The 243793-nt window shown below is 50.3% G+C and overlaps 157 pseudogenes; 155 read left to right on the top strand and 2 right to left on the bottom strand.

The window, feature by feature from the left end:
* The first annotated feature begins 11796 nt into the window (after positions 1-11796).
* LOC130347241 (5S ribosomal RNA) lies at positions 11797-11916 on the top strand (annotated as a pseudogene).
* A 21584-nt stretch (positions 11917-33500) lies between these two features.
* On the top strand, positions 33501-33620 carry LOC130351976 (5S ribosomal RNA; annotated as a pseudogene).
* Positions 33621-38971: 5351 nt separating this feature from the next.
* Positions 38972-39091, top strand: LOC130346287 (5S ribosomal RNA; annotated as a pseudogene).
* Positions 39092-40157: 1066 nt separating this feature from the next.
* Positions 40158-40277, top strand: LOC130329492 (5S ribosomal RNA; annotated as a pseudogene).
* Positions 40278-42754: 2477 nt separating this feature from the next.
* Positions 42755-42874, top strand: LOC130330527 (5S ribosomal RNA; annotated as a pseudogene).
* A 75-nt stretch (positions 42875-42949) lies between these two features.
* On the top strand, positions 42950-43069 carry LOC130324671 (5S ribosomal RNA; annotated as a pseudogene).
* Positions 43070-45549: 2480 nt separating this feature from the next.
* On the top strand, positions 45550-45669 carry LOC130351939 (5S ribosomal RNA; annotated as a pseudogene).
* Positions 45670-45946: 277 nt separating this feature from the next.
* On the top strand, positions 45947-46066 carry LOC130335301 (5S ribosomal RNA; annotated as a pseudogene).
* Positions 46067-47728: 1662 nt separating this feature from the next.
* Positions 47729-47848, top strand: LOC130314887 (5S ribosomal RNA; annotated as a pseudogene).
* A 1477-nt stretch (positions 47849-49325) lies between these two features.
* On the top strand, positions 49326-49445 carry LOC130352531 (5S ribosomal RNA; annotated as a pseudogene).
* A 478-nt stretch (positions 49446-49923) lies between these two features.
* Positions 49924-50043, top strand: LOC130353099 (5S ribosomal RNA; annotated as a pseudogene).
* A 1674-nt stretch (positions 50044-51717) lies between these two features.
* Positions 51718-51837, top strand: LOC130352499 (5S ribosomal RNA; annotated as a pseudogene).
* Positions 51838-53109: 1272 nt separating this feature from the next.
* Positions 53110-53229, top strand: LOC130317309 (5S ribosomal RNA; annotated as a pseudogene).
* Positions 53230-53501: 272 nt separating this feature from the next.
* Positions 53502-53621, top strand: LOC130331871 (5S ribosomal RNA; annotated as a pseudogene).
* Positions 53622-56852: 3231 nt separating this feature from the next.
* LOC130335312 (5S ribosomal RNA) lies at positions 56853-56972 on the top strand (annotated as a pseudogene).
* Positions 56973-58836: 1864 nt separating this feature from the next.
* Positions 58837-58956, top strand: LOC130352532 (5S ribosomal RNA; annotated as a pseudogene).
* A 478-nt stretch (positions 58957-59434) lies between these two features.
* Positions 59435-59554, top strand: LOC130315899 (5S ribosomal RNA; annotated as a pseudogene).
* A 1627-nt stretch (positions 59555-61181) lies between these two features.
* Positions 61182-61301, top strand: LOC130332447 (5S ribosomal RNA; annotated as a pseudogene).
* A 284-nt stretch (positions 61302-61585) lies between these two features.
* LOC130352521 (5S ribosomal RNA) lies at positions 61586-61705 on the top strand (annotated as a pseudogene).
* Positions 61706-62976: 1271 nt separating this feature from the next.
* On the top strand, positions 62977-63096 carry LOC130317320 (5S ribosomal RNA; annotated as a pseudogene).
* A 272-nt stretch (positions 63097-63368) lies between these two features.
* LOC130322084 (5S ribosomal RNA) lies at positions 63369-63488 on the top strand (annotated as a pseudogene).
* Positions 63489-66149: 2661 nt separating this feature from the next.
* Positions 66150-66269, top strand: LOC130319055 (5S ribosomal RNA; annotated as a pseudogene).
* Positions 66270-66541: 272 nt separating this feature from the next.
* On the top strand, positions 66542-66661 carry LOC130314942 (5S ribosomal RNA; annotated as a pseudogene).
* Positions 66662-67739: 1078 nt separating this feature from the next.
* On the top strand, positions 67740-67859 carry LOC130353069 (5S ribosomal RNA; annotated as a pseudogene).
* Positions 67860-68140: 281 nt separating this feature from the next.
* LOC130333784 (5S ribosomal RNA) lies at positions 68141-68260 on the top strand (annotated as a pseudogene).
* Positions 68261-69144: 884 nt separating this feature from the next.
* Positions 69145-69264, top strand: LOC130319066 (5S ribosomal RNA; annotated as a pseudogene).
* A 272-nt stretch (positions 69265-69536) lies between these two features.
* LOC130316443 (5S ribosomal RNA) lies at positions 69537-69656 on the top strand (annotated as a pseudogene).
* A 676-nt stretch (positions 69657-70332) lies between these two features.
* On the top strand, positions 70333-70452 carry LOC130347621 (5S ribosomal RNA; annotated as a pseudogene).
* Positions 70453-71530: 1078 nt separating this feature from the next.
* LOC130353070 (5S ribosomal RNA) lies at positions 71531-71650 on the top strand (annotated as a pseudogene).
* Positions 71651-71931: 281 nt separating this feature from the next.
* LOC130333905 (5S ribosomal RNA) lies at positions 71932-72051 on the top strand (annotated as a pseudogene).
* Positions 72052-72335: 284 nt separating this feature from the next.
* LOC130352050 (5S ribosomal RNA) lies at positions 72336-72455 on the top strand (annotated as a pseudogene).
* A 670-nt stretch (positions 72456-73125) lies between these two features.
* On the top strand, positions 73126-73245 carry LOC130322643 (5S ribosomal RNA; annotated as a pseudogene).
* Positions 73246-74925: 1680 nt separating this feature from the next.
* Positions 74926-75045, top strand: LOC130331246 (5S ribosomal RNA; annotated as a pseudogene).
* A 1459-nt stretch (positions 75046-76504) lies between these two features.
* Positions 76505-76624, top strand: LOC130353157 (5S ribosomal RNA; annotated as a pseudogene).
* An 82-nt stretch (positions 76625-76706) lies between these two features.
* On the top strand, positions 76707-76826 carry LOC130330801 (5S ribosomal RNA; annotated as a pseudogene).
* Positions 76827-77110: 284 nt separating this feature from the next.
* LOC130329620 (5S ribosomal RNA) lies at positions 77111-77230 on the top strand (annotated as a pseudogene).
* Positions 77231-78896: 1666 nt separating this feature from the next.
* On the top strand, positions 78897-79016 carry LOC130352287 (5S ribosomal RNA; annotated as a pseudogene).
* A 284-nt stretch (positions 79017-79300) lies between these two features.
* LOC130325858 (5S ribosomal RNA) lies at positions 79301-79420 on the top strand (annotated as a pseudogene).
* Positions 79421-80100: 680 nt separating this feature from the next.
* Positions 80101-80220, top strand: LOC130352383 (5S ribosomal RNA; annotated as a pseudogene).
* A 677-nt stretch (positions 80221-80897) lies between these two features.
* On the top strand, positions 80898-81017 carry LOC130330121 (5S ribosomal RNA; annotated as a pseudogene).
* Positions 81018-82288: 1271 nt separating this feature from the next.
* On the top strand, positions 82289-82408 carry LOC130345190 (5S ribosomal RNA; annotated as a pseudogene).
* An 82-nt stretch (positions 82409-82490) lies between these two features.
* LOC130352464 (5S ribosomal RNA) lies at positions 82491-82610 on the top strand (annotated as a pseudogene).
* A 272-nt stretch (positions 82611-82882) lies between these two features.
* LOC130348626 (5S ribosomal RNA) lies at positions 82883-83002 on the top strand (annotated as a pseudogene).
* An 875-nt stretch (positions 83003-83877) lies between these two features.
* Positions 83878-83997, top strand: LOC130317141 (5S ribosomal RNA; annotated as a pseudogene).
* A 284-nt stretch (positions 83998-84281) lies between these two features.
* Positions 84282-84401, top strand: LOC130338478 (5S ribosomal RNA; annotated as a pseudogene).
* Positions 84402-84697: 296 nt separating this feature from the next.
* Positions 84698-84817, top strand: LOC130352949 (5S ribosomal RNA; annotated as a pseudogene).
* Positions 84818-85292: 475 nt separating this feature from the next.
* LOC130352135 (5S ribosomal RNA) lies at positions 85293-85412 on the top strand (annotated as a pseudogene).
* Positions 85413-86302: 890 nt separating this feature from the next.
* LOC130347474 (5S ribosomal RNA) lies at positions 86303-86422 on the top strand (annotated as a pseudogene).
* A 1270-nt stretch (positions 86423-87692) lies between these two features.
* LOC130315529 (5S ribosomal RNA) lies at positions 87693-87812 on the top strand (annotated as a pseudogene).
* A 284-nt stretch (positions 87813-88096) lies between these two features.
* LOC130347338 (5S ribosomal RNA) lies at positions 88097-88216 on the top strand (annotated as a pseudogene).
* Positions 88217-90701: 2485 nt separating this feature from the next.
* Positions 90702-90821, top strand: LOC130334007 (5S ribosomal RNA; annotated as a pseudogene).
* An 872-nt stretch (positions 90822-91693) lies between these two features.
* On the top strand, positions 91694-91813 carry LOC130352136 (5S ribosomal RNA; annotated as a pseudogene).
* Positions 91814-92703: 890 nt separating this feature from the next.
* On the top strand, positions 92704-92823 carry LOC130347485 (5S ribosomal RNA; annotated as a pseudogene).
* A 1270-nt stretch (positions 92824-94093) lies between these two features.
* LOC130315541 (5S ribosomal RNA) lies at positions 94094-94213 on the top strand (annotated as a pseudogene).
* Positions 94214-94497: 284 nt separating this feature from the next.
* On the top strand, positions 94498-94617 carry LOC130347349 (5S ribosomal RNA; annotated as a pseudogene).
* A 2485-nt stretch (positions 94618-97102) lies between these two features.
* Positions 97103-97222, top strand: LOC130334116 (5S ribosomal RNA; annotated as a pseudogene).
* A 1074-nt stretch (positions 97223-98296) lies between these two features.
* On the top strand, positions 98297-98416 carry LOC130316911 (5S ribosomal RNA; annotated as a pseudogene).
* A 1287-nt stretch (positions 98417-99703) lies between these two features.
* Positions 99704-99823, top strand: LOC130334327 (5S ribosomal RNA; annotated as a pseudogene).
* A 2266-nt stretch (positions 99824-102089) lies between these two features.
* On the top strand, positions 102090-102209 carry LOC130347935 (5S ribosomal RNA; annotated as a pseudogene).
* Positions 102210-102695: 486 nt separating this feature from the next.
* LOC130352487 (5S ribosomal RNA) lies at positions 102696-102815 on the top strand (annotated as a pseudogene).
* A 669-nt stretch (positions 102816-103484) lies between these two features.
* LOC130348637 (5S ribosomal RNA) lies at positions 103485-103604 on the top strand (annotated as a pseudogene).
* A 1066-nt stretch (positions 103605-104670) lies between these two features.
* Positions 104671-104790, top strand: LOC130334002 (5S ribosomal RNA; annotated as a pseudogene).
* Positions 104791-106266: 1476 nt separating this feature from the next.
* LOC130352489 (5S ribosomal RNA) lies at positions 106267-106386 on the top strand (annotated as a pseudogene).
* A 669-nt stretch (positions 106387-107055) lies between these two features.
* Positions 107056-107175, top strand: LOC130348648 (5S ribosomal RNA; annotated as a pseudogene).
* A 1066-nt stretch (positions 107176-108241) lies between these two features.
* Positions 108242-108361, top strand: LOC130334008 (5S ribosomal RNA; annotated as a pseudogene).
* Positions 108362-109635: 1274 nt separating this feature from the next.
* On the top strand, positions 109636-109755 carry LOC130326721 (5S ribosomal RNA; annotated as a pseudogene).
* A 411-nt stretch (positions 109756-110166) lies between these two features.
* Positions 110167-110286, top strand: LOC130330812 (5S ribosomal RNA; annotated as a pseudogene).
* Positions 110287-111165: 879 nt separating this feature from the next.
* LOC130315552 (5S ribosomal RNA) lies at positions 111166-111285 on the top strand (annotated as a pseudogene).
* A 283-nt stretch (positions 111286-111568) lies between these two features.
* Positions 111569-111688, top strand: LOC130318470 (5S ribosomal RNA; annotated as a pseudogene).
* A 677-nt stretch (positions 111689-112365) lies between these two features.
* Positions 112366-112485, top strand: LOC130352104 (5S ribosomal RNA; annotated as a pseudogene).
* Positions 112486-113166: 681 nt separating this feature from the next.
* On the top strand, positions 113167-113286 carry LOC130347698 (5S ribosomal RNA; annotated as a pseudogene).
* A 1684-nt stretch (positions 113287-114970) lies between these two features.
* Positions 114971-115090, top strand: LOC130346215 (5S ribosomal RNA; annotated as a pseudogene).
* Positions 115091-115575: 485 nt separating this feature from the next.
* Positions 115576-115695, top strand: LOC130324693 (5S ribosomal RNA; annotated as a pseudogene).
* Positions 115696-116982: 1287 nt separating this feature from the next.
* LOC130315343 (5S ribosomal RNA) lies at positions 116983-117102 on the top strand (annotated as a pseudogene).
* Positions 117103-119563: 2461 nt separating this feature from the next.
* LOC130323590 (5S ribosomal RNA) lies at positions 119564-119683 on the top strand (annotated as a pseudogene).
* Positions 119684-120169: 486 nt separating this feature from the next.
* LOC130352516 (5S ribosomal RNA) lies at positions 120170-120289 on the top strand (annotated as a pseudogene).
* Positions 120290-120561: 272 nt separating this feature from the next.
* Positions 120562-120681, top strand: LOC130347599 (5S ribosomal RNA; annotated as a pseudogene).
* Positions 120682-122365: 1684 nt separating this feature from the next.
* LOC130346292 (5S ribosomal RNA) lies at positions 122366-122485 on the top strand (annotated as a pseudogene).
* Positions 122486-123947: 1462 nt separating this feature from the next.
* Positions 123948-124067, top strand: LOC130324660 (5S ribosomal RNA; annotated as a pseudogene).
* Positions 124068-124766: 699 nt separating this feature from the next.
* On the top strand, positions 124767-124886 carry LOC130352475 (5S ribosomal RNA; annotated as a pseudogene).
* Positions 124887-125170: 284 nt separating this feature from the next.
* LOC130332414 (5S ribosomal RNA) lies at positions 125171-125290 on the top strand (annotated as a pseudogene).
* Positions 125291-126578: 1288 nt separating this feature from the next.
* LOC130350680 (5S ribosomal RNA) lies at positions 126579-126698 on the top strand (annotated as a pseudogene).
* Positions 126699-128562: 1864 nt separating this feature from the next.
* On the top strand, positions 128563-128682 carry LOC130347872 (5S ribosomal RNA; annotated as a pseudogene).
* A 1673-nt stretch (positions 128683-130355) lies between these two features.
* Positions 130356-130475, top strand: LOC130334992 (5S ribosomal RNA; annotated as a pseudogene).
* A 2901-nt stretch (positions 130476-133376) lies between these two features.
* On the top strand, positions 133377-133496 carry LOC130352476 (5S ribosomal RNA; annotated as a pseudogene).
* A 688-nt stretch (positions 133497-134184) lies between these two features.
* Positions 134185-134304, top strand: LOC130332425 (5S ribosomal RNA; annotated as a pseudogene).
* Positions 134305-134985: 681 nt separating this feature from the next.
* On the top strand, positions 134986-135105 carry LOC130352258 (5S ribosomal RNA; annotated as a pseudogene).
* A 3859-nt stretch (positions 135106-138964) lies between these two features.
* LOC130322972 (5S ribosomal RNA) lies at positions 138965-139084 on the top strand (annotated as a pseudogene).
* Positions 139085-140948: 1864 nt separating this feature from the next.
* LOC130352934 (5S ribosomal RNA) lies at positions 140949-141068 on the top strand (annotated as a pseudogene).
* A 1086-nt stretch (positions 141069-142154) lies between these two features.
* Positions 142155-142274, top strand: LOC130312972 (5S ribosomal RNA; annotated as a pseudogene).
* Positions 142275-145129: 2855 nt separating this feature from the next.
* Positions 145130-145249, top strand: LOC130335003 (5S ribosomal RNA; annotated as a pseudogene).
* A 268-nt stretch (positions 145250-145517) lies between these two features.
* Positions 145518-145637, top strand: LOC130325481 (5S ribosomal RNA; annotated as a pseudogene).
* A 5262-nt stretch (positions 145638-150899) lies between these two features.
* LOC130352706 (5S ribosomal RNA) lies at positions 150900-151019 on the top strand (annotated as a pseudogene).
* Positions 151020-151291: 272 nt separating this feature from the next.
* On the top strand, positions 151292-151411 carry LOC130315563 (5S ribosomal RNA; annotated as a pseudogene).
* Positions 151412-152223: 812 nt separating this feature from the next.
* LOC130313738 (5S ribosomal RNA) lies at positions 152224-152343 on the bottom strand (annotated as a pseudogene).
* Positions 152344-153594: 1251 nt separating this feature from the next.
* LOC130346598 (5S ribosomal RNA) lies at positions 153595-153714 on the top strand (annotated as a pseudogene).
* Positions 153715-155607: 1893 nt separating this feature from the next.
* LOC130325063 (5S ribosomal RNA) lies at positions 155608-155727 on the top strand (annotated as a pseudogene).
* A 277-nt stretch (positions 155728-156004) lies between these two features.
* On the top strand, positions 156005-156124 carry LOC130329757 (5S ribosomal RNA; annotated as a pseudogene).
* A 2072-nt stretch (positions 156125-158196) lies between these two features.
* Positions 158197-158316, top strand: LOC130335014 (5S ribosomal RNA; annotated as a pseudogene).
* Positions 158317-158584: 268 nt separating this feature from the next.
* LOC130325600 (5S ribosomal RNA) lies at positions 158585-158704 on the top strand (annotated as a pseudogene).
* A 1252-nt stretch (positions 158705-159956) lies between these two features.
* Positions 159957-160076, top strand: LOC130325714 (5S ribosomal RNA; annotated as a pseudogene).
* A 5262-nt stretch (positions 160077-165338) lies between these two features.
* Positions 165339-165458, top strand: LOC130352718 (5S ribosomal RNA; annotated as a pseudogene).
* A 272-nt stretch (positions 165459-165730) lies between these two features.
* LOC130315574 (5S ribosomal RNA) lies at positions 165731-165850 on the top strand (annotated as a pseudogene).
* Positions 165851-166662: 812 nt separating this feature from the next.
* On the bottom strand, positions 166663-166782 carry LOC130313857 (5S ribosomal RNA; annotated as a pseudogene).
* Positions 166783-168033: 1251 nt separating this feature from the next.
* LOC130346609 (5S ribosomal RNA) lies at positions 168034-168153 on the top strand (annotated as a pseudogene).
* Positions 168154-170046: 1893 nt separating this feature from the next.
* Positions 170047-170166, top strand: LOC130325019 (5S ribosomal RNA; annotated as a pseudogene).
* Positions 170167-170443: 277 nt separating this feature from the next.
* LOC130329514 (5S ribosomal RNA) lies at positions 170444-170563 on the top strand (annotated as a pseudogene).
* Positions 170564-171840: 1277 nt separating this feature from the next.
* LOC130326699 (5S ribosomal RNA) lies at positions 171841-171960 on the top strand (annotated as a pseudogene).
* Positions 171961-172041: 81 nt separating this feature from the next.
* LOC130321658 (5S ribosomal RNA) lies at positions 172042-172161 on the top strand (annotated as a pseudogene).
* A 1876-nt stretch (positions 172162-174037) lies between these two features.
* LOC130326710 (5S ribosomal RNA) lies at positions 174038-174157 on the top strand (annotated as a pseudogene).
* Positions 174158-174238: 81 nt separating this feature from the next.
* Positions 174239-174358, top strand: LOC130321669 (5S ribosomal RNA; annotated as a pseudogene).
* A 2075-nt stretch (positions 174359-176433) lies between these two features.
* LOC130325969 (5S ribosomal RNA) lies at positions 176434-176553 on the top strand (annotated as a pseudogene).
* Positions 176554-176635: 82 nt separating this feature from the next.
* LOC130322559 (5S ribosomal RNA) lies at positions 176636-176755 on the top strand (annotated as a pseudogene).
* Positions 176756-177441: 686 nt separating this feature from the next.
* On the top strand, positions 177442-177561 carry LOC130315365 (5S ribosomal RNA; annotated as a pseudogene).
* A 669-nt stretch (positions 177562-178230) lies between these two features.
* Positions 178231-178350, top strand: LOC130347496 (5S ribosomal RNA; annotated as a pseudogene).
* A 1874-nt stretch (positions 178351-180224) lies between these two features.
* On the top strand, positions 180225-180344 carry LOC130324874 (5S ribosomal RNA; annotated as a pseudogene).
* A 486-nt stretch (positions 180345-180830) lies between these two features.
* On the top strand, positions 180831-180950 carry LOC130334666 (5S ribosomal RNA; annotated as a pseudogene).
* Positions 180951-181222: 272 nt separating this feature from the next.
* Positions 181223-181342, top strand: LOC130334238 (5S ribosomal RNA; annotated as a pseudogene).
* A 284-nt stretch (positions 181343-181626) lies between these two features.
* On the top strand, positions 181627-181746 carry LOC130326130 (5S ribosomal RNA; annotated as a pseudogene).
* Positions 181747-183025: 1279 nt separating this feature from the next.
* LOC130327536 (5S ribosomal RNA) lies at positions 183026-183145 on the top strand (annotated as a pseudogene).
* Positions 183146-184833: 1688 nt separating this feature from the next.
* LOC130352478 (5S ribosomal RNA) lies at positions 184834-184953 on the top strand (annotated as a pseudogene).
* A 688-nt stretch (positions 184954-185641) lies between these two features.
* On the top strand, positions 185642-185761 carry LOC130332436 (5S ribosomal RNA; annotated as a pseudogene).
* Positions 185762-186650: 889 nt separating this feature from the next.
* LOC130352586 (5S ribosomal RNA) lies at positions 186651-186770 on the top strand (annotated as a pseudogene).
* Positions 186771-188051: 1281 nt separating this feature from the next.
* Positions 188052-188171, top strand: LOC130353056 (5S ribosomal RNA; annotated as a pseudogene).
* A 272-nt stretch (positions 188172-188443) lies between these two features.
* On the top strand, positions 188444-188563 carry LOC130326489 (5S ribosomal RNA; annotated as a pseudogene).
* Positions 188564-189654: 1091 nt separating this feature from the next.
* LOC130348659 (5S ribosomal RNA) lies at positions 189655-189774 on the top strand (annotated as a pseudogene).
* An 82-nt stretch (positions 189775-189856) lies between these two features.
* LOC130352138 (5S ribosomal RNA) lies at positions 189857-189976 on the top strand (annotated as a pseudogene).
* Positions 189977-190248: 272 nt separating this feature from the next.
* Positions 190249-190368, top strand: LOC130315585 (5S ribosomal RNA; annotated as a pseudogene).
* Positions 190369-190652: 284 nt separating this feature from the next.
* Positions 190653-190772, top strand: LOC130352938 (5S ribosomal RNA; annotated as a pseudogene).
* Positions 190773-191459: 687 nt separating this feature from the next.
* On the top strand, positions 191460-191579 carry LOC130326163 (5S ribosomal RNA; annotated as a pseudogene).
* A 272-nt stretch (positions 191580-191851) lies between these two features.
* LOC130331185 (5S ribosomal RNA) lies at positions 191852-191971 on the top strand (annotated as a pseudogene).
* A 1074-nt stretch (positions 191972-193045) lies between these two features.
* On the top strand, positions 193046-193165 carry LOC130321779 (5S ribosomal RNA; annotated as a pseudogene).
* A 1261-nt stretch (positions 193166-194426) lies between these two features.
* On the top strand, positions 194427-194546 carry LOC130328964 (5S ribosomal RNA; annotated as a pseudogene).
* Positions 194547-195604: 1058 nt separating this feature from the next.
* On the top strand, positions 195605-195724 carry LOC130352322 (5S ribosomal RNA; annotated as a pseudogene).
* An 878-nt stretch (positions 195725-196602) lies between these two features.
* On the top strand, positions 196603-196722 carry LOC130328975 (5S ribosomal RNA; annotated as a pseudogene).
* A 2443-nt stretch (positions 196723-199165) lies between these two features.
* LOC130319075 (5S ribosomal RNA) lies at positions 199166-199285 on the top strand (annotated as a pseudogene).
* Positions 199286-199759: 474 nt separating this feature from the next.
* Positions 199760-199879, top strand: LOC130319086 (5S ribosomal RNA; annotated as a pseudogene).
* A 676-nt stretch (positions 199880-200555) lies between these two features.
* On the top strand, positions 200556-200675 carry LOC130319097 (5S ribosomal RNA; annotated as a pseudogene).
* Positions 200676-202726: 2051 nt separating this feature from the next.
* Positions 202727-202846, top strand: LOC130328986 (5S ribosomal RNA; annotated as a pseudogene).
* A 2443-nt stretch (positions 202847-205289) lies between these two features.
* Positions 205290-205409, top strand: LOC130319108 (5S ribosomal RNA; annotated as a pseudogene).
* Positions 205410-206085: 676 nt separating this feature from the next.
* Positions 206086-206205, top strand: LOC130319119 (5S ribosomal RNA; annotated as a pseudogene).
* A 4066-nt stretch (positions 206206-210271) lies between these two features.
* LOC130347610 (5S ribosomal RNA) lies at positions 210272-210391 on the top strand (annotated as a pseudogene).
* A 3089-nt stretch (positions 210392-213480) lies between these two features.
* Positions 213481-213600, top strand: LOC130347229 (5S ribosomal RNA; annotated as a pseudogene).
* Positions 213601-214685: 1085 nt separating this feature from the next.
* Positions 214686-214805, top strand: LOC130329525 (5S ribosomal RNA; annotated as a pseudogene).
* Positions 214806-218077: 3272 nt separating this feature from the next.
* On the top strand, positions 218078-218197 carry LOC130322051 (5S ribosomal RNA; annotated as a pseudogene).
* Positions 218198-218279: 82 nt separating this feature from the next.
* On the top strand, positions 218280-218399 carry LOC130328533 (5S ribosomal RNA; annotated as a pseudogene).
* A 1870-nt stretch (positions 218400-220269) lies between these two features.
* Positions 220270-220389, top strand: LOC130317433 (5S ribosomal RNA; annotated as a pseudogene).
* A 681-nt stretch (positions 220390-221070) lies between these two features.
* LOC130318503 (5S ribosomal RNA) lies at positions 221071-221190 on the top strand (annotated as a pseudogene).
* Positions 221191-225244: 4054 nt separating this feature from the next.
* LOC130323136 (5S ribosomal RNA) lies at positions 225245-225364 on the top strand (annotated as a pseudogene).
* Positions 225365-225642: 278 nt separating this feature from the next.
* Positions 225643-225762, top strand: LOC130321319 (5S ribosomal RNA; annotated as a pseudogene).
* Positions 225763-226046: 284 nt separating this feature from the next.
* Positions 226047-226166, top strand: LOC130312983 (5S ribosomal RNA; annotated as a pseudogene).
* Positions 226167-226248: 82 nt separating this feature from the next.
* LOC130352014 (5S ribosomal RNA) lies at positions 226249-226368 on the top strand (annotated as a pseudogene).
* Positions 226369-227449: 1081 nt separating this feature from the next.
* Positions 227450-227569, top strand: LOC130323728 (5S ribosomal RNA; annotated as a pseudogene).
* A 1302-nt stretch (positions 227570-228871) lies between these two features.
* On the top strand, positions 228872-228991 carry LOC130352443 (5S ribosomal RNA; annotated as a pseudogene).
* Positions 228992-230072: 1081 nt separating this feature from the next.
* Positions 230073-230192, top strand: LOC130352483 (5S ribosomal RNA; annotated as a pseudogene).
* A 4671-nt stretch (positions 230193-234863) lies between these two features.
* LOC130319130 (5S ribosomal RNA) lies at positions 234864-234983 on the top strand (annotated as a pseudogene).
* A 3257-nt stretch (positions 234984-238240) lies between these two features.
* Positions 238241-238360, top strand: LOC130319141 (5S ribosomal RNA; annotated as a pseudogene).
* The last annotated feature ends 5433 nt before the right edge of the window (positions 238361-243793 follow it).

Raw genomic sequence — 243793 nt, forward strand, 5'->3', positions numbered from 1 at the left:
AAATGCCAGAAATGTCGTTTTTCACAATATTTTGGAGTTTTTCATAAAAAAATGCACGAGTCAACAAAAATGCACCACATATATAAAGTACAATACGTCCCGAAAAAAAAAATGTCAGAATCGCTCTGCTCAGAAAAAGCGTTCTGAAGTTATTACCATTTAAAGGAGTAGTCCAGTCCTGAAAAACGCATCCCCTATCCTAAGGATAGGCGATAAGTTTCAGATCGCGAGGGGTCCGACCGCTGGGGCCCCCCGCCATCTCCTGCTATGGCAGAGCCGAAGGCAGCACTCTAGCTCTGCCATAGAGTTGTATTGAGGGGGCGTGTCAGCCACAGCTTTGTGCGGTGGTCAACACGCCCCCTTCCCGCGGGCTGCCGGGGCCCCCAGCTGTCAGACCCCCCGCAATCTGAAACTTATCCCCTATCCTTAGAATAGGGGATACGTTTTTCAGGACTGGACTACTCCATTAAAGCGACACATGTCAAACTTAAAAAAGAGCCTGGTCATCAAGGTAAAAAATGGGTCCATATTTAAAGGGTTAAATGACAGACTTCGGAGCGATCTCCGATGTCTGTCATTACCGGCAGGTGTCAGCTGCTGAAAGCAGTGGACATCTCCCGGTTTTGACGGGGAACAGACCCGTGGGCCCACGCCATGTCCGCTCACCCAACCCATGCCATACATGTCTCGGGAAGGGGTTAAATCAAAGGCAAAATGGAGCAGTCATCCATAGCAACCAATTAGGATCCAGTAAGTGTAGAGGGCTGATATGGTGCAGAAGCTTAGCCCACTCCACAGGCGGTGTGTGCCTAGTGTTTATTATAGGTTAAATTATAGGTTAACTGCAGCACCAAGAGGTTATCTGAGGTGTCAGTCCTGTCAAGGATCTTATCGCTATCATCACAAAGTGGGTGCAACTGAGATCTCCTGCTCTACACAGGCTGTACTAGGAGATTGGAGGTTTAAAAGTACACTATTAGAAATAAAAAAATAAATTTTTCTCTCCCTATTTTATGTTAGAGAAGAAAAAAAAACATAAAAAATCTCACCCTTTCTCCTTTTTTGAACTAAAACAATAGATAAAATTAACATTTCTATCTGATATCTCCTCATGTACAAAAGGTTTCAAACTCTTCAAATATAATATTATTGATCCTCGCATGGTAAATGCCTTAATGATCAAAAAGTCGCAACTACCCCAAAAGGATGCCGGTAAAAACTACAGATCACGGCAACAAACAAAAAAATAAAATCACCAATCACACCTGTCATGTCTTATAAATGAAAAAGAAAAAAAGAAAAGTTATTGGGGTCAGAATGCAGCGAGGCAAAGGTTTTTATTTGCTGCCTCACAACCTCACTTTGCTCAGAAGGTACATCACGTGACTGGCTTTGCAGCAGACCATTAGGCGGTCAGTGGAGTTGAGTCATGTGACAATGTAAGAGTGGTATTTCTAGTACCAGCTCACCTCAACCCCACGGTGCATCTCTACATCACCAGCCTTGTATTGGAAATGTTCACTTTTATTAAATACCTTAGAACACTGGGAAAATTGATCAAAACCTGTGTAGAGGAAGAGTGATGCCATTCCCCATAGCAACCAGACTGAATAGCAATTGACCATAGCAACCTTGTCTCTCCAGTGGTCTGTCCGGGAATGAAGGGAGATACTGGTCATGGTGGCACCATAGCAGAGCGCACAAATAAATGTACACAGGACCCTATCTTGTCAGCCTCACCCACCACACGTGACACAGAAACACTATATAAGGGGTTAACACTCTACTCGGAGCACAATCTACTTGTCCTAGTACACAAAGTAATTTTAACCAAAATAGCAAGTAAATAAGGTCTATTAGTTTATTTAGTTTTTTCCCCCCTATAATAACCATAACTGTTTTATTTTTCCCTCTACAGACCCATATGGGGCTTATTTTTGGCAGGACCAAATGTAATGATATCTTTCATTTTTCCCTAACATATGTTCCGAAAAAATAAAAATAAATTGTGACGTGAAAAAATGCAGTTTTGCTAATTTGGGGTTTTCTTTTTTTTTACGCCCTTTACCTTGTGGTCAAACATGTTATTGTGATACTTTAGGTGGACCTGATTACAGCAATACCACATTTGTTTCATTTCAGTCATGTGTTACTAAAAAGTTTATAATGTTTTAAAATTTTTATTTTTTTTATTGCCATCTGCTGTTTGTATCGGTACCACTTTAGTATTGATTGGACTTTTTTTTATTGCTTTTAATGCAATTCTAAGTTTGCTATTTTCTTACGTTAACGCCATTGACTTTACAGGATATATGATGTAATACCAAATAAGTTTATTCTTATCTTGTTTACATGCTTTTATATGAAACATGTGAAAAGTGGGGTGATATGAATTTTATCATGGAAGGGGTTAATGTATGTGTTTTAACCTATTAATGACCAAGGACATAAATGTACGTCCCGGTGTGGAGTTAATTCACGCACCAGGACGTACATTTACGTCCTGTACATGATTGCGAGCATCAGAGGGATGATCGGGACATATGCGGCAGATCCCGGCTTCTGATAGCAGCCAGGGACCCACCAGTAATGGCCGACATTCGCAATCTCCCGGATGTCTGCCATTAACCACTCAGATGCCGTGATCAATACAGATTACAGCATCTGCGGCAGCCCGGCTACATTTTATACTGATCTGATTGCCCGTGGCACAGCTGCAGGGATCAGATCAGCTAGAAAGGCAGACAGAGGTCCCCTCACCTTCCTCCACCGCCTTCTTCTGCTCTAGTCTGAGATCAAGCAGACAATCGCCGATAACACCGATCAGTCCTATTCATAGCACTGAATAATATTAGCATAAATAGTTGCTATAAATAGTACTTTATGGGGACATAAAAAGTGTAAAAAAAAAAAAGTTGAAAAAAATGAAAAATCCCCTCCCCAATAAAAGATCGCAGACTGCTACCCAGCTTAGGGGCCGGTAAGTACCGGCATGGGAGACTGGCTGGGAATCCCGGGTGCCGTTAACATTTTGCTCTGTTGTCGCCTTCCGCTCCGATTCCGAAAAGGATTTATTGATGCTTAAATCCACAATATACAGTGTGTGAAGCTGTCAACGGCCATCCTAAGCTGAACGTGCCTGCTCTCGTCAGTTTGCAGACTGCTACCCAGCTTAGGGCCCGGTAAGTACCAGCATGGGAGACTGGCTGGGAATCCCGGGTGCCGTTGACGTGTTGCTCTGTTGCCGCCTTCCGCTCTGATTCCGAAAAGCATTTATTGATGCTTAAATCCACAGTATACAAGGCATGAAGCTATCAACAGCCATCCTAAGCTGAACTCGCCTGCTCTCGTCAGTTCCCAGACAGCTACCCAGCTTAGGGATTGGTAAGTACCAGCATGGGAGACTGGCTGGGAATCCTGGGTGCCGTTGACATTTTCTCTGTTGCCGCCTTCCACTCCGATTACGTAAAGTATTTATTGATGCTTAAATCCACAGTATAAAAGGCATGAAGCTATCAACAGCCATCCTAAGCTGAACCCGCCTGCTCTTGTCAGATCGCAGACTGCTACCCAGCTTAGGGATGGGTAAGTACCAGCATGGGAGACTGGCTGGGAATCCTGGGTGCCATTGACATTTTCTATGTTGCCGCGTTCCGCTGCGATTACGTAAAGTATTTATTGATGCTTAAATCCACGGTATAAAGGTTGTGATGCTGTTAACGGCCATCCTAAGCTGAACGCGCCTGCTCTCGTCAGATCGCAGACTGCTACCCAGCTTAGGGCCCGGTAAGTAGCGACATGGGAGACTGGCTGGGAATCCCGGGTGCCGTTGACATTTTGCTCTGTTGCCGCCTTCCGTTCCGGTTCCGCTTCCGATTCCGAAAAGCATTTATTGATGCTTAAATCCACAGTATACAAGGCGTGAAGCTATCAACAGCCATCCTAAGCTGAACCCGACTGTGCTCGTCAGATCGCAGACTGCTACCCAGCTTATGGCTTGGTGAGTACCGGCATGGGAGACTGGCTAGGAATTCTGGCTGCTGTAGACATTTTCTCTGTTGCCGCCTTCCGCTCCTATTCCTAAAATAACTTTTTGATGCTAAAATCCACAGTATAAAGGGTGAGAAGCTGTGAACGGCCATCCTAAGCTGAGCGCGCCTGCTCTCGTCAGATCGCAGACTGCTACCCAGCTTAGGGCCCGGTAAGTGCCGCCATGGGAGACTGGCTAGGAATCCCGGGTGCCGTTGACATTTTGCTCTGTTGCCGCCTTCCGCTCCGATTCCGAAAAGGATTTATTGATGCTTAAATCCACAGTATACAAGGCATGAAGCTATCAACAGCCATCCTAAGCTGAACTCGCCTGCTCTCGTCAGATCTCAGACTGCTACCCAGCTTAGGGATTGGTAAGTACCAGCATGGGACACTGGCTGAGAATCCTGGGTGCCGTTGACATTTTCTCTGTTGCCCCCTTCCGCTCTGATTACATAAGTATTTATTGATGCTTAAATCCACAGTATAAAGGGTGTGATGCTGTTAACGGCCATCCTAAGCTGAACGTGCCTGCTCTCGTCAGATCACAGACTGCTACCTAGCTTAGGGCCCGGTAAATACCAGCCTGGGAGACTGGCTGGGAATCCCAGGTGTCGTTGAAATTTTGCTCTGTTGCCTCCTTCCGCTCCTATTCCGAAAAGGATTTATTGATGCTTAAATCCACAGTATACAGGGTGTGAAGCTGTCAATGGCCATCCTAAGCTGAACGCGCCTGCTCTCTTCAGATCGCAGACTGCTGCCCAGCAAATACTGACATGGGAAACTGGCTGGGAATCCCGGGTGCCGTTGACGTTTTGCTCTGTTGCCGCCTTCCGCTCCGATACCTAAAAGGATTTATTGATGCTTAAATCCACAGTATAAAGGGTATAAAGGGTATAAAGGGTATAAAGGGTGTGAAGCTGTGAACGGCCATCCTAAGCTGAGCGCGCCTGCTCTCGTCAGATCGCAGACTGCTACCCAGCTTAGGGCCCGGTAAGTGCCGCCATGGGAGACTGGCTAGGAATCCCGGGTGCCGTTGACATTTTGCTCTGTTGCTGCCTTCCGCTCCGATTCCGAAAAGGATTCATTGATGCTTAAATATACATTATACAGGGTGTGCAGCTCTCAACGGCCATCCTAAGCTGAATGCGCCTGCTCTCGTCAGATCGCAGACTGCTACCCAGCTTAGGGCCTGGTAAGTACCAGCATGGGAGACTGTCTGTGAATCCCGGGTGCAGTTGACATTTTGCTCTGTTGCCGCTTTCGGCTCCAATTCCGAAAAGGATTTATTGATGCTTAAATCCACAGTATACAAGGCGTAAAGCTGTCAATGGCCATCCTAAGCTGAACGTGCCTGCTTTCGTCAGATTGCAGACTGCTACCAAGCCATGGCCCGGTAAGTACCAGCATGGCTGGGAATCCCGGGTGCCGTTGACGTTTTGCTCTGTTTCCGCCTTCCGCTCCGATTCCTAAAAGCATTCCTTGATGCTTAAATCCACAGTATACAGCTTACAGTATACAGGGTGTGAAGCTGTTAACGGCCATCCTAAGCTGAATGCGCCTGCTCTCGTCAGATCGCAGACTGCTACTAAGCTTAGGGCCTGGTAAGTACCAGCATGGGAGACTGGCTGGGAATTCCGGGTGCAGTTGCCATTTTGCTCTGTTGCCGCCTTCCGTTCCGTTTCCGAAAAGGATTTATTGATGCTTAAATGCACAGTATAAAGGGCGTAAAGCTGTCAATGGCCATCCTAAGCTGAACGCGCCTGCTCTCGTCAGATCGCAGACTGCTACCCAGCTTAGGGCCCGGTAAGTAGCGGCATGGGAGACTGGCTGGGAATCCCGGGTGCAGTTGACATTTTGTCTCTGTTGCCGCCTTCCGCTGCGATTCCGAAAAGCATTTATTGATGCTTAAATCCACAGTGTACAAGGCGTGAAGCTATCAACAGCCATTCTATGCTAAACCCGCCTGCTCTCGTCAGATCCCAGACTGCTACCCAGCTTAGGGATTGGTAAGTACCAGCATGGGAGACAGGCTGGGAATCCTGGGTGCCGTTGACATTTTCTCTGTTGCCGCCTTCCGCTCCGATTACGTAAAGTATTTATTGGTGCTTAAATCCACAGTATAAAGGGTGTGATGCTGTTAACGGCCATCCTAAACTGAACGTGCCTGCTCTTGTCAGATCGCAGACTGCTACCCAGCTTAGGGCCCGGTAAGTACCAGCCTGGGAGACTGGCTGGGAATCCCAGGTGTCGTTGACATATTGCTCTGTTGCCGCCTTCCGCTCCTATTCCGAAAAGGATTTATTGATGCTTAAATCCACAGTATACAGGGTGTGAAGCTGTCAACGGCCATCCTAAGCTGAACGCGCCTGCTCTCGTCAGATCGCAGGCTGCTGCCCAGCAAATACTGGCATGGGAGACTGGCTGGGAATCCCGGGTGCCGTTGATGTTTTGCTCTGTTGAAGCCTTCTGACCCGATACCTAAAAGGATTTATTGATGCTTAAATCCACAGTATAAAGGGTATAAAGGGTATAAAGGGTGTGAAGCTGTGAACTGCCATCCTAAGCTGAACACGCCTGCTCTCGTCAGATCGCAGACTGCTACCCAGCTTTCTGCCCGGTAAGTACCGGCATGGGAGACTGGCTGGAAATCCCGGGTGCAGTTGACATTTTGCTCTGTTGCCTCCTTCCGTACCGATTCGGAAAAGGATTAATTGATGCTTAACCTCTTAAGGACGCAGGGCGTATGGATACGCCCTGCATCCCGAGTCTTTAAGGACGCAGGGCGTATCCATACGCCCGTGGGCATTTCGGTCCCCACTGCTAGCCGGTTGGGGACCGGAGCCGGATGCCTGCTGAAATCGTTCAGCAGGCATCTCGGCATATCGTTCAGCAGGCATCCCGGCATATCGCCCAGGGGGGTCATTATGCCCCCCCATGTCGGCGATCGCCGCACATCGCTGGACAATTCAGTCCAGCGATCTGCGGCGATTCCGGGTTAATCGGGTCTCCAGTGACCCGGTGACCCGGAATTACTGGCTGTTCGGGGCCGTCTCTGATGGCCCCGAACAGCCAAAGCCTGCAGGGGTGAGGTGGCACTGGTGCCACCTCACGATCGCCCTGATTCGTCTGCCGGATTACCGGCCGACCAATCAGGGCGCCTGCTGCGGGCGTCACTCTCGCACCCGCTCCGCCCCTCTTCCGGAGGACGTGAGCGGGTGCGGGAAGACGACCCCGGGTGCTGGGGACCCCAATCCCCGGCGTCCATGTTGGGATCGGGGCCCCAGGAGCGACGGCGGCGGCGAGGGACAGCCTGCGATGGAGCAGCAGCAGGAGGTGAGTTACATCGTCCTGCTGTTGCTTAGCAACAGCTCCCAGCATGCAAAAAGGGCATGCTGGGAGCTGTAGTTATGCAACAGCAGGAGGCAGACCACCACAACTCCCAGCATTCCCTTATGGGCATGCTGGGACTTATGGTTTTGCAACAGCTAGAGGCACATTTTTTCTATGGAAAAGTGTACTTTCAGCTGTTGTATAACTTCAACGCCCAGCTTGCACAAACAGCTAAAGTGCATGCTGGGAGTTGTAGTGGTGCATCTGCTGGTTGCATAACTACAACTCCCAGCATGCCCGTTGGCTGTCGGTGACTGCTGAGAGTTGTAGTTTTGCAACAGCTGAAGGCACACTGGTTGTGAAACTTAGAGTTTTTTTTTTTACCTAACTCAGTGTTTCACGACCGGTGTGCCTCCAGCTGTTGCAAACTACAACTCCCAGCAGTCACCTTACACCATGCACCGTACATGCTGGGAGTTGTAGTTTTGCAACAGCTGGAGGCACACTGGTTTTGAAACACTGAGTGAGGTCACAAACTCCGTGATACATAACCAGTGTGCCTACAGCTGTTGCAAAACTAAAACTCTCAGCATGTACAGTCTGTCAACGCATGCTGTATGTACAGGGTACACTCACATGGGCGGAGGATTACAGTAAGTATCTGGCTGCAAGTTTGAGCTGCAGCAAATTTTCTGCAACAGCTCAAACTGCCAACGAGAAACTACTGTGAACCCCCTGCCCGTGTGACTGTACCCTAAAAACACTACACTACACTAACACAAAAAACAAAATAAAAAGTAAAAAACACTACATATACACATACCCCTAAACAGCCCCCCTCCCCTCCCCAATAAAAATGAAAAACGTCTGGTACGCCAGGGTTTCCAAAATGGAGCCTCCAGCTGTTGCAAAACAACAACTCCCAGTATTGTCGGACAGCCGTTGACTGTCCAGGCATGCTGGTAGTTTTGCAACAGCTGGAGGCACCCTGTTTGGGAATCACTGGCGTAGAATACCCCTATGTCCACCCCTATGCAATCCCTAATTTAGGCCTCAAATGCGCATGACGCTCTCACTTTGGAGCCCTGTCGTATTTCAAGGCAACAGTTAAGGGTCACATATGGGGTATCGCCGTACTCGGGAGAAATTGGGCTTCAAATTTTGGGGGGTATTTTCTGCTTTTACCCTTTTTAAAAATGTAAAGTTTTTGGGAAAAGAAGCATTTTAGGTAAAAAAATTTTTATTTTTTTTTACATATGCAATAGTCGTGAAATGCCTGTGGGGTATTAAGGTTCACTTAACCCCTTGTTACATTCCCCGAGGGCTCTAGTTTCCAAAATGGTATGCCATGTGTTTTTTTTTGCGATCCTGGCACCATAGGGGATTCCTAAATGCGGCATGCCCCCAGAGCAAAATTTGCTTTCAAAAAGCCAAATGTGACTCCTTCTCTTCTGAGACCTGTAGTGCGCCAACAGAGCACTTTTCACCCCCATATGGGGTGTTTTCTGAATCGGGAGAAATTGGGCTTCAAATTTTGGGGGGTATTTTCTGCTTTAACCCTTTGTATAAATGTAAATTTTTTGGGAAACCAAGCATTTTAGGTACATTTTTTTATTTTTTTTTACATATGCAAAAGTCGTGAAACACCTGTAGGGTATTAAGGTTCACTTTACCCCTTGTTACGTTCCCCGAGGGGTCTAGTTTCCAAAATGGTATGCCATGTGTTTTTTTTTTGCTGTCCTGGCACCATAGGGGCTTCCTAAATGCGGCATGCCCCCAGAGCAAAATTTCCTTCAAAAAAGCCAAATGTGACTCCTTCTCTTCTGAGACCTGTAGCGCGCCAGGAGAGCACTTTTCACCCCCATATGGGGTGTTTTCTGTTTCGGGAGAAATTGGGCTTCAAATTTTGGGGGGTATTTTCTGCTATTACCCTTTTTAAAAATGTAAAACTTTAGGGAAACCAAGCATTTTAGGTAAAAAATATATATATATTTTTTACATATGCAAAAGTCGTGAATCACCTGTGGGGTATTAAGGTTCACTTTACCCCTTGTTACGTTCCCCGAGGGGTCTAGTTTCCAAACTGGTATGCCATGTGGGGTTTTTTGCTGTTCTGGCACCATAGGGGCTTCCTAAAGGTGACATGCCCCCCAAAAACCATTTGACGCTCCTTCCCTTCTGAGCCCTCTACTGCGCCCGCCGAACACTTTACATAGACATATGAGGTATGTGCTTACTCGAGAGAAATTGGGTTTCAAATACAAGTAAAAATTTTCTCCTTTTTACCCCTTGCAAAAATTCAAAAATTGGGTCTACAAGAACATGCGAGTGTAAAAAATGAAGATTGTGAATTTTCTCCTTCACTTTGCTGCTATTCCTGTGAAACCCGTAAAGGGTTAAAACGCTTACTGAATGTCATTTTGAATACGTTGGGGGTGCAGTTTTTATAATGGGGTCATTTATGGGGTATTTCTAATATGAAGACCCTTCAAATCCACTTCAAACTTGAACTGGTCCCTGAAAAAAAGCGAGTTTCAAAATTTTGTGAAAAATTGGAAAATTGCTGCGGAACTTTAAAGCCCTCTGGTGTCTTCCAAAAGTAAAAAACTCATAAATTTTATGATGCAAATATAAAGTAGACATATTGTATATGTGAATAAAAAAAAAATTATTTGGAATATCCATTTCCCTTACAAGCAGAGAGCTTCAAAGATAGAAAAATGCTAAATTTTCTAATTTTTCATCAAATTTTGGGATTTTTCACCAAGAAAGGATGCAAGTTACCAAAAAATGTTACCACTACGTTAAAGTAGAATATGTCACGAAAAGAAAATCTTGGAATCAGAATGATTACTAAAAGCATTCCAGAGTTATTAATGTTTAAAGTGACAGTGGTCAGATTTGCAAAAAATGGCCGAGTCCTTAAGGTGAAAAATTGCTCAGTCCTTAAGGGGTTAAATCCAGAGTATAAATGGTATAAAGGGTATAAAGGGAGTGAAGCTGTCAACGGACATTCTAAGCTGAACGTGCCTGCTCTCGTCAGATCGCAGACTGCTACCCAGCTTAGGGCCTGGTAAGTAATGGCATGGGTGACTAGCTGGGATTCCCGGGTGCAGTTGACATTTTTCTTTGTTGCCGCCTTCCGCTCCGATTCCAAAAAGGATTTATTGATGCTTAAATCCACAGTATACAAGGCGTGAAGCTGTCAACGGCCATCCTAAGCTGAATGCGCCTGCTCTCGTCAGATCGCAGACTGCTGCCCGGCAAGTACTGGCATGGGAGACTGGCTGGCAATCCAAGGTGCCATTGACATTTTACTCTGTTGCCGCCTTCTGCGCCGATTCCTAAAAGGATTTATTGATGCTTAAATCCAATGTATACAGGATGTGAAGCTGTCAACGGCCATCCTAAGCTGAACGCGCCTGCTCTCGTCAGATTGCAGACTGCTACCTAGCTTAGGGCCCGGTAAGTACCGGCATGGGAGACTGGCTGGGAATCCCGGGTGCCGTTAAAGTTTTGCTCTGTTGCTGCCTTCCGCACGGATTCCGAAAAGGATTTATTGATGCTTAAATCCACAGTATACAGGGTGTGAAGCTGTCAACGGCCATCCTAAGCTGAATGCGCCTGCTCTCGTCAGATTGCAGACTGCTACCCAGCTTAGGGCCTGGTAAGTACCAGCATGGGAGACTGGCTGGGAATCCCCGGTGCAGTTGCCATTTTGCTCTGTTGCCGCCTTCCTTTCCGATTCCGAAAAGGATTTATTGATGCTTAAATCCACAGTATACAAGGTGTGTAACTATCAACAGCCATCCTAAGCTGAACGTGCCTGCTCTCGTCAGTTTGCAGACTGCTACCCAGCTTAGGGCCCGATAAGTACCAGCATGGGAGACTGGCCGGGAATCCCGGGTGCAGTTGACATTTTGCTCTGTTGCCGCCTTCCGCTCTGATTCCGAAAAGGATTTATTGATGCTTAAAGGGGTAGTCCAGTGGTGAAAAACTTATCCCCTATCCTAAGGATAGGGGATAAGTTTGAGATCGTGGGGGGTCACACCGCTGGGGCCCCCTGCGATCTCTCTGTACGGGGCGCCGACTCTCCGCCGAGATAGCGGGTGTCGCCCCCCGCACGAAGAGGCGGCCGACACGCCCCCTTAATACATCTCTATGGCAGAGCCGGAGATTGCCGAAGGCAGCGCTTCGGCTCTGCCATAGAGTTGTATTGAGGGGGCGTGTCGGCCGCCGCCTCGTGCGGAGGTCGACACGCCCCCTTACAGCGGGCTGTCGGGGCTCCGTACAGGAGATCGCGGGGGGCCCAAGGGGTCGGACCCCCCGTGATCTGCAACTTATCCCCTATCCTTAGGATAGGGGATAAGTTGCTCACCACTGAATCACCACTGGACTACTCCTTTAAATCAACAGTATACAAGGTGTGAAGCTGTCAACGGCCATACTAAGCTGAAGGCGCCTGCTCTCGTCAGATCGCAGACTGCTACCCAGCTTAGGGCCAGGTAAGTACCGGCATGGGAGACTCACTGGGAATCCCGGGTGCAGTTGCCATTTTGCTCTGTTGCCGCCCTCCGTTCCGATTCCGAAAAGGAATTATTGGTGCTTAAATGCACAGTATAAAGGGCGTGAAGCTGTCAACGGCCATCCTAAGCTGAACGCGCCTGCTCTAGTTAGATCGTTGACTGCTACCCAGCTTAGGGCCCGGTAAGTACCGGCCTGGGAGACTGGCTGGAAATACCGGGTGCCATTGACTTTCTGCTCTGTTGCCGCCTTCCGCGCAGATTCCGAAAAGGATTTATTGATGCTTAAATCCACAGTATAAAGGGTGTGATGCTGTCAACGGCCATCCTAAGCTGAACGTGTCTGCTCTCGTCAGATTGCAGACTGCCACCCAGCTTAGGGCCTGGTAAGTACTGGCATTGGTGACTGGTTGGGAATCCCGGGTGCAGTGAAAATTTTTCTCTGTTGCCACCTTCCGCTCCGATTCCAAAAAGAATTTATTGATGCTTAAATCCACAGCATACAAGGCGTGAAGCTGTCAACGGCCATAATAAGCTGAACGCGCCTGCTCTCGTCAGATCGCAGACTGCTGCCAGGCAAGTACCGGCATGGGAGACTGGCTGGCAATCCAAGGTGCCATTGACATTTTACTCTGTTGCTGCCGTCCGCTCCGATTCCTAAAAGGATTAATTGATGCTTAAATCCACAGTATACAGGGTGTGAAGCTGTCAACGGCCATCCTAAGCTGAACGCGCCAGCTCTCGTCAGGTCGCAGACTGCTACCCAGCTTAGGGCACGGTAAGTACCGGCATGGGAGACTGGCTGGGAATCCCGGGTGCCGTTGACATTTTGCTCTGTTGCCGCCTTCTGCTCCGTTTCCGAAAAGGATTCATTGATGCTTAAATCCACAGTATACAGTATACAGTATACATGGTGTGAAGCTGTCAACGGTCATCCTAAGCTGGATGCGCCTGCTCTCGTCAGAACGCAGACTGCTACCCAGCTTAGGGCCTGGTAAGTACCGGCATGGGAGAGTGACTGGGAATCACGGATGCCGTTAACGTTTTGCTCTGTTGCTACCTTCCGCACGGATTCCGAAAAGGATTTATTGATGCTTAAATCCACAGTATAAAGGGTGTAAAGGGTATAAAGGGTATAAAGGGTGTAAAGCTGTCAACGGCCATCTTAAGCTGAACGCGCCTGCTCTCGTCAGATCGCAGACTGCTACCCAGCTTAGGGCCCGGTAAGTACCGGCATGGGAGACTGGCTGGAAATCCCGGGTGCAGTTGCCATTTTGCTCTGTTGCCGCCTACCGTTCCGATTCCGAAAAGGATTTTTGGATGCTTAAATGCACAGTATAAAGTGCGTGAAGCTGTCAACGGCCATCCTAAGCTGAATGCGCCTGCTCTCGTCAGATCGCAGACTGCTACCCAGCTTAGGGCCCGGTAAGTACCGGCATGGGAGACAGGCTTGAAATCCCGGGTGCCATTGACATTTTGCTCTGTTGCCGCCTTCAGCTCAGATCCCGAAAAGGATTTATTGATGCTTAAATCCACAGTATAAAGGGTGTGAAGCTGTCAACGGCCATTCTAAGCTGAACATGTCTGCTCTTGTCAGATTGCAGACTGCTACCCAGCTAATGGGCTGGTAAGTACCAGCATGGGAGACTGGCTGGGAATCCCGGGAGCCGTTAACGTTTTGCTCTGTTGCCGCCTTCCTCTCAGATTCCGAAAAGGATTTATTGATGCTTAAATCCACAGTATAAAGGGTGAGAAGCTGTGAACGGCCATACTAAGCTGAACGCGCCTGCTCTCGTCAGATCGCAGATTGCTACCCAGCTTAGGGCCCGGTAAGGACCAGCATAGGAGACTGACTCGGAATCCCGAGTGCCGTTGACGTTTTGCTCTGTTGCCGCCTTCCGCTCAGATTCCGAAAAGGATTTATTGATGCTTAAATCCACAGTATAAAGGGTGAGAAGCTGTGAACGGCCATACTAAGCTGAACGCGCCTGCTCTCATCAGATCGCAGACTGCTACCCAGCTTAGGGCACGGTAAGTATCGGCATGGGAGACTGGCTGGAAATCCTGGGTGCCATTGACGTTTTGCTCTGTTGCCGCCTTCCGCTCAGATTCCGAAAAGGATTTATTGATGCTTAAATCCACAGTATAAAGGGTGTGAAGTTGTCAACGGCCATCCTAAGCTGAATGTGTCTGCTCTCGTCAGATTGCAGACTGCTACCCAGCTTAGGGGCTGGTAAGTACCAGCATGGGAAACTGGCTGGGAATCCAGGGTGCTGTTGACATTTTGCTCTGTTGCCGCTTTCCGCTCCGATTCCGAAAAGGATTTATTGATGCTTAAATCCACAGTATAAAGGGTGTGAAGCTGTCAATGGCCATCCTAAGCTGAACGCGCCTGCTCTCGTCAGATCGCAGACTGCTACCCATCTTAGGGCCCGGTAAGTATGAAAACATGGGAGACTGGCTGGGAATCCCGGGTGCCTTTGACGTTTTGCTCTGTTGCCGCCTTCCCCTCCGATTCCGAAAAGGATTTATTGATGCTTAAATCCACAGTATGCAAGGTGCGAAGCTGACGACGGCCATCCTAAGCTGAACGCGCCTGCTCTCGTCAGATCACAGACTGCTACCCAGCTTAGGGCACGGTAAGTACCGGCATGGGAGACTGGCTGGGAATCCCGGGTGCAGTTGACATTTTGCTCTGTTGCCGCGTTCCGCTCCGATTCCGAAAAGCATTTATTGATGCTTAAATCCACAGTATACAAGGCGTGAAGCTATCAACAGCCGTCCTAAGCTGAACCCGCCTGCTCTCGTCAGATCGCAAACTGCTACAAAGCTTAGGGATTGGTAAGTACCAGCATGGGAGACTGGCTGGGAATCCTGGGTGCCGTTGACATTTTCTCTGTTGCAGCCTTCCGCGCCGATTACGTAAAGTATTTATTGATGCTTAAATGCACAGTATAAAGGGTGTGAAGCTGTCAACGGCCATCCTAAGCTGAACGCGCCTGCTCTCGTCAGATCGCAGACTGCTACCCAGCTTAGGACCCAGTAAGTACCGGCATGGGAGACTGGCTGAAAATCCTGGGTGACAATGACATTTTGCTATGTTGCCGCCTTCCGCTCAGATTCCGAAAAGGATTTATTGATGCTTAAATCCACAGTATAAAGAGTGTGAAGCTGTCAACGGCCATCCTAAGCTGAACGTTTCTGCTCTTATCAGATTGCAGACTGCTACCCAGCGTAAGGGCTGGTAAGTACCAGCATGGGAGACTGGCTGGGAATCCCGAGTGCCGTTGACGTTTTGCTCTGTTGACGCCTTCCGCTCTGATTCCGAAAAGGATTTTTTGATGCTTAAATCCACAGTATAAAGGCTGTGATGCTGTTAACGGCCATCCTAAGCTGAACGTGCCTGCTCTCGTCAGATCACAGACTGCTACCCAGCTTGAGGATTGGTAAGTACCAGCATGGGAGACTGGCTGGGAATCCCAGGTGTCATTGACATTTTTGCTCTGTTGCCGCCTTTCGCTCCTATTCCGAAAAGGATTTATTGATGCTTAAATCTACAGTATACAGGGTGTGAAGCTGTCAACGGCCATCCTAAGCTCAACGTGCCTGCTCTCGTCAGATCGCAGACTGCAACCCAGCTTAGGACCCGGTAAGTACCGGCATGGGAGACTGGCTGGGAATCCTGGGAGCAGTTGACATTTCGCTCTGTTGCCGCCTTCCGCTCCGATTCAGAAAAGCATTTATTGATGCTTAAATCCACAGTATACAAGGCTTGAAGCTATCAACAGCCATTCTAAGCTGAACCCGCCTGCTCTCGTCAGATCGCAGACTGCTACCCAGCTTAGGGATTGGTAAGTACCAGCATGGGAGACTGGCTGGGAATCCTGGGTGCCGTTGACGTTTTGCTCTGTTGCCGCCTTCTGCTCCGATTCCGAAAAGGATTCATTGATGCTTAAATATACAGTATACAGTATACAGGGTTTGAAGCTGTTGACGGCCATCCTAAGCTGAACACGCATGCTGTTGTCAGATCGCAAATTGCTACTCAGCTTAGGGCCGGTAAGTACCAGCATGGGAGACTGGCTGGGAATCCCCAGTGCCGTTAACATTTTGCTCTGTTGACGATTTCCGGTCCGATTCCGAAAATGATTTATTGATGCTTAAATCCACAATATACAAGGTGTGAAGCTGTCAATGGCCATTCTAAGCTGAACGTGCCTGCTCTCGTCAGATCGCAGACTGCTACCCAGTTTAGGGCCCAGTAAGTACCGGCATGGGAGACTGGCTGGGAATCCCGGGTGCAGTTGACATTTTGCTCTGTTGCCGCCTTCCGCTCCGATTACGATAAGGATTTATTGATGCTTAAATCCACAGTATACATGGCGTGAAGCTGTCAACGGCCATCCTAAGCTGAACGTGCCTGCTCTCCTCAGATCGCAGACTCCTGCCCGGCAAATACTGGCATGGGAGACTGGCTGGCAATCCAAGGTGCCATTGACATTTTGCTCTGTTGCCGCCTTCCTCTCTGATTAATAAAAATATTTATTGATGCTTAAATCCACAGTATACAAAGCACGAAGCTATCAACGGCCATCCTAAGCTGAATGCGCCTGCTTTCGTCAGATCGCAGACTGCTACCCAGCTTAGGGCCCGGTAAGTACCGGCATGGGAGACTGGCTGGGAATCCCGGGTGCCGTTGACATGTTGCTCTGTTGCTTCCGCTCCGATTCTTAAAAGGATTCATTGATGCTTAAATCCACAGTATACAGTATACAGGGTGTGAAGCTGTCAACAGCCATCCTAAGCTGAATGCGCCTACTCTCGTCAGATTGCAGACTGCTACCCAGCTTAAGGTCTGGTCAGTACCTGCATGGGAGACTGGCTGGGAATCCCGTGTGCAGTTCACATTTTGCTCTGTTGCCGCTTTCCGCTCCGATTTCGAAAAGGATTTTTTTGATGCTTAAATCCACAGTAAAAAGGGTGTGAAGCTGTGAACGGCCATCCTAAGCTTAATGCGCCTGCTCTCGTCAGATCACAGACTGCTACCCAGCTTAGGGACCGGTAAGTACCAGCATGGGAGACTGGCTGGGAATCCCGGGTGCAGGTGGCATTTTGCTCTGTTGCCGCCTTCCGCTCCGGCTCCGATCCCGAAAAGCATTTATTGATGCTTAAATCCACAGTATACAAGGCGTGAAGCTATCAACAGCCATCCTAAGCTGAACTCGTCAGATCGAAGACTGCTACCCAGCTTAGGGCTTGGTAAGTACCGGCTTGGGAGACTGGCTGGGAATCCTGGATGCTGTTGACATTTTCTGTTGTCGCCTTCTGCTCCGATTACGTAACGTATTTATTGATGCTTAAATGCACAGTGTAAAGGGCATGAAGCTGTCAACGGCCATCCTAAGCTGAACGTGCCTGCTCTCGTCAGATTGCAGACTGCTACCCAGCTTAGGGCTCGGTAAGTACCAGCATGGGAGACTGGCTGGGAATCCCAGGTGTTGTTGACATTTTGCTCTGTTGCCGCCTTCCGCTCCGATTCTGAAAAGGATTTATTGATGCTTAAATCCACAGTATACATGGCGTGAAGCTGTCAACGGCCATCCTAAGCTGAACGTGCCTGCTCTCCTCAGATCGCAGACTCCTGCCCGGCAAATACTGGCATGGGAGACTGGCTGGCAATCCAAGGTGCCATTGACATTTTGCTCTGTTGCCGCCTTCCTCTCTGATTAATAAAAATATTTATTGATGCTTAAATCCACAGTATACAAAGCACGAAGCTATCAACGGCCATCCTAAGCTGAATGCGCCTGCTCTCGTCAGATTGCAGACTGCTACCCAGCTTAGGGCTTGGTAAGTACCAGCATGGGAGACTGGCTGGGAATCCCAGGTGTTGTTGACATTTTGCTCTGTTGCCGCCTTCCGCTCCGATTCCAAAAAGGATTTATTGATGCTTAAACCCCCAGTATACAGGGTGCGAAGCTGTCAACTGCCATCCTAAGCTGAATGAGCCTGCTCTCGTCAGATTGCAGACTGTTGCCCAGCAAATGCTGGCATGGGAGACTGGCTGGGAATAACAGGTTCCTTTGACGTTTTGCTCTGTTGCCGCCTTCCGCTCCGATACCTAAAAGGATTTATTGATGCTTAAATCCACAGTATACAAGGTGTAAAGCTGTCAACGGCCATCCTAAGCTGAACATGCCTGCTTTCGTCAGTTTGCAGACTGCTACTCAGCTTAGGGCCTGGTAAGTATCGGCATGGGAGACTGGCTGGGAATCCTGGGTGCAGTTGACATTTTGCTCTGTTGCCTCCATCCATTACGATTCCGAAAAGGATTTATTGATGCTTAAATGCACAGTATAAAGGGCATGAAGCTGGCAACAGCCATCCTACGCTGAACGCGCCTTCTCTTGTCAGATTGCAGACTGTTACCCAGCCTAGGGCCCGGTAAGTATTGGCATGGGAGACTGGCTGGGAATCCCGGGTGCCGTTGACATTTTGCTCTGTTGCCGCCTTCTTCTCCGATACCGGAAAGGACTTATTGATGCTTAAATGCACAGTAAAAAAGGTGTGCAGCTGTCAACGGCCATCCTAAGCTGAACGTGCCTGCTCTCATCAGATTGCAGACTGCTACCCAGCCTAGGGCCCGAAAAGTACCAGCATGGGAGGCTGGCTGGGAATCCCAGGTGTTGTTGACATTTTGCTCTGTTGCCGCCTTTTGCTCCGATTCCAAAAAGGATTTATTGATGCTTAAACCCCCAGTATACAGGGCGTGAAGCTGTCAACGGCCATCCTAAGCTGAAGGCGCCTGCTTTCGTCAGATCGCAGACTGTTGCCCAGCAAATACTGGCATGGGAGACTGGCTGGGAATCCCGGTTGCCGTTGACGTTTTGCTCTGTTGCCGACTTCCGCTTCGATACCTAAAATGATTTATTGATGCTTAAATCCACAGTATAAAGGGTGTGAAGCTGTGAACGGCCATCCTAAGCTGAACGCGCCTGCTCTCGTCAGATCGCAGACTGCTACCCAGCTTACTGCCCGGTAAGTATCGGCATGGGAGACTGGCTGGGAATCCCGGGTGCTGTTGACATTTTGCTCTGTTGCCGCCTTCCGCTACGATTCCGAAAAGGATTTATTGATTCTTAAATCCACAGTATACAGGGTGTGAAGCTGTCAACTGCCTTCCTAAGCTGAACGTGCCTGCTCTCGTCAGATCGCAGACTGCTTCCCGGCAAATACTGGCATGGGAGGCTGGCTGGGAATCCCGGGTGCCGTTGACGTTTTGCTCTGTTGTTGCCTTTCGCTCCGATACCTAAAATGATTTATTGATGCTTAAATCCACAGTATAAAGGGTGTGAAGCTGTGAAGCTGTGAACGGCCATCCTAAGCTGAACGCCCCTGCTCTCGCCAGATCGCAGACTGCTACCTAGCTTAGGGCCTGGAAAGTACCAGCATGGGAGACTGGCTGGGAATCCTGGGTGCCGTTGACGTTTCGCTCTGTTGCCGCCTTCTGCTTCGATTCTGAAATTGATTTATTGATGCTTAAATCCACAATATACAGGGCGAGAAGCTGTCAACGGCCATCCTAAGCTGAACGTGCCTGCTCTTTTCAGTTTGCAGACTGCTACCCTGCTTAGGTCCTGGTAAGTACTAGCATGGGAGACTGGCTGGGAATCCCGGGTGCAGTTGACATTTTGCTCTGTTGCCACCTTCCGCTCCGATTTCGAAAAGGATTTATTGATGCTTAAATCCACAATATACAGGGCGTGAAGCTGTCGACGGCCATCCTATGCTGAACGTGCCTGCTCTCGTCAGTTTGCAGACTGCTACACAGCTTAGGTCCCGGTAAGTACCGGCATGGGAGACTGGTTGGGAATCCCGGGTGCAGTTAACGTTTTGCTCTGTTATCGCCTTCCGTTCCGGTTCCGGTTGCGGTTCCGATTCTGAAAAGGATTTATTGATTCTTAAATGCACAGTATAATTGGCATGAAGCTGTCAACGGCCATCCGAAGCGGAACGCGCCTGCTCTCGTCAGATCGCAGACTGCTACCTAGCTTAGGGCCTGGTAAGTACCAGCTTGGGAGACTGGCTGGGAATCCCGGATGAAGTTGACGTATTGCACTGTTGCCGCTTTCCGCTCCGATTCCGAAAAGGATTTATTGATGCTTAAATCCACAGTATACAAGACGTGAAGCTGTCAACGGCCATCCTAAGCTGAACGTGCCTGCTCTCGTCAGATCGCAGACTGCTACCCAGCTTAGGGCCCGGTGAGTACCGGCATGGGAGACTGGCTGGGAATCCCGGGTGCAGTTGACGTTTTGCTCTGTTGCCGCCTTCCGCTCAGATTCCGAAAAGCATTTATTGATGCTTATATCCACAATATACAAGATGTGAAGCTGTCAGCAGCCATCCTAGGCAGAACTCGCCTGCTCTCGTCAGATTGCAGACTGCACCCAGCTTTGGGCCCGGTAAGTACCGGCATGGGAGACTGGCTGGGAATCCTGGGTGCTGTTGACATTTTCTCTTTTGCCGCCTTCTGCTCAGATTACCTAAAGTATTTATTGATGCTTAAATCTACAGTATAAAGGGTGTGATGCTGTTAACGGCCATCCTAAGCTGAACGTGCTTGCTCTCATCAGATTGCAGACTGTTACCCAGCTTAGGGCCCGGTAAGTACCAGCATGGGAGACTGGCTGGAAATCCCAGGTGTCGTTGACATTTTGCTCTGTTGCCGCCTTTCGCTTCGATTCCGAAAAGGATTTATTGATGCTTTAATCCACAGTATACAGGGTGTGAAGCTGTCAACAGCCTTCCTAAGCTGAACGCGACTGCTCTCGTCAGATTGTAGACTGCTGCCAGGCAAGTACCGGCATGGTAGACTGGCTGGTAATCCAAGGTGCCATTGACATTTTGCTCTGTTTCCGCCTTCCGCTCCGATTCCGAAAAGGATTTATTGATGCTTAAATCCACAGTATACATGGTGTGAAGCTGTCAACGGCCGTCCTAAGCTGAATGCGCCTGTTCTCGACAGATCGCAGACTGCTACCCAGCTTAGGGCCCGGTAAGTACCAGCATGGGTGACTGGCTGGGAATCTCGGGTGCCGTTGACGTTTTGCTCTGTTGCCGCCTTCCGCTCCAATTCTTAAAAGGATTAATTGATGCTTAAATCCACAGTATACAGTATATAGCATACAGGGTGGTGAAGCTGTCAACGGCCATCCTAAGCTGAATGCGCCTGCTCTTGTCAGATCGCACACTGCTACCAAGCTTAGGGCCTGGTAAATACCAGCATGGGAGACTGGCTGGGAATCCCGGGTGCAGTCGACATTTTGCTCTGCTGCCGCTTTCCGCTCCGATTCCGAAAAGGATTTAATGATGCTTAAATCCACAGTATACAAGGCATAAAGCTGTCAACGGCCATCCTAAGCTGAACATGCCTGCTCTTCTCAGATCGCAGACTGCTGCCCGGCAAGTACCGGCATGGGAGACTGGCTGGCAATCCAAGGTGCCATTGACATTTTGCTCTGTTGCCGCCTTCCACTCCGATTAATAAAAATATTTATTGATGCTTAAATCCACAGTATACAAGGCATGAAGCTGTCAACGGCCATCCTAAGCTGAACTCGCCTGCTCTCGTCAGATTGCAGACTGCACCCAGCTTTGGGCCCGGTAAGTACCGGCATGGGAGACTGGCTGGGAATCCTGGGTGCTGTTGACATTTTCTCTGTTGCCGCCTTCCGCTCCGATTACGTAAAGTATTTATTGATGCTTAAATCCACAGTATAAAAGGTTGAAGCTGTTAACGGCCATCCTAAGCTGAACGTGCCTGCTCTCGTCAGTTCGCTGACTGCTACCCAGCTTAGGGCCCGGTAAGTACCAGCATGGGAGACTGGCTGGGAATCCCAGGTTTCGTTGACATTTTGCTCTGTTGCCGCCTTCCGCTTCGATTTCGAAAAGGATTTATTGATGCTTAAATCCACAGTATACAGGGTGTGAAACTGTCAACAGCCTTCCTAAGCTGAACGCGACTGCTCTCGTCAGATCGTAGACTGCTGCCCGGCAAATACTGGCATGGGAGACTGGCTGGGAATCCCAGGTGCCGTTGACGTTTTGCTCTGTTGCCGCCATCCGCTCTGATACCTAAAAGGATTAATTGATGCTTAAATCCACAGTATAAAGGGTGTGAAGCTGTCAACGGCCATCCTAAGCTGAATGTGCCTGCTCTCGTCAGATTGCAGACTGCTACCCAGCTTAGGGCCTGTTAAGTACTGGCATGGGTGACTGGCTGGGAGTCCCGGGTGACGTCGACGTTTTGCTCTGTTTCTGCTCCGATTCCAAAAAGGATTTATTGATGCTTAAATCCACAGTATACAAGGCGTGAAGCTGTCAACAGCCATCCTAAGCTGAACGTGCCTGCTCTCGTCAGATCGCAGACTGCTGCCCGGCAAGTACCGGCATGGTAGACTGGTTGGTAAGCCAAGGTGCCATTGACATTTTGCTCTGTTTCCGCCTTCCCCTCCGATTCCGAAAAGGATTTATTGATGCTTAAATCCACAGTATAAAGGGAGTGAAGCTGGCAACGACCTTTCTAAGCTGAACGCGCCTGCTCTCGTCAGATCGCAGACTGCTACCTAGCTTAGGGCCCGGTAAGTACCGGCATGGGAGACTGGCTGGGAATCCCGGGTGCCGTTGAAGATTTGCTCTTTTGCCGCCTTCCGTTCCGTTCCGATTCCGAAAAGGATTTATTGATGCTTAAATGCACAGTATAAAGGGCGTGAAGCTGTTAACGGCCATCCTAAGCTGAATGCGCCTGCTCTCTTCAGATCGCAGACTGCTACCCAGCTTAGGGCCCGGTAAGTACAAGCATGGGAGACTGGTTGGGAATCCCGGGTGCAGTTGACATTTTGCTCTGTTGCCTCCTTCCGTTCCGATTCCGAAAAGGATTTATTGATGCTTAAATCCACAGTATAAAGGGTGAGAAGCTGTGAACGGCCATCCTAAGCTAAACGCGCCTGCTCTCGTCAGATCGCAGACTGCTACCCAGCTTAGGGCCCGGTAAGTACCAGCATGAGAGACTGACTGGGAATCCAGGGTGCAGTTAACATTTTTCTCTGTTGACGCCTTCTGCTCCGATTCCGAAAAGGATTCATTGATGCTTAAATCCACAGTATACAAGGCGTGAAGCTGTCGACGGCCATTCTAAGCTGAACGCGCCTCCTCTCGTCAGATCGCAGACTGCTACCCAGCTTAGGGCCCAGTAAGTACCAGCATGGGAGACTGGCTGGGAATCCCGGGTGCCCTTGACATTTTGCTCTGTTGACGCCTTTTGCTCTGCTCCGATTCCGAAAATGATTTATTGATGCTTAAATCCAAAGTATACAAGGTGTAAAGCTGTCAACGGCCATCCTAAGCTGAACGCGCCTGCTCTCGTCAGATCGCAGCCTGCTACCCAGCTTTGGGCCCGGTAAGTACCGGTATGGGAGACTGGCTGGGAATCCTGGGTGCCGTTCACATTTTGCTCTGTTGCCACCCTCCGCTCCGATATCTAAAAGGATTTATTGATGCTTAAATCCACAGTATAAAGGGTGTGAAGCTGTCAACGGCCATCCTAAGCTTAACGCGCCTGCTCTCGTCAGATCGCAGACTGCTACCCAGCTTAGGGGCTGGTAAGTACCGGCATGTGAGACTGGCTGGGAATCCCGGGTGCAGTTGACATTTTGCTCTGTTGCCGTCTTCCGCTCTGATTCCAAAAAGGATTTATTGATGCTTAAATCCACAGTATACAAGGCATAAAGCTGTCAACGGCCATCCTAAGCTGAACATGCCTGCTCTTCTCAGATCGCAGACTGCTGCCCGGCAAGTACCGGCATGGGAGACTGGCTGGCAATCCAAGGTGCCATTGACATTTTGCTCTGTTGCCGCCTTCCACTCCGATTAATAAAAATATTTATTGATGCTTAAATCCACAGTATACAAGGCATGAAGCTGTCAACGGCCATCCTAAGCTGAACGAGCCTACTCTCGTCAGATCGCAGACTGCTACCCAGCTTAGGGCCCGGTAAGTACCGGTATGGGAGACTGGCTGGGACTCCCGGGTCCCGTCGATGTTTTGCTCGGTTGCTGCCTTCTGCTCCGATTCCGAAAAGGATTTATTGATGCTTAAATCCACAGTATAAAGGGTGTGAAGCTGTCAACGGCCATCCTAAGCTGAACGTGCCTGCTGTCGTCAGATTGCAAATTGCTACCCAGCTTAGTGCCCGGTAAGTATCAGCTTAGGAGACTGGCTGGGAATCCCGGGTGCCGTTGACATTTTCTCTGTTGCCGCCCTCAGCTCCGATTCCGAAATGGATTTATTGATGCTTAAATCCACAGTATACAGGGTGTGAACCTGTCTACGGCCATCCTAAGCTGAATGCGCCTGTTCTCGTCAGATCGCAGACTGCTACCAAGCTTAGGGCCTGGTAAGTACCAGCATGGGAGACTGGCTGGGAATCCGGGGTGTAGTTGACATTTTGCTTTGTTTCTGCTCCGATTCTGAAAAGGATTTATTGATGCTTAAATCCACAGTATACAAGACATGAAGCTGTCAACGGCCATCCTAAGCTGAACACGCCTGCTCTCGTCAGATCGCAAATTGCTACTCAGCTTAGGGCCCGGTATGTACCAGCATGGGAGACTGGCTGGGAATCCCGGGTGCTGTTGACATTTTGCTCTGTTGAAGCCTTCAACTCCGATTCCGAAAATGATTTATTGATGCTTAAATCCACAGTATACCAGGTGTGAAGCTGTCAATGGCCATCCTAAGCTGAACGTGTCTGCTCCCGTCAGCTCGCAGACTGCTACCCAGCTTAGGGCCTGGTAAGTACCAGCATGGGAGACTGGCTGGGAATCCAGGGTGCAGTTGACATTTTGCTCTGTTGCCGCCTTCCGCTCTGATTCCGAAAACGATTTATTGATGCTTAAATCCACAGTATACAGGGTGTGAAACCGTCAACGGCCATCCTAAGCTGAACGTGCCTGCTCTACTCAGATCGCAGACTGCTGCCAGGCAAGTACCGGCATGGGAGACTGGCATGCAATCCAAGGTGCCCATGACATTTTGCTCTGTTGCCGCCTTCCTCTCCGATTAATAAAAATATTTATTGATGCTTAAATCCACAGTATACAAGGCGTGAAGCTGTGAACGGCCATCCTAAGCTGAACGCGCCTGCTCTCGTCAGATCGCAGACTGCTACCCAGCTTAGGGCTCAGTAAGTACCGGCATGGGACACTGGCTGGGATTCCCGGGTGCCGTTGACATTTTGCTCTGTTGCCGCCTTCCGTTCAGATTCCGAAAAGGATTTATTGATGCTTAAATGCACAGTATAAAGGGCGTGAAGCTGTCAACGGCCATCCTAAGCTGAACGCGCCTGCTCTCGTCAGATCGCAGACTGCTACCCAGTTTAAGGCCCTATAAGTGCCAGCATGGAAGACTGACTGGGAATCCCAGGTGTCGTTGACATTTTGCTCTGTTGCCGCCTTCCGCTCCGATTCCGAAAAGGATTTATTGATGCTCAAATCCACAGTATACAGGGTGTGAAGCTGTCTACGGCCATCCTAAGTTGTATGCGCCTGTTCTCGTCAGATCGCAGACTGCTACCCAGCTTAGGGCCTGGTAAGTACCAGCATGTTAGACTGGCTGGGAATCCCGGGTGCAGTTAACATTTTGCTTTGTTTCTGCTCCGATTCCGAAAAGGATTTATTGATGCTTAAATCCACAGAATAAAGGGTGTGAAGCTGTCAATGGCCATCCTAAGCTGAACGCGCCTGCTCTCGTCAAATTGCAGACTGCTACCAAGCTTAGGGCCCGGTAAGTACCAGCATGGGAGACTGGCTGGGAATCCCGGGTGCAGTTGACATTTTGCTCTGTTGCCGTCTTCCGTTCCGATTTCGAAAAAGATTTATTGATGATTAAATTCACAGTATAAAGGGTATAAGGCGTATAAAGGGTATAAAGGGTGTGAAGTTGTCAACGGCCATGCTAAGCTGAACGTGCCTGCTCTCGTCAGATTGCAAACTGCTACCCAGCTTAGTGCCCGGTAAGTACCAGCATAGGAGACTGGCTGGGAATCCCCGGTGCCGTTGACGTTTTGCTCTGTTGCTGCTTTCTGCTCCATTTCCGAAAAGGATTTATTTATGCTTAAATCCACAGTATAAAGGGTGTGAAGCTGTCGACGGCCATCCTAATCTGAACGCGCCTGCTCTCGTCAGATCGCAGACTGCTGCCCGGCATGGGAGACTGGCTGGGAATCCCAGGTGCCGTTTACATTTTGTTATGTTGCCTCCTTCCGCTCCAATTCCTAAAAGGATTTATTGATGCTTAAATCCACAATATACAAGATGTGAAGCTGTCAGCAGCCATCCTAGGCAGAACTCGCCTGCTCTCGTCAGATTGCAGACTGCACCCAGCTTTGGGCCCGGTAAGTACCGGCATGGGAGACTGGCTGGGAATCCCGGGGGCTGTTGACATTTTGCTCTGTTGCCGCCTTCCGTTCTGATTCCGAAAAGGATTTATTGATGCTTAAATCCACAGTATACAGGGTTGAAGCTGTCAACGGCCATCGTAAGCTGATCTCGCCTGCTTTCGTCAGATCGCAGACTGCTACCCTGCTTAGGGCCTGGTAAATACCGGCATGGGAGACTGGCTGGGAATCCTTGGTGCCGTTGACATTTTCTCTGTTGCTGCCTTCCGCTCCGATTCCGAAAAGGATTTATTGATGCTTAAATCCACAGTATACAAGGTGCGAAGCTGTCAACGGCTGTCCTAAGCTGAACGTGCCTGCTCTCGACCGATCACAGACTGCTATCCAGCTTAGGGCCCGGTAAATAACAGCATGGGAGACTGGTTGGGAATCCCGGGTGCAGTTGACATTTTACTCTGTTTCCGCCTTCCGCTCCGGTTCCGATTCCGAAAAGGATTTATTGATTCTTAAATGCACAGTATAAAGGGCGTGAAGCTGTCAACGGCCATCCTAAGCTGAATGCGCCTGCTCTCGTCAGATCGCAGACTGCTACTAAGCTTAGGGCCTGGTAAGTGCCAGCGTAGGAGACTGGCTGGGAATCCCGGGTGCAGTTGACATTTTGGTCTGTTGCCGCTTTCCGCTTCGATTCCGAAAAGGATTTATTGATGCTTAAATCCACAGTATACAAAGCATGAAGCTGTCAACGGCCATCCTAAGCTGAAGGTGCCTGCTCTCGTCAGATCGCAGACTGCTACCCAGCTTTGGGCCCAGTAAGTACCGGCATGGGAGACTGGCTGGGAATCCCGGGTGCAGTCGACATTTTGCTCTGTTGCCGCTTTCCGCTTCGATTCCGAAAAGGATTTATTGATGCTTAAATCCACGGTGTAAAGGGTGTAAAGGGTGTAAAGGGTGTAAAGGGTGTAAAGGGTGTGAATCTGTCAACGGCCATCCTAAGCTGAAGGCGCCTGCCCCCGTCAGATCGCAGACTGCTACCCAGCTTAGGGCCTGGTAAGTACCAGCATGGGAGACTGGCTGGGAATGCAGTTGACATTTTGCTCTGTTTCTGCTCCGATTCCGAAAAGGATTTCTTGATGCTTAAATCCACAGTGTAAAGGGTGTAAAAGGTGTAAAGGGTGTAAACGGTGTAAACGGTGTAAACGGTGTAAAGCTGTCAATGGCCATCCTAAGCTGAACGCGCCTGCTCTCGTCAGATCGCAAATTGCTACTCAGCTTAGGGCCCGGTAAGTACAAGCATGGGAGACTGGCTGGGAATCCCGGTTGCCGTTGACGTTTTGCTCTGTTGACGCCTTCCGCTCCGATTCCGAAAAGGATTTATTGATGTTTAAATCCACAATATACAGGTTGTGAAGCTGGCAATGGACATCATAAGCTGAACGTGCCTGCTCTCGTCAGTTTGCTGACTGCTACCCAGCTTAGGGCCTGGTAAGTACCGGTATGGGAGACTGGCTAGCAATCCAAGGTGCCATTGACATTTTGTTCTGTTGCCGCCTTCCTCTCCGATTAATAAAAATATTTATTGATGCTTAAATCCACAGTATACAAGGTGTGAAGCTGTCGACGGCCATCCTAAGCTGAACGCGCCTGCTCTTGTCAGATCGCAGACTGGTACAGATCTTAGGGCCCGGTAAGTACCAGTATGGGAGACTGGCTGGGAATCCCAGGTGTCGTTGACATTTTGCTCAGTTGCCGCCTTCCGCTCCAATTCCGAAAAGGATTTATTGATGCTTAACCCCTTAAGGACCAAGCCCATTTTGGCCTTAAAGACCAGAGCGTTTTTTGCACATCTGACCACTGTCACTTTAAACATTAATAACTCTGGAATGCTTTTAGTTATCATTCTGATTCCGAGATTGTTTTTTCGTGACATATTCTACTTTAACATGGTGGTAAATTTTTGTGGTAACTTGCATCCTTTCCTTGTGAAAAATCCTAAAATTTGATGAAAAATTTGAAAATTTTGCATTTTTCTAACTTTGAAGCTCTCTGCTTGTAAGGAAAATGTATATTACAAATAAAAAAATTTTTTATTCACATATACAATATGTCTACTTTATGTCTGCATCATAAAAGTGACAAGTTTTTACTTTTGGAAGACACCAGAGGGCTTCAAAGTTCAGCAGCAATTTTCCAATTTTTCACAAAATTTTCAAACTCACTATTTTTCAGGTTTGAAGTGGATTTGAAGGGTCTTCATATTAGAAATACCCCACAAATGACCCCATTATAAAAACTGCACCCCCCAAAGTATTCAAAATGACATTCAGTCATCATTTTAACCCTTTAGGTGTTTCACAGGAATAGAAGCAAAGTGAAGGAGAAAATTCACAATCTTCATTTTTTACACTCGCATGTTCTTGTAGACCCAATTTTTTAATTTTTACAAGGGGTAAAAGGAGAAAATGTATACTTATATTTGTAGCCCAATTTCTCTCGAGTAAGCACATACCTCATATGTCTATGTAAAGTGTTCGGCGGGCACAGTAGAGGGCTCAGAAGGGAAAGAGCGATAAGGGGATTTTGGAGAGTACGTTTTTCTGAAATGGTTTTTGGGGGCATGTTGCATTTAGGAAGCCCTTATGGTGCCAGAACAGCAAAAAACCCTCACATGGCATACCATTTTGGAAACTAGACCCCTTGAGGTACGTAACAAGGAATAAAGTGAGCCTTAATACCCCACAGGTGTTTCACGACTTTTGCATATGTAAAAAAAAATTTTTTTTTTTCACTAAAATGTGTGTTTCCCCCCAAAATTTCACATTTTTCCAAGGGTTAATAGCAGGAAATACCCCCCAATATTTGTAACCCCTTCTCTTCTGAGTATGGAGGTACCCCATAAGTTGACCTGAAGTGCACTATGGGTGAACTACAATGCTCAGAAGAGAAGGAGTCATATTTGGCTTTTTGAGAGCAAATTTTGCTCGGGGGGCATGTCGCATTTAGGAAGCCCCTATGGTGCCAGAACAGCAAAAAATACCCACATGGCATACCATTTTGGAAACTAGACCCCTTGAGGAATGTAATAAGGAATAAAGTGAGCCTTATTACCCCACAGGTGTTTCATGACTTTTGCATATGTAAAAAAAAAAAAAAAATTTCCACTAAAATGTGTGTTTCCCCCCTAATTTCACCTTTTTGCAAGGGTTAATAGCAGAAAATACCCCCCAAAATTTGTAACCCCATCTCTTCTGAGTATGGAGGTACCCCATAAGTTGACCTGAAGTGCACTATGGGCGAACTACAATGCTCAGAAGAGAAGGAGTCATATTTGGCTTTTTGAGAGCAAATTTTGCTCTGGGAGCATGTCGCATTTAGGAAGCCCCTAAGGTGCCAGAACAGCAAAAAAAACACACATGGCATACTATTTTGGAAACTAGACCCCTTGAGGAACGTAACAAGGGGTACAGTGAGCATTTGCTCCCCACTGGTGTCTGACAGATCTTTGGAACAGTGGGCTGTACAAGTTTTCATTTTCATGGACCACTGTTCCAAAGATCCGTCAGACACCTGTGGGGGGTAAATTCTCACTGCACCCCTCATTACATTCCGTGAGGGGTGTCGTTTCCGAAATGGGGTCACATGTGGGGTTTTGTTTTTTTTTGCGTTTGTCAAAACCGCTGTAACAATCAGCCACCCCTGTGCAAATCACCTCAAATGTACATGGTGCACTCTCCCTTCTGGGCCTTGTTGTGCGCCCCCAGAGCACTTTGCGCTCACATATGGGGTATCTCTGTAGTCGGGAGAAATTGCGTTACAAATTTTGGGGGGCTTTTTTCCCTTTTACCTCTTGTGAAAATGTAAAGTATAGGGCAACATCAGCATGTTGGTGTAAAAAATAAAAAAATTTTACACTAACATTCTGGTGTAGACCCCAACATTTCCTTTTCATGAAGGGTTAAAGAAGAAAAAGCCCCCCAAACCTTGTAACGCAATTTCTCCCGAGTACGGCGATACCCCATATGTCGCCCTAAACTGTTGCCCTGAAATACGACAGGGCTCCAAAGTAAGAGCGCCATGTGCATTTGAGGCCTAAATTAGGAATTTGCATAGGGGGTGGACATAGGGGTATTCTACGCCAGTGATTCCCAAACAGGGTGCCTCCAGCTGTTGCAAAACTCCCAGCATGCCTGGACAGTCAACGGCTGTCCGACAATACTGGGAGTTGTTGTTTTTCAACAGCTGGAGGCTATGCTTTGGAAACAGTGGTGTACCGGACGTTCTTATTGGGGGAGGGGGGCTGTGTAGGGGTATGTGTATATGTAGTGTTTTTAACTTTTTATTTTGTGTTAGTGTAGTGTAGTGTTTTTAGGGTACAGTCACATAGGCGGGGGATTACAGCGAGTTTCTCAGCGCAAAATTTGCTGCATCTCAAGATGCGAGAAACCCACTGTAAAAGCCTCGCCCATGTGAATGTACCCTGTACATTCACGGGGGTGGCGGGGCGGGGGGAGGGGGGGCTTGCATCAGCTGTTGCAAAACCACAACTCCCAGCATGCATGGTCTTTTAGTGCATGCTGGGAGTTATAGTTTTGCAACAGCTGGAGGCACACAGGTTAGGAAACACTGAGTTAGAAACAATGTTTCCCAACCAGTGTGTCTCCAGCTGTTGCAAAACTACAACTCCCAGCATGCCCAGACAGCTGAAGGGCATGCTGGGAGTTGTAGTTCGGCAACATCTGAAGGGCCAGATGTTGCTTAACTAAAACTCCCAGCATGCCTGGACAGTCAGTGCATGCTGGGAGTTGTAGTTTTGCAACAGCTGGAAGAGCACAGATTGGAGACCATTATACAATGGTCTCCAAACTGAGGCCCTCCAGATGTTGCAAAACTACAACTCCCAGCATGCCCAGACAGCCAAAGGCTGTCTAGGCATGCTGGGAGTTGTAGTTTTCAGACTCCTAGAAGCAGCAGTGAAGATCTTCACTGCTGCTTCTGAGGACCACATACTTACCCGTCGCTGCTCGTCCACGTGGCCGGTCCCGCGCTGCTCCTCGGTCCCGCCGCTGGATCAGGTAAGTCCGCCGGTCCCCACGTGTTCCCCCCGAATGCCACAGGTCCCCGCGAGCCCCTGCAGCCTTCGTCCCCCGTTCTGCCCGACTTCCAGGGGCGGGCAGTGCGGGGGATCTGAACTTTCACCCCAGATCACTGTGATTGGTCCACAGGGACCAATCACAGTGATCGCTGACCAGGACCATCAATTGATGGTCCTGGGGGTGAAGCAGAAGTTGTCCCCTGCTGGAAACAGTGGGACTTCTGCCAGTTAACCCGTGCGATGCTGCGCATCGCCGGGTTAACTGCATGTCATTTATAAACGCCGGGATGCGCGAACGCACTGCACAACCCGGCGTTTATATATGCCATTCTGCGGGAAGGGGTTAAATCCACAGTATACAGTGTGTGAAGCTGTCTACGGCCATCCAAAGCTGAATGTGCCTGTTCTCGTCAGATTGCAGACTGCTACCCAGTTTAGGGGCTGGTAAGTACCAGCATGGGAGTCCGACTGGGAATCCCGGGTGCAGTTGACCTTTTGCTCGGTTTCTGCTCCGATTCCGAAAAGGATTTATTGATGCTTAAATCTACAGTATACAAGGCATGAAGCTGTCAACGGCCATCCTAAGCTGAATGTGCCTGCTCTCATCAGATCGAAAACTGCTACCCAGCTTAGGGCCAGGTATGTACCAGCATGGGAGACTGGCAGGGAATCCCGGGTGTAGTTGACATTTTGCTCTGTTGCCGCCTTCCGCTCCGATTTCGAAAAGGATTTATTGATGCTTAAATCCACAATATACAGGGTGTGAAGCTGTCAACGGCCATCCTAAGCTGAACGTGCCTGCTCTCGTCAGTTTGCAGACTGCTACCCAGCTTAGGGCCTGGTAAGTACCGACATGGGGGACTGGCTGGGAATCCCGGGTGCAGATGACATTTTGCTCTGTTGCTGCCTTCCGCTCCGATTCTGAAAAGATTTATTGATGCTTAAATCCACAGTATAAAGAAGGGTATAAAGAAGGGTATAAAGAAGGGTATAAAGAAGGGTATAAAGAAGGGTATAAAGAAGGGTATAAAGAAGGGTATAAAGAAGGGTATAAAGAAGGGTATAAAGCTGTCAACGGTCATCCTAAGCTGAACGCGCCAGCTCTCGTCAGATCGCAAATTGCTACTCTGCTTAGGGCCCGGTAAGTACCAGCATGGCAGACTGACTGAGAATCCTGGGTGCCGTTAATGTTTTGCTCTGTTGACACCTTCCACTCCGATTCCGAAAATTATTTATTGATGCTTAAATCCACAGTATACAAGGTGTGAAGCTGTTAACGGCCATCCTAAGCTGTATGTGCCTGCTCTCGTCAGTTTGCAGACTGCTACCCAGCTTAGGGCCTGGTAAGTACCAGCATGGGAGACTGGCTGGGAATCCCGGGTGCTGTTGACATTTTGCGCTGTTGCCGCCTTCCGTTTGGTTCCAAAAAAGATTTCTTGATGCTTAAATCCACAGTACACAAGGCGTGAAGCTGTCAACGGCCATCCTAAGCTGAACGTGCCTGCTCTCTTCATATCGCAGACTGCTGCCCGGCAAGTACCGGCATGGGAGACTGGCTGACAATCCAAGGTGCCATTGACATTTTGCTCTGTTGCCGCCTTCCTCTCCGATTAATAAAAATATTTATTGATGCTTAAATTCACAGTATACAAAGCGTGAAGCTGTCAACGGCCATCCTAAGTTGAACGAGCCTGCTCTCGGCAGATCGCAGACTGCTACCCAAATTAGGGCCCGGTAAGTACCAGCATGGGAGACTGGCTGGGAATCCCGGGTGCAGTTGACATTTTTCCCTGTTGCCGCCTTCTGCTCTGATTCCAAAAAGGATTTATTGATGCTTAAATCCACAGTATACAAGGCATGAAGCTGTCAACGGCCATCCTAAACTGAACGCGCCTGCTCTCGTCAGATCGCAGACTGCTACCCAGCTTAGGGCCCGGTAAGTACTGGCATGGGAGACTGGCTGGGAATTCCGGGTGCCGTTGAAATTTTGCTCTGTTGCCGCCTTCCGTTTCGATTCCGAAAAGGATTTATTGATGCTTAAATGCACAGTATAAAGAGCGTGAAGCTGTCAACGGCCATCCTAAGCTTAACGCGCCTGCTCTCGTCAGATCGCAGACTGCTACCCAGCTTAGGGCCCGGTAAGTACTGGCATGGGAGCCTGTCTGGGAATCCCAGGTGTCGTTGACATTTTGCTCTGTTGCCGCCTTCCGCTCCGATTCCAAAAAGGATTTATTGATGCTTAAATCCACAGTATACATGGTGTGAAGATGTCTACGGCCATCCTAAGCTGAATGTGCCTGTTCTCGTCAGATCGCAGACTGCTACCCAGCTTAGGGCCTGGTAAGTACCAGCATGGGAGACTGGCTGGGAAACCCGGGTGCAGTTGACAGTTGGCTCTGTTTCTGCTCCAATTCCGAAAAGGATTTATTGATGCTTAAATCCACAGTATACAAGGCATGAAGCTGTCAACAGCCATCCTAAGCTAAACGCGCCTGCTCTCGTCAGATTGCAAATTGCTACTCAGCTTAGGGCACGGTAAGAGACAGGCTGGGAATCCCAGGTGCCGTTGACATTCTGCTCTGTTGACGCCTTCTGCTCCGCTTCAAAAAATGATTTATTGATTCTTAAATCCACAGTATACAAGGTGTGAAGCTGTCAACAGCCATCCTAAGCTGAACGCCCCCTGCTCCTGTCAGATCGCAGACTGCTACGCAGCTTAGGGCCAGGTAAGTACCAGCATGGGAGAATGGCTGGGAATCCCGGGTGCAGTTGACATTTTGCTCTGTTGCCGCCTTCCGCTCTGATTCAAAAAAGGATTTATTGATGCTTAAATCCACAGTATACAAGGCGTGAAGCTGTCAACGGCCATCCTAAGCTGAACGCGCCTGCTCTCCTCAGATCGCAGACTGCTGCCCGGCAAGTACCGGCATGGGTGACTTGCTGGCAATTCAAGGTGCCATTGACATTTTGCTCTGTTTCCACCTTTCGCTCAGATTCCAAAAAGGATTTATTGATGCTTAAATCCACAGTATACAAGGCGTGAAGCTGTCAATGGCCATCCTAAGCTGAACCCGCCTGCTCTTGTCAGATCACAGACTGCTACCCAGCTTAGGGCCCGGTAAGTACCAGCATGGGAGACTGGCTGGCAATCCAAGGTGCCAATGACATTTTGCTCTGTTGCCACCTTCCTCTCCGATTAATAAAAATATTTATTGATGCTTAAATCCACAGTATACAAGCTGTGAAGCTGTGAAGCTGTGAAGCTGTCAACTGCCATCCTAAGCTGAACCCGGCTGCTCTCGTCAGATCGCAGACTGCTACCCAGCTTAGGGCCCAGTAAGTACCGGCATGGGAGACTGGCTGGGAATCCCGGGTGCAGTTGACATTTTGCTCTATTGCCGACTTCCGCTCCGATTCCGAAAAGGATTTATTGATGCTTAAATACACAGTGTACAAGGTGTGAAGCTGTCGACGGCCATCCTAAGCTGAACGCGCCTGCTCTCATCAGATCGCAGACTGATACAGATCTTAGGGACCGGTAAGTACCGGCATGGGACATTGGCTGGGAATCCCGGGTGACGTTTACATTTTGCTCTGTTGCCGCCTTCCGTTCTGATTCCGAAAAGGATTTATTGATGCTTAAATGCACAGTATAAAGAGCCTGAAACTGTCAACAGCCATCCTAAGCTGAACGCGCCTGCTCTCGTAACATCGCACACTGCTACCCAGCTTAGGGCCTGGTAAGTACCAGCATGGGAGACTGGCTGGGAATCCAGGGAGCATTTCACATTTTGCTCTGTTTCCGCTCCGATTCCGAAAAGGAGTTTTTGATGCCTAAATCCACATTATAAAGGGTGAGAAGCTGTGAACGGCCATCCTAAGCTGAATGCTCTCGTCAGATCGCAGATTGCTACCCAGCTTAGGGCCCGGTAAGTATCAGCATGGGAGACTGGCTGGAAATCCCGGGTGCCGTTGATGTTTTGCTCTGTTGCCGCCTTCCTCTCCGATTCCGAAAAGGATTTATTGATGCTTAAATGCACAGTATAAAGGGCGAGGAGCTGTCAACGGCCATCCTAAGCTGAACGCGCCTGCTCTCGACAGATCGCAGACTGCTACCCAGCTTAGGGACTGGTAAGTACCAGCATGGGAGACTGGCTGGGAATCCCAGGTGCAGTTGACATTTTAATCTGTTGCCGCCTTCCGCTCCAATTCGGAAAAGGTTTTATTGATGCTTAAATCCACAATACACAGGGTGTGAAGCTGTCAACGGCCATCCTAAGCCTGAACGTGCCTGCTCTCCTCAGATCGCAGACTGCTGCCCAGCAGTTACCGGCATGGGAGACTGGCTGGCAATCCAAGGTGCCATTGACATTTTGCTCTGTTGCCGCCTTCCTCTCCGATTAATAAAAATATTTATTGATGCTTAAATCCACAATATACAAGGCGTGAAGATGTCAACGGCCATCCTAAAATGAACGCGCCTGCTCTCGTCAGATCGCAGACTGCTACCCAGCTTAGGGACCAGTAAGTACCGGCATGGGAGACTGGCTAGGAATCCCGGGTGCAGTTGACATTATGCTCTGTTGCCGCCTTCCGTTCCGATTCTGAAAAGGATTTATTGATGCTTAAATGCACAGTATAAAAAGCATGAAGCTGTCAATGGCCATCCTAAGCTGAACGCGCCTGCTCTCGTCAGATCGCAGACTGCTACCCAGCTTAGGGCCCATTAAGTACCGGCATGGGAGACTGGCTGGGAATCCCCGGTGCAGCTGACATTTTGCTCTGTTGCCGCCTTCCGTTCCGATTCCGAAAAGGATTTATTGATGCTTAAATGCACAGTATAAAAATCATGAAGCTGTCAATGGCCATCCTAAGCTGAACGCGCCTGCTCTCGTCAGATCGCAGACTGCTACCCAGCTTAGGCCCGGTAAGTACTGGCATGGGAGACTGGCTGGGAATCCCGGTTGCCGTTGACATTTTGCTCTATTGCTGCCTTCCGCTCCGATTCCGAAAAGAATTTATTGATGCTTAAATCCACCGTATACAAGGTGTGAAGCTGTCGACGGCCATCCTAAGCTTAACGCGCCTGCTCTCGTCAGATCGCAGACTGGTACAGATCTTAGGGCCCGGTAAGTACCGGCATGGGACACTGGCTGGGAATCCCGGCTGCCGTTGACATTTTGCTCTGTTGCCGCCTTCCGTTCCGATTCCGAAAAGGATTTATTAACAAGAAAAAGGCAAAAGTTGGGCCGTTGGTGGCGCTGGTCCTGATGAAAAGAAAGCTCTGTAGACCCTTCTCAGTGTCTAAATGTGGTTTTATTAGCACAGAAAGCAACGCGTTTCTGGTCCGAACTGGACCCTTCGTCTGGCAGTGTGCACACTGCCAGACGAAGGGTCCAGTTCGGACCAGAAACGCGTTGCTTTCTGTGCTAATAAAACCACATTTAGACACTGAGAAGGGTCTACAGAGCTTTCTTTTCATCAGGACCAGCGCCACCAACGGCCCAACTTTTGCCTTTTTCTTGTTATTTACACTGCTGGGACATCACCTTTGCTCCAGAGGACCGTGGCTGCAGACCTGAGACATCACCTAAGGCTATCACAGATGTTGTGATCTCAGCACAACGAAAATAGGTGAGTGTTACAACTTAACTTGTTTTCATCTCACCTATAAACATCCTTCACTAGGGGTGCATATCCCTGTTTTTTTCTTCTACTTTCGAAAAGGATTTATTGATGCTTAAATGCACAGTATGCAAGGCGTAAAGATGTCAACGGCCATCCTAAGCTGAACGTGCCTGATCTCCTCAGAACGCAGACTGCTGCCCGGCAAGTATCGGCATGGGAGACTGGCTGGCAATCCAAGGTGCCATTAACATTTTGCTCTGTTGCCGCCTTCCTCTCCGATTAATAAAAATATTTATTGATGCTTAAATCCACAGTATACAAGGCGTGAAGCTGTCAACGGCCATCCTAAGCTGAACGCGCATGCTCTCGTCAGATCGCAGACTGCTACCCAGCTTAGGGCCCGGTAAGTACCAGCATGGGAGACTTGCTGCGAATCCCGGGTGCAGTTGACATTTTGCTCTGTTTCCGCCTTCCGTTCCGTTCCGATTCCGAAAAGGATTTATTGATGCTTAAATGCACAGTATAAAGGGCAAGAAGCGGTCAACAGCCTTCCTAAGCTGAACGCGCCTGCTCTTGTCAGATCGCAAAATGCTACCGAGCTTAGGGCCCGGTAAGTAACGGCATGGGAGACTTGCTGGGAATCCCGGGTGCCGTTGACATTTTGCTCTATTGACGCCTTTTGCTCCGATTCCGAAAATGATTTATTGATCCTTAAATCCACAGTATACAAGGTGTGAAGCTGTCGACGGCCATCCTAAGCTGAACGCGCCTGCTCTCGTCAGATCGCAGACTGGTACAGATCTTAGGGCCCGGTAAGTACCGGCATGGGACACTGGCTGGGAATCCCGGGTGCCGTTGACATTTTGCTCTGTTGCTGCCTTCCGTTCCAATTCCGAAAAGGATTTATTGATGCTTAAATGCACAGTATAAAGGGCGTGAAGCTGTCAATGGCCATCCTAAGCTGAACGCGCCTGCTCTCGTCAGATCGCAGACTGCTACCCATCTTAGGGCTTGGTAAGTACCAGCATGGGAGACTGGCTGGGAATCCCGGGTGCAGTTGACATTTTGCTCAGTTGCTGCCTTTATTGATGCTTAAATCCACAGTATACAGGGTGTGAAGATGTCTACGGCCATCCTAAGCTGAATGTGTCTGTTCTTGTCAGATCCCAGACTGCTAACCAGCTTCGGGCCTGGTAAGTACCAGCATGGGAGACTGGCTGGGAATCCCGGGTGCAGTTGACATTTTGCTCTGTTTCTGCTCCGATTCCGAAAATTATTTATTGATGCTTAAATCCACAGTATACAAAGAGTGAAGCTGTCAATGGCCATCCTAAGCTGAACGCGCCTGCTCTCGTCAGATCGCAGACTGCTACCCAGCTTAGGGCCTGGTAAGTACCAGCATGGTAGACTGGCTGGAATCCCGGGTGCAGTTGACATTTTAATCTGTTGCCGCCTTCCGCTCCGATTCGGAAAAGGATTTATTGATGCTTAAATCCACAATATACAGGGTGTGAAGCTGTCAACGGCCATCCTAAGCTGAACGTGTCTGCTCTCCTCAGTTCGCAGACTGCTGCCCGGCAGATACCGGCGTGGGAGACTGGCTGGCAATCCAAGGTTCCATTGACATTTTGCTCTGTTGCCGCCTTCCTCTCCGATTAATAAAAATATTTATTGATGCTTAAATCCACAGTATACAAAGTGTGAAGCTGTCATCGGCCATCCTAAGCTGAACGCGCCTGCTCTCGTCAGATCGCAGACTGCTACCCAGCTTAGGGCCTGGTAAGTACGAGCATGGGAGACTGGCTGGGAATCCCGGGTGCAGTTGACATTTTAATCTGTTGCCCCCTTCCGCTCCGATTCGAAAAAGGATTTATTGATGCTTAAATGCACAGTATAAAGGTAGTGAATCTGTCAACGGCCATCCTAAGCTGAACGTGCCTGCTCTCGTCAGATCGCAGACTGCTACCCAGCTTAGGGCCCGGTAAGTACCAGCATGGGAGACTGGCTGGGAATCCCAGGTGTTGTTGACATTTTGCTCTGTAGCCGCCTTCCGCTCCGATTCCGAAAAGGATTTATTGATGCTTAAATCCACAGTATACAGGGTGTGAAGCCGTCTACGGCTATCCTAAGCTGAATGTGCCTGTTCTTGTCAGACTGCTGCCCGGCAAGTACAGGCATGGGAGACTGGCTGGCAATCTAAGGTGCTATTGACATTTTGCTCTGTTGCCGCCTTCCTCTCCGATTCCGAAAAGGATTTATTGATGCTTAAATGCACAGTATAAAAAGCATGAAGCTGTCAATGGCCATCCTAAGCTGAACGCGCCTGCTCTCGTCAGATCGCAGACTGCTACCCAGCTTAGGGCCCGGTAAGTACTGGCATGGGAGACTGGCTGGGAATCCCGGGTGCAGTTGACATTTTGCTCTATTGCTGCCTTCCGCTCCGATTCCGAAAATAATTTATTGATGCTTAAATCCACAGTATACAAGGTGTGAAGCTGTCGATGGCCATCCTAAGCTTAACGCGCCTGCTCTATTCAGATCGCAGACTGGTACAGATCTTAGGGCCCGGTAAGTACCGGCCTGGGACACTGGCTGGGAATCCCGGCTGCCGTTGACATTTTGCTCTGTTGCCGCCTTCCGTTCCGATTCCGAAAAGGATTTATTGATGCTTAAATGCACAGTATAAAGGGCAAGAAGCTGTGAACGGCCATCCTAAGCTGAACGCGTCTGCTCTCGTCAGGTCGCAGACTGCTACCCAGCTTAGGGCCCGGTAAGTACCAGCATGGGAGACTGGCTGGGAATCCCAGGTGTCGTTGACATTTTGCTCTGTTGCCGCCTTACGCTCCGATTCCGAAAAGGATTTATTGATGCTTAAATCCACAGTATACAGGGTATGAAGATGTCTACGGCCATCCTAAGCTGAATGCGCCTGTTCTCGTCAGATCGCAGACTGCTACCCAGCTTAGGGCCCGGTAAGTACTGGCATGGGAGACTGGCTGGGAATCCCGTTTGCCCTCGACATTTTGCTCTGTTTCTGCTCCAATTCCAAAAATTATTTATTGATGCTTAAATCCACAGTATACAAATTGTGAAGCTGTCAACGGCCATCCTAAGCTGAACGCGCCTGCTCTCGTCAGATCGCAGACTGCTACCCAGCTTAGGGCCTGGTAAGTACCAGCATGGGAGACTGGCTGGGAATCCCAGGTGCAGTTGACATTTTAATCTGTTGCCGCCTTCCGCTCCGATTCGGAAAAGGATTTATTGATGCTTAAATCCACAATACACAGGGTGTGAAGCTGTCAACGGCCATCCTAAGCCTTGAACGTGCCTGCTCTCCTCAGATCGCAGACTGCTGCCCAGCAGTTACCGGCATGGGAGACTGGTTGGCAATCCAAGGTGCCATTGACATTTTGCTCTGTTGCCGCCTTCCTCTCCGATTAATAAAAATATTTATTGATGCTTAAATCCACAATATACAAGGCGTGAAGCTGTCAACGGCCATCCTCAGCTGAACGCGCCTGCTCTCGTCAGATCGCAGACTGCTACCCAGCTTAGGGCCAAGTAAGTACCGGCATGGGAGACTGGCTGGGAATCCCGGGTGCAGTTGACATTATGCTCTGTTGCAGCCTTCCGTTCCGATTCCGAAAAGGATTTATTGATGCTTAAATGCAAAGTATAAAAAGCATGAAGCTGTCAATGGCCATCCTAAGCTGAACGCACCTGCTCTCGTCAGATCGCAGACTGCTACCCAGCTTAGGGCCCAGTAAGTACCGGCATGGGAGACTGGCTGGGAATCCCGGGTGCAGTTGACATTTCGCTCTGTTGCCGCCTTCCGTTCCGATTCCGAAAAGGATTTATTGATGCTTAAATGCACAGTATAAAAATCATGAAGCTGTCAATGGCCATCCTAAGCTGAACGCGCCTGCTCTCGTCAGATCGCAGACTGCTACCCAGCTTAGGGCCCGGTAAGTACTGGCATGGGAGACTGGCTGGGAATCCCGTTTGCCGTTGACATTTTGCTCTATTGCTGCCTTCCGCTCCGATTCCGAAAATAATTTATTGATGCTTAAATCCACAGTATACAAGGTGTGAAGCTGTCGACGGCCATCCTAAGCTTAACGCGCCTGCTCTCGTCAGATCGCAGACTGGTACAGATCTTAGGGCCCGGTAAGTACCGGCATGGGACACTGGCTGGGAATCCCGGCTGCCGTTGACATTTTGCTCTGTTGCCGCCTTCCGTTCCGATTCCGAAAAGGATTTATTGATGCTTAAATGCACAGTATGCAAGGCGTGAAGATGTCAACGGCCATCCTAAGCTGAACGTGCCTGATCTCCTCAGAACGCAGACTGCTGCCCGGCAAGTACCGGCATGGGAGACTGGCTGGCAATCCAAGGTGCCATTGACATTTTGCTCTGTTGCCGCCTTCCTCTCCGATTAATAAAAATATTTATTGATGCTTAAATCCACAGTATACAAGGCATGATGCTGTCAACGGACATCCTAAGCTGAACGCGCATGCTCTCGTCAGATCGCAGACTGCTACCCAGCTTAGGGCCCGGTAAGTACCGGCATGGGAGACTTGCTGCGAATCCCGGGTGCAGTTGACATTTTGCTCTGTTGCCGCCTTCCGTTCCGTTCCGATTCCGAAAAGGATTTATTGATGCTTAAATGCACAGTATAAAGGGCATGAAGCTGTCAACAGCCTTCCTAAGCTGAACGCGCCTGCTCTTGTCAGATCGCAGACTGCTACCGAGCTTAGGGCCCGGTAAGTAACGGCATGGGACACTGGCTGGGAATCCCGAGTGCCGTTGACATTTTGCTCTATTGACGCCTTTTGCTCCGATTCCGAAAATAATTTATTGATGCTTAAATCCACAGTATACAAGGTGTGAAGCTGTCGACGGCCATCCTAAGCTGAACGCGCCTGCTCTCGTCAGATCGCAGACTGGTACAGATCTTAGGGCCCGGTAAGTACCGGCATGGGACACTGGCTTGGAATCCCGGGTGCTGTTGACATTTTGCTCTGTTGCTGCCTTCCGTTCCAATTCCGAAAATGATTTATTGATGCTTAAATCCACAGTATACAAAGTGTGAAGCTGTCAACGGCCATCCTAAGCTGAACGCGCCTGCTCCCGTAAAATCGCAGACTGCTACCCAGCTTCAGGCCTGGTAAGTACCAGCATGGGAGACTGGCTGGGAATCCCGGGTGCAGTTGACATTTTGCTCTGTTGCCGCCTTCCGCTCCGATTCCGAAAAGGATTTATTGATGCTTAAATCCACAGTATACAAGGCGTGAAGCTGTCAATGGCCATCCTAAGCTGAACGTACCTGCTCTCCTCAGATCGCAGACTGCTGCCCGGCAAGTACCGGCATGGGAGACTGTCTCTCAATCCAAGGTGCCATTGACATTTTGCTCTGTTGCCGCCTTCCTCTCCGATTAATAAAAATATTTATTGATGCTTAAATCCACAGTATACAAGGCGTGAATCTGTCAACGGCCATCCTAAGCTGAACGCGCATGCTCTCGTCAGATCGCAGACTGGTACAGATCTTAGGGCCCGGTAAGTACCGGCATGGGACACTGGCTGGGAGTCCCGGGTGCAGTTGACATTTTGCTCAGTTGCCGCCTTCCGTTCCGATTCCGAAAAGGATTGATTGATGCTTAAATGCACAGTATAAAGGGCGAAAAGCTGTCAACGGCCATCCTAAGCTGAACGCGCCTGCTCTCGTCAGATCGCAGACTGCTACCCAGCTTAGGGCCCGGTAAGTACCGGCATGGGAGACTGACTGGGAATCCCGGGTGCCGTTGACATTTTGCTCTATTTCCGCTCCGATTCCGAAAAGGATTTATTGATGCTTAAATCCACAGTATACAAGGTGTGAAGCTGTCGACGGCCATCCTAAGCTGAACGCACCTGTTCTCGTCAGATCGCAGACTGCTACCCAGCTTAGGGCCCGGTAAGTACCAGCATGGGAGACTGGCTGGGAATCCCAGGTGTCGTTGACATTTTGCTCTGTTGCCGCCTTACGCTCCGATTCCAAAAAAGGATTTATTGATGCTTAAATCCACAGTATATACAGGGTATGAAGATGTCTACGGCCATCTTAAGCTGAATGCACCTGTTCTCGTCAGATCGCAGACTGCTACCCAGCTTAGGGCCTGGTAAGTACCAGCATGGGAGACTGGCTGGGAATCCCAGGTGCAGTTGACATTTTAATCTGTTGCCGCCTTCCGCTCCGATTCGGAAAAGGATTTATTGATGCTTAAATCCACAATACACAGGGTGTGAAGCTTTCAACGGCCATCCTAAGCCTGAACGTGCCTGCTCTCCTCAGATCGCAGACTGCTGCCCAGCAGTTACCGGCATGGGAGACTGGTTGGCAATCCAAGGTGCCATTGACATTTTGCTCTGTTGCCGCCTTCCTCTCCGATTAATAAAAATATTTATTGATGCTTAAATCCACAATATACAAGGCGTGAAGCTGTCAACGGCCATCCTAAGCTGAACGCGCCTGCTCTCGTCAGATCGCAGACTGCTACCCAGCTTAGGGCCCAGTAAGTACTGGGCATGGGAGACTGGCTGGGAATCCCGGGTGCAGTTGACATTTTGCTCTATTGCTGCCTTCCGCTCCGATTCCGAAAATAATTTATTGATGCTTAAATGCACAGTATACAAGGTGTGAAGCTGTCGACGGCCATCCTAAGCTTAACGCGCCTGCTCTCGTCAGATCGCAGACTGGTACAGATCTTAGGGCCCGGTAAGTACCGGCATGGGACACTGGCTGGGAATCCCGGCTGCCGTTGACATTTTGCTCTGTTGCCGCCTTCCGTTCCGATTCCGAAAAGGATTTATTGATGCTTAAATGCACAGTATGCAAGGCGTGAAGATGTCAACGGCCATCCTAAGCTGAACGTGCCTGATCTCCTCAGAACGCAGACTGCTGCCCGGCAAGTACCGGCATGGGAGACTGGCTGGCAATCCAAGGTGCCATTGACATTTTGCTCTGTTGCAGCCTTCCTCTCCGATTAATAAAAATATTTATTGATGCTTAAATCCACAGTATACAAGGCATGATGCTGTCAACGGCCATCCTAAGCTGAACGCGCATGCTCTCGTCAGATCGCAGACTGCTACCCAGCTTAGGGCCCGGTAAGTACCGGCATGGGAGACTTGCTGCGAATCCCGGATGCAGTTGACATTTTGCTCTGTTGCCGCCTTCCGTCCCGTTCCGATTCCGAAAAGGATTTATTGATGCTTAAATGCACAGTATAAAGGGCAAGAAGCTGTCAACAGCCTTCCTAAGCTGAACGCGCCTGCTCTTGTCAGATCGCAGACTGCTACCGAGCTTAGGGCCCGGTAAGTAACGGCATGGGAGACTGGCTGGGAATCCCGGGTGCCGTTGACATTTTGCTCTATTGACGCCTTTTGCTCCGATTCCGAAAATAATTTATTGATGCTTAAATCCACAGTATACAAGGTGTGAAGCTGTCGACGGCCATCCTAAGCTGAACGCGCCTGCTCTCGTCAGATCGCAGACTGGTACAGATCTTAGGGCCCGGTAAGTACCGGCATGGGACACTGGCTTGGAATCCCGGGTGCTGTTGACATTTTGCTCTGTTGCTGCCTTCCGTTCCAATTCCGAAAAGGATTTATTGATGCTTAAATGCACAGTATAAAGGGCGTGAAGCTGTCAATGGCCATCCTAAGCTGAACGCGCCTGCTCTCGTCAGATCGCAGACTGCCACCCAGCTTAGGGCTTGGTAAGTACCAGCATGGGAGACTGGCTGGGAATCCCGGGTGCAGTTGACATTTTGCTCTGTTGCTGCCTTCCGTTCCAATTCCGAAAATGATTTATTGATGCTTAAATCCACAGTATACAAGGCTTGAAGCTGTTAACGGCCATCCTAAGCTGAACGCGCCTGCTCCCGTAAAATCGCAGACTGCTACCCAGCTTCGGGCCTGGTAAGTACCAGCATGGGAGACTGGCTGGGAATCCCGGGTGCAGTTGACATTTTGCTCTGTTGCCGCCTTCCGCTCCGATTCCGAAAAGGATTTATTGATGCTTAAATCCACAGTATACAAGGCGTGAAGCTGTCAATGGCCATCCTAAGCTGAACGTACCTGCTCTCCTCAGATCGCAGACTGCTGCCCGGCAAGTACCGGCATGGGAGACTGTCTCTCAATCCAAGGTGCCATTGACATTTTGCTCTGTTGCCGCCTTCCTCTCCGATTAATAAAAATATTTATTGATGCTTAAATCAACAGTATACAAGGCGTGAATCTGTCAACGGCCATCCTAAGCTGAACACGCATGCTCTCGTCAGATCGCAGACTGGTACAGATCTTAGGGCCCGATAAGTACCGGCATGGGACACTGGCTGGGAATCCCGGGTGCAGTTGACATTTTGCTCAGTTGCCGCCTTCCGTTCCGATTCCGAAAAGGATTGATTGATGCTTAAATGCACAGTATAAAGGGCGAAAAGCTGTCAACGGCCATCCTAAGCTGAACGCGCCTGCTCTCGTCAGATCGCAGACTGCTACCCAGCTTAGGGCCCGGTAAGTACCGGCATGGGAGACTGGCTGGGAATCCCGGGTGCCGTTGACATTTTGCTCTATTTCCGCTCCGATTCCGAAAAGGATTTATTGATGCTTAAATCCACAGTATACAAGGTGTGAAGCTGTCGACGGCCATCCTAAGCTCAACCCGCCTGTTCTCGTCAGATCGCAGACTGCTACCCAGCTTAGGGCCTGGTAAGTACCAGCATGGGAGACTGGCTGGGAATCCCGGGTGCAGTTGACATTTTAATCTGTTGCCGCCTTCCGCTCCGATTCGGAAAAGGATTTATTGATGCTTAAATGCACAGTATAAAGGGCGTGAAGCTGTCAACGGCCATCCTAAGCTGAATGTGCCTGCTCTCGTCAGATCGCAGACTGCTACCCAGCTTAGGGCCCGGTAAGTACCAGCATGGGAGACTGGCTGGGAATCCCAGGTGTTGTTGACATTTTGCTCTGTAGCCGCCTTCCGCTCCGATTCCTAAAAGGATTTATTGATGCTTAAATCCACAGTATACAGGGTGTGAAGCCGTCTACGGCTATCCTAAGCTGAATGTGCCTGTTCTTGTCAGATCGCAGACTGCTGCCCGGCAAGTGCGGGCATGGGAGACTGGCTGGCAATCCAAGGTGCTATTGACATTTTGCTCTGTTGCCGCCTTCCTCTCCGATTCCGAAAAGGATTTATTGATGCTTAAATGCACAGTATAAAAAGCATGAAGCTGTCAATGGCCATCCTAAGCTGAACGCGCCTGCTCTCGTCAGATCGCAGACTGTTACCCAGCTTAGGGCCCGGTAAGTACTGGCTGGGAATCCCGGGTGCAGTTGACATTTTGCTCTATTGCTGCCTTCCGCTCCTATTCCGAAAATAATTTATTGATGCTTAAATCCACAGTATACAGGGCGTGAAAATGCCAATGGCCATCCTAAGCTGAACGCGCCTGCTCTCGTCAGATCGCAGACTGCTACCCAGCTTAGGGCCCAGTAAATACCGGCATGGGAGACTGGCTGGGAATCCCGGGTGCAGTTGACATTTTGCTCTGTTTCTGCTCCGATTTTGAAAATTATTTATTGATGCTTAAATCCACAGTATCCACAGTATCCAAAGTGTGAAGCTGTCAACAGCCATCCTAAGCTGAACGCGCCTGCTCTCGTCAGATCGCAGATTGCTACCCAGCTTAGGGCCTGGTAAGTACCAGCATGGTAGACTGGCCGAAATCCCGGGTGCAGTTGACATTTTAATCTGTTGCCGCCTTCCGCTCCGATTCGGAAAAGGATTTATTGATGCTTAAATCCACAATATACAGGGTGTGAAGCTGTCAACGGCCATCCTAAGCTGAACGTGTCTGCTCTCCTCAGATCGCAGACTGCTGCCCGGCAGATACCGGCGTGGGAGACTGGCTGGCAATCCAAGGTGCCATTGACATTTTGCTCTGTTGCCGCCTTCCTCTCCGATTAATAAAAATATTTATTGATGCTTAAATCCACAATATACAAGGCGTGAAGATGTCAACGGCCATCCTAAGCTGAATGCGCCTGCTCTCGTCAGATCGCAGACTGCTACCCAGCTTAGGGCCCAGTAAGTACCGGCATGGGAGACTGGCTGGGAATCCCGGGTGCAGTTGACATTTTGCTCTGTTGCCGCCTTCCGTTCCGATTCCGAAAATGATTTATTGATGCTTAAATGCACAGTATAAAAAGCATGAAGCTGTCAATGGCCATCCTAAGCTGAACGCGCCTGCTCTTGTCAGATCGCAGACTGCTACCCAGCTTAGGGCCCGGTAAGTATTGGCATGGGAGACTGGCTGGGAATCCCGGGTGCTGTTGACATTTTGCTCTATTGCTGCCTTCCGCTCCGATTCCGAAAATAATTTATTGATGCTTAAATCCACAGTATACAAGGTGTAAAGCTTTCGACGGCCATCCTAAGCTTAACGCGCCTGCTCTCGTCAGATCGCAGACTGGTGTAGATCTTAGGGCCCGGTAAGTACCGGCATGGGACACTGGCTGGGAATCCCGGCTGCCGTTGACATTTTGCTCTGTTGCCGCCTTCCGTTCCGATTCCGAAAAGGATTTATTGATGCTTAAATGCACAGTATAAAGGACGAGAAGATGTCAACGGCCATCCTAAGCTGAACGCACCTGCTCTCGTCAGATCGCAGATTGCTACCCAGCTTAGGGCCCGGTAAGTACCAGCATGGGAGACTGACTGGGAATCCCTGGTGTCGTTGACATTTTGCTCTGTTGCCGCCTTCCGCTCCGATTCCGTAAAGGATTTATTGATGCTTAAATCCACAGTATACAGGGTGTGAAGATGTCTACGGCCATCCTAAGCTGAATGTGTCTGTTCTCGTCAGATCGCAGACTGCTACCCAGCTTCGGGCCTGGTAAGTACCAGCATGGGAGACTGGCTGGGAATCCCGGGTGCAGTTGACATTTTGCTCTGTTTCTGCTCCGATTCCGAATTTTTTTTATTGATGCTTAAATCCACAGTATACAAAGTGTGAAGCTGTCAACGGCCATCCTAAGCTGAACGCGCCTGCTCTCGTCAGATCGCAGACTGCTACCCAGCTTAGGGCCTGGTAAGTACCAGCATGGTAGACTGGCTGGGAATCCCGGGTGCAGTTGACATTTTAATCTGTTGCCACCTTCCGCTCCGATTCCGAAAAGTATTTATTGATGCTTAAATCCACAGTATACAGGGTGTGAAGCCGTCTACGGCTATCCTAAGCTGAATGTGCCTGTTCTTGTCAGATCGCAGACTGCTGCCCGGCAAGTACGGGCATGGGAGACTGGCTGGCAATCCAAGGTGCTATTGACATTTTGCTCTGTTGCCGCTTTCCTCTCCGATTCCGAAAAGGATTTATTGATGCTTAAATGCACAGTATAAAAAGCATGAAGCTGTCAATGGCCATCCTAAGCTGAACGCGCCTGCTCTCGTCAGATCGCAGACTGCTACCCAGCTTAGGGCCCAGTAAGTACCGGCATGGGAGACTGGCTGGGAATCCCGGGTGCAGTTGACATTATGCTCTGTTGCCGCCTTCCGTTCCGATTCCGAAAAGGATTTAATGATGCTTAAATGCACAGTATAAAAAGCATGAAGCTGTCAATGGCCATCCTAAGCTGAACGCGCCTGCTCTCGTCAGATCGCAGACTGCTACCCAGCTTAGGGCCCAGTAAGTACTGGCATGGGAGACTGGCTGGGAATCCCGGGTGCAGTTGACATCTTGCTCTGTTGCCGCCTTCCGTTCCGATTCCGAAAAGGATTTATTGATGCTTAAATGCACAGTATAAAAATCATGAAGCTGTCAATGGCCATCCTAAGCTGAACGTGCCTGCTCTCGTCAGATCACAGACTGCTACCCAGCTTAGGGCCCGGTAGGTACTGGCATGGGAGACTGGCTGGGAATCCCGGTTGCCGTTGACATTTTGCTCTATTGCTGCCTTCAGCTCCGATTCCGAAAATAATTTATTGATGCTTAAATCCACAGTATACAAGGTGTGAAGCTGTCGACGGCCATCCTAAGCTTAACGCGCCTGCTCTCGTCAGATCGCAGACTGGTACAGATCTTAGGGCCCGGTAAGTACCGGCATGGGACACTGGCTGGGAATCCCGGCTGCCGTTGACATTTTGCTCTGTTGCCGCCTTACGTTCCGATTCCGAAAAGGATTTATTGATGCTTAAATGCACAGTATACAAAGTGAGAAGCTGTCAATGGCCATCCTAAGCTGAACGCGCCTGCTCTCGTCAGATCGCAGACTGATACCCAGCTTAGGGCCCGGTAAGTACCAGCATGGGAGACTGGCTGGGAATCCCAGGTGTCGTTGACATTTTGCTCTGTTGCCGCCTTCCGCTCTGATTCCGAAAAGGATTTATTGATGCTTAAATCCACAGTATACAGGGTGTGAAGATGTCTACGGCCATCCTAAGCTGAATGCGCCTGTTCTCGTCAGATCGCAGACTGCTACCCAGCTTCGGGCCTGGTAAGTACCAGCATGGGAGACTGGCTGGGAATCCCGGGTGCAGTTGACAATTTGCTCTGTTTCTGCTCCGATTCCGAAAATTATTTATTGATGCTTAAATCCACAGTATACAAAGTATGAAGCTGTCAACGGCCATCCTAAGCTGAATGCGCCTGCTCTCGTCAGATCGCAGACTGCTACCCAGCTTAGGGTCTGGTAAGTACCAGCATGGGAGACTGGCTGGAATCCCGGGTGCAGTTGACATTTTAATCTGTTGCCGCCTTCCGCTCTGATTCGGAAAAGGATTTATTGATGCTTAAATCCACAATATACAGGGTGTGAAGCTGTCAACGGCCATCCTAAGCTGAATGCGCCTGCTCTCGTCAGATCGCAGACTGCTAACCAGCTTAGGGCCCGGTAAGTACCAGCATGGGAGACTGGCTGGGAATCCCAGGTGTTGTTGACATTTTGCTCTGTAGCCGCCTTCCGCTCCGATTCCGAAAAGGATTTATTGATGCTTAAATCCACAGTATACAGGGTGTGAAGCCGTCTACGGCTATCCTAAGCTGAATGTGCCTGTTCTTGTCAGATCGCAGACTGCTGCCCGGCAAGTACGGGCATGGGAGACTGGCTGGCAATCCAAGGTGCAGTTGACATTTTGCTCTGTTGCCGCCTTCCTCTACGATTCCGAAAAGGATTTATTGATGCTTAAATGCACAGTATAAAGGACGAGAAGCTGTCAACGGCCATCCTAAGCTGAACGTGCCTGCTCTCGTCAGATCGCAGACTGCTACCCAGCTTAGGGCCCGGTAAGTACCAGCATGGGAGACTGGCTGGGAATCCGAGGTGTCGTTGACATTTTGCTCTGTTGCCGCCTTACGCTCCAATTCCGAAAAGGATTTATTGATGCTTAAATCCACAGTATACAGGGTATGAAGATGTCTACGGCCATCCTAAGCTGAATGCGCCTGTTCTTGTCAGATCGCAGACTGCTACCCAGCTTCGTGCCTGGTAAGTACCAGCATGGGAGACTGGCTGGGAATCCCGGCTGCAGTTGACATTTTGCTCTGTTTCTGCTCCGATTCCGAAAATTATTTATTGATGCTTAAATCCACAGTATACAAAGTGTGAAGCTATCAACGGCCATCCTAAGCTGAACACGCCTGCTCTTGTCAGATCGCAGACTGCTACCCAGCTTAGGGCCTGGTAAGTACCAGCATGGGAGACTGGCAGGGAATCCCAGGTGCAGTTGACATTTTAATCTGTTGCCGCCTTCCGCTCCGATTCGGAAAAGGATTTATTGATGCTTAAATCCACAATACACAGGGTGTGAAGCTGTCAACGGCCATCCTAAGCCTGAACGTGCCTGCTCTCCTCAGATCGCAGACTGCTGCCCAGCAGTTACCGCCATGGGAGACTGGCTGGCAATCCAAGGTGCCATTGACATTTTGCTCTGTTGCCGCCTTCCTCTCCGATTAATAAAAATATTTATTGATGCTTAAATCCACAATATACAAGGCGTGAAGATGTCAACGGCCATCCTAAGCTGAACGCGCCTACTCTCGTCAGATCGCAGACTGCTACCCAGCTTAGGGCCCAGTAAGTACCGGCATGGGAGACTGGCTGGGAATCCCGGGTGCAGTTGACATTTTGCTCTGTTGCCGCCTTCCGTTCCGATTCCGAAAAGGATTTATTGATGCTTAAATGCACAGTATAAAAATCATGAAGCTGTCAATGGCCATCCTAAGCTGAACGCGCCTGCTCTCGTCAGATCGCAGACTGCTACCCAGCTTAGGGCCCGGTAAGTACTGTCATGGGAGACTGGCTAGGAATCCCGGTTGCCGTTGCCGTTGACATTTTGCTCTATTGCTGCCTTCCGCTCCGATTCCGAAAAGAATTTATTGATGCTTAAATCCACAGTATACAAGGTGTAAAGCTGTCGACGGCCATCCTAAGCTCAACGCGCCTGCTCTCGTCAGATCGCAGACTGGTACAGATCTTAGGACCCGGTAAGTACCGGCATGGGACACTGGCTGGGAATCCCGGCTGCCGTTGACATTTTGCTCTGTTGCCGCCTTCCGTTCCGATTCCGAAAAGGATTTATTGATGCTTAAATGGACAGTATACAAAGTGTGAAGCTGTCAATGGCCATCCTAAGCTGAACGCGCCTGCTCTCGTCAGATCGCAGACTGCTACCCAGCTTAGGGCCTGGTAAGTACTGGCATGGGAGACTGGCTGGGAATCCCGGGTGCCGTTGACATTTTGCTCTGTTGCCTCCTTCCGTTTCCGATTCCGAAAAGGATTTATTGATGCTTAAATGCACAGTATACAAATTGTGAAGCTGTCAATGGCCATCCTAAGCTGAACGCGCCTGCTCTCGTCAGATCGCAGACTGCTACCCAGCTTAGGGCCTGGTAAGTACCAGCATGGGAGACTGGCTGGGAATCCCGGGTGCAGTTGACATTTTAATCTGTTGCCGCCTTCCGCTCCGATTCGGAAAAGGATTTATTGATGCTTAAATCCACAGTATACAGGGTGTGAAGCTGTCAACGGCCGTCCTAAGCTGAACGTGCCTGCTCTCGTCAGATCGCAGACTGCTACCCAGCTTAGGGCCCGGTAAGTACCAGCATGGGAGACTGGCTGGGAATCCCAGGTGTTGTTGACATTTTGCTCTGTAGCCGCCTTCCGCTTCGATTCCGAAAAGGAATTATTGATGCTTAAATCCACAGTATACAGGGTGTGAAGCCGTCTACGGCTATCCTAAGCTGAATGTGCCTGTTCTTGTCAGATTGCAGACTGCTGCCCGGCAAGTACGGGCATGGGAGACTGGCTGGCAATCCAAGGTGCTATTGACATTTTTGCTCTGTTGCCGCCTTCCTCTCCGATTCCGAAAAGGATTTATTGATGCTTAAATGCACAGTATAAAAAGCCTGAAGCTGTCAATGGCCATCCTAAGCTGAACGCGCCTGCTCTCGTCAGATCGCAGACTGCTACCCAACTTAGGGCCTGGTAAGTACCAGCATTGGAGACTGGCTGGGAATCCCGGGTGCAGTTGACATTTTAATCTGTTGCCGCCTTCCGCTCCTATTCGGAAAAGGATTTATTGATGCTTAAATGCACAGTATAAAGGGCGTGAAGCTGTCAATGGCCATCCTAAGCCTGAACGTGCCTGCTCTCCTCAGATCGCAGACTGCTGCCGGCAGATACCGGCATGGGAGACTGGCTGGCAATCCAAGGTGCCATTGACATTTTGCTCTGTTGCCGCCTTCTTCTCCGATTAATAAAAATATTTATTGATGCTTAAATCCACAATATACAAGGCATAAAGATGTCAACGGCCATCCTAAGCTGAACGCGCCTGCTCTCGTCAGATCGCAGACTGCTACCCAGCTTAGGGCCCAGTAAGTACCGGCATGGGAGACTGGCTGGGAATCCCGGGTGCAGTTGACATTTTGCTCTGTTGCCGCCTTCCGCCCCGATTCGGAAAAGGATTTATTGATGCTTAAATGCACAGTATAAAGGGCGTGAAGCTGTCAACGGCCATCCTAAGCTGAATGCGCCTGCTCTCGTCAGATCGCAGACTGCTACCCAGCTTAGGGCCCGGTAAGTACCAGCATGGGAGACTGGCTGGGAATCCCAGGTGTTGTTGACATTTTGCTCTGTAGCCGCCTTCCGCTCCGATTCCGAAAAGGATTTATTGATGCTTAAATCCACAGTATACAGGGTGTGAAGCCGTCTACGGCTATCCTAAGCTGAATGTGCCTGTTCTTGTCAGATTGCAGACTGCTGCCCGGCAAGTACGGGCATGGGAGACTGGCTGGCAATCCAAGGTGCTATTGACATTTTGCTCTGTTGCCGCCTTCCTCTCCGATTCCGAAAAGGATTTATTGATGCTTAAATGCACAGTATAAAAAGCATGAAGCTGTCAATGGCCATCCTAAGCTGAACGTGCCTGCTCTCATCAGATCGCAGATTGCTACCCAGCTTAGGGCCCGGTAAGTACTGACATAGGAGACTGGCTGGGAATCCCGGTTGCCGTTGACATTTTGCTCTATTGCTGCCTTCCGCTCCGATTCCGAAAAGAATTTATTGATGCTTAAATCCACAGTATACAAGGTGTGAAGCTGTCGACGGCCATCCTAAGCTTAACGCGCCTGCTCTCGTCAGATCGCAGACTGGTACAGATCTTAGGGCCCGGTAAGTACCGGCATGGGACACTGGCTGTGAATCCCGGCTGCCGTTGACATTTTGCTCTGTTGCCGCCTTCCGTTCCGATTCCGAAAAGGATTTATTGATGCTTAAATGCACAGTATAAAGGGCAAGAAGCTGTCAACGGCCATCCTAAGCTGAACGCGCCTGCTCTCGTCAGATCGCAGACTGCTACCCAGCTTAGGCCTGGTAAGTGCCAGCATGGGAGACTGGCTGGGAATCCCGGGTGCAGTTGACATTTTAATCTGTTGCCGCCTTCCGCTCCGATTCGGAAAAGGATTTATTGATGCTTAAATCCACAATATACAGGGTGTGAAGCTGTCAACGGCCATCCTAAGCTGAACATGCCTGCTCTCCTCAGATCGCAGACTGCTGCCCGGCAGTTACCGGCATGGGAGACTGGCTGGCAATCCAAGGTGCCATTGACATTTTGCTCTGTTGCCGCCTTCCTCTCCGATTAATAAAAATATTTATTGATGCTTAAATCCACAATATACAAGGCGTGAAGATGTCAACGGCCATCCTAAGCTGAACGCGCCTGCTCTCTTCAGATCGCAGACTGCTACCCAGCTTAGTGGAGCAATGGTCGGCACTTATCTGAAAAGTGGTGGTGCACGAGGAAAAAAGTACTGTAAGTAATAACGGAAGTCCCAGCACTCACCGATGCAAGCAAATAGTATTTATTGTATATCCTGTTACTAGGATATACAATAAATACTATTTGCTTGCATCGGTGAGTGCTGGGACTTCTGCTACCCAGCTTAGGGCCGGCATGGGAGACTGGCTGGGAATCCCGGGTGCAGTTGACATTTTGCTCTGTTGCCGCCTTCCGTTCCGATTCCGAAAAGGATTTATTGATGCTTAAATGCACAGTATACAAAGTGTGAAGCTGTCAACGGCCATCCTAAGCTGAACGCGCCTGCTCTCTTCAGATCGCAGACTGCTACCCAGCTTAGGGCCTGGTAAGTACCAGCATTGGAGACTGGCTGGGAATCCCTGGTGCAGTTGACATTTTAATCTGTAGCCCCCTTCCGCTTCGATTCCAAAAAGGATTTATTGATGCTTAAATCCACAGTATACAGGGTGTGAAGCCGTCTACGGCTATCCTAAGCTTAACGCGCCTGCTCTCGTCAGATCGCAGACTGGTACAGATCTTAGGGCCCGGTAAGTACAGGCATGGGAGACTGGCTGGGAATCCCGGGTGCAGTTGACATTTTAATCTGTTGCCGCCTTCCGCTCCGATTCGGAAAAGGATTTATTGATGCTTAAATCCACAATATACAGGGTGTGAAGCTGTCAACGGTCATCCTAAGCCTGAACGTGCCTGCTCTCCTCAGATCGCAGACTGCTGCCCGGCAGTTACCGGCATGGGAGACTGGCTGGCAATCCAAGGTGCCATTGACATATTGCTCTGTTGCCGCCTTCCTCTCCGATTAATAAAAATATTTATTGATGCTTAAATCCACAATATACAAGGCGTGACGATGTCAACGGCCATCCTAAGCTGAACGCGCCTGCTCTCGTCAGATCGCAGACTGCTGCCCAGTAAGTACCGGCATGGGAGACTGGCTGGGAATCCCGGGTGCAGTTGACATTTTGCTCTGTTGCCGCCTTCCGTTCCGATTCCGAAAAGGATTTATTGATGCTTAAATGCACAGTATAAAAAGCATGAAGCTGTCAATGGCCATCCTAAGCTGAACGTGCCTGCTCTCGTCAGATTGCAGATGGCTACCCAGCTTAGGGCCCGGTAAGTACTGGCATGGGAGACTGGCTGGGAATCCCGGGTGCCGTTGACATTTTGCTCTATTGCTGCCTTCCGCTCCGATTCCGAAAATAATTTATTGATGCTTAAATCCACAGTATACAAGGTGTGAAGCTGTCGACGGCCATGCTAAGCTTAACGCGCCTGCTCTCGTCAGATCGCAGACTGGTACAGATCTTAGGGCCCGGTAAGTACCGACATGGGACACTGGCTGGGAATCCCGGCTGCCGTTGACATTTTGCTCTGTTGCCGCCTTCCGTTCCGATTCCTAAAAGGATTTATTGATGCTTAAATGCACAGTGTACAAAGCGTGAAGCTGTCAACGGCCATCCTAAGCTGAACGCGCCTGCTCTCGTCAGATTGCAGACTGCTACCCAGCTTAGGGCCTGGTAAGTACCAGCATGGGAGACTGGCTGGGAATCCCGGGTGCAGTTGACATTTTAATCTGTTGCCGCCTTACGCTCCAAGTCGGAAAAGAATTTATTGATGCTTAAATCCACAATATACAGGGTGTGAAGCTGTCAATGGCCATCCTAAGCCTGAACGTGCATGCTCTCCTCAGATCGCAGACTGCTGCCGGCAGATACCGGCATGGGAGACTGGCTGGCAATCCAAGGTGCCATTGACATTTTGCTCTGTTGCCGCCTTCTTCTCCGATTAATACAAATATTTATTGATGCTTAAATCCACAATATACAAGGCGTAAAGATGTCAACAGCCATCCTAAGCTGAACGCGCCTGCTCTCGTCAGATCGCAGACTGCTACCCAGCTTAGGGCCCAGTAAGTACCGGCATGGGAGACTGGCTGGGAATCCCGGGTGCAGTTGACATTTTGCTCTGTTGCCGCCTTCCGCTCCGATTCCGAAAAGGATTTATTGATGCTTAAATCCACAGTATACAAGGCGTGAAGCTGTCAATGGCCATCCTAAGCTGAACGTACCTGCTCTCCTCAGATCGCAGACTGCTGCCCGGCAAGTACCGGCATGGGAGACTGTCTCTCAATCCAAGGTGCCATTGACATTTTGCTCTGTTGCCGCCTTCCTCTCCGATTAATAAAAATATTTATTGATGCTTAAATCAACAGTATACAAAGCGTGAATCTGTCAACGGCCATCCTAAGCTGAACGCGCATGCTCTCGTCAGATCGCAGACTGGTACAGATCTTAGGGCCCGGTAAGTACCGGCATGGGAGACTGGCTGGGAATCCCGGGTGCCGTTGACATTTTGCTCAGTTGCCGCCTTCCGCTCCTATTCGGAAAAGGATTTATTGATGCTTAAATGCACAGTATAAAGGGCGTGAAGCTGTCAACGGCCATCCTAAGCTGAATGTGCCTGCTCTCGTCAGATCGCAGACTGCTACCCAGCTTAGGGCCCGGTAAGTACCAGCATGGGAGACTGGCTGGGAATCCCAGGTGTTGTTGACATTTTGCTCTGTAGCCGCCTTCCGCTCCGATTCCTAAAAGGATTTATTGATGCTTAAATCCACAGTATACAGGGTGTGAAGCCGTCTACGGCTATCCTAAGCTGAATGTGCCTGTTCTTGTCAGATCGCAGACTGCTGCCCGGCAAGTGCGGGCATGGGAGACTGGCTGGCAATCCAAGGTGCTATTGACATTTTGCTCTGTTGCCGCCTTCCTCTCCGATTCCGAAAAGGATTTATTGATGCTTAAATGCACAGTATAAAAAGCATGAAGCTGTCAATGGCCATCCTAAGCTGAACGCGCCTGCTCTCGTCAGATCGCAGACTGTTACCCAGCTTAGGGCCCGGTAAGTACTGGCTGGGAATCCCGGGTGCAGTTGACATTTTGCTCTATTGCTGCCTTCCGCTCCGATTCCGAAAATAATTTATTGATGCTTAAATCCACAGTATACAGGGCGAGAAAATGCCAACGGCCATCCTAAGCTGAACGCGCCTGCTCTCGTCAGATCGCAGACTGCTACCCAGCTTAGGGCCCAGTAAATACCGGCATGGGAGACTGGCTGGGAATCCCGGGTGCAGTTGACATTTTGCTCTGTTTCTGCTCCGATTTTGAAAATTATTTATTGATGCTTAAATCCACAGTATCCACAGTATCCAAAGTGTGAAGCTGTCAACGGCCATCCTAAGCTGAACGCGCCTGCTCTCGTCAGATCGCAGATTGCTACCCAGCTTAGGGCCTGGTAAGTACCAGCATGGTAGACTGGCCGAAATCCCGGGTGCAGTTGACATTTTAATCTGTTGCCGCCTTCCGCTCCGATTCGGAAAAGGATTTATTGATGCTTAAATCCACAATATACAGGGTGTGAAGCTGTCAACGGCCATCCTAAGCTGAACGTGTCTGCTCTCCTCAGATCGCAGACTGCTGCCCGGCAGATACCGGCGTGGGAGACTGGCTGGCAATCCAAGGTGACATTGACATTTTGCTCTGTTGCCGCTTTCCTCTCCGATTCCGAAAAGGATTTATTGATGCTTAAATGCACAGTATAAAAAGCATGAAGCTGTCAATGGCCATCCTAAGCTGAACGCGCCTGCTCTCGTCAGATCGCAGACTGCTACCCAGCTTAGGGCCCAGTAAGTACCGGCATGGGAGACTGGCTGGGAATCCCGGGTGCAGTTGACATTATGCTCTGTTGCCGCCTTCCGTTCCGATTCCGAAAAGGATTTATTGATGCTTAAATGCACAGTATAAAAAGCATGAAGCTGTCAATGGCCATCCTAAGCTGAACGCGCCTGCTCTCGTCAGATCGCAGACTGCTACCCAGCTTAGGGCCCAGTAAGTACTGGCATGGGAGACTGGCTGGGAATCCCGGGTGCAGTTGACATCTTGCTCTGTTGCTGCCTTCCGTTCCGATTCCGAAAAGGATTTATTGATGCTTAAATGCACAGTATAAAAATCATGAAGCTGTCAATGGCCATCCTAAGCTGAACGTGCCTGCTCTCGTCAGATCACAGACTGCTACCCAGCTTAGGGCCCGGTAGGTACTGGCATGGGAGACTGGCTGGGAATCCCGGTTGCCGTTGACATTTTGCTCTATTGCTGCCTTCAGCTCCGATTCCGAAAATAATTTATTGATGCTTAAATCCACAGTATACAAGGTGTGAAGCTGTCGACGGCCATCCTAAGCTTAACGCGCCTGCTCTCGTCAGATCGCAGACTGGTACAGATCTTAGGGCCCGGTAAGTACCGGCATGGGACACTGGCTGGGAATCCCGGCTGCCGTTGACATTTTGCTCTGTTGCCGCCTTCCGTTCCGATTCCGAAAAGGATTTATTGATGCTTAAATGCACAGTATACAAAGTGAGAAGCTGTCAATGGCCATCCTAAGCTGAACGCGCCTGCTCTCGTCAGATCGCAGACTGATACCCAGCTTAGGGCCCGGTAAGTACCAGCATGGGAGACTGGCTGGGAATCCCAGGTGTCGTTGACATTTTGCTCTGTTGCCGCCTTCCGCTCTGATTCCGAAAAGGATTTATTGATGCTTAAATCCACAGTATACAGGGTGTGAAGATGTCTACGGCCATCCTAAGCTGAATGCGCCTGTTCTCGTCAGATCGCAGACTGCTACCCAGCTTCGGGCCTGGTAAGTACCAGCATGGGAGACTGGCTGGGAATCCCGGGTGCAGTTGACAATTTGCTCTGTTTCTGCTCCGATTCCGAAAATTATTTATTGATGCTTAAATCCACAGTATACAAAGTGTGAAGCTGTCAACGGCCATCCTAAGCTGAATGCGCCTGCTCTCGTCAGATCGCAGACTGCTACCCAGCTTAGGGTCTGGTAAGTACCAGCATGGGAGACTGGCTGGAATCCCGGGTGCAGTTGACATTTTAATCTGTTGCCGCCTTCCGCTCTGATTCGGAAAAGGATTTATTGATGCTTAAATCCACAATATACAGGGTGTGAAGCTGTCAACGGCCATCCTAAGCTGAACGCGCCTGCTCTCGTCAGATCGCAGACTGCTAACCAGCTTAGGGCCCGGTAAGTACCAGCATGGGAGACTGGCTGGGAATCCCAGGTGTTGTTGACATTTTGCTCTGTAGCCGCCTTCCGCTCCGATTCCGAAAAGGATTTATTGATGCTTAAATCCACAGTATACAGGGTGTGAAGCCGTCTACGGCTATCCTAAGCTGAATGTGCCTGTTCTTGTCAGATCGCAGACTGCTGCCCGGCAAGTACGGGCATGGGAGACTGGCTGGCAATCCAAGGTGCAGTTGACATTTTGCTCTGTTGCCGCCTTCCTCTACGATTCCGAAAAGGATTTATTGATGCTTAAATCCACAGTATACAGGGTGTGAAGATTTCTACGGCCATCCTAAGCTGAAAGCGCCTGTTCTCGTCAGATCGCAGACTGCTACCCAGCTTCGGGCCTGGTAAGTACCAGCATGGGAGACTGGCTGGGAATCCTGGGTGCAGTTGACACTTTGCTCTATTGCTGCCTTCAGCTCCGATTCCGAAAAGAATTTATTGATGCTTAAATCCACAGTATACAAGGTCGTACCAGATCGAAGACTGGTACAGATCTTAGTGCCCGGTAAGTACCGGCATGGGACACTGGCTGGGAATCCCGGCTGCCGTTGACATTTTGCTCTGTTGCCGCCTTCCGTTCCGATTCCGAAAAGGATTTATTGATGCTTAAATGCACAGTATAAAGGACGAGGAGCTGTCAACGGCCATCCTAAGCTGAACGTGCCTGCTCTCGTCAGATCGCAGACTGCTACCCAGCTTAGGGCCCGGTAAGTACCAGCATGGGAGACTGGCTGGGAATCCGAGGTGTCGTTGACATTTTGCTCTGTTGCCGCCTTACGCTCCAATTCCGAAAAGGATTTATTGATGCTTAAATCCACAGTATACAGGGTATGAAGATGTCTACGGCCATCCTAAGCTGAATGCGCCTGTTCTTGTCAGATCGCAGACTGCTACCCAGCTTCGGGCCTGGTAAGTACCAGCATGGGAGACTGGCTGGGAATCCCGGCTGCAGTTGACATTTTGCTCTGTTTCTGCTCCGATTCCGAAAATTATTTATTGATGCTTAAATCCACAGTATACAAAGTGTGAAGCTGTCAACGGCCATCCTAAGCTGAACACGCCTGCTCTTGTCAGATCGCAGACTGCTACCCAGCTTAGGGCCTGGTAAGTACCAGCATGGGAGACTGGCAGGGAATCCCAGGTGCAGTTGACATTTTAATCTGTTGCCGCCTTCCGCTCCGATTCGGAAAAGGATTTATTGATGCTTAAATCCACAATACACAGGGTGTGAAGCTGTCAACGGCCATCCTAAGCCTGAACGTGCCTGCTCTCCTCAGATCGCAGACTGCTGCCCAGCAGTTACCGCCATGGGAGACTGGCTGGCAATCCAAGGTGCCATTGACATTTTGCTCTGTTGCCGCCTTCCTCTCCGATTAATAAAAATATTTATTGATGCTTAAATCCACAATATACAAGGCGTGAAGATGTCAACGGCCATCCTAAGCTGAACGCGCCTACTCTCGTCAGATCGCAGACTGCTACCCAGCTTAGGGCCCAGTAAGTACCGGCATGGGAGACTGGCTGGGAATCCCGGGTGCAGTTGACATTTTGCTCTGTTGCCGCCTTCCGTTCCGATTCCGAAAAGGATTTATTGATGCTTAAATGCACAGTATAAAAATCATGAAGCTGTCAATGGCCATCCTAAGCTGAACGCGCCTGCTCTCGTCAGATCGCAGACTGCTACCCAGCTTAGGGCCCGATAAGTACTGGCATGGGAGACTGGCTGGGAATCCCGGTTGCCGTTGACATTTTGCTCTATTGCTGCCTTCCGCTCCGATTCCGAAAAGAATTTATTGATGCTTAAATCCACAGTATACAAGGTGTAAAGCTGTCGACGGCCATCCTAAGCTCAACGCGCCTGCTCTCGTCAGATCGCAGACTGGTACAGATATTAGGACCCGGTAAGTACCGGCATGGGACACTGGCTGGGAATCCCGGCTGCCGTTGACATTTTGCTCTGTTGCCGCCTTCCGTTCCGATTCCGAAAAGGATTTATTGATGCTTAAATGCACAGTATACAAAGTGTGAAGCTGTCAATGGCCATCCTAAGCTGAACGCGCCTGCTCTCGTCAGATCGCAGACTGCTACCCAGCTTAGGGCCTGGTAAGTACTGGCATGGGAGACTGGCTGGGAATCCCGGGTGCCGTTGACATTTTGCTCTGTTGCCGCCTTCCGTTTCCGATTCCGAAAAGGATTTATTGATGCTTAAATGCACAGTATACAAAGTGTGAAGCTGTCAATGGCCATCCTAAGCTGAACGCGCCTGCTCTCGTCAGATCGCAGACTGCTACCCAGCTTAGGGCCTGGTAAGTACCAGCATGGGAGACTCGCTGGGAATCCCGGGTGCAGTTGACATTTTAATCTGTTGCCGCCTTCCGCTCCGATTCGGAAAAGGATTTATTGATGCTTAAATCCACAGTATACAGGGTGTGAAGCTGTCAACGGCCGTCCTAAGCTGAACGTGCCTGCTCTCGTCAGATCGCAGACTGCTACCCAGCTTAGGGCCCGGTAAGTACCAGCATGGGAGACTGGCTGGGAATCCCAGGTGTTGTTGACATTTTGCTCTGTAGCCGCCTTCCGCTTCGATTCCGAAAAGGAATTATTGATGCTTAAATCCACAGTATACAGGGTGTGAAGCCGTCTACGGCTATCCTAAGCTGAATGTGCCTGTTCTTGTCAGATTGCAGACTGCTGCCCGGCAAGTACGGGCATGGGAGACTGGCTGGCAATCCAAGGTGCTATTGACATTTTGCTCTGTTGCCGCCTTCCTCTCCGATTCCGAAAAGGATTTATTGATGCTTAAATGCACAGTATAAAAAGCCTGAAGCTGTCAATGGCCATCCTAAGCTGAACGCGCCTGCTCTCGTCAGATCGCAGACTGCTACCCAGCTTAGGGCCTGGTAAGTACCAGCATTGGAGACTGGCTGGGAATCCCGGGTGCAGTTGACATTTTAATCTGTTGCCGCCTTCCGCTCCTATTCGGAAAAGGATTTATTGATGCTTAAATGCACAGTATAAAGGGCGTGAAGCTGTCAATGGCCATCCTAAGCCTGAACGTGCCTGCTCTCCTCAGATCGCAGACTGCTGCCGGCAGATACCGGCATGGGAGACTGGCTGGCAATCCAAGGTGCCATTGACATTTTGCTCTGTTGCCGCCTTCTTCTCCGATTAATAAAAATATTTATTGATGCTTAAATCCACAATATACAAGGCATAAAGATGTCAACGGCCATCCTAAGCTGAACGCGCCTGCTCTCGTCAGATCGCAGACTGCTACCCAGCTTAGGGCCCAGTAAGTACCGGCATGGGAGACTGGCTGGGAATCCCGGGTGCAGTTGACATTTTGCTCTGTTGCCGCCTTCCGCCCCGATTCGGAAAAGGATTTATTGATGCTTAAATGCACAGTATAAAGGGCGTGAAGCTGTCAACGGCCATCCTAAGCTGAATGCGCCTGCTCTCGTCAGATCGCAGACTGCTACCCAGCTTAGGGCCCGGTAAGTACCAGCATGGGAGACTGGCTGGGAATCCCAGGTGTTGTTGACATTTTGCTCTGTAGCCGCCTTCCGCTCCGATTCCGAAAATGATTTATTGATGCTTAAATCCACAGTATACAGGGTGTGAAGCCGTCTACGGCTATCCTAAGCTGAATGTGCCTGTTCTTGTCAGATTGCAGACTGCTGCCCGGCAAGTACGGGCATGGGAGACTGGCTGGCAATCCAAGGTGCTATTGACATTTTGCTCTGTTGCCGCCTTCCTCTCCGATTCCGAAAAGGATTTATTGATGCTTAAATGCACAGTATAAAAAGCATGAAGCTGTCAATGGCCATCCTAAGCTGAACGTGCCTGCTCTCATCAGATCGCAGATTGCTACCCAGCTTAGGGCCCGGTAAGTACTGACATAGGAGACTGGCTGGGAATCCCGGGTGCCGTTGACATTTTGCTCTATTGCTTCGTTCCGCTCCGATTCCGAAAAGAATTTATTGATGCTTAAATCCACAGTATACAAGGTGTGAAGCTGTCGACGGCCATCCTAAGCTTAACGCGCCTGCTCTCGTCAGATCGCAGACTGGTACAGATCTTAGGGCCCGGTAAGTACCGGCATGGGACACTGGCTGTGAATCCCGGCTGCCGTTGACATTTTGCTCTGTTGCCGCCTTCCGTTCCGATTCCGAAAAGGATTTATTGATGCTTAAATGCACAGTATAAAGGGCAAGAAGCTGTCAACGGCCATCCTAAGCTGAACGCGCCTGCTCTCGTCAGATCGCAGACTGCTACCCAGCTTAGGCCTGGTAAGTGCCAGCATGGGAGACTGGCTGGGAATCCCTGGTGCAGTTGACATTTTAATCTGTTGCCGCCTTCCGCTCCGATTCGGAAAAGGATTTATTGATGCTTAAATCCACAATATACAGGGTGTGAAGCTGTCAACGGCCATCCTAAGCTGAACATGCCTGCTCTCCTCAGATCGCAGACTGCTGCCCGGCAGTTACCGGCATGGGAGACTGGCTGGCAATCCAAGGTGCCATTGACATTCTGCTCTGTTGCCGCCTTCCTCTCCGATTAATAAAAATATTTATTGATGCTTAAATCCACAATATACAAGGCGTGAAGATGTCAACGGCCATCCTAAGCTGAACGCGCCTGCTCTCGTCAGATCGCAGACTGCTACCCAGCTTAGGGCCGGCATGGGAGACTGGCTGGGAATCCCGGGTGCAGTTGACATTTTGCTCTGTTGCCGCCTTCCGTTCCGATTCCGAAAAGGATTTATTGATGCTTAAATGCACAGTATACAAAGTGTGAAGCTGTCAACGGCCATCCTAAGCTGAACGCGCCTGCTCTCGTCAGATCGCAGACTGCTACCCAGCTTAGGGCCTGGTAAGTACCAGCATTGGAGACTGGCTGGGAATCCCTGGTGCAGTTGACATTTTAATCTGTAGCCCCCTTCCACTTCGATTCCGAAAAGGATTTATTGATGCTTAAATCCACAGTATACAGGGTGTGAAGCCGTCTACGGCTATCCTAAGCTTAACGCGCCTGCTCTCGTCAGATCGCAGACTGGTACAGATCTTAGGGCCCGGTAAGTACCGGCATGGGAGACTGGCTGGGAATCCCGGGTGCAGTTGACATTTTAATCTGTTGCCGCCTTCCGCTCCGATTCGGAAAAGGATTTATTGATGCTTAAATCCACAATATACAGGGTGTGAAGCTGTCAACGGTCATCCTAAGCCTGAACGTGCCTGCTCTCCTCAGATCGCAGACTGCTGCCCGGCAGTTACCGGCATGGGAGACTGGCTGGCAATCCAAGGTGCCATTGACATATTGCTCTGTTGCCGCCTTCCTCTCCGATTAATAAAAATATTTATTGATGCTTAAATCCACAATATACAAGGCGTGATGATGTCAACGGCCATCCTAAGCTGAACGCGCCTGCTCTCGTCAGATCGCAGACTGCTACCCAGCTTAGGGCCCAGTAAGTACCGGCATGGGAGACTGGCTGGGAATCCCGGGTGCAGTTGACATTTTGCTCTGTTGCCGCCTTCCGTTCCGATTCCGAAAAGGATTTATTGATGCTTAAATGCACAGTATAAAAAGCATGAAGCTGTCAATGGCCATCCTAAGCTGAACGTGCCTGCTCTCGTCAGATTGCAGACGGCTACCCAGCTTAGGGCCCGGTAAGTACTGGCATGGGAGACTGGCTGGGAATCCCGGGTGCCGTTGACATTTTGCTCTATTGCTGCCTTCCGCTCCGATTCCGAAAATAATTTATTGATGCTTAAATCCACAGTATACAAGGTGTGAAGCTGTCGACGGCCATGCTAAGCTTAACGCGCCTGCTCTCGTCAGATCGCAGACTGGTACAGATCTTAGGGCCCGGTAAGTACCGACATGGGACACTGGCTGGGAATCCCGGCTGCCGTTGACATTTTGCTCTGTTGCCGCCTTCCGTTCCGATTCCTAAAAGGATTTATTGATGCTTAAATGCACAGTGTACAAAGCGTGAAGCTGTCAACGGCCATCCTAAGCTGAACGCGCCTGCTCTCGTCAGATTGCAGACTGCTACCCAGCTTAGGGCCTGGTAAGTACCAGCATGGGAGACTGGCTGGGAATCCCGGGTGCAGTTGACATTTTGCTCTGTTGCCGCCTTCCGCTCCGATTCGGAAAAGGATTTATTGATGCTTAAATCCACAATATACAGGGTGTGAAGCTGTCAATGGCCATCCTAAGCCTGAACGTGCCTGCTCTCCTCAGATCGCAGACTGCTGCCGGCAGATACCGGCATGGGAGACTGGCTGGAAATCCAAGGTGCCATTGACATTTTGCTCTGTTGCCGCCTTCTTCTCCGATTAATAAAAATATTTATTGATGCTTAAATCCACAATATACAAGGCGTAAAGATGTCAACAGCCATCCTAAGCTGAACGCGCCTGCTCTCGTCAGATCGCAGACTGCTACCCAGCTTAGGGCCCAGTAAGTACCGGCATGGGAGACTGGCTGGGAATCCCGGGTGCAGTTGACATTTTGCTCTGTTGCCGCCTTCCGCTCCGATTCGGAAAAGGATTTATTGATGCTTAAATGCACAGTATAAAGGGCGTGAAGCTGTCAACGGCCATCCTAAGCTGAACGCGCCTGCTCTCGTCAGATCGCAGACTGCTACCCAGCTTAGGGCCCGGTAAGTACCAGCATGGGAGACTGGCTGGGAATCCCAGGTGTTGTTGACATTTTGCTCTGTAGCCGCCTTCCGCTCCGATTCCGAAAAGGATTTATTGATGCTTAAATCCACAGTATACAGGGTGTGAAGCCGTCTACGGCTATCCTAAGCTGAATGTGCCTGTTCTTGTCAGATTGCAGACTGCTGCCCGGCAAGTACGGGCATGGGAGACTGGCTGGCAATCCAAGGTGCTATTGACATTTTGCTCTGTTGCCGCCTTCCTCTCCGATTCCGAAAAGGATTTATTGATGCTTAAATGCACAGTATAAAAAGCATGAAGCTGTCAATGGCCATCCTAAGCTGAACGCGCCTGCTCTCGTCAGATCGCAGATTGCTACCCAGCTTAGGGCCCGGTAAGTACTGACATAGGAGACTGGCTGGGAATCCCGGGTGCCGTTGACATTTTGCTCTATTGCTTCCTTCCGCTCCAATTCCGAAAATAATTTATTGATGCTTAAATCCACAGTATACAAGGTGTGAAGCTGTCGACGGCCATCCTAAGCTTAACGCGCCTGCTCTCGTCAGATCGCAGACTGGTACAGATCTTAGGGCCCGGTAAGTACCGGCATGGGACACTGGCTGGGAATCCAGGCTGCCGTTGACATTTTGCTCTGTTGCCGCCTTCCGTTCCGATTCCGAAAAGGATTTATTGATGCTTAAATGCACAGTATAAAGGGCGAGAAGCTGTCAACGGCCATCCTAAGCTGATTGCGCCTGCTCTCGTCAGATCGCAGATTGCTACCCAGCTTCGGGCCTGGTAAGTACCAGCATGGGAGACTGGCTGGGAATCCCGGGTGCAGTTGACATTTTAATCTGTTTCTGCTCCGATTCCGAAAATTATTTATTGATGCTTAAATCCACAGTATACAAAGTGTGAAGCTGTCAACGGCCATCCTAAGCTGAACGCGCCTGCTCTCCTCAGATCGCAGACTGCTACCCAGCTTAGGGCTCGGTAAGTACCAGCATGGGAGACTGGCTGGGAATCCCGGGTGCAGTTGACATTTTGCTCTGTTGCCGCCTTCCGTTCCGATTCCGAAATGGATTTATTGATGCTTAAATGCACAGTATAAAAAGCATGAAGCTGTCAATGGCCATCCTAAGCTGAACGCGCCTGCTCTCGTCAGATCGCAGACTGCTACCCAGCTTAGAGCCCGGTAAGTACCAGCATGGGAGACTGGCTGGGAATCCCAGGTGTCGTTAACATTTTGCTCTGTTGCTGCCTTCCGCTCCGATTCCGAAAAGGATTTATTGATGCTTAAATCCACAGTATACAGGGTGTGAAGATGTCTACGGCCATCCTAAGCTGAATGCGCCTGTTCTCGTCAGATCGCAGACTGCTACCCAGCTTCGGGCCTGGTAAGTACCAGCATGGGAGACTGGCTGGGAATCCCGGGTGCAGTTGAAATTTTGCTCTGTTTCTGCTCCGATTCCGAAAATTATTTATTGATGCTTAAATCCACAGTATACAAAGTGTGAAGCTGTCAACGGCCATCCTAAGCTGAACACACCTGCTCTCGTCAGATCGCAGACTGCTACCCAGCTTAGGGCCCGGTAAGTACCAGCATGGGAGACTGGCTGGGAATCCCAGGTGTTGTTGACATTTTGCTCTGTAGCCGCCTTCTGCTTCGATTCCGAAAAGGATTTATTGATGCTTAAATCCACAGTATCCACAGTATACAGGGTGTGAAGCCGTCTACGGCTATCCTAAGCTGAATGTGCCTGTTCTTGTCAGATCGCAGACTGCTGCCCGGCAAGTATGGGCATGGGAGACTGGCTGGCAATCCAAGGTGCTATTGACATTTTGCTCTGTTGCCGCCTTCCTCTCCGATTCCGAAAAGGATTTATTGATGCTTAAATGCACAGTATAAAAAGCATGAAGCTGTCAATGGCCATCCTAAGCTGAACGCGCCTGCTCTCGTCAGATCGCAGACTGCTACCCAGCTTAGGGCCCGGTAAGTACTGGCATGGGAGACTGGCTGGGAATCCCAGGTGCCGTTGACATTTTGCTCTATTGCTGCCTTCCGCTCCGATTCCGAAAAGAATTTATTGATGCTTAAATCCACAGTATACAAGGTGTGAAGCTGTCGACGGCCATCCTAAGCTTAACGCGCCTGCTCTCGTCAGATCGCAGACTTGTACAGATCTTAGGGCCCGGTAAGTACCGGCATGGGACACTGGCTGGGAATCCCGGCTGCCGTTGACATTTTGCTCTGTTGCCGCCTTCCCTTCCGATTCCGAAAAGGATTTATTGATGCTTAAATGCACAGTATAAAGGGCGAGAAGCTGTCAACGGCCATCCTAAGCTGAACGCGCCTGCTCTCGTGAGATCGCAGACTGCTACCCAGCTTAGGGCTCGGTAAGTACCAGCTTGGGAGACTGGCTGGGAATCCAAGGTGTCGTTGACATTTTGCTCTGTTGCCGCCTTACGCTCCAATTCCGAAAAGGATTTATTGATGCTTAAATCCACAGTATACAAGGCGTGAAGCTGTCAACGGCCATCCTAAGCTGAACACGCCTGCTCTCATCAGATTGCAGACTGCTACCCAGCTTAGGGCCCGGTAAATACCAGCATGGGAGACTGGCTGGGAATCTCAGGTGTTGTTGACATTTTGCTCTGTAGCTCTGTAGACATTTTGCTCCGATTCCGAAAAGGATTTATTGATGCTTAAATCCACAGTATACAGGGTGTGAAGCCGTCTACGGCTATCCTAAGCTGAATGCGCCTGTTCTTGTCAGATCGCAGACTGCTGCCCGGCAAGTACGGGCATGGGGGACTGGCTGGCAATCCAAGGTGCTATTGACATTTTGCTCTGTTGCCGCCTTCCTCTCCGATTAAAAAAAATATTTATTGATGCTTAAATCCACAGTATACAAGGTGTGAAGATGTCAACGGCCATCCTAAGCTGAACGCGCCTGCTCTCGTCAGATCGCAGACTGCTACCCAGCTTAGGGCCCGGTAAGTACCAGCATGGGAGACTGGCTGGGAATCCCAGGTGTTGTTGACATTTTGCTCTGTAGCCGCCTTCCGCTCTGATTCCGAAAAGGATTTATTGATGCTTAAATCCACAGTATACAGGGTGTGAAGCCGTCTACGGCTATCCTAAGCTGAATGTGCCTGTTCTTGTCAGATCGCAGACTGCTGCCCGGCAAGTACGGGCATGGGAGACTGGCTGGCAAACCAAGGTGCTATTGACATTTTGCTCTGTTGCCGCCTTCCTCTCCGATTCCGAAAAGAATTTATTGATGCTTAAATGCACAGTATAAAAAGCATGAAGCTGTCAATGGCCATCCTAAGCTGAACGCGCCTGCTCTCGTCAGATCGCAGACTGCTACCCAGCTTAGGGCCCGGTAAGTACTGGCATGGGAGACTGGCTGGGAATCCCGGGTGCCATTGACATTTTGCTCTATTGCTGCCTTCCGCTCCAATTCCGAAAATAATTTATTGATGCTTAAATCCACAGTATACAAGGTGTGAAACTGTCGACGGCCATCCTAAGCTTAACGCGCCTGCTCTCGTCAGATCGCAGACTGGTACAGATCTTAGGGCCCGGTAAGTACCGACATGGGACACTGGCTGGGAATCCCGGCTGCCGTTGACATTTTGCTCTGTTGCCGCCTTCCGTTCCGATTCCTAAAAGGATTTATTGATGCTTAAATGCACAGTGTACAAAGCGTGAAGCTGTCAACGGCCATCCTAAGCTGAACGCGCCTGCTCTCGTCAGATTGCAGACTGCTACCCAGCTTAGGGCCTGGTAAGTACCAGCATGGGAGACTGGCTGGGAATCCCGGGTGCAGTTGACATTTTAATCTGTTGCCGCCTTACGCTCCAAGTCGGAAAAGAATTTATTGATGCTTAAATCCACAATATACAGGGTGTGAAGCTGTCAATGGCCATCCTAAGCCTGAACGTGCCTGCTCTCCTCAGATCGCAGACTGCTGCCGGCAGATACCGGCATGGGAGACTGGCTGGAAATCCAAGGTGCCATTGACATTTTGCTCTGTTGCCGCCTTCTTCTCCGATTAATAAAAATATTTATTGATGCTTAAATCCACAATATACAAGGCGTAAAGATGTCAACAGCCATCCTAAGCTGAACGCGCCTGCTCTCGTCAGATCGCAGATTGCTACCCAGCTTAGGGCCCGGTAAGTACTGACATAGGAGACTGGCTGGGAATCCCGGGTGCCGTTGACATTTTGCTCTATTGCTTCCTTCCGCTCCGATTCCGAAAATAATTTATTGATGCTTAAATCCACAGTATACAAGGTGTGAAGCTGTCGACGGCCATCCTAAGCTTAACGCGCCTGCTCTCGTCAGATCGCAGACTGGTACAGATCTTAGGGCCCGGTAAGTACCGGCATGGGACACTGGCTGGGAATCCAGGCTGCCGTTGACATTTTGCTCTGTTGCCGCCTTCCGTTCCGATTCCGAAAAGGATTTATTGATGCTTAAATGCACAGTATAAAGGGCGCGAAGCTGTCAACGGCCATCCTAAGCTGATTGCGCCTGCTCTCGTCAGATCGCAGATTGCTACCCAGCTTCGGGCCTGGTAAGTACCAGCATGGGAGACTGGCTGGGAATCCCGGGTGCAGTTGACATTTTAATCTGTTTCTGCTCCGATTCCGAAAATTATTTATTGATGCTTAAATCCACAGTATACAAAGTGTGAAGCTGTCAACGGCCATCCTAAGCTGAACGCGCCTGCTCTCCTCAGATCGCAGACTGCTACCCAGCTTAGGGCTCGGTAAGTACCAGCATGGGAGACTGGCTGGGAATCCCGGGTGCAGTTGACATTTTGCTCTGTTGCCGCCTTCCGTTCCGATTCCGAAATGGATTTATTGATGCTTAAATGCACAGTATAAAAAGCATGAAGCTGTCAATGGCCATCCTAAGCTGAACGCGCCTGCTCTCGTCAGATCGCAGACTGCTACCCAGCTTAGAGCCCGGTAAGTACCAGCATGGGAGACTGGCTGGGAATCCCAGGTGTCGTTAACATTTTGCTCTGTTGCCGCCTTCCGCTCCGATTCCGAAAAGGATTTATTGATGCTTAAATCCACAGTATACAGGGTGTGAAGATGTCTACGGCCATCCTAAGCTGAATGCGCCTGTTCTCGTCAGATCGCAGACTGCTACCCAGCTTCGGGCCTGGAAAGTACCAGCATGGGAGACTGGCTGGGAATCCCGGGTGCAGTTGAAATTTTGCTCTGTTTCTGCTCCGATTCCGAAAATTATTTATTGATGCTTAAATCCACAGTATACAAAGTGTGAAGCTGTCAACGGCCATCCTAAGCTGAACACACCTGCTCTCGTCAGATCGCAGACTGCTACCCAGCTTAGGGCCCGGTAAGTACCAGCATGGGAGACTGGCTGGGAATCCCAGGTGTTGTTGACATTTTGCTCTGTAGCCGCCTTCCGCTTCGATTCCGAAAAGGATTTATTGATGCTTAAATCCACAGTATCCACAGTATACAGGGTGTGAAGCCGTCTACGGCTATCCTAAGCTGAATGTGCCTGTTCTTGTCAGATCGCAGACTGCTGCCCGGCAAGTATGGGCATGGGAGACTGGCTGGCAATCCAAGGTGCTATTGACATTTTGCTCTGTTGCCGCCTTCCTCTCCGATTCCGAAAAGGATTTATTGATGCTTAAATGCACAGTATAAAAAGCATGAAGCTGTCAATGGCCATCCTAAGCTGAACGCGCCTGCTCTCGTCAGATCGCAGACTGCTACCCAGCTTAGGGCCCGGTAAGTACTGGCATGGGAGACTGGCTGGGAATCCCAGGTGCCGTTGACATTTTGCTCTATTGCTGCCTTCCGCTCCGATTCCGAAAAGAATTTATTGATGCTTAAATCCACAGTATACAAGGTGTGAAGCTGTCGACGGCCATCCTAAGCTTAACGCGCCTGCTCTCGTCAGATCGCAGACTGGTACAGATCTTAGGGCCCGGTAAGTACCGGCATGGGACACTGGCTGGGAATCCCGGCTGCCGTTGACATTTTGCTCTGTTGCCGCCTTCCGTTCCGATTCCGAAAAGGATTTATTGATGCTTAAATGCACAGTATAAAGGGCGAGAAGCTGTCAACGGCCATCCTAAGCTGAACGTGCCTGCTCTCATCAGATTGCAGACTGCTACCCAGCTTAAGGCCCGGTAAGTACCAGCATGGGAGACTGGCTGGGAATCCCAGGTGTCGTTGACATTTTGCTCTGTTGCCGCCTTATGCTCTGATTCCGAAAAGGATTTATTGATGCTTACATCCACAGTATACAGGGTGTGAAGATGTCTACGGCCATCCTAAGCTGAATGCGCCTGTTCTCGTCAGATTGCAGACTGCTACCCAGCTTTGGGCCTGGTAAGTACCAGCATGGGAGACTGGCTGGGAATCCCGGGTGCAGTTGACATTTTGCTCTGTTTCTGCTCCGATTCCGAAAATTATTTATTGATGCTTAAATCCACAGTATACAAAGTGCGAAGCTGTCAACGGCCATCCTAAGCTGAACGCGCCTGCTCTCGTCAGATTGCAGACTGCTACCCAGCTTAGGGCCTGGTTAGTACCAGCATGGGAGACTGGCTGGGAATCCCAGGTGCAGTTGACATTTTAATCTGTTGCCGCCTTCCGCTCCGATTCGGAAAAGGATTTATTGATGCTTAAATCCACAATACACATTGTGTGAAGCTGTCAACGGCCATCCTAAGCCTAAATGTGCCTGCTCTCCTCAGATCGCAGACTGCTGCCCAGCAGTTACCGGCATGGGAGACTGGCTGGCAATCCAAGGTGCCATTGACATTTTGCTCTGTTGCCGCCTTCCTCTCCGATTAATAAAAATATTTATTGATGCTTAAATCCACAATATACAAGGCGTGAAGATGTCAACGGCCATCCTAAGCTGAACGTGCCTGCTCTCGTCAGATCGCAGACGGCTACATAGCTTAGGGCCTGGTAAGTACTGGCATGGGAGACTGGCTGGGAATCCCGGGTGCCGTTGACATTTTGCTCTATTGCTGCCTTCCGCTCCGATTCCGAAAAGAATTTATTGATGCTTAAATCCACAGTATACAAGGTGTGAAGCTGTCGACGGCCATCCTAAGCTTAACGCGCCTGCTCTCGTCAGATCGCAGACTGGTACAGATCTTAGGGCTCGGTAAGTACCGGCATGGGACACTGGCTGGGAATCCCGGCTGCCGTTGACATTTTGCTCTGTTGCCGCCTTCCGTTCCGATTCGGAAAAGGATTTATTGATGCTTAAATGCACAGTATACAAAGTGTGAAGCTGTCAACGGCCATCCTAAGCTGAATGCGCCTGCTCTCGTCAGATCGCAGACTGCTTCCCAGCTTAGGGCCCGGTAAGTACCAGCATGGGAGACTGGCTGGGAATCCCGGGTGCAGTTGACATTTTAATCTGTTGCCGCCTTCTGCTCCAATTCGGAAAAGGATTTATTGATGCTTAAATCCACAATATACAGGGTGTGAAGCTGTCAACGGCCATCCTAAGCCTGAACGTGCCTGCTCTCCTCAGATCGCAGACTGCTGCCCGGCAGATACCGGCGTGGTAGACTGGCTGGCAATCCAAGGTGCCATTGACATTTTGCTCTGTTGCCGCCTTCTTCTCCGATTAATAAAAATATTTATTGATGCTTAAATCCACAATATACAAGGCGTAAAGATGTCAACGGCCATCCTAAGCTGAACGCGCCTGCTCTCGTCAGATCGCAGACTGCTACCCAGCTTAGGGCCCAGTAAGTACCGGCATGGGAGACTGGCTGGGAATCCCGGGTGCAGTTGACATTTTGCTCTGTTGCCGCCTTCCGCTCTGATTCGGAAAAGGATTTATTGATGCTTAAATGCACAGTATAAAGGGCGAGAAGCTGTCAACGGCCATCCTAAGCTGATTGCGCCTGCTCTCGTCAGATCGCAGACTGCTACCCAGCTTCGGGCCTTGTAAGTACCAGCATGGGAGACTGGCTGGGAATCCCGGGTGCAGTTGACATTTTGCTCTGTTTCTGCTCCGATTCCGAAAATTATTTATTGATGCTTAAATCCACAGTATACAAAGTGTGAAGCTGTCAACGGCCATCCTAAGCTGAACGCGCCTGCTCTCGTCAGATCGCAGACTGCTACCCAGCTTAGGGCCTGGTAAGTACCAGCATGGGAGACTGACTGGGAATCCCGGATGCAGTTGACATTTTAATCTGTTGCCGCCTTCCGCTCCGATTCGGAAAAGGATTTATTGATGCTTAAATCCACAATATAAAGGGCGTGAAGCTGTCAACGGCCATCCTAAGCTGAACGCGCCTGCTCTCGTTAGATCGCAGACTGCTACCCAGTTTCGGGCCCGGTAAGTACCAGCATGGGAGACTGGCTGGGAATCCCAGGTGTTGTTGACATTTTTCTCTGCAGCCGCCTTCCGCTCCGATTCCGAAAAGGATTTATTGATGCTTAAATCCACAGTATACAAGGTGTGAAGCTGTCGACAGCCATCCTAAGCCTAACGCGCCTGCTCTCGTCAGATCGCAGACTGCTACCCAGCTTAGGGCCTGGTAAGTACCAGCATGGGAGACTGGCTGGGAATCCCGGGTGCAGTTGACATTTTAATCTGTTGCCGCTTTCTGCTCTGATTCGGAAAAGGATTTATTGATGCTTAAATGCACAGTATAAAGGGCGTGAAGCTGTCAACGGCCATCCTAAGCTGAACGCGCCTGCTCTCGTCAGATCGCAGACTGCTACCCAGCTTAGGGCCCGGTAAGTACCAGCATGGGAGACTGTCTGGGAATCCCGGGTGCAGTTGACATTTAAATCTGTTGCCGCCTTCCGCTCCAGTTTGGAAAAGGATTTATTGATGCTTAAATCCACAATATACAGGGTGTGAAGCTGTCAACGGCCATCCTAAGCCTGAACGTGCCTGCTCTCCTCAGATCGCAGACTGCTGCCCGGCAGATACCGGCGTGGGAGACTGGCTGGCAATCCAAGGTGCCATTGACATTTTGCTCTGTTGCCGCCTTCTTCTCCGATTAATAAAAATATTTATTGATGCTTAAATCCACAATATACAAGGCGTAAAGATGTCAACGGCCATCCTAAGCTGAACGCGCCTGCTCTCGTCAGATCGCAGACTGCTACCCAGCTTAGGGCTCAGTAAGTACCGGCATGGGAGACTGGCTGGGAATCCCGTGTGCAGTTGACATTTTGCTCTGTTGCCGCCTTCCGTTCTGATTCGGAAAAGGATTTATTGATGCTTAAATGCACAGTATAAAGGGCGTGAAGCTGTCAACAGCCATCCTAAGCTGAACACGCCTGCTTTCGTCAGATCGCAGACTGCTACCCAGCTTAGGGCCCGGTAAGTACCAGCATGGGAGACTGGCTGGGAATCCCAGGTGTTGTTGACATTATGCTCTGTAGCTGCCTTCCGCTTCGATTCCGTAAAGGATTTATTGATGCTTAAATCCACAGTATACAGGGTGTGAAGCCGTCTACGGCTATCCTAAGCTGAATGTGCCTGTTCTTGTCAGATCGCAGACTGCTGCCCGGCAAGTACGGGCATGGGAGACTGGCTGGCAATCCAAGGTGCTATTGACATTTTGCTCTGTTGCCGCCTTCCTCTCCGATTCCGAAAAGGATTTATTGATGCTTAAATGCACAGTATAAAAAGCATGAAGCTGTCAATGGCCATCCTAAGCTGAACGCGCCTGCTCTCATCAGATCGCAGACTGCTACCCAGCTTCGGGCCTGGTAAGTACCAGCATGGGAGACTGGCTGGGAATCTCGGGTGCAGTTGACATGTTGCTCTGTTTCTGCTCTGATTCCGAAAATTATTTATTGATGCTTAAATCCACAGTATACAAGGTGTGAAGCTGTCGACGGCCATCCTAAGCTTAATGCGCCTGCTCTTGTCAGATCGCAGACTGATACAGATCTGAGGGCCCGGTAAGTACCGGCATGGGACACTGGCTGGGAATCCCGGCTGCCGTTGACATTTTGCTCTGTTGCCGCCTTCCGTTCCGATTCCGAAAAGGATTTATTGATGCTTAAATGCACAGTATACAAAGTGTGAAGCTGTCAACGGCCATCCTAAGCTGAACGCGCCTGCTCTCATCAGATCGCAGACTGCTACCCAGCTTCGGGCCTGGTAAGTACCAGCATGGGAGACTGGCTGGGAATCTCGGGTGCAGTTGACATGTTGCTCTGTTTCTGCTCTGATTCCGAAAATTATTTATTGATGCTTAAATCCACAGTATACAAAGTGTGAAGCTGTCAACGGCCATCCTAAGCTGAACGCGCCTGCTCTCGTCAGATCGCAGACTGCTACCCAGCTTAGGGCCCGGTAAGTACCAGCATGGGAGACTGGCTGGGAATCCCAGGTGTCGTTGACATTTTGCTCTGTTGCCGCCTTACGCTCCGATTCGGAAAAGGATTTATTGATGCTTAAATCCACAGTATACAGGGAGTGAAGCTGTCAACGGCCATCCTAAGCTGAACGCGCCTGCTCTCGTCAGATTGCAGACTGCTACCCAGCTTAGGGCCCGGTAAGTACCAGCATGGGAGACCGGCTGGGAATCTCAGGTGTCGTTGACATTTTGCTCTGCTGCCGCCTTCCTCTCCGATTAAAAAAAATATTTATTGATGCTTAAATCCACATTATACAAGGTGTGAAGATGTCAACGGCCATCCTAAGCTGAACGCGCCTGCTCTCGTCAGATCGCAGACTGCTACGCAGCTTAGGGCCCAGTAAGTACCGGCATGGGAGACTGGCTGGGAATCCCGGGTGCAGTTGACATTTTGCTCTGTTGCCGCCTTCCGTTCCGATTCCGAAAAGGATTTATTGATGCTTAAATGCACAGTATAAAAAGCATGATGCTGTCAATGGCCATCCTAAGCTGAACGCGCCTGCTCTCATCAGATCGCAGACGGCTACCCAGCTTAGGGCCCGGTAAGTACTGGCATGGGAGACTGGCTGGGAATCCCGGGTGCCGTTGACATTTTGCTCTATTGCTGCCTTCCGCTCCGATTCCGAAAATAATTTATTGATGCTTAAATCCACAGTATACAAGGTGTGAAGCTGTCGACGGCCATCCTAAGCTTAAAGCGCCTGCTCTCGTCAGATCGCAGACTGGTACAGATCTTAGGGCCCGGTAAGTACCGGCATGGGACACTGGCTGGGAATCCCGGCTGCCGTTGACATTTTGCTCTGTTTCTGCTCCGATTCCGAAAAGGATTTATTGATGCTTAAATGCACAGTATACAAAGTGTGAAGCTGTTAATGGCCATCCTAAGCTGAACGCGCCTGCTCTCATCAGATCGCAGACCGCTACTCAGCTTAGGGCCTGGTAAGTACCAGCATGGGAGACTGGCTGGGAATCCCGGGTGCAGTTGACATTTTAATCTGTTGCCGCCTTCCGCTCCGATTCGGAAAAGGATTTATTGATGCTTAAATCCACAATATACAGGTTGTGAAGCTGTCAACGGCCATCCTAAGCCTGAACGTGCCTGCTCTCCTCAGATCGCAGACTGCTGACCGGCAGATACCGGCATGGGAGACTGGCTGGCAATCCAAGGTGCCATTGACATTTTTCTCTGTTGCCGCCTTCCTCTCCGATTAATAAAAATATTTATTGATGCTTAAATCCACAATATACAAGGCGTGAAGATGTCAACGGCCATCCTAAGCTGAACGCGCCTGCTCTCGTCAGATCGCAGACTGCTACCCAGCTTAGGGCCCAGTAAGTACCGGCATGGGAGACTGGCTGGGAATCCCGGGTGCAGTTGACATTTTGCTCTGTTGCCGCCTTCCGTTCTGAATCCGAAAAGGATTTATTGATGCTTAAATGCACAGTATAAAAAGCATAAAGCTGTCAATGGCCATCCTAAGCTGAACGCGCCTGCTCTCGTCAGATAGCAGACTGCTACCCAGCTTAGGGCCCGGTAAGTACTGGCATGGGAGACTGGCTGGGAATCCCGGGTGCAGTTGACATTTTAATCTGTTGCCGCCTGCCGCTCCGATTCGGAAAAGGATTTATTGATGCTTAAATGCACAGTATAAAGGGCGTGAAGCTGTCAACGGCCATCCTAAGCTGAGCGCGCCTGCTATCGTCAGATCGCAGACTGCTACCCAGCTTAGGGCCCGGTAAGTACCAGCATGGGAGACTGGCTGGGAATCCCAGGTGTTGTTGACATTTTGCTCTGTAGCCGCCTTCCGCTCCGATTCCGAAAAGGATTTATTGATGCTTAAATGCACAGTATACAAAGTATGAAGCTGTCAACGGCCATCCTAAGCTGAACGCGCCTGCTCTCGTCAGATCGCAGACTGCTACCCAGCTTAGGGCCTGGTAAGTACAAGCATGGGAGACTGGCTGGGAATCCCGGGTGCAGTTGACATTTTAATCTGTTGCCGCCTTCCGCTCCTATTCGGAAAAGGATTTATTGATGCTTAAATGCACAGTACAAAGGGCGTGAAGCTGTCAACGGCCATCCTAAGCCTGAACGTGCCTGCTCTCCAAAGATCGCAGATTGCTGCCCGGCAGTTACCGGCATGGGAGACTGGCTGGCAATCCAAGGTGCCATTGACATTTTGCTCTGTTGCCTTCCTCTCCGATTAATAAAAATATTTATTGATGCTTAAATCCACAGTATACAAGGTGTGAAGATGTCAACGGCCATCCTAAGCTGAACGCGCCTGCTCTCGTCAGAGCGCAGACTGCTACCCAGCTTAGGGCCCGGTAAGTATTGGCATGGGAGACTGGCTGGGAATCCCGGGTGCCGTTGACATTTTGCTCTATTGCTGCCTTCCGCTCCGATTCCGAAAATAATTTATTGATGCTTAAATCCACAGTATACAAGGTGTGAAGCTGTCGACGGCCATCCTAAGCTTAACGTGCCTGCTCTCGTCAGATCGCAGACTGGTACAGAGCTTAGGGCCCGGTAAGTACCGGCATGGGACACTGGCTGGGAATCCCGGCTGCCGTTGACATTTTGCTCTGTTGCCGCCTTCCGTTCCAATTCCGAAAAGGATTTATTGATGCTTAAATGCACAGTATAAAGAACGAGAAGATGTCAACGGCCAACCTAAGCTGAAAGCGCCTGCTCTCGTCAGATCGCAGACTGCTACCCAGCTTCGGGCCTGGTAAGTACCAGCATGGGAGACTGGCTGGGAATCCCAGGTGTCGTTGACATTTTGCTCTGTTGCCGCCTTCCGCTCCGATTCCGTAAAGGTTTTATTGATGCTTAAATCCACAGTATACAGGGTGTGAAGATGTCTACGGCCATCCTAAGCTGAATGTGTCTGTTCTCGTCAGATTGCAGACTGCTACCCAGCTTCGGGCCTGGTAAGTACCAGCATGGGAGACTGTCTGGGAATCCTGGGTGCAGTTGACATTCTGCTCTGTTTCTGCTCCGATTCCGAAAATTATTTATTGATGCTTAAATCCACAGTATACAAAGTGTGACGCTGTCAACAGCCATCCTAAACTGAACGTGCCTGCTCTCGTCAGATCGCAGACTGCTACCCAGCTTAGGGCTTGGTAAGTACCAGCATGGTAGACTGGCTGGAATCCCGGGTGCAGTTGACATTTTAATCTGTTGCCGCCTTCCGCTCCGATTCGGAAAAGGATTTATTGATGCTTAAATCCACAATATACAACGCGTGAAGATGTCAACGGCCATCCTAAGCTGAACGCGCCTGCTCTCGGCAGATCGCAGACTGCTACCCAACCTAGAACCCGGTAAGTACTGGCATGGGAGACTGGCTGGGAATCACGGGTGCAGTTGACAATTTGCTCTGTTGCCGCCTTCCGTTCCGATTCCGAAAAGGATTTATTGATGCTTAAATGCACAGTATACAAAGTGTGAAGCTGTCAATGGCCATCCTAAGCTGAAAGCGCCTGCGCTCGTCAGATCGCAGACTGCTAACCAGCTTCGGGCCTGGTAAGTACCAGCATGGGAGACTGGCTGGGAATCCCGGGTGCAGTTGACATTTTAATCTGTTGCCGCCTTCCGCTCCGATTCGGAAAAGGATTTATTGATGCTTAAATGCACAGTATAAAGGGCGTGAAGCTGTCAACGGCCATCCTAAGCTGAACGCGCCAGATCTCGTCAGATCGCAGACTGCTACCCAGCTTAGGGCCTGGTAAGTACCAGCATGGGAGACTGGCTGGGAATCCCAGGTGTTGTTGACATTTTGCTCTGTAGCCGCCTTCCGCTCCGATTCCAAAAAGGATTTATTGATGCTTAAATCCACAGTATACAGGGTGTGAAGCCGTCTACGGCTATCCTAAGCTGAATGTGCCTGTTCTTGTCAGATTGCAGACTGCTGCCCGGCAAGTACGGGCATGGGAGACTGGCTGGCAATCCAAGGTGCTATTGACATTTTGCTCTGTTGCCGCCTTCCTCTCCGATTCCGAAAAGGATTTATTGATGCTTAAATGCACAGTATAAAAAGCATGAAGCTGTCAATGGCCATCCTAAGCTTAACGCGCCTGCTCTCGTCAGATCGCAGACAGGTACAGATCTTAAGGCCCGGTAAGTACCGGCATGGGACACTGGCTGGGAATCCCGGCTGCCGTTGACATTTTGCTCTGTTGCCGCCTTCCGTTTCCGATTCCGAAAAGGATTTATTGATGCTTAAATGCACAGTATAAAGGGCAAGAAGCTGTCAACGGCCATCCTAAGCTGAACGTGCCTGCTCTCGTCAGATCGCAGACTGCTACCCAGCTTAGGGCCCGGTAAGTACCAGCATGGGAGACTGGCTGGGAATCCCAGGTGTCGTTGACATTTTGCTCTGTTGCCGCCTTACCCGCCGATTCCGAAAAGGATTTATTGATGCTTAAATCCACAGTATACAGGGTGTGAACATGTCTACGGCCATCCTAAGCTGAATGCGCCTGTTCTCGTCAGATCGCAGACAGCTACCCAGCTTCGGGCCTGTTAAGTACCGGCATGGGAGACTAGCTGGGAATCCCGGGTGCAGTTGACATTTTGCTCTGTTTCTGCTCCGATTCCGAAAATTATTTATTGATGCTTAAATCCACAGTATACAAAATGTGAAGCTGTCAACGGCCATCCTAAGCTGAACGCGCCTGCTCTTGTCAGATCGCAGACTGCTACCCAGCTTAGGGCCTGGTAAGTACCAGCATGGGAGACTGGCTGGGAATCCCGGGTGCAGTTGACATTTTAATCTGTTGCCGCCTTCCGCTCCGATTCGGAAAAGGATTTATTGATGCTTAAATCCACAATACACAGGGTGTGAAGCTGTCAACGGCCATCCTAAGCCTGAACGTGCCTGCTCTCCTCAGATCACAGACTGCTGCCCGGCAGTTACCGGCATGGGAGACTGGCTGGCAATCCAAGGTGCCATTGACATTTTGCTCTGTTGCCGCCTTCCTCTCCGATTAATAAAAATATTTATTGATGCTTAAATCCACAATATACAAGGCGTGAAGATGTCAACGGCCATCCTAAGCTGAACGCGCCTGCTGTCATCAGATCGCAGACTGCTACCCAGCTTAGGGCCCAGTAAGTACCGGCATGGGAGACTGGCTGGGAATCCCGGGTGCAGTTGACATTTTGCTCTGTTGCCGCCTTCCGTTCCGATTCCGAAAAGGATTTATTGATGCTTAAATGCACAGTATAAAAATCATGAAGCTGTCATTGGCCATCCTAAGCTGAACGTGCCTGCTCTCGTCAGATCGCAGACTGCTACCCAGCTTAGGGCCCGGTAAGTACTGGCATGGGAGACTGGCTGGGAATCCCGGTTGCCGTTGACATTTTGCTCTATTGCTGCCTTCCGCTCCGATTCCGAAAAGAATTTATTGATGCTTAAATCCACAGTATACAAGGTGTGAAGCTGTCGACGGCCATCCTAAGCTTAACGCGCCTGCTCTCGTCAGATCGCAGACTGGTACAGATCTTAGGGCCCGGTAAGTACCGGCATGGGACACTGGCTGGGGATCCCGGCTGCCGTTGACATTTTGCTCTGTTGCCGCCTTCCGATTCCGAAAAGGGTTTATTGATGCTTAAATGCTCAGTATACAAAGTGTGAAGCTGTCAATGGCCATCCTAAGCTGAATGCGCCTGCTCTCGTCAGATCGCAGACTGATACCCAGCTTAGGGCCTGGTAAGTACCAGCATGGGAGACTGGCTGGGAATCCCAGGTGTCGTTGACATTTTGCTCTGTTGCCGCCTTACGCTTCGATTCCGAAAAGGATTTATTGATGCTTTAATTCACAGTATACAGGGTGTGAAGATGTCTACGGCCATCCTAAGCTGAACGCGCCTGCTCTCGTCAGATCGCAGACTGCTACCCAGCTTAGGGCCCGGTAAGTACCAGCATGGGAGACTGGGTGGGAATCCCAGGTGTTGTTGACATTTTGCTCTGTAGCTCTGTAGACATTTTGCTCCGATTCCGAAAAGGATTTATTGATGCTGAAATCCACAGTATACAGGGTGTGAAGATGTCTACGGCCATCTTAAGCTGAATGCGCCTCTTCTCGTCATATCGCAGACTGCTACCCAGCTTTGGGCCTGGTAAGTACCAGCATGGGAGACTGGCTAGGAATCCCGGGTGCAGTTGACATTTTGCTCCGATTCCGAAAATTATTTATTGATGCTTAAATCCACAGCACACAAAGTGTGAAGCTGTCAACGGCCATCCTAAGCTGAACGCGCCTGCTCTCGTCAGATCGCAGACTGCTACCCAGCTTAGGGCCTGGTAAGTACCAGCATGGGAGACTGGCTGGGAATCCCGGGTGCAGTTGACACTTTAATCTGTTGCCGCCTTCCGCAAACAGAAAAGGATTTATTGATGCTTAAATCCACAATACACAGGGTGTGAAGCTGTCAACGGCCATCCTAAGCCTGAACGTGCCTGCTCTCCTCAGATCGCAGACTGCTGCCCGGCAGTTACCGGCATGGGAGACTGGCTGGCAATCCAAGGTGCCATTGACATTTTGCTTTGTTGCCGCTTTCCTCTCCGATTAATAAAAATATTTATTGATGCTTAAATCCACAGTATACAAGGCGTGAAGATGTCAACGGCCATCCTAAGCTGAACGCGCCTGCTCTTGTCAGATCGCAGACTGCTACCCAGCTTAGGGCCCAGTAAGTACCGGCATGGGAGACTGGCTGGGAATCCCGGGTGCAGTTGACATTATGCTCTGTTGCCGCCTTCCGTTCCGATTCCGAAAAGGATTTATTGATGCTTAAATGCACAGTATAAAAAGCATGAAGCTGTCAATGGTCATCTTAAGCTGAACGCGCCTGCTTTCGTCAGATCGCAGACTGCTACCCAGCCTAGGGCCCATTAAGTACCGGCATGGGAGACTGGCTGGGAATCCCGGGTGCAGTTGACATTTTGCTCTGTTGCCGCCTTCCGTTCCGATTCCGAAAAGGATTTATTGATGCTTAAATGCACAGTTTAAAAATCATGAAGCTGTCAATGGCCATCCTAAGCTGAACGCGCCTGCTCTCATCAGATCGCAGACTGCTACCCAGCTTAGGGCCTGGTAAGTACCAGCATTGGAGACTGGCTGGGAATCCCGGGTGCAGTTGACATTTTAATCTGTTGCCGCCTTCCGCTCCGATTCGGAAAAGGATTTATTGATGCTTAAATGCACAGTATAAAGGTCGTGAAGCTGTCAACGGCCATCCTAAGCTGAACGCGCCTGCTCTCATCAGATCGCAGACTGATACGCAGCTTAGGGCCCGGTAAGTACCAGCATGGGAGACTGGCTGGGAATCCCAGGTGTTGTTGACATTTTGCTCTTTAGCCGCCTTCCTCTCCGATTAAAAAAAATATTTATTGATGCTTAAATCCACAGTATACAAGGCGTGAAGATGTCAACGGCCATCCTAAGCTGAACGCGCCTGCTCTCGTCAGATCGCAGACTGCTACCCAGCTTAGGGCCCAGTAAGTACCGGCATGGGAGACTGGCTGGGAATCCCGGGTGCAGTTGACATTTTGCTCTGTTGCCGCCTTCCGTTCCGATTCCGAAAAGGATTTATTGATGCTTAAATGCACAGTATAAAAAGCATGAAGCTGTCAATGGCAATCCTAAGCTGAACGCGCCTGCTCTCGTCAGAACGCAGACTGCTACCCAGCTTAGGGCCCGGTAAGTACTGGCATGGGAGACTGGCTGGGAATCCCGGTTGCCATTGACATTTTGCTCTATTGCTGCCTTCCGCTCCGATTCCGAAAATAATTTATTGATGCTTAAATCCACACTATACAAGGTGTGAAGCTGTTGACAGCCATCCTAAGCTTAACGTGCCTGCTCTCGTCAGATCGCAGACTGGTACAGATCTTAGGGCCCGGTAAGTACCGGCATGGGACACTGGCTGGGAATCCTGGCTGCCGTTGACATTTTGCCCTGTTGCCGCCTTCCGTTCCGGTTCCGGTTCCGATTCTGAAAAGGATTTATTGATGCTTAAATGCACAGTATACAAAGTGAGAAGCTGTCAACAGCCATCCTAAGCTGAACGCGCCTGCTCTCGTCAGATCGCAGACTGCTACCCAGCTTAGGGCCCGGTAAGTACCAGCATGGGAGACTGGCTGGGAATCCCGGGTGCAGTTGACATTTTAATCTGTTGCCGCCTTCCGCTGCGATTCGGAAAAGGATTTATTGATGCTTAAATGCACAGTATAAAGGGCGTGAAGCTGTCAACGGCCATCCTAAGCTGAACGCGCCTGCTCTCGTCAGATCGCAGACTGCTACCCAGCTTAGGGCTCGGTAAGTACCAGCATGGGAGACTGGCTGGGAATCCCGGGTGCAGTTGACATTTTAATCTGTTGCCGCCTTCCGCTCCGATTCAGAAAAGGATTTATTGATGCTTAAATCCACAATATACAGGGTGTGAAGCTGTCAATGGCCATCCTAAGCCTGAACGTGCCTGCTCTCCTCAGATCGCAGACTGCTGCCCGGCCGTTACCGGCATTGGAGACTGGCTGGCAATCCAAGGTGCCATTGACATTTTGCTCTGTTGCCGCTTTCCGTTCCGATTCCGAAAAGGATTTATTGATGCTTAAATGCACAGTATAAAAAGCATGAAGCTGTCAATGGCTATCCTAAGCTGAACGCGCCTGCTCTCGTCAGATCGCAGACTGCTACCCAGCTTAGGGCCCGGTAAGTACTGGCATGGGAGACTGGCTGGGAATCCCGGTTGCCATTGACATTTTGCTCTATTGCTGCCTTCCGCTCCGATTCCGAAAATAATTTATTGATGCTTAAATCCACAGTATACAAGGTGTGAAGCTGTTGACGGCCATTCTAAGCTTAACGCGCCTGCTCTCGTCAGATCGCAGACTGGTACAGATCTTAGGGCCCGGTAAGTACCGGCATGGGACACTGGCTGGGAATCCCGGCTGCCGTTGACATTTTGCCCTGTTGCCGCCTTCCGTTCCGGTTCCGGTTCCGATTCCGAAAAGGATTTATTGATGCTTAAATGCACAGTATATAAAGTGTGAAGCTGTCAACGGCCATCCTAAGCTGAACGCGCATGCTCTCGTCAGATCGCAGACTGCTACTCAGCTTAGGGCCTGGTAAGTACCAGCATGGGAGACTGGCTGGGAATCCCGGGTGCAGTTGATATTTTAATCTGTTGCCGCCTTCCGCTGCGATTCGGAAAAGGATTTATTGATGCTTAAATGCACAGTATAAAGGGCGTGAGGCTGTCAACGGCCATCCTAAGCTGAACGCGCCTGCTCTCCTCAGATCGCAGACTGCTGCCCAGCAGATACCGGCATGGGAGACTGGCTGGCAATCCAAGGTGCCATTGACATTTTGCTCTGTTGCCGCCTTCTTCTCCGATTAATAAATATATTTATTGATGCTTAAATCCACAATATACAAGGCGTAAAGATGTCAACGGCCATCCTAAGCTGAACGCGTCTGCTCTCGTCAGATCACAGACTCCTACCCAGCTTAGGGCCCAGTAAGTACCGGCATGGGAGACTGGCTGGGAATCCCGGGTGCAGTTGACATTTTGCTCTGTTGCCGCCTTCCGCTCCGATTCGGAAAAGGATTTATTGATGCTTAAATGCACAGTATAAAGGGCATGAAGCTGTCAACGGCCATCCTAAGCTGAACGCGCCTGCTCTCGTCAGATCGCAGACTGCTACCCAGCTTAGGGCTCGGTAAGTACCAGCATGGGAGACTGGCTGGGAATCCCAGGTGTTGTTGACATTTTGCTCTGTTGTCGCCTTCCGCTCCGATTCCGAAAAGGATTTATTGATGCTTAAATCCACAGTATACAGGGTGTGAAGCTGTCTACGGCTATCCTAAGCTGAATGTGCCTGTTCTTGTCAGATCGCAGACTGCTGCCCGGCAAGTACGGGCATGGGAGACTGGCTGGCAATCCAAGGTGCTATTGACATTTTGCTCTGTTGCCGCCTTCCTCTCCGATTAAAAAAATATTTATTGATGCTTAAATCCACAGTATACAAGGCATGAAGATGTCAACGGTCATCTTAAGCTGTACGCGCCTGCTCTCGTCAGATCGCAGACTGCTACGCAGCTTAGGGCCCAGTAAGTACCGGCATGGGAGACTGGCTGGGAATCCCGGGTGCAGTTGACATTTTGCTCTGTTGCCGCCTTCCGTTCCGATTCCGAAAAGGATTTATTGATGCTTAAATGCACAGTATAAAAAGCATGAAGATGTCAATGGCCATCCTAAGCTGAACGTGCCTGCTCTCGTCAGATCGCAGACTGGTACAGATCTAAGGGCCCGGTAAGTACCAGCATGGGAGACTGGCTGGGAATCCCGGGTGCAGTTTACATTTTAATCTGTTGCCGCCTTCCGCTCCGATTCGGAAAAGGATTTATTGATGCTTAAATCCACAATATACAGGGTGTGAAGCTGTCAACGGCCATCCTAAGCCTGAACGTGCCTGCTCTCCTCAGATCGCAGACTGCTGCCCGGCAGATACCAGCATGGGAGACTGGCTGGCAATCCAAGGTGCCATTGACATTTTGCTCTGTTGCCGCCTTCTTCTCCGATTAATAAAAATATTTATTGATGATTAAATCCACAATATACAAGACGTAAAGATGTCAACGGCCATCCTAAGCTAAACGTGCCTGCTCTCGTCAGATCACAGACTGCTACCCAGCTTAGGGCCCGGTAAGTACCAGCATGGGAGACTGGCTGGGAATCCCGGGTGCAGTTGACAATTTGCTCTGTTGCCGCCTTCCGCTCCGATTCGGAAAAGGATTTATTGATGCTTAAATGCACAGTATAAAGGGCGTGAAGCTGTCAACGGCCATCCTAAGCTGAACGCGCCTGCTCTCGTCAGATCGCAGACTGCTACCCAGCTTAGGGCCCGGTAAGTACCAGCATGGGAGAGTGGCTGGGAATCCCAGGTGTTGTTGACATTTTGCTCTGTTGCCGCCTTCCGCTCCGATTCCGAAAAGGATTTATTGATGCTTAAGTGCACAGTATAAAAAGCATGAAGCTGTCAATGGCCATCCTAAGCTGAACGCGCCTGCTCTCGTCAGATCGCAGACTGCTACCCAGCTTAGGGCCCGGTAAGTACTGGCATGGGAGACTGGCTGGGAATCCCGGGTGCCGTTGACATTTTGCTCTATTGCTGCCTTCCGCTCCAATTCCGAAAAGAATTTATTGATGCTTAAATCCACAGTATACAAGGTGTGAAGCTGTCGACGGCCATCCTAAGCTTAACGCGCCTGCTCTCGTCAGATCGCAGACTGGTAGAGATCTTAGGGCCCAGTAAGTACCGGCATGGGAGACTGGCTGGGAATCCCGGGTGCAGTTGACATTTTGCTCTGTTGCCGCCTTCCGTTCCGATTCCGAAAAGGATTTATTGATGCTTAAATGCGCAGTATAAAAAGCATGAAGCTGTCAATGGCCATCCTAAGCTGAACGCGCCTGCTTTCGTCAGATCGCAGACTGCTACCCAGCTTAGGGCCCGGTAAGTACTGGCATGGGAGACTGGCTGGGAATCCCGGGTGCCGTTGACATTTTGCTCTGTTGCCGCCTTCCGTTTCCGATTCCGAAAAGGATTTATTGATGCTTAAATGCACAGTATACAAAGTGTGAAGCTGTCAACGGCCATCCTAAGCTGAACGCGCCTGCTCTCGTCAGATCGCAGACTGATACCCAGCTTAGGGCCTGGTGAGTACCAGCATGGGAGACTGGCTGGGAATCCCGGGTGCAGTTGACATTTTAATCTGTTGCCGCCTTCTGCTCCGATTCGGAAAAGGATTTATTGATGCTTAAATCCACAGTATACAGGGTGTGAAGCCGTCTATGGCTATCCTAAGCTGAATGTGCCTGTTCTTGTCAGATCGCAGACTGCTGCCCGGCAAGTACGGGCATGGGAGACTGGCTGGCAATCCAAGGTGCTATTGACATTTTGCTCTGTTGCCGCCTTCCTCTCCGATTCCGAAAAGGATTTATTGATGCTTAAATGCACAGTATAAAAAGCATGAAGCTGTCAATGGCCATCCCAACCTGAACGCGCCTGCTCTCGTCAGATTGCAGACTGCTACCCTGCTTAGGGCCTGGTAAGTACTGGCATGGGAGACTGGCTGGGAATCCCAGGTGCCGTTGACACTTTGCTCTATTGCTGCCTTCTGCTCCGATTCCGAAAAGAATTTATTGATGCTTAAATCCACAGTATACAAGGTGTGAAGCTGTCGACGGCCATCCTAAGCTTAACACGCCTGCTCTCGTCAGATCGCAGACTGGTACAGATCTTAGGGCCCGGTAAGTATCGGCATGGGACACTGGCTGGGAATCCCGGCTGCCGTTGACATTTTGCTCTGTTGCCGCCTTCCGTTCCGTTCCGATTCCGAAAAGGATTTATTGATGCTTAAATGCACAGTATACAAAGTGTGAAGCTGTTAACGGCCATCCTAAGCTGAACGCGCCTGCTCTCGTCAGATCAAAGACTGCTACCCAGCTTCGGGCCTGGTAAGTACCAGCATGGGAGACTGGCTGGGAATCCCGGGTGCAGTTGACATTTTAATCTGTTGCCGCCTTCCGCTCCGATTCGGAAAATGATTTATTGATGCTTAAATCCACGATCCACAATATACAGGGGGTGAAGCTGTCAACGGCCATCCTAAGCCTGAACGTGCCTGCTCTCCTCAGATCGCAGACTGCTGCCCGGCAGTTACCGGCATGGGAGACTGGCTGGCAATCCAATGTGCCATTGACATTTTGCTCTGTTGTCAATTTCCTCTCCGATTAATAAAAAAAATTATTGATGCTTAAATCCACAATATACAAGGTGTGATGGTGTCAACGGCCATCCTAAGCTGAACGCGCCTGCTCTCGTTAGATCGCAGACTGCTACCCAGCTTAGGGCCCAGTAAGTACCGGCATGGGAGACTGGCTGGGAATCCCGGGTGCAGTTGACATTTTGCTCTGTTGCCGCTTTCCGTTCCGATACCGAAAAGGATTTATTGATGCTTAAATGCACAGTATAAAAAAGCATGAAGCTGTCAATGGCCATCCTAAGCTGAACGTGCCTGCTCTCGTCATATCGCAGACGGCTACCCAGCTTAGGGCCCGGTAAGTACTGGCATGGGAGACTGGCTGGGAATCCCGGGTGCCGTTGACATTTTGCTCTATTGCTGCCTTCCGCTCCGATTCCGAAAAGAATTTATTGATGCTTAAATCCACAGTATACAAGGTGTGAAGCTGTCGACGGCCATCCTAAGCTTAACGCGCCTGCTTTCGTCAGATCGCAGACTGGTACAGATCTTAGGGCCCGGTAAGTACCGGCATGGGACACTGGCTGGGAATCCCGGCTGCCGTTGACATTTTGCTCTGTTGCAGCCTTCCGTTCCGATTCCGAAAAGGATTTATTGATGCTTAAATGCACAGTATACAAAGTGTGAAGCTGTCAACGGCCATTCTAAGCTGAACGCGCCTGGTCTCGTCAGAACGCTGACTGCTACCCAGCTTAGGGCCTGGTAAGTACCAGCATGGGAGACTGGCTGGGAATCCCGGGTGCAGTTGACATTTTAATCTGTTGCCGCCTTCCGCTCCGATTCGGAAAAGGATTTATTGATGCTTAAATGCACAGTATAAAGGGCATGAAGCTGTCAACGGCCATCCTAAGCTAAACGCGCCTGCTCTCGTCAGGTCGCAGACTGCTACCCAGCTTAGGGCCCGGTAAGTACCAGCATGGGAGACTGGCTGGGAATCCCAGGTGTTGTTGACATTTTGCTCTGTAACCGCCTTCCGCTTCGATTCCGAAAAGGATTTATTGATGCTTAAATCCACAGTATACAGGGTGTGAAGCAGTCTACGGCTATCCTAAGCTGAATGTGCCTGTTCTTGTCAGATCGCAGACTGCTGCCCGGCAAGTACGGGCATGGGAGACTGGCTGGCAATCCAAGGTGCTATTGACATTTTGCTCTGTTGCCGCCTTCCTCTCCGATTCCGAAAAGGATTTATTGATGCTTAAATGCACAGTATAAAAAGCATGAAGCTGTCAATGGCCATCCTAAGCTGAACGCGCCTGCTCTCGTCAGATCGCAGACTGCTACCCAGCTTAGGGCCCGGTAAGTACTGGCATGGGAGACTGGCTGGGAATCCCAGGTGCCGTTGACATTTTGCTCTATTGCTGCCTTCAGCTCCGATTCCGAAAAGAATTTATTTATGCTTAAATCCACAGTATACAAGGTGTGAAGCTGTCGACGGCCATCCTAAGCTTAACGCGCCTGCTCTCGTCAGATCGCAGACTGGTACAGATCTTAGGGCCCGGTAAGTACCGGCATGGGACACTGGCTGGGAATCCCGGCTGCCGTTGACATTTTGCTCTGTTGCCGCCTTCCGTTCCGATTCCGAAAAGGATTTATTGATGCTTAAATGCACAGTATAAAGGACGAGAAGCTGTCAACGGCCATCCTAAGCTGATTGCGCCTGCTCTCTTCAGATCGCAGACTGCTACCCAGCTTCGGGCCTGGTAAGTACCAGCATGGGAGACTGGCTGGGAATCCCGGGTGCAGTTGACATTTTGCTCTGTTTCTGCTCCGATTCCGAAAATTATTTATTGATGCTTAAATCCACAGTATACAAAGTGTGAAGCTGTCAAAGGCCATCCTAAGCTGAACGCGCCTGCTCTCGTCAGATCGCAGACTGCTACCCAGCTTAGGGCCTGGTAAGTACCAGCATGGGAGACTGGCTGGGAATCCCGGGTGCAGTTGACATTTTAATCTGTTGCCGCCTTCCGCTCCAATTCGGAAAAGGATTTATTGATGCTTAAATCCACAATATACAGGGTGTGAAGCTGTCAACGGCCATCCTAAGCCTGAACGTGCCTGCTCTCCTCAGATCGCAGACTGCTGCCCGGCCGTTACCGGCATTGGAGACTGGCTGGCAATCCAAGGTGCCATTGACATTTTGCTCTGTTGCCGCTTTCCGTTCCGATTCCGAAAAGGATTTATTGATGCTTAAATGCACAGTATAAAAAGCATGAAGCTGTCAATGGCTATCCTAAGCTGAACGCGCCTGCTCTCGTCAGATCGCAGACTGCTACCCAGCTTAGGGCCCGGTAAGTACTGGCATGGGAGACTGGCTGGGAATCCCGGTTGCCATTGACATTTTGCTCTATTGCTGCCTTCCGCTCCGATTCCGAAAATAATTTATTGATGCTTAAATCCACAGTATACAAGGTGTGAAGCTGTTGACGGCCATTCTAAGCTTAACGCGCCTGCTCTCGTCAGATCGCAGACTGGTACAGATCTTAGGGCCCGGTAAGTACCGGCATGGGACACTGGCTGGGAATCCCGGCTGCCGTTGACATTTTGCCCTGTTGCCGCCTTCCGTTCCGGTTCCGGTTCCGATTCCGAAAAGGATTTATTGATGCTTAAATGCACAGTATATAAAGTGTGAAGCTGTCAACGGCCATCCTAAGCTGAACGCGCATGCTCTCGTCAGATCGCAGACTGCTACTCAGCTTAGGGCCTGGTAAGTACCAGCATGGGAGACTGGCTGGGAATCCCGGGTGCAGTTGATATTTTAATCTGTTGCCGCCTTCCGCTGCGATTCGGAAAAGGATTTATTGATGCTTAAATGCACAGTATAAAGGGCGTGAGGCTGTCAACGGCCATCCTAAGCTGAACGCGCCTGCTCTCCTCAGATCGCAGACTGCTGCCCAGCAGATACCGGCATGGGAGACTGGCTGGCAATCCAAGGTGCCATTGACATTTTGCTCTGTTGCCGCCTTCTTCTCCGATTAATAAATATATTTATTGATGCTTAAATCCACAATATACAAGGCGTAAAGATGTCAACGGCCATCCTAAGCTGAACGCGTCTGCTCTCGTCAGATCACAGACTCCTACCCAGCTTAGGGCCCAGTAAGTACCGGCATGGGAGACTGGCTGGGAATCCCGGGTGCAGTTGACATTTTGCTCTGTTGCCGCCTTCCGCTCCGATTCGGAAAAGGATTTATTGATGCTTAAATGCACAGTATAAAGGGCATGAAGCTGTCAACGGCCATCCTAAGCTGAACGCGCCTGCTCTCGTCAGATCGCAGACTGCTACCCAGCTTAGGGCTCGGTAAGTACCAGCATGGGAGACTGGCTGGGAATCCCAGGTGTTGTTGACATTTTGCTCTGTTGTCGCCTTCCGCTCCGATTCCGAAAAGGATTTATAGATGCTTAAATCCACAGTATACAGGGTGTGAAGCTGTCTACGGCTATCCTAAGCTGAATGTGCCTGTTCTTGTCAGATCGCAGACTGCTGCCCGGCAAGTACGGGCATGGGAGACTGGCTGGCAATCCAAGGTGCTATTGACATTTTGCTCTGTTGCCGCCTTCCTCTCCGATTAAAAAAATATTTATTGATGCTTAAATCCACAGTATACAAGGCATGAAGATGTCAACGGTCATCTTAAGCTGTACGCGCCTGCTCTCGTCAGATCGCAGACTGCTACGCAGCTTAGGGCCCAGTAAGTACCGGCATGGGAGACTGGCTGGGAATCCCGGGTGCAGTTGACATTTTGCTCTGTTGCCGCCTTCCGTTCCGATTCCGAAAAGGATTTATTGATGCTTAAATGCACAGTATAAAAAGCATGAAGATGTCAATGGCCATCCTAAGCTGAACGTGCCTGCTCTCGTCAGATCGCAGACTGGTACAGATCTAAGGGCCCGGTAAGTACCAGCATGGGAGACTGGCTGGGAATCCCGGGTGCAGTTTACATTTTAATCTGTTGCCGCCTTCCGCTCCGATTCGGAAAAGGATTTATTGATGCTTAAATCCACAATATACAGGGTGTGAAGCTGTCAACGGCCATCCTAAGCCTGAACGTGCCTGCTCTCCTCAGATCGCAGACTGCTGCCCGGCAGATACCAGCATGGGAGACTGGCTGGCAATCCAAGGTGCCATTGACATTTTGCTCTGTTGCCGCCTTCTTCTCCGATTAATAAAAATATTTATTGATGATTAAATCCACAATATACAAGACGTAAAGATGTCAACGGCCATCCTAAGCTAAACGTGCCTGCTCTCGTCAGATCACAGACTGCTACCCAGCTTAGGGCCCGGTAAGTACCAGCATGGGAGACTGGCTGGGAATCCCGGGTGCAGTTGACAATTTGCTCTGTTGCCGCCTTCCGCTCCGATTCGGAAAAGGATTTATTGATGCTTAAATGCACAGTATAAAGGGCGTGAAGCTGTCAACGGCCATCCTAAGCTGAACGCGCCTGCTCTCGTCAGATCGCAGACTGCTACCCAGCTTAGGGCCCGGTAAGTACCAGCATGGGAGAGTGGCTGGGAATCCCAGGTGTTGTTGACATTTTGCTCTGTTGCCGCCTTCCGCTCCGATTCCGAAAAGGATTTATTGATGCTTAAGTGCACAGTATAAAAAGCATGAAGCTGTCAATGGCCATCCTAAGCTGAACGCGCCTGCTCTCGTCAGATCGCAGACTGCTACCCAGCTTAGGGCCCGGTAAGTACTGGCATGGGAGACTGGCTGGGAATCCCGGGTGCCGTTGACATTTTGCTCTATTGCTGCCTTCCGCTCCAATTCCGAAAAGAATTTATTGATGCTTAAATCCACAGTATACAAGGTGTGAAGCTGTCGACGGCCATCCTAAGCTTAACGCGCCTGCTCTCGTCAGATCGCAGACTGGTAGAGATCTTAGGGCCCAGTAAGTACCGGCATGGGAGACTGGCTGGGAATCCCGGGTGCAGTTGACATTTTGCTCTGTTGCCGCCTTCCGTTCCGATTCCGAAAAGGATTTATTGATGCTTAAATGCGCAGTATAAAAAGCATGAAGCTGTCAATGGCCATCCTAAGCTGAACGCGCCTGCTTTCGTCAGATCGCAGACTGCTACCCAGCTTAGGGCCCGGTAAGTACTGGCATGGGAGACTGGCTGGGAATCCCGGGTGCCGTTGACATTTTGCTCTGTTGCCGCCTTCCGTTTCCGATTCCGAAAAGGATTTATTGATGCTTAAATGCACAGTATACAAAGTGTGAAGCTGTCAACGGCCATCCTAAGCTGAACGCGCCTGCTCTCGTCAGATCGCAGACTGATACCCAGCTTAGGGCCTGGTGAGTACCAGCATGGGAGACTGGCTGGGAATCCCGGGTGCAGTTGACATTTTAATCTGTTGCCGCCTTCTGCTCCGATTCGGAAAAGGATTTATTGATGCTTAAATCCACAGTATACAGGGTGTGAAGCCGTCTATGGCTATCCTAAGCTGAATGTGCCTGTTCTTGTCAGATCGCAGACTGCTGCCCGGCAAGTACGGGCATGGGAGACTGGCTGGCAATCCAAGGTGCTATTGACATTTTGCTCTGTTGCCGCCTTCCTCTCCGATTCCGAAAAGGATTTATTGATGCTTAAATGCACAGTATAAAAAGCATGAAGCTGTCAATGGCCATCCCAACCTGAACGCGCCTGCTCTCGTCAGATTGCAGACTGCTACCCTGCTTAGGGCCTGGTAAGTACTGGCATGGGAGACTGGCTGGGAATCCCAGGTGCCGTTGACACTTTGCTCTATTGCTGCCTTCTGCTCCGATTCCGAAAATAATTTATTGATGCTTAAATCCACAGTATACAAGGTGTGAAGCTGTCGACGGCCATCCTAAGCTTAACACGCCTGCTCTCGTCAGATCGCAGACTGGTACAGATCTTAGGGCCCGGTAAGTATCGGCATGGGACACTGGCTGGGAATCCCGGCTGCCGTTGACATTTTGCTCTGTTGCCGCCTTCCGTTCCGTTCCGATTCCGAAAAGGATTTATTGATGCTTAAATGCACAGTATACAAAGTGTGAAGCTGTTAACGGCCATCCTAAGCTGAACGCGCCTGCTCTCGTCAGATCAAAGACTGCTACCCAGCTTCGGGCCTGGTAAGTACCAGCATGGGAGACTGGCTGGGAATCCCGGGTGCAGTTGACATTTTAATCTGTTGCCGCCTTCCGCTCCGATTCGGAAAATGATTTATTGATGCTTAAATCCACGATCCACAATATACAGGGGGTGAAGCTGTCAACGGCCATCCTAAGCCTGAACGTGCCTGCTCTCCTCAGATCGCAGACTGCTGCCCGGCAGTTACCGGCATGGGAGACTGGCTGGCAATCCAATGTGCCATTGACATTTTGCTCTGTTGTCAATTTCCTCTCCGATTAATAAAAAAAATTATTGATGCTTAAATCCACAATATACAAGGTGTGATGGTGTCAACGGCCATCCTAAGCTGAACGCGCCTGCTCTCGTTAGATCGCAGACTGCTACCCAGCTTAGGGCCCAGTAAGTACCGGCATGGGAGACTGGCTGGGAATCCCGGGTGCAGTTGACATTTTGCTCTGTTGCCGCTTTCCGTTCCGATACCGAAAAGGATTTATTGATGCTTAAATGCACAGTATAAAAAAGCATGAAGCTGTCAATGGCCATCCTAAGCTGAACGTGCCTGCTCTCGTCATATCGCAGACGGCTACCCAGCTTAGGGCCCGGTAAGTACTGGCATGGGAGACTGGCTGGGAATCCCGGGTGCCGTTGACATTTTGCTCTATTGCTGCCTTCCGCTCCGATTCCGAAAAGAATTTATTGATGCTTAAATCCACAGTATACAAGGTGTGAAGCTGTCGACGGCCATCCTAAGCTTAACGCGCCTGCTTTCGTCAGATCGCAGACTGGTACAGATCTTAGGGCCCGGTAAGTACCGGCATGGGACACTGGCTGGGAATCCCGGCTGCCGTTGACATTTTGCTCTGTTGCAGCCTTCCGTTCCGATTCCGAAAAGGATTTATTGATGCTTAAATGCACAGTATACAAAGTGTGAAGCTGTCAACGGCCATTCTAAGCTGAACGCGCCTGGTCTCGTCAGAACGCTGACTGCTACCCAGCTTAGGGCCTGGTAAGTACCAGCATGGGAGACTGGCTGGGAATCCCGGGTGCAGTTGACATTTTAATCTGTTGCCGCCTTCCGCTCCGATTCGGAAAAGGATTTATTGATGCTTAAATGCACAGTATAAAGGGCATGAAGCTGTCAACGGCCATCCTAAGCTAAACGCGCCTGCTCTCGTCAGGTCGCAGACTGCTACCCAGCTTAGGGCCCGGTAAGTACCAGCATGGGAGACTGGCTGGGAATCCCAGGTGTTGTTGACATTTTGCTCTGTAACCGCCTTCCGCTTCGATTCCGAAAAGGATTTATTGATGCTTAAATCCACAGTATACAGGGTGTGAAGCAGTCTACGGCTATCCTAAGCTGAATGTGCCTGTTCTTGTCAGATCGCAGACTGCTGCCCGGCAAGTACGGGCATGGGAGACTGGCTGGCAATCCAAGGTGCTATTGACATTTTGCTCTGTTGCCGCCTTCCTCTCCGATTCCGAAAAGGATTTATTGATGCTTAAATGCACAGTATAAAAAGCATGAAGCTGTCAATGGCCATCCTAAGCTGAACGCGCCTGCTCTCGTCAGATCGCAGACTGCTACCCAGCTTAGGGCCCGGTAAGTACTGGCATGGGAGACTGGCTGGGAATCCCAGGTGCCGTTGACATTTTGCTCTATTGCTGCCTTCAGCTCCGATTCCGAAAAGAATTTATTTATGCTTAAATCCACAGTATACAAGGTGTGAAGCTGTCGACGGCCATCCTAAGCTTAACGCGCCTGCTCTCGTCAGATCGCAGACTGGTACAGATCTTAGGGCCCGGTAAGTACCGGCATGGGACACTGGCTGGGAATCCCGGCTGCCGTTGACATTTTGCTCTGTTGCCGCCTTCCGTTCCGATTCCGAAAAGGATTTATTGATGCTTAAATGCACAGTATAAAGGACGAGAAGCTGTCAACGGCCATCCTAAGCTGATTGCGCCTGCTCTCTTCAGATCGCAGACTGCTACCCAGCTTCGGGCCTGGTAAGTACCAGCATGGGAGACTGGCTGGGAATCCCGGGTGCAGTTGACATTTTGCTCTGTTTCTGCTCCGATTCCGAAAATTATTTATTGATGCTTAAATCCACAGTATACAAAGTGTGAAGCTGTCAAAGGCCATCCTAAGCTGAACGCGCCTGCTCTCGTCAGATCGCAGACTGCTACCCAGCTTAGGGCCTGGTAAGTACCAGCATGGGAGACTGGCTGGGAATCCCGGGTGCAGTTGACATTTTAATCTGTTGCCGCCTTCCGCTCCAATTCGGAAAAGGATTTATTGATGCTTAAATCCACAATATACAGGGTGTGAAGCTGTCAACGGCCATCCTAAGCCTGAACGTGCCTGCTCTCCTCAGATCGCAGACTGCTGCCCGGCAGATACCGGCATGGGAGACTGGCTGGCAATCCAAGGTGCCAATGACATTTTGCTCTGTTGCCGCCTTCTTCTCTGATTAATAAAAATATTTATTGATGCTTAAATCCACAATATACAAGGCGTAAAGATGTCAACGGCCATCCTAAGCTGAACGCGCCTAATCTCGTCAGATCGCAAACTGCTACCCAGCTTAGGGCCCAGTTAGTACCGGCATGGGAGACTGGCTGGGAATCCCGGGTGCAGTTAAAATTTTGCTCTGTTGCCGCCTTCCGCTCCGATTCGGAAAAGGATTCATTGATGCTTAAATGCACAGTATAAAGGGCGTGAAGCTGTCAACGGCCATCCTAAGCTGAACACGCCTGCTCTCGTCAGATCGCAGACTGCTACCCAGCTTAGGGCCCGGTAAGTACTGGCATGGGAGACTGGCTGGGAATCCCAGGTGTCGTTGACATTTTGCTCTGTTGCCGCCTTGCGCTCCGATTCCGAAAAGGATTTATTGATGCTTAAATCCACAGTATATAGGGTGTGAAGATGTCTACGGCCATCCTAAGCTGAATGCGCCTGTTCTCATCAGATCGCAGACTGCTACCCAGCTTCGGGCCTGGTAAGTACCAGCATGGGAGACTGGCTGGGAATCCCGAGTGCAGTTGACATTTTGCTCTGTTGCTGCCTTCCGTTCCGATTCCGAAAAGGATTTATTGATGCTTAAATGCACAGTATAAAAAGCATAAAGCTGTCAATGGCCATCCTAAGCTGAACGCGCCTGCTCTCGTCAAATAGCAGACTGCTACCCAGCTTAGGGCCCGGTAAGTACTGGCATGGGAGACTGGCTGGGAATCCCGGTTGCCGTTGACATTTTGCTCTATTGCTGCCTTCCGATCCGATTCCGAAAATAATTTATTGTTGCTTACATCCACAGTATACAAGGTGTGAAGCTGTCGACGGCCATCCAAAGCTTAACGCGCCTGCTCTCGTCAGATCTCAGACTGGTACAGATCTTAGGGCCCGGTAAGTACCGGCATGGGACACTGGCTGGGAATCCCGGCTGCCGTTGACATTTTGCTCTGTTGCCGCCTTCCGTTCCGATTCCGAAAAGGATTTATTGATGCTTAAATGCACAGTATAAAGGGCGAGAAGCTGTCAGCGGCCATCCTAAGCTGAACGCGCCTGCTCTCGTCAGATCGCAGACTGCTACCCAGCTTAGGGCCCGGTAAGTAACAGCATGGGAGACTGGCTGGGAATCCCAGGTGTCGTTGACATTTTGCTCTGTTGCCACCTTCCGCTCCGATTCCGAAAAGGATTTATTGATGCTTAAATCCACAGTATACAGGGAGTGAAGATGTCTACGGCCATCCTAAGCTGAATGCGCCTGTTCTCGTCAGATCGCCGACTGCTACCCAGCTTCGGGCCTGGTAAGTACCAGCATGGGAGACTGGCTGGGAATCCCGGGTGCAGTTGACATTTTGCTCTGTTTCTGCTACGATTCCGAAAATTACTTATTGATGCTTAAATCCACAGTATACAAAGTGTGAAGCTGTCAACGGCCATCCTAAGCTGAACGTGCCTGCTATCGTCAGATCGCAGACTGCTACCCAGCTTAGGGCCTGGTAAGTACCAGCATGGGAGACTGGCTGGGAATCCCGGGTGCAGTTGACATTTTAATCTGTTGCCGCCTTCCGCTCCGATTCGGAAAAGGATTTATTGATGCTTAAATGCACAGTATAAAGGGCGTGAAGCTGTCAACGGCCATCCTAAGCTGAACGCGCCTGCTCTCGTCAGATCGCAGACTGCTACCCAGCTTAGGGCCCGGTAAGTACCAGCATGGGAGACTGGCTGGGAATCTCAGGTGTTGTTGACATTTTGCTCTGTAGCTCTGTAGACATTTTGCTCCGATTCCGAAAAGGATTTATTGCTGCTTAAATCCACAGTATACAGGGTGTGAAGCCGCCTACGGCTATCCTAAGCTGAATGTGCCTGTTCTTGTCAGATCGCAGACTGCTGCCCGGCAAGTACGGGCATGGGAGACTGGCTGGCAATCCAAGGTGCCATTGACATTTTGCTCTGTTGCCGCCTTCCTCTCCGATTAAAAAAAATATTTATTGATGCTTAAATCCACAGTATACAAGGCATGAAGATGTCAACGGCCATCCTAAGCTGAACGCGCCTGCTCTCGTCAGATCGCAGACTGCTACGCAGCTTAGGGCCCAGTAAGTACCGGCATGGGAGACTGGCTGGGAATCCCGGGTGCAGTTGACATTTTGCTCTGTTGCCGCCTTTCGTTCCTATTCCGAAAAGGATTTATTGATGCTTAAATGCACAGTATAAAAATCATGAAGCTGTCAATGGCCATCCTAAGCTGAACGCGTCTGCTCTCGTCAGATCGCAGACTGCTACCCAGCTTAGGGCCCGGTAAGTATTGGCATGGGAGACTGGCTGGGAATCCCGGGTGCCGTTGACATTTTGCTCTATTGCTGCCTTCCGCTCCGATTCCGAAAATAATTTATTGATGCTTAAATCCACAGTATACAAGGTGTGAAGCTGTCGACGGCCATCCTAAGCTTAACGCGCCTGCTCTCGTCAGATCGCAGACTGGTACAGATCTTAGGGCCCGGTAAGTACGGGCATGGGACACTGGCTGGGAATCCCGGCTGCCATTGACATTTTGCTCTGTTGCCGCCTTCCGTTCCGATTCCGAAAAGGATTTATTGATGCTTAAATGCGCAGTATAAAGGACTAGAAGATGCCAACGGCCAACCTAAGCTGAACGCGCCTGCTCTCGTCAGATCGCAGACTGCTACCCAGCTTAGGGCCCGGTAAGTACCAGCATGGGAGACTGACTGGGAATCCCAGGTGTCGTTGACATTTTGCTCTGTTGCCGCCTTCCGCTCCGATTCCGTAAAGGTTTTATTGATGCTTAAATCCACAGTATACAGGATGTGAAGATGTCTACGGCCATCCTAAGCTGAATGTGTCTGTTCTCGTCAGATCGCAGACTGCTACCCAGCTTCGGGCCTGGTAAGTACCAGCATGGGAGACTGGCTGGGAATCCCGGGTGCAGTTGACATTTTGCTCTGTTTCTGCTCCGATTCCGAAAATTATTTATTGATGCTTAAATCCACAGTATACAAAGTGTCAAGCTGTCAACAGCCATCCTAAGCTGAACGCGCCTGCTCTCGTCAGATCGCAGACTGCTACCCAGCTTAGGGCCTGGTAAGTACCAGCATGGTAGACTGGCTGGAATCCCGGGTGCAGTTGACATTTTAATCTGTTGCCGCCTTCCGCTCCAATTCGGAAAAGGATTTATTGATGCTTAAATCCACAATATACAGGGTGTGAAGCTGTCAACGGCCATCCTAAGCTGAACGTGTCTGCTCTCCTCAGATCGCAGACTGGTGCCCGGCAGATACCGGCATGGGAGACTGGTTGGCAATCCAAGGTGCCATTGACATTTTGCTCTGTTGCCGCCTTCCTCTCCGATTAATAAAAATATTTATTGATGCTTAAATCCACAATATACAACGCGTGAAGATGTCAACGGCCATCCTAAGCTGAACGCGCCTGCTTTCGTCAGATCGCAGACTGCTATCCAGCTTAGGGCCCAGTAATTACCGGCATGGGAGACTGGCTGGGAATCCCGGGTGCAGTTGACATTTTAATCTGTTGCCGCCTTCCGCTCCAATTCGGAAAAGGATTTATTGATGCTTAAATCCACAATATACCGGGTGTGAAGCTGTCAACGGCCATCCTAAGCTGAACGTGTCTGCTCTCCTCAGATCGCAGACTGGTGCCCGGCAGATACCGGCATGGGAGACTGGTTGGCAATCCAAGGTGCCATTGACATTTTGCTCTGTTGCCGCCTTCCTCTCCGATTAATAAAAATATTTATTGATGCTTAAATCCACAATATACAACGCGTGAAGATGTCAACGGCCATCCTAAGCTGAACGCGCCTGCTTTCGTCAGATCGCAGACTGCTATCCAGCTTAGGGCCCAGTAATTACCGGCATGGGAGACTGGCTGGGAATCCCGGGTGCAGTTGTCATTTTGCTCTGTTGCCGCCTTCCTCTCCGATTCCGAAAAGGATTTATTGATGCTTAAATGCACAGTATAAAATTCATGCAGCTGTCAATGGCCATCCTAAGCTGAACGCGCCTGCTCTCGTCAGATCGCAGACTGCTACCCAGCTTAGGGCCCGGTAAGTACTGAAATGGGAGACTGGCTGGGAGTCCCGGTTGCCGTTGACATTTTGCTCTATTGCTGCCTTCCGCTCCGATTCCGAAAATAATTTATTGATGCTTAAATCCACAGTATACAAGGTGTGAAGCTGTCAACGGCCATCCTAAGCTTAACGCGCCTGCTCTCGTCAGATCGCAGACTGGTACAGATCTTAGGGTCCGGTAAGTACCGGCATGGGACACTGGCTGGGAATCCCGGCTGCCGTTGACATTTTGCTCTGTTGCCGCCTTCCGTTCCGATTCCAAAAAGGATTTATTGATGCTTAAATCCACAGTATACAAAGTGTGAAGCTGTCAGCGGCCTTCCTAAGCTGAACGTGCCTGCTCTCGTCAGATCGCAGACTGCTACCCAGCTTAGGGCCTGGTAAGTACCAGCATGGGAGACTGGCTGGGAATCCCGGGTGCAGTTGACATATTAATCTGTTGCCGCCTTCCGCTCTGATTCGGAAAAGGATTTATTGATGCTTAAATGCACAGTATAAAGGACGTGAAGCTGTCAACGGCCTTCCTAAGCTGAACGCGCCTGCTCTCGTCAGATCGCAGACTGCTACCCAGCTTAGGGCCCGGTAAGTACCAGCATGGGAGACTGGCTGGGAATCCCAGGTGTTGTTGACATTTTGCTCTGTAGCCGCCTTCCGCTCCGATTCCGAAAAGGATTTATTGATGCTTAAATCCACAGTATACAGGGTGTGAAGCCGTCTACGGCTATCCTAAGCTGAATGTGCCTGTTCTTGTCAGATCGCAGACTGCTGCCCGGCAAGTACGGGCATGGGAGACTGGCTGGCAATCCAAGGTGCTATTGACATTTTGCTCTGTTGCCGCCTTCCTCTCCGATTCCGAAAAGGATTTATTGATGCTTAAATGCACAGTATACAGGGTGTGAAGATGTCTACGGCCATCCTAAGCTTAACGCGCCTGCTCTTGTCAGATTGCAGACTGCTACCCAGCTTAGGGCCCGGTAAGTACCGGCATGGGAGACTGACTGGGAATCCCAGGTGTCGTTGACATTTTGCTCTGTTGCCGCCTTCCGCTCCGATTCCAAAAATGATTTATTGATGCTTAAATCCACAGTATACAGGGTGTGAAGATGTCTACGGCCATCCTAAGCTGAATGCGCCTGTTCTCGTCAGATCGCAGACTGCTACCCAGCTTCGGGCCTGGTAAGTACCAGCATGGGAGACTGACTGGGAATCCCGGGTGCAGTTGTCATTTTGCTTTGTTTCTGCTCCGATTCCGAATTTTATTTATTGATGCTTAAATCCACAGTATACAAAGGGTGAAGCTGTCAACGGCCATCCTAAGCTGAACGCGCCTGCTCTCGTCAGATCGCAGACTGCTACCCAGCTTAGGGCCTGGTAAGTACCAGCATGGGAGACTGGCTGGGAATCCCGGGTGCAGTTGACATTTTAATCTGTTGCCGCCTTCCGCTCCGATTCGGAAAAGGATTTATTGATGCTTAAATGCACAGTATAAAGGGCGTGAAGCTGAACGCGCCTGCTCTCGTCAGATCGCAGACTACTACCCAGCTTAGGGCCCGGTAAGTACCAGCATGGGAGACTGGCTGGGAATCTCAGGTGGTGTTGACATTTTGCTCTGTAGCTCTGTAGACATTTTGCTCCGATTCCGAAAAGGATTTATTGATGCTTAAATCCACAGTATACAGGGTGTGAAGCCGTCTACGGCTATCCTAAGCTGAATGTGCTTTTTCTTGTCAGATCGCAGACTGCTGCCCGGCAAGTACGGGCATGGGAGACTGGCTGGCAATCCAAGGTGCTATTGACATTTTGCTCTGTTGCCGCCTTCCTCTCCGATTAAAAAAAATATTTATTGATGCTTAAATCCACAGTATACAAGGCATGAAGATGTCAACGGCCATCCTAAGCTGAACGCGCCTGCTTTCGTCAGATCGCAGACTGCTACGCAGCTTAGGGCCCAGTAAGTACCGGCATGGGAGACTGGCTGGGAATCCCGGGTGCAGTTGACATTTTGCTCTGTTGCCGCCTTCCGTTCCGATTCCGAAAAGGATTTATTGATGCTTAAATGCACAGTATAAAAAGCATGAAGTTGTCAATGGCCATCCTAAGCTGAACGCGCCTGCTCTCGTCAGATTGCAGACTGCTACCCAGCTTAGGGCCCGGTAAGTGTTGGCATGGGAGACTGGCTGGGAATCCCGGGTGCCGTTAACATTTTGCTCTATTGCTGCCTTCCGCTCCGATTCCGAAAAGAATTTATTGATGCTTAAATCCACAGTATACAAGGTGTGAAGCTGTCGACGGCCATCCTAAGCTTAACGCGCCTGCTCTCGTCAGATCGCAGACTGGTACAGATCTTAGGGCCCGGTAAGTACCGGCATGGGACACTGGCTGGGAATCCCGGCTGCCGTTGACATTTTGCTCTGTTGCCGCCTTCCGTTCCGATTCCGAAAAGGATTTATTGATGCTTAAATGCACAGTATAAAGGACTAGAAGATGTCAACGGCCAACCTAAGCTGAACGCGCCTGCTCTCGTCAGATCGCAGACTGCTACCCAGCTTAGGGCCCGGTAAGTACCAGCATGGGAGACTGACTGGGAATCCCAGGTGTCGTTGACATTTTGCTCTGTTGCCGCCTTCCGCTCAGATTCCGTAAAGGTTTTATTGATGCTTAAATCCACAGTATAAAGGGTGTGAAGATGTCTACCGCCATCCTAAGCTGAATGTGTCTGTTCTCGTCAGATCGCAGACTGCTACCCAGCTTTGGGCCTGGCAAGTACCAGCATGGGAGACTGGCTGGGAATCCCGGGTGCAGGTGACGTTTTGCTCTGTTTTTGCTCCGATTCCGAAAATTATTTATTGATGCTTAAATCCACAGTATATAAAGTGTGAAGCTGTCAACAGCCTTCCTAAGCTGAACGCGCCTGCTCTCGTCAGATCGCAGACTGCTACCCAGCTTAGGGCCTGGTAAGTACCAGCATGGTAGACTGGCTGGAATCCCGGGTGCAGTTGACATTTTAATCTGTTGCCGCCTTCCGCTCCAATTCGGAAAAGGATTTATTGATGCTTAAATCCACAATATACAGGGTGTGAAGCTGTCAACGGCCATCCTAAGCTGAACGTGTCTGCTCTCCTCAGATCGCAGACTGCTGCCCGGCAGATACCGGCGTGGGAGACTGGCTGGCAATCCAAGGTGCCATTGACATTTTGCTCTGTTGCCGCCTTCCTCTCCGATTAATAAAAATATTTATTGATGCTTAAATCCACAATATACAACGCGTGAAGATGTCAATGGCCATCCTAAGCTGAACGCGCCTGCTCTTGTCAGATCGCAGACTGCTATCCAGCTTAGGGCCCAGTAATTACCAGCATGGGAGACTGGCTGGGAATCCCGGGTGCAGTAGACATTTTGCTCTGTTGCCGCCTTCCTCTCCGATTCCGAAAAGGATTTATTGATGCTTAAATGCACAGTATAAAAATCATGAAGCTGTCAATGGCCATCCTAAGCTGAACGCGCCTGCTCTCGTCAGATCGCAAACTGCTACCCAGCTTAGGGCCCGTTAAGTACTGGCATGGGAGACTGGCTGGGAATCCCGGTTGCCGTTGACATTTTGCTCTATTGCTGCCTTCCGCTCCGATTCCGAAAATAATTTATTGATGCTTAAATCCACAGTATACAAGGTGTGAAGCTGTCAACGGCCATCCTAAGCTTAACGCGCCTGCTCTCGTCAGATCGCAGACTGGTACAGATCTTAGGGTCCGGTAAGTACCGGCATGGGACACTGGCTGGGAATCCCGGCTGCCGTTGACATTTTGCTCTGTTGCCGCCTTCCGTTCCGATTCCAAAAAGGATTTATTGATGCTTAAATCCACAGTATACAAAGTGTGAAGCTGTCAGCGGCCATCCTAAGCTGAACGTGCCTGCTCTCGTCAGATCGCAGACTGCTACCCAGCTTAGGGCCTGGTAAGTACCAGCATGGGAGACTGGCTGGGAATCCCGGGTGCAGTTGACATATTAATCTGTTGCCGCCTTCCGCTCTGATTCGGAAAAGGATTTATTGATGCTTAAATGCACAGTATAAAGGACGTGAAGCTGTCAACGGCCTTCCTAAGCTGAACGCGCCTGCTCTCGTCAGATCGCAGACTGCTACCCAGCTTAGGGCCCGGTAAGTACCAGCATGGGAGACTGGCTGGGAATCCCAGGTGTTGTTGACATTTTGCTCTGTAGCCGCCTTCCGCTCCGATTCCGAAAAGGATTTATTGATGCTTAAATCCACAGTATACAGGGTGTGAAGCCGTCTACGGCTATCCTAAGCTGAATGTGCCTGTTCTTGTCAGATCGCAGACTGCTGCCCGGCAAGTACGGGCATGGGAGACTGGCTGGCAATCCAAGGTGCTATTGACATTTTGCTCTGTTGCCGCCTTCCTCTCCGATTCCGAAAAGGATTTATTGATGCTTAAATGCACAGTATACAGGGTGTGAAGATGTCTACGGCCATCCTAAGCTTAACGCGCCTGCTCTTGTCAGATTGCAGACTGCTACCCAGCTTAGGGCCCGGTAAGTACCGGCATGGGAGACTGACTGGGAATCCCAGGTGTCGTTGACATTTTGCTCTGTTGCCGCCTTCCGCTCCGATTCCAAAAATGATTTATTGATGCTTAAATCCACAGTATACAGGGTGTGAAGATGTCTACGGCCATCCTAAGCTGAATGCGCCTGTTCTCGTCAGATCGCAGACTGCTACCCAGCTTCGGGCCTGGTAAGTACCAGCATGGGAGACTGACTGGGAATCCCGGGTGCAGTTGTCATTTTGCTTTGTTTCTGCTCCGATTCCGAATTTTATTTATTGATGCTTAAATCCACAGTATACAAAGGGTGAAGCTGTCAACGGCCATCCTAAGCTGAACGCGCCTGCTCTCGTCAGATCGCAGACTGCTACCCAGCTTAGGGCCTGGTAAGTACCAGCATGGGAGACTGGCTGGGAATCCCGGGTGCAGTTGACATTTTAATCTGTTGCCGCCTTCCGCTCCGATTCGGAAAAGGATTTATTGATGCTTAAATGCACAGTATAAAGGGCGTGAAGCTGAACGCGCCTGCTCTCGTCAGATCGCAGACTACTACCCAGCTTAGGGCCCGGTAAGTACCAGCATGGGAGACTGGCTAGGAATCTCAGGTGGTGTTGACATTTTGCTCTGTAGCTCTGTAGACATTTTGCTCCGATTCCGAAAAGGATTTATTGATGCTTAAATCCACAGTATACAGGGTGTGAAGCCGTCTACGGCTATCCTAAGCTGAATGTGCTTTTTCTTGTCAGATCGCAGACTGCTGCCCGGCAAGTACGGGCATGGGAGACTGGCTGGCAATCCAAGGTGCTATTGACATTTTGCTCTGTTGCCGCCTTCCTCTCCGATTAAAAAAAATATTTATTGATGCTTAAATCCACAGTATACAAGGCATGAAGATGTCAACGGCCATCCTAAGCTGAACGCGCCTGCTTTCGTCAGATCGCAGACTGCTACGCAGCTTAGGGCCCAGTAAGTACCGGCATGGGAGACTGGCTGGGAATCCCGGGTGCAGTTGACATTTTGCTCTGTTGCCGCCTTCCGTTCCGATTCCGAAAAGGATTTATTGATGCTTAAATGCACAGTATAAAAAGCATGAAGTTGTCAATGGCCATCCTAAGCTGAACGCGCCTGCTCTCGTCAGATTGCAGACTGCTACCCAGCTTAGGGCCCGGTAAGTATTGGCATGGGAGACTGGCTGGGAATCCCGGGTGCCGTTAACATTTTGCTCTATTGCTGCCTTCCGCTCCGATTCCGAAAAGAATTTATTGATGCTTAAATCCACAGTATACAAGGTGTGAAGCTGTCGACGGCCATCCTAAGCTTAACGCGCCTGCTCTCGTCAGATCGCAGACTGGTACAGATCTTAGGGCCCGGTAAGTACCGGCATGGGACACTGGCTGGGAATCCCGGCTGCCGTTGACATTTTGCTCTGTTGCCGCCTTCCGTTCCGATTCCGAAAAGGATTTATTGATGCTTAAATGCACAGTATAAAGGACTAGAAGATGTCAACGGCCAACCTAAGCTGAACGCGCCTGCTCTCGTCAGATCGCAGACTGCTACCCAGCTTAGGGCCCGGTAAGTACCAGCATGGGAGACTGACTGGGAATCCCAGGTGTCGTTGACATTTTGCTCTGTTGCCGCCTTCCGCTCAGATTCCGTAAAGGTTTTATTGATGCTTAAATCCACAGTATAAAGGGTGTGAAGATGTCTACCGCCATCCTAAGCTGAATGTGTCTGTTCTCGTCAGATCGCAGACTGCTACCCAGCTTTGGGCCTGGCAAGTACCAGCATGGGAGACTGGCTGGGAATCCCGGGTGCAGTTGACGTTTTGCTCTGTTTTTGCTCCGATTCCGAAAATTATTTATTGATGCTTAAATCCACAGTATATAAAGTGTGAAGCTGTCAACAGCCTTCCTAAGCTGAACGCGCCTGCTCTCGTCAGATCGCAGACTGCTACCCAGCTTAGGGCCTGGTAAGTACCAGCATGGTAGACTGGCTGGAATCCCGGGTGCAGTTGACATTTTAATCTGTTGCCGCCTTCCGCTCCAATTCGGAAAAGGATTTATTGATGCTTAAATCCACAATATACAGGGTGTGAAGCTGTCAACGGCCATCCTAAGCTGAACGTGTCTGCTCTCCTCAGATCGCAGACTGCTGCCCGGCAGATACCGGCGTGGGAGACTGGCTGGCAATCCAAGGTGCCATTGACATTTTGCTCTGTTGCCGCCTTCCTCTCCGATTAATAAAAATATTTATTGATGCTTAAATCCACAATATACAACGCGTGAAGATGTCAATGGCCATCCTAAGCTGAACGCGCCTGCTCTTGTCAGATCGCAGACTGCTATCCAGCTTAGGGCCCAGTAATTACCAGCATGGGAGACTGGCTGGGAATCCCGGGTGCAGTAGACATTTTGCTCTGTTGCCGCCTTCCTCTCCGATTCCGAAAAGGATTTATTGATGCTTAAATGCACAGTATAAAAATCATGAAGCTGTCAATGGCCATCCTAAGCTGAACGCGCCTGCTCTCGTCAGATCGCAAACTGCTACCCAGCTTAGGGCCCGTTAAGTACTGGCATGGGAGACTGGCTGGGAATCCCGGTTGCCGTTGACATTTTGCTCTATTGCTGCCTTCCGCTCCGATTCCGAAAATAATTTATTGATGCTTAAATCCACAGTATACAAGGTGTGAAGCTGTCAACGGCCATCCTAAGCTTAACGCGCCTGCTCTCGTCAGATCGCAGACTGGTACAGATCTTAGGGTCCGGTAAGTACCGGCATGGGACACTGGCTGGGAATCCCGTCTGCCGTTGACATTTTGCTCTGTTGCAGCCTTCCGTTCCGATTCCGAAAAGGATTTATTGATGCTTAAATCCACAGTATACAAAGTGTGAAGCTGTCAACGGCCATCCTAAGCTGAACGTGCCTGCTCTCGTCAGATCGCAGACTGCTACCCAGCTTAGGGCCTGGTAAGTACCAGCATGGGAGACTGGATGGGAATCCCGGGTGCTGTTGACATTTTGCTCTGTTGCCGCCTTCCGTTTCCGATTCCGAAAAGGATTTATTGATGCTTAAATGCACAGTATAAAGGGTGTGAGGATGTCAACGGCATGGGAGACTGGCTGGGAATCCCGGGTGCAGTTGACATTTTGCTCTGTTTCTGCTCCGATTCCGAAAATGATTTATTGATGCTTAAATCCACAGTATACAAAGTGTGAAGCTGTCAACAGCCATCCTAAGCTGAACGTGCCTGCTCTCGTCAGATCGCAGACTGCTACCCAGCTTAGGGCCCGGTAAGTACCAGCATGGGAGACTGGCTGGGAATCTCAGGTGTTGTTGACATTTTAATCTGTTGCCGCCTTCCGTTCCGTTCCGATTCCGAAAAGGATTTATTGATGCTTAAATGCACAGTATAAAAATCATGAAGCTGTCAATGGCCATCCTAAGCTGAACGCGCCTGCTCTCGTCAGATCGCAGACTGCTACCCAGCTTAGGGCCCGGTAAGTACCGGCATGGGAGACTGGCTGGGAATCCCGGTTGCCGTTGACATTTTGCTCTGTTGCCGACTTCCGTTCCGATTCCGAAAAGGATTTATTGATGCTTAAATGCACAGTATACAAAGTGTGAAGCTGTCAATGGCCATCCTAAGCTGAACGCGCCTGTTCTCGTCAGATCGCAGACTGCTACCCAGCTTAGGGCCTGGTAAGTACCAGCGTGGGAGACTGGCTGGGAATCCCGGGTGCAGTTGACATTTTAATCTGTTGCCGCCTTCCGCTCCGATTCCGAAAAGGATTTATTGATGCTTAAATGCACAGTATAAAGGGCGTGAAGCTGTCAACGGCCATCCTAAGCCTGAACGTGCCTGCTCTCCTCAGATCGCAGACTGCTGCCCGGCAGTTACCGGCATGGGAGACTGGCTGGCAATCCAAGGTGCCATTGACATTTTGCTTTGTTGCCGCTTTCCTCTCCGATTAATAAAAATATTTATTAATGCTTAAATCCACAGTATACAAGGCGTGAAGATGTCAACGGCCATCCTAAGCTGAACGCGCCTGCTCTCGTCAGATCGCAGACTGCTACCCAGCTTAGGGCCCAGTAAGTACCGACATGGGAGACTGGCTGGGAATCCCGGGTGCAGTTGACATTATGCTCTGTTGCCGCCTTCCGTTCCGATTCCGAAAAGGATTTATTGATGCTTAAATGCACAGTATAAAAAGCATGAAGCTGTCAATGGCCATCCTAAGCTGAATGCGTCTGCTCTCGTCAGATCGCAGACTGCTACCCAGCCTAGGGCCCATTAAGTACCGGCATGGTAGACTGGCTGGGAATCCCGGGTGCAGTTGACATTTTGCTCTGTTGCCGCCTTCCGTTCCGATTCCGAAAAGGATTTATTGATGCTTAAATGCACAGTATAAAAATCATGAAGCTGTCAATGGCCATCCTAAGCTGAACGCGCCTGCTCTCGTCAGATCGCAGACTGCTACCCAGCTTAGGGCCCGGTAAGTACTGGCATGGGAGACTGGCTGGGAATCCCGGGTGCCGTTGACATTTTGCTCTATTGCTGCCTTCCGCTCCGATTCCGAAAGAATTTATTGATGCCTAAATCCACAGTATACAAGGTGTGAAGCTGTCGACGGCCATCCTAAGCTTAACGCGCCTGCTCTCGTCAGATCGCAGACTGGTACAGATCTTAGGGCCCGGTAAGTACCGGCATGGGACACTGGCTGGGAATCCCGGCTGCCGTTGACATTTTGCTCTGTTGCCGCCTTCCGTTCCGATTCCGAAAAGGATTTATTGATGCCTAAATGCACAGTATAAAGGGAGAGAAGCTGTCAACGGCCATCCTAAGCTGAACGCGCCTGCTCTCGTCAGATCGCAGACTGCTACCCAGCTTAGGGCCCGGTAAGTACCTGCATGGGAGACTGGCTGGGAATCCCAGGTGTCGTTGACATTTTGCTCTGTTGCCGCCTTCAGCTCCGATTCCAATAAGGATTTATTGATGCTTAAATCCACAGTATACAGGGCGTGAAGATGTCTACGTCCATCCTAAGCTGAATGCGCCTGTTCTCGTCAGATCGCAGACTGCTACCCAGCTTCGGGCCTGGTTAGTACCAGCATGGGAGACTGGCTGGGAATCCCGGGTGCAGTTGACATTTTAATCTGCTGCCGCCTTCCGCTCCGATTTGGATAAGGATTTATTGATGCTTAAATCCACAATATACAGGGTGTGAAGCTGTCAACGGCCATCCTAAGCCTGAAAGTGCCTGCTCTCCTCAGATCGCAGACTGCTGCCCGGCAGTTACCGACATGGGAGACTGGCTGGCAATCCAAGGTGCCATTGACATTTTGCTCTGTTGCCGCCTTCCTCTCCGATTAATAAAAATATTTATTGATGCTTAAATCCACAATATACAAGGCGTGAAGATGTCAACGGCCATCCTAAGCTGAACGCGCCTGCTTTCGTCAGATCGCAGACTGCTACCCAGCTTAGCGCCCAGTAAGTACCGGCATGGGAGACTGGCTGGGAATCCCGGGTGCAGTTGACATTTTGCTCTGTTGCCGCCTTCCGTTCCGATTCCGAAAAGGATTTATTGATGCTTAAATGCGCAGTATCAAAAGCATGAAGAAGTCAATGGCCATCCTAAGCTGAACGCGCCTGCTCTCGTCAGATCGCAGACTGCTACCCAGCTTAGGGCCCGGTAAGTATTGGCATGGGAGACTGGCTGGGAATCCCGGGTGCCGTTGACATTTTGCTCTATTGCTGCCTTCCGCTCCGATTCCGAAAAGAATTTATTGATGCTTAAATCCACAGTATACAAGGTGTGAAGCTGTCGACGGCCATCCTAAGCTTAACGCGCCTGCTCTCGTCAGATCGCAGACTGGTACAGATCTTAGGGCCCGGTAAGTACCGGCATGGGACACTGGCTGGGAATCCCGGCTGCCGTTGACATTTTGCTCTGTTGCCGCCTTCCGTTCCGTTTCCGAAAAGGATTTATTGATGCTTAAATGCACAGTATAAAGGGCGATAACCTGTCAACGGCCATCCTAAGCTGAACGCGCCTGCTCTCGTCAGATCGCAGACTGGTACAGATCTTAGGGCCCGGTAAGTACCGGCATGGGACACTGGCTGGGAATCCCGGCTGCCGTTGACATTTTGCTCTGTTGCCGCCTTCCGCTCCGATTCCGAAAAGGATTTATTGATGCTTAAATCCACAGTATACAGGGTGTGAAGATGTCTACGGCCATCCTAAGCTGAATGCGCCTGTTCTTGTCAGATCGCAGACTGCTACCCAGCTTCGGGCCTGGTAAGTACCAGCATGGGAGACTGGCTGGGAATCCCGGGTGCAGTTGACATTTTGCTCTGTTTCTGCTCCGATTCCGAAAATTATTTATTGATGCTTAAATCCACAGTAAACAAAGTGTGAATCCGTCAACGGCCATCCTAAGCTCAACGCACCTGCTCTCGTCAGATCGCAGACTGCTACCCAGCTTAGGGCCCGGTAAGTACCAGCATGGGAGACTGGCTGGGAATCCCAGGTGTTGTTGACATTTTGCTCTGTAGCCGCCTTCCGCTTCGATTCCGAAAAGGATTTATTGATGCTTAAATCCACAGTATACAGGGTGTGAAGCCGTCTACTGCTATCCTAAGCTGAATGTGCCTGTTCTTGTCAGATCGCAGACTGCTGCCCGGCAAGTACGGGCATGGGAGACTGGCTGGGAATCCAAGGTGCTATTGACATTTTGCTCTGTTGCCGCCTTCCTCTCCGATTCCGAAAAGGATTTATTGATGCTTAAATGCACAGTATAAAAAGCATGAAGCTGTCAATGGCCATCCTAAGCTGAACGTGCCTGCTCTCGTCAGATCGCAGACTGCTACCTAGCTTAGGGCCCGGTAAGTACTGGCATGGGAGACTGGCTGGGAATCCTGGTTGCCGTTGACATTTTGCTCTATTGCTGCCTTTCGCTCCGATTCCGAAAAGAATTTATTGATGCTTAAATCCACAGTATACAAGGTGTGAAGCTGTCGACGGCCATCCTAAGCTTAACGCGCCTGCTCTCGTCAGATCGCAGACTGGTACAGATCTTAGGGCCCGGTAAGTACCGGCATGGGACACTGGCTGGGAATCCCGGCTGCCGTTGACATTTTGCTCTGTTGCCGCCTTCCGTTCCGTTCCGATTCCGAAAAGGATTTATTGATGCTTAAATGCACAGTATACAAAGTGTGAAGCTGTCAACGGCCATCCTAAGCTGAACGCGCCTGCTCTCGTCAGATCGCAGACTGCTACCCACCTTAGGGCTCGGTAAGTACCAGCATGGGAGACTGGCTGGGAATCCCAGGTGTTGTTGACATTTTTCTCTGTTGCCGCCTTCAGCTCCGATTCCGAAAAGGATTTATTGATGCTTAAATCCACAGTATACAGGGCGTGAAGCTGTCAACGGCCATCCTAAGCTGAACGCGCCTGCTCTCGTCAGATTGCAGACTGCTACCCAGCTTAGGGCCCGGTAAGTACCAGCATGGGAGACTGGCTGGGAATCTCAGGTGTTGTTGACATTTTGCTCTGTAGCTCTGTAGACATTTTGCTCCGATTCCGAAAAGGATTTATTGATGCTTAAATCCAAAGTATACAGGGTGTGAAGCCGTCTACGGCTATCCTAAGCTGAATGCGCCTGTTCTTGTCAGATCGCAGACTGCTGCCCGGCAAGTACGGGCATGGGAGACTGGCTGGCAATCCAAGGTGCTATTGACATTTTGCTTTGTTGCCGCCTTCCTCTCCGATTAAAAAAAATATTTATTGATGCTTAAATCCACAGTATACAAGGCGTGAAGATGTCAAGGCCATCCTAAGCTGAACGTGCCTGCTCTCGTCAGATCGCAGACTGCTACGCAGCTTAGGGCCCAGTAAGTACTGGCATGGGAGACTGGCTGGGAATCCCGGTTGCCGTTGACATTTTGCTCTATTGCTGCCTTCCGCTCCGATTCCAAAAATAATTTATTGATGCTTAAATCCACAGTATACAAGGTGTGAAGCTGTCGACGGCCATCCTAAGCTTAACGCGCCTGCTCTCATCAGATCGCAGACTGGTACAGATCTTAGGGCCCGGTAAGTACCAGCATGGGAGACTGGCTGGGAATCCCAGGTGTTGTTGACATTTTGCTCTGTAGCCGCCTTCCGCTTTGATTCTGAAAAGGATTTATTGATGCTTAAATGCACAGTATAAAAATCATGAAGCTGTCAATGGCCATCCTAAGCTGAACGCGCCTGCTCTCGTCAGATCGCAGACTGCTACCTAGCTTAGGGCCCGGTAAGTACTGGCATGGGAGACTGGCTGGGAATCCCGGGTGCCGTTGACATTTTGCTCTATTGCTGCCTTCCGCTCCGATTCCGAAAAGAATTTATTAATGCTTAAATCACTGTATACAAGGTGTGAAGCTGTCAACGGCCATCCTAAGCTTAACGCGCCTGCTCTTGTCAGATCGCAGACTGGTACAGATCTTAGGGCCCGGTAAGTACCGGCATGGGACACTGGCTGGGAATCCCGGCTGCCGTTGACATTTTGCTCTGTTGCCGCCTTCCGTTACAATTCCGAAAAGGATTTACTGATGCCTAAATGCACAGTATAAAGGGCGAGAAGCTGTCAATGGCCATCCTAAGCTGAACGCGCCTGCGCTCGTCAGATCGCAGACTGCTACCCAGCTTAGGGCCCGGTAAGTACGGGCATGGGACACTGGCTGGGAATCCCGGCTGCCGTTGACATTTTGCTCTGTTGCCGCCTTCCGTTCCAATTCCGAAAAGGATTTACTGATGCCTAAATGCACAGTATAAAGGTCGAGAAGCTGTCAATGGCCATCCTAAGCTGAACGCGCCTGCTCTCGTCAGATCGCAGACTGCTACCCAGCTTAGGGCCCGGTAAGTACCAGCATGGGTGACTGGCTGGGAATCCCAGGTGTTGTTGACATTTTGCTCTGTTGCCGCCTTCCGCTCCGATTCCGAAAAGGATTTATTGATGCTTAAATACACAGTATACAGGGCGTGAAGCTGTCAACGGCCATCCTAAGCTGAACGCGCCTGCTCTCGTCAGATTGCAGACTGCTACCCAGCCTAGGGCCCGGTAAGTACCAGCATGGGAGACTGGCTGGGAATCTCAGGTGTTGTTGACATTTTGCTCTGTAGCTCTGTAGACATTTTGCTCCGATTCCGAAAAGGATTTATTGATGCTTAAATCCACAGTATACAGGGTGTGAAGCCGTCTACGGCTATCCTAAGCTGAATGCGCCTGTTCTTGTCAGATCGCAGACTGCTGCCCGGCAAGTACGGGCATGGGAGACTGGCTGGCAATCCAAGGTGCTATTGACATTTTGCTTTGTTGCCGCCTTCCTCTCCGATTAAAAAAAATATTTATTGATGCTTAAATCCACAGTATACAAGGCGTGAAGATGTCAAGGCCATCCTAAGCTGAACGTGCCTGCTCTCGTCAGATCGCAGACTGCTACGCAGCTTAGGGCCCAGTAAGTACTGGCATGGGAGACTGTCTGGGAATCCCGGTTGCCGTTGACATTTTGCTCTATTGCTGCCTTCCGCTCCGATTCCGAAAATAATTTATTGATGCTTAAATTCACAGTATACAAGGTGTGAAGCTGTCGACGGCCATCGTAAGCTTAACGCGCCTGCTCTCGTCAGATCGCAGACTGGTACAGATCTTAGGGCCCGGTAAGTACCGGCATGGGACACTGGCTGGGAATCCCGGCTGCCGTTGACATTTTGCTCTGTTGCCGCCTTCCGTTCCGATTCCGAAAAGGATTTATTGATGCTTAAATGCACAGTATACAAAGTGTGAAGCTGTCAACGGCCATCCTAAGCTGAACGCGCCTGCTCTCGTCAGATCGCAGACTGCTACCCATCTTAGGGCCTGGTAAGTACCAGCATGGGAGACTGGCTGGGAATCCCGGGTGCAGTTGACATTTTAATCTGTTGCCGCCTTCCGCTCCGATTCGGAAAAGGATTTATTGATGCTTAAATCCACAGTATACAAGGTGTGAAGCTGTCGACGGCCATCGTAAGCTTAACGCGCCTGCTCTCGTCAGATCGCAGACTGGTACAGATCTTAGGGCCCGGTAAGTACCGGCATGGGACACTGGCTGGGAATCCCGGCTGCCGTTGACATTTTGCTCTGTTGCCGCCTTCCGTTCCGATTCCGAAAAGGATTTATTGATGCTTAAATGCACAGTATAAAGGGCGTGAAGCTGTCAACGGCCATCCTAAGCTGAACGCGCCTGCTCTCGTCAGATCGCAGACTGCTACCCAGCTTAGGGCCTGGTAAGTACCAGCATGGGAGACTGGCTGGGAATCCCAGGTGTTGTTGACATTTTGCTCTGTAGCCGCCTTCCGCTTCGATTCTGAAAAGGATTTATTGATGCTTAAATCCACAGTATACAGGGTGTGAAGCCGTCTACGGCTATCCTAAGCTGAATGTGCCTGTTCTCTTCAGATCGCAGACTGCTGCCCGGCAAGTACGGGCATGGGAGACTGGCTGGCAATCCAAGGTGCTATTGACATTTTGCTCTGTGCCGCCTTCCTCTCCGATTCCGAAAAGGATTTATTGATGCTTAAATGCACAGTATAAAAAGCATGAAGCTGTCAATGGCCATCCTAAGCTGAACGCGCCTGCTCTCGTCAGATCGCAGACTGCTACCCAGCTTAGGGCCCGGTAAGTACTGGCATGGGAGACTGGCTGGGAATCCCGGTTGACACTTTGCTCTATTGCTGCCTTCCGCTCCGATTCCGAAAAGAATTTATTGATGCTTAAATCCACAGTATACAAGGTGTGAAGCTGTCGACGGCCATCCTAAGCTTAACGGGCCTGCTCTCGTCAGATCGCAGACTGGTACAGATCTTAGGGCCCGGTAAGTACCGGCATGGGACACTGGCTGGGAATCCCGGCTGCCGTTGACATTTTGCTCTGTTGCCGCCTTCCGCTCCGATTCCGAAAAGGATTTATTGATGCTTAAATCCACAGTATACAGGGCGTGAAGCTGTCAACGGCCATCCTAAGCTGAACGCGCCTGCTCTCGTCAGATTGCAGACTGCTACCCAGCTTAGGGCCCGGTAAGTACCAGCATGGGAGACTGGCTGGGAATCTCAGGTGTTGTTGACATTTTGCTCTGTAGCTCTGTAGACATTTTGCTCCGATTCCGAAAAGGATTTATTGATGCTTAAATCCACAGTATACAGGGTGTGAAGCCGTCTACGGCTATCCTAAGCTGAATGCGCCTGTTCTTGTCAGATCGCAGACTGCTGCCCGGCAAGTACGGGCATGGGAGACTGGCTGGCAATCCAAGGTGCTATTGACATTTTGCTTTGTTGCCGCCTTCCTCTCCGATTAAAAAAAATATTTATTGATGCTTAAATCCACAGTATACAAGGCGTGAAGATGTCAAGGCCATCCTAAGCTGAACGCGCCTGCTATCGTCAGATTGCAGACTGCTACCCAGCTTAGGGCCCGGTAAGTACCAGCATGGGAGACTGGCTGGGAATCTCAGGTGTTGTTGACATTTTGCTCTGTAGCTCTGTAGACATTTTGCTCCGATTCCGAAAAGGATTTATTGATGCTTAAATCCACAGTATACAGGGTGTAAAGCCGTCTACGGCTATCCTAAGCTGAATGCGCCTGTTCTTGTCAGATCGCAGACTGCTGCCCGGCAAGTACGGGCATGGGAGACTGGCTGGCAATCCAAGGTGCTATTGACATTTTGCTTTGTTGCCGCCTTCCTCTCCGATTAAAAAAAATATTTATTGATGCTTAAATCCACAGTATACAAGGCGTGAAGATGTCAAGGCCATCCTAAGCTGAACGTGCCTGCTCTCGTCAGATCGCAGACTGCTACGCAGCTTAGGGCCCAGTAAGTACTGGCATGGGAGACTGTCTGGGAATCCCGGTTGCCGTTGACATTTTGCTCTGTTGCCGCCTTCCGTTCCGATTCCGAAAAGGATTTATTGATGCTTAAATCCACAGTATACAAGGTGTGAAGCTGTCGACGGCCATCGTAAGCTTAACGCGCCTGCTCTCGTCAGATCGCAGACTTGTACAGATCTTAGGGCCCGGTAAGTACCGGCATGGGACACTGGCTGGGAATCCCGGCTGCCGTTGACATTTTGCTCTGTTGCCGCCTTACGTTCCGATTCCGAAAAGGATTTATTGATGCTTAAATGCACAGTATACAAAGTGTGAAGCTGTCAACGGCCATCCTAAGCTGAACGTGCCTGCTCTCGTCAGATCACTGACTGCTACCCATCTTAGGGCCTGGTAAGTACCAGCATGGGAGATTGGCTGGGAATCCCGGGTGCAGTTGACATTTTAATCTGTTGCCGCCTTCCGCTCCGATTCGGAAAAGGATTTATTGATGCTTAAATGCACAGTATAAAGGACGTGAAGCTGTCAACGGTCATCCTAAGCTGAACGCGCCTGCTCTCGTCAGATCGCAGACTGCTACCCAGCTTAGGGCCCGGTAAGTGCCAGCATGGGAGACTGGCTGGGAATCCCAGGTGTTGTTGACATTTTGCTCTGTAGCCGCCTTCCGCTTCAATTCTGAAAAGGATTTATTGATGCTTAAATCCAGAGTATACAGGGTGTGAAGCCGTCTACAGCTATCCTAAGCTGAATGTGCCTGTTCTTGTCAAATCGCAGACTGCTGCCCGGCAAGTACGGGCATGGGAGACTGGCTGGCAATCCAAGGTGCTATTGACATTTTGCTCTGTTGCCGCCTTCCTCTCCGATTCCGAAAAGGATTTATTGATGCTTAAATGCACAGTATAAAAAGCATGAAGCTGTCAATGGCCATCCTAAGCTGAATGCGCCTGCTCTCGTCAGATCGCAGACTGCTACCCAGCTTAGGGCCCGGTAAGTACTGGCATGGGAGACTGGCTGGGAATCCCGGTTGCCGTTGACATTTTGCTCTATTGCTGCCTTCCGCTCCGATTCCGAAAATAATTTATTGATGCTTAAATCCACAGTATACAAGGTGTGAAGCTGTCGACGGCCATCGTAAGCTTAACGCGCCTGCTCTCGTCAGATCGCAGACTGGTACAGATCTTAGGGCCCGGTAAGTACCGGCATGGGACACTGGCTGGGAATCCCGGCTGCCGTTGACATTTTGCTCTGTTGCCGCCTTCCGTTCCGATTCCGAAAAGGATTTATTGATGCTTAAATGCACAGTATACAAAGGGTGAAGCTGTCAGCGGCCATCGTAAGCTGAACGCGCCTGCTCTCGTCAGATCGCAAACTGCTACCCATCTTAGGGCCTGGTAAGTACCAGCATGGGAGACTGGCTGGGAATCCCGGGTGCAGTTGACATTTTAATCTGTTGCCGCCTTCCGCTCCGATTCGGAAAAGGATTTATTGATGCTTAAATGCACAGTATAAAGGGCATGAAGCTGTCAACGGCCGTCCTAAGCTGAACGCGCCTGCTCTCGTCAGATCGCAGACTGCTACCCAGCTTAGGGCCCGGTAAGTACCAGCATGGGAGACTGGCTGGGAATCCCAGGTGTTGTTGACATTTTGCTCTGTAGCCGCCTTCCGCTTCGATTCCGAAAAGGATTTATTGATGCTTAAATCCACAGTATACAGTGTGTGAAGCCGTCTACGGCTATCCTAAGCTGAATGTTCCTGTTCTTGTCAGATCGCAGACTGCTGCCCGGCAAGTACGGGCATGGGAGACTGGCTGGCAATCCAAGGTGCTATTGACATTTTGCTTTGTTGCCGCCTTCCTCTCCGATTCCGAAAAGGATTTATTGATGCTTAAATGCACAGTATAAAAAGCATGAAGCTGTCAATGGCCATCCTAAGCTGAACGCGCCTGCTCTCGTCAGATCGCAGACTGCTACCCAGCTTAGGGCCCGCTAAGTACTGGCATGGGAGACTGGCTGGGAATCCCAGGTGCCGTTGACATTTTGCTCTATTGCTGCCTTCCGCTCCGATTCCGAAAAGAATTTATTGATGCTTAAATCCACAGTATACAAGGTGTGAAGCTGTCGACGGCCATCCTAAGCTTAACGCGCCTGCTCTTGTCAGATCGCAGACTGGTACAGATCTTAGGGCCCGGTAAGTACCGGCATGGGACACTGGCTGGGAATCCCGGCTGCAGTTGACATTTTGCTCTGTTGCCGCCTTCCGTTCCGATTCCGAAAAGGATTTATTGATGCCTAAATGCACAGTATAAAGGGCGAGAAGCTGTCAACGGCCATCCTAAGCTGAATGCGCCTGCTCTCGTCAGATCGCAGACTGCTACACAGCTTAGGGCCCGGTAAGTACCAGCATGGGAGACTGGCTGGGAATCCCACGTGTCGTTAACATTTTGCTCTGTTGCCGCCTCCCGCTCCGATTCCGAAAAGGATTTATTGATGCTTAAATCTACAGTATACAGGGTGTGAAGATGTCTACGGCCATCCTAAGCTGAATGCGCCTGTTCTCGTCAGATCGCAGACTGCTACCCAGCTTCGGGCCTGGTAAGTACCAGCATGGGAGACTGGCTGGGAATCCCAGGTGCAGTTAACATTTTGCTCTGTTTCTGCTCCGATTCCGAAAAGGATTTATTGATGCTTAAATCCACAGTATACAGGGCGTGAAGCTGTCAACGGCCATCCTAAGCTGAACGTACCTGCTCTCGTCAGATTGCAGACTGCTACCCAGCTTAGGGCCCGGTAAGTACCAGCATGGGAGACTGGCTGGGAATCTCAGGTGTTGTTGACATTTTGCTCTGTAGCTCTGTAGACATTTTGCTCCGGTTCCGAAAAGGATTTATTGATGCTTAAATCCACAGTATACAGGGTGTGAAGCCTTCTACGGCTATCCTAAGCTGAATGCGCCTGTTCTTGTCAGATCGCAGACTGCTGCCCGGCAAATACGGGCATGGGAGACTGGCTGGCAATCCAAGGTGCTATTGATATTTTGCTTTGTTGCCGCCTTCCTCTCCGATTAAAAAAAATATTTATTGATGCTTAAATCCACAGTATACAAGGCGTGAAGATGTCAAGGCCATCCTAAGCTGAACGTGCCTGCTCTCGTCAGATCGCAGACTGCTATGCAGCTTAGGGCCCAGTAAGTACTGGCATGGGAGACTGGCTGGGAATCCCGGTTGCCGTTGACATTTTGCTCTATTGCTGCCTTCCGCTCCGATTCCGAAAATAATTTATTGATGCTTAAATCCACAGTATACAAGGTGTGAAGCTGTCGACGGCCATCGTAAGCTTAACGCGCCTGCTCTCGTCAGATCGCAGACTGGTACAGATCTTAGGGCCCGGTAAGTACCGGCATGGGACACTGGCTGGGAATCCCGGCTGCCGTTGACATTTTGCTCTGTTGCCGCCTTCCGTTCCGATTCCGAAAAGGATTTATTGATGCTTAAATGCACAGTATACAAAGGGTGAAGCTGTCAGCGGCCATCGTAAGCTGAACGCGCCTGCTCTCGTCAGATCGCAGACTGCTACCCATCTTAGGGCCTGGTAAGTACCAGCATGGGAGACTGGCTGGGAATCCCGGGTGCAGTTGACATTTTAATCTGTTGCCGCCTTCCGCTCCGATTCGGAAAAGGATTTATTGATGCTTAAATGCACAGTATAAAGGGCATGAAGCTGTCAACGGCCATCCTAAGCTGAACGTGCCTGCTCTCGTCAGATCGCAGACTGCTACCCAGCTTAGGGCCCGGTAAGTACCAGCATGGGAGACTGGCTGGGAATCCCAGGTGTTGTTGACATTTTGCTCTGTAGCCGCCTTCCGCTTCGATTCCGAAAAGGATTTATTGATGCTTAAATCCACAGTATACAGTGTGTGAAGCCGTCTACGGCTATCCTAAGCTGAATGTTCCTGTTCTTGTCAGATCGCAGACTGCTGCCCGGCAAGTACGGGCATGGGAGACTGGCTGGCAATCCAAGGTGCTATTGACATTTTGCTTTGTTGCCGCCTTCCTCTCCGATTCCGAAAAGGATTTATTGATGCTTAAATGCACAGTATAAAAAGCATGAAGCTGTCAATGGCCATCCTAAGCTGAACGTGCCTGCTCTCGTCAGATTGCAGACTGCTACCCAGCTTAGGGCCCGGTAAGTACTGGCATGGGAGACTGGCTGGGAATCCCAGGTGCCGTTGACATTTTGCTCTATTGCTGCCTTCCGCTCCGATTCCGAAAAGAATTTATTGATGCTTAAATCCACAGTATACAAGGTGTGAAGCTGTCGACGGCCATCCTAAGCTTAACGCGCCTGCTCTTGTCAGATCGCAGACTGGTACAGATCTTAGGGCCCGGTAAGTACCGGCATGGAACACTGGCTGGGAATCCCGGCTGCAGTTGACATTTTGCTCTGTTGCCGCCTTCCGTTCCGATTCCGAAAAGGATTTATTGATGCCTAAATGCACAGTATAAAGGGCGAGAAGCTGTCAACGGCCATCCTAAGCTGAATGCGCCTGCTCTCGTCAGATCGCAGACTGCTACACAGCTTAGGGCCCGGTAAGTACCAGCATGGGAGACTGGCTGGGAATCCCAGGTGTCGTTTAAATTTTCTCTGTTGCCGCCTCCTGCTCCGATTCCGAAAAGGATTTATTGATGCTTAAATCCACAGTATACAGGGTGTGAAGATGTCTACGGCCATCCTAAGCTGAATGCGCCTGTTCTCGTCAGATCGCAGACTGCTACCCAGCTTCGGGCCTGGTAAGTACCAGCATGGGAGACTGGCTGGGAATCCCAGGTGCAGTTAACATTTTGCTCTGTTTCTGCTCCGATTCCGAAAATTATTTATTGATGCTTAAATCCACAGTATACAAAGTGTGAAGCTGTCAACGGCCAACCTAAGCTGAACGTGCCTGCTTTCGTCAGATCGCAGACTGCTACCCAGCTTAGGGCCTGTAAGTACCGGCATGGTAGACTGGCTGGAATCCCGGGTGCAGTTGACATTTTAATCTGTTGCCGCCTTCCGCTCCGATTCGGAAAAGGATTTATTGATGCTTAAATCCACAATATACAGGGTGTGAAGCTGTCAACGGCCATCCTAAGCTGAACGTGTCTGCTCTCCTCAGATCGCAGACTGCTGCCCGGCAGATACCGGTGTGGAAAACTGGCTGGCAATCCAAGGTGCCATTGACATTTTGCTCTGTTGCCGCCTTCCTCTCCGATTAATAAAAATATTTATTGATGCTTAAATGCGCAGTATAAAAAGCATGAAGCTGTCAATGGCCATCCTAAGCTGAACGCGCCTGCTCTCGTCAGATCGCAGACTGCTACCCAGCTTAGGGCCTGGTAAGTACTGGCATGGGAGACTGGCTGGGAATCCCGGGCGCCGTTGACATTTTGCTCTATTGCTGCCTTCCGCTCCGATTCCGAAAATAATTTATTGATGCTTAAATCCACAGTATACAAGGTGTGAAGCTGTCGACGGCCATCCTAAGCTTAACGCGCCTGCTCTCGTCAGATCGCAGACTGGTACAGATCTTAGGGCCCGGTAAGTACCGGCATGGGACACTGGCTGGGAATCCCGGCTGCCGTTGACATTTTGCTCTGTTGCCGCCTTCCGTTCCGGTTCCGGTTCCGGTTCCGATTCCGAAAAGGATTTATTGATGCTTAAATGCACAGTATAAAGGGCGAGAAGCTGTCAACGGCCATCCTAAGCTGAACGCGCCTGCTCTCGTCAGATCGCAGACTGCTACCCAGCTTAGGGCCCGGTAAGTACCAGCATGGGAGACTGGCTGGGAATCCCACGTGTCGTTAACATTTTGCTCTGTTGCCGCCTTCCGCTCCGATTCCGAAAAGGATTTATTGATGCTTAAATCCACAGTATACAGGGTGTGAAGATGTCTCCAGCCATCCTAAGCTGAATGCGCCTGTTCTCGTCAGATCGCAGACTGCTACCCAGCTTTGGGCCTGGTAAGTACCAGCATGGGAAACTGGCTGGGAATCCCGGGTGCAGTTGACATTTTGCTCTGTTTCTGCTCCGATTCCGAAAATTATTTATTGATGCTTAAATCCACAGTATACAAAGTGTGAAGCCGTCAACGGCCATCCTAAGTTGAACGCACCTGCTCTCGTCAGATCGCAGACTGCTACCCAGCTTAGGGCCCGGTAAGTACCAGCATGGGAGACTGGCTGGGAATCCCAGGAGTTGTTGACATTTTGCTCTGTTGCCGCCTTCCTCTCCGATTAATAAAAATATTTATTGATGCTTAAATCCACAATATACAAGGCGTGAAAATGTCAACGGCCATCCTAAGCTGAACGCGCCTGCTCTCGTCAGATCGCAGACTGCTAGCCAGCTTAGGGCCCAGTAAGTACCGGCATGGGAGACTGGCTGGGAATCCCGGGTGCAGTTGGCATTTTGCTCTGTTGCCGCCTTCCGTTCCGATTCCGAAAAGGATTTATTGATGCTTAAATGCGCAGTATAAAATGCATGAAGCTGTCAATGGCCATCCTAATCTGAACGCGCCTGCTCTCGTCAGATCGCAGACGGCTACCCAGTTTAGGGCCCGGTAAGTACTGGCATGGGAGACTGGCTGGGAATCCCGGGTGCCGTTGACATTTTGCTCTATTGCTGCCTTCCGCTCCGATTCCGAAAATAATTTATTGATGCTTAAATCCACAGTATGCAAGGTGTGAAGCTGTCGACGGCCATCCTAAGCTTAACGCGCCTGCTCTCGTCAGATCGCAGACTGGTACAGATCTTAGGGCCCGGTAAGTACCGGCATGGGACACTGGCTGGGAATCCCGGCTGCCGTTGACATTTTGCTCTGTTGCCGCTTTCCGTTCCGATTCCGAAAAGGATTTATTGATGCTTAAATGCACAGTATAAAGGGAGAGAAGCTGTCAACGGCCATCCTAAGCTGAACGCGCCTGCTCTCGTCAGATGGCAGACTGCTACCCAGCTTAGGGCCCGGTAAGTACCAGCATGGGAGACTGGCTGGGAATCCCAGGTGTCGTTGACATTTTGCTCTGTTGCCGCCTACCGCTCCGATTCGGAAAAGGATTTATTGCTGCTTAAATGCACAGTATAAAGGGCGTGAAGCTGTTAACGGCCATCCTAAGCTGAACGCGCCTGCTCTCGTCAGATCGCAGACTGCTACCCAGCTTAGGGCCCGGTAAGTACCAGCATCGGAGACTGGCTGGGAATCTCAGGTGTTGTTGACATTTTGCTCTGTAGCTCTGTAGACATTTTGCTGCGATTCCGAAAAGGATTTATTGATGCTTAAATCCACAATATACAGGGTGTGAAGCCGTCTACGGCTATCCTAAGCTGAATGCGCCTGTTCTTGTCAGATCGCAGACTGCTGCCCGGCAAGTACGGGCATGGGAGACTGGCTTTCAATCCAAGGTGCTATTGACATTTTGCTCTGTTGCCGCCTTCCTCTCCGATTAAAAAAAATATTTATTGATGCTTAAATCCACAGTATACAAGGCGTGAAGATGTCAACGGCCACCCTTAGCTGAACGCGCCTGCTCTCGTCAGATCGCAGACTGCTACCCAGCTTAGGGCCCGGTAAGTATTGGCATGGGAGACTGGCTGGGAATCCCGGGTGCCGTTGACATTTCGCTCTATTGCTGCCTTCCGCTCCGATTCCGAAAATAATTTATTGATGCTTAAATCCACAGTATACAAGGTGTGAAGCTGTCGACGGCCATCCTAAGCTTAACGCGCCTGCTCTCGTCAGATCGCAGACTGCTACCCAGCTTAGGGCCCAGTAAGTACCGGCATGGGACACTGGCTGGGAATCCCGGCTGCCATTGACATTTTGCTCTGTTGCCGCCTTCCGTTCCGATTCCGAAAAGGATTTATTGATGCTTAAATGCACAGTATAAAGGGCGAGAAGCTGTCAACGGCCATCCTAAGCTGAACGCAACTGCTCTCGTCAGATCGCAGACTGCTACGCAGCTTAGGGCCCGGTAAGTACCAGCATGGGAGACTGGCTGGGAATCCCAGGTGTCGTTGACATTTTGCTCTGTTGCCGCTTTCCGCTCCGATTCCGAAAAGGATTTATTGATGCTTAAATCCACAGTATACAGGGTGTGAAGATGTCTACGGCCATCCTAAACTGAATGCGCATGTTCTCGTCAGATCGCAGACTGCTACCCAGCTTCGGGCCTGGTAAGTACCTGCATGGGAGACTGGCTGGGAATCCTGAGTGCAGTTGCCATTTTGCTCTGTTTCTGCTCCGATTCCGAAAATTATTTATTGATGCTTAAATCCACAGTAGACAAAGTGTGAAGCTGTCAATGGCCATCCTAAGCTGAACGCGCCTGCTCTCGTCAGATCGCAGACTGCTACCCAGCTTAGGGCCTGGTAAGTACCAGCATGGGAGACTGGCTGGGAATCCCGGGTGCAGTTGACATTTTAATCTGTTGCCGCCTTCCGTGCCGATTCGGAAAAGGATTTATTGATGCTTAAATCCACAACATATAGAGCGTGAAGCTGTCAACGGCCATCCTAAGCCTGAACGTGCCTGCTCTCCTCAGATTGCAGACTGCTGCCCGGCAGTTACCGGCATGGGAGACTGGCTGGCAATCCAAGGTGCCATTGACATTTTGCTCTGTTGCCGCCTTCCTCTCCGATTAATAAAAATATTTATTGATGCTTAAATCCACAATATACAAGGCGTAAAGATGTCAACGGCCATCCTAAGCTGAACGCACCTGCTCTCGTCAGATCGCAGACTGCTACCCAGCTTAGGGCCCAGTAAGTACCGGCATGCGAGACTGGCTGGGAATCCCAGGTGTTTTTGACATTTTGCTCTGTAGCCGCGTTCCGCTCCGATTCCGAAAAGGATTTATTGATGCTTAAATCCACAGTATACAGGGTGTGAAGCCGTCTACGGCTATCCTAAGCTGAATGTGCCTGTTCTTGTCAGATCGCAGACTGCTGCCCGGCAAGTACGGGCATGGGAGACTGGCTGGCAATCCAAGGTGCTATTGACATTTTGCTCTGTTGCCACCTTCCTCTCCGATTCCGAAAAGGATTTATTGATGCTTAAATGCACAGTATAAAAAGTATGAAGCTGTCAATGGCCATCCTAAGCTGAACGCGCCTGCTCTCATCAGATCGCAGACTGCTACCCACTTTAGGGCCCGGTAAGTACTGGCATGGGAGACTGGCTGGGAATCTCAGGTGTTGTTGACATTTTGCTCTGTAGCTCTGTAGACATTTTGCTGCAATTCCGATAAGGATTTATTGATGCTTAAATCCACAATATACAGGATGTGAAGCCGTCTACGGCTATCCTAGGCTGAATGCGCCTGTTCTTGTCAGATCGCAGACTGCTGCCCGGCAAGTACGGGCATGGGAGACTGGCTTTCAATCCAAGGTGCTATTGACATTTTGCTCTGTTGCCGCCTTCCTCTCCGATTAAAAAAAATATTTATTGATGCTTAAATCCACAGTATACAAGGCGTGAAGATGTCAACGGCCATCCTTAGCTGAACGCGCCTGCTCTCGTCAGATCGCAGACTGCTACCCAGCTTAGGGCCCGGTAAGTATTGGCATGGGAGACAGGCTGGGAATCCCGGGTGCCGTTGATAGTTTGCTCTATTGCTGCCTTCCGCTCCGATTCCGAAAATAATTTATTGATGCTTAAATCCACAGTATACAAGGTGTGAAGCTGTCGACGGCCATCCTAAGCTTAACGCGCCTGCTCTCGTCAGATCGCAGACTGGTACAGATCTTAGGGCCCGGTAAGTACCGGCATGGGACACTGGCTGGGAATCCCGGCTGCCGTTGACATTTTGCTCTGTTGCCGCCTTCCGTTCCGATTCCGAAAAGGATTTATTGATGCTTAAATGCACAGTATAAAGGCCGAGAAGCTGTCAACGGCCATCCTAAGCTGAACGCGCCTGCTCTCGTCAGATCGCAGACTGCTACCCAGCTTCGGGCCTGGTAAGTACCAGCATGGGAGACTGGCGGGGAATCCCAGGTGTCGTTGACATTTTGCTCTGTTGCCGCTTTCCGCTCCGATTCCGAAAAGGATTTATTGATGCTTAAATCCACAGTATACAGGGTGTGAAGATGTCTACGGCCATCCTAAGCTGAATGCGCATGTTCTCGTCAGATCGCAGACTGCTACCCAGCTTCGGGCCTGGTAAGTACCAGCATGGGAGACTGGCTGGGAATCCCAGGTGTCGTTGACATTTTGCTCTGTTGCCGCCTTCCGCTCCGATTCGGAAAAGGATTTATTGCTGCTTAAATGCACAGTATAAAGGGCGTGAAGCTGTTAACGGCCATCCTAAGCTGAACGCGCCTGCTCTCGTCAGATCGCAGACTGCTACCCAGCTTAGGGCCCGGTAAGTACCAGCATCGGAGACTGGCTGGGAATCTCAGGTATTGTTGACATTTTGCTCTGTAGCTCTGTAGACATTTTGCTGCGATTCCGAAAAGGATTTATTGATGCTTAAATCCACAATATACAGGGTGTGAAGCCGTCTACGGCTATCCTAAGCTGAATGCGCCTGTTCTTGTCAGATCGCAGACTGCTGCCCGGCAAGTACGGGCATGGGAGACTGGCTTTCAATCCAAGGTGCTATTGACATTTTGCTCTGTTGCCGCCTTCCTCTCAGATTAAACAAAATATTTATTGATGCTTAAATGCACAGTATAAAGGGCAAGAAGCTGTCAACGGCCATCCTAAGCTGAACGCGGCTGCTCTCGTCAGATCGCAGACTGCTACCCAGCTTAGGGCCCGGTAAGTACCAGCATGGGAGACTGGCTGGGAATCCCAGGTGTCGTTGACATTTTGCTCTGTTGCCGCTTTCCGCTCCGATTCCGAAAAGGATTTATTGATGCTTAAATCCACAGTATACAGGGTGTGAAGATGTCTACGGCCATCCTAAGCTGAATGCGCATGTTCTCGTCAGATCGCAGACTGCTACCCAGCTTCGGGCCTGGTAAGTACCTGCATGGGAGACTGGCTGGGAATCCCGAGTGCAGTTGCCATTTTGCTCTGTTTCTGCTCCGATTCCGATAATTATTTATTGATGCTTAAATCCACAGTATACAAAGTGTGAAGCTGTCATCGGCCATCCTAAGCTGAACGCGCCTACTCTCGTCAGATCGCAGACTGCTACCCAGCTTAGGGCCTGGTAAGAACCAGCATGGGAGACTGGCAGGGAATCCCAGGTGTTGTTGACATTTTGCTCTGTAGCCGCCTTCCGCTTCGATTCCGAAAAGGATTTATTGATGCTTAAATCCACAGTATACAGGGTGTGAAGCCGTCTACGGCTATCCTAAGCTGAAGGTGCCTGTTCTTGTCAGATCGCAGACTGCTGCCCGGCAAGTATGGGCATGGGAGACTGGCTGGCAATCCAAGGTGCTATTGACATTTTGCTCTGTTGCCGCCTTCCTCTCCGATTCCGAAAAGGATTTATTGATGCTTAAATGCACAGTATAAAAAGCATGAAGCTGTCAATGGCCATCCTAAGCTGAACGTGCCTGCACTTGTCAGATCGCAGACTGCTACCCAGCTTAGGGCCCGGTAAGTACTGGCATGGGAGACTGGCTGGGAATCCCAGGTGCCGTTGACATTTTACTCTATTGCTGCCTTCCGCTCCGATTCGGAAAAGGATTTATTGATGCTTAAATGCACAGTATAAAGGGCGTGAAGCTGTCAACGGCCATCCTAAGCTGAACGTGCCTGCTCTCGTCAGATCGCAGACTGCTACCCAGCTTAGGGCCCGGTAAGTACTGGCATGGGAGACTGGCTGGGAATCCCAGGTGTTGTTGACATTTTGCTCTATTGCTGCCTTCCGCTCCGATTCCGAAAATAATTTATTGATGCTTAAATCCACAGTATACAAGGTGTGAAGCTGTCGACGGCCATCCTAAGCTTAACGCGCCTGCTCTCGTCAGATCGCAGACTGGTACAGATCTTAGGGCCCGGTAAGTACCGGCATGGGAGACTGGCTGGGAATCCCGGCTGCCGTTGACATTTTGCTCTGTTGCCGCCTTCCGTTCCGATTCCGAAAAGGATTTATTGATGCTTAAATGCACAGTATAAAGGGCGAGAAGCTGTCAACGGCCATCCTAAGCTGAACGCGCCTGCTCTCATCAGATCGCTGACTGCTACCCAGCTTAGGGCCCGGTAAGTACCAGCATGGGAGTCTGGCTGGGAATCCCAGGTGTCGTTGACATTTTGCTCTGTTTCTGCTCCGATTCCGAAAATTATTTATTGATGCTTAAATCCACAGTATACAGGGTGTGAAGCCGTCAACGGCTATCCTAAGCTGAATGTGCCTGTTCTTGTCAGATCGCAGACTGCTGCCCAGCAAGTACGGGCATGGGAGACTGGCTGGCAATCCAAGGTGCTATTGACATTTTGCTCTGTTGCCGCCTGCCTCTCCGATTCCGAAAATAATTTATTGATGCTTAAATCCACAGTATACAAGGTGTGAAGCTGTCGACGGCCATCCTAAGCTTAACGCGCCTGCTCTCGTCAGATCGCAGACTGGTACAGATCTTAGGGCCCGGTAAGTACCGGCATGGGACACTGGCTGGGAATCCCGGCTGCCGTTGACATTTTGCTCTGTTGCCGCCTTCCGTTCCGATTCCGAAAAGGATTTATTGATGCTTAAATGCACAGTATAAAGTGCGAGAAGCTGTCAACGGCCATCCTAAGCTGAACGCGCCTGCTCTCGTCAGATCGCAGACTGCTACCCAGCTTAGGGCACGGGAACTACCAGCATGGGAGACTGGCTGGGAATCCCAGGTGTCGTTGACATTTTGCTCTGTTGCCGCCTTACGCTCCGATTCCGAAAAGGATTTATTGATGCTTAAATCCACAGTATACAGGGTGTGAAGATGTCTACGGCCATCCTAAGCTGAATGCGCCTGTTCTCGTCAGATCGCAGACTGCTACCCAGCTTCGGGCCTGGTAAGTACCAGCAAGGGAGACTGGCTGGGAATCCCGGGTGCAGTTGACATTTTGCTCTGTTTCTGCTCCGATTCCGAAAATTATTTATTGATGCTTAAATCCACAGTATACAAAGTGTGAAGCTGTCAACGGCCATCCTAAGCTGAACGCGCCTGCTCTCGTCAGATTGCAGACTGCTACCCAGCTTAGGTCCTGGTAAGTACCAGCATGGGAGACTGGCTGGGAATCCCGGGTGCAGTTGACATTTTAATCTGTTGCCGCCTTCCGCTCCGATTCGGAAAAGGATTTATTGATGCTTAAATCCACAATATACAGGGCGTGAAGCTGTCAACGGCCATCCTAAGCTGAACGCACCTGCTCTCGTCAGATCGCAGACTGCTACCCAGCTTAGGGCCCAGTAAGTACCGGCATGGGAGACTGGCTGGGAATCCCAGGTGCAGTTGACATTCTGCTCTGTTGCCGCCTTCCGTTCCGATTCCGAAAAGGATTTATTGATGCTTAAATGCACAGTATAAAAAGCATGAAGCTGTCAATGGCCATCCTAAGCTGAACGCGCCTGCTCTCGTCAGATCGCAGACTGCTATCCAGCTTAGGGCCCAGTAAGTACCGGCATGGGAGACTGGCTGGGAATCCCGGGTGCAGTTGACATTTTGCTCTGTTGCCGCCTTCCGTTCCGATTCCGAGAAGGATTTATTGATGCTTAAATGCACAGTATAAAAAGCATGAAGCTGTCAATGGCCATCCTAAGCTGAACGCGCCTGCTCTCGTCAGATCGCAGACTGCTACCCAGCTTAGGGCCCAGTAAGTACCGGCATGGAAGACTGGCTGGGAATCCCGGGTGCAGTTGACATTTTGCTCTGTTGCCGCCTTCCGTTCCGATTCCGAAAAGGATTTATTGATGCTTAAATGCACGGTATAAAAATCATGAAGCTGTCAATGGCCATCCTAAGCTGAACGCGCCTGCTTTCATCAGATCGCAGACTGCTATCTAGCTTAGGGCGCGGTAAGTACCGGCATGGGAGACTGACTGGGAATCCCGGTTGCCGTTGACATTTTGCTCTATTGCTGCCTTCCGCTCCGATTCCGAAAATAATTTATTGATGCTTAAATCCACAGTATACAAGGTGTGAAGCTGTCGACGGCCATCCTAAGCTTAACGCGCCTGCTCTCGTCAGATCGCAGACTGGTACAGATCTTAGGGCCCGGTAAGTACCGGCATGGGACACTGGCTGGGAATCCCGGCTGCCGTTGACATTTTGCTCTGTTGCCGCCTTCCGTTCCGGTTCCGGTTCCGGTTCCGGTTCCGATTCCGAAAAGGATTTATTGATGCTTAAATGCACAGTATAAAGGGCGAGAAGCTGTCAACGGCCATCCTAAGCTGAACGCGCCTGCTCTCGTCAGATCGCAGACTGCTACCCAGCTTAGGGCCCGGTAAGTACCAGCATGGGAGACTGGCTGGGAATCCCACGTGTCGTTAACATTTTGCTCTGTTGCCGCCTTCCGCTCCGATTCCGAAAAGGATTTATTGATGCTTAAATCCACAGTATACAGGGTGTGAAGATGTCTACAGCCATCCTAAGCTGAATGCGCCTGTTCTCGTCAGATCGCAGACTGCTACCCAGCTTCGGGCCTGGTAAGTACCAGCATGGGAAACTGGCTGGGAATCCCGGGTGCAGTTGACATTTTGCTCTGTTTCTGCTCCGATTCCGAAAATTATTTATTGATGCTTAAATCCACAGTATACAAAGTGTGAAGCCGTCAACGGCCATCCTAAGTTGAACGCACCTGCTCTCGTCAGATCGCAGACTGCTACCCAGCTTAGGGCCCGGTAAGTACCAGCATGGGAGACTGGCTGGGAATCCCAGGAGTTGTTGACATTTTGCTCTGTTGCCGCCTTCCTCTCCGATTAATAAAAATATTTATTGATGCTTAAATCCACAATATACAAGGCGTGAAGATGTCAACGGCCATCCTAAGCTGAACGCGCCTGCTCTCGTCAGATCGCAGACTGCTACCCAGCTTAGGGCCCAGTAAGTACCGGCATGGGAGACTGGCTGGGAATCCCGGGTGCAGTTGGCATTTTGCTCTGTTGCCGCCTTCCGTTCCGATTCCGAAAAGGATTTATTGATGCTTAAATGCGCAGTATAAAATGCATGAAGCTGTCAATGGCCATCCTAATCTGAACGCGCCTGCTCTCGTCAGATCGCAGACGGCTACCCAGTTTAGGGCCCGGTAAGTACCAGCATGGGAGACTAGCTGGGAATCACAGGAGTTGTTGACATTTTGCTCTGTTGCCGCCTTCCTCTCCGATTAATAAAAATATTTATTGATGCTTAAATCCACAATATACAAGGCGTGAAAATGTCAACGGCCATCCTAAGCTGAACGCGCCTGCTCTCGTCAGATCGCAGACTGCTACCCAGCTTAGGGCCCAGTAAGTACCGGCATGGGAGACTGGCTGGGAATCCCGGGTGCAGTTGGCATTTTGCTCTGTTGCCGCCTTCCGTTCCGATTCCGAAAAGGATTTATTGATGCTTAAATGCGCAGTATAAAATGCATGAAGCTGTCAATGGCCATCCTAATCTGAACGCGCCTGCTCTCGTCAGATCGCAGACGGCTACCCAGTTTAGGGCCCGGTAAGTACTGGCATGGGAGACTGGCTGGGAATCCCGGGTGCCGTTGACATTTTGCTCTATTGCTGCCTTCCGCTCCGATTCCGAAAATAATTTATTGATGCTTAAATCCACAGTATGCAAGGTGTGAAGCTGTCGACGGCCATCCTAAGCTTAACGCGCCTGCTCTCGTCAGATCGCAGACTGGTACAGATCTTAGGGCCCGGTAAGTACCGGCATGGGACACTGGCTGGGAATCCCGGCTGCCGTTGACATTTTGCTCTGTTGCCGCTTTCCGTTCCGATTCCGAAAAGGATTTATTGATGCTTAAATGCACAGTATAAAGGGAGAGAAGCTGTCAACGGCCATCCTAAGCTGAACGCGCCTGCTCTCGTCAGATGGCAGACTGCTACCCAGCTTAGGGCCCGGTAAGTACCAGCATGGGAGACTGGCTGGAAATCCCAGGTGTCGTTAACATTTTGCTCTGTTGTCGCCTTCCGCTCCGATTCCGAAAAGGATTTATTGATGCTTAAATCCACAGTATACAGGGTGTGAAGATGTCTACGGCCATCCTAAGCTTAATGCGCCTGTTCTCGTCAGATCGCAGACTGCTACCCAGCTTCGGGCCTGGTAAGTACCAGCATGGGAGACTGGCTGGGAATCCCGGGTGCAGTTGACATTTTGCTCTGTTTCTGCTCCGATTCCGAAAATTATTTATTGATGCTTAAATCCACAGTATACAAAGTGTGAATCCGTCAACGGACATCCTAAGCTGAACGCACCTGCTCTCGTCAGATCGCAGACTGCTACCCAGCTTAGGGCCCGGTAAGTACCAGCATGGGAGACTGGCTGGGAATCCCAGGTGTTGTTGACATTTTGCTCTGTAGCCGCCTTCCACTTCGATTCCGAAAAGGATTTATTGATGCTTAAATCCACAGTATACAGGGTGTGAAGCCGTCTACGGCTATCCTAAGTTGAATGTGCCTGTTCTTGTCAGATCGCAGACTGCTGCCCGGCAAGTACGGGCATGGGAGACTGGCTGGGAATCCAAGGTGCTATTGACATTTTGCTCTGTTGCCGCCTTCCTCTCCGATTCTGAAAAGGATTTATTGATGCTTAAATGCACAGTATAAAAAGCATGAAGCTGTCAATGGCCATCCTAAGCTGAACGCGCCTGCTCTCATCAGATCGCAGACTGCTATCCAGCTTAGGGCCTGGTAAGTACCAGCATGGGAGACTGGCTGTGAATCCCGGGTGCAGTTGACATTTTAATCTATTGCCGCCTTCCGATCCAATTCGGAAAAGGATCTATTGATGCTTAAATCCACAATATACAGGGTGTGAAGCTGTCAACGGCCATCCTAAGCCTGAACGTGCCTGCTGTCCTCAGATCGCAGACTGCTGCCCGGCAGATACCGGCATGGGAGACTGGCTGGCAATCCAAGGTGCCATTGACATTTTGCTCTGTTGCCGCCTTCTTCTCCGATTAATAAAAATATTTATTGATGCTTAAATCCACAATATACAAGGCGTAAAGATGTAAACGGCCATCCTAAGCTGAACGCGCCTGCTCTCGTCAGATCACAGACTGCTACCCAGCTTAGGGCCTGGTAAGTACCAGCATGGGAGACTGGCTGGGAATCTGAGATGTTGTTGACATTTTGCTCTGTAGCTCTGTAGACATTTTGCTCCGATTCCGAAAAGGATTTATTGATGCTTAAATCCACAGTATACAGGGTGTGAAGCCGTCTACGGCTATCCTAAGCTGAATGCGCCTGTTCTTGTCAGATCGCAGACTGCTGCCTGGCAAGTACGGGCATGGGAGACTGGCTGGCAATCCAAGGTGCTATTGACATTTTTCTCTGTTGCCGCCTTCCGCTCCGATTCCGAAAAGGATTTATTGATGCTTAAATTCACAGTATACAGGGTGTGAAGATGTCTACGGCCATCCTAAGCTGAATACGCCTGTTCTCGTCAGATCGCAGACTGCTACCCAGCTTCGGGCCTGGTAAGTACCAGCATGGGAGACTGGCTGGGAATCCCGGGTGCAGATGACATTTTGCTCTGTTTCTGCTCCGATTCCGAAAATTATTTATTGATGCTTAAATCCACAGTATACAAAGTGTGAAGCTGTCAACGGCCATCCTAAGCTGAACGCGCCTGCTCTCGGCAAATCGCAGACTGCTACCCAGCTTAGGGCCTGGTAAGTGCCAGCATGGGAGACTAGCAGGGAATCCCGGGTGCAGTTGACATTTTAATCTGTTGCCGCCTTCCGCTCCGATTCGGAAAAGGATTTATTGATGCTTAAATCCACAGTATAAAGGGCGTGAAGCTGTCAACGGCCATCCTAAGCTGAACGTGCCTGCTCTCGTCAGATCGCAGACTGCTACCCAGCTTAGGGCCCAGTAAGTACCAGCATGGGAGACTGTCTGGGAATCCCAGGTGTCGTTGACATTTTGCTCTGTTGCCGCCTTACGCTCCGATTTCGAAAAGAATTTATTGATGCTTAAATCCACAGTATACAGGGTGTGAAGATGTCTACGGCCATCCTAAGCTGAATGCGCCTGTTCTCGTCAGATCGCAGACTGCTACCCAGCTTCGGGCCTGGTAAGTACCAGCATGGGAGACTGGCTGGGAATCCCGGGTGCAGTTGACATTTTGCTCTGTTTCTGCTCCGATTCCGAAAATTATTTATTGATGCTTAAATCCACAGTATACAAAGTGTGAAGCTGTCAACGGCCATCCTAAGCTGAACGCGCCTGCTCTCGTCTGATCGCAGACTGCTACCCAGCTTAGGGCCTGGTAAGTGCCAGCATGGGAGACTGGCTGGGAATCCCGGGTGCAGTTGACATTTTAATCTGTTGCCGCCTTCCGCTCCGATTCGGAAAAGGATTTATTGATGCTTAAATCCACAATATACAGGGTGTGAAGCTGTCAACGGCCATCCTAAGCCTGAACGTGCCTGCTCTCCTCAGATCGCAGACTGCTGCCCGGCAGTTACCGGCATGGAAGACTGGCTGGCAATCCAAGGTGCCATTGACATTTTGCTCTGTTGCCGCCTTCCTCTCCGATTAAAAAAATATTTATTGATGCTTAAATCCACAATATACAAGGCGTGAAGATGTCAACGGCCATCCTAAGCTGAACGCGCCTGCTCTCGTCAGATCGCAGACTGCTACCCAGCTTAGGGTCCAGTAAGTACCGGCATGGGAGATTGGCTGGGAATCCCGGGTGCAGTTGACATTTTGCTCTGTTGCCGCCTTCCCTTCCGATTCCGAAAAGGATTTATTGATGCTTAAATGCACAGTATAAAAAGCATGAAGCTGTCAATGGCCATCCTAAGCTGAACGCGCCTGCTCTCGTCAGATCGCAGACGGCTACCCAGCTTAGGGCCCAGTAAGTACTGGCATGGGAGACTGGCTGGGAATCCCGAGTGCCGTTGACATTTTGCTCTATTGCTGCCTTCCGCTCCGATTCCGAAAATAATTTATTGATGGTTAAATCCACAGTATACAAGGTGTAAAGCTGTCGACGGCCATCCTAAGCTTAACGCGCCTGCTCTCGTCAGATCGCAGACTGGTACAGATCTTAGGGCTCGGTAAGTATCGGCATGGGACACTGGCTGGGAATCCCGGCTGCCGTTGACATTTTGCTCTGTTGCCGCCTTCCTTTCCGATTCCGAAAAGGATTTATTGATGCTTAAATGCACAGTATAAAGGGCAAAAAGCTGTCAACGGCCATCCTAAGCTGAACGCGCCTGCTCTCGTCAGATCGCAGACTGCTACCCAGCTTAGGGAATGGTAAGTACCAGCATGGGAGACTGGCTGGGAATCCCAGGTGTCGTTGACATTTTGCTCTGTTGCCGCCTACCGCTCCGATTCGGAAAAGGATTTATTGCTGCTTAAATGCACAGTATAAAGGGCGTGAAGCTGTTAACGGCCATCCTAAGCTGAACGCGCCTGCTCTCGTCAGATCGCAGACTGCTACCCAGCTTAGGGCCCGGTAAGTACCAGCATCGGAGACTGGCTGGGAATCTCAGGTGTTGTTGACATTTTGCTCTGTAGCTCTGTAGACATTTTGCTGCGATTCCGAAAAGGATTTATTGATGCTTAAATCCACAATATACAGGTTGTGAAGCCGTCTACGGCTATCCTAAGCTGAATGCGCCTGTTCTTGTCAGATCGCAGACTGCTGCCCGGCAAGTACGGGCATGGGAGACTGGCTTTCAATCCATGGTGCTATTGACATTTTGCTCTGTTGCCGCCTTCCTCTCCGATTAAAAAAAATATTTATTGATGCTTAAATCCACAGTATACAAGGCGTGAAGATGTCAACGGCCACCCTTAGCTGAACGCGCCTGCTCTCGTCAGATCGCAGACTGCTACCCAGCTTAGGGCCCGGTAAGTATTGGCATGGGAGACTGGCTGGGAATCCCGGGTGCCGTTGACATTTTGCTCTATTGCTGCCTTCCGCTCCGATTCCGAAAATAATTTATTGATGCTTAAATCCACAGTATACAAGGTGTGAAGCTGTCGACGGCCATCCTAAGCTTAACGCGCCTGCTCTCGTCAGATCGCAGACTGCTACCCAGCTTAGGGCCCAGTAAGTACCGGCATGGGACACTGGCTGGGAATCCCGGCTGCCATTGACATTTTGCTCTGTTGTCGCCTTCCGTTCCGATTCCGAAAAGGATTTATTGATGCTTAAATGCACAGTATAAAGGGCGAGAAGCTGTCAACGGCCATCCTAAGCTGAACGCGCCTGCTCTCGTCAGATCGCAGACTGCTACGCAGCTTAGGGCCCGGTAAGTACCAGCATGGGAGACTGGCTGGGAATCCCAGGTGTCGTTGACATTTTGCTCTGTTGCCGCTTTCTGCTCCGATTCCGAAAAGGATTTATTGATGCTTAAATCCACAGTATACAGGGTGTGAAGATGTCTACGGCCATCCTAAGCTGAATGCGCATGTTCTCGTCAGATCGCAGACTGCTACCCAGCTTCGGGCCTGGTAAGTACCTGCATGGGAGACTGGCTGGGAATCCTGAGTAAAGTTGCCATTTTGCTCTGTTTCTGCTCCGATTCCGAAAATTATTTATTGATGCTTAAATCCACAGTAGACAAAGTGTGAAGCTGTCAATGGCCATCCTAAGCTGAACGCGCCTGCTCTCGTCAGATCGCAGACTGCTACCCAGCTTAGGGCCTGGTAAGTACCAGCATGGGAGACTGGCTGGGAATCCCGGGTGCAGTTGACATTTTAATCTGTTGCCGCCTTCCGTGCCGATTCGGAAAAGGATTTATTGATGCTTAAATCCACAACATATAGAGTGTGAAGCTGTCAACGGCCATCCTATGCCTGAACGTGCCTGCTCTCCTCAGATCGCAGACTGCTGCCCGGCAGTTACCGGCATGGGAGACTGGCTGGCAATCCAAGGTGCCATTGACATTTTGCTCTGTTGCCGCCTTCCTCTCCGATTAATAAAAATATTTATTGATGCTTAAATCCACAATATACAAGGCGTAAAGATGTCAACGGCCATCCTAAGCTGAACGCACCTGCTCTCGTCAGATCGCAGACTGCTACCCAGCTTAGGGCCCAGTAAGTACCGGCATGCGAGACTGGCTGGGAATCCCAGGTGTTTTTGACATTTTGCTCTGTAGCCGCGTTCCGCTCCGATTCCGAAAAGGATTTATTGATGCTTAAATCCACAGTATACAGGGTGTGAAGCCGTCTACGGCTATCCTAAGCTGAATGTGCCTGTTCTTGTCAGATCGCAGACTGCTGCCCGGCAAGTACGGGCATGGGAGACTGGCTGGCAATCCAAGGTGCTATTGACATTTTGCTCTGTTGCCACCTTCCTCTCCGATTCCGAAAAGGATTTATTGATGCTTAAATGCACAGTATAAAAAGTATGAAGCTGTCAATGGCCATCCTAAGCTGAACGCGCCTGCTCTCATCAGATCGCAGACTGCTACCCACTTTAGGGCCCGGTAAGTACTGGCATGGGAGACTGGCTGGGAATCTCAGGTGTTGTTGACATTTTGCTCTGTAGCTCTGTAGACATTTTGCTGCAATTCCGATAAGGATTTATTGATGCTTAAATCCACAATATACAGGATGTGAAGCCGTCTACGGCTATCCTAGGCTGAATGCGCCTGTTCTTGTCAGATCGCAGACTGCTGCCCGGCAAGTACGGGCATGGGAGACTGGCTTTCAATCCAAGGTGCTATTGACATTTTGCTCTGTTGCCGCCTTCCTCTCCGATTAAAAAAAATATTTATTGATGCTTAAATCCACAGTATACAAGGCGTGAAGATGTCAACGGCCATCCTTAGCTGAACGCGCCTGCTCTCGTCAGATCGCAGACTGCTACCCAGCTTAGGGCCCGGTAAGTATTGGCATGGGAGACAGGCTGGGAATCCCGGGTGCCGTTGATAGTTTGCTCTATTGCTGCCTTCCGCTCCGATTCCGAAAATAATTTATTGATGCTTAAATCCACAATATACAAGGTGTGAAGCTGTCGACGGCCATCCTAAGCTTATCGCACCTGCTCTCGTCAGATCGCAGACTGGTACAGATCTTAGGGCCCGGTAAGTACCGGCATGGGACACTGGCTGGGAATCCCGGCTGCCGTTGACATTTTGCTCTGTTGCCGCCTTCCGTTCCGATTCCGAAAAGGATTTATTGATGCTTAAATGCACAGTATAAAGGGCGAGAAGCTGTCAACGGCCATCCTAAGCTGAACGCGCCTGCTCTCGTCAGATCGCAGACTGCTACCCAGCTTCGGGCCTGGTAAGTACCAGCATGGGAGACTGGCGGGGAATCCCCGGTGTCGTTGACATTTTGCTCTGTTGCCGCTTTCCGCTCCGATTCCGAAAAGGATTTATTGATGCTTAAATCCACAGTATACAGGGTGTGAAGATGTCTACGGCCATCCTAAGCTGAATGCGCATGTTCTCGTCAGATCGCAGACTGCTACCCAGCTTCGGGCCTGGTAAGTACCAGCATGGGAGACTGGCTGGGAATCCCAGGTGTCGTTGACATTTTGCTCTGTTGCCGCCTTCCGCTCCGATTCGGAAAAGGATTTATTGCTGCTTAAATGCACAGTATAAAGTGCGTGAAGCTGTTAACGGCCATCCTAAGCTGAACGCGCCTGCTCTCGTCAGATCGCAGACTGCTACCCAGCTTAGGGCCCGGTAAGTACAAGCATCGGAGACTGGCTGGGAATCTCAGGTGTTGTTGACATTTTGCTCTGTAGCTCTGTAGACATTTTGCTGCGATTCCGAAAAGGATTTATTGATGCTTAAATCCACAATATACAGGGTGTGAAGCCGTCTACGGCTATCCTAAGCTGAATGCGCCTGTTCTTGTCAGATCGCAGACTGCTGCCCAGCAAGTACGGGCATGGGAGACTGGCTTTCAATCCAAGGTGCTATTGACATTTTGCTCTGTTGCCGCCTTCCTCTCAGATTAAAAAAAATATTTATTGATGCTTCAATCCACAGTATACAAGGCGTGAAGATGTCAACGGCCACCTTTAGCTGAACGCGCCTGCTCTCGTCAGATCGCAGACTGCTACCCAGCTTAGGGCCCGGTAAGTATTGGCATGGGAGACTGGCTGGGAATCCCGGGTGCCGTTGACATTTTGCTCTATTGCTGCCTTCCGCTCCGATTCCGAAAATAATTTATTGATGCTTAAATCCACAGTATACAAGGTGTGAAGCTGTCGACGGCCATCCTAAGCTTAACGCGCCTGCTCTCGTCAGATCGCAGACTGGTACAGATCTTAGGTCCCGGTAAGTACCGGCATGGGACACTGGCTGGGAATCCCGGCTGCCATTGACATTTTGCTCTCTTGCCGCCTTCCGTTCCGATTCCGAAAAGGATTTATTGATGCTTAAATGCACAGTATAAAGGGCAAGAAGCTGTCAACGGCCATCCTAAGCTGAACGCGCCTGCTCTCGTCAGATCGCAGACTGCTACCCAGCTTAGGGCCCGGTAAGTACCAGCATGGGAGACTGGCTGGGAATCCCAGGTGTCGTTGACATTTTGCTCTGTTGCCGCTTTCCGCTCCGATTCCGAAAAGGATTTATTGATGCTTAAATCCACAGTATACAGGGTGTGAAGATGTCTACGGCCATCCTAAGCTGAATGCGCATGTTCTCGTCAGATCGCAGACTGCTACCCAGCTTCGGGCCTGGTAAGTACCTGCATGGGAGACTGGCTGGGAATCCCGAGTGCAGTTGCCATTTTGCTCTGTTTCTGCTCCGATTCCGAAAATTATTTATTGATGCTTAAATCCACAGTAGACAAAGTGTGAAGCTGTCAATGGCCATCCTAAGCTGAACGCGCCTGCTCTCGTCAGATCGCAGACTGCTACCCAGCTTAGGGCCTTGTAAGTACCAGCATGGGAGACTGGCTGGGAATCCCGGGTGCATTTGACATTTTAATCTGTTGCCGCCTTCCGCTCCGATTCGGAAAAGGATTTATTGATGCTTAAATCCACAACATATAGGGTGTGAAGCTGTCAACGGCCATCCTAAGCCTGAACGTGCCTGCTCTCCTCAGATCGCAGACTGCTGCCCGGCAGTTACCGGCATGGGAAACTGGCTGGCAATCCAAGGTGCCATTGACATTTTGCTCTGTTGCCGCCTTCCTCTCCGATTAATAAAAATATTTATTGATGCTTAAATCCACAGTATACAGGGTGTGAAGCCCTCTACGGCTATCCTAAGCTGAATGTGCCTGTTCTTGTCAGATCGCAGACTGCTGCCCGGCAAGTACGGGCATGGGAGACTGGCTGGCAATCCAAGGTGCTATTGACATTTTGCTCTGTTGCCGCCTTCCTCTCCGATTCCGAAAAGGATTTATTGATGCTTAAATGCACAGTATAAAAAGCATGAAGCTGTCAATGGCCATCCTAAGCTGAACGCGCCTGCTCTCATCAGATCGCAGACTGCTACCCAGTTTAGGGCCCCGTAAGTACTGGCATGGGAGACTGGCTGGGAATCTCAGGTGTTGTTGACATTTTGCTCTGTAGCTCTGTAGACATTTTGCTGCGATTCCGATAAGGATTTATTGATGCTTAAATCCACAATATACAGGGTGTGAAGCCGTCTACGGCTATCCTAAGCTGAATGCGCCTGTTCTTGTCAGATCGCAGACTGCTGCCCGGCAAGTACGGGCATGGATGACTGGCTTTCAATCCAAGGTGCTATTGACATTTTGCTCTGTTGCCGCCTTCCTCTCCGATTAAAAAAAATATTTATTGATGCTTAAATCCACAGTATACAAGGCGTGAAGATGTCAACGGCCACCCTTAGCTGAACGCGCCTGCTCTCGTCAGATCGCAGACTGGTACAGATCTTAGGGCCCGGTAAGTACCGGCATGGGACACTGGCTGAGAATCCCGGCTGCCGTTGACATTTTGCTCTGTTGCCGCCTTCCGTTCCGATTCCGAAAAGGATTTATTGATGCTTAAATGCACAGTATAAAGGGCGAGAAGCTGTCAACGGCCATCCTAAGCTGAACGCGCCTGCTCTCGTCAGATCGCAGACTGCTACCCAGCTTAATGCCCGGTAAGTACCGGCATGGGACACTGGCTGGGAATCCCGGCTGCCGTTGACATTTTGCTCTATTGCTGCCTTCCGCTCCGATTCCGAAAATAATTTATTGATGCTTAAATCCACAGTATACAAGGTGTGAAGCTGTCGACGGCCATCCTAAGCTTAACGCGCCTGCTCTCGTCAGATCGCAGACTGGTACAGATCTTAGGGCCCGGTAAGTACCGGCATGGGACACTGGCTGGGAATCCCGGCTGCCGTTGACATTTTGCTCTGTTGCCGCCTTCCGTTCCGATTCCGAAAAGGATTTATTGATGCTTAAATGCACAGTATAAAGGGCGAGAAGCTGTCAACGGCCATCCTAAGCTGAACGCGCCTGCTCTCGTCAGATCGCAGACTGCTACCCAGCTTAGGGCCCGGTAAGTACCAGCAATGGAGACTGGCTGGGAATCCCAGGTGTCGTTGACGTTTTGCTCTGTTGCCGCTTTCCGCTCCGATTCCGAAAAGGATTTATTGATGCTTAAATCCACAGCATACAGGGTGTGAAGTTGTCTACGGCCATCCTAAGCTGAATGCGCATGTTCTCGTCAGATCGCAGACTGCTACCCAGCTTCGGGCCTGGTAAGTACCAGCGTAGGAGACTGGCTGGAAATCCCGAGTGCAGTTGACATTTTGCTCTGTTTCTGCTCCGATTCCGATAATTATTTATTGATGCTTAAATCCACAGTATACAAAGTGTGAAGCTGTCATCGGCCATCCTAAGCTGAACGCGCCTACTCTCGTCAGATCGCAGACTGCTACCCAGCTTAGGGCCTGGTAAGAACCAGCATGGGAGACTGGCTGGGAATCCCAGGTGTTGTTGACATTTTGCTCTGTAGCCGCCTTCCGCTTCGATTCCGAAAAGGATTTATTGATGCTTAAATCCACAGTATACAGGGTGTGAAGCCGTCTACGGCTATCCTAAGCTGAATGTGCCTGTTCTTGTCAGATCGCAGACTGCTGCCCGGCAAGTATGGGCATGGGAGACTGGCTGGCAATCCAAGGTGCTATTGACATTTTGCTCTGTTGCCGCCTTCCTCTCCGATTCCGAAAAGGATTTATTGATGCTTAAATGCACAGTATAAAAAGCATGAAGCTGTCAATGGCCATCCTAAGCTGAACGTGCCTGCTCTTGTCAGATCGCAGACTGCTACCCAGCTTAGGGCCCGGTAAGTACTGGCATGGGAGACTGGCTGGGAATCCCAGGTGCCGTTGACATTTTACTCTATTGCTGCCTTCCGCTCCGATTCGGAAAAGGATTTATTGATGCTTAAATGCACAGTATAAAGGGCGTGAAGCTGTCAACGGCCATCCTAAGCTGAACGTGCCTGCTCTCGTCAGATCGCAGACTGCTACCCAGCTTAGGGCCCGGTAAGTACTGGCATGGGAGACTGGCTGGGAATCCCAGGTGTTGTTGACATTTTGCTCTATTGCTGCCTTCCGCTCCGATTCCGAAAATAATTTATTGATGCTTAAATCCACAGTATACAAGGTGTGAAGCTGTCGACGGCCATCCTAAGCTTAACGCGCCTGCTCTCGTCAGATCGCAGACTGGTACAGATCTTAGGGCCCGGTAAGTACCGGCATGGGAGACTGGCTGGGAATCCCGGCTGCTGTTGCCGCCTTCCGTTCCGATTCCGAAAAGGATTTATTGATGCTTAAATGCACAGTATAAAGGGCGAGAAGCTGTCAACGGCCATCCTAAGCTGAACGCGCCTGCTCTCATCAGATCGCAGACTGCTACCCAGCTTAGGGCCCGGTAAGTACCAGCATGGGAGACTGGCTGGGAATCCCAGGTGTCGTTGACATTTTGCTCTGTTTCTGCTCCGATTCCGAAAATTATTTATTGATGCTTAAATCCACAGTATACAGGGTGTGAAGCCGTCAACGGCTATCCTAAGCTGAATGTGCCTGTTCTTGTCAGATCGCAGACTGCTGCCCAGCAAGTACGGGCATGGGAGACTGGCTGGCAATCCAAGGTGCTATTGACATTTTGCTCTGTTGCCGCCTGCCTCTCCGATTCCGAAAATAATTTATTGATGCTTAAATCCACAGTATACAAGGTGTGAAGCTGTCGACGGCCATCCTAAGCTTAACGCGCCTGCTCTCGTCAGATCGCAGACTGGTACAGATCTTAGGGCCCGGTAAGTACCGGCATGGGACACTGGCTGGGAATCCCGGCTGCCGTTGACATTTTGCTCTGTTGCCGCCTTCCGTTCCGATTCCGAAAAGGATTTATTGATGCTTAAATGCACAGTATAAAGTGCAAGAAGCTGTCAACGGCCATCCTAAGCTGAACGCGCCTGCTCTCGTCAGATCGCAGACTGCTACCCAGCTTAGGGCACGGGAACTACCAGCATGGGAGACTGGCTGGGAATCCCAGGTGTCGTTGACATTTTGCTCTGTTGCCGCCTTACGCTCCGATTCCGAAAAGGATTTATTGATGCTTAAATCCACAGTATACAGGGTGTGAAGATGTCTACGGCCATCCTAAGCTGAATGCGCCTGTTCTCGTCAGATCGCAGACTGCTACCCAGCTTCGGGCCTGGTAAGTACCAGCAAGGGAGACTGGCTGGGAATCCCGGGTGCAGTTGACATTTTGCTCTGTTTCTGCTCCGATTCCGAAAATTATTTATTGATGCTTAAATCCACAGTATACAAAGTGTGAAGCTGTCAACGGCCATCCTAAGCTGAACGCGCCTGCTCTCGTCAGATTGCAGACTGCTACCCAGCTTAGGTCCTGGTAAGTACCAGCATGGGAGACTGGCTGGGAATCCCGGGTGCAGTTGACATTTTAATCTGTTGCCGCCTTCCGCTCCGATTCGGAAAAGGATTTATTGATGCTTAAATCCACAATATACAGGGCGTGAAGCTGTCAACGGCCATCCTAAGCTGAACGCACCTGCTCTCGTCAGATTGCAGACTGCTACCCAGCTTAGGGCCCAGTAAGTACCGGCATGGGAGACTGGCTGGGAATCCCAGGTGCAGTTGACATTCTGCTCTGTTGCCGCCTTCCGTTCCGATTCCGAAAAGGATTTATTGATGCTTAAATGCACAGTATAAAAAGCATGAAGCTGTCAATGGCCATCCTAAGCTGAACGCGCCTGCTCTCGTCAGATCGCAGACTGCTATCCAGCTTAGGGCCCAGTAAGTACCGGCATGGGAGACTGGCTGGGAATCCCGGGTGCAGTTGACATTTTGCTCTGTTGCCGCCTTCCGTTCCGATTCCGAGAAGGATTTATTGATGCTTAAATGCACAGTATAAAAAGCATGAAGCTGTCAATGGCCATCCTAAGCTGAACGCGCCTGCTCTCGTCAGATCGCAGACTGCTACCCAGCTTAGGGCCCAGTAAGTACCGGCATGGAAGACTGGCTGGGAATCCCGGGTGCAGTTGACATTTTGCTCTGTTGCCGCCTTCCGTTCCGATTCCGAAAAGGATTTATTGATGCTTAAATGCACGGTATAAAAATCATGAAGCTGTCAATGGCCATCCTAAGCTGAACGCGCCTGCTTTCGTCAGATCGCAGACTGCTATCTAGCTTAGGGCGCGGTAAGTACCGGCATGGGAGACTGACTGGGAATCCCGGTTGCCGTTGACATTTTGCTCTATTGCTGCCTTCCGCTCCGATTCCGAAAATAATTTATTGATGCTTAAATCCACAGTATACAAGGTGTGAAGCTGTCGACGGCCATCCTAAGCTTAACGCGCCTGCTCTCGTCAGATCGCAGACTGGTACAGATCTTAGGGCCCGGTAAGTACCGGCATGGGACACTGGCTGGGAATCCCGGCTGCCGTTGACATTTTGCTCTGTTGCCGCCTTCCGTTCCGATTCCGAAAAGGATTTATTGATGCTTAAATCCACAATACACAGGGTGTGAAGCTGTCAATGGCCATCCTAAGCCTGAACGTGCCTGCTCTCCTCAGATCGCAGACTACTGCCCGGCAGTTACCGGCATGGGAGACTGGCTGGCAATCCAAGGTGCCATTGACATTTTGCTCTGTTGCCGCCTTCCTCTCCGATTAATAAAAATATTTATTGATGCTTAAATTCACAATATACAAGGCGTGAAGATGTCAACGGCCATCCTAAGCTGAACGCGCCTGCTCTCGTCAGATCGCAGACTGCTACCCAGCTTAGGGCCCAGTAAGTACCGGCATGGGAGACTGGCTGGGAATCCCGGGTGCAGTTGACATTATGCTCTGTTGCCGCCTTCCGTTCCGATTCCGAAAAGGATTTATTGATGCTTAAATGCACAGTATAAAAAGCATGAAGCTGTCAATGGCCATCCTAAGCTGAACGCGCCTGCTCTCGTCAGATCGCAGACTGCTACCCAGCTTAGGGCCCAGTAAGTACCGGCATGGGAGACTGGCTGGGAATCCCGGGTGCAGTTGACATTTTGCTCTGTTGCCGCCTTCCGTTCCGATTCCGAAAAGGATTTATTGATGCTTAAATGCACGGTATAAAAATCATGAAGCTGTCAATGGCCATCCTAAGCTGAACGCGCCTGCTTTCGTCAGATCGCAGACTGCTATTTAGCTTAGGGCGCGGTAAGTACTGGCATGGGAGACTGGCTGGGAATCCCGGTTGCCGTTGACATTTTGCTCTATTGCTGCCTTCCGCTCCGATTCCGAAAATAATTTATTGATGCTTAAATCCACAGTATACAAGGTGTGAAGCTGTCGACGGCCATCCTAAGCTTAACGCGCCTGCTCTCGTCAGATCGCAGACTGGTACAGATCTTAGGGCCCGGTAAGTACCGGCATGGGACACTGGCTGGGAATCCCGGCTGCCGTTGACATTTTGCTCTGTTGCCGCCTTCCGTTCCGATTCCGAAAAGGATTTATTGATGCTTAAATCCACAATACACAGGGTGTGAAGCTGTCAACGGCCATCCTAAGCCTGAACGTGCCTGCTCTCCTCAGATCGCAGACTACTGCCCGGCAGTTACCGGCATGGGAGACTGGCTGGCAATCCAAGGTGCCATTGACATTTTGCTCTGTTGCCGCCTTCCTCTCCGATTAATAAAAATATTTATTGATGCTTAAATTCACAATATACAAGGCGTGAAGATGTCAACGGCCATCCTAAGCTGAACGCGCCTGCTCTCGTCAGATCGCAGACTGCTACCCAGCTTAGGGCCCAGTAAGTACCGGCATGGGAGACTGGCTGGGAATCCCAAGTGCAGTTGACATTATGCTCTGTTGCCGCCTTCCGTTCCGATTCCGAAAAGGATTTATTGATGCTTAAATGCACAGTATAAAAAGCATGAAGCTGTCAATGGCCATCCTAAGCTGAACGCGCCTGCTCTCGTCAGATCGCAGACTGCTACCCAGCTTAGGGCCCAGTAAGTACCGGCATAAGAGACTGGCTGGGAATCCCGGGTGCAGTTGACATTTTGCTCTGTTGCCGCCTTCCGTTCCGATTCCGAAAAGGATTTATTGATGCTTAAATGCACGGTATAAAAATCATGAAGCTGTCAATGGCCATCCTAAGCTGAACGCGCCTGCTTTCGTCAGATCGCAGACTGCTATCTAGCTTAGGGCGCGGTAAGTACTGGCATGGGAGACTGGCTGGGAATCCCGGTTGCCGTTGACATTTTGCTCTATTGCTGCCTTCCGCTCCGATTCCGAAAATAATTTATTGATGCTTAAATCCACAGTATACAAGGTGTGAAGCTGTCGACGGCCATCCTAAGCTTAACGCGCCTGCTCTCGTCAGATCGCAGACTGGTACAGATCTTAGGGCCCGGTAAGTATCGGCATGGGACACTGGCTGGGAATCCCGGCTGCCATTGACATTTTGCTCTGTTGCCGCCTTCCGTTCCGATTCCGAAAAGGATTTATTGATGCTTAAATCCACAATACACAGGGTGTGAAGCTGTCAACGGCCATCCTAAGCCTGAACGTGCCTGCTCTCCTCAGATCGCAGACTACTGCCCGGCAGTTACCGGCATGGGAGACTGGCTGGCAATCCAAGGTGCCATTGACATTTTGCTCTGTTGCCGCCTTCCTCTCCGATTAATAAAAATATTTATTGATGCTTAAATTCACAATATACAAGGCGTGAAGATGTCAATGGCCATCCTAAGCTGAACGCGCCTGCTCTCGTCAGATCGCAGACTGCTATCCAGCTTAGGGCCCAGTAAGTACCGGCATGGGAGACTGGCTGGGAATCCCGGGTGCAGTTGACATTTTGCTCTGTTGCCGCCTTCCGTTACGATTCCGAAAAAGATTTATTGATGCTTAAATGCACAGTATAAAAATCATGAAGCTGTCAATGGCCATCCTAAGCTGATCGCGCCTGCTTTCATCAGATTGCAGACTGCTACCTAGCTTAGGGCCCGGTAAGTACTGGCATGGGAGACTGGCTGGGAATCCCGGTTGCCGTTGACATATTGCTCTATTGCTGCCTTCCGCTCCGATTCCGAAAATAATTTATTGATGCTTAAATCCACAGTATACAAGGTGTGAAGCTGTCGACGGCCATCCTAAGCTTAACGCGCCTGCTCTCGTCAGATCGCAGACTGGCACAGATCTTAGGGCCCGGTAAGTACCGGCATGGGACACTGGCTGGGAATCCCGGCTGCCGTTGACATTTTGCTCTGTTGCCGCCTTCCGTTCCGATTCCGAAAAGGATTTATTGATGCTTAAATGCACAGTATACAGGGTGTGAAGCTGTCAACGGCCATCTTAAGCTGAACGCGCCTGCTCTCGTCAGATCGCAGACTGATACCCAGCTTAGGGCCTGGTAAGTACCAGCATGGTAGACTGGCTGGAATCCCGGGTGCAGTTGTCATTTTAATCTGTTGCCGCCTTCCGCTCCGATTCCGAAAAGGATTTATTGATGCTTAAATCCACAATATACAGGGTGTGAAGCTGTCAACGGCCATCCTAAGCTGAACGTGTCTGCTCTCCTCAGATCGCAGACTGCTGCCCGGCAGATACCGGCGTGGGAGACTGGCTGGCAATCCAAGGTGCCATTGACATTTTGCTCTGTTGCCGCCTTCCTCTCAGATTATTAAAAATATTTATTGATGCTTAAATCCACAGTATACAAAGTGTGAAGCTGTCAACGGCCATCCTAAGCTGAACGCGCCTGCTCTCGTCAGAACGCAGACTGCTACCCAGCTTAGGGCCCGGTAAGTACCAGCATGGGAGACTGGCTGGGAATCCCAGGTGTTGTTGACATTTTGCTCTGTAGCCGCCTTCCGCTCCGATTCCGAAAAGGATTTATTGATGCTTAAATCCACTGTATACAGGTTGTGAAGCCGTCTACGGCTATCCTAAGCTGAATGTGCCTGTTCTTGTCAGATCGCAGACTGCTGCCCGGCAAGTACAGGCATGGGAGACTGGCTGGCAATCCAAGGTGCTATTGACATTTTGCTCTGTTGCCGCCTTCCTCTCCGATTCCGAAAAGGATTTATTGATGCTTAAATGCACAGTATAAAAAGCATGAAGCTGTCAATGGCCATCCTAAGCTGAACGCGCCTGCTCTCGTCAGATCGCAGACTGCTACCCAGCTTAGGGCCCGGTAAGTACTGGCATGGGAGACTGGCTGGGAATCCCGGGTGCCGTTGACATTTTGCTCTATTGCTGCCTTCCGCTCCGATTCCGAAAATAATTTATTGATGCTTAAATCCACAGTATACAAGGTGTGAAGCTGTCGACGGCCATCCTAAGCTTAACGTGCCTGCTCTTGTCAGATAGCAGACTGGTACAGATCTTAGGGCCCGGTAAGTACCGGCATGGGACACTGGCTGGGAATTCCGGCTGCCGTTGACATTTTGCTCTGTTGCCGCCTTCCGTTCCGATTCCGAAAAGGATTTATTGATGCTTAAATGCACAGTATAAAGTGCGAGAAGCTGTCAACGGCCATCCTAAGCTGAACGTGCCTGCTCTCGTCAGATCGCAGACTGCTACCCAGCTTCGGGCCTGGTAAGTACAAGCATGGGAGACTGGCTGGGAATCCCGGGTGCAGTTGACATTTTGCTCTGTTTCTGCTCCGATTCCGAAAATTATTTATTGATGCCGGTACTTACCGGGCCCTTAGATCTGTACCAGTCTGCGATCTGACGAGAGCAGGCGCGTTAAGCTTAGGATGGCCGTCGACAGCTTCACACCTTGTATACTGTGGATTTAAGCATCAATAAATTCTTTTCGGAATCGGAGCGGAAGGCAGCAATAGAGCAAAATGTCAACGGCAACCTGGATTCCCAGCCAGTCTCCCATGCCAGTACCTACCGGGCCCTAAGCTAGAGCAGTCTGCGATCTGACAAGAGCAGGCGCGTTCAGCTTAGGATGGCCATTGACAGCTTCATGCTTTTTATACTGTGCATTTAAGCATCAATAAATCCTTTTCGGAATCGGAGTGGAAGGCGGCAACAGATTAAAATGTCAACTGCACCCGGGATTCCCAGCCAGTCTCCCATGCTGGTACTTACCAGGCCCTAAGCTGGTTAGCAGTCTGCGATCTGACGAGAGCAGGCGCGTTCAGCTTAGGATGGCCGTTGACAGCTTCACACTTTGTATACTGTGGATTTAAGCAGTATACAAAGTGTGAAACTGTCAACGGCCATCCTAAGCTGAACGTGCCTGCTCTCGTCAGATCGCAGACTGCTACCCAGCTTAGGGCCTGGTAAGTACCAGCATGGGAGACTGGCTGGGAATCCCGGATGCAGTTGACATTTTAATCTGTTGCTGCCTTCCGCTCCGATTCGGAAAAGGATTTATTGATGCTTAAATCCACAATACACAGGGTGTGAAGCTGTCAACGGCCATCCTAAGCCTGAACGTGCCTGCTCTCCTCAGATCGCAGACTGCTGCCCGGCAGTTACCAGCATGGGAGACTGGCTGGCAATTCAAGGTGCCATTAACATTTTGCTCTGTTGCCGCCTTCCTCTCCGATTAATACAAATATTTATTGATGCTTAAATCCACAATATACAAGGCGTGAAGATGTCAACGGCCATCCTAAGCTGAACGCGCCTGCTCTCGTCAGATCGCAGACTGCTACCCAGCTTAGGGCCCAGTAATTACCGGCATTGGAGACTGGCTGGGAATCCCGGGTGCAGTTGACATTATGCTCTGTTGCCGTCTTCCGTTCCGATTCCGAAAAGGATTTATTGATGCTTAAATGCACAGTATAAAAAGCATGAAGCTGTCAATGGCCATCCTAAGCTGAACGCGCCTGCTCTCGTCAGATCGCAGACTGCTACCCAGCTAAGGGCACAGTAAGTACCAGCATGGGAGACTGGCTGGGAATCCCGGGTGCAGTTGACATTTTAATCAGTTGCCGCCTTCCGCTCCGATTCCGAAAAGGATTTATTGATGCATAAATACACAGTATAAAAAGCATGAAGCTGTCAATGGCCATCCTAAGCTGAACGCGCCTGCTCTCGTCAGATCGCAGACTGCTCTAGCTTAGGGCCCGGTAGGTACTGGCATGGGAGACTGGCTGGGAATCCCGGTTGCTGTTGACATTTTGCTCTATTGCTGCCTTCCGCTCCGATTCCGAAAAGAATTTATTGATGCTTAAATCCACAGTATACAAGGTGTGAAGCTGTCGACGGCCATCCTAAGCTTAACGTGCCTGCTCTCGTCAGATCGCAGACTGGTACAGATCTTAGGGCCCGGTAAGTACCGGCATGGGACACTGGCTGGGAATCCCGGCTGCCATTGACATTTTGCTCTGTTGCCGCCTTCCGTTCCGATTCCGAAAAGGATTTATTGATGCGTAAATGCACAGTATAAAAAGCATGAAGCTGTCAATGGCCATCCTAAGCTGAACGCGCCTGCTCTCATCAGATCGCAGACTGCTACCCAGCTTCGGGCCTGGTTAGTACCAGCATGGGAGACTGGCTGGGAATCCCGGGTGCAGTTGACATTTTGCTCTGTTGCCGCCTTCCGTTCCGATTCCGAAAAGGATTTATTGATGCTGAAATGCACAGTATACAAAATGTAAAGCTGTCAACGGCCATCCTAAGCTGAACGCGCCTGCTCTCGACAGATCGCAGACTGATACCCAGCTTAGGGCCTGGTAAGTACCAGCATGGGAGACTGGCTGGGAATCCCGGCTGCCGTTGACATTTTGCTCTGTTGCCGCCTTCCGTTCCGATTCCGAAAAAGATTTATTGATGCCTAAATGCACAGTATAAAGGGCGTGAAGCTGTCAACGGCCATCCTAAGCTGAACGCGCCTGCTCTCGTCAGATCGCAGACTGCTACCCAGCTTAGGGCCCGGTAAGTATCAGCATGGGAGACTGGCTGGGAATCCCGGGTGCAGTTGACATTTTGCTCTGTTGCCGCCTTCCGTTCCGATTCCGAAAAGGATTTATTGATGCTTAAATGCACAATATAAAAATCATGAAGCTGTCAACGGCCATCCTAAGCTGAACGCGCCTGCTCTCGTCAGATCGCAGACTGCTACCCAGCTTAGGGCCCGGTAAGTACCAGCATGAGAGAGTGGCTGGGAATCCCAGGTGTCGTTGACATTTTGCTCTGTTGCCGCCTTCCGTTCCGATTCCGAAAAAGATTTATTGATGCTTAAATGCACAGTATACAAAGTGTGAAGCTGTCGACGGCCATCCTAAGCTTAACGCGCCTGCTCTCGTCAGATCGCAGACTGGTACAGATCTTAGGGCCCGGTAAGTACCGGCATGGGACACTGGCTGGGAATCCCGGCTGCCGTTGACATTTTGCTCTGTTGCCGCCTTCCGTTCCGATTCCGAAAAGGATTTATTGATGCTTAAATGCACAGTATACAGGGTGTGGAGCTGTCAACGGCCATCCTAAGCTGAACGCGCCTGCTCTCGTCAGATCGCAGACTGATACCCAGCTTAGGGCCTGGTAAGTACCAGCATGGGAGACTGGCTGGGAATCCCGGGTGCAGTTGCCATTTTAATCTGTTGCCGCCTTCCGCTTCGATTCGGAAAATTATTTATTGATGCTTAAATCCACAATATAAAGGGCATGAAGCTGTCAACAGCCATCCTAAGCTGAACGCGCCTGCTCTCGTCAGATCGCAGACTGATACCCAGCTTAGGGCCTGGTAAGTACCAGCATGGGAGACTGGCTGGGAATCCCGGGTGCAGTTGACATTTTGCTCTGTTTCTGCTCCGATTCCGAAAATTATTTATTGATGCTTAAATCCACAGTATACAAAGTGTGAAGCTGTCAACAGCCATCCTAAGCTGAACGCGCCTGCTCTCGTCAGATCACAGACTGCTACCCAGCTTAGGGCCCGGTAAGTAACAGCATGGGAGACTGGCTGGGAATCCCGGGTGCCGTTGACATTTTGCTCTGTTGCCGCCTTCCGTTCCGATTCCGAAAAGGATATATTGATGCTTAAATGCACAATATAAAAATCGAGAAGCTGTCAACGGCCATCATAAGCTGAACGCGCCTGCTCTCGTCAGATCGCAGACTGCTACCCAGCTTAGGGCCCGGTAAGTACCAGCATGGGAGACTGGCTGGGAATCCCAGGTGTCGGTGACATTTTGCTCTGTTGCCGCCTTCCGTTCCGATTCCGAAAAGGATTTATTGATGCTTAAATGCACAGTATACAAAGTGTGAAGCTGTCAACGGCCATCCTAAGCTGAACGCGCCTGCTCTCGTCAGATCGCAGACTGCTACCCAGCTTAGGGCCTGGTAAGTACCAGCATGGGAGACTGGCTGGAAATCCCGGGTGCAGTTGACATTTTAATCTGTTGCCGCCTTCCGCTTCGATTCGGAAAATTATTTATTGATGCTTAAATCCACAATATAAAGAGCGTGAAGCTGTCAACGGCCATCCTAAGCTGAACGCGCCTGCTCTCGTCAGATCGCAGACTGATACCCAGCTTAGGGCCTGGTAAGTACCAGCATGGGAGACTGGCTGGGAATCCCAGGTGTCGTTGACATTTTGCTCTGTTGCCGCCTTACGCTCCGATTCCGAAAAGGATTTATTGATGCTTAAATCCACAGTATACAGGGTGTGAAGATGTCTATGGCCATCCTAAGCTGAATGCGCCTGTTCTCGTCAGATCGCAGACTGCTACCCAGCTTTGGGCCTGGTAAGTACCAGCATGGGAGACTGGCTGGGAATCCCGGGTGCAGTTGCCATTTTGCTCTGTTTCTGCTCCGATTCCGAAAATTATTTATTGATGCTTAAATCCACAGTATACAAAGTGAGAAGCTGTCAACGGCCATCCTAAGCTGAACGCGCCTGCTCTCGTCAGATCGCAGACTGCTACCCAGCTTAGGGCCTGGTAAGTACCAGCATGGGAGACTGGCTGGGAATCCCAGGTGCAGTTGACATTTTAATCTGTTGCCGCCTTGCGCTCCGATTCGGAAAAGGATTTATTGATGCTTAAATCCACAATACACAGGGTGTGCAGCTGTCAACGGCCATCCTAAGCCTGAACGTGCCTGCTCTCCTCAGATCGCAGACTACTGCCCGGCAGTTACCGGCATGAGAGACTGGCTGGCAATCCTAGGTGCCATTGACATTTTGCTCTGTTGCCGCCTTCCTCTCCGATTAATAAAAATATTTATTGATGCTTAAATTCACAATATACAAGGCGTGAAGATGTCAACGGCCATCCTAAGCTGAACGCGCCTGCTCTTGTCAGATCGCAGACTGCTACCCAGCTTAGGGCCCAGTAAGTACCGGCATGGGAGACTGGCTGGGAATCCCGGGTGCAGTTGACATTATGCTCTGTTGCCGCCTTCCGTTCCGATTCCGAAAAGGATTTATTGATGCTTAAATGCACAGTATAAAAAGCATGAAGCTGTCAATGGCCATCCTAAGCTGAACGCGCCTGCTCTCGTCAGATCGCAGACTGCTACCCAGCTTAGGGCCCAGTAAGTACTTGCATGGAAGACTGGCTGGGAATCCCGGGTGCAGTTGACATTTTACTCTGTTGCCGCCTTCCGTTCCGATTCCGAATAGGATTTATTGATGCCTAAATGCACGGTATAAAAATCATGAAGCTGTCAATGGCCATCCTAAGCTGAACGCGCCTGCTTTCGTCAGATTGCAGACTGCTACCTAGCTTAGGGCCCGGTAAGTACTGGCATCGGAGACTGGCTGGGAATCCCGGGTGCCGTTGATATTTTGCTCTATTGCTGCCTTCCGCTCCGATTCCGAAAATAATTTATTGATGCTTAAATCCACAGTATACAAGGTGTGAAGCTGTCGACGGCCATCCTAAGCTTAACGCGCCTGCTCTCGTCAGATCGCAGACTGGTACAGATCTTAGGGCCCGGTAAGTACCGGCATGGGACACTGGCTGGGAATCCCGGCTGCCGTTGACATTTTGCTCTGTTGAGGCCTTCCGTTCCGATTCCGAAAAGGATTTATTGATGCTTAAATGCACAGTATAAAGGGCGAGAAGCTGTCAACGGCCATCCTAAGCTGAACGCGCCTGCTCTCGTCAGATCGCAGACTGCTACCCAGCTTAGGGCCCGGTAAGTACCAGCAATGGAGACTGGCTGGGAATCCCAGGTGTCGTTGACGTTTTGCTCTGTTGCCGCTTTCCGCTCCGATTCCGAAAAGGATTTATTGATGCTTAAATCCACAGCATACAGGGTGTGAAGATGTCTACGGCCATCCTAAGCTGAATGCGCATGTTCTCGTCAGATCGCAGACTGCTACCCAGCTTCGGGCCTGGTAAGTACCAGCGTAGGAGACTGGCTGGAAATCCCGAGTGCAGTTGACATTTTGCTCTGTTTCTGCTCCGATTCCGATAATTATTTATTGATGCTTAAATCCACAGTATACAAAGTGTGAAGCTGTCATCGGCCATCCTAAGCTGAACGCGCCTACTCTCGTCAGATCGCAGACTGCTACCCAGCTTAGGGCCTGGTAAGAACCAGCATGGGAGACTGGCTGGGAATCCCAGGTGTTGTTGACATTTTGCTCTGTAGCCGCCTTCCGCTTCGATTCCGAAAAGGATTTATTGATGCTTAAATCCACAGTATACAGGGTGTGAAGCCGTCTACGGCTATCCTAAGCTGAATGTGCCTGTTCTTGTCAGATCGCAGACTGCTGCCCGGCAAGTATGGGCATGGGAGACTGGCTGGCAATCCAAGGTGCTATTGACATTTTGCTCTGTTGCCGCCTTCCTCTCCGATTCCGAAAAGGATTTATTGATGCTTAAATGCACAGTATAAAAAGCATGAAGCTGTCAATGGCCATCCTAAGCTGAACGTGCCTGCTCTTGTCAGATCGCAGACTGCTACCCAGCTTAGGGCCCGGTAAGTACTGGCATGGGAGACTGGCTGGGAATCCCAGGTGCCGTTGACATTTTACTCTATTGCTGCCTTCCGCTCCGATTCGGAAAAGGATTTATTGATGCTTAAATGCACAGTATAAAGGGCGTGAAGCTGTCAACGGCCATCCTAAGCTGAACGTGCCTGCTCTCGTCAGATCGCAGACTGCTACCCAGCTTAGGGCCCGGTAAGTACTGGCATGGGAGACTGGCTGGGAATCCCAGGTGTTGTTGACATTTTGCTCTATTGCTGCCTTCCGCTCCGATTCCGAAAATAATTTATTGATGCTTAAATCCACAGTATACAAGGTGTGAAGCTGTCGACGGCCATCCTAAGCTTAACGCGCCTGCTCTCGTCAGATCGCAGACTGGTACAGATCTTAGGGCCCGGTAAGTACCGGCATGGGAGACTGGCTGGGAATCCCGGCTGCTGTTGCCGCCTTCCGTTCCGATTCCGAAAAGGATTTATTGATGCTTAAATGCACAGTATAAAGGGCGAGAAGCTGTCAACGGCCATCCTAAGCTGAACGCGCCTGCTCTCATCAGATCGCAGACTGCTACCCAGCTTAGGGCCCGGTAAGTACCAGCATGGGAGACTGGCTGGGAATCCCAGGTGTCGTTGACATTTTGCTCTGTTTCTGCTCCGATTCCGAAAATTATTTATTGATGCTTAAATCCACAGTATACAGGGTGTGAAGCCGTCAACGGCTATCCTAAGCTGAATGTGCCTGTTCTTGTCAGATCGCAGACTGCTGCCCAGCAAGTACGGGCATGGGAGACTGGCTGGCAATCCAAGGTGCTATTGACATTTTGCTCTGTTGCCGCCTGCCTCTCCGATTCCGAAAATAATTTATTGATGCTTAAATCCACAGTATACAAGGTGTGAAGCTGTCGACGGCCATCCTAAGCTTAACGCGCCTGCTCTCGTCAGATCGCAGACTGGTACAGATCTTAGGGCCCGGTAAGTACCGGCATGGGACACTGGCTGGGAATCCCGGCTGCCGTTGACATTTTGCTCTGTTGCCGCCTTCCGTTCCGATTCCGAAAAGGATTTATTGATGCTTAAATGCACAGTATAAAGTGCAAGAAGCTGTCAACGGCCATCCTAAGCTGAACGCGCCTGCTCTCGTCAGATCGCAGACTGCTACCCAGCTTAGGGCACGGGAACTACCAGCATGGGAGACTGGCTGGGAATCCCAGGTGTCGTTGACATTTTGCTCTGTTGCCGCCTTACGCTCCGATTCCGAAAAGGATTTATTGATGCTTAAATCCACAGTATACAGGGTGTGAAGATGTCTACGGCCATCCTAAGCTGAATGCGCCTGTTCTTGTCAGATCGCGGACTGCTACCCAGCTTCGGGCCTGGTAAGTACCAGCAAGGGAGACTGGCTGGGAATCCCGGGTGCAGTTGACATTTTGCTCTGTTTCTGCTCCGATTCCGAAAATTATTTATTGATGCTTAAATCCACAGTATACAAAGTGTGAAGCTGTCAACGGCCATCCTAAGCTGAACGCGCCTGCTCTCGTCAGATTGCAGACTGCTACCCAGCTTAGGTCCTGGTAAGTACCAGCATGGGAGACTGGCTGGGAATCCCGGGTGCAGTTGACATTTTAATCTGTTGCCGCCTTCCGCTCCGATTCGGAAAATAATTTATTGATGCTTAAATCCACAGTATACAAGGTGTGAAGCTGTCGACGGCCATCCTAAGCTTAACGCGCCTGCTCTCGTCAGATCGCAGACTGGTACAGATCTTAGGGCCCGGTAAGTACCGGCATGGGAGACTGGCTGGGAATCCCGGCTGCTGTTGCCGCCTTCCGTTCCGATTCCGAAAAGGATTTATTGATGCTTAAATGCACAGTATAAAGGGCGAGAAGCTGTCAACGGCCATCCTAAGCTGAACGCGCCTGCTCTCATCAGATCGCAGACTGCTACCCAGCTTAGGGCCCGGTAAGTACCAGCATGGGAGACTGGCTGGGAATCCCAGGTGTCGTTGACATTTTGCTCTGTTTCTGCTCCGATTCCGAAAATTATTTATTGATGCTTAAATCCACAGTATACAGGGTGTGAAGCCGTCAACGGCTATCCTAAGCTGAATGTGCCTGTTCTTGTCAGATCGCAGACTGCTGCCCAGCAAGTACGGGCATGGGAGACTGGCTGGCAATCCAAGGTGCTATTGACATTTTGCTCTGTTGCCGCCTGCCTCTCCGATTCCGAAAATAATTTATTGATGCTTAAATCCACAGTATACAAGGTGTGAAGCTGTCGACGGCCATCCTAAGCTTAACGCGCCTGCTCTCGTCAGATCGCAGACTGGTACAGATCTTAGGGCCCGGTAAGTACCGGCATGGGACACTGGCTGGGAATCCCGGCTGCCGTTGACATTTTGCTCTGTTGCCGCCTTCCGTTCCGATTCCGAAAAGGATTTATTGATGCTTAAATGCACAGTATAAAGTGCAAGAAGCTGTCAACGGCCATCCTAAGCTGAACGCGCCTGCTCTCGTCAGATCGCAGACTGCTACCCAGCTTAGGGCACGGGAACTACCAGCATGGGAGACTGGCTGGGAATCCCAGGTGTCGTTGACATTTTGCTCTGTTGCCGCCTTACGCTCCGATTCCGAAAAGGATTTATTGATGCTTAAATCCACAGTATACAGGGTGTGAAGATGTCTACGGCCATCCTGAGCTGAATGCGCCTGTTCTCGTCAGATCGCAGACTGCTACCCAGCTTCGGGCCTGGTAAGTACCAGCAAGGGAGACTGGCTGGGAATCCCGGGTGCAGTTGACATTTTGCTCTGTTTCTGCTCCGATTCCGAAAATTATTTATTGATGCTTAAATCCACAGTATACAAAGTGTGAAGCTGTCAACGGCCATCCTAAGCTGAACGCGCCTGCTCTCGTCAGATTGCAGACTGCTACCCAGCTTAGGTCCTGGTAAGTACCAGCATGGGAGACTGGCTGGGAATCCCGGGTGCAGTTGACATTTTAATCTGTTGCCGCCTTCCGCTCCGATTCGGAAAAGGATTTATTGATGCTTAAATCCACAATATACAGAGCGTGAAGCTGTCAACGGCCATCCTAAGCTGAACGCACCTGCTCTCGTCAGATTGCAGACTGCTACCCAGCTTAGGGCCCAGTAAGTACCGGCATGGGAGACTGGCTGGGAATCCCAGGTGCAGTTGACATTCTGCTCTGTTGCCGCCTTCCGTTCCGATTCCGAAAAGGATTTATTGATGCTTAAATGCACAGTATAAAAAGCATGAAGCTGTCAATGGCCATCCTAAGCTGAACGCGCCTGCTCTCGTCAGATCGCAGACTGCTATCCAGCTTAGGGCCCAGTAAGTACCGGCATGGGAGACTGGCTGGGAATCCCGGGTGCAGTTGACATTTTGCTCTGTTGCCGCCTTCCGTTCCGATTCCGAGAAGGATTTATTGATGCTTAAATGCACAGTATAAAAAGCATGAAGCTGTCAATGGCCATCCTAAGCTGAACGCGCCTGCTCTCGTCAGATCGCAGACTGCTACCCAGCTTAGGGCCCAGTAAGTACCGGCATGGAAGACTGGCTGGGAATCCCGGGTGCAGTTGACATTTTGCTCTGTTGCCGCCTTCCGTTCCGATTCCGAAAAGGATTTATTGATGCTTAAATGCACGGTATAAAAATCATGAAGCTGTCAATGGCCATCCTAAGCTGAACGCGCCTGCTTTCGTCAGATCGCAGACTGCTATCTAGCTTAGGGCGCGGTAAGTACCGGCATGGGAGACTGACTGGGAATCCCGGTTGCCGTTGACATTTTGCTCTATTGCTGCCTTCCGCTCCGATTCCGAAAATAATTTATTGATGCTTAAATCCACAGTATACAAGGTGTGAAGCTGTCGACGGCCATCCTAAGCTTAACGCGCCTGCTCTCGTCAGATCGCAGACTGGTACAGATCTTAGGGCCCGGTAAGTACCGGCATGGGACACTGGCTGGGAATCCCGGCTGCCGTTGACATTTTGCTCTGTTGCCGCCTTCCGTTCCGATTCCGAAAAGGATTTATTGATGCTTAAATCCACAATACACAGGGTGTGAAGCTGTCAATGGCCATCCTAAGCCTGAACGTGCCTGCTCTCCTCAGATCGCAGACTACTGCCCGGCAGTTACCGGCATGGGAGACTGGCTGGCAATCCAAGGTGCCATTGACATTTTGCTCTGTTGCCGCCTTCCTCTCCGATTAATAAAAATATTTATTGATGCTTAAATTCACAATATACAAGGCGTGAAGATGTCAACGGCCATCCTAAGCTGAACGCGCCTGCTCTCGTCAGATCGCAGACTGCTACCCAGCTTAGGGCCCAGTAAGTACCGGCATGGGAGACTGGCTGGGAATCCCGGGTGCAGTTGACATTATGCTCTGTTGCCGCCTTCCGTTCCGATTCCGAAAAGGATTTATTGATGCTTAAATGCACAGTATAAAAAGCATGAAACTGTCAATGGCCATCCTAAGCTGAACGCGCCTGCTCTCGTCAGATCGCAGACTGCTACCCAGCTTAGGGCCCAGTAAGTACCGGCATGGGAGACTGGCTGGGAATCCCGGGTGCAGTTGACATTTTGCTCTGTTGCCGCCTTCCGTTCCGATTCCGAAAAGGATTTATTGATGCTTAAATGCACGGTATAAAAATCATGAAGCTTTCAATGGCCATCCTAAGCTGAACGCGCCTGCTTTCGTCAGATCGCAGACTGCTATTTAGCTTAGGGCGCGGTAAGTACTGGCATGGGAGACTGGCTGGGAATCCCGGTTGCCGTTGACATTTTGCTCTATTGCTGCCTTCCGCTCCGATTCCGAAAATAATTTATTGATGCTTAAATCCACAGTATACAAGGTGTGAAGCTGTCCACGGCCATCCTAAGCTTAACGCGCCTGCTCTCGTCAGATCGCAGACTGGTACAGATCTTAGGGCCCGGTAAGTACCGGCATGGGACACTGGCTGGGAATCCCGGCTGCCGTTGACATTTTGCTCTGTTGCCGCCTTCCGTTCCGATTCCGAAAAGGATTTATTGATGCTTAAATCCACAATACACAGGGTGTGAAGCTGTCAACGGCCATCCTAAGCCTGAACGTGCCTGCTCTCCTCAGATCGCAGACTACTGCCCGGCAGTTACCGGCATGGGAGACTGGCTGGCAATCCATGGTGCCATTGACATTTTGCTCTGTTGCCGCCTTCCTCTCCGATTAATAAAAATATTTATTGATGCTTAAATTCACAATATACAAGGCGTGAAGATGTCAACGGCCATCCTAAGCTGAACGCGCCTGCTCTCGTCAGATCGCAGACTGCTACCCAGCTTAGGGCCCAGTAAGTACCGGCATGGGAGACTGGCTGGGAATCCCAAGTGCAGTTGACATTATGCTCTGTTGCCGCCTTCCGTTCCGATTCCGAAAAGGATTTATTGATGCTTAAATGCACAGTATAAAAAGCATGAAGCTGTCAATGGCCATCCTAAGCTGAACGCGCCTGCTCTCGTCAGATCGCAGACTGCTACCCAGCTTAGGGCCCAGTAAGTACCGGCATAAGAGACTGGCTGGGAATCCCGGGTGCAGTTGACATTTTGCTCTGTTGCCGCCTTCCGTTCCGATTCCGAAAAGGATTTATTGATGCTTAAATGCACGGTATAAAAATCATGAAGCTGTCAATGGCCATCCTAAGCTGAACGCGCCTGCTTTCGTCAGATCGCAGACTGCTATCTAGCTTAGGGCGCGGTAAGTACTGGCATGGGAGACTGGCTGGGAATCCCGGTTGCCGTTGACATTTTGCTCTATTGCTGCCTTCCGCTCCGATTCCGAAAATAATTTATTGATGCTTAAATCCACAGTATACAAGGTGTGAAGCTGTCGACGGCCATCCTAAGCTTAACGCGCCTGCTCTCGTCAGATCGCAGACTGGTACAGATCTTAGGGCCCGGTAAGTATCGGCATGGGACACTGGCTGGGAATCCCGGCTGCCATTGACATTTTGCTCTGTTGCCGCCTTCCGTTCCGATTCCGAAAAGGATTTATTGATGCTTAAATCCACAATACACAGGGTGTGAAGCTGTCAACGGCCATCCTAAGCCTGAACGTGCCTGCTCTCCTCAGATCGCAGACTACTGCCCGGCAGTTACCGGCATGGGAGACTGGCTGGCAATCCAAGGTGCCATTGACATTTTGCTCTGTTGCCGCCTTCCTCTCCGATTAATAAAAATATTTATTGATGCTTAAATTCACAATATACAAGGCGTGAAGATGTCAATGGCCATCCTAAGCTGAACGCGCCTGCTCTCGTCAGATCGCAGACTGCTACCCAGCTTAGGGCCCAGTAAGTACCGGCATGGGAGACTGGCTGGGAATCCCGGGTGCAGTTGACATTTTGCTCTGTTGCCGCCTTCCGTTACGATTCCGAAAAAGATTTATTGATGCTTAAATGCACAGTATAAAAATCATGAAGCTGTCAATGGCCATCCTAAGCTGATCGCGCCTGCTTTCATCAGATTGCAGACTGCTACCTAGCTTAGGGCCCGGTAAGTACTGGCATGGGAGACTGGCTGGGAATCCCGGTTGCCGTTGACATATTGCTCTATTGCTGCCTTCCGCTCCGATTCCGAAAATAATTTATTGATGCTTAAATCCACAGTATACAAGGTGTGAAGCTGTCGACGGCCATCCTAAGCTTAACGCGCCTGCTCTCGTCAGATCGCAGACTGGCACAGATCTTAGGGCCCGGTAAGTACCGGCATGGGACACTGGCTGGGAATCCCGGCTGCCGTTGACATTTTGCTCTGTTGCCGCCTTCCGTTCCGATTCCGAAAAGGATTTATTGATGCTTAAATGCACAGTATACAGGGTGTGAAGCTGTCAACGGCCATCTTAAGCTGAACGCGCCTGCTCTCGTCAGATCGCAGACTGATACCCAGCTTAGGGCCTGGTAAGTACCAGCATGGTAGACTGGCTGGAATCCCGGGTGCAGTTGTCATTTTAATCTGTTGCCGCCTTCCGCTCCGATTCCGAAAAGGATTTATTGATGCTTAAATCCACAATATACAGGGTGTGAAGCTGTCAACGGCCATCCTAAGCTGAACGTGTCTGCTCTCCTCAGATCGCAGACTGCTGCCCGGCAGATACCGGCGTGGGAGACTGGCTGGCAATCCAAGGTGCCATTGACATTTTGCTCTGTTGCCGCCTTCCTCTCCGATTATTAAAAATATTTATTGATGCTTAAATCCACAGTATACAAAGTGTGAAGCTGTCAACGGCCATCCTAAGCTGAACGCGCCTGCTCTCGTCAGAACGCAGACTGCTACCCAGCTTAGGGCCCGGTAAGTACCAGCATGGGAGACTGGCTGGGAATCCCAGGTGTTGTTGACATTTTGCTCTGTAGCCGCCTTCCGCTCCGATTCCGAAAAGGATTTATTGATGCTTAAATCCACTGTATACAGGTTGTGAAGCCGTCTACGGCTATCCTAAGCTGAATGTGCCTGTTCTTGTCAGATCGCAGACTGCTGCCCGGCAAGTACAGGCATGGGAGACTGGCTGGCAATCCAAGGTGCTATTGACATTTTGCTCTGTTGCCGCCTTCCTCTCCGATTCCGAAAAGGATTTATTGATGCTTAAATGCACAGTATAAAAAGCATGAAGCTGTCAATGGCCATCCTAAGCTGAACGCGCCTGCTCTCGTCAGATCGCAGACTGCTACCCAGCTTAGGGCCCGGTAAGTACTGGCATGGGAGACTGGCTGGGAATCCCGGGTGCCGTTGACATTTTGCTCTATTGCTGCCTTCCGCTCCGATTCCGAAAATAATTTATTGATGCTTAAATCCACAGTATACAAGGTGTGAAGCTGTCGACGGCCATCCTAAGCTTAACGTGCCTGCTCTTGTCAGATAGCAGACTGGTACAGATCTTAGGGCCCGGTAAGTACCGGCATGGGACACTGGCTGGGAATTCCGGCTGCCGTTGACATTTTGCTCTGTTGCCGCCTTCCGTTCCGATTCCGAAAAGGATTTATTGATGCTTAAATGCACAGTATAAAGTGCAAGAAGCTGTCAACGGCCATCCTAAGCTGAACGTGCCTGCTCTCGTCAGATCGCAGACTGCTACCCAGCTTCGGGCCTGGTAAGTACAAGCATGGGAGACTGGCTGGGAATCCCGGGTGCAGTTGACATTTTGCTCTGTTTCTGCTCCGATTCCGAAAATTATTTATTGATGCCGGTACTTACCGGGCCCTTAGATCTGTACCAGTCTGCGATCTGACGAGAGCAGGCGCGTTAAGCTTAGGATGGCCGTCGACAGCTTCACACCTTGTATACTGTGGATTTAAGCATCAATAAATTCTTTTCGGAATCGGAGCGGAAGGCAGCAATAGAGCAAAATGTCAACGGCAACCTGGATTCCCAGCCAGTCTCCCATGCCAGTACCTACCGGGCCCTAAGCTAGAGCAGTCTGCGATCTGACAAGAGCAGGCGCGTTCAGCTTAGGATGGCCATTGACAGCTTCATGCTTTTTATACTGTGCATTTAAGCATCAATAAATCCTTTTCGGAATCGGAGTGGAAGGCGGCAACAGATTAAAATGTCAACTGCACCCGGGATTCCCAGCCAGTCTCCCATGCTGGTACTTACCAGGCCCTAAGCTGGTTAGCAGTCTGCGATCTGACGAGAGCAGGCGCGTTCAGCTTAGGATGGCCGTTGACAGCTTCACACTTTGTATACTGTGGATTTAAGCAGTATACAAAGTGTGAAGCTGTCAACGGCCATCCTAAGCTGAACGTGCCTGCTCTCGTCAGATCGCAGACTGCTACCCAGCTTAGGGCCTGGTAAGTACCAGCATGGGAGACTGGCTGGGAATCCCGGATGCAGTTGACATTTTAATCTGTTGCTGCCTTCCGCTCCGATTCGGAAAAGGATTTATTGATGCTTAAATCCACAATACACAGGGTGTGAAGCTGTCAACGGCCATCCTAAGCCTGAACGTGCCTGCTCTCCTCAGATCGCAGACTGCTGCCCGGCAGTTACCAGCATGGGAGACTGGCTGGCAATTCAAGGTGCCATTAACATTTTGCTCTGTTGCCGCCTTCCTCTCCGATTAATACAAATATTTATTGATGCTTAAATCCACAATATACAAGGCGTGAAGATGTCAACGGCCATCCTAAGCTGAACGCGCCTGCTCTCGTCAGATCGCAGACTGCTACCCAGCTTAGGGCCCAGTAATTACCGGCATTGGAGACTGGCTGGGAATCCCGGGTGCAGTTGACATTATGCTCTGTTGCCGTCTTCCGTTCCGATTCCGAAAAGGATTTATTGATGCTTAAATGCACAGTATAAAAAGCATGAAGCTGTCAATGGCCATCCTAAGCTGAACGCGCCTGCTCTCGTCAGATCGCAGACTGCTACCCAGCTAAGGGCACAGTAAGTACCAGCATGGGAGACTGGCTGGGAATCCCGGGTGCAGTTGACATTTTAATCAGTTGCCGCCTTCCGCTCCGATTCCGAAAAGGATTTATTGATGCATAAATACACAGTATAAAAAGCATGAAGCTGTCAATGGCCATCCTAAGCTGAACGCGCCTGCTCTCGTCAGATCGCAGACTGCTCTAGCTTAGGGCCCGGTAGGTACTGGCATGGGAGACTGGCTGGGAATCCCGGTTGCTGTTGACATTTTGCTCTATTGCTGCCTTCCGCTCCGATTCCGAAAAGAATTTATTGATGCTTAAATCCACAGTATACAAGGTGTGAAGCTGTCGACGGCCATCCTAAGCTTAACGTGCCTGCTCTCGTCAGATCGCAGACTGGTACAGATCTTAGGGCCCGGTAAGTACCGGCATGGGACACTGGCTGGGAATCCCGGCTGCCATTGACATTTTGCTCTGTTGCCGCCTTCCGTTCCGATTCCGAAAAGGATTTATTGATGCTTAAATGCACAGTATAAAAAGCATGAAGCTGTCAATGGCCATCCTAAGCTGAACGCGCCTGCTCTCATCAGATCGCAGACTGCTACCCAGCTTCGGGCCTGGTTAGTACCAGCATGGGAGACTGGCTGGGAATCCCGGGTGCAGTTGACATTTTGCTCTGTTGCCGCCTTCCGTTCCGATTCCGAAAAGGATTTATTGATGCTGAAATGCACAGTATACAAAATGTAAAGCTGTCAACGGCCATCCTAAGCTGAACGCGCCTGCTCTCGACAGATCGCAGACTGATACCCAGCTTAGGGCCTGGTAAGTACCAGCATGGGAGACTGGCTGGGAATCCCGGCTGCCGTTGACATTTTGCTCTGTTGCCGCCTTCCGTTCCGATTCCGAAAAAGATTTATTGATGCCTAAATGCACAGTATAAAGGGCGTGAAGCTGTCAACGGCCATCCTAAGCTGAACGCGCCTGCTCTCGTCAGATCGCAGACTGCTACCCAGCTTAGGGCCCGGTAAGTATCAGCATGGGAGACTGGCTGGGAATCCCGGGTGCAGTTGACATTTTGCTCTGTTGCCGCCTTCCGTTCCGATTCCGAAAAGGATTTATTGATGCTTAAATGCACAATATAAAAATCATGAAGCTGTCAACGGCCATCCTAAGCTGAACGCGCCTGCTCTCGTCAGATCGCAGACTGCTACCCAGCTTAGGGCCCGGTAAGTACCAGCATGAGAGACTGGCTGGGAATCCCAGGTGTCGTTGACATTTTGCTCTGTTGCCGCCTTCCGTTCCGATTCCGAAAAAGATTTATTGATGCTTAAATGCACAGTATACAAAGTGTGAAGCTGTCGACGGCCATCCTAAGCTTAACGCGCCTGCTCTCGTCAGATCGCAGACTGGTACAGATCTTAGGGCCCGGTAAGTACCGGCATGGGACACTGGCTGGGAATCCCGGCTGCCGTTGACATTTTGCTCTGTTGCCGCCTTCCGTTCCGATTCCGAAAAGGATTTATTGATGCTTAAATGCACAGTATACAGGGTGTGGAGCTGTCAACGGCCATCCTAAGCTGAACGCGCCTGCTCTCGTCAGATCGCAGACTGATACCCAGCTTAGGGCCTGGTAAGTACCAGCATGGGAGACTGGCTGGGAATCCCGGGTGCAGTTGCCATTTTAATCTGTTGCCGCCTTCCGCTTCGATTCGGAAAATTATTTATTGATGCTTAAATCCACAATATAAAGGGCATGAAGCTGTCAACAGCCATCCTAAGCTGAACGCGCCTGCTCTCGTCAGATCGCAGACTGATACCCAGCTTAGGGCCTGGTAAGTACCAGCATGGGAGACTGGCTGGGAATCCCGGGTGCAGTTGACATTTTGCTCTGTTTCTGCTCCGATTCCGAAAATTATTTATTGATGCTTAAATCCACAGTATACAAAGTGTGAAGCTGTCAACAGCCATCCTAAGCTGAACGCGCCTGCTCTCGTCAGATCACAGACTGCTACCCAGCTTAGGGCCCGGTAAGTAACAGCATGGGAGACTGGCTGGGAATCCCGGGTGCCGTTGACATTTTGCTCTGTTGCCGCCTTCCGTTCCGATTCCGAAAAGGATATATTGATGCTTAAATGCACAATATAAAAATCGAGAAGCTGTCAACGGCCATCATAAGCTGAACGCGCCTGCTCTCGTCAGATCGCAGACTGCTACCCAGCTTAGGGCCCGGTAAGTACCAGCATGGGAGACTGGCTGGGAATCCCAGGTGTCGGTGACATTTTGCTCTGTTGCCGCCTTCCGTTCCGATTCCGAAAAGGATTTATTGATGCTTAAATGCACAGTATACAAAGTGTGAAGCTGTCAACGGCCATCCTAAGCTGAACGCGCCTGCTCTCGTCAGATCGCAGACTGCTACCCAGCTTAGGGCCTGGTAAGTACCAGCATGGGAGACTGGCTGGAAATCCCGGGTGCAGTTGACATTTTAATCTGTTGCCGCCTTCCGCTTCGATTCGGAAAATTATTTATTGATGCTTAAATCCACAATATAAAGAGCGTGAAGCTGTCAACGGCCATCCTAAGCTGAACGCGCCTGCTCTCGTCAGATCGCAGACTGATACCCAGCTTAGGGCCTGGTAAGTACCAGCATGGGAGACTGGCTGGGAATCCCAGGTGTCGTTGACATTTTGCTCTGTTGCCGCCTTACGCTCCGATTCCGAAAAGGATTTATTGATGCTTAAATCCACAGTATACAGGGTGTGAAGATGTCTATGGCCATCCTAAGCTGAATGCGCCTGTTCTCGTCAGATCGCAGACTGCTACCCAGCTTTGGGCCTGGTAAGTACCAGCATGGGAGACTGGCTGGGAATCCCGGGTGCAGTTGCCATTTTGCTCTGTTTCTGCTCCGATTCCGAAAATTATTTATTGATGCTTAAATCCACAGTATACAAAGTGAGAAGCTGTCAACGGCCATCCTAAGCTGAACGCGCCTGCTCTCGTCAGATCGCAGACTGCTACCCAGCTTAGGGCCTGGTAAGTACCAGCATGGGAGACTGGCTGGGAATCCCAGGTGCAGTTGACATTTTAATCTGTTGCCGCCTTGCGCTCCGATTCGGAAAAGGATTTATTGATGCTTAAATCCACAATACACAGGGTGTGCAGCTGTCAACGGCCATCCTAAGCCTGAACGTGCCTGCTCTCCTCAGATCGCAGACTACTGCCCGGCAGTTACCGGCATGAGAGACTGGCTGGCAATCCTAGGTGCCATTGACATTTTGCTCTGTTGCCGCCTTCCTCTCCGATTAATAAAAATATTTATTGATGCTTAAATTCACAATATACAAGGCGTGAAGATGTCAACGGCCATCCTAAGCTGAACGCGCCTGCTCTCGTCAGATCGCAGACTGCTACCCAGCTTAGGGCCCAGTAAGTACCGGCATGGGAGACTGGCTGGGAATCCCGGGTGCAGTTGACATTATGCTCTGTTGCCGCCTTCCGTTCCGATTCCGAAAAGGATTTATTGATGCTTAAATGCACAGTATAAAAAGCATGAAGCTGTCAATGGCCATCCTAAGCTGAACGCGCCTGCTCTCGTCAGATCGCAGACTGCTACCCAGCTTAGGGCCCAGTAAGTACTTGCATGGAAGACTGGCTGGGAATCCCGGGTGCAGTTGACATTTTACTCTGTTGCCGCCTTCCGTTCCGATTCCGAATAGGATTTATTGATGCCTAAATGCACGGTATAAAAATCATGAAGCTGTCAATGGCCATCCTAAGCTGAACGCGCCTGCTTTCGTCAGATTGCAGACTGCTACCTAGCTTAGGGCCCGGTAAGTACTGGCATCGGAGACTGGCTGGGAATCCCGGGTGCCGTTGATATTTTGCTCTATTGCTGCCTTCCGCTCCGATTCCGAAAATAATTTATTGATGCTTAAATCCACAGTATACAAGGTGTGAAGCTGTCGACGGCCATCCTAAGCTTAACGCGCCTGCTCTCGTCAGATCGCAGACTGGTACAGATCTTAGGGCCCGGTAAGTACCGGCATGGGACACTGGCTGGGAATCCCCGCTGCCGTTGACATTTTGCTCTGTTGCCGCCTTCCGTTCCGAAAAGGATTTATTGATGCTTAAATGCACAGTATACAAAGTGTGAAGCTGTCAACGGCCATCCTAAGCTGAACGCGCCTGCTCTCGACAGATCGCAGACTGATACCCAGCTTAGGGCCTGGTAAGTACCAGCATGGGAGACTGACTGGGAATCCCGGCTGCCGTTGACATTTTGCTCTGTTGCCGCCTTCCGTTCCGATTCCGAAAAGGATTTATTGATGCCTAAATGCACAGTATAAAGGGTGAGAAGCTGTCAACGGCCATCCTAAGCAGAACGCGCCTGCTCTCGTCAGATCGCAGACTGCTACCCAGCTTAGGGCCCGGTAAGTACCAGCATGGGAGACTGGCTGGGAATCCCTGGTGCCGTTGACATTTTGCTCTGTGCCGCCTTCCGTTCCGATTCCGAAAAGGATATATTGATGCTTAAATGCACAATATAAAAATCAAGAAGCTGTCAACGGCCATCCTAAGCTGAACGCGCCTGCTCTCGTCAGATCGCAGACTGCTACCCAGCTTAGGGCCCGGTAAGTACCAGCATGGGAGACTGGCTGGGAATCCCAGGTGTCGTTGACGTTTTGCTCTGTTGCCGCCTTACGCTCCGATTCCGAAAAGGATTTTTTGATGCTTAAATGCACAGTATACAAAGTGTGAAGCTGTCAACGGCCATCCTAAGCTGAACGCGCCTGCCCTCGTCAGATCGCAGACTGATACCCAGCTTAGGGCCTGGTAAGTACCAGCATGGGAGACTGGCTGGGAATCCCAGGTGTCGTTGACATTTTGCTCTGTTGCCGCCTTACGCTCCGATTCCGAAAAGGATTTATTGATGCTTAAATCCACAGTATACAGGGTGTGAAGATGTCTATGGCCATCCTAAGCTGAATGCGCCTGTTCTCGTCAGATCGCAGACTGCTACCCAGCTTCGGGCCTGGTAAGTACCAGCATGGGAGACTGGCTGGGAATCCCGGGTGCAATTGCCATTTTGCTCTGTTTCTGCTCTGATTCCGAAAATTATTTATTGATGCTTAAATCCACAGTATACAAATTGTGAAGCTGTCAACGGCCATCCTAAGCTGAACGTGCCTGCTCTCGTCAGATCGCAGACTGCTACCCAGCTTAGGGCCTGGTAAGTACCAGCATGGGAGACTGGCTGGGAATCCCAGGTGCAGTTGACATTTTAATCTGTTGCCGCCTTGCGCTCCGATTCGGAAAAGGATTTATTGATGCTTAAATCCACAATACACAGGGTGTGCAGCTGTCAACGGCCATCCTAAGCCTGAACGTGCCTGCTCTCCTCAGATCGCAGACTACTGCCCGGCAGTTACCGGCATGAGAGACTGGCTGGCAATCCAAGGTGCCATTGACATTTTGCTCTGTTGCCGCCTTCCTCTCCGATTAATAAAAATATTTATTGATGCTTAAATTCCCAATATACAAGGCGTGAAGATGTCAACGGCCATCCTAAGCTGAACGCGCCTGCTCTCGTCAGATCGCAGACTGCTACCCAGCTTAGGGCCCAGTAAGTACCGGCATTGGAGACTGGCTGGGAATCCCGGGTGCAGTTGACATTTTGCTCTGTTGCCGCCTTCCGTTCCGATTCCGAAAAGGATTTATTGATGCTTAAATGCACAGTATAAAAAGCTTGAAGCTGTCAATGGCCATCCTAAGCTGAACGCGCCTGCTCTCGTCAGATCGCAGACTGCTACCCAGCTTAGGGCCCAGTAAGTACCGGCATGGAAGACTGGCTGGGAATCCCGGGTGCAGTTGACATTTTGCTCTGTTGCCGCCTTCCGTTCCGATTCCGAATAGGATTTATTGATGCCTAAATGCACGGTATAAAAATCATGAAGCTGTCAATGGCCATCCTAAGCTGAACGCGCCTGCTTTCGTCAGATTGCAGACTGCTACCTAGCTTAGGGCCCGGTAAGTACTGGCATCGGAGACTGGCTGGGAATCCCGGGTGCCGTTGATATTTTGCTCTATTGCTGCCTTCCGCTCCGATTCCGAAAATAATTTATTGATGCTTAAATCCACAGTATACAAGGTGTGAAGCTGTCGACGGCCATCCTAAGCTTAACGCGCCTGCTCTCGTCAGATCGCAGACTGGTACAGATCTTAGGGCCCGGTAAGTACCGGCATGGGACACTGGCTGGGAATCCCCGCTGCCGTTGACATTTTGCTCTGTTGCCGCCTTCCGTTCCGAAAAGGATTTATTGATGCTTAAATGCACAGTATACAAAGTGTGAAGCTGTCAACGGCCATCCTAAGCTGAACGCGCCTGCTCTCGACAGATCGCAGACTGATACCCAGCTTAGGGCCTGGTAAGTACCAGCATGGGAGACTGACTGGGAATCCCGGCTGCCGTTGACATTTTGCTCTGTTGCCGCCTTCCGTTCCGATTCCGAAAAGGATTTATTGATGCCTAAATGCACAGTATAAAGGGTGAGAAGCTGTCAACGGCCATCCTAAGCAGAACGCGCCTGCTCTCGTCAGATCGCAGACTGCTACCCAGCTTAGGGCCCGGTAAGTACCAGCATGGGAGACTGGCTGGGAATCCCTGGTGCCGTTGACATTTTGCTCTGTGCCGCCTTCCGTTCCGATTCCGAAAAGGATATATTGATGCTTAAATGCACAATATAAAAATCAAGAAGCTGTCAACGGCCATCCTAAGCTGAACGCGCCTGCTCTCGTCAGATCGCAGACTGCTACCCAGCTTAGGGCCCGGTAAGTACCAGCATGGGAGACTGGCTGGGAATCCCAGGTGTCGTTGACGTTTTGCTCTGTTGCCGCCTTACGCTCCGATTCCGAAAAGGATTTTTTGATGCTTAAATGCACAGTATACAAAGTGTGAAGCTGTCAACGGCCATCCTAAGCTGAACGCGCCTGCCCTCGTCAGATCGCAGACTGATACCCAGCTTAGGGCCTGGTAAGTACCAGCATGGGAGACTGGCTGGGAATCCCAGGTGTCGTTGACATTTTGCTCTGTTGCCGCCTTACGCTCCGATTCCGAAAAGGATTTATTGATGCTTAAATCCACAGTATACAGGGTGTGAAGATGTCTATGGCCATCCTAAGCTGAATGCGCCTGTTCTCGTCAGATCGCAGACTGCTACCCAGCTTCGGGCCTGGTAAGTACCAGCATGGGAGACTGGCTGGGAATCCCGGGTGCAATTGCCATTTTGCTCTGTTTCTGCTCTGATTCCGAAAATTATTTATTGATGCTTAAATCCACAGTATACAAATTGTGAAGCTGTCAACGGCCATCCTAAGCTGAACGTGCCTGCTCTCGTCAGATCGCAGACTGCTACCCAGCTTAGGGCCTGGTAAGTACCAGCATGGGAGACTGGCTGGGAATCCCAGGTGCAGTTGACATTTTAATCTGTTGCCGCCTTGCGCTCCGATTCGGAAAAGGATTTATTGATGCTTAAATCCACAATACACAGGGTGTGCAGCTGTCAACGGCCATCCTAAGCCTGAACGTGCCTGCTCTCCTCAGATCGCAGACTACTGCCCGGCAGTTACCGGCATGAGAGACTGGCTGGCAATCCAAGGTGCCATTGACATTTTGCTCTGTTGCCGCCTTCCTCTCCGATTAATAAAAATATTTATTGATGCTTAAATTCCCAATATACAAGGCGTGAAGATGTCAACGGCCATCCTAAGCTGAACGCGCCTGCTCTCGTCAGATCGCAGACTGCTACCCAGCTTAGGGCCCAGTAAGTACCGGCATTGGAGACTGGCTGGGAATCCCGGGTGCAGTTGACATTTTGCTCTGTTGCCGCCTTCCGTTCCGATTCCGAAAAGGATTTATTGATGCTTAAATGCACAGTATAAAAAGCTTGAAGCTGTCAATGGCCATCCTAAGCTGAACGCGCCTGCTCTCGTCAGATCGCAGACTGCTACCCAGCTTAGGGCCCAGTAAGTACCGGCATGGAAGACTGGCTGGGAATCCCGGGTGCAGTTGACATTTTGCTCTGTTGCCGCCTTCCGTTCCGATTCCGAATAGGATTTATTGATGCTTAAATGCACGGTATAAAAATTATAAAGCTGTCAATGGCCATCCTAAGCTGAACGCGCCTGCTTTCATCAGATTGCTGACTGCTACCTAGCTTAGGGCCCGGTAAGTACTGGCATGGGAGACTGGCTGGGAATCCCGGTTGCCGTTGACATTTTGCTCTATTGCTGCCTTCCGCTCCGATTCCGAAAATAATTTATTGATGCTTAAATCCACAGTATACAAGGTGTGAAGCTGTCGACGGCCATCCTAAGCTTAACGCGCCTGCTCTCGTCAGATCGCAGACTGGTACAGATCTTAGGGCCCGGTAAGTACCGGCATGGGACACTGGCTGGGAATCCCGGCTGCCGTTGACATTTTGCTCTGTTGCCGCCTTCTGTTCCGAAAAGGATTTATTGATGCTTAAATGCACAGTATACAAAGTGTGAAGCTGTCAACGGCCATCCTAAGCTGAATGCGCCTGCTCTCGACAGATCGCAGACTGATATCCAGCTTAGGGCCTGGTAAGTACCAGCATGGGAGACTGGCTGGGAATCCCGGCTGTCGTTGACATTTTGCTCTGTTGCCGCCTTCCGTTCCGATTCCGAAAAGGATTTATTGATGCCTAAAGCACAGTATAAAGGGCAAAACTGTCAACGGCCATCCTAACCAGAACGCGCCTGCTCTCGTCAGATCGCAGACTGCTACCCAGCTTAGGGCTCGGTAAGTACCAGCATGGGAGACTGGCTGGGAATCCCGGGTGCCGTTGACATTTTGCTCTGTTGCCGCCTTCCGGTCCGATTCCGAAAAGGATATATTGATGCTTAAATGCACAATATAAAAATCAAGAAGCTGTCAATGGCCATCCTAAGCTGAACGCGCCTGCTCTCGTCAGATCGCAGACTGCTACCCAGCTTAGGGCCCGGTAAGTACCAGCATGGGAGACTGGCTGGGAATCCCAGGTGTCGTTGACATTTTGCTCTGTTGCCGCCTTCCGTTCCGATTCCGAAAAGGATTTATTGATGCTTAAATGCACAGTATACAAAGTGTGAAGATGTCAACGGCCATCCTAAGCTGAACGCGCCTGCTCTCGTCAGATCGCAGACCGATACCCAGCTTAGGGCCTGGTAAGTACCAGCATGGGAGACTGGCTGGGAATCCCAGGTGTCGTTGACATTTTGCTCTGTTGCCGCCTTACGCTCCGATTCCGAAAAGGATTTATTGATGCTTAAATCCACAGTATACAGGGTGTGAAGATGTCTATGGCCATCCTAAGCTGAATGCGCCTGTTCTCGTCAGATCGCAGACTGCTACCCAGCTTCGGGCCTGGTAAGTACCAGCATGGGAGACTGGCTGGGAATCCCGGGTGCAGTTGCCATTTTGCTCTGTTTCTGCTCTGATTCCGAAAATTATTTATTGATGCTTAAATCCACAATATACAAGGCGTGAAGATGTCAACGGTCATCCTAAGCTGAACGCGCCTGCTCTCGTCAGATCGCAGACTGCTACCCAGCTTAGGGCCCAGTAAGTACCGGCATGGGAGACTGGCTAGGAATCCCGGGTGCAGTTGACATTTTGCTCTGTTGCCGCCTTCCGTTCCGATTCCGAAAAGGATTTATTGATGCTTAAATGCACAGTATAAAAAGCATGAAGCTGTCAATGGCCATCCTAAGCTGAACGCGCCTGCTCTCGTCAGATCGCAGACTGCTACCCAGCTTAGGGCCCAGTAAGTACCGGCATGGAAGACTGGCTGGGAATCCCGGGTGCAGTTGACATTTTGCTCTGTTGCCGCCTTCCGTTCCGTTCCGATTCCGAATAGGATTTATTGATGCTTAAATGCACAGTATAAAGAGCGTGAAGCTGTCAACGGCCATCCTAAGCTGAACGCGCCTGCTCTCGTCAGATCGCAGACTGCTACCCAGCTTAGGGCCTGGTAAGTACCAGCATGGGAGACTGGCTGGGAATCCCAGGTGTTGTTGACATTTTGCTCTGTAGCCGCCTTCCGCTTCGATTCTGAAAAGGATTTATTGATGCTTAAATCCACAGTATACAGGGTGTGAAGTCGTCTACGGCTATCCTAAGCTGAATGTGCCTGTTCTCTTCAGATCGCAGACTGCTGCCCGGCAAGTACGGGCATGGGAGACTGGCTGGCAATCCAAGGTGCCATTGACATTTTGCTCTGTGCCGCCTTCCTCTCCGATTCCGAAAAGGATTTATTGATGCTTAAATGCACAGTATGAAAAGCATGAAGCTGTCAATGGCCATCCTAAGCTGAACGCGCCTGCTCTCGTCAGATCGCAGACTGCTACCCAGCTTAGGGCCCGGTAAGTACTGGCATGGGAGACTGGCTGGGAATCCCGGTTGACACTTTGCTCTATTGCTGCCTTCCGCTCCGATTCCGAAAAGAATTTATTGATGCTTAAATCCACAGTATACAAGGTGTGAAGCTGTCGACGGCCATCCTAAGCTTAACGCGCCTGCTCTCGTCAGATCGCAGACTGGTACAGATCTTAGGGCCCGGTAAGTACCGGCATGGGACACTGGCTGGGAATCCCGCCTGCCGTTGACATTTTGCTCTGTTGCCGCCTTCCGTTCCGATTCCGAAAAGGATTTATTGATGCTTAAATGCACAGTATACAAAGTGTGAAGCTGTCAACGGCCATCCTAAGCTGAACGCGCCTGCTCTCGTCAGATCGCAGACTGCTACCCAGCTTAGGGCTCGGTAAGTACCAGCATGGGAGACTGGCTGGGAATCCCAGGTGTTGTTGACATTTTGCTCTGTTGCCGCCTTCCGCTCCGATTCCGAAAAGGATTTATTGATGCTTAAATCCACAGTATACAGGGCGTGAAGCTGTCAACGGCCATCCTAAGCTGAACGCGCCTGCTCTCGTCAGATTGCAGACTGCTACCCAGCTTAGGGCCCGGTAAGTACCAGCATGGGAGACTGGCTGGGAATCTCAGGTGTTGTTGACATTTTGCTCTGTAGCTCTGTAGACATTTTGCTCCGATTCCGAAAAGGATTTATTGATGCTTAAATCCACAGTATACAGGGTGTGAAGCCGTCTACGGCTATCCTAAGCTGAATGCGCCTGTTCTTGTCAGATCGCAGACTGCTGCCCGGCAAGTACGGGCATGGGAGACTGGCTGGCAATCCAAGGTGCTATTGACATTTTGCTTTGTTGCTGCCTTCCTCTCCGATTAAAAAAAATATTTATTGATGCTTAAATCCACAGTATACAAGGTGTGAAGATGTCAAGGCCATCCTATGCTGAACGCGCCTGCTATCGTCAGATTGCAGACTGCTACCCAGCTTAGGGCCTGGTAAGTACCAGCATGGGAGACTGGCTGGGAATCTCAGGTGTTGTTGACATTTTGCTCTGTAGCTCTGTAGACATTTTGCTCCGATTCCGAAAAGGATTTATTGATGCTTAAATCCACAGTATACAGGGTGTGAAGCCGTCTACGGCTATCCTAAGCTGAATGCGCCTGTTCTTGTCAGATCGCAGACTGCTGCCCGGCAAGTACGGGCATGGGAGACTGGCTGGCAATCCAAGGTGCTATTGACATTTTGCTTTGTTGCCGCCTTCCTCTCCGATTAAAAAAAATATTTATTGATGCTTAAATCCACAGTATACAAGGCGTGAAGATGTCAAGGCCATCCTAAGCTGAACGTGCCTGCTCTCGTCAGATCGCAGACTGCTACGCAGCTTAGGGCCCAGTAAGTACTGGCATGGGAGACTGTCTGGGAATCCCGGTTGCCGTTGACATTTTGCTCTGTTGCCGCCTTCCGTTCTGATTCCGAAAAGGATTTATTGATGCTTAAATCCACAGTATACAAGGTGTGAAGCTGTCGACGGCCATCGTAAGCTTAACGCGCCTGCTCTCGTCAGATCGCAGACTTGTACAGATCTTAGGGCCCGGTAAGTACCGGCATGGGACACTGGCTGGGAATCCCGGCTGCCGTTGACATTTTGCTCTGTTGCCGCCTTCCGTTCCGATTCCGAAAAGGATTTATTGATGCTTAAATGCACAGTATACAAAGTGTGAAGCTGTCAACGGTCATCCTAAGCTGAACGTGCCTGCTCTCGTCAGATCACTGACTGCTACCCATCTTAGGGCCTGGTAAGTACCAGCATGGGAGATTGGCTGGGAATCCCGGGTGCAGTTGACATTTTAATCTGTTGCCGCCTTCCGCTCCGATTCGGAAAAGGATTTATTGATGCTTAAATGCACAGTATAAAGGACGTGAAGCTGTCAACGGCCATCCTAAGCTGAACGCGCCTGCTCTCGTCAGATCGCAGACTGCTACCCAGCTTAGGGCCCGGTAAGTGCCAGCATGGGAGACTGGCTGGGAATCCCAGGTGTTGTTGACATTTTGCTCTGTAGCCGCCTTCCGCTTCGATTCTGAAAAGGATTTATTGATGCTTAAATCCAGAGTATACAGGGTGTGAAGCCGTCTACGGCTATCCTAAGCTGAATGTGCCTGTTCTTGTCAAATCGCAGACTGCTGCCCGGCAAGTACGGGCATGGGAGACTGGCTGGCAATCCAAGGTGCTATTGACATTTTGCTCTGTTGCCGCCTTCCTCTCCGATACCGAAAAGGATTTATTGATGCTTAAATGCACAGTATAAAAAGCATGAAGCTGTCAATGGCCATCCTAAGCTGAACGCGCCTGCTCTCGTCAGATCGCAGACTGCTACCCAGCTTAGGGCCCGGTAAGTACTGGCATGGGAGACTGGCTGGGAATCCCGGTTGCCGTTGACATTTTGCTCTATTGCTGCCTTCCGCTCCGATTCCGAAAAGAATTTATTGATGCTTAAATCCACAGTATACAAGGTGTGAAGCTGTCGACGGCCATCGTAAGCTTAACGCGCCTGCTCTCGTCAGATCGCAGACTGGTACAGATCTTAGGGCCCGGTAAGTACCGGCATGGGACACTGGCTGGGAATCCCGGCTGCCGTTGACATTTTGCTCTGTTGCCGCCTTCCGTTCCGATTCCGAAAAGGATTTATTGATGCTTAAATGCACAGTATACAAAGGGTGAAGCTGTCAGCGGCCATCGTAAGCTGAACGCGCCTGCTCTCGTCAGATCGCAAACTGCTACCCATCTTAGGGCCTGGTAAGTACCAGCATGGGAGACTGGCTGGGAATCCCGGGTGCAGTTGACATTTTAATCTGTTGCCGCCTTCCGCTCCGATTCGGAAAAGGATTTATTGATGCTTAAATGCACAGTATAAAGGGCATGAAGCTGTCAACGGCCATCCTAAGCTGAATGCGCCTGCTCTCGTCAGATCGCAGACTGCTACGCAGCTTAGGGCCCGGTAAGTACCAGCATGGGAGACTGGCTGGGAATCCCAGGTGTTGTTGACATTTTGCTCTGTAGCCGCCTTCCGCTTCGATTCCGAAAAGGATTTATTGATGCTTAAATCCACAGTATACAGTGTGTGAAGCCGTCTACGGCTATCCTAAGCTGAATGTTCCTGTTCTTGTCAGATCGCAGACTGCTGCCCGGCAAGTACGGGCATGGGAGACTGGCTGGCAATCCAAGGTGCTATTGACATTTTGCTTTGTTGCCGCCTTCCTCTCCGATTCCGAAAAGGATTTATTGATGCTTAAATGCACAGTATAAAAAGCATGAAGCTGTCAATGGCCATCCTAAGCTGAACGCGCCTGCTCTCGTCAGATCGCAGACTGCTACCCAGCTTAGGGCCCGGTAAGTACTGGCATGGGAGACTGGCTGGGAATCCCAGGTGCCGTTGACATTTTGCTCTATTGCTGCCTTCCGCTCCGATTCCGAAAATAATTTATTGATGCTTAAATCCACAGTATACAAGGTGTGAAGCTGTCGACGGCCATCCTAAGCTTAACGCGCCTGCTCTTGTCAGATCGCAGACTGGTACAGATCTTAGGGCCCGGTAAGTACCGGCATGGGACACTGGCTGGGAATCCCGGCTGCAGTTGACATTTTGCTCTGTTGCCGCCTTCCGTTCCGATTCCGAAAAGGATTTATTGATGCCTAAATGCACAGTATAAAGGGCGAGAAGCTGTCAACGGCCATCCTAAGCTGAATGCGCCTGCTCTCGTCAGATCGCAGACTGCTACACAGCTTAGGGCCCGGTAAGTACCAGCATGGGAGACTGGCTGGGAATCCCAGGTGTCGTTGAAATTTTCTCTGTTGCCGCCTCCCGCTCCGATTCCGAAAAGGATTTATTGATGCTTAAATCCACAGTATACAGGGTGTGAAGATGTCTACGGCCATCCTAAGCTGAATGCGCCTGTTCTCGTCAGATCGCAGACTGCTACCCAGCTTCGGGCCTGGTAAGTACCAGCATGGGAGACTGGCTGGGAATCCCAGGTGCAGTTAACATTTTGCTCTGTTTCTGCTCCGATTCCGAAAAGGATTTATTGATGCTTAAATCCACAGTATACAGGGCGTGAAGCTGTCAACGGCCATCCTAAGCTGAACGTGCCTGCTCTCGTCAGATTGCAGACTGCTACCCAGCTTAGGGCCCGGTAAGTACCAGCATGGGAGACTGGCTGGGAATCTCAGGTGTTGTTGACATTTTGCTCTGTAGCTCTGTAGACATTTTGCTCCGATTCCGAAAAGGATTTATTGATGCTTAAATCCACAGTATACAGGGTGTGAAGCCTTCTACGGCTATCCTAAGCTGAATGCGCCTGTTCTTGTCAGATCGCAGACTGCTGCCCGGCAAATACGGGCATGGGAGACTGGCTGGCAATCCAAGGTGCTATTGAAATTTTGCTTTGTTGCCGCCTTCCTCTCCGATTAAAAAAAATATTTATTGATGCTTAAATCCACAGTATACAAGGCGTGAAGATGTCAAGGCCATCCTAAGCTGAACGTGCCTGCTCTCGTCAGATCGCAGACTGCTATGCAGCTTAGGGCCCAGTAAGTACTGGCATGGGAGACTGGCTGGGAATCCCGGTTGCCGTTGACATTTTGCTCTATTGCTGCCTTCCGCTCCGATTCCGAAAATAATTTATTGATGCTTAAATCCACAGTATACAAGGTGTGAAGCTGTCGACGGCCATCGTAAGCTTAACGCGCCTGCTCTCGTCAGATCGCAGACTGGTACAGATCTTAGGGCCCGGTAAGTACCGGCATGGGACACTGGCTGGGAATCCCGGCTGCCGTTGACATTTTGCTCTGTTGCCGCCTTCCGTTCCGATTCCGAAAAGGATTTATTGATGCTTAAATGCACAGTATACAAAGGGTGAAGCTGTCAGCGGCCATCGTAAGCTGAACGCGCCTGCTCTCGTCAGATCGCAGACTGCTACCCATCTTAGGGCCTGGTAAGTACCAGCATGGGAGACTGGCTGGGAATCCCGGGTGCAGTTGACATTTTAATCTGTTGCCGCCTTCCGCTCCGATTCGGAAAAGGATTTATTGATGCTTAAATGCACAGTATAAAGGGCATGAAGCTGTCAACGGTCATCCTAAGCTGAACGCGCCTGCTCTCGTCAGATCGCAGACTGCTACCCAGCTTAGGGCCCGGTAAGTACCAGCATGGGAGACTGGCTGGGAATCCCAGGTGTTGTTGACATTTTGCTCTGTAGCCGCCTTCCGCTTCGATTCCGAAAAGGATTTATTGATGCTTAAATCCACAGTATACAGTGTGTGAAGCCGTTTACAGCTATCCTAAGCTGAATGTTCCTGTTCTTGTCAGATCGCAGACTGCTACCCAGCTTAGGGCCCGGTAAGTACCAGCATGGGAGACTGGCTGGGAATCCCAGGTGTTGTTGACATTTTGCTCTGTAGCCGCCTTCCGCTCCGATTCCGAAAAGGATTTATTGATGCTTAAATCCACAGTATACAGGGTGTGAAGATGTCTACGGCCATCCTAAGCTGAATGCGTCTGTTCTCGTCAGATCGCAGACTGCTACCCAGCTTCGGGCCTGGTAAGTACCAGGATGGGAGACTGGCTGGGAATCCCAGGTGCAGTTAACATTTTGCTCTGTTTCTGCTCCGATTCCGAAAATTATTTATTGATGCTTAAATCCACAGTATACAAAGTGTGAAGCTGTCAACGGCCATCCTAAGCTGAACGTGCCTGCTTTCGTCAGATCGCAGACTGCTACCCAGCTTAGGGCCTGTAAGTACCGGCATGGTAGACTGGCTGGAATCCCGGGTGCAGTTGACATTTTAATCTGTTGCCGCCTTCCGCTCCGATTCGGAAAAGGATTTATTGATGCTTAAATCCACAATATACAGGGTGTGAAGCTGTCAACGGCCATCCTAAGCTGAACGTGTCTGCTCTCCTCAGATCGCAGACTGCTGCCCGGCAGATACCGGTGTGGAAAACTGGCTGGCAATCCAAGGTGCCATTGACATTTTGCTCTGTTGCCGCCTTCCTCTCCGATTAATAAAAATATTTATTGATGCTTAAATGCGCAGTATAAAAAGCATGAAGCTGTCAATGGCCATCCTAAGCTGAACGCGCCTGCTCTCGTCAGATCACAGACTGCTACCCAGCTTAGGGCCTGGTAAGTACTGGCATGGGAGACTGGCTGGGAATCCCGGGCGCCGTTGACATTTTGCTCTATTGCTGCCTTCCGCTCCGATTCCGAAAATAATTTATTGATGCTTAAATCCACAGTATACAAGGTGTGAAGCTGTCGACGGCCATCCTAAGCTTAACGCGCCTGCTCTCGTCAGATCGCAGACTGGTACAGATCTTAGGGCCCGGTAAGTACCGGCATGGGACACTGGCTGGGAATCCCGGCTGCCGTTGACATTTTGCTCTGTTGCCGCCTTCCGTTCCGGTTCCGGTTCCGGTTCCGATTCCGAAAAGGATTTATTGATGCTTAAATGCACAGTATAAAGGGCGAGAAGCTGTCAACGGCCATCCTAAGCTGAACGCGCCTGCTCTCGTCAGATCGCAGACTGCTACCCAGCTTAGGGCCCGGTAAGTACCAGCATGGGAGACTGGCTGGGAATCCCACGTGTCGTTAACATTTTGCTCTGTTGCCGCCTTCCGCTCCGATTCCGAAAAGGATTTATTGATGCTTAAATCCACAGTATACAGGGTGTGAAGATGTCTACAGCCATCCTAAGCTGAATGCGCCTGTTCTCGTCAGATCGCAGACTGCTACCCAGCTTCGGGCCTGGTAAGTACCAGCATGGGAAACTGGCTGGGAATCCCGGGTGCAGTTGACATTTTGCTCTGTTTCTGCTCCGATTCCGAAAATTATTTATTGATGCTTAAATCCACAGTATACAAAGTGTGAAGCCGTCAACGGCCATCCTAAGTTGAACGCACCTGCTCTCGTCAGATCGCAGACTGCTACCCAGCTTAGGGCCCGGTAAGTACCAGCATGGGAGACTGGCTGGGAATCCCAGGAGTTGTTGACATTTTGCTCTGTTGCCGCCTTCCTCTCCGATTAATAAAAATATTTATTGATGCTTAAATCCACAATATACAAGGCGTGAAGATGTCAACGGCCATCCTAAGCTGAACGCGCCTGCTCTCGTCAGATCGCAGACTGCTACCCAGCTTAGGGCCCAGTAAGTATCGGCATGGGAGACTGGCTGGGAATCCCGGGTGCAGTTGGCATTTTGCTCTGTTGCCGCCTTCCGTTCCGATTCCGAAAAGGATTTATTGATGCTTAAATGCGCAGTATAAAATGCATGAAGCTGTCAATGGCCATCCTAATCTGAACGCGCCTGCTCTCGTCAGATCGCAGACGGCTACCCAGTTTAGGGCCCGGTAAGTACCAGCATGGGAGACTAGCTGGGAATCCCAGGAGTTGTTGACATTTTGCTCTGTTGCCGCCTTCCTCTCCGATTAATAAAAATATTTATTGATGCTTAAATCCACAATATACAAGGCGTGAAAATGTCAACGGCCATCCTAAGCTGAACGCGCCTGCTCTCGTCAGATCGCAGACTGCTACCCAGCTTAGGGCCCAGTAAGTACCAGCATGGGAGACTGGCTGGGAATCCCGGGTGCAGTTGGCATTTTGCTCTGTTGCCGCCTTCCGTTCCGATTCCGAAAAGGATTTATTGATGCTTAAATGCGCAGTATAAAATGCATGAAGCTGTCAATGGCCATCCTAATCTGAACGCGCCTGCTCTCGTCAGATCGCAGACGGCTACCCAGTTTAGGGCCCGGTAAGTACTGGCATGGGAGACTGGCTGGGAATCCCGGGTGCCGTTGACATTTTGCTCTATTGCTGCCTTCCGCTCCGATTCCGAAAATAATTTATTGATGCTTAAATCCACAGTATGCAAGGTGTGAAGCTGTCGACGGCCATCCTAAGCTTAACGCGCCTGCTCTCGTCAGATCGCAGACTGGTACAGATCTTAGGGCCCGGTATGTACCGGCATGGGACACTGGCTGGGAATCCCGGCTGCCGTTGACATTTTGCTCTGTTGCCGCTTTCCGTTCCGATTCCGAAAAGGATTTATTGATGCTTAAATGCACAGTATAAAAAGCATGAAGCTGTCAATGGCCATCCTAAGCTGAACGCGCCTGCTCTCGTCAGATCGCAGACTGCTCTAGCTTAGGAGTCCGGTAGGTACTGGCATGGGAGACTGGCTGGGAATCCCGGTTGCCGTTGACATTTTGCTCTATTGCTGCCTTCCGCTCCGATTCCGAAAATAATTTATTGATGCTTAAATCCACAGTATACAAGGTGTGAAGCTGTCGACGGCCATCCTAAGCTTAACGCGCCTGCTCTCGTCAGATCGCAGACTGGTACAGATCTTAGGGCCCGGTAAGTACCGGCATGGGACACTGGCTGGGAATCCCGGCTGCCGTTGACATTTTGCTCTGTTGCCGCCTTCCGTTCCGATTCCGAAAAGGATTTATTGATGCTTAAATGCACAGTATACAAAGTGTGAAGCTGTCAACGGCCATCCTAAGCTGAACGCGCCTGCTCTCGACAGATCGCAGACTGATACCCAGCTTAGGGCCTGGTAAGTACCAGCATGGGAGACTGGCTGGGAATCCCGGCTGCCGTTGACATTTTGCTCTGTTGCCGCCTTCCGTTCCGATTCCGAAAAGGATTTATTGATGCCTAAATGCACAGTATAAAGGGCGAGAAGCTGTCAACGGCCATCCTAAGCTGAACGCGCCTGCTCTCGTCAGATCGCAGACTGCTACCCAGCTTAGGGCCCGGTAAGTACCAGCATGGGAGACTGGCTGGGAATCCCGGGTGCAGTTGACATCTTGCTCTGTTGCCGCCTTCCGTTCCGATTCCGAAAAGGATTTATTGATGCTTAAATGCACAATATAAAAATCATGAAGCTGTCAACGGCCATCCTAAGCTGAACGCGCCTGCTCTCGTCAGATTTCAGACTGCTACCCAGCTTAGGGCCCAGTAAGTACCGGCATGGGAGACTGGCTGGGAATCCCGGGTGCAGTAGACATTTTGCTCTGTTGCCGCCTTCCGTTCCGATTCCGAAAAGGATTTATTGATGCTTAAATGCACAGTATAAAAATCATGAAGCTGTCAATGGCCATCCTAAGCTGAACGCGCCTGCTCTCGTCAGATCGCAGACTGCTACCAAGCTTAGGGCCCAGTAAGTACCGGCATGGGAGACTGGCTGGGAATCCCGGGTGCAGTTGACATTTTGCTCTGTTGCCGCCTTCCGTTCCGATTCCGAAAAGGATTTATTGATGCTTAAATGCACAGTATAAAAATCATGAAGCTGTCAATGGCCATCCTAAGCTGAACGCGCCTGCTTTCGTCAGATCGCAGACTGCTACCTAGCTTAGGGCCCGGTAAGTACTGGCATGGGAGACTGGCTGGGAATCCTGGTTGCCGTTGACATTTTGCTCTATTGCTGCCTTCCGTTCCGATTCCGAAAAGGATTTATTGATGCTTAAATGCACAGTATACAGGGTGTGAAGCTGTCAACGGCCATCCTAAGCTGAACGCGCCTGCTCTCGTCAGATCGCAGACTTATACCCAGTTTAGGGCCTGGTAAGTACCAGCATGGTAGACTGGCTGGAATCCCGGGTGCAGTTGACATTTTAATCTGTTGCCGCCTTCCGCTCCGATTCCGAAAAGGATTTATTGATGCTTAAATCCACAATATACAGGGTGTGAAGCTGTCAACGGCCATCCTATGCTGAACGTGTCTGCTCTCCTCAGATCGCAGACTGCTGCCCGGCAGATACCGGCGTGGGAGACTGGCTGGCAATCCAAGGTGCCATTGACATTTTGCTCTGTTGCCGCCTTCCTCTCCGATTATTAAAAATATTTATTGATGCTTAAATCCACAGTATACAAAGTGTGAAGCTGTCAATGGCCATCCTAAGCTGAACGCGCCTGCTCTCGTCAGATCGCAGACTGCTACCCAGCTTAGGGCCTGGTAAGTACCAGTATGGGAGACTGGCTGGGAATCCCGGGTGCAGTTGACATTTTAATCTGTTGCCGCCTTCCGCTCCGATTCGGAAAAGGATTTATTGATGCTTAAATGCACAGTATAAAGGGCGTGAAGCTGTCAACGGCCATCCTAAGCTGAACGCGCCTGCTCTCGTCAGAACGCAGACTGCTACCCAGCTTAGGGCCCGGTAAGTACCAGAATGGGAGACTGGCTGGGAATCCCAGGTGTTGTTGGCATTTTGCTCTGTAGCCGCCTTCCGCTCCGATTCCGAAAAGGATTTATTGATGCTTAAATCCACTGTATACAGGTTGTGAAGCCGTCTACGGCTATCCTAAGCTGAATGTGCCTGTTCTTATCAGATTGCAGACTGCTGCCCGGCAAGTACAGGAATGGGAGACTGGCTGGCAATCCAAGGTGCTATTGACATTTTGCTCTGTTGCCGCCTTCCTCTCCGATTCCGAAAAGGATTTATTGATGCTTAAATGCACAGTATAAAAAGCATGAAGCTGTCAATGGCCATCCTAAGCTGAACGCGCCTGCTCTCGTCAGATCGCAGACAGCTACCCAGCTTAGGGCCCGGTAAGTACTGGCATGGGAGACTGGCTGGGAATCCCGGGTGCCGTTGACATTTTGCTCTATTGCTGCCTTCCGCTCCGATTCCGAAAAGAATTTATTGATGCTTAAATCCACAGTATACAAGGTGTGAAGCTGTCGACGGCCATCCTAAGCTTAACGTGCCTGCTCTTGTCAGATAGCAGACTGGTACAGATCTTAGGGCCCGGTAAGTACCGGCATGGGACACTGGCTGGGAATCCCGGCTGCCGTTGACATTTTGCTCTGTTGCCGCCTTCCGTTCCGATTCCGAAAAGGATTTATTGATGCTTAAATGCATAGTATAAAGTGCGAGAAGCTGTCAACGGTCATCCTAAGCTGAACGTGCCTGCTCTCGTCAGATCGCAGACTGCTACCCAGCTTAGGGCCCGGTAAGTACCAGCATGGGAGACTGGCTGGGAATCCCAGGTGTCGTTGAAATTTTGCTCTGTTGCCGCCTTACTCTCCGATTCGGAAAAGGATTTATTGATGCTTAAATGCACAGTATAAAAAGCATGAAGCTGTCAATGGCCATCCTAAGCTGAACGCGCCTGCTCTCGTCAGATCGCAGACTGCTCTAGCTTAGGAGTCCGGTAGGTACTGGCATGGGAGACTGGCTGGGAATCCCGGTTGCCGTTGACATTTTGCTCTATTGCTGCCTTCCGCTCCGATTCCGAAAAGAATTTATTGATGCTTAAATCCACAGTATACAAGGTGTGAAGCTGTCGACGGCCATCCTAAGCTTAACGCGCCTGCTCTCGTCAGATCGCAGACTGGTACAGATCTTAGGGCCCGGTAAGTACCGGCATGGGACACTGGCTGGGAATCCCGGCTGCCGTTGACATTTTGCTCTGTTGCCGCCTTCCGTTCCGATTCCGAAAAGGATTTATTGATGCTTAAATGCACAGTATACAAAGTGTGAAGCTGTCAACGGCCATCCTAAGCTGAACGCGCCTGCTCTCGACAGATCGCAGACTGATACCCAGCTTAGGGCCTGGTAAGTACCAGCATGGGAGACTGGCTGGGAATCCCGGCTGCCGTTGACATTTTGCTCTGTTGCCGCCTTCCGTTCCGATTCCGAAAAGGATTTATTGATGCCTAAATGCACAGTATAAAGGGCGAGAAGCTGTCAACGGCCATCCTAAGCTGAACGCGCCTGCTCTCGTCAGATCGCAGACTGCTACCCAGCTTAGGGCCTGGTAAGTACCAGCATGGGAGACTGGCTGGGAATCCCGGGTGCAGTTGACATTTTAATCTGTTGCCGCCTTCCGCTCCGATTCGGAAAAGGATTTATTGATGCTTAAATGCACAGTATAAAGGGCGTGAAGCTGTCAACGGCCATCCTAAGCTGAACGCGCCTGCTCTCGTCAGAACACAGACTGCTACCCAGCTTAGGGCCCGGTAAGTACCAGCATGGGAGACTGGCTGGGAATCCCAGGTGTTGTTGACATTTTGCTCTGTAGCCGCCTTCCGCTCCGATTACGAAAAGGATTTATTGATGCTTAAATCCACCGTATACAGGTTGTGAAGCCGTCTACGGCTATCCTAAGCTGAATGTGCCTGTTCTTATCAGATCGCAGACTGCTGCCCGGCAAGTACAGGCATGGGAGACTGGCTGGCAATCCAAGGTGCTATTGACATTTTGCTCTGTTGCCGCCTTCCTCTCCGATTCCGAAAAGGATTTATTGATGCTTAAATGCACAGTATAAAAAGCATGAAGCTGTCAATGGCCATCCTAAGCTGAACGCGCCTGCTCTCGTCAGATCGCAGACTGCTACCCAGCTTAGGGCCCGGTAAGTACTGGCATGGGAGACTGGCTGGGAATCCCGGGTGCCGTTGACATTTTGCTCTATTGCTGCCTTCCGCTCCGATTCCGAAAATAATTTATTGATGCTTAAATCCACAGTATACAAGGTGTGAAGCTGTCGACGGTCATCCTAAGCTTAACGTGCCTGCTCTTGTCAGATAGCAGACTGGTACAGATCTTAGGGCCCGGTAAGTACCGGCATGGGACACTGGCTGGGAATCCCGGCTGCCGTTGACATTTTGCTCTGTTGCCGCCTTCCGTTCCGATTCCGAAAAGGATTTATTGATGCTTAAATGCATAGTATAAAGTGCAAGAAGCTGTCAACGACCATCCTAAGCTGAACGTGCCTGCTCTCGTCAGATCGCAGACTGCTACCCAGCTTAGGGCCCGGTAAGTACCAGCATGGGAGACTGGCTGGGAATCCCAGGTGTCGTTGAAATTTTGCTCTGTTGCCGCCTTACGCTTCGATTCGGAAAAGGATTTATTGATGCTTAAATGCACAGTATAAAAAGCATGAAGCTGTCAATGGCCATCCTAAGCTGAACGCGCCTGCTCTCGTCAGATCGCAGACTGCTCTAGCTTAGGGGTCCGGTAGGTACTGGCATGGGAGACTGGCTGGGAATCCCGGTTGCCGTTGACATTTTGCTCTATTGCTGCCTTCCGCTCCGATTCCGAAAATAATTTATTGATGCTTAAATCCACAGTATACAAGGTGTGAAGCTGTCGACGGCCATCCTAAGCTTAACGCGCCTGCTCTCGTCAGATTGCAGACTGGTACAGATCTTAGGGCCCGGTAAGTACCGGCAAGGGACACTGGCTGGGAATCCCGGCTGCCGTTGACATTTTGTTCTGTTGCCGCCTTCCGTTCCGATTCCGAAAAGGATTTATTGATGCTTAAATGCACAGTATACAGGGTGTGAAGCTGTCAACGGCCATCCTAAACTGAACGCGCCTGCGCTCGTCAGATCGCAGACTGCTACCCAGCTTAGGGCCCGGTAAGTACCAGCATGGGAGACTGGCTGGGAATCCAGGGTGCAGTTGACATTTTAATCTGTTGCCGCCTTCCGCTTCGATTCGGAAAATTATTTATTGATGCTTAAATCCACAATATAAAGGGCGTGAAGCTGTCAACGGCCATCCTAAGCTGAACGCGCCTGCTCTCGTCAGATCGCAGACTGCTACCCAGCTTAGGGCCCGATAAGTACCAGCATGGGAGACTGGCTGGGAATCCCAGGTGTTGTTGACATTTTGCTCTGTAGCCGCCTTCCGCTCCGATTCCGAAAAGGATTTATTGATGCTTAAATCCACAGTATACAGGGTGTGAAGCTGTCTACGGCTATCCTAAGCTGAATGTGCCTGTTCTTGTCAGATCGCAGACTGCTGCCCAGCAAGTACGGGCATGGGAGACTGGCTGGCAATCCAAGGTGCTATTGACATTTTGCTCTGTTGCCGCCTTCCTCTACGATTCCGAAAAGGATTTATTGAAGCTTAAATGCACAGTATAAAAAGCATAAAGCTGTCAATGGCCATCCTAAGCTGAACGCGCCTGCTCTCGTCAGATCGCAGACTGCTACTCAGCTTAGGGCCCGGTAAGTACTGGCATGGGAGTCTGGCTGGGAATCCCGGGTGCCGTTGACATTTTGCTCTATTGCTGCCTTCCGCTCCGATTCCGAAAAGAATTTATTGATGCTTAAATCCACAGTATACAAGGTGTGAAGCTGTCGACGGCCATCCTAAGCTTAACGCGCCTGCTCTCGTCAGATCGCAGACTGCTACCCAGCCTAGGGCCCGGTGAGTACCAGCATGGGAGACTGGCTGGGAATCCCAGGTGTTGTTGACATTTTGCTCTGTTGCCGCCTTCCGCTCCGATTCCGAAAAGGATTTATTGATGCTTAAATCCACAGTATACAGGGTGTGGAGATGTCTACGGCCATCCTAAGCTGAATGCGCCGGTTCTCGTCAGATCGCAGACTGCTACCCAGCTTCGGGCCTGATAAGTACCAGCATGGGAGACTGGCTGGGAATCCCGGGTGCAGTTGACATTTTGCTCTGCTTCTGCTCCGATTCCGAAAATTATTTATTGATGCTTAAATCCACAGTATACAAAGTGTGAAGCTGTCAACGGCCATCCTAAGCTGAACGCGCCTGCTCTCTTCAGATCGCAGACTGCTACCCAGCTTAGGGCCTGGTAAGTACCAGCATGGGAGACTGGCTGAGAATCCCGGGTGCAGTTGACATTTTAATCTGTTGCCGCCTTCCGCTCCGATTCGGAAAAGGATTTATTGATGCTTAAATCCACAATATACAGGGTGTGTAGCTGTCAACGGCCATCCTAAGCCTGAACGTGCCTGCTCTCCTCAGATCGCAGACTGCTGCCCGGCAGTTACCGGCATGGGAGTCTGGCTGGCAATCCAAGGTGCCATTGACATTTTGCTCTGTTGCCGCCTTCCTCTCAGATTAATAAAAATATTTATTGATGCTTAAATCCACAATATACAAGGCGTGAAGATGTCAACGGCCATCCTAAGCTGAACGCGCCTGCTCTCGTCAGATCGCAGACTGCTACCCAGCTTAGGGCCCAGTAAGTACCGACATTGGAGACTGGCTTGGAATCCCGGGTGCAGTTGACATTTTGCTCTGTTGCCGCCTTCCGTTCCGATTCCAAAAAGGATTTATTGGTGCCTAAATGCGCAGTATAAAAAGCATGAAGCTGTCAATGGCCATCCTAAGCTGAACACGCCTGCTCTCGTCAGATCGCAGACTGCTACCCAGCTTAGGGCCCGGTAAGTACTGGCATGGGAGACTGGCTGGGAATCCCGGGTGCCGTTGACATTTTGCTCTGTTGCCGCCTTCCGTTTCCGATTCCGAAAAGGATTTATTGATGCTTAAATGCACAGTATACAAAGTGTGAAGCTGTCAACGGCCATCCTAAGCTGAACGCGCCTGCTCTTGTCAGATCGCAGACTGATACCCAGCTTAGGGCCCGGTAAGTACCAGCATGGGAGACTGGCTGGGAATCCCAGGTGTTGTTGACATTTTGCTCTGTAGCCGCCTTCCGCTTCGATTCCGAAAAGGATTTATTGATGCTTAAATCCACAGTATACAGGGTGTGAAGCCGTCTACGGCTATCCTAAGCTGAATGTGCCTGTTCTTGTCAGATCGCAGACTGCTGCCCGGCAAGTACGGGCATGGGAGACTGGCTGGCAATCCAAGGTGCTATTGACATTTTGCTCTGTTGCCGCCTTCCTCTCCGATTCCGAAAAGGATTTATTGATGCTTAAATGCACAGTATAAAAAGCATGACGCTGTCAATGGCCATCCTAAGCTGAACGCGCCTGCTATCGTCAGATCGCAGACTGCTACCCAGCTTAGGGCCCGATAAGTACTGGCATGGGAGACTGGCTGAGAATCCCGGTTGCCGTTGACATTTTGCTCTATTGCTCCGATTCCGAAAATAATTTATTGATGCTTAAATCCACAGTATACAAGGTGTGAAGCTGTCAACAGCCATCCTAAGCTTAACGCGCCTGCTCTCGTCAGATCGCAGACTGGTACAGATCTTAGGGCCTGGTAAGTACCGGCATGGGACACTGGCTGGGAATCCAGGCTGCTGTTGACATTTTGCTCTGTTGCCGCCTTCCGTTCCGATTCCGAAAAGGATTTATTGATGCTTAAATGCACAGTATACAAAGTGTGAAGCTGTCAACTGCCATCCTAAGCTGAACGCGCCTGGTCTCGTCAGATCGCAGATTGCTACCCAGCTTAGGGCCCGGTAAGTACCTGCATGGGAGACTGGCTGGGAATCTCAGGTGTTGTTGACATTTTGCTCTGTAGCCGCCTTCCGCTTCGATTCCGAAAAGGATTTATTGATGCTTAAATCCACAGTATACAGGGTGTGAAGCCGTCTATGGCTATCCTAAGCTGAATGTGCCTGTTCTTGTCAGATCGCAGACTGCTGCCCGGCAAGTACGGGCATGGGAGACTGGCTGGCAATCCAAGGTGCTATTGACATTTTGCTCTGTTGCCGCCTTCCTCTCCGATTCCGAAAAGGATTTATTGATGCTTAAATGCACAGTATAAAAAGCAAGAAGCTGTCAATGGCCATCCTAAGCTGAACGCGCCTGCTCTCGTCAGATCGCAGACTGCTACCCAGCTTAGGGCCCGGTAAGTACTGGCATGGGAGACTGGCTGGGAATCCCAGGTGCCGTGGACATTTTGCTCTATTGCTGCCTTCCGCTCCGATTCCGAAAAGAATTTATTGATGCTTAAATCCACAGTATACAAGGTGTGAAGCTGTCGACGGCCATCCTAAGCTTAACGCGCCTGCTCTCGTCAGATCGCAGACTGTTACAGATCTTAGGGCCCGGTAAGTACCGGCATGGGACACTGGCTGGGAATCCCGGCTGCCGTTGACATTTTGCTGTGTTGCCGCCTTCCGAAAAGGATTTATTGATGCTTAAATGCACAGTATAAAGGGAGAGAAGCTGTAAACGGCCATCCTAAGCTGAACGCGCCTGCTCTCGTCAGATCGCAGACTGCTACCCAGCTTAGGGCCTGTTAAGTACCAGCATGGGAGACTGGCTGGGAATCCCGGGTGCAGTTGACATTTTAATCTGTTGCTGCCTTCCGCTCCAATTCGGAAAAGGATTTATTGATGCTTAAATCCACAATATACAGGGTTTGAAGCTGTCAACGGCCATCCTAAGCCTGAACGTGCCTGCTCTCCTCAGATCGCAGACTGCTGCCCGGCAGATACCGGCATGGGAGACTGGCTGGGAATCCCAGGTGTTGTTGACATTTTGCTCTGTTTCCGATTCCGAAAAGGATTTATTGATGCTTAAATGCACAGTATAAAAAGCATGAAGCTGTCAATGGCCATCCTAAGCTGAACGTGCCTGCTCTCGTCAGATTGAAGACGGCTACCCAGCTTAGGGCCCGGTAAGTACTGGCATGGGAGACTGGCTGGGAATCACGGGTGCCGTTGACATTTTGCTCTATTGCTGCCTTCCGCTCCGATTCCGAAAATAATTTATTGATGCTTAAATCCACAGTATACAAGGTGTGAAGCTGTCGACGGCCATCCTAAGCTTAACGCGCCTGCTCTCGTCAGATCGCAGACTGGTACAGATCTTAGGGCCCGGTAAGTACTAGCATGGGACACTGGCTGGGAATCCCGGCTGCCGTTGACATTTTGCTCTGTTGCCGCCTTCCGTTCCGATTCCGAAAAGGATTTATTGATGCTTAAATGCACAGTATACAAAGTGTGAAGCTGTCAACGGCCATCCTAAGCTGAACGCGCCTGCTCTCGTCAGATCGCAGACTGATACCCAGCTTAGGGCCTGGTAAGTACTAGCATGGGAGACTGGCTGGGAATCCCAGGTGCAGTTGACATTTTAATCTGTTGCCGCCTTCCGTTCCGATTCCGAAAAGGATTTATTGATGCTTAAATGCACAGTATAAAAAGCATGAAGCTGTCAATGGCCATCCTAAGCTGAACGTGCCTGCTCTTGTCAGATCGCAGACGGCTACCCAGCTTAGGGCCCGGTAAGTACTGGCATGGGAGACTGGCTGGGAATCCCGGGTGCCGTTGACATTTTGCTCTATTGCTGCCTTCCGCTCGGATTCCGAAAATAATTTATTGATGCTTAAATCCACAGTATACAAGGTGTGAAGCTGTCAACAGCCATCCTAAGCTTAACGCGCCTGCTCTCGTCAGATCGCAGACTGGTACAGATCTTAGGGCCTGGTAAGTACCGGCATGGGACACTGGCTGGGAATCCAGGCTGCTGTTGACATTTTGCTCTGTTGCCGCCTTCCGTTCCGATTCCGAAAAGGATTTATTGATGCTTAAATGCACAGTATACAAAGTGTGAAGCTGTCAACTGCCATCCTAAGCTGAACGCGCCTGGTCTCGTCAGATCGCAGATTGCTACCCAGCTTAGGGCCCGGTAAGTACCTGCATGGGAGACTGGCTGGGAATCTCAGGTGTTGTTGACATTTTGCTCTGTAGCCGCCTTCCGCTTCGATTCCGAAAAGGATTTATTGATGCTTAAATCCACAGTATACAGGGTGTGAAGCCGTCTATGGCTATCCTAAGCTGAATGTGCCTGTTCTTGTCAGATCGCAGACTGCTGCCCGGCAAGTACGGGCATGGGAGACTGGCTGGCAATCCAAGGTGCTATTGACATTTTGCTCTGTTGCCGCCTTCCTCTCCGATTCCGAAAAGGATTTATTGATGCTTAAATGCACAGTATAAAAAGCAAGAAGCTGTCAATGGCCATCCTAAGCTGAACGCGCCTGCTCTCGTCAGATCGCAGACTGCTACCCAGCTTAGGGCCCGGTAAGTACTGGCATGGGAGACTGGCTGGGAATCCCAGGTGCCGTGGACATTTTGCTCTATTGCTGCCTTCCGCTCCGATTCCGAAAAGAATTTATTGATGCTTAAATCCACAGTATACAAGGTGTGAAGCTGTCGACGGCCATCCTAAGCTTAACGCGCCTGCTCTCGTCAGATCGCAGACTGTTACAGATCTTAGGGCCCGGTAAGTACCGGCATGGGACACTGGCTGGGAATCCCGGCTGCCGTTGACATTTTGCTCTGTTGCCGCCTTCCGAAAAGGATTTATTGATGCTTAAATGCACAGTATAAAGGGAGAGAAGCTGTAAACGGCCATCCTAAGCTGAACGCGCCTGCTCTCGTCAGATCGCAGACTGCTACCCAGCTTAGGGCCTGTTAAGTACCAGCATGGGAGACTGGCTGGGAATCCCGGGTGCAGTTGACATTTTAATCTGTTGCTGCCTTCCGCTCCAATTCGGAAAAGGATTTATTGATGCTTAAATCCACAATATACAGGGTGTGAAGCTGTCAACGGCCATCCTAAGCCTGAACGTGCCTGCTCTCCTCAGATCGCAGACTGGCTGGGAATCACGGGTGCCGTTGACATTTTGCTCTATTGCTGCCTTCCGCTCCGATTCCGAAAATAATTTATTGATGCTTAAATCCACAGTATACAAGGTGTGAAGCTGTCGACGGCCATCCTAAGCTTAACGCGCCTGCTCTCGTCAGATCGCAGACTGGTACAGATCTTAGGGCCCGGTAAGTACTAGCATGGGACACTGGCTGGGAATCCCGGCTGCCGTTGACATTTTGCTCTGTTGCCGCCTTCCGTTCCGATTCCGAAAAGGATTTATTGATGCTTAAATGCACAGTATACAAAGTGTGAAGCTGTCAACGGCCATCCTAAGCTGAACGCGCCTGCTCTCGTCAGATCGCAGACTGATACCCAGCTTAGGGCCTGGTAAGTACCAGCATGGGAGACTGGCTGGGAATCCCAGGTGCAGTTGACATTTTAATCTGTTGCCGCCTTCCTCTCCGATTCCGAAAAGGATTTATTGATGCTTAAATGCACAGTATAAAAAGCATGAAGCTGTCAATGGCCATTCTAAGCTGAACGCGCCTGCTCTCGTCAGATCACAGACTGCTACCCAGCTTAGGTCCCGGTAAGTACTGGCATGGGAGACTGGCAGGGAATCCCGGGTGCCGTTGACATTTTGCTCTATTGCTGCCTTCCGCTCCGATTCCGAAAATAATTTATTGATGCTTAAATCCACAGTATACAAGGTGTGAAGCTGTCGACGGCCATCCTAAGCTTAACGCGCCTGCTCTTGTCAGATCGCAGACTGGTACAGATCTTAGGGCCCGGTAAGTACCGGCATGGGACACTGGCTGGGAATCCCGGCTGCCGTTGACATTTTGCTCTGTTGCCGCCTTCCGTTTCCGATTCCGAAAAGGATTTATTGATGCTTAAATGCACAGTATACAAAGTGTGAAGCTGTCAACGGCCATCCTAAGCTGAACGCGCCTGCTCTCGTCAGATCGCAGACTGATACCCAGCTTAGGGCCTGGTAAGTACCAGCATGGGAGACTGGCTGGGAATCCCGGGTGCAGTTGACATTTTAATCTGTTGCCACCTTCCGCTTCGATTCCGAAAAGGATTTATTGATGCTTAAATCCACAATATACAGGGTGTGAAGCCGTCCACGGCTATCCTAAGCTGAATGTGCCTGTTCTTTTCAGATCGCAGACTGCTGCCCGGAAAGTACGGGCATGGGAGACTGGCTGGCAATCCAAGGTGCTATTGACATTTTGCTCTGTTGCCGCCTTCCTCTCCGATTCCGAAAAGGATTTATTGATGCTTAAATGCACAGTATAAAAAGCATGAAGCTGTCAATGGCCATCCTAAGCTGAACGTGCCTGCTCTCGTCAGATCGCAGACTGCTACCCAGCTTAGGGCCCGGTAAGTACTGGCATGGGAGACTGGCTGGGAATCCCAAGTGCCGTGGACATTTTGCTCTATTGCTGCCTTCCGCTCCGATTCCGAAAAGAATTTATTGATGCTTAAATCCACAGTATACAAGGTGTGTAGCTGTCGACGGCCATCCTAAGCTTAACGCGCCTGCTCTCGTCAGATCGCAGACTGGTACAGATCTTAGGGCCCGGTAAGTACCGGCATGGGACACTGGCTGGGAATCCCGGCTGCCGTTGACATTTTGCTCTGTTGCCGCCTTCCGTTCCGATTCTGAAAAGGATTTATTGATGCTTAAATGCACAGTATACAAAGTGTGAAGCTGTCAACGGCCATCCTAAGCTGAACGCGCCTGCTCTCGTCAGATCGCAGACTGCTACCCAGCTTAGGGCCTGTTAAGTACCAGCATGGGAGACTGGCTGGGAATCCCGGGTGCAGTTGACATTTTAATCTGTTGCCGCCTTCCGCTCCGATTCGGAAAACGATTTATTGATGCTTAAATGCACAGTATAAAGGGCGTGAAGCTGTCAACGGCCATCCTAAGCTGAACGCGCCTGCTCTCGTCAGATCGCAGACTGCTACCCAGCTTAGGGCCCGGTAAGTACCAGCATGGGAGACTGGCTGGGAATCCCAGGTGTTGTTGACATTTTGCTCTGTAGCCGCCTTCCGCTCCGATTCCGAAAAGGCTTTATTGATGCTTAAATCCACAGTATACAGGGTGTGAAGCAGTCTACGGCTATCCTAAGCTGAATGTGCCTGTTCTTGTCAGATCGCAGACTGCTGCCCGGCAAGTGCGGGCATGGGAGACTGGCTGGCAATCCAAGGTGCTATTGACATTTTGCTCTGTTGCCGCCTTCCTCTCCGATTCCGAAAAGGATTTATTGATGCTTAAATGCACAGTATACAAAGTGTGAAGCTGTCAACGGCCATCCTAAGCTGAACGCGCCTGCTCTCGTCAGATCGCAGACTGCTACCCAGCTTAGGGCCTGTTAAGTACCAGCATGGGAGACTGGCTGGGAATCCCGGGTGCAGTTGACATTTTAATCTGTTGCCGCCTTCCGCTCCGATTCGGAAAACGATTTATTGATGCTTAAATGCACAGTATAAAGGGCGTGAAGCTGTCAACGGCCATCCTAAGCTGAACGCGCCTGCTCTCGTCAGATCGCAGACTGCTACCCAGCTTAGGGCCCGGTAAGTACCAGCATGGGAGACTGGCTGGGAATCCCAGGTGTTGTTGACATTTTGCTCTGTAGCCGCCTTCCGCTCCGATTCCGAAAAGGCTTTATTGATGCTTAAATCCACAGTATACAGGGTGTGAAGCAGTCTACGGCTATCCTAAGCTGAATGTGCCTGTTCTTGTCAGATCGCAGACTGCTGCCCGGCAAGTGCGGGCATGGGAGACTGGCTGGCAATCCAAGGTGCTATTGACATTTTGCTCTGTTGCCGCCTTCCTCTCCGATTCCGAAAAGGATTTATTGATGCTTAAATGCATAGTATAAAAAGCATGAAGCTGTCAATGGCCATCCTAAGCTGAACGTGCCTGCTCTCGTCAGATCGCAGACTGCTACCCAGCTTAGCGCCCGGTAAGTACTGGCATGGGAGACTGGCTGGGAATCCCAAGTGCCGTGGACATTTTGCTCTATTGCCGCCTTCCGTTCCGATTCTGAAAAGGATTTATTGATGCTTAAATGCACAGTATACAAAGTGTGAAGCTGTCAACGGCCATCCTAAGCTGAACGCGCCTGCTCTCGTCAGATCGCAGACTGCTACCCAGCTTAGGGCCTGTTAAGTACCAGCATGGGAGACTGGCTGGGAATCCCGGGTGCAGTTGACATTTTAATCTGTTGCCGCCTTCCGCTCCAATTCGGAAAAGGATTTATTGATGCTTAAATCCACAGTATACAGGGCGTGAAGCTGTCAACGGCCATCCTAAGCTGAACGCGCCTGCTCTCGTCAGATCGCAGACTGCTACCCAGCTTAGGGCCCGGTAAGTACCAGCATGGGAGACTGGCTGGGAATCCCAGGTGTTGTTGACATTTTGCTCTGTAGCCGCCTTCCGCTTCGATTCCGAAAAGGATTTATTGATGCTTAAATCCACAGTATACAGGGTGTGAAGCCGTCTACGGCTATCCTAAGCTGAATGTGCCTGTTCTTGTCAGATCGCAGACTGCTGCCCGGCAAGTACGGGCATGGGAGACTGGCTGGCAATCCAAGGTGCTATTGACATTTTGCTCTGTTGCCGCCTTCCTCTCCGATTCCGAAAAGGATTTATTGATGCTTAAATGCACAGTATAAAAAGCAAGAAGCTGTCAATGGCCATCCTAAGCTGAACGCGCCTGCTCTTGTCAGATCGCAGACTGCTACCCAGCTTAGGGCCCGGTAAGTACTGGCATGGGAGACTGGCTGGGAATCCCAGGTGCCGTGGACATTTTGCTCTATTGCTGCCTTCCGCTCCGATTCCGAAAATAATTTATTGATGCTTAAATCCACAGTATACAAGGTGTGAAGCTGTCGACGGCCATCCTAAGCTTAACGCGCCTGCTCTCGTCAGATCGCAGACTGTTACAGATCTTAGGGCCCGGTAAGTACCGGCATGGGACACTGGCTGGGAATCCCGGCTGCCGTTGACATTTTGCTCTGTTGCCGCCTTCCGAAAAGGATTTATTGATGCTTAAATGCACAGTATAAAGGGCCAGAAGCTGTCAAGGGCCATCCTAAGCTGAACGCGCCTGCGCTCGTCAGATCGCAGACTGCTACCCAGCTTAGGGCCTGGTAAGTACCAGCATGGGAGACTGGCTGGGAATCCCGGGTGCAGTTGACATTTTAATCTGTTGCCGCCTTCCGCTCCGATTCGGAAAAGGATTTATTGATGCTTAAATCCACAATATACAGGGTGTGAAGCTGTCAACGGCCATCCTAAGCCTGAACGTGCCTGCTCTCCTCAGATCGCAGACTGCTGCCCGGCAGTTAACGGCATGGGAGACTGGCTGGCAATCCAAGGTGCCGTTGACATTTTGCTCTGTTGCCGCCTTCCTCTCTGATTAATAAAAATATTTATTGATGCTTAAATCCACAATATACAAGGCGTGAAGATGTCAATGGCCATCCTAAGCTGAACGCGCCTGCTCTCGTCAGATCGCAGACTGCTACCAAGCTTAGGGCCCAGTAAGTACCATCATGGGAGACGGGCTGGGAATTCCGGGTGTAGTTGACATTTTGCTCTGTTGCCGCCTTCCGTTCCGATTCCGAAAAGGATTTATTGATGCTTAAATGCACAGTATAAAAAGCATGAAGCTGTCAATGGCCATCCTAAGCTGAACGCGCCTGCTCTCGTCAGATCGCAGACTGCTACCCAGCTTAGGGCCCGGTAAGTACTGGCATGGGAGACTGGCTGAGAATCCCTGTTGCCGTTGACATTTTGCTCTATTGCTCCGATTCCGAAAATAATTTATTGATGCTTAAATCCACAGTATACAAGGTGTGAAGCTGTCAACAGCCATCTTAAGCTTAACGCGCCTGCTCTCGTCAGATCGCAGACTGGTACAGATCTTAGGGCCTGTAAGTACCGGCATGGGACACTGGCTGGGAATCCCGGCTGCTGTTGACATTTTGCTCTGTTGCCGCCTTCCGTTCCGATTCCGAAAAGGATTTATTGATGCTTAAATGCACAGTATAAAGGGCGTGAAGCTGTCAACGGCCATCCTAAGCTGAACGCGCCTGCTCTCGTCAGATCGCAGACTGCTACCCTGCTTAGGGCCCGGTAAGTACCAGCATGGGAGACTGGCTGGGAATCTCACGTGTTGTTGACATTTTGCTCTGTAGCTCTGTAGACATTTTGCTCCGATTCCGAAAAGGATTTATTGATGCTTAAATCCACAATATACAGGGTGTGAAGCCGTCTACGGCTATCCTAAGCTGAATGCGCCTGTTCTTGTCAGATCGCAGACTGCTGCCCGGCAAGTACGGGCATGGGAGACTGGCTGGCAATCCAAGGTGCTATTGACATTTTGCTCTGTTGCCGCCTTCCTCTCCGATTCCGAAAAGGATTTATTGATGCTTAAATGCACAGTATAAAAAGCAAGAAGCTGTCAATGGCCATCCTAAGCTGAACGCGCCTGCTCTCGTCAGATCGCAGACTGCTACCCAGCTTAGGGCCCGGTAAGTACTGGCATGGGAGACTGGCTGGGAATCCCAGGTGCCGTGGACATTTTGCTCTATTGCTGCCTTCCGCTCCGATTCCGAAAAGAATTTATTGATGCTTAAATCCACAGTATACAAGGTGTGAAGCTGTCGACGGCCATCCTAAGCTTAACGCGCCTGCTCTCGTCAGATCGCAGACTGTTACAGATCTTAGGGCCCGGTAAGTACCGGCATGGGACACTGGCTGGGAATCCCGGCTGCCGTTGACATTTTGCTCTGTTGCCGCCTTCCGAAAAGGATTTATTGATGCTTAAATGCACAGTATAAAGGGAGAGAAGCTGTAAACGGCCATCCTAAGCTGAACGCGCCTGCTCTCGTCAGATCGCAGACTGCTACCCAGCTTAGGGCCTGTTAAGTACCAGCATGGGAGACTGGCTGGGAATCCCGGGTGCAGTTGACATTTTAATCTGTTGCTGCCTTCCGCTCCAATTCGGAAAAGGATTTATTGATGCTTAAATCCACAATATACAGGGTGTGAAGCTGTCAACGGCCATCCTAAGCCTGAACGTGCCTGCTCTCCTCAGATCGCAGACTGGCTGGGAATCACGGGTGCCGTTGACATTTTGCTCTATTGCTGCCTTCCGCTCCGATTCCGAAAATAATTTATTGATGCTTAAATCCACAGTATACAAGGTGTGAAGCTGTCGACGGCCATCCTAAGCTTAACGCGCCTGCTCTCGTCAGATCGCAGACTGGTACAGATCTTAGGGCCCGGTAAGTACTAGCATGGGACACTGGCTGGGAATCCCGGCTGCCGTTGACATTTTGCTCTGTTGCCGCCTTCCGTTCCGATTCCGAAAAGGATTTATTGATGCTTAAATGCACAGTATACAAAGTGTGAAGCTGTCAACGGCCATCCTAAGCTGAACGCGCCTGCTCTCGTCAGATCGCAGACTGATACCCAGCTTAGGGCCTGGTAAGTACCAGCATGGGAGACTGGCTGGGAATCCCAGGTGCAGTTGACATTTTAATCTGTTGCCGCCTTCCTCTCCGATTCCGAAAAGGATTTATTGATGCTTAAATGCACAGTATAAAAAGCATGAAGCTGTCAATGGCCATCCTAAGCTGAACGCGCCTGCTCTCGTCAGATCACAGACTGCTACCCAGCTTAGGTCCCGGTAAGTACTGGCATGGGAGACTGGCAGGGAATCCCGGGTGCCGTTGACATTTTGCTCTATTGCTGCCTTCCGCTCCGATTCCGAAAATAATTTATTGATGCTTAAATCCACAGTATACAAGGTGTGAAGCTGTCGACGGCCATCCTAAGCTTAACGCGCCTGCTCTTGTCAGATCGCAGACTGGTACAGATCTTAGGGCCCGGTAAGTACCGGCATGGGACACTGGCTGGGAATCCCGGCTGCCGTTGACATTTTGCTCTGTTGCCGCCTTCCGTTTCCGATTCCGAAAAGGATTTATTGATGCTTAAATGCACAGTATACAAAGTGTGAAGCTGTCAACGGCCATCCTAAGCTGAACGCGCCTGCTCTCGTCAGATCGCAGACTGATACCCAGCTTAGGGCCTGGTAAGTACCAGCATGGGAGACTGGCTGGGAATCCCGGGTGCAGTTGACATTTTAATCTGTTGCCACCTTCCGCTTCGATTCCGAAAAGGATTTATTGATGCTTAAATCCACAATATACAGGGTGTGAAGCCGTCCACGGCTATCCTAAGCTGAATGTGCCTGTTCTTTTCAGATCGCAGACTGCTGCCCGGAAAGTACGGGCATGGGAGACTGGCTGGCAATCCAAGGTGCTATTGACATTTTGCTCTGTTGCCGCCTTCCTCTCCGATTCCGAAAAGGATTTATTGATGCTTAAATGCACAGTATAAAAAGCATGAAGCTGTCAATGGCCATCCTAAGCTGAACGTGCCTGCTCTCGTCAGATCGCAGACTGCTACCCAGCTTAGGGCCCGGTAAGTACTGGCATGGGAGACTGGCTGGGAATCCCAAGTGCCGTGGACATTTTGCTCTATTGCTGCCTTCCGCTCCGATTCCGAAAAGAATTTATTGATGCTTAAATCCACAGTATACAAGGTGTGTAGCTGTCGACGGCCATCCTAAGCTTAACGCGCCTGCTCTCGTCAGATCGCAGACTGGTACAGATCTTAGGGCCCGGTAAGTACCGGCATGGGACACTGGCTGGGAATCCCGGCTGCCGTTGACATTTTGCTCTGTTGCCGCCTTCCGTTCCGATTCTGAAAAGGATTTATTGATGCTTAAATGCACAGTATACAAAGTGTGAAGCTGTCAACGGCCATCCTAAGCTGAACGCGCCTGCTCTCGTCAGATCGCAGACTGCTACCCAGCTTAGGGCCTGTTAAGTACCAGCATGGGAGACTGGCTGGGAATCCCGGGTGCAGTTGACATTTTAATCTGTTGCCGCCTTCCGCTCCGATTCGGAAAACGATTTATTGATGCTTAAATGCACAGTATAAAGGGCGTGAAGCTGTCAACGGCCATCCTAAGCTGAACGCGCCTGCTCTCGTCAGATCGCAGACTGCTACCCAGCTTAGGGCCCGGTAAGTACCAGCATGGGAGACTGGCTGGGAATCCCAGGTGTTGTTGACATTTTGCTCTGTAGCTGCCTTCCGCTCCGATTCCGAAAAGGCTTTATTGATGCTTAAATCCACAGTATACAGGGTGTGAAGCCGTCTACGGCTATCCTAAGCTGAATGTGCCTGTTCTTGTCAGATCGCAGACTGCTGCCCGGCAAGTGCGGGCATGGGAGACTGGCTGGCAATCCAAGGTGCTATTGACATTTTGCTCTGTTGCCGCCTTCCTCTCCGATTCCGAAAAGGATTTATTGATGCTTAAATGCATAGTATAAAAAGCATGAAGCTGTCAATGGCCATCCTAAGCTGAACGTGCCTGCTCTCGTCAGATCGCAGACTGCTACCCAGCTTAGCGCCCGGTAAGTACGGGCATGGGAGACTGGCTGGGAATCCCAAGTGCCGTGGACATTTTGCTCTATTGCCGCCTTCCGTTCCGATTCTGAAAAGGATTTATTGATGCTTAAATGCACAGTATACAAAGTGTGAAGCTGTCAACGGCCATCCTAAGCTGAACGCGCCTGCTCTCGTCAGATCGCAGACTGCTACCCAGCTTAGGGCCTGTTAAGTACCAGCATGGGAGACTGGCTGGGAATCCCGGGTGCAGTTGACATTTTAATCTGTTGCCGCCTTCCGCTCCAATTCGGAAAAGGATTTATTGATGCTTAAATCCACAGTATACAGGGCGTGAAGCTGTCAACGGCCATCCTAAGCTGAACGCGCCTGCTCTCGTCAGATCGCAGACTGCTACCCAGCTTAGGGCCCGGTAAGTACCAGCATGGGAGACTGGCTGGGAATCCCAGGTGTTGTTGACATTTTGCTCTGTAGCCGCCTTCCGCTTCGATTCCGAAAAGGATTTATTGATGCTTAAATCCACAGTATACAGGGTGTGAAGCCGTCTACGGCTATCCTAAGCTGAATGTGCCTGTTCTTGTCAGATCACAGACTGCTGCCCGGCAAGTACGGGCATGGGAGACTGGCTGGCAATCCAAGGTGCTATTGACATTTTGCTCTGTTGCCGCCTTCCTCTCCGATTCCGAAAAGGATTTATTGATGCTTAAATGCACAGTATAAAAAGCAAGAAGCTGTCAATGGCCATCCTAAGCTGAACGCGCCTGCTCTTGTCAGATCGCAGACTGCTACCCAGCTTAGGGCCCGGTAAGTACTGGCATGGGAGACTGGCTGGGAATCCCAGGTGCCGTGGACATTTTGCTCTATTGCTGCCTTCCGCTCCGATTCCGAAAATAATTTATTGATGCTTAAATCCACAGTATACAAGGTGTGAAGCTGTCGACGGCCATCCTAAGCTTAACGCGCCTGCTCTCGTCAGATCGCAGACTGTTACAGATCTTAGGGCCCGGTAAGTACCGGCATGGGACACTGGCTGGGAATCCCGGCTGCCGTTGACATTTTGCTCTGTTGCCGCCTTCCGAAAAGGATTTATTGATGCTTAAATCCACAGTATAAAGGGCCAGAAGCTGTCAAGGGCCATCCTAAGCTGAACGCGCCTGCGCTCGTCAGATCGCAGACTGCTACCCAGCTTAGGGCCTGGTAAGTACCAGCATGGGAGACTGGCTGGGAATCCCGGGTGCAGTTGACATTTTAATCTGTTGCCGCCTTCCGCTCCGATTCGGAAAAGGATTTATTGATGCTTAAATCCACAATATACAGGGTGTGAAGCTGTCAACGGCCATCCTAAGCCTGAACGTGCCTGCTCTCCTCAGATCGCAGACTGCTGCCCGGCAGTTAACGGCATGGGAGACTGGCTGGCAATCCAAGGTGCCGTTGACATTTTGCTCTGTTGCCGCCTTCCTCTCTGATTAATAAAAATATTTATTGATGCTTAAATCCACAATATACAAGGCGTGAAGATGTCAACGGCCATCCTAAGCTGAACGCGCCTGCTCTCGTCAGATCGCAGACTGCTACCAAGCTTAGGGCCCAGTAAGTACCATCATGGGAGACGGGCTGGGAATTCCGGGTGTAGTTGACATTTTGCTCTGTTGCCGCCTTCCGTTCCGATTCCGAAAAGGATTTATTGATGCTTAAATGCACAGTATAAAAAGCATGAAGCTGTCAATGGCCATCCTAAGCTGAACGCGCCTGCTCTCGTCAGATCGCAGACTGCTACCCAGCTTAGGGCCCGGTAAGTACTGGCATGGGAGACTGGCTGAGAATCCCTGTTGCCGTTGACATTTTGCTCTATTGCTCCGATTCCGAAAATAATTTATTGATGCTTAAATCCACAGTATACAAGGTGTGAAGCTGTCAACAGCCATCTTAAGCTTAACGCGCCTGCTCTCGTCAGATCGCAGACTGGTACAGATCTTAGGGCCTGTAAGTACCGGCATGGGACACTGGCTGGGAATCCCGGCTGCTGTTGACATTTTGCTCTGTTGCCGCCTTCCGTTCCGATTCCGAAAAGGATTTATTGATGCTTAAATGCACAGTATAAAGGGCATGAAGCTGTCAACGGCCATCCTAAGCTGAACGCGCCTGCTCTCGTCAGATCGCAGACTGCTACCCTGCTTAGGGCCCGGTAAGTACCAGCATGGGAGACTGGCTGGGAATCTCACGTGTTGTTGACATTTTGCTCTGTAGCTCTGTAGACATTTTGCTCCGATTCCGAAAAGGATTTATTGATGCTTAAATCCACAATATACAGGGTGTGAAGCCGTCTACGGCTATCCTAAGCTGAATGCGCCTGTTCTTGTCAGATCGCAGACTGCTGCCCGGCAAGTACGGGCAGGGGAGACTGGCTGGCAATCCAAGGTGCTATTGACATTTTGCTCTTTTGCCGCCTTCCTCTCCGATTAAAAAAAATATTTATTGATGCTTAAATCCACAGTATACAAAGCGTGAAGATGTCAACGGCCATCTTAAGCTGAACGCGCCTGCTCTCGTCAGATCGCAGACTGCTACCAAGCTTAGGGCCCGGTAAGTACTGGCATGGGAGACTGGCTGGGAATCCCGGGTGCCGTTGACATTTTGCTCTGTTGCCGCCTCCGTTTCCGTTTCCGTTTCCGATTCCGAAAAGGATTTATTGATGCTTAAATGCACAGTATAAAAAGCATGAAGCTGTCAATGGCCATCCTAAGCTGAACGCGCCTGCTCTCGTCAGATCGCAGACTGCTACCCAGCTTAGGGCCCGGTAAGTACTGGCATGGGAGACTGGCTGAGAATCCCTGTTGCCGTTGACATTTTGCTCTATTGCTCCGATTCCGAAAATAATTTATTGATGCTTAAATCCACAGTATACAAGGTGTGAAGCTGTCAACAGCCATCCTAAGCTTAACGCGCCTGCTCTCGTCAGATCGCAGACTGGTACAGATCTTAGGGCCTGTAAGTACCGGCATGGGACACTGGCTGGGAATCCCGGCTGCTGTTGACATTTTGCTCTGTTGCCGCCTTCCGTTCCGATTCCGAAAAGGATTTATTGATGCTTAAATGCACAGTATACAAAGTGTGAAGCTGTCAACCGCCATCCTAAGCTGAACGCGCCTGGTCTCGTCAGATCGCAGACTGCTACCCAGCTTAGGGCCTGGTAAGTACCAGCATGGGAGACTGGCTGGGAATCCCGGGTGCAGTTGACATTTTAATCTGTTGCCGCCTTCCGCTCCGATTCGGAAATGGATTTATTGATGCTTAAATGCACAGTATAAAGGGCGTGAAGCTGTCAACGGCCATCCTAAGCTGAACGCGCCTGCTCTCGTCAGATCGCAGACTGCTACCCTGCTTAGGGCCCGGTAAGTACCAGCATGGGAGACTGGCTGGGAATCTCAGGTGTTGTTGACATTCTGCTCTGTTGCCGCCTTCCGTTCCGATTCCGAAAAGGATTTATTGATGCTTAAATGCACAGTATAAAAAGCATGAAGCTGTCAATGGCCATCCTAAGCTGAACGTCACTGCTCTTTTCAGATCGCAGACGGCTACCCAGCTTAGGGCCCGGTAAGTACTGGCATGGGAGACTGGCTGGGAATCCCGGGTGCCGTTGACATTTTGCTCTATTGCTGCCTTCTGCTCCGATTCCGAAAATAATTTATTGATGCTTAAATCCACAGTATACAAGGTGTGAAGCTGTCGACGGCCATCCTAAGCTTAACGCGCCTGCTCTCGTCAGATCGCAGACTGGTACAGATCTTAGGGCCCGATAAGTACCGGCATGGGACACTGGCTGGGAATCCCGGCTGCCGTTGACATTTTGCTCTGTTGCCGCCTTCCGTTCCGATTCCGAAAAGGATTTATTGATGCTTAAATGCACAGTATAAAGGGCAAGAAGCTGTCAACGGCCATCCTAAGCTGAACGTGCCTGCTCTCGTCAGATCGCAGACTGCTACCCAGCTTAGGGCCTGGTAAGTACCAGCATGGGAGACTGGCTGGGAATCCAGGGTGCAGTTGACATTTTAATCTGTTGCCGCCTTCTGCTCCGATTCGGAAATGGATTTATTGATGCTTAAATGCACAGTATAAAGGGCGTGAAGCTGTCAACGGCCATCCTAAGCTGAACGCGCCTGCTCTCGTCAGATCGCAGACTGCTACCCTGCTTAGGGCCCGGTAAGTACCAGCATGGGAGACTGGCTGGGAATCTCAGGTGTTGTTGACATTTTGCTCTGTAGCTCTGTAGACATTTTGCTCCGATTCCGAAAAGGATTTATTGATGCTTAAATCCACAATATACAGGGTGTGAAGCCGTCTACGGCTATCCTAAGCTGAATGCGCCTGTTCTTGTCAGATCGCAGACTGCTGCCCGGCAAGTACGGGCAGGGGAGACTGGCTGGCAATCCAAGGTGCTATTGACATTTTGCTCTGTTGCCGCCTTCCTCTCCGATTAAAAAAAATATTTATTGATGCTTAAATCCACAGTATACAAGGCGTGAAGATGTCAATGGCCATCTTAAGCTGAACGCGCCTGCTCTCGTCAGATCGCAGACTGCTACCCAGCTTAGGGCCCGGTAAGTACTGGCATGGGAGACTGGCTGGGAATCCCGGGTGCCGTTGACATTTTGCTCTGTTGCCGCCTCCGTTTCCGATTCCGAAAAGGATTTATTGATGCTTAAATACACAGTATACAAAGTGTGAAGCTGTCAACGGCCATCCTAAGCTGAACGCGCCTGCTCTCGTCAGATCGCAGACTGACACCCAGCTTAGGGCCTGGTAAGTACCAGCATGGGAGACTGGCTGAGAATCCCGTGTGCAGTTGACATTTTAATCTGTTGCCGCCTTCTGCGCCGATTCGGAAAAGGATTTATTGATGCTTAAATCCACAGTATACAGGGTGTGAAGCTGTCAACGGCCATCCTAAGCTGAACGCGCCTGCACTCGTCAGATCGCAGACTGCTACCCAGCTTAGGGCCCGGTAAGTACCAGCATGGGAGACTGGCTTGGAATCCCAGGTGTTGTTGACATTTTGCTCTGTAGCCGCCTTCCGCTTCGATTCCGAAAAGGATTTATTGATGCTTAAATCCACAGTATGCAGGGTGTGAAGCCGTCTACGGCTATCCTAAGCTGAATGTGCCTGTTCTTGTCAGATCGCAGACTGCTGCCTGGCAGTTACCGACATGGGAGACTGGCTGGCAATCCAAGGTGCCATTGACATTTTGCTCTGTTGCCGCCTTCCTCTCCGATTAATAAAAATATTTATTGATGCTTAAATCCACAATATACAAGTCGTGAAGATGTCAACGGCCATTCTAAGCTGAACGCGCCTGCTCTCGTCAGATCGCAGACTGCTACCCAGCTTAGGGCCCAGTAAGTATCGGCATGGGAGACTGGCTGGGAATCCCGGGTGCAGTTGACATTTTGCTCTGTTGCCGCCTTCCGTTCCGATTCCGAAAAGGATTTATTGATGCTTAAATGCACAGTATAAAAAGCATGAAGCTGTCAATGGCCATCCTAAGCTGAACGTGCCTGCTCTTTTCAGATCGCAGACGGCTACCCAGCTTAGGGCCCGGTAAGTACTGGCATGGGAGACTGGCTGGGAATCCCGGGTGCCGTTGACATTTTGCTCTATTGCTGCCTTCTGCTCCGATTCCGAAAATAATTTATTGATGCTTAAATCCACAGTATACAAGGTGTGAAGCTGTCGACGGCCATCCTAAGCTTAACGCGCCTGGTCTCGTCAGATCGCAGACTGGTACAGATCTTAGGGCCCGATAAGTACCGGCATGGGACACTGGCTGGGAATCCCGGCTGCCGTTGACATTTTGCTCTGTTGCCGCCTTCCGTTCCGATTCCGAAAAGGATTTATTGATGCTTAAATGCACAGTATAAAGGGCAAGAAGCTGTCAACGGCCATCCTAAGCTGATTGCGCCTGCTCTCGTCAGATCGCAGACTGCTACCCAGCTTCGGGCCTGGTAAGTACCAGCATGGGAGACTGGCTGGGAATCCCGGGTGCAGTTGACATTTTGCTCTGTTTCTGCTCCGATTCCGAAAATTATTTATTGATGCTTAAATCCACAGTATACAAAAGGTGTGAAGCTGTCAACGGCCATCCTAAGCTGAACGCGCCTGTTCTCGTCAGACTGCAGACTGTTATCCAGCTTAGGGCCTGGTAAGTACCAGCATGGGAGACTAGCTGGGAATCCTGGGTGCAGTTGACATTTTAATCTGTTGCCGCCTTCCGCTCCGATTCGGAAAAGGATTTATTGATGCTTAAATGCACAGTATAAAAAGCATGAAGCTGTCAATGGCCATCCTGAGCTGAACGCGCCTGCTCTCGTCAGATCGCAAGCTGCTACCCAGCTTAGGGCCTGGTAAGTACTGGCATGGGAGACTGGCTGGGAATCCCGGTTGCCGTTGACATTTTGCTCTATTGCTGCCTTCCGCTCCGATTCCGAAAATAATTTATTGATGCTTAAATCCACAGTATACAAGGTGTGAAGCTGTCGACGGCCATCCTAAGCTTAACGCGCCTGCTCTCGTCAGATCGCAGACTGGTACAGATCTTAGGGCCCGGTAAGTACCGGCATGGGACACTGGCTGGGAATCCCGGGTGCCGTTGACATTTTGCTCTGTTGCCGCCTTCCGTTCCGATTCCGAAAAGGATTTATTGATGCTTAAATGCACAGTAGACAAAGTGTGAAGCTGTCAACGGCCATCCTAAGCTGAACGCGCCTGCTCTCGTCAGATCGCAGCCTGTTATCCAGCTTAGGGCCTGGTAAGTACCAGCATGGGAGACTAGCTGGGAATCCTGGGTGCAGTTGACATTTTAATCTGTTGCCGCCTTCTGCTCCGATTCGGAAAAGGATTTATTGATGCTTAAATGCACAGTATAAAGGGCGTGAAGCTGTTAACGGCCATCCTAAGCTGAACGCGCCTGCTCTCGTCAGATCGCAGACTGCTACCCAGCTTAGGGCCCGGTAAGTACCAGCATTGGAGACTGGCTGGGAATCTCAGGTGTTGTTGACATTTTGCTCTGTAGCTCTGTAGACATTTTGCTCCGATTCCGAAAAGGATTTATTGATGCTTAAATCCACAATATACAGGGTGTGAAGCCGTCTACAGCTATCCTAAGCTGAATGCGCCTGTTCTTGTCAGATCGCAGACTGCTGCCCGGCAAGTACGGGCATGGGAGACTGGCTGGCAATCCAAGGTGCTATTGACATTTTGATCTGTTGCCGCCTTCCTCTCCGATTAAAAAAAATATTTATTGATGCTTAAATCCACAGTATACAAGGCGTGAAGATGTCAACGGCCATCCTAAGCTGAACGCGCCTGCTCTTGTCAGATCGCAGACTGCTACCCAGCTTAGGACCCGGTAAGTACTGGCATGGGAGACTGGCTGGGAATCCCGGGTGCCGTTGATATTTTGCTCTATTGCTGACTTCCGCTCCGATTCCGAAAAGAATTTATTGATGCTTAAATCCACAGTATACAAAGTGTGAAGCTGTCGACGGCCATCCTAAGCTTAACGCGCCTGCTCTCGTCAGATCGCAGACTGGTACAGATCTTAGGGCCCGGTAAGTACCGGCATGGGAAACTGGCTGGGAATCCCGGCTGCCGTTGACATTTTGCTCTGTTGCCGCCTTCCGTTCCAATTCCGAAAAGGATTTATTGATGCCTAAATGCACAGTATAAAGAGCGAGAAGCTGTCAACGGCCATCCTAAGCTGAACGCGCCTGCTCTCGTCAGATTGCAGACTGCTACCCAGCTTAGGGCCCGGTAAGTACCAGCATGGGAGACTTGCTGGGAATCCCAGGTGTCGTTGACATTTTGCTCTGTTTCCGCCTTCCGCTCCGATTCCGAAAAGGATTTATTGATGCTTAAATCCACAGTATACAGGGTGTGAAGATGTCTACGGCCATCCTAAGCTGAATTTGCCTGTTTTCGTCAGATCGCAGACTGCTACCCAGCTTCGGGCCTGGTAAGTACCAGCATGGGAGACTGGCTGGGAATTCCGGGTGCAGTTGACATTTTGCTCTGTTTCTGCTCCGATTCCGAAAATTATTTATTGATGCTTAAATCCACAGTATACAAATTGTGAAGCTGCCAACGGCCATCTTAAGCTGAACACGCCTGCTCTCGTCAGGTCGCAGACTGCTACCCAGCTTAGGGCCTGGTAAGTACCAGCATGGGAGACTGGCTGGGAATCCCGGGTGCAGTTGGCATTTTAATCTGTTGCCGCCTTCCGCTCCGATTCAGAAAAGGATTTATTGATGCTTAAATCCACAATATACAAGGCGTGAAGATGTCAACGGCCATCCTAAGCTGAACGCGCCTGCTCTCGTCAGATCGCAGACTGCTACCCAGCTTAGGGCCCAGTAAGTACCGGCATGGGAGACTGGCTGGGAATCCCGGGTGCAGTTGACATTTTGCTCTGTTGCCGCCTTCCCTTCTGATTCCGAAAAGGATTTATTGATGCTTAAATGCACAGTATAAAAAGCATGAAGCTGTCAATGGCCATCCTAAGCTGAACGTGCCTGCTCTCGTCAGATCGCAGACGGCTACCCAGCTTAGGGCGCGGTAAGTACTGGCATGGGAGACTGGCTGGGAATCCCTGGTGCCGTTGACATTTTGCTCTTTTGCTGCCTTCCGCTCCGATTCCGAAAATAATTTATTGATGCTTAAATCCACAGTATACAAGGTGTAAAGCTGTCGACGGCCATCCTAAGCTTAACGCGCCTGCTCTCGTCAGATCGCAGACTGGTACAGATCTTAGGGCCCGGTAAGTACCGGCATAGGACACTGGCTGGGAATCCCGGCTGCCGTTGACATTTTGCTCTGTTGCCGCCTTCCGTTCCGATTCCGAAAAGGATTTATTGATGCTTAAATGCACAGTATACAAAGGGTGAAGCTGTCAACGGCCATCCTAAGCTGAACGCGCCTGCTCTCGTCAGATCGCAGACTGCTACCCAGCTTAGGGCCTGGTAAGTACCAGCATGGGAGACTGGCTGGGAATCCCAGGTGCAGTTGACATTTTAATCTGTTGCCGCCTTCCGATCCAATTCGGTAAAGGATCTTTTGATGCTTAAATCCACAATATACAGGGTGTGAAGCTGTCAACGGCCATCCTAAGCCTGAACGTGCCTGCTCTCCTCAGATCGCAGACTGCTGCCCGGCGGATACCGGCATGGGAGACTGGCTGGCAATCCAAGGTGCCATTGACATTTTGCTCTGTTGCCGCCTTCTTCTCCGATTAATAAAAATATTTATTGATGCTTAAATCCACAATATACAAGGCGTAAAGATGTCAACGGCCATCCTAAGCTGAACGTGCCTGCTCTCGTCAGATCGCAGACTGCTACCCAGCTTAGGGCCCGGTGAGTACCAGCATGGGAGACTGGCTGGGAATTTCAGGTGCAGTTGACATTTTGCTCTGTTGCCACCTTCCCCTCCGATTCAGAAAATGATTTATTGATGCTTAAATGCACAGTATAAAGGGCATGAAGCTGTCAACGGCCATCCTTAGCTGAACGTGCCTGCTCTCGTCAGATCGCAGACTGCTACCCAGCTTAGGGCCCGGTAAGTACAAGCATGGGAGACTGGCTGGGAATCCCAGGTGTTGTTGACATTTTGCTCTGTAGCCGCCTTCCGCTCCGATTCCGAAAAGGATTTATTGATGCTTAAATCCACAGTATACAGGGTATGAATATGTCTACGGCCATCCTAAGCTGAATGCGCCTGTTCTCGTCAGATCGCAGACTGCTACCCAGCTTCGGGCCTGGTAAGTACCAGCATGGGAGACTGGCTGGGAATCCCGGGTGCAGTTGACATTTTGCTCTGTTTCTGCTCCGATTCCGAAAATTATTTATTGATGCTTAAATCCACAGTATACAAATTGTGAAGCTGTCAACGGCCATCTTAAGCTGAACGCGCCTGCTCTCGTCAGATCGCAGACTGCTACCCAGCTTAGGGCCTGCTAAGTACCAGCATGGGAGACTGGGTGGGAATCCCGGGTGTAGTTGACATTTTAATCTGTTGTCGCCTTCCGCTCCGATTCAGAAAAGGATTTATTGATGCTTAAATCCACAATATACAGTGTGTGAAGCTGTCAACGGCCATCCTAAGCTGAACGTGTCTTCTCTCCTCAGATCGCAGACTGCTGCCCGGCAGATACCAGCGTGGGAGACTGGCTGGCAATCCAAGGTGCCATTGACATTTTGCTCTGTTGCCGCCTTCTTCTCCGATTAATAAAAATATTTATTGATGCTTAAATCCACAATATACAAGGCATAAAGATGTCAACGGACATCCTAAGCTGAACGTGCCTGCTCTCGTCAGTCTGCCTGCTCTCGCAGACTGCTACCCAGCTTAGGGCCCAGTAAGTACCGGAATGGGAGACTGGCTGGGAATCCCGGGTGCAGTTGACATTTTGCTCTGTTGCCACCTTCCGCTCCGATTCAGAAAATGATTTATTGATGCTTAAATGCACAGTATAAAGGGCGTGAAGCTGTTAACGGCCATCCTAAGCTGAACGTGCCTGCTCTCGTCAGATCGCAGACTGCTACTCAGCTTAGGGCCCGGTAAGTATCAGCATGGGAGACTGGCTTGGAATCCCAGGTGTTGTTGACATTTTGCTCTATTGCTGCCTTCCGCTCCGATTCCGAAAAGAATTTATTGATGCTTAAATCCACAGTATACAAGGTGTGAAGCTGTCGACGGCCATCCTAAGCTTAACGCGCCTGCTCTTGTCAGATCGCAGACTGGTACAGATCTTAGGGCCCGGTAAGTACCGGCATGAGACACTGGCTGGGAATCTCAGCTGCCGTTGACATTTTGCTCTGTTGCCGCCTTCCGTTTCCGATTCCGAAAAGGATTTATTGATGCTTAAATGCACAGTATAAAGGACGAGAAGCTGTCAACGGCCATCCTAAGCTGAACGAGCCTGCTCTCGTCAGATCGCAGACTGCTACCCAGCTTAGGGCCCGGTAAGTACCAGCATGGGAGACTGGCTGGGAATCCCAGGTGTCGTTGAGATTTTGTTCTGTTGCCGCCTTCCGCTCCGATTCCGAAAAGGATTTATTGATGCTTAAATCCACAGTATACAGGGTGTGAAGATGTCTATGGCCATCCTAATCTGAATGCGCCTGTTCTCGTCAGATCGCAGACTGCTACCCAGCTTCGGGCCTGGTAAGTACCAGCATGGGAGACTGGCTGGGAATCCCGGGTGCAGTTGACATTTTAATCTGTTGCCACCTTCCGCTCCGATTCGGAAAAGGATTTATTGATGCTTAAATCCACAATATACAAGGCGAGAAAATGTCAACGGCCATCCGAAGCTGAACGTGCCTGCTCTCGTCAGATCGCAGACTGCTACCCAGCTTAGGGCCCGGTAAGTACCGGCATGGGACACTGGCTGGGAATCCCGGCTGCCGTTGACATTTTGCTCTGTTGCCGCCTTACGTTCCGATTCCGAAAAGGATTTATTGATGCTTAAATGCACAGTATAAAGGGCGAGAAGCTGTCAACGGCAATCCTAAGCTGAACGCGCCTGCTCTCGTCAGATCGCAGACTGCTACCCAGCTTAGGGCCCGGTAAGTACCAGCATGGGAGACTGGCTGGGAATCCCGGGTGCAGTTGACATTTTAATCTGTTGCCGCCTTCCGCTCCGATTCGGAAAAGGATTTATTGATGCTTAAATCCACAATATACAGGGTGTGAAGCTGTCAACGGCTATCCTAAGCCTGAACGTGCCTGCTCTCCTCAGATCGCAGACTGCTGCCCGGCAGATACCGGCATGGGAGACTGGCTGGTAATCCAAGGTGCCATTGACATTTTGCTCTGTTGCCGCCTTCTTCTCCGATTAATAAAAATATTTATTGATGCTTAAATGCACAGTATAATGGGCGTGAAACTGTCAACGGCCATCCTAAGCTGAACGCGCCTGCTCTCGTCATATCGCAAACTGCTACCCAGCTTAGGGCCCGGTAAGTACCAGCATGGGAGACAGGATGGGAATCCCAGGTGTTGGTGACATTTTCCTCTGTAGCCGCCTTCCGCTCCAATTCCGAAAAGGATTTATTGATGCTTAAATCCACAGTATACAGTGTGTGAAGCCGTCTACGGCTATCCTAAGCTGAATGTGCCTGTTCTTGTCAGATCGCAGACTGCTGCCCGGCAAGTACGGGCATGGGAGACTGGCTGGCAATCCAAGGTGCTATTAACATTTTGCTCTGTTGCCGCCTTCCTCTCCGATTCTGAAAAGGATTTATTGATGCTTAAATGCACAGTATAAAAAGCATGAATCTGTCAATGGCCATCCTAAGCTGAACGCGCCTGCTCTCGTCAGATCGCAGACTGCTACCCAGCTTAGGGCCCGGTAAGTACTGGCATGGGAGACTGGTTGGGAATCCCGGGTGCCGTTGACATTTTGCTCTATTGCTGCCTTCCGCTCCGATTCCGAAAAGATATTATTGATGCTTAAATCCACAGTATAAAGGGCGAGAAGCTGTCAAAGGCCATCCTGAGCTGAACGCACCTGCTCTCGTCAGATCGCAGACTGCTACCCAGCTTAGGGCCCGGTAAGTACCAGCATGGGAGACTGGCTGGGAATCCCAGGTGCCGTTGACATTTTGCTCTATTGCTGCCTTCCGCTCCGATTCCGAAAACAATTTATTGATGCTTAAATCCACAGTATACAAGGTGTGAAGCTGTCGACGGCCATCCTAAGCTTAACGTGCCTGCTCTCGTCAGATCGCAGACTGGTACAGATCTTAGGGCCCGGTAAGTACCGGCATGGGACATTGGCTGGGAATCCCGGCTGCCGTTGACATTTTGCTCTGTTGCCGCCTTCCGTTCCGATTCCGAAAAGGATTTATTGATGCTTAAATGCACAGAATAAAGGGCGAGAAGCTGTCAACGGCCATCCTAAGCTGAACACGCCTGCTCTCGGCAGATCGCAGACTGCTACCCAGCTTAGGGCACGGTAAGTACCAGCATGGGAGACTGGCTGGGAATCCCAGGTGTCGTTGACATTTTGCTCTGTTGCCGCCTTATGCTCCGATTCCGAAAAGGATTTATTGTTGCTTAAATCCACAGTATACAGGGTGTGAAGATGTCTACGGCCATCCTAAGCTGAATGCGCCTGTTCTCGTCAGAACGTAGACTGCTACCCAGCTTCGGGCCTGGTAAGTACCAGCATGGGAGACTGGCTGGGAATCCCGGGTGCAGTTGACTTTTTGCTCTGTTTCTGCTCCGATTCCGAAAATTATTTATTGATGCTTAAATCCACAGTATACAAAGTTTGAAGCTGTCAACGGCCATCTTAAGATGAACGCGCCTGCTCTCGTCAGATTGCAGACTGCTACCCAGCTTAGGGCCTGGTAAGTACCAGCATGGGAGACTGGCTGGGAATCCCAGGTGCAGTTGACATTTTAATCTGTTGCCGCCTTCCGCTCCGATTCAGAAAAGGATTTATTGATGCTTAAATCCACAATATACAGGGTGTGAAGCTGTCAACGGCCATCCTAAGCCTGAACGTGTCTGCTCTCCTGAGATCGCAGACTGCTGCCCGGCAGTTACCAGCATGGGAGACTGGCTGGCAATCCAAGGTGCCATTGACATTTTGCTCTGTTGCCGCCTTCCTCTCCGATTAATAAAAATATTTATTGATGCTTAAATCCACAATATACAAAGCGTGAAGATGTCAACGGCCATCCTAAGCTGAACGCGCCTGCTCACGTCAAATCGCAGACTGCTACCCAGCTTAGGGCCCAGTAAGTACCGGCATGGGAGACTGGCTGGGAATCCTGGGTGTCGTTGACATTTTGCTCTATTGCTGCCTTCCGCTCCGATTCCGAAAATAATTTATTGATGCTTAAATCCACAGTATACAAGGTGTAAAGCTGTCGACGGCCATCCTAAGCTTAACGCGCCTGCTCTCGTCAGATCGCAGACTGGTACAGATCTTAGGGCCCGGTAAGTACCGGCATGGGACACTGGCTGGGAATCCCGGCTGCCGTTGACATTTTGCTCTGTTGCCGCCTTCCGTTCCGATTCCGAAAAGGATTTATTGATGCTTAAATGCACAGTATAAAGGGCGAGAAGCTGTCAACGGCCATCCTAAGCTGAACGCGCCTGCTCTCGTCATATCGCAGACTGCTACCCAGCTTAGGGCCCGGTAAGTACCAGCATGGGAGACTGGCTGGGAATCCCAGGTGTTGTTGACATTTTGCTCTGTAGCCGCCTTCCGCTCCGATTCCGAAAAGGATTTATTGATGCTTAAATCCACAGTATACAGTGTGTGAAGCCGTCTACGGCTATCCTAAGCTGAATGTGCCTGTTCTTGTCAGATCGCAGACTGCTGCCCGGCAAGTACGGGCATGGGAGACTGGCTGGCAATCCAAGGTGCTATTGACATTTTGCTCTGTTGCCGCCTTCCTCTCCGATTCCGAAAAGGATTTATTGATGCTTAAATGCACAGTATAAAAAGCATGAAGCTGTCAATGGCCATCCTAAGCTGAACGCACCTGCTCTCGTCAGATCGCAGACTGCTACCCAGCTTAGGGCCCGGTAAGTACTGGCATGGGAGACTGGCTGGGAATCCCGGGTGTCGTTGACATTTTGCTCTATTGCTGCCTTCCGCTCCGATTCCGAAAAGAATTTATTGATGCTTAAATCCACAGTATACAAGGTGTGAAGCTGTCGACGGCCATCCTAAGCTTAACGCGCCTGCTCTCATCAGATCGCAGACTGGTACAGATCTTAGGGCCCGGTAAGTACCAGCATGGGAGGCTGGCTGGGAATACCAGGTGTCGTTGACATTTTGTTCTGTTGCCGCCTTCCGCTCCGATTGCGAAAAGGATTTATTGATGCTTAAAACCACAGTATACAGGGTGTGAAGATGTCTACGGCCATCCTAAGCTGAATGCGCCTATTCTCGTCAGATCGCAGACTGCTACCCAGCTTCGGGCCTGGTAAGTACCAGCATGGGAGACTGGCTGGGAATCCCAGCTGCCGTTGATATTTTGCTCTGTTTCTGCTCCGATTCCGAAAATTATTTATTGATGCTTAAATCCACAGTATACAAATTGTGAAGCTGTCAACGGCCATCCTAAGCTGAACGCGCCTGCTCTCGTCAGATCACAGACTGCTACCCAGCTTAGGGCCCAGTAAGTACCGGCATGGGAGACTGGCTGGGAATCCCGGGTGCAGTTGACATTTTGCTCTAATGCCGCCTTCCGTTCCGATTCCGAAAAGGATTTATTGATGCTTAAACACACAGTATAAAAAGCATGAAGCTGTCAATGGCCATGCTAAGCTGAACGCGCCTGCTCTCGTCAGATCGCAGACTGCTACCCAGCTTAGGGCCCGGTAAGTACTGGCATGGGAGACTGGCTGGGAATCCCGGTCGCCGTTGACATTTTGCTCTAATGCTGCCTTCCGCTCCGATTCCGAAAAGAATTTATTGATGCTTAAATCCACAGTATACAGGGTGTGAAGCCGTCTACGGCTATCCTAAGCTTATTGTGCCTGTTCTTGTCAGATCGCAGACTGCTGCCCGGCAAGTACGGGCATGGGAGACTGGCTGGCAATCCAAGGTGCTATTGACATTTTGCTCTGTTGCCGCCTTCCTCTCCGATTCCGAAAAGGATTTATTGATGCTGAAATGCACAGTATAAAAAGCATGAAGCTGTCAATGGCCATCCTAAGCTGAACGTGCCTGCTCTCATCAGATCGCAGACTGCTACCCAGCTTAGGGCCCGGTAAGTACTGGCATGGGAGACTGGCTGGGAATCCCGGGTGCAGTTGACATGTTAATCTGTTGCCGCCTTCCGCTCCGATTCGGAAAAGAATTTAATGATGCTTAAATCCACAATATACAGGGTGTGAAGCTGTCAACAGCCATCCTAAGCCTGAACAAGCCTGCTCTCCTCAGATCGCAGACTGCTGCCCGGCAGTTACCGGCATGGGAGACTGGCTGGCAATCCAAGGTGCCATTGACATTTTGCTCTGTTGCCGCCTTCCTCTCCGATTAATAAAAATATTTATTGATGCTTAAATCCACAATATACAAGGCATGAAGATGTCAACGGCCATCCTAAGCTGAACGCGCCTGCTCTCGTCAGATCGCAGACTGCTACCCAGCTTAGGGCCCAGTAAGTACCGGCATGGGAGACTGGCTGGGAATCCCTGGTGCAGTTGACATTTTGCTCTGTTGCCGCCTTCCGTTCCGATTCCAAAAAGGATTTATTGATGCTTAAATGCACAGTATAAAAAGCATGAAGCTGTCAATGGACATCCTAAGCTGAACCCGCCTGCTCTCGTCAGATCGCAGACTGCTACCCAGCTTAAGGCCCGGTAAGTACTGGCATGGGAGACTGGCAGGGAATCCTGGTTGTGTTGACATTTTGCTCTATTGCTCCGATTCCGAAAAGAATTTATTGATGCTTAAATCCACAGTATCCACAGTATACAAGGTGTGAAGCTGTCGACGGCCATCCTAAGCTTAACGCGCCTGCTCTCGTCAGATCGCAGACTGGTACAGATCTTAGGGCCCGGTAAGTACCGGCATGGGACACTGGCTGGGAATCCCGGCTGCCGTTGACATTTTGCTCTGTTGCCGCCTTCCGTTCCGATTCCGAAAAGGATTTATTGATGCTTAAATGCACAGTATACAAATTGTGAAGCTGTCAACGGCCATCCTAAGCTGAACGCGCCTGCTCTCGTGAGATCGCAGACTGCTACCCAGCTTAGGGCCTGGTAAGTACCAGCATGGGAGACTGGCTGGGAATCCCGGGTGCAGTTGACGTTTTGCTCTGTTTCTGCTCCGATTCCGAAAATTAATTTTTGATGCTTAAATCCACAGTATACAAAGTGTGAAGCTGGCAACGGCCATCCTAAGCTGAACGCGCCTGCTCTCGTCAGATCGCAGACTGCTACCCAGCTTAGGGCCTGGTAAGTACCAGCATGGGAGACTGGCTGGGAATCCTGGGTGCAGCTGACATTTTAATCTGTTGCCGCCTTCCGCTCCGATTCGGAAAAGGATTTATTGATGCTTAAATCCACAATCCACAATACACAGGGTGTGAAGCTGTAAACGGCCATCCTAAGCCTGAACGTGCCTGCTCTCTTCAGATCGCAGACTGCTGCCCGGCAGTTACCGGCATGGGAGACTGGCTGGCAATCCAAGGTGCCATTGACATTTTGCTCTGTTGCCGCCTTCCTCTCCGATTAATAAAAATATTTATTGATGCTTAAATCCACAATATACAAGGTGAAAAGATGTCAACGGCCATCCTAAGCTGAACGCGCCTGCTCTCGTCAGATCGCAGACTGCTACCCAGCTTAGGGCCCAGTAAGTACCGGCATGGGAGACTGGCTGGGAATCCCGGGTGCAGTTGACATTTTGCTCTGTTGCCGCCTTCCGTTCCGATTCCGAAAAGGATTTATTGATGCTTAAATGCACAGTATAAAGGGCGTGAAGCTGTCAAAGGCCATCCTAAGCTGAGCGCGCCTGCTCTAGTCAGATCGCAGACTGCTACCCAGCTTAGGGCCTGGTAAGTACCAGCATGGGAGACCGGCTGGGAATCCCGGGTGCATTTGACATTTTAATCTGTTGCCGCCTTCCGCTCCGATTCGGAAAAGGATTTATTGATGCTTAAATGCACAGTATAAAGGGCGTGAAGCTGTCAACGGCCATCCTAAGCTGAACGTGCCAGCTCTTGTCAGATTGCAGACTGCTACCCAGCTTAGGGCCCGGTAAGTACCAGCAAGGGAGACTGGCTGGGAATCTGAGGTGTTGTTGACATTTTGCTCTGTAGCTCTGTAGACATTTTGCTCCGATTCCGAAAAGGATTTATTGATGCTTAAATCCACAGTATACAGGGTGTGAAGCCGTCTACGGCTATCCTAAGCTGAATGCGCCTGTTCTTGTCAGATCGCAGACTGCTGCCCGGCAAGTACGGGCATGGGAGACTGGCTGGCAATCCAAGGTGCTATTGACATTTTTCTCTGTTGCCGCCTTCCGCTCCGATTCCGAAAAGGATTTATTGATGCTTAAATCCACAGTATACAGGGTGTGAAGATGTCTACGGCCATCCTAAGCTGAATGCGCCTGTTCTCGTCAGATTGCAGACTGCTACCCAGCTTCGGGCCTGGTAAGTACCAGCATGGGAGACTGGCTGGGAATCCCGGGTGCAGTTGACATTTTGCTCTGTTTCTGCTCCGATTCGGAAAAGGATTTATTGATGCTTAAATCCACAATATACAGGGTGTGAAGCTGTCAACGGCTATCCTAAGCCTGAACGTGCCTGCTCTCCTCAGATCGCAGACTGCTGCCCGGCAGTTAACGGCATGGAAGACTGTCTGGCAATCCAAGGTGCCATTGACATTTTGCTCTGTTGCCGCCTTCCTCTAAGATTAAAAAAATATTTATTGATGCTTAAATCCACAATATACAAGGCGTGAAGATGTCAACGGCCATCCTAAGCTGAACGCGCCTGCTCTCGTCAGATCGCAGACTGCTACCCAGCTTAGGGCCCAGTAAGTACCGGCATGGGAGATTGGCTGGGAATCCCGGGTGCAGTTGACATTTTGCTCTGTTGCCGCCTTCCCTTCCGATTCCGAAAAGGATTTATTGATGCTTAAATGCACAGTATAAAAAGCATGAAGCTGTCAATGGCCATCCTAAGCTGAACGCGCCTGCTCTCGTCAGATCGCAGACGGCTACCCAGCTTAGGGCGCAGTAAGTACTGGCATGGGAGACTGGCTGGGAATCCCGAGTGCCGTTGACATTTTGCTCTATTGCTGCCTTCCGCTCCGATTCCGAAAATAATTTATTGATGCTTAAATCCACAGTATACAAGGTGTAAAGCTGTCGACGGCCATCCTAAGCTTAACGCGCCTGCTCTCGTCTGATCGCAGACTGGTACAGATCTTAGGGCTCGGTAAGTACCGGCATGGGAGGCTGGCTGGGAATCCCGGCTGCCGTTGACATTTTGCTCTGTTGCCGCCTTCCGTTCCGATTCCGAAAAGGATTTATTGATGCTTAAATGCACAGTATAAAGGGCAAAAAGCTGTCTACGGCCATCCTAAGCTGAACGCGCCTGCTCTCGTCAGATCGCAGACTGCTTCCCAGCTTAGGGCCCGGTAAGTGCCAGCATGAGAGACTGGCTGGGAATCCCAGGTGTTGTTGACATTTTGCTCTGTTGCCGCCTTCCGCTCCGATTCCGAAAAGGATTTATTGATGCTTAAATCCACAGTATACAGGGTGTGAAGATGTCTACGGCCATCCTAAGCTGAATGCGCCTGTTCTTCTCAGATCGCAGACCGTTACCCAGCTTCGGGCCTGGTAAGTACCAGCATGGGAGACTGGCTGGGAATCCCGGGTGCAGTTGACATTTTGCTCTGTTTCTGTTCCGATTCCGAAAATTATTTATTGATGCTTAAATCCACAGTATACAAAGTGTGAAGCTGTCAACGGCCATCCTAAGCTGAACGCGCCTGCTCTCGTCAGATCGCAGACTGCTACCCAGCTTAGGGCCTGGTAAGTATTGGCATGGGAGACTGGCTGGGAATCCCGGGTGCCGTTGACATTTTGCTCTATTGCTGCCATCCGCTCCGATTCCGAAAATAATTTATTGATGCTTAAATCCACAGTATACAAGGTGTGAAGCTGTCTACGGCCATCCTAAGCTTAACGCGCCTGCTCTCGTCAGATCGCAGACTGGTACAGATCTTAGGGCCCGGTAAGTACCGGCATGGGACACTGGCTGGGAATCCCGGCTGCCGTTGACATTTTGCTCTGTTGCCGCCTTCCGTTCGGAAAAGGATTTATTGATGCTTAAATGCACAGTATAAAGGGCAAGAAGCTGTCAACGGCCATCCTAAGCTGAACACGCCTGCTCTCGTCAGATCGCAGACTGCTACCCAGCTTAGGGCCCGGTAAGTACCAGCATGGGAGACTGGCTGGGAATCCCAGGTGTCGTTGACATTTTGCTCTATTGCTGCCTTCCGCTCCGATTCCGAAAAGAATTTATTGATGCTTAAATCCACAGTATACAAGGTGTGAAGCTGTCGACGGCCATCCTAAGCTTAACGCGCCTGCTCTCGTCAGATCGCAGACTGGTACAGATCTTAGGGCCCGGTAAGTACCGGCATGGGACACTGGCTGGGAATCCCGGCTGCCGTTGACATTTTGCACTGTTGCCGCCTTCCGTTCCAATTCCGAAAAGGATTTATTGATGCCTAAATGCACAGTATAAAGGGCAAGAAGCTGTCAACGGCCATCCTAAGCTGAACGCGCCTGCTCTCGTCAGATCGCAGACTGCTACCCAGCTTAGGGCCCGGTAAGTACCAGCATGGGAGACTGGCTGGGAATCCCAGGTGTCGTTGACATTTTGCTCTGTTGCCGCCTTCCGCTCCGATTCCGAAAAGGATTTATTGATGCTTAAATCCACAGTATACAGGGTGTGAAGATGTCTACGGCCATCCTAAGCTGAATGCGCCTGTTCTCGTCAGATCACAGACTGCTACCCAGCTTAGGGCCTGGTAAGTACCAGCATGGGAGACTGGCTGGGAATCCCAGGTGCAGTTGACATTTTAATCTGTTGCCGCCTTCCGCTCCGATTCGGAAAAGGATTTATTGGTGCTTAAATCCACAATATACAGGGTGTGAAGCTGTCAACGGCCATCCTAAGCCTGAACGTGCCTGCTCTCCTCAGATCGCAGACTGTTGCCCGGCAGTTACCGGCATGGGAGACTGGCTAGCAATCCAAGGTGCCATTCACATTTTGCTCCGTTGCCACCTTCCTTTCCGATTAATAAAAATATTTATTGATGCTTAAATCCACAATATACAAGGCGTGAAGCTGTCAACGGCCATCCTAAGCTGAACGCGCCTGCTCTCGTCAGATCGCAGACTGATACCCAGCTTAGGGCCAGGTAAGTACCAGCATGGGAGAATGGCTGGGAATCCCAAGTGTCGTTGACATTTTGCTCTGTTGCCGCCTTACGCTCCGATTCCGAAAAGGATTTAGTGATGCTTAAATCCACAGTATACAGGGTGTGAAGATGTCTATGGCCATCCTAAGCTGAACGCGCCTGCTCTCGACACATCGCAGATTGATACCCAGCTTAGGGCCTGGTAAGTACCAGCATGGGAGACTGGCTGGGAATCCCGGCTGCCGTTGACATTTTGCTCTGTTGCCGCCTTCCGTTCAGATTCAGAAAAGGATTTATTGATGCCTAAATTCACAGTATAAAGGGCGAGGAGCTGTCAACGGCCATCCTAAGCTGAACGCGCCTGCTCTTGTCAGATCGCAGACTGCTATCCAGCTTAGGGCCTGGTAAGTACCAGCATGGGAGACTGGCTGGGAATCCCGGGTGCAGTTGACATTTTGCTCTGTTGCCGCCTTCCGTTCCGATTCCGAAAAGGATATATTGATGCTTAAATGCACAATATAAAAATCAAGAAGCTGTAAACGGCCATCCTAAGCTGAACGCGCCTGCTCTCGTCAGATCGCAGACTGCTACCCAGCTTAGGGCCTGGTAAGTACCAGCATGGGAGACTGGGTGGGAATCCCGGGTGCAGTTGACATTTTAATCTGTTGCCGCCTTCCGCTTCGATTCGGAAAATTATTTATTGATGCTTAAATCCACAATATAAAGGGCGTGAAGCTGTCAACGGCCATCCTAAGCTGAATGCGCCTGCTCTCGTCAGATCGCAGACTGATACCCAGCTTAGGGCCTGGTAAGTACCAGCATGGGAGACTGGCTGGGAATCCCAGGTGTCGTTGACATTTTGCTCTGTTGCCGCCTTACGCTCCGATTCCGAAAAGGATTTATTGATGCTTAAATCCACAGTATTCAGGATGTGAAGATGTCTATGGCCATCCTAACCTGAATGCGCCTGTTCTCGTCAGATCGCAGACTGCTACCCAGCTTCGGGCCTGGTAAGTACTAGCGTGGGAGACTGGCTGGGAATCCCAGGTGCAGTTGCCATTAAGCTCTGTTTCTGCTCCGATTCCAAAAATTATTTATTGATGCTTAAATCCACAGTATACAAAGTGTGAAGCTGTCAACGGCCATCCTAAGCTGAACACGCCTGCTCTCGTCAGATCGCAGACTGCTACCCAGCTTAGGGCCTGGTAAGTAGTGTTGCTCGCGAATATTCGCAATTCGAATATTATTCGCGCGAATTCGCGAATTTCGCGAATATAGCGCTATATATTCGTAATTACGAATATTCGTTTTTTTTTTTTTTTTTTTCCTTCACAGTACACATCACAGTGATCATCCCTCTCTGCTTCCAGCTTGTGTGGTGTAAAGAAGGCTGTAATACTACTGTGTGAGACTGGCGTGCGAAAATTCGCATATGCGAAAATTAGCATATGCTAATTTTCGCATATGCGAATTTACACATATGCTAATTTTCGCATACGCGTATTTTCGCATGCGCGAAAATAAAACGAGAATATAACGAATATGCGAATATTCACGAATATATGACGAATATTGGTCCATATATTCGCGAATATTCGCGAATTCGAATATGGCCTATGCCGCTCAACACTACTGGTAAGTACCAGCATGGGAGACTGGCTGGGAATCCCAGGTGCAGTTGACATTTTAATCTGTTGCCGCCTTGCGCTCCGATTCGGAAAAGGATTTATTGATGCTTAAATCCACAACACACAGGGTGTGCAGCTGTCAACGGCCATCCTAAGCCTGAACGTGCCTGCTCTCCTCAGATCGCAGACTACTGCCGGGCAGTTACCGGCATGGGAGACTGGCTGGCAATCCAAGGTGCCATTGACATTTTGCTCTGTTGCCGCCTTCCTCTCCGATTAATAAAAATATTTATTGATGCTTAAATTCACAATATACAAGGCATGAAGATGTCAACAGCCATCCTAAGCTGAACGCGCCTGCTCTCGTCAGATCGTAGACTGCTACCCAGCATAGGGCCCAGTAAGTACCGGCATGGGAGACTGGCTGGGAATCCCGGGTGCAGTTGACATTATGCTCTGTTGCCGCCTTCCGTTCTGATTCCGAAAAGGATTTATTGATGCTTAAATGCACAGTATAAAAAGCATGAAGCTGTCAATGGCCATCCTAAGCTGAACGCGCCTGCTCTCGTCAGATCGCAGACTGCTACCCAGCTTAGGGCCTGGTAAGTACCAGCATGGGAGACTGGCTGGGAATCCCAGGTGCAGTTGACATTTTAATCTGTTGCCGCCTTGCACTCCGATTCGGAAAAGGATTTATTGATGCTTAAATCCACAATACACAGGGTGTGCAGCTGTCAACGGCCATCCTAAGCCTGAACGTGCCTGCTCTCCTCAGATCGCAGACTACTGCCGGGCAGTTACCGGCATGGGAGACTGGCTGGCAATCCAAGGTGCCATTGCCATTTTGCTCTGTTGCCGCCTTCCTCTCCGATTAATAAAAATATTTATTGATGCTTAAATTCACAATATACAAGGTGTGAAGATGTCAACGGCCATCCTAAGCTGAACGCGCCTGCTCTCATCAGATCGCAGACTGCTACCCAGCTTAGGGCCCAGTAAGTACCGGCATGGGAGACTGGCTGGGAATCCCGGGTGCAGTTGACATTTTGCTCTGTTGCCGCCTTCCGTTCCGATTCCGAAAAGGATTTATTGATGCTTAAATGCACAGTATAAAAAGCATGAAGCTATCAATGGCCATCCTAAGCAGAACGCGCCTGCTCTTGTCAGATCGCAGACTGCTACCCAGCTTAGGGCCCAATAAGTACCGGCATGGAAGACTGGCTGGGAATCCCGGGTGCAGTTGACATTTTGCTCTGTTGCCGCCTTCCGTTCCGATTCCGAAAAGAATTTATTGATGCTTAAATGCACGGTATAAAAATCATGAAGCTGTCAATGGCCATCCTAAGCTGAACGCGCCTGCTTTCGTCAGATCGCAGACTGCTATCTAGCTTAGGGCCCGGTAAGTACTGGCATGGGAGACGGGCTGGGAATCCCGGGTGCAGTTGACATTTTAATCTGTTGCCGCCTTCCGCTCCGATTCGGAAAAGGATTTATTGATGCTTAAATGCACAGTATAAAGGGCGTGAAACTGTCAACGGCCATCCTAAGCTGAACGCGCCTGCTCTCGTCAGAACCCAGACTGCTACCCAGCTTAGGGCCCAGTAAGTACCAGCATGGGACACTGGCTGGGAATCCCGGCTGCCGTTGACATTTTGCTCTGTTGCCGCCTTCCGTTCCGATTCCGAAAAGGATTTATTGATGCTTAAATGCACAGTATAAAGTGCGAGAAGCTGTCAACGGCCATCCTAAGCTGAACGTGCCTGCTCTCGTCAGATCGCAGCCTGCTACCCAGCTTAGGGCCCGGTAAGTACCAGCATGGGAGACTGGCTGGGAATCCCAGGTGTCGTTGACATTTTGCTCTGTTGCCGCCTTACGCGCCGATTCGGAAAAGGATTTATTGATGCTTAAATGCACAGTATAAAGTGCGAGAAGCTGTCAACGGCCATCCTAAGCTGAACGCGCCTGCTCTCGTCAGATCGCAGACTGCTCTAGCTTAGGGGTCCGGTAGGTACTGGCATGGGAGACTGGCTGGGAATCCTGGTTGCCGTTGACATTTTGCTCTATTGCTGCCTTCCGCTCCGATTCCGAAAAGAATTTATTGATGCTTAAATCCACAGTATACAAGGTGTGAAGCTGTCGACGGCCATCCTAAGCTTAACGCGCCTGCTCTCGTCAGATCGCAGACTGGTACAGATCTTAGGGCCCGGTAAGTACCGGCATGGGACACTGGCTGGGAATCCCGGCTGCCGTTGACATTTTGCTCTGTTGCCGCCTTCCGTTTCCGATTCCGAAAAGGATTTATTGATGCTTAAATGCACAGTATAAAGGGCGAGAAGCTGTCAACGGCCATCCTAAGCTGATTGCGCCTGCTCTCGTCAGATCGCAGACTGCTACCCAGCTTCGGGCCTGGTAAGTACCAGCATGGGAGACTGGCTGGGAATCCCGGGTGCAGTTGACATTTTGCTCTGTTTCTGCTCCGATTCCGAAAATTATTTATTGATGCTTAAATCCACAGTATACAAAAAGTGTGAAGCTGTCAAGGGCCATCCTAAGCTGAACGCGCCTGCTCTCGTCAGATCGCAGACTGCTACCCAGCTTAGGGCCTGGTAAGTACCAGCATGGGAGACTGGCTGGGAATCCCAAGTGCAGTTGACATTTTAATCTGTTGCCGCCTTCCTCTCCGATTCGGAAAAGGATTTATTGATGCTTAAATCCACAATATACAGGGTGTGAAGCTGTCAAAGGCCATCCTAAGCCTGAACGTGCCTGCTCTCCTCAGATCGCAGACTGCTGCCCTCCAGTTACCGGCATGGGAGACTGGCTGGGAATCCAAGGTGCCATTGACATTTTGCTCTGTTGCTGCCTTCCTCTCCGGTTAATAAAGATATTTATTGATGCTTAAATCCACAATATACAAGGCGTGAAGATGTCAACGGCCATCCTAAGCTGAACACGCCTGCTCTCGTCAGATCGCAGACTGCTACCCAGCTTAGGGCCCAGTAAGTACCGGCATGGGAGACTGGCTGGGAATCCCGGGTGCAGTTGACATTTTGCTCTGTTGCCGCCTTCCGTTCCGATTCCGAAAAGGATTTATTGATGCTTAAATGCACAGTATAAAAAGCATGAAGCTGTCAATGGCCATCCTAAGCTGAACGTGCCTGCTCTCGTCAGATCGAAGACGGCTACCCAGCTTAGGGCCCGGTAAGTACTGGCATGGGAGACTGGCTGGGAATCCCGGGTGCCGTTGACATTTTGCTCTATTGCTGCCTTCCGCTCCGATTCCGAAAATAATTTATTGATGCTTAAATGCACAGTATAAAAAGCATGAAGCTGTCAATGGCCATCCTAAGCTGAACGTGCCTGCTCTCCTCAGATCGCAGACTGCTGCCCTCCAGTTACCGGCATGGGAGACTGGCTGGGAATCCAAGGTGCCATTGACATTTTGCTCTGTTGCTGCCTTCCTCTCCGGTTAATAAAGATATTTATTGATGCTTAAATCCACAGTATACAAGGTGTGAAGCTGTCAACGGCCATCCTAAGCTTAAAGCGCCTGCTCTCGTCAGATCGCAGACTGGTACAGATCTTAGGGCCCGGTAAGTACCGGCATGGGACACTGGCTGGGAATCCCGGCTGCCGTTGACATTTTGCTCTGTTGCCGCCTTCCGTTCCGATTCCGAAAAGGATTTATTGATGCTTAAATGCACAGTATACAAAGTGTGAAGCTGTCAACAGCCATCCTAAGCTTAACGCGCCTGCTCTCGTCAGATCGCAGACTGGTACAGATCTTAGGGCCCGGTAAGTACCGGCATGGGACACTGGCTGGGAATCCCGGCTGCCGTTGACATTTTGCTCTGTTGCCGCCTTCCGTTCCGATTCTGAAAAGGATTTATTGATGCTTAAATGCACAGTATAAAAAGCATGAAGCTGTCAATGGCCATCCTAAGCTGAACGTGCCTGCTCTCGTCAGATCGAAGACGGCTACCCAGCTTAGGGCCCGTTAAGTACTGGCATGGGAGACTGGCTGGGAATCCCGGGTGCCGTTGACATTTTGCTCTATTGCTGCCTTCCGCTCCGATTCCGAAAATAATTTATTGATGCTTAAATCCACAGTATACAAGGTGTGAAGCTGTCGACGGCCATCCTAAGCTTAACGCGCCTGCTCTCGTCAGATCGCAGGCTGATACCCAGCTTAGGGCCTGGTAAGTACCAGCATGGGAGACTGGCTGGGAATCCCGGGTGCAGTTGACATTTTAATCTGTTGCCGCCTTCCGCTCCGATTCGGAAAAGGATTTATTGATGCTTAAATGCACAGTATAAAGGGCATGAAGCTGTCAACGGCCATCCTAAGCTGAACGCGCCTGCTCTCGTCAGATCGCAGACTGCTACCCAGCTTAGGGCCCGGTAAGTACCAGCATGGGAGACTGGCTGGAAATCCCAGGTGTTGTTGACATTTTGCTCTGTAGCCGCTATCCGCTCCAATTCCGAAAAGGCTTTATTGATGCTTAAATCCACAGTATACAGGGTGTGAAGCAGTCTACGGCTATCCTAAGCTGAATGTGCCTGTTCTTGTCAGATCGCAGACTGCTGCCCGGCAAGTGCGGGCATGGGAGACTGGCTGGCAATCCAAGGTGCTATTGACATTTTGCTCTGTTGCCGCCTTCCTCTTCGATTCCGAAAAGGATTTATTGATGCTTAAATGCACAGTATAAAAAGCATGAAGCTGTCAATGGCCATCCTAAGCTGAACGCGCCTGCTCTCGTCAGATCACAGACTGCTACCCAGCTTAGGTCCCGGTAAGTACTGGCATGGGAGACTGGCTGGGAATCCCGGGTGCCGTTGACATTTTGCTCTATTGCTGCCTTCCGCTCTGATTCCGAAAAGAATTTATTGATGCTTAAATCCACAGTATACAAGGTGTGAAGCTGTCGACGGCCATCCTAAGCTTAACGCGCCTGCTCTTGTCAGATCGCAGACTGGTACAGATCTTAGGGCCCGGTAAGTACCGGCATGGGACACTGGCTGGGAATCCCGGCTGCCGTTGACATTTTGCTCTGTTGACGCCTTCCGTTTCCGTTTCCGATTCCGAAAAGGATTTATTGATGCTTAAATGCACAGTATACAAAGTGTGAAGCTGTCAACGGCCATCCTAAGCTGAACGCGCCTGCTCTCGTCAGATCGCAGACTGATACCCAGCTTAGGGCCTGGTAAGTACCAGCATGGGAGACTGGCTGGGAATCCCGGGTGCAGTTGACATTTTAATCTGTTGCCGCCTTCCGCTTCGATTCCGAAAATAATTTATTGATGCTTAAATCCACAGTATACAGGGTGTGAAGCCGTCTACGGCTATCCTAAGCTGAATGTGCCTGTTCTTGTCAGATCGCAGACTGCTGCCCGGCAAGTACGGGCATGGGAGACTGGCTGGCAATCCAAGGTGCTATTGACATTTTGCTCTGTTGCCGCCTTCCGCTCCGATTCCGAAAAGGATTTATTGATGCTTAAATGCACAGTATAAAAAGTGTGAAGCTGTCAACCGCCATCCTAAGCTGAACGCACCTGGTCTTGTCAGATCGCAGATTGCTACCCAGCTTAGGGCCCGGTAAGTACCAGCATGGGAGACTGGCTGGGAATCCCAGGTGTTGTTGACATTTTGCTCTGTAGCCGCCTTCCGCTTCGATTCCGAAAAGGATTTATTGATGCTTAAATCCACAGTATACAGGGTGTGAAGCCGTCTACGGCTATCCTAAGCTGAATGTGCCTGTTCTTGTCAGATCGCAGACTGCTGCCTGGCAAGTACGGGCATGGGAGACTGGCTTACAATCCAAGGTGCTATTGACATTTTGCTCTGTTGCCGCCTTCCTCTCCGATTCCGAAAAGGATTTATTGATGCTTAAATGCACAGTATAAAAAGCATGAAGCTGTCAATGGCCATCCTAAGCTGAACGCGCCTGCTCTCGTCAGATCGCAGACTGCTACCCAGCTTAGGGCCCGGTAAGTACTGGCATGGGAGACTGGCAGGGAATCCCAGGTGCCGTGGACATTTTGCTCTATTGCTGCCTTCCGCTCCGATTCCGAAAATAATTTATTGATGCTTAAATCCACAGTATACAAGGTGTGAAGCTGTCGACGGCCATCCTAAGCTTAACGCGCCTGCTCTCGTCAGATCGCAGACTGGTACAGATCTTAGGGCCTGGTAAGTACCGGCATGGGACACTGGCTGGGAATCCCGGCTGCCGTTGACATTTTGCTCTGTTGCCGCCTTCCGTTCCGATTCTGAAAAGGATTTATTGATGCTTAAATGCACAGTATACAAAGTGTGAAGCTGTCAACGGCCATCCTAAGCTGAACGCGCCTGCTCTCGTCAGATCGCAGACTGCTACCCAGCTTAGGGCCTGTTAAGTACCAGCATGGGAGACTGGCTGGGAATCCCGGGTGCAGTTGACATTTTAATCTGTTGCCGCCTTCCGCTCCGATTCGGAAAAGGATTTATTGATGCTTAAATGCACAGTATAAAGGGCGTGAAGCTGTCAACGGCCATCCTAAGCTGAACGCGCCTGCTCTCGTCAGATCGCAGACTGCTACCCAGCTTAGGGCCCGGTAAGTACCAGCATGGGAGACTGGCTGGGAATCCCAGGTGTTGTTGACATTTTGCTCTGAAGCCGCCTTCCGCTTCGATTCCGAAAAGAATTTATTGATGCTTAAATCCACAATATACAAGGTGTGAAGCTGTCAACAGCCATCCTAAGCTTAACGCGCCTGCTCTCGTCAGATCGCAGACTGGTACAGATCTTAGGGCCTGGTAAGTACCGGCATGGGACACTGGCTGGGAATCCCGGCTGCTGTTGACATTTTGCTCTGTTGCCGCCTTCCGTTCCGATTCCGAAAAGGATTTATTGATGCTTAAATGCACAGTATACAAAGTTTGAAGCTGTCATTCGCCATCCTAAGCTGAACGCACCTGGTCTCGTCAGATCGCAGATTGCTACCCAGCTTAGGTCCCGGTAAGTACCAGCATGGGAGACTGGCTGGGAATCCCAGGTGTTGTTGACATTTTGCTCTGTAGCCGCCTTCCGCTTCGATTCCGAAAAGTATTTATCGATGCTTAAATCCACAGTATACAGGGTGTGAAGCAGTCTACGGCTATCCTAAGCTGAATGTGCCTGTTCTTGTCAGATCGCAGACTGCTGCCCGGCAAGTACGGGCATGGGAGACTGGCTGGCAATCCAAGGTGCTATTGACATTTTGCTCTGTTGCCGCCTTCCTCTCCGATTCCGAAAAGGATTTATTGATGCTTAAATGCACAGTATAAAAAGCATGAAGCTGTCAATGGCCATCCTAAGCTGAACGCGCCTGCTCTCGTCAGATCACAGACTGCTACTCAGCTTAGGTCCCGGTAAGTACTGGCATGGGAGACTGGCTGGAAATCCCGGGTGCCGTTGACATTTTGCTCTATTGCTGCCTTCCGCTCCGATTCCGAAAAGAATTTATTGATGCTTAAATCCACAGTATACAAGGTGTGAAGCTGTCGACGGCCATCCTAAGCTTAACGCGCCTGCTCTTGTCAGATCGCAGACTGGTACAGATCTTAGGGCCCGGTAAGTACCGGCATAGGACACTGGCTGGGAATCCCGGCTGCCGTTGACATTTGGCTCTGTTGACGCCTTCCGTTTCCGATTCCGAAAAGGATTTATTGATGCTTAAATGCACAGTATACAAAGTGTGAAGCTGTCAACGGCCATCCTAAGCTGAACGCGCCTGCTCTCGTCAGATCGCAGACTGATACCCAGCTTAGGGCCTGGTAAGTACCAGCATGGGAGACTGGCTGGGAATCCCGGGTGCAGTTGACATTTTAATCTGTTGCCGCCTTCCGCTTCGATTCCGAAAATAATTTATTGATGCTTAAATCCACAGTATACAGGGTGTGAAGCCGTCTACGGCTATCCTAAGCTGAATGTGCCTGTTCTTGTCAGATCGCAGACTGCTGCCCGGCAAGTACGGGCATGGGAGACTGGCTGGCAATCCAAGGTGCTATTGACATTTTGCTCTGTTGCCGCCTTCCTCTCCGATTCCGAAAAGGATTTATTGATGCTTAAATGCACAGTATAAAAAGCATGAAGCTGTCAATGGCCATCCTAAGCTGAACGCGCCTGCTATCGTCAGATCGCAGACTGCTACCCAGCTTAGGGCCCGTTAAGTACTGGCATGGGAGACTGGCTGAGAATCCCGGTTGCCGTTGACATTTTGCTCTATTGCTCCGATTCCGAAAAGAATTTATTGATGCTTAAATCCACAATATACAAGGTGTGAAGCTGTCAACAGCCATCCTAAGCTTAACGCGCCTGCTCTCGTCAGATCGCAGACTGGTACAGATCTTAGGGCCTGGTAAGTACCGGCATGGGACACTGGCTGGGAATCCCGGCTGCTGTTGACATTTTGCTCTGTTGCCGCCTTCCGTTCCGATTCCGAAAAGGATTTATTGATGCTTAAATGCACAGTATACAAAGTTTGAAGCTGTCATCCGCCATCCTAAGCTGAACGCACCTGGTCTCGTCAGATCGCAGACTGATACCCAGCTTAGGGCCTGGTAAGTACCAGCATGGGAGACTGGCTGGGAATCCCGGGTGCAGTTGACATTTTAATCTGTTGCCGCCTTCCGCTTCGATTCCGAAAATAATTTATTGATGCTTAAATCCACAGTATACAGGGTGTGAAGCCGTCTACGGCTATCCTAAGCTGAATGTGCCTGTTCTTGTCAGATCGCAGACTGCTGCCCGGCAAGTACGGGCATGGGAGACTGGCTGGCAATCCAAGGTGCTATTGACATTTTGCTCTGTTGCCGCCTTCCGCTCCGATTCCGAAAAGGATTTATTGATGCTTAAATGCACAGTATAAAAAGTGTGAAGCTGTCAACCGCCATCCTAAGCTGAACGCACCTGGTCTTGTCAGATCGCAGATTGCTACCCAGCTTAGGGCCCGGTAAGTACCAGCATGGGAGACTGGCTGGGAATCCCAGGTGTTGTTGACATTTTGCTCTGTAGCCGCCTTCCGCTTCGATTCCGAAAAGGATTTATTGATGCTTAAATCCACAGTATACAGGGTGTGAAGCCGTCTACGGCTATCCTAAGCTGAATGTGCCTGTTCTTGTCAGATCGCAGACTGCTGCCTGGCAAGTACGGGCATGGGAGACTGGCTTACAATCCAAGGTGCTATTGACATTTTGCTCTGTTGCCGCCTTCCTCTCCGATTCCGAAAAGGATTTATTGATGCTTAAATGCACAGTATAAAGAGCATGAAGCTGTCAATGGCCATCCTAAGCTGAACGCGCCTGCTCTCGTCAGATCGCAGACTGCTACCCAGCTTAGGGCCCGGTAAGTACTGGCATGGGAGACTGGCAGGGAATCCCAGGTGCCGTGGACATTTTGCTCTATTGCTGCCTTCCGCTCCGATTCCGAAAATAATTTATTGATGCTTAAATCCACAGTATACAAGGTGTGAAGCTGTCGACGGCCATCCTAAGCTTAACGCGCCTGCTCTCGTCAGATCGCAGACTGGTACAGATCTTAGGGCCTGGTAAGTACCGGCATGGGACACTGGCTGGGAATCCCGGCTGCCGTTGACATTTTGCTCTGTTGCCGCCTTCCGTTCCGATTCTGAAAAGGATTTATTGATGCTTAAATGCACAGTATACAAAGTGTGAAGCTGTCAACGGCCATCCTAAGCTGAACGCGCCTGCTCTCGTCAGATCGCAGACTGCTACCCAGCTTAGGGCCTGTTAAGTACCAGCATGGGAGACTGGCTGGGAATCCCGGGTGCAGTTGACATTTTAATCTGTTGCCGCCTTCCGCTCCGATTCGGAAAAGGATTTATTGATGCTTAAATGCACAGTATAAAGGGCGTGAAGCTGTCAACGGCCATCCTAAGCTGAACGCGCCTGCTCTCGTCAGATCGCAGACTGCTACCCAGCTTAGGGCCCGGTAAGTACCAGCATGGGAGACTGGCTGGGAATCCCAGGTGTTGTTGACATTTTGCTCTGAAGCCGCCTTCCGCTTCGATTCCGAAAAGGATTTATTGATGCTTAAATCCACAGTATACAGGGTGTGAAGCCGTCTACGGCTATCCTAAGCTGAATGTGCCTGTTCTTGTCAGATCGCAGACTGCTGCCCGGCAAGTACGGGCATGGGAGACTGGCTGGCAATCCAAGGTGCTATTGACATTTTGCTCTGTTGCCGCCTTCCTCTCCGATTCCGAAAAGGATTTATTGATGCTTAAATGCACAGTATAAAAAGCATGAAGCTGTCAATGGCCATCCTAAGCTGAACGCGCCTGCTCTCGTCAGATCACAGACTGCTACTCAGCTTAGGTCCCGGTAAGTACTGGCATGGGAGACTGGCTGGAAATCCCGGGTGCCGTTGACATTTTGCTCTATTGCTGCCTTCCGCTCCGATTCCGAAAAGAATTTATTGATGCTTAAATCCACAGTATACAAGGTGTGAAGCTGTCGACGGCCATCCTAAGCTTAACGCGCCTGCTCTTGTCAGATCGCAGACTGGTACAGATCTTAGGGCCCGGTAAGTACCGGCATAGGACACTGGCTGGGAATCCCGGCTGCTGTTGACATTTGGCTCTGTTGACGCCTTCCGTTTCCGATTCCGAAAAGGATTTATTGATGCTTAAATGCACAGTATACAAAGTGTGAAGCTGTCAACGGCCATCCTAAGCTGAACGCGCCTGCTCTCGTCAGATCGCAGACTGATACCCAGCTTAGGGCCTGGTAAGTACCAGCATGGGAGACTGGCTGGGAATCCCGGGTGCAGTTGACATTTTAATCTGTTGCCGCCTTCTGCTTCGATTCCGAAAAGAATTTATTGATGCTTAAATCCACAGTATACAGGGTGTGAAGCCGTCTACGGCTATCCTAAGCTGAATGTGCCTGTTCTTGTCAGATCGCAGACTGCTGCCCGGCAAGTACGGGCATGGGAGACTGGCTGGCAATCCAAGGTGCTATTGACATTTTGCTCTGTTGCCGCCTTCCTCTCCGATTCCGAAAAGGATTTATTGATGCTTAAATGCACAGTATAAAAAGCATGAAGCTGTCAATGGCCATCCTAAGCTGAACGCGCCTGCTATCGTCAGATCGCAGACTGCTACCCAGCTTAGGGCCCGGTAAGTACTGGCATGGGAGACTGGCTGAGAATCCCGGTTGCCGTTGACATTTTGCTCTATTGCTCCGATTCCGAAAAGAATTTATTGATGCTTAAATCCACAATATACAAGGTGTGAAGCTGTCAACAGCCATCCTAAGCTTAACGCGCCTGCTCTCGTCAGATCGCAGACTGGTACAGATCTTAGGGCCTGGTAAGTACCGGCATGGGACACTGGCTGGGAATCCCGGCTGCTGTTGACATTTTGCTCTGTTGCCGCCTTCCGTTCCGATTCCGAAAAGGATTTATTGATGCTTAAATGCACAGTATACAAAGTTTGAAGCTGTCATCCGCCATCCTAAGCTGAACGCACCTGGTCTCGTCAGATCGCAGATTGCTACCCAGCTTAGGTCCCGGTAAGTACCAGCATGGGAGACTGGCTGGGAATCCCAGGTGTTGTTGACATTTTGCTCTGTAGCCGCCTTCCGCTTCGATTCCGAAAAGTATTTATTGATGCTTAAATCCACAGTATACAGGGTGTGAAGCAGTCTACGGCTATCCTAAGCTGAATGTGCCTGTTCTTGTCAGATCGCAGACTGCTGCCCGGCAAGTACGGGCATGGGAGACTGGCTGGCAATCCAAGGTGCTATTGACATTTTGCTCTGTTGCCGCCTTCCTCTCCGATTCCGAAAAGGATTTATTGATGCTTAAATGCACAGTATAAAAAGCATGAAGCTGTCAATGGCCATCCTAAGCTGAACGCGCCTGCTCTCGTCAGATCACAGACTGCTACTCAGCTTAGGTCCCGGTAAGTACTGGCATGGGAGACTGGCTGGAAATCCCGGGTGCCGTTGACATTTTGCTCTATTGCTGCCTTCCGCTCCGATTCCGAAAAGAATTTATTGATGCTTAAATCCACAGTATACAAGGTGTGAAGCTGTCGACGGCCATCCTAAGCTTAACGCGCCTGCTCTTGTCAGATCGCAGACTGGTACAGATCTTAGGGCCCGGTAAGTACCGGCATAGGACACTGGCTGGGAATCCCGGCTGCCGTTGACATTTGGCTCTGTTGACGCCTTCCGTTTCCGATTCCGAAAAGGATTTATTGATGCTTAAATGCACAGTATACAAAGTGTGAAGCTGTCAACGGCCATCCTAAGCTGAACGCGCCTGCTCTCGTCAGATCGCAGACTGATACCCAGCTTAGGGCCTGGTAAGTACCAGCATGGGAGACTGGCTGGGAATCCCGGGTGCAGTTGACATTTTAATCTGTTGCCGCCTTCCGCTTCGATTCCGAAAATAATTTATTGATGCTTAAATCCAAAGTATACAGGGTGTGAAGCCGTCTACGGCTATCCTAAGCTGAATGTGCCTGTTCTTGTCAGATCGCAGACTGCTGCCCGGCAAGTACGGGCATGGGAGACTGGCTGGCAATCCAAGGTGCTATTGACATTTTGCTCTGTTGCCGCCTTCCTCTCCGATTCCGAAAAGGATTTATTGATGCTTAAATGCACAGTATAAAAAGCATGAAGCTGTCAATGGCCATCCTAAGCTGAACGCGCCTGCTATCGTCAGATCGCAGACTGCTACCCAGCTTAGGGCCCGGTAAGTACTGGCATGGGAGACTGGCTGAGAATCCCGGTTGCCGTTGACATTTTGCTCTATTGCTCCGATTCCGAAAAGAATTTATTGATGCTTAAATCCACAATATACAAGGTGTGAAGCTGTCAACAGCCATCCTAAGCTTAACGCGCCTGCTCTCGTCAGATCGCAGACTGGTACAGATCTTAGGGCCTGGTAAGTACCGGCATGGGACACTGGCTGGGAATCCCGGCTGCTGTTGACATTTTGCTCTGTTGCCGCCTTCCGTTCCGATTCCGAAAAGGATTTATTGATGCTTAAATGCACAGTATACAAAGTTTGAAGCTGTCATCCGCCATCCTAAGCTGAACGCACCTGGTCTCGTCAGATTGCAGATTGCTACCCAGCTTAGGTCCCGGTAAGTACCAGCATGGGAGACTGGCTGGGAATCCCAGGTGTTGTTGACATTTTGCTCTGTAGCCGCCTTCCGCTTCGATTCCGAAAAGTATTTATTGATGCTTAAATCCATAGTATACAGGGTGTGAAGCCGTCTACGGCTATCCTAAGCTGAATGTGCCTGTTCTTGTCAGATCGCAGACTGCTGCCCAGCAAGTACGGGCATGGGAGACTGGCTGGCAATCCAAGGTGCTATTGACATTTTGCTCTGTTGCCGCCTTCCTCTCCGATTCCGAAAAGGATTTATTGATGCTTAAATGCACAGTATAAAAAGCATGAAGCTGTCAATGGCCATCCTAAGCTGAACGCGCCTGCTCTCGTCAGATCGCAGACTGCTACCCAGCTTAGGGCCCGGTAAGTACTGGCATGGGTGACTGGCTGGGAATCCCAGGTGCAGTGGACATTTTGCTCTATTGCTGCCTTCCGCTCCGATTCCGAAAATAATTTATTGATGCTTAAATCCACAGTATACAAGGTGTGAAGCTGTCGACGGCCATCATAAGCTTAACGCGCCCTGCTCTCGTCAGATCGCAGACTGGTACAGATCTTAGGGCCTGGTAAGTACCGGCATGGGACACTGGCTGGGAATCCCGGCTGCCGTTGACATTTTGCTCTGTTGCCGCCTTCCGTTCCGATTCTGAAAAGGATTTATTGATGCTTAAATGCACAGTATAAAAAGCATGAAGCTGTCAATGGCCATCCTAAGCTGAACGTGCCTGCTCTCGTCAGATCGAAGACGGCTACCCAGCTTAGGGCCCGGTAAGTACTGGCATGGGAGACTGGCTGGGAATCCCGGGTGCCGTTGACATTTTGCTCTATTGCTGCCTTCCGCTCCGATTCCGAAAATAATTTATTGATGCTTAAATCCACAGTATACAAGGTGTGAAGCTGTCGACGGCCATCCTAAGCTTAACGCGCCTGCTCTCGTCAGATCGCAGGCTGATACCCAGCTTAGGGCCTGGTAAGTACCAGCATGGGAGACTGGCTGGGAATCCCGGGTGCAGTTGACATTTTAATCTGTTGCCGCCTTCCGCTCCGATTCGGAAAAGGATTTATTGATGCTTAAATGCACAGTATAAAAAGCATGAAGCTGTCAATGGCCATCCTAAGCTGAACGCGCCAGCTCTCGTCAGATCACAGACTGCTACCCAGCTTAGGTCCCAGTAAGTACTGGCATGGGAGACTGGCTGGGAATCCCGGGTGCCGTTGACATTTTGCTCTATTGCTGCTTTCCGCTCTGATTCCGAAAAGAATTTATTGATGCTTAAATCCACAGTATACAAGGTGTGAAGCTGTCGACGGCCATCCTAAGCTTAACGCGCCTGCTCTTGTCAGATCGCAGACTGGTACAGATCTTAGGGCCCGGTAAGTACCGGCATGGGACACTGGCTGGGAATCCCGGCTGCCGTTGACATTTTGCTCTGTTGACGCCTTCCGTTTCCGTTTCCGATTCCGAAAAGGATTTATTGATGCTTAAATGCACAGTATACAAAGTGTGAAGCTGTCAACGGCCATCCTAAGCTGAACGCGCCTGCTCTCGTCAGATCGCAGACTGATACCCAGCTTAGGGCCTGGTAAGTACCAGCATGGGAGACTGGCTGGGAATCCCGGGTGCAGTTGACATTTTAATCTGTTGCCGCCTTCCGCTTCGATTCCGAAAATAATTTATTGATGCTTAAATCCACAGTATACAGGGTGTGAAGCCGTCTACGGCTATCCTAAGCTGAATGTGCCTGTTCTTGTCAGATCGCAGACTGCTGCCCGGCAAGTACGGGCATGGGAGACTGGCTGGCAATCCAAGGTGCTATTGACATTTTGCTCTGTTGCCGCCTTCCGCTCCGATTCCGAAAAGGATTTATTGATGCTTAAATGCACAGTATAAAAAGTGTGAAGCTGTCAACCGCCATCCTAAGCTGAACGCACCTGGTCTTGTCAGATCGCAGATTGCTACCCAGCTTAGGGCCCGGTAAGTACCAGCATGGGAGACTGGCTGGGAATCCCAGGTGTTGTTGACATTTTGCTCTGTAGCCGCCTTCCGCTTCGATTCCGAAAAGGATTTATTGATGCTTAAATCCACAGTATACAGGGTGTGAAGCCGTCTACGGCTATCCTAAGCTGAATGTGCCTGTTCTTGTCAGATCGCAGACTGCTGCCTGGCAAGTACGGGCATGGGAGACTGGCTTACAATCCAAGGTGCTATTGACATTTTGCTCTGTTGCCGCCTTCCTCTCCGATTCCGAAAAGGATTTATTGATGCTTAAATGCACAGTATAAAAAG

This window comes from Hyla sarda, chromosome 1, assembly GCF_029499605.1.
Source record: "Hyla sarda isolate aHylSar1 chromosome 1, aHylSar1.hap1, whole genome shotgun sequence".
In the NCBI taxonomy this organism is placed as follows: domain Eukaryota; kingdom Metazoa; phylum Chordata; class Amphibia; order Anura; family Hylidae; genus Hyla; species Hyla sarda.